Here is a 284458-nt window from a genome sequence, read left to right on the forward strand (position 1 = left end):
CGTCATTCTTGCCTGGCTCACGCACCTTTTTGTTTGATCTCCCGCGGGCTCATCAAAGTTCAGATGGGCATCTCAACGACGTGCACCGGGTGAATTCAATAATTGTTTATTGGTATTTACTAAATCCTCATGAGTCAACCCATGCGCGCGCAAACCTTGATTGTCTTGACGTTGGGGGACAAAAACGCGAAAGCGCACGCGTCTTGCCAAATAGTTAAACAGCGCTAATAGATATAGTAATGATGAGGGGGAACTATGTGATTCGGTTTTGTAACCTCGCTCTAAATGTTGAGGGATGTTGGGAGGAATGACGTGTAACACTTACCCGCTTTGTGTTGTGGTAAACTTCTCTCGAAGAGAAGTATTATATACTTCCCCTATAAACTTCTCACTGATATTATTAAGCGTGTACGGAATAAGCGTATAGAAGAAAATTCTAGCAGAACCACGAGCAGACTACACTCCACGGACGGTTTATCAGTCCATCTTCTCCTGTTTAGTCCGTGTATTAAGCCTTTGACCTCTCGAATCTATGACGTTTCCGGCCCTACGTCACTTTGTGACAAGCTCTCAATGGCAACTTTATGAACTTAGGTAAACACCAAAGCAAACTTTGTTTAAGCGTAAAGGCCCGTTCAGACGACACTATTTTTCTCGCTACGCTCGCTGTGCTGAGCTCAGATTTTCTGGCTTCACCAGCCTTTAGAAAATTCACTGTTCACACGGACAAAATTTTCTCACTGTTGACATGCTGTTGACCTCGGTGAGGAAATTTTGTCCATGTGAACAGTGAATTTTCTAAAGGCTGGTGAAGCCAGAAAATCTGATGAGCTCAGCACAGCGAGCGTAGCAAGAAAAATAGTGTCGTCTGAACCGGCCTTTACCCTGGAGATCTCTCGGCTCGAGCTAGCTTACGAGTGCAAATAAATTTCGATCAGGCAAACTTATAAATATTAATGCCAGTTTTTATTTTCAAATAGGTGATTAGTCATAGGTGTCATCAAACCTTGAACGAAAATCGGTGGATGTCTCGTGAATTCCGCTCGTGCTAATAAACAACAAAGTGGGCAAGTTTATTTTTTACCGTCTTTAATATTCACGAGAGTGATAACTTATCGAAAGGGTTTAAACTGGTCGATAAGTTATCCCTTGCTTTATAACCAAAGACGGTAAAAAATAAACGTGCCCAGCTTGTTTTTTATTAGCACGAGCGGAATTCACGAGACATACACCGATTTTCGTTCAAGGCTTGATGACACACATAAATAATAGCCTATTCAGCTCTCGCGCTCTCATAGAACACACGAGGTTGACATCAACCCTTTAGACGATAGTTATCACTTGCGATAACTCGCTTAAAAAGTTAGAGAATTGCCCCCAATGTTTGAAAATAACGAGACACATTCTCATATGTCTTTAAGAAAATTTTATTTCACGTTGGTAAAATAAAATAAAACAGTTCAGTAAAGTACAAAAACTTTGAACAAATTTGTTAAAATATAATTTTGTTGAGAAAATGAAGAATACTTGAAATATTAATTTTTTTCTCTAATTGAACTAAATTGAACGCAATATTAAAAAAAACTTATTTTCGCAGGTACTTTACGATATCAGTGGGCAAACCGTAAACAACTGGTGCCGCTCCCACAACGTACCTCATTTTGCAGCTATTTCGACCACTGGTAATAGCTTTTCCCAGCTTAACACTGTAAGGAACTTCATCACTATCACCTTCTTGTTCCACAAGCCATTTATTGAACATTTCCAAAGTGAATTTTTCGATGTCGACATCTGTCACGTTCCATAAATTTCCCATCACCAGAGGACTGAAAAAAAAAAAAAATATATATATCGTTGATTTTTGAACAGCGAACCCCCTATGACGTCATAAAGTTCAACTGTTATTTTCAACTTTAATTTTAGAATTGAAAATGAAGCAGGGTAGCCTTTGCTTCTAAGAATACAGTTTTGATCTAACGATATCTAGCCTCAAAGTAAAGAAAAAAAATTCGGAATTTCCACTGTTTAAACTAGAACGCTTTTTTGCGCCATCTAGCGTTCAGAAGAAGATATACATATTAAGCAGTTGTTTAAATTATTGATTTTGCCATCTAGTGACTTCAAGTTAAAATATTTTTCTTTACTGTAGTATTGTTAAAGGGAATGAGAAGCTTCGTTTGAAAAACCTCTGATGTATATAACAAAAGATAGAATTTCATTCTGTGAAATCAAAAATATCAAGCTTTTAATTCTCCGATTTCTGGTTATTTGGCCGCAATATGCATTTGGAAATGCTTCGTATGAAATGATTTGATAACCACGTTTTATGAAAGGCTTCCCGTAGGCTGACGTCACAGATATATTTTTCACGCGAGATGGTGCCACTCTCTCTGCTATCACACCCAGAGTTTAGAATGGCGAGCAGCTCGAGACGCGTATAGGATTCCCGCACTTTTTCCCCCCTCACGTCATGGTGATATCATGAAACGGGCGAACAAGCTCGACAAAGACAAAATTATTGATATATATCGAAACGGAGTTTTCGTGATTTTTCAATGGAATATTTATTTTTAATTATAGTGATTGGCTTTTTTGGCATCCTCAGGATTGCCAGCTCGAAAAAAGAAACAGCGATCAGCATTCAACACGTAATTCTCGACAACTTTCTTGACAATGCTTTTAAGCAATTGTTTGAAGGACAGGTTTATACAAGAGTTGGATTTAAGTCCATTTCCCGAAAATAGCCTAAATACGTCTTTTAACTACCACTTCCTATTCAATCCGAAATTCCATGTATTTTGAGGTAATGAGGTGGCATTTGTTCATAGACTTACGCTAACACACGTAAACGTAAAATGTTTCACCCTATTTTAACTTACCATCCTCCTAGCAAATACATCAGGGCGATTCCAATGGGTTCAAGGCATCCCAAGTTACTGAGTTTCGCGCTACTGCAGCCCATCAAGACAACCGCTGCTCTACAGTTGTTTTGTTCAATCCGTTCTCGTCCGAGAAACACGCTGCCTGATCCGTGTCCACAGTAACTAATTTCATAGTTAAACAAAAACAATTTTAAGATGTTCGACTAAGTTACCAAAATCAGGTCACTTAATCAAACTATACATTTGAATTAAATAAATTTTGGTCCAAGAATAACCACGTTAAATTATTAGTAAAAAAGAGTTGAAAAGCACAAAATGAAATGGAACATGAAACACGTTAATAGCAGAGTTTCCGAGAAAACGCGAAAAACGTTAATAGCAGAGTTTCCGAGAAAACGCGAAAAACGTTAATAGCAGAGTTTCCGAGAAAACGCGAAAAACGTTAATAGCAGAGTTTCCGAGAAAACGCGAAAAACGTTAATAGCAGAGTTTCCGAGAAAACGCGAAAAACGTTAATAGCAGAGTTTCCGAGAAAACGCGAAAAACGTTAATAGCAGAGTTTCCGAGAAAACGCGAAAAACGTTAATAGCAGAGTTTCCGAGAACTATCAACCCTTTTTAGTGCCAATAGGTGTAAAATCATTCCAAAGAGTAAAATATGCTTATTTAGAGTTATCAATTTTCACGTTTTCAAGCAATAACCTTCTATCTATAACATGATAGGGAACAAACCCTAATTTCCCAATACGAAAATCAATAGGATTTGCATATCATAGGCATTTTAAATAGGTTACATAATCTGAATACACGCTAGTACTATTAATAGTATTAAAAGTCGAGTGTTCTCGACTGAACACTAGTTATACTTACAAATATAAATCGTAATTGGTAGCGGCTGTTATCACTTCTTGCGCTTCAGGAGCCTTACCCGTAATGCTTTCCCACGTGGCCCTACAAATAATGAAATAATGGTAAAATAGTCGTAAAATGTAGCATCAACTAAGTTGATTTTGTACACTTAATTAGGGAAAGGGAAAATATTTCCCAAATGCTATACCGCGAGATTTTCAGATCAACGCGTCAACGTGGGTCAAAAAGTAAATAGGGATCTATTTTGTCTTATCTACATAGTTTTTGACACATTAAAATCATATTTTCGCTAAACATTTTGGTCAGAAAGGGCAAAGCCAGATATAGAATTGTTTCAAACATACGCGGACGGGTACATAAGTTAATTATTTCACTACTAAAGAACATCAATATTACACGATGTTAATAAGGGCGGTAGGGCCAACGTACAGCGAGTTCTATGGACAACTTTGAGTCGAAAATGTTCCATGACATTTTGGCGTCCAGGCCATCGTTGACAAGTCATGATTAGAGTGTTTTAAGGATGACCCCTTCATAAAAGTAGCATCGCCATTCAAGACACTTCGATCATAATTTTAAACAGTGGACTTCAGCGCAAAATGTCATAAAATTTAAAATCGGTATTGTGGAATAAAAGTCAATGAAAAATATCGGATATGATAGCATATTAAATTAATCATAACCGAACAGGTCCAAAAATATAGGATTTTTATAGGGGAACCATTTAAAGAAAATAGTGTTTAAAGTTTCTTACGATTTGACGAAAGGTGTTAGTATAGCTTCGCAATTCGGGAGATTGGTATGGGGATTCACGATGGCGAAACCTTGAGTCGCATCCATCCCTTTCTTTAGCAAGCACAGCGGCTCCAATTCGTACGCTTTCAATTGCGTTTTCAAACATAACAGAGACGGAATTCGAAAAACGGAACTGTTTCGTAAAATCCTCATAGATTCCCAAGGAAAAATGTGCAGGTTCTACGATAAATTAGAAAGAACTTTTGTTTACTCGAAAAAAATAAGTAAGTTATATAAAAACGGTGTAAGTTTCTTTTAAGCAATCTGATATTACACGAACGTAACTCAGTTAACACAAAAATTAAGCGGTATGCAAAGATACTGCTTAGTATCAACCAGCCCAAAATAGCCTTTTCCAATAGAGCTATTTCAGAGGGGGTAATGGCTACGTCACCAATGCTATTTGCCCATAGAGAAAATCTGCACAAAATGGCCGCCCCGGTCCGCCAAAGGCAGGCCCAATTTTCGTAGCAGACGAAATTTTTCCCCCACTGAAATAGCTCTATACATTATTATCATCATAAGCTTACGTTAACTTTTAGTATGCAGGTTGATATTTATATCCCATAGACGGGCAAGGTTTTGAGGTTGAACATTTTTTCCACAATTGTTTAAAATGGCGGGCTCAAGGAATAACGTTGACTTTGGTCATTAAAGCAAATTACTCTTCCAGTGGTGCCCCTAACACGTTGGCCCCTGACCAAATTTTGGTAATATCCCTTACCATTATAAGGCATTTACCAGAACCCACTTCATCACACCTGGCTCATATTTAGCATTGCTCGAAGCATGGTTTGACATACCAAACGAAATCCCTGACATATCCCTAACCATTTAGGAATTTTTTTAAAATCCCTGACCTTTTAGGAATTTTTTAAATCCCTGACCTTTTAGGAATTTTTTAAATCCCTGACCTTTTAGGAATTTTTTAAATCCCTGACCTTTTAGGAATTTTTTAAATCCCTGACCTTTTAGGAATTTTTTAAATCCCTGACCTTTTAGGAATTTTTTAAATCCCTGACCTTTTAGGAATTTTTTAAATCCCTGACCTTTTAGGAATTTTTTAAATCCCTGACCTTTTAGGAATTTTTTAAATCCCTGACCTTTTAGGAATTTTTTAAATCCCTGACCTTTTAGGAATTGTTTTTAAATCCCTGACCTTTTAGGAATTGTTTTTAAATCCCTGACCTTTTAGGAATTGTTTTTAAATCCCTGACCTTTTAGGAATTGTTTTTAAATCCCTGACCTTTTAGGAATTGTTTTTAAATCCCTGACCTTTTAGGAATTGTTTTTAAATCCCTGACCTTTTAGGAATTGTTTTTAAATCCCTGACACATCCCTGATCTTTTAGGAATTTGTTTTTAAATCCCTGACATATCCCTGATCTTTTAGGAATTTTTTTTAAATCCCTGACACATCCCTGATCTTTTAGGAATTTGTTTTTAAATCCCTGACACATCCCTGATCTTTTAGGAATTTGTTTTTAAATCCCTGACACATCCCTGATCTTTTAGGAATTTGTTTTTAAATCCCTGACACATCCCTGATCTTTTAGGAATTTGTTTTTAAATCCCTGACATATCCCTGATCTTTTAGGAATTTGTTTTTAAATCCCTGACATATCCCTGATCTTTTAGGAATTTTTTTTAAATCCCTGACATATCCCTGATCTTTTAGGAATTTTTTTTAAATCCCTGACATATCCCTGATCTTTTAGGAATTTTTTTTAAATCCCTGACACATCCCTGATCTTTTAGGAATTTGTTTTTAAATCCCTGACACATCCCTGATCTTTTAGGAATTTGTTTTTAAATCCCTGACATATCCCTGATCTTTTAGGAATTTTTTTAAATCCCTGACATATCCCTGATCTTTTAGGAATTGTTTTTAAATCCCTGACATATCCCTGATCTTTTAGGAATTGTTTTTAAATCCCTGACATATCCCTGATCTTTTAGGTATTTTTTTTAAATCCCTGACATATCCCTGATCTTTTAGGAATTGTTTTTAAATCCCTGACATATACCTGATCTTTTAGGTATTTTTTTTTAAATCCCTGACATATCCCTGATCTTTTAGGAATTGTTTTTAAATCCCTGACACATCCCTGATCTTTTAGGAATTTTTTTAAATCCCTGACACATCCCTGATCTTTTAGGAATGTTTTTAAATCCCTGATCTTTTAGGAATTTTTTTAAATCCCTGATCTTTTAGGAATTTTTTTAAATCCCTGACATATCCCTGATCTTTTAGGAATTTTTTTTTAAATCCCTGACATATCCCTGATCTTTTAGGAATTTTTTTTTAAATCCCAGACATATCCCTGATCTTTTAGGAATTTTTTTTAAATCCCAGACATATCCCTGATCTTTTAGGAATTGTTTTTAAATCCCTGACATATCCCTGATCTTTTAGGTATTTTTTTTTAAATCCCTGACATATCCCTGATCTTTTAGGAATTGTTTTTAAATCCCTGACACATCCCTGATCTTTTAGGAATTTTTTTTAAATCCCTGACACATCCCTGATCTTTTAGGAATTTGTTTTTAAATCCCTGACACATCCCTGATCTTTTAGGAATTTGTTTTTAAATCCCTGACACATCCCTGATCTTTTAGGAATTTGTTTTTAAATCCCTGACACATCCCTGATCTTTTAGGAATTGTTTTTAAATCCCTGACCTTTTAGGAATTTGTTTTTAAATCCCGGACACATCCCTGATCTTTTAGGAATTTGTTTTTAAATCCCTGACATATCCCTGATCTTTTAGGAATTTTTTTTAAATCCCTGACACATCCCTGATCTTTTAGGAATTTGTTTTTAAATCCCTGACACATCCCTGATCTTTTAGGAATTTGTTTTTAAATCCCTGACACATCCCTGATCTTTTAGGAATTTGTTTTTAAATCCCTGACACATCCCTGATCTTTTAGGAATTTGTTTTTAAATCCCTGACACATCCCTGATCTTTTAGGAATTTGTTTTTAAATCCCTGACATATCCCTGATCTTTTAGGAATTTGTTTTTAAATCCCTGACACATCCCTGATCTTTTAGGAATTTGTTTTTAAATCCCTGACATATCCCTGATCTTTTAGGAATTTTTTTTAAATCCCTGACACATCCCTGATCTTTTAGGAATTTGTTTTTAAATCCCTGACACATCCCTGATCTTTTAGGAATTTGTTTTTAAATCCCTGACATATCCCTGATCTTTTAGGAATTTGTTTTTAAATCCCTGACACATCCCTGATCTTTTAGGAATTTGTTTTTAAATCCCTGACATATCCCTGATCTTTTAGGAATTTGTTTTTAAATCCCTGACATATCCCTGATCTTTTAGGAATTTTTTAAATCCCTGACATATCCCTGATCTTTTAGGAATTTTTTTAAATCCCTGACATATCCCTGATCTTTTAGGAATTTTTTTAAATCCCTGACATATCCCTGATCTTTTAGGAATTGTTTTTAAATCCCTGACATATCCCTGATCTTTTAGGTATTTTTTTTAAATCCCTGACATATCCCTGATCTTTTAGGAATTGTTTTTAAATCCCTGACACATCCCTGATCTTTTAGGAATTTTTTTTAAATCCCTGACACATCCCTGATCTTTTAGGAATTTTTTTTAAATCCCTGACACATCCCTGATCTTTTAGGAATGTTTTTAAATCCCTGACATATCCCTGATCTTTTAGGAATTGTTTTTAAATCCCTGACATATCCCTGATCTTTTAGGAATTTGTTTTTAAATCCCTGACATATCCCTGATCTTTTAGGAATTTGTTTTTAAATCCCTGACATATCCCTGATCTTTTAGGAATTTTTTTAAATCCCAGACATATCCCTGATCTTTTAGGAATTTTTTTTAAATCCCAGACATATCCCTGATCTTTTAGGAATTGTTTTTAAATCCCTGACATATCCCTGATCTTTTAGGAATTTGTTTTTAAATCCCTGACATATCCCTGATCTTTTAGGAATTTGTTTTTAAATCCCTAACACATCCCTGATCTTTTAGGAATTTTTTTAAATCCCAGACATATCCCTGATCTTTTAGGAATTTTTTTTAAATCCCAGACATATCCCTGATCTTTTAGGAATTTTTTTTAAATCCCAGACATATCCCTGACCTTTTAGGAATTTTTTTAAATCCCTGACATATCCCTGATCTTTTAGGAATTGTTTTTAAATCCCTGACATATCCCTGATCTTTTAGGTATTTTTTTTAAATCCCTGACATATCCCTGATCTTTTAGGAATTGTTTTTAAATCCCTGACACATCCCTGATCTTTTAGGAATTTTTTTTAAATCCCTGACACATCCCTGATCTTTTAGGAATGTTTTTAAATCCCTGACATATCCCTGATCTTTTAGGAATTGTTTTTAAATCCCTGACATATCCCTGATCTTTTAGGAATTTGTTTTTAAATCCCTGACATATCCCTGATCTTTTAGGAATTTGTTTTTAAATCCCTGACATATCCCTGATCTTTTAGGAATTTTTTTAAATCCCAGACATATCCCTGATCTTTTAGGAATTTTTTTTAAATCCCAGACATATCCCTGATCTTTTAGGAATTGTTTTTAAATCCCTGACATATCCCTGATCTTTTAGGAATTTGTTTTTAAATCCCTGACATATCCCTGATCTTTTAGGAATTTGTTTTTAAATCCCTAACACATCCCTGATCTTTTAGGAATTTTTTTAAATCCCAGACATATCCCTGATCTTTTAGGAATTTTTTTTAAATCCCAGACATATCCCTGATCTTTTAGGAATTTTTTTTAAATCCCAGACATATCCCTGACCTTTTAGGAATTTTTTTAAATCCCTGACATATCGCTGACCTTTTAGGAATTTTCTTTTAAATCCCTGACTTATCCAGGATTTTCAGGTTCCCTACAAACCCAGCAAGACGATTTTGAGCATCTATGGTCAGTAGCCCTATCTTGGAACACTTTCTCAAACTTTTTGGAAAGTCAGATTTTTCAGTAACAAATAAGTTACTGAAGTGAACAAGCAGACCATTACATTAAGTTTGAACTATTGCCGATCGATTGCACCCATTTTCAGATTGCTAAGACGCGTACTTTTCCTGCAGAATGGGTTTTAAAAAAGATCGATTTCAGCCCTAACTTGGAACAGTTCGTCCTAAATTGGAACGCCCCCGTCCTAATTTGGAACACCCCGTCCTAATTTGGAACACCCTAATTTGAATACGAAAATGTCCGTGTTTTCGCAACTAATAATAAGCAAATATAATTTGTTAGCGATGCTACGACCATCTAGCGACCAACGCTTTCCATTTTATACCTGTACATATATTTTAAAGGGCACTGAGTGTCATCTGCTTAAAGCTTCAAAAATTGGCGCGCTGTCAGTTCATTACGGTTAAACATTGTAAATTAAATGCACTCTAACGGTATTTCGAATGAAATAATTACCAAGTTAGATCAAAGTAACCTACACTGTTATGTTTTTGTGGCGTAATTGTGTCGAATCTACATTTTACATCAAATGAGTCATGATACGGTGTTTGAAACCCAATATCACTAGGCGAAACATGCTAAATCAGCTAAAATTGGCATCACGTTTATGACTAAATCTGGACACTGGGCTGATAATACCCGTATCTTTTCCGCATCTTAATCTACGCTTACGGGACCAAAAGTATTAAACAGGTAATGAATCAACGCATCTTCTAAGGTCTTTTTGTTGTCCTTTAGTGAGTAAAACATTAGTTATGGATGTAAAAAGATAGATTAAATTTTCGTGTTTCGGGGTGTTCCATTTTAGGCAAATGAGGACATATTTTCTATTCGAGTTTTCTCAATAATTTTTGGGCCTAACCTGGCGTTTAAAGTGTTTAATTTGAAGAGAAAGATCCGAAGTTTTCAATGGAATCATTTTCGTAAGCCTATGTTTCTCCCATTGGCCGTGAAAGCTTATTTCCCGAGACCCATGGGAGAACTTTCCCTTCATTTTGGAAAAAATAAATTATGCAAAATATGAGGTTGTCTAATTATGCTTGTATCTTCTCTGGATTTTATGATAGAGTCTCGAGGGCGTGTTTTATGGATAGAGGGATGTTCATTCTTCCAAATGAGCCCTTAAAATATTAATTTGAAGCTCTCAAACTTAAGTTATGACGATTTTAAGAAAAGTGTTCCAAATTAGAGCTGTTCCAAATTAGGGCAGCTGACCCTATATCCAACAGACAGGCCTAATAATAAACCAGTTGGGATGGAATATGTCCCCAAAAACCTTTTAAAATGGCTAAGAGCCCAAAAAGTAACAAAAATGTCCTACCAGGGATAGATTTAATTTTAGAAGTAGGAATGGAGAACAGAGTAATAATGTGGGCGCGCGTGAAAGTCCCGGACCCCCTTCCACGGGACGGAGGGGTATGAAAAAAGAGGCGGGTCATAGTGAAAGTGTTAAAAATGAATTACGTATTTTTCGCCGTCCCCGTCACCAACGTCATCAAAACGTAGTTTAAGTGAGCCAATAAGATAATTTAAACTTTTCGTTGCGTGTTGGAGGGAGAGGTTCTATACTGCTCTATGGGTCGGACTGAAATAAATACTTACCGTTCTCCATTCCTACTTCTAAAATTAAATCTATCCCTGGTCCTACTAAATAGTAAAAAAACGAAGGTCCTATTTACTTTGTCCAGAATGAGGAAAACTGGATGCCTCTTGTGATCAGTCTTGATATTTTTAAGATGCGAGAACAAAGACTCTCTTAATTCAAGGAACGTTTGTGGGCATGTTACGTCAAAGAGTTCAGCCACAGCCTCAAGACACTCTTCTCGACTAATGACAGAACCAGCTGCCATTAGAACCTGCAATACAATTGGTGGAAAAAGATTCGTCTCACCTTGTTAGAGAATTTAATCTCCCCTCTGGGTGTCTATCACCAGAAGGGGATAATAGAAGAAGGATGACACAATGTATCCTCTTAATACTTCAATTATGTAACGTCATTCTTCTCAGACACACCCCTTTTTTTACTTTCCCGCTAATCAAACATCAGACGGGAATCGCACCGTGCTATGGTCAATTCTATAATTGTTTGGTATTTACTAAATCCCCAGCAATAAACCCACAAACCTTGATTGTCTTGACGTGTGACAAAAATCCACAAGTTGCCAAATCAGAGACCTACACGGGTCGAGTTTTTCAGGCCGAGGTCCGAGTGTATAGTTAATTTTCTGGCCCGGCCCGTTACATGCATTAACAGCTAGGGTTCATACAAATTTCCCTGAGCTTTCCAGGTATTTCCCTATATACTTCCCTGAATTTTCCAGGTTTTCCCGTATATAGAGTATCCCATGGAGCAAATTTTAACAAAGGAAGGGGGGGGGGGCAAATAGGACTATAACATACTCAAAGGACATCCCCGTATCTCTAATATAAGCAGAGTTATGAGCCTCCAAAGTATAGTGTAATGTTAATCCTATGGAGGGGATGTTTATGAACATTCTGCTTAATTACTCGGCCCCTGTTTGTCGCAAATTTCCCCGAGGTTTTTGTTAACTATTTATTTCTCTGATTTTTTCAGGTTTTCCCGGTTTGTATGAACCCTGATTAACCAAGAACTACCCGATACATTGCATGAATTGAACAGGCCCGGCCCATAACGCGTAGTGCAGTTATAATTTTCATATTTTTTAACATAACATCAATGAATTGAATTCATATTCGCTTTAGCGTCGTGTATTATCAAATGTGGATGAGAGGGAAAGTATGACAATGGCCATAGAGTCTGTGTTAAAAAACGCGGACATCAAAGTTTCGCCAATAACTATTTAGTTTACTAGTGACTGATGGACTTGCAAACTCGCAACTGAAAGTAGTTCAGACATTTATGCTCCTTGGTTTAACCATAACCCACTCGATCACGCGCATCACGACGCAAGCTGCTCGCGCTATAGCTAAATTACCGAGATTTGTTTTAAACGTATCTAGTTTTAGGGACCGTCCATAAACTACGTCACACTCTTATGGGGGGGGAGGGGGTTTCTAAATTTGTGACGGTCCGTGACAAGGGGGAGGGAGGTGGTTCTTCGATGCGTGACGTCACATTTAGCATTGATTTTGTTACGAAGTCAGTAAGAGGCCGATTGGCTCTCTTATGTTATAGAAGAAGAAAGACAACATTCCATAGTCCACCGTTACAATAATTTACCAAAATTTTTATTCCATCATCGCTTAAACCGTAGAAAATTATGCAATTATCAACTATTTACACTTTTATATAGGCAATTTAAATAGCGCATTTAAAATAAAGAGCGTAAACTCTCTTATGTCTCTGTTTATTCGCCCCTATTACTTGTGAGGATGAATCAAATCCCCTTCTGATCGAAATGGTTTTGATTCTTTGGCAAATTTTCTAAATCTCAAGCTCGATTAGTCTGTTTTCGGTGACAGTGTCGAAACCTAAAAAGTGTACCCCTTTAACTAAGCTTTATGGAACTTTTTTGAAGCTTATAAAAAGCACATCCAGACATTAAAATTCTAAAGGTCAATCAGAGGGAAAAAGCTTAAAACGGAAGAGAACTTGAATTTTCAGCCGAGCAAAATATTTCTGAGGGGGCGGCATATCACTCAAGAAATTAATCAAATTAAATTTGTAAATTAAGACAAATCATAGTGCGGAGGGGGGGGGGTTAAAGAAATGTGACGTGGTTTTTAGGGGAGGGGTCTGAGAAAAGCGTGACGAAGTGTGATCTGGGGGGACGGGGGGGGTCAGAAAATGCTTTTTTTCGCGTGACGTAGTTTATGGACGGTCCCTTATGCGCTCTTCTATTGCTTCGATAACCTTATTTAAATCCATTCTATACCTTCAAATAGCTTTTAAAACATTACCAGCTACTCTGTCCTGACTACAAACACAAATCGAGGAACTTCTAGCATACACAATAGCAGACGACGGTAACCGCGTCACCGCGAATTAACACAAGACCTATTTTAAGGGAGTGAACAGGCCCAGTATAGCTACGCCAATAAAACGGTCAACTACGGCGAAACTCTGATGACTCGGCTTTTGGCCATTTTCATACTTTTCCTCTCATCCACTTCTGCTACTATTCATTTCTTTTGATAATAGTTCGTCACATTTGTTCTTAGATGCTTACACCTTTCATTTGAATTTTGGATTAAATGAGAATCAAGTTCGGCCCGGTCCGAATTTTGAAAAATGAGCCAAAGCCCAGCCCCTTAATTTCCAAAATATGAAAAGCCCGACCCGGCCCGATAAAGTTTCCAAATGTGGAAAGCCCGGCTCTGACGCTAATAGAGTAAAGATGAGGGAACTATTTATCTCGTATGTGATTCGGTTTAGTAACCTTGCTCCAAATGTTGGGAATGATGTTGGGAGGAATGACGTTACACTTACCACGCTTAGTGCAGTAGACTTCTCTCGAAGAGACATATTATATACTTCTGATATCACTTACCTCGAGACTCTCTGGGGACTTGCAAACAATATCTCTGTTTTTGCAATCGCGAAGAAACTTCCTACACGCTTGCTTCCCTTGAAGGGCTTCGGCATCGGAAATGGGTTTTCCAAGTATGAAACACTTGTAGAACCTCAACCAATGAGTCTCCAATTCCCCGCAAAGTCCCTGGAAATTTAATTACATCGAATTAAGCAATTAGATATTAAAAAAAAAGTTAAAAACTATTTCTTGAAATTATAATCAAAGTTGACATTGATTTTTTCCGTCAAAATTCCCTGATTTTTTCCAGGTTTTCGCCTGACCTTTTAAAGCAAAGCGCGAGTCTACTGGGATCCCCTACAAGGCGACCTTCCTCGCGAACTAATCCCGACCATTTCCACACCCGTATTCAAAATCCCAAACATTTCCACCGATTTTCAAGGAATTTCCAGATGCTGTGGAAAAAATACTATTTACTGACCTCTAATTCGGTGTCCAATCTTTTTCTTTCATCCCACCACTTCCTTGGTTCAACCTTTGTAAGTGAATTGTTATTTCTAACAAAGAAGTTCTTGAAATTTTGCCAAAACGAATAACGAAACTGAAACCAACAAATGTTATCAAAGTATACGTTAATAATAATAATTAGTAAAAATTTAAACGAGTAATTCTGAAAGGGAGAATAAGTTCTCTACAGAATTGTTACAGGATAGGCCTATATAGTTTTTCTTTGTTCCTTGCAATTGGCGAGCTAGAGCGGAAACAGCCTTACAACTCCAAAAAAATTTAAAATTCGCAGCACATTGGATTAAGAGTGGACAATGAATTTCAGGGTGACAATATAATTTACTTTTAAGGTTATAAAAGGGAGGGTGAAGTGGAAAATAAAGTGATTATTTATCGATTCTACTTCCAATTATGAGACCAATCTGCGTTAGTGAAACATTCCGGAAATACAGTCTCCGAATGATCTTAAAATTCAAATTAAGATTAGATTTAAGGATAATTTGAAATAAGCCCCTCCGACCAATCACGTAACGCCTTGCTTTTACGTTAACAAAATTCTCGTGGCACGTACCATGTCTCGCGCCACGATGGTCAAAGTTTATCAAATCTCGAGCTAATTTCATTCGACACGGAGCGAGCGTGCCACGAGCATCTTGTTAACAAAAAGGCAGGGAGTTACCCCATTGGTCGAAGGTACTTATTTAAAATTATCCATGAAATCGGAGACTGTATTTCCTGGATATTTCACTATGCAGATTGGTCATATAATTAGTAGAAGAATCGATAAAAATCACTTGATTTTCCACTTCACCCTTCCTTTAACTAGATAACCGCTGGTCAGAATTGTATAAAATTTCAAATACGTGTACTTATAAGATTACAAATAAAAAAATCCAATAATTAGCCTCCTCAATTTAAACCTACTTCAGAAATTCAACATTCCACAAATGGAAATTAAGTGTCATACGTAATGTTATTACGAATATCAGAAGTAAAATAAGGGACTAGAAGTAACGAGCTCAAGCATTGATAGTAGATCCTGGCACTAGTGAACAAATTTGAGCATTTTATGCCACCGCTTCCCACGCGCCAACAACAGAGAGAGAAAAAAATTGGTCGAGTTCCAAAAAAATTGGTCCTATCCCCTACCCCTCAAGCTAAAGCGGCGGAACACGGACGAAGCGGGTGCTTGAATCTAGTTCGGCCGTCTACCGCCGCGAGCGTCTCACGTTTTGGAGAGGGAAATTCAGAAACCGCTACCAGAGGGCCAACCGTTGCTGCCTTGTCAAGAATATTCACTTTCGCCGAGTGAAGAATTTGGTTACCTCGATACTTCTAGTCCCTTATCTTACTTCCGCGAATATTTATAATGCGAGCGGTATTTACCTGTTCATCAGTAACCTCTACGATATTGACAAGTGGCTTCTTATTTTTAGCATAGCGAGTTACGACTAACGGAAGCGTTTCGTTTATCCTGCTGTCGTACATGATTGGATGACAAGTTAGTAAGTTTATCTGTACAACAGTCCAGTCTAGAAACATAATAAAAATTAAGAAGTTTGGTTAAAGGCAAACAGAAATAACAAAATACAGGGTACAGAAATTTTTGCAAAATGAGACAGTTTAATGAGTACCAAAAATGGTCACAGGAGCGAAGTCATGTTACAGGGTTCATACAACTTTTGGAAAACAAATTTCCCTGAATTTTCCAGGTTTTTCCCGTATATGGAGTATCCTATGGAGCCAATGTTAACGAAATTTCCCCTGAGGTTTTTGTCAACTATTTATTTCCCTGAATTTTCCAGGTTTGTATGAACCCTGGAAGTTAAGTGGGTTTTATTTGCGATTTTCAGTCAGCAACGTCATCAAAACGTAGTTTTAGTTAGCCAATGAGATAATTTAAAATTTTCGTTACGTGTCGGAGGGAGGGGCTCTATACTGGGCTGAGTTGGACTGAAGTAAAGACTAACCGTTGTCTATTCCTACTTCTCATAATACATGGATCCCTGGTTCAATTACTTGATAATTACCTGGTGGAATGAAATCAGTCTCTAGTGAACTGGTTTCCTTTTCTTGATATAATTCCATGTACAAAGTTTCTTCTTTGGTGGTTTGACTAAGATTAACCTTGGGCTTATTGTTAAACCTATAGAAAAAAATTATTTCATTTAGTTTCGCTTTCCCTTTAAAGGGAGAGTGAATAAGAAAAGTTGGGAAACCAAAATAAAACCTCTCCTAATCGATTGACTATTAAGAGGTTTTTCTTAAATATAACTGATATTAATTATTTTAATCGTCATTAATTTACCTTAATTCTAGTTTAATTGTTTTAAGAAACTTTATTCCTAAAATAATTTTAAACATAGCTATTGTTGACGTTTAAATTCAAGCGTATGCCTCTTTAAGAATTTTTGGAAATCTAAGTAAGTCCTGACTGACCCAGCCCAAACCGCTTGCCCTAGAAGGCTGAAAATTTGCAGGAACGTTACTCATAAGTAGCAGGCGCGTACTAAGAAAGATTTCCCCCAATCAGCCGCCATCTTAAAAAATGGCGCCCAGAAATGTAAAAAAAATCTTCTCTATGCAACAAAGTCCGCAGCGCTTCAACCGATTTCGCAAATATTTAGTACGCTGGTTTCCTTTAACCTATAGAGGGGCTGAAATGGTCTTTTGGGTTCGATTTGTTGCCATCTTTTTAAATGGCGGCCAAAAACTTAAAAACCCTTCTTTATGGAAGATAATGTCCGCGTGAAAAGTAATAAAAACTGCGTGTCCCTAGGGGCTGACGGGCAACGCCGAGTGCCTTCGCTCTAGCTAGGGTGCTACAAAAATATTAGTCGAATCAGTAAAATCTACCGGCCCATTCTTTATATCATCAAAAACGGATTTATGCACTAAGAACGTGGGATCATAGCTTTAGCCTCTGGTACCATCCTCGCATACTTTATTGGGAAACTTCGTCTGCTTATATTTTGACTCCACCCACAAATTCTGTATATCGCGACTTCTAGAGATCGAAAACGTCATTCTTATCTCTATTTTCGTGGTTAAATATTTCTTTTCGAAATTGCGCCAGTGGTAAAAAAGCAAAATGGACAACAATGCGATATAACTCCCAATTTAGTGGAATTAAATTTTAAAGTTAAGAATATAAATAATTGATGTTTCTTTTTTTAAGTATCTAGTTTTTCTTTCTTTGTATATTTAAGCACGAAAATAGAGATAAAAGTGACATTTTCGATCTCTAGAATTAAGTCGCGATATACAGAATTTGTGGGTGGAGTCAAAATATAAGCTGACGACGTTTCTCAATAATGTATGCGAGGATGGGTAGTGAATTTGCTACCTTCAACGTTCTTCTCACATAAATCCGTTTTTGATATCATTTTGATGGAAGTTCTTATTACACGCGAGCGACGCCGCCCGGCGCCCGGGTAACAGCCAGTAGAGCATATAAATTATAAAAAGGTTTATGAATCCTAATTCCTAACTATATTATTTTTAAAAGAAAACTGTCAAGAGACACTTTTCAAAAGTCGGGGGTACCATAGTGTTTGAACCTTATTATTTTATATATTTTTGTTCTAATAATCTTTCATTATACTAAATGCATTAGAACATTGTTCTCTAGACATTTGATTAATCACATATTAATTAAATACCTTGATATCTGGAGAGTGCTACTCCAAAGTTGATGTAACATAGAGGAGACACTGTTGCTAATTTCATAACCAGCTTGAGAAAATCTTTCACTCTGAAATAAATATGAAACCATAAATTTGCGCATCTTACAAACCTTACAGAAAAGTATGCGCTTTATCGATAAAAAACATTTGTCGTCAATATTAATAGTACCCTAAGTTCATAAGATATGTTCCATAATTTTGTCAATAGTAAGCAGGGTTCATACAACTTTTGGAAAACAAATTTCACTGAGATTTCCAGGTTTCTCCCCACATAATTCCCTGAATTTTCCAGAGTTACGAGCCTCCAAAGTTTAGTGTAACGTTATTCCTATGGAGGGGGTTGCTTGTTTACGTTTTGCTTAATTACTCGGCCCCTGTTTGTCGTAGCCCTAAGTTTTTAGTATGGTTGGGTGGGGGACAAATTGAACTATAACATACTAAAAGGACATCCCCCTATGTCTAGTAGAACCAGAGTTATGAGCCTCCAAAGTATAGTGCAATGTTAATCCTATGGAGGATCTGTTATATTAACATTTTACTCGGCTCCAGTTTGTCGTAGCCCTAAGTTTTTAGTATGGTTGGATGGGGGGCAAATAGGACTGTAACATACTCAAAGGACATCACCGTATCTCTAATATAACCAGAGTTATGCGCCTCCAAAGTATAGTGTAATGTTAATAATATGGAGGGTATGTTCACGAACATTTTGCTTAATTACTCGGCCCCTGTTTGACGCAACCCCAAACCTTTGGTATAGAAGGATGGGGGACAAATTAGACTAAACCATACTCAAAGGGCATCCCCCTATCTCTAGAAGAATCAGAGTTATACGCCTCGAAGGTTGAGTGAACCGCTTTTCCCATGGAGGGAGGTAAGTTTGTTTACGTTTTGCTTAATTACTTGGCCCCTGTTTGTCGTAGCCCAAAGTTTTTAGTATGGTTAGATGGGGGACAAATTGCACTATACCATACTCAAAGGACATCCCCCTATCTCTAGTAGAAACAGAGTTACGAACCTGCAAAGTTTATTTTCAAAAATCATAGTTGGGTTAGCCAAACGAGTGAGAGAGGGTGGGTTAGCTAAAGGAGAGAGCCCTGTTTGTCGTAGCCCTAAGCTTTTAGTATGGTTGGATGGGGGACAAATTGGACTATAACATACTCAAAGGACATCCCCGTATCTCCAATGGTTTCTATACGCTTTTGGTATCTCTAATAGAACCAGAGTTATGAGCCTCCAAAGTATAGTGTAATGTTAATCCTATGGAGGGAATGTTCACGAACATTTTGCTTAATTACTCGGCCCCTGTTTGACGCAAAGTTCCCCTAATTTCCCTTAATTTTACTAAAAATTCGTAATTTCCCCTGAGGTTTTTGTCAACTATTTATTTCCCTGATTTTTCCAGATTTGTATGACCCCTGGTAGGGCTGTCAGAAACCGCCCGCTTTAAACGAAAACCGGTTTTTTTCAACTCCGGAGCACCGGTTTTTTAATTCTTCGGTTTTTAGAATGAAAGCAATCTACCACTATGGAGCAATATCAAAGGATACATAGATGCGTATATTACGCGTTATTACATTAAAGCAACTTTCTATCTCACTTCAAGAAAATTACTCCATCTATGGAGTAATTTTCTTTACAGTCCCTTTAATATAAGAATTCAATAGAGTTATCTCAATTGTGACGTCAGTACCTAGGTAAAACATCACGGGCTTAGCTTTAGCAGTGGGTGGCCATGTTTGGTACCGTTTCGGTTCCATAGGGAGCTAACTGGCTGACGTCACGCAGCCCCTCTCTGGTTGGAATTTTTGCGCGTAGAATACAGTTTCCAACCGTAAGGGGGGATGAAACTCCAGTAAGAGATAGAAGGGTGTGGCATTTCAGGGTCAGAACCATGGATAAAGAATGCGCGTGCGGAAATTTGTTTACACTCTACAGGATAGGCAACTCTCTATCTCGGACGACAGCTTACTCTGTATATACTCAGTTTCAACATCGGTTGTCAGCACGCGCAAAACTAGGTCTCTATGTAACGTAGCTTTGTACGTGCTGTCAAGAAACAAAAAACTTCAGGATCTTCAGGATTTAAAATTTTTTAGCTCGAGTGCACGGACCTCTAGGCCTTAGTTTCAAATATGTGTAGTAGACTGTAGGCATTTTCACACGTATGTGAAACTAAGGCCTAGAGGTCCGTGCACTCTAGCTAAAAAAAACTCGCGGATATTTTAGATCCTGAAGTTTTTCGTCTCTTGTCAGCACGCACAAAGCTACGTTACATAGAGACCTAGCTTTACGCGTGCTGACAACCATTGTTGTTACAGAGTATATGGAGAATAAGTTTTCGCTCGAGATAGGGAGTTGCCGATCCTATAGCGTGAAAACAAATTTCCGTACGCGCATTCTTTATGCATGGTCAGAACTGTTAGCTCACTATGGGCAAATAGCACGGGTGACGTCACACTAGTTCTTGCAAATTTCTCGAGAAAGCCGCTTCCTATCCTAACTACTCCGAAATTTAATAAAAATCTCTGTGGTTTAACATTATGACATGGTATTTATTTATAGAGCTACGCAAGCCCACGTAGATGTAATAATATGTAAGTGTAATGTAATGTTTCTTATTAGATTCAATTAAGTTTAAAGTAAAAAACGCAAAAAAAAAAGAAATAATTAGCAAATTTTATAAAACTTGCAACTTACTTGATAATAAACAAGCGCCAGAAGGAAGTTGATTTGCCCATAGAGAACACAATCGGGATAATGTTGCATAACACTTTGAGCTTTCAAAAGCAACGTCTCCAATATCTTCCCGACTAAATAATTAAAAATTAAAAATAAATATTATTAAAAGAAACAAAATATGTATAATTATTATATACACTACACATAATTCTAAACTTCCAAAGGGAAAGAACCACGTTCCAATTTACACGTTAACTTTAAATCAAAGGCCATGAAAAGAGGGTCTAAAATTTGCTAGCAGTTTGAGATTCTCATTTAATTTTAGCAAAAGCAAGATAAGGGACTAGAAGTATCGAGGTAACCAAATTCTTCACTCGGCGAAAGTGAATATTCTTGATAAGACACCAACGGTTGGCCCTCTGGTAGCGGTTTCTGAATTTCCCCTCCAAAACGCGAGACGCTCGCGGCGCTAGACGGCCGAACTAGATTCAAGCACCCGCTTCGTCCGTGTTCCGCCGCTTTAGGTTGAGGGGTAGGGGATAGGACCAATTTTTTTTCTCAGTCTAGTAGGCGCAGGCAGTGTTGTTCTTGGCAGTACAATTGTACTTTTTTAAAGTCTTCAGTACGAAAAGTACGATCCTATGAAAAACATTAACATGTACAAAAATGGGCCAAGCCTCGCTCGTGCCCTCTCCGCCGTAAAACGTTCTGAGATCCCATGTAGAGCCAAGTCTGCCTTTTGTTCTCATTCAATCGCCAATTGAACAAATATGTTATAAATTAAGTCCTTTTCCTAATTAATAACCAATATTCTTTGACTCTATCATTATTACACATCTTTGTTCGTATCAAAAATATCGTGACTTGCCAATCGCAAGTAAGTAATATTTAAAGGAAGTCGAGGGGATATTCACTAAATCGTTGCCGATTTTAAAATAATCGAAGGGATATTCACTAAATCGTTTATGGTCGTGGGGATACGTACAAGTTTATAAGGCGAGTTATGCATAACCTTATGTACACGTTTATAAGGTAATTACCTGCGCTTGCCAAGTCACGATATTTTTGATACGAACAAAGATGTATAATAATGATAGAGTCAAAGAATATTGGTTATTAATTAGGAAAAGGACTTAATTTATAACATATTTGTTCAATTGGCGATTGAATGAGAACAAAAGGCAGACTTGGCTCTACATGGGATCTCAGAACGTTTTACGGCGGAGAGGGCACGAGCGAGGCTTGGCCCATTTTTGTACATGTTAATGTTTTTCATAGGATCTCACTTCTTTTTGTAGACCCTCTCGTTATACTTCGGTAGTTATATTAAAACAAGACCCTCTCGTGGTACTTCGTTTGCCAATATAATCGCTAACGTTTGTCCATATTTACGATGAATTACCCCTTTCGACCCGCAGAGGATATGCAATAACGATTCTACGCGATATCCTAATATAAGAATGTAGCATTAGTTACGACTCATTTCTTTTAAACTACTACTCCTATTAGCTTTAATATACATTTAACTTTCGGTTAACTTTGGACCATTACGTCCTTTCATCAAGAACACACACTATTTCTGTTGAAAAGACGGCAGCGCCATCTAGTTTTAAAATAAAGAACTAAAGAACAATTTTATAAAAATTTCGGGATGTTTTAATTTTTCTGTGCTTTATAAAATAAATGAAAACTAAATCATGAATTTTAAGTTTCTATCTCCCCTAGAAGTACCTTAGAATTTTGATGATCGGTGAGTGAGTGAGTGAGTGAGTGACAAAATAAGGTAAATTTCACCTGCGATATTTCGAAAAGTATATAGGGTAGGAACTTGAAATTTGGAAACTATAGCTAGGATTGACAGTCCTCGCGGCAAGCAAAATTTCAGACTTTTACCTGTACCCATCACGAAGTTACAGTGGGCTTAAAAGTGCCACGAGTTGCTTCGAGAAAAGGATGTCAGTGCTCGACTTGGCTGGGAGCACTGCCGTGCTCCCAGATTTGATGTTTGAAAGTACGTTTTCAAATTCCATTTTTTAACATTAGCGTCTATGGGACGAAAATTACGCCGCTAGATGGCGCCAAAAGCTTTTCGTTGAGGGGGACGGAAATTTTCCTACCCCCAAGGGGAAAAAGTACGTTTTCAAAAAGCCTCCCATTGTGTTAGTACGTTTTACTATTGAGGAAAAGTACGTTTCCAAAAATCAAAGGAACAACACCGGGCGCAGGGATGGAAGCGGCATGAAGTCCTCAAATTTGTTCACTAGTGCCAGGATCTATTACCAATGCTACTCTAGCTCTTTACTTCTTTCTAGTCCCTTATCTCACTTCGGATTTTAGTTAATTAACAAGTTGAGCAACCAAAATAAACCTCTCCGAGACGAGACGCAATCAAGAGGTTTTTCTTGAATAATTAAGTAAATATAATTACCCAGCGCAGAAGAGCAATTATTTTATCAACAGCGCGGCTCAATGACTTAATTTTTATTATCGACGCTTGGGGCGGCTAGGCCTCGGCATACAATTATCATTTGTATCAATAATGCTGGTCCTATCCTCTAAAGCAAAGCGCGGGTCACATGGTTCCCCCCCTTAAACTTGACTTTCCTAACGAACTCCAGTTTTGGCTTGGCCAAGGCAGGAGGCATTTGTGGGCGGGATTTACAATTTTTTTTTTTTTTTGTTTTAAAAAGCTGGCTAGCTAATTGGGCACGCATAAATCCCGCCCACTAGCCTTCGCCAAGCTAAACCCAGTGTTCAGCAGGAAGGCCACCTAGGGGATCCACTGGACCCGCGCTTAGCTTTCAGATATGCCTGGAAACTGAAACTAGATAGGCATGCAACTCTAACAACCGTAATTACTCCTTTAAAGAGTGCTTATACCTATTAGCCCACAGGGGGTTTTTTTTTTTTTTTTAAATATCGTAGTATTAGAAAACTCACCATTTTCCCAACTATCATTAGGCGCTTGCTCCTTGGTGACGTCATCTTCAAATATCCTGAAAGCCCTAAATTGTTCATCTTTTTGAGCATTTCTGACTGGACGGTTCGCCGCCGCACCTTGACTGGCTTTGGTCGGTGCATCAGATTCACTCTGGCGCTCATCAGATCGAATTATTTCCCGCGTTAATCGCCCAGACCTCATAACTCTAAAACATTAATGACTTACAATTACACACCTCTTAAATTTTTATTTAATTATTTCCACAATTATTTGGAAATTTCACGCATATTACGATTTTTAAGAGAGAAAATTTAGGGACTTTGTAAACGGTTTGTTACTGCAATCTTGCCTTAAAGCAGGAATAGAGAACGGTTAGTCTTTACTTCAGTCCGAGTCAGAGCCCCTCCCTTCAACACGAAACGAAAATTCTAAATTATCTCATTGGCTCACTTAAACTACGTTCTGATGACGTTCCGGACGGGGACGGCAAAAAAATACGTAGCTCTATTTTACCTCTGCCGCTATGACCTGCCTCTTCTTTCATACCCCCCTTCCCGGGCGTCCTGGGGAAGGGGGTCGTGGACTTTCAAGCGCGCGGCCAGTATACCCTGTTTTCTATTCCTGCTTCTAAAATTACATCTATTACCGCTTAAATTAAAGCATTTAAGTCGTAATTCTCGTTTTTTTTTACTAGTAAGCTAGCGTTCGAAACAAGCAAATAGAAATATATGCTTAATCTATATAAATCGAAGCCCTAACCACTTGCCCTAGAAGGCTGAAAATTTGCAGGAACGTTACTCATAAGTAGCAGGCGCGTACTAAGAAAGATTTCCCCCAATCAGCCGCCATCTTAAAAAATGGCGCCCAGAAATGTAAAAAAAATCTTCTCTATGCAACAAAGTCCGCAGCGCTTCAACCGATTTCGCAAATATTTAGTACGCTGGTTTCCTTTAACCTATAGAGGGGCTGAAATGGTCTTTTGGGTTCGATTTGTTGCCATCTTTTTAAATGGCGGCCAAAAACTTAAAAACCCTTCTTTATGGAAGATAATGTCCGCGTGAAAAGTAATAAAAACTGCGTGTCCCTAGGGGCTGACGGGCAACGCCGAGTGCCTTCGCTCTAGCTAGGGTGCTACAAAAATATTAGTCGAATCAGTAAAATCTACCGGCCCATTCTTTGTATCATTTTGATGGTAGTTCTTATTACACGCGAGCGACGCCGCCCGGGTAACAGCTAATCTTACCTAGTACATAAGTTGCTCAAAAGATGAAACCAAACAAAAACTACCAATATTTAAAAAAATTCATATAATTTAGGCTTTTAACCTCGCATTCAAAAGCGTTGATGAGACAATTTAATTAAACCACTAATATACAATTTGTTTTTACCTGTCACTTGATTGAGCTTTGGGTTTGGGTTTGGTTGTCCAGCTTGTTTTAGGAGTTGGCTTTCGAAATTCGAAAGTTTCGTCATCACTCGATGAGAAATCACTATAAACATATGTATATACATGTTTGTTCAAACGAGTTGTCTTACTAGGCTAGTTGACTTGAAGTTACCGTAAAAGCAACAATTAATTTAGAAGCCAGTCATTTTAAATCCCCTGATACTATTTTGAAAAATACATTACCACTTAAAGCAAAGCGCGGGCCACGTGGTTCCCCTACAAGTTGACTTTCCTTACGAACTCCCGTTTTGCCTTGGCAAAGCTAGAGGCATTTGTGGGCGGGATTTATACATGGACGTATAAATCCCGCCCACTAGCCTTTGCCAAGCCAAAGACGGAGTTCAGGAGGAAAGTACCCTTGTAGGGGATCCACTGGAACCGCGCAATGCTTTAAAGCAAGGCGTTGGTCACGTGGTTCCCCTACAAGTTGACTTTCCTTACGAACTCCCGTTTTGGCTTGGCAAAGATAGAGGCATTTGTGGGCGGGATTTATACATGGACGTATAAATCCCGCCCACAAATGCATCCTGTCTTCGTTAAGTCAAAACTGGAGTTCGTAAGGAAAGTAAGCTTGTGGGGGAACCACGTGACCCGCTCTTTGCTTCAAAGGAAATATAATGAAATCGCCAAACAAACATTTCTAATCGATTTAAATTTATGAAACAACAAAGCAAAAGCTAACCTACCCCCCCCCCCCAAAATATTTGCCTAAAAATTTTCGACAAAATATTTACTTGCTTCCAGTTAATAGATCTACCTCAGAAGCCTTAGTGTGACGTCACTCGTGCTATTTTCCCATAGAACCAAAGCGATACCAAACAAGGCCGCCCACTGCCAAAGCTAAACCCGTGACGTTTCACCTGGGCACTGATGTCACAACTGAGATAGCTCTATTTGAGCATGGATTAACTAACGCCAGGGAGGAGAAATGTAGAGGAGTGGCCAAAGGTATTACGGAGAGGTCTCCATTTAGCGGTCTGGAGAGAGAGAGATCTACCCGAGGCCGACTAGTAGCTACTACGCATCAGCGGTGCGCAAGTACGTCATCACTGACGTTAGAGAGAGAAAAAACAAAGCTTCAAATTTCTAAGCCTAACGACTCGCGCCGTCGCGACTCACGCGAGAGTAAATTTTAGCAGCCAACGGTCCGGAGAAAAAAATCGCGCATGCGCCTGAAAAAAAAAAAGCCTCGGTTAGGTCTCAGAGCTCTAACCCGGAATCTGCGAGAATTCTCTCTCTACAACGTGCGTAGACCACTCCTTTACAACATTCCTCCTCCCTGCTACCGCTAGGGATTGTTTGTTCCCCCTAAAAGATAAAGTACGCGTGTTCCAAACGCCCCCTAGCAGCAGCTACTTTCCCTAACAGGAAGTTATAAGAAAATTGGGCAAAATTTAAGAAGAGCCCCTGTTCTTCCAAACTTAACAAATCATATACCAAAAGAAAGCTTACGCCTTCCTCTATTCATTGCACAATGACAGTAATTAACATTAAAAAACTAATTATATATATAAAGCGCTTGGTTCATAAAAGTCTTAATATTTGATTACTTTTCTTATGTTAAAATTATTAATTACTTACCTATAAGCACTCTGTTTATTTAATTCTTAATATTTTTTTTCCCTCAAGTAAAAATCATTAGTTAATTACCTACAAACACTTTGTTCATTTAATTCTTAATATTTGTTTACTATTCTCATGTTTCAAATCTTTAATTAACTATCCATATGCATTTTGTTCATTTAATTCTTAGTATTTGTTTACTATTCTCATGTCAAAATCAAAACCATTCCGTCCGTACCACAAAAGCCTAAAAGGCTTGCTTGTACGATACTAGTCCAAATAAATAAATAAATAAATAAATTTTAAACTAGCAGTGACAAAGGCTTTGCCGGGACTCGCTGTGATGATACACGCACGTCCGTTACAAAAAAAAGAATATAAATATAGCTTCAAACATTCGAAGTTTCAGTGATCAAAGAATCGCATTTTTAAAAATACAAACCGCACCTAACCAAACCAAACCAAACCTAACCTAAAATTTATGATTTAAGGTGATGTTTTACTAATTTTAACAAAATTCATTCCGCGTAAATTATTTTATTTTTACATAATTTACACGTTAGGTTAGGTTTGGTTTGGTTAAGTGCGGTTTGTATTTTTAAAAATGCGATTCTTTGATCACCGGTGAAACTACCGATGTTTGAAGCTATATTTATATTTAGCTTATACAATGCCTACGAGAAAGGCTTTTTTGTAACGAACGCCATGTGCCGCTGCGTGCATCATCATCACAGCGAGTCCCGGCAAAGCCTTTGGCTCCGATATATATATATAATTAGTTTTTTAATGTTAATTATTGTTTGCGCTCATTATAATTGTGTGCAATGAATAGAGGAAGGCGTAAGCTTTCTTTTGGTATATGATTTATTAAGTTTGGAAGAGCAGGGGCTATTCTTAAATTTAGCCGAAAAGTGGTCCAAATGTCACGTGTCCTATGATGTCAAAATTAAAATCCGGCCTAAATTAGAAGCCACCTTCTTTTAAATCCGCAAAACCAATTTATTTTGCCTAGAGATGGCGCTATATCTACATCCGTTTTCAGGGTTCGTACAAAATTTATGGAAATTCCCTGACTTTTCCAGGTTTTCCCTGACTAAATTCCACAAATTTCCCTGACAATTTGCAATAACGTACATGGCGAACATGTATGAAAACCAATCTAAATTCACTAGAGTCATTTTTGCACGATTTATTGTTATAAAAATAAGCCAATTAAATCCTTTAAATTTAACTTAAGTAAAGTAATTATAACTGGAGCGAGCCCGCGAATTTGGGGAGCCCTCTGGTCAAATCTCAGACAACACATTTTCTGGTCACCCTTATACTGTTATCCAGACTTTAAATTTCCCTTCAATATATTTTTCCCTGACATTTCCCTGACCTTTTAGGCCCATTTTCAATTTCCCTGACTTTTCTCTGACCTTTAAAGGCCGGTTCAGACGACACTATTTTTCTCGCTACGCTCGCTGTGCTGAGCTCAGATTTTCTGGCTTCACCAGCCTTTAGAAAATTCACTGTTCACATGGACAAAATTTCCTCACCGAGGTCAACAGCATGTCAACAGTGAGAAAATTTTGTCCGTGTGAACAGTGAATTTTCTAAAGGCTGGTGAAGCCAGAAAATCTGATGAGCTCAGCACAGCGAGCGTAGCGAGAAAAATAGTGTCGTCTGAACCGGCCTTTAGGCCCATTTTCAATTTCCCCGACCTTTTAGACCCATTTTCAATTTCCCCGACCTTTTAGACCCATTTTCAATTTCCCCGACCTTTTAGACCCATTTTCAATTTCCCTGACTTTTCCAGGTCGTGTACGAACCCTGGTTTTGGTCCAATAAATTGGGGGAATGAAGAGGGGAATCAAGGGATAATTCGGAACATGTAGTTGGCGGTATTAATACAAGGGAAACACAGTTAGTGAACAATCCCTAGCGTTGAGGGTGCTGAAAAAGAATCAAGACTTCATTTATACCAATTTTTGCGTATGACTTTGATAGTACTTGATCAATCAGAAGCAATTAAAAAATGGTAGCTTAACCAAATCCATTTCATTAACATCCGTTAATTAATTTAAACCTTACCTTTCGGGAGCTTTATTTTCCTTCTCGTTATCTTGACTAGACGACGACTTCTTTATAGGACTAACCGAACTTGAATCAGAGCTTCGATAATTACTTTTCGTAGCTTTTTTCGCAGCTACGATTTTTGATTTTGATTCAGTTCCTAAATCGCGTGAACTAATACAATCCGATGAAATAACCACAACGTCACTTTGATCATTCTTTTGTTTGAGAACATTTTTGCTCTGACGGCCTTTCATCTTGGGAGCGGGGTTCGGAGCCGAGGCTTCATTTAACAAAGGAGGCTTGGTCACTTTAGAGTGAGTAGATTGAGATTTCTTAGGAGCGTAAACAACATTTTTTTGGGGCATTTTAGTCAGTGTTGGGGATGCTATAACGTTAACATTTTGCAAATCTAACGAAGGAATACACGAGGTCACTTTGAACCAATCGTGAACGCGGATTTTCTTCCAATGGCAGTTATGATGTAACGTTACTAAAGCTTGCCGGTAATACAATTTCGCTCGTATTCGCGGTAACAGTTCCTCGTTGTCTTCAAGTTTACTCATAGTTGATTTCGTAACTTCGTCAGCCGTACCAAATTGCTCCATCGAAGCGTAACACTCGATTAACGTATCCTGAACGTTGAGATCCAACACGACTAAACTCGTAATCGAATTAACTTTCGAGTTAACAATATCATCCGAAACGAATTCAAATCTATTCGCGAGTTTCTCCAGTGTCTCTTTGATAAAGGCGCGATTTTTAATATTTATTTTTTCCAGATGCGTCTTAACAACTTGTAACAAGGACAAAGCTTCGCTGGGTTGATTTTCCATAATGAGGGTTTTAGCGTTAATCGTTAATGCTTCCAAGTAATTGGCTTCCAATTGAAGGTATTTACAGTTGTTACAAAGGCATAGTTGCGGATGGTGAAACGATACGGGTAATTTCATCTTTCTCAACTTCATTTTGTGCCAATCACTTAGAAATATGTCTTCGTCGTATTCTAATAGGTCATCGTCAACGGGTCCGTTGATTTGGCTCAGAGTAAATTTGGAGTCTTGAAAGACCATTTGCGGTCTCATCAAGGCACTGTTAAGAGGTTCTAAGCGATCGCGAGTGAACATGTAGAAAAGTCCTTCAGTTTTAACATCGCAGTCGATTTTTTGATCGCATAAAAGGTCAAGAAAGGCCAGTTGTAATAGCGCCTTCGCTCCCCTTCACAAAATAAAATGTAAGAGATAAATTAAGTCATGTTTTCTTAAATAAAACATTCCAAGTACCGCCGCTACTTCGTGTAATGATATTTACTAACGGTTCGAATTACATTTGAAAATCAAATTTCCCTGATATTTTCAATTTTATTACAGTCGTGGGCGTTAAGTTCGAGAATTTTGTTAGTAAAAAGGCAAGGCGTTACGCGACTTTATCCTTAAAATCTGAACCTAATTCGAATTTTAAAATCATTCAGAAGTGGTATTACCTGAATGTTTCACCATGGATAAAGAATGCGCGTGAGGTTGAAATTTGTTTTCACTCTAGGCAACTCCCTATCTCGGGCGACAGCTTATTCTGTATATACTCTGTTACAACATCGGTTGTCAGCACGCGCAAAGCTAGGACTCTATGTAACCTAGCTTTGAGCGTGCTGACAACCGATGTTGTAACAGAGTATATACAGGTTAGGCTGTCGTTCGAGATAGGGAGTTGCCCATCCTATAGCGTCAAAACAAATTTCCGCACGCGCATCCTGTATCCATGGTTTCACTATGCAGACTGGTCTTATCATAGACATTAGAACAGTATTAAGAACCTAGACAAACTATTGCGACGGGGGTCTCGCGATATTCTGTTAGGAAAATTTCAATCCCACCCCTTCGCGTATGTGATAGGGTTTTTGATACGTGGCGCCCCTATCGGCGAGCGAAGGAGCTATTCAATTTGAACAAAAATAAATATCGTAAAGTTTCATCTTGCAAATGTTTTAATTCTCTGTTAATAAACATCTCTTTATTCTACAAACGCTTTTCCTTCCATTAATTAATACGGAAATTAATAAAAATTCATTAAATATAAAACATCCCCGGCGGGATTCGAACCCGCGTTGTCTCCCTCCCAAGTACTGACCGCGCTCGAAGCTGCTTAACTTCGAGTTTTAACATAGGGTTTGTAATATTTTAGTTTACCTCGCCGCATGTAGATGGCGCTACAAGCAACTCACCCTATCACACACGCGAAGGGGCGCTTCCATTGAACCCGTATCAAACTCAAAGCTGAAAGTTCAACTGTTCCTCTTGTATCTCTATGGGTCTTATAATTTGCAGAAACATAGATAAAAAGTGACTTGATTTTCTACTTTACCCTCCCTTTAATTATAACTCCTTAGTGAAAGCTATTTCTTAAGCAGACGGACGCGTCTTATTTTAAAAGTGGGATATAAACAAAAAATACTTACATCATAATCCTCATACTTATTTTAGCTTGAACGAGAGCTTGGGACAGACACGTTCTCGCTTCTCTGGACACACCCAAATCGACGTAGTTAACACCAGACTCCAACCCCAAAGTAACATACAAGTTATTCATGTATTGTTTGTAACTCAGGTTATCTGGAAATACGCGTTAGAACATTAATACGCGTGTCGCCGCATTCTAAATACATCGTTTACACGCAAGGAGAATTCTTACCATTTGCACAAGAAGACCAGACAACTTGGAACCGCGTAAAATAGCGGACGATTTTACACTCTTAGTCGCTTGGTCTCCTTGTGTTAATGGTACGAATCCTCCATGCCTGTAAACTATGTATAATAAAATAAATGATCTCTTACAACAAAATAATTAGCATTTTATTAGTCTTAAAAACAAGGACTAGTGCGCCATCCGCCATTGGCTTAGTGGCGTCTGCTAAATCGAACCACTTACGTCTACGGGATATGAGGTTCTATTTAGCAGACGCCACTAAGCCAATTTCGGCGCAGTAGTCCACTTTTGCTTGAAAATTTTAAATCAAAATCCATGGTATGAAATGATCTAAAATTTGCAAGTAGTTAATTATGCTTCTGAATTAATTTTAGTTAACTATAAATTAAAAATGGAAAGATGTGTGGCGCCATTACGTTTTTTTTTTTTTTTGGGCGATCTGGCTATTTATTCGTCAACGTCATTTTGAAGTTATCGAGATTTATGTATTGGTCTATTTAGAAATGTAAACATTACACGCTCCATAGTGTAACATTTGAGATGATTTTTGAGAGTATTTTTTAAGGTATAATGTTATGTTCCAAATCAAAACTTTTAAGTGAGATAGAGCCGATAAGCATAAACACTGCCCAATTAATAATACAATATGGTTTTAAGAGTTGCCCATTTCCGCTTTATTAAAAGGAATGAGAAGCTTCGTTTGAAAAAACCTCTGATTTATATAACAAAAGATAGAATTTCATTCTGTCAATTCAAAAATATCAAGCTTTTTATTAATTCTCCGATTTCTGGTTATTTGGCAAATGGCAATATGCATTTGGAAATGCTTCGTATGAAATTATTCGAAATCCGCTTTTTACGAAAGGCTAAAACGTTTCCCCGTAGGCTGACGTCACGGATATATTTTTCACGCGAGATGATGCCACTCTCTCCGCTATCAGACCTAGAGTTTAAGACTGGCGAGAAGCTCGAGACGCCTATATGATTCCCGCGCTTTTTCCCCCCCTCACGTCATAGTGAGGTCATGAAACGGGCGAACAAGCTCGACAAGACTAAATTATTGATAAATCGAAACTGAGTTTTCGTGTTTTTTCAATGGATTTTAAAAATAGAAACTTTGGTTCAAGAAACTTGATATTTTCGCATTCCCTTTAATGGCAAATACCACAATCGGTAAGGTGAAACCATTCTTAAAGGGAAAATGTGATCATTTTTGGCAAGTGTCATAGTTTACGTTATTACGCGAGCTATGGTATAATAGCGGACAAAATAACTTATTGAAAAGAAAAAATACAACTCACAATAGTCATCTACATTCCTCGCGAAGAGATTGGGGTCAGTCTTGATAGTCTTAATCCATTCCGTAGCCTTTAACAAGAGAGCCAATGGTGAAAGGGAGAGGTAAGCTCGATCGCCAACGTGTTTGTCACTGGGAGCTACCGTGGCCAAGGCCGAAGCCTTCTTGTAATTGGACAGCAACAAAAAGGCTTTGCATTTGATAATGATCCAAGTTGCGGTGCTGGCGTCTCTATCCGACAAAACGAATATTTTGGATAAAACGACCTTCAGCACCTTGATGCCCTCTTCCAGCTACATAAAAAAAGACATATTCCCTTAAGATTTATCGAGAATTAAGGGATGACATCATAAGTGTGACTATTTCGTCCAGACGAAATGACAGTAGAGGAGCTACGGAATTAGTAGAGATCAGTACATTTAGTTCTATTTAGTCCGCGTTACTAAGCCTTTGACAGCAGCGCCTCACCAGGCGTCGCTTTACCCTGAATCTATGACGTTTAACCTACGTCACTTCATGACAAGCTCCCTCCAGTTTGTAATTGTAACCAATGACAAACTTATGGAACATACATTATGAACTTACGGGATACATATATTCATTGTTGTTAATTTAGATTTGACGATTTGTTTACCTGCGAATTGGCGTAATGCGCTTCGGCTTTCAAAATCATTAAGAAATATACCACAAATTCGGTATCGTGTATTTCAGAAGCCTTTGCGATGCGAGATTCAACTTCGGGACAAATCGATAAGGCGGCAGACGCCATTCCATTGGCAATCATAATTTCCATGAGTTTCAATACCGCTTCGACCCAGTAAATCTCCCGACCCAAAATATCGCTTAATCGAAGCAAGATACCCAGAGCTTCAACGGCTTCTCTTACCTATTTCGTAATTAAGATAATTAAGTAACGTAAACCATTTTTTAATCGATATAGATTGCTAAAATAACATCGAACTAAAAAATTTGTAAGGAAAAGGGGCATTTCAAAGAAAACGGACAAATGGGCCACTAAGCCACTGCTACACCACATGAGATAGCTATCATTTTTCAAAGAGCTTATTGCTGTATTTGGTTAAAAGTTCCTAAATAAGAGCTGGGCTTAAAGTAAAGCTCGGGTCACGTGGATCCCCTACAAGGTGACTTTCCTTACAGGGTTCATACAACTTTTGGGAAACAAATTTCCCTGAGATTTCCAGCTTTTTCCCCATATACTTCCCTGAGATTTCCAGGTTTTTCCCCATATATGGAGTGTCCTACGGAGCAAATGTTAACGAAGGAGTGGGGGGGGGGGGCAAATAGGACTGTAACATACTCAAAGGACATCCCCGTATCTCTAATAGAACCAGAGTTACGAGCCTCCAAAGTTTAGTGTAATGTTAATCCTATGGAGGGTGGAATGTTCATGAACAGTTTGCTTAATTACTCGGCCCCTGTTTGACACAGCAAATTTCCCTGATTTCCCCGAAATTTACTATAAATTCGAAATTTCCCTAAGGTTTTTGTCAACTATTTCTTTCCCTGATTTTCCCGGTTTGTATGAACCCTGTTTAAGGTTCCCAAATAAAAGCTAGGCTTAAAGTAAAGCTCGGGTCACGTGGATCCCCTACAAGGTGACTTTCCTTACAAACTTCAGTTTTTTTTTCTTGGCGAAAGCAGGAGGCATTTATGGGCGGGATTTATAAGGGCACTTCTAAACCCCACCCACTATCCTTCGCCAAAATAAACCCGGAGTTCAGGAGGAAAATCAACTCCACTGGACTCGCGTGTTGCTTTAACAAGTCAACTTTTTAAACTTGGTTATTCAAAGTTTAAGTAATTTTATCAAAATGGTTGCTAGGACATTTTATTCTCTGATTACAACACAATTAAGGACTTTAATTACCATAGTTGATGCAGCGAAGATATCAGCGGCGGTAAAAGCCATATCCATCAAGACGTTCTGGTGATGGGGATCTAAATCATAATGCCAAGTAACGGTTTCTTCTTGAAAAAGAACGCTTGACAGAATGGAGCAGAATTTAACAAGCGGCTTGAGAGTGTCAATTTCGGTAACTAGATTAAAGTGCTCGTAGGCAGATTCGATATCGCAGCGATCAGGCGGTTCCACGTCACTTTTTGGTTTAGCGTTATTTTTTTCGTGATTTTTCACCTCTTCCTCGTAGATTTCGCTCTTGAGTTTATCAGATCGGAATTTCCATAAACTGTAATAAGCCATCGCTGTTCGAATTCTCATGTCATCGTTTTCAATTTTTTTAAGAAATCCAATTGATTCTTTGCAAATTTCTTCGTAGTCCCTGAAAATAGTTTTTAATTTGTAAAGAAGTACGTCTTTTGATGGATAAGAATAGCCAGATTGAATTTATCGATACAACCCCTCACCATAGTCAAACAGGACGTAGCATACCGCATTACCAGAAGTATATAATACTTCTCTTAGAGACAAGTGTACTGCACATTTGAAGCGAATTTGGGGCTCTGGTCAAATCTCAGACAACACATTTTCTGGTCACCCTTATAGGCCTAACCTTATCCGGACTTAATCTCTCTCCAATATATTTTTCCCTGAACTTTTAGGTCCATTTTCAATTTCCCTGAGTTTTCGAGGTTTTCCAGGATTTCCATGTCATTACTCTATTATGCCTAGCGTTTAACTATTTGGCAAATACGCGCTTGTGGATTTTTGTCCCACGTCAAGACAATCAAGGTTTGTGGTTTGATTGCCAAACAATTAATAGAATTCACCCTAGCATGGTGCGAAGCCCATCTGAAGTTTCATGAGCGGGAAAGCAAAAGTGTGCCTGGGAAGAATGACACTACAAAACTTAAGTATTAAGAGGATGAAGAGTGTCATCCTTCTTCTATTATCCCCTTCTGATCGTACAAAACAGTGGTTATCCAAGCTCATTACAGGGTTTTTCTCAGATTTTCCCTGACCTTTTTCTCAGATTTTCCCTGACCTTTTTCTCAGATTTTCCCTGACCTTTTTCTCAGATTTTCCCTGACCTTTTTCTCAGATTTTCCGAAAGAGTAAATGTTTACGGCACGTTTTAAGTGCTCATAATGAAATAAACTCGATCTACATTAAGTTTTCCAATGTATTTTTCGCACCAAAATGAATAAGAAATATTTCAACTATAAATAACAGTCTAAGAGATTTTTTAAAGGCATTAATTACTTGACATAAAAACAATTCTAGACAGCAGCATTTTTAAGGATTGCTCTAGAGTTCACTCTGTGTTAAGAAAAGAGGATGAGGAGGCGAAACTTTCATGACTCTTTCAATGCAGACTTATCCCCCGAAATTTTATCCACTAAAATCAAATTCCCCGACTTTTCCTTGACCTTTTCGGCCCATCGTAAACTCACCAAGTTTCAGGCTTTCCTTTGGAATTTGAAGAAACGCACAGAAACCATTGGGCCAGAGCTTTTTCTTTACAAGGAGCCTCGAGTAGAGAAATTATTTTAACAGCAGCGTAATTTGAAAAGCATGGGTAAGAATCGCCCCTGAAAAGTAAAATCATTAAAATAAGCATTACTGATGTCTTGATTTAGCCAAGTTTGAACTTGATCAAAAACATCACGCAACTTCCGTCCTGACAGACTGATAATCAATAGGACTTTCTTCTCTCCAGAATTATAGGATTTTATAGGAAAATATGGAACTAAAAATTCTTATATATAATATTATTTTGGCTTAAATTACGTAGAAAAGTATATATATTGATAATAATATCAAATTGGATTTTACTTTGAAAAGAGTAACCTAAATATAATACTGAGCAAGCGAAGAGAGTCCCGCTATTTCGATGTCTAATGAAATAAGAGCTAAATATGATAAATGTTACGCTAAACTATACGAAAACTTTGACTAACTCAAAATTCCACGATTCATTATCGGACCTTTCGCGAAATTATAGGATTTTTTTAGGAATTATGGGAGTGCTGGGCTCCCTGCTCAAATTTACTTAGGAAGCTGAACTTGGTAGTTTTACAGGGACGTAAATGTGCATATGAAGAAATGTTTTGCAATGAGCTGGCATACTGAAAAATCACAGCCAGAAATGTAAACCCTTTCTGGCAGAATAGCATTTCTCTGATACGAGGGAGAATGATAAAAATATTTGCGTGACGTAGCTTAAGAACGGCCCCTTCCTGTTTGTAGGCATTTAAAGCTTGAATTTCCGTTCAACTTACAATTTTGTGGGGTAGAAAAACATCTCGTGATACAAAAGTTGAACCATTGTAGTCTTCGTTGCTTTTAAATCCCGGCACAATTCCAAATGATCTCCAATATTTCTGAAAAGATGTGCTTATAATTCAATAAACTCGACCTACATTACGTTTTCCAATGTATTTGTTGCACCAAGATGAATAAGACAGATTTTAACTATAAATAACAGTCCAAGAGATTTACTTGACATAAAAACAATTCTAGACAGCAGCATTTTTAAGGATTGCTCTAGAGTTCACTCTGCAGTGTTAAGAAGAGAGGATGAGGAGAAACTTTCATTACTCTTTCAATAAGGACTTATCCGGCCCAGACATTTTACCCACTAAAATCAAATTCCCCGACTTCGCTGAAATTTTTAAAATTCCCTGACTTTTCCGACCCATTTTTGAATTCCCTGACTTTTCCAGGTTTTCCCTGACCCGTGGCAACCCTGCTTTTAACCTACTCTATTTCTAAATTCCCTGACATTTTTGGCCTATTTTAAAATTTCCCGAGTTAACTGAACCCAGACCTTAATTGGGTAATCTTATTAAATTCCCTGACTTTTCAGGCCTTTTCTGGACCCACGACAATTGTGGAAAAAAGTGAACTGCAACTAAGAATAAAAGGTAAACATACCTGTAAAGAAGGTGTTCATTTTGAGCGATAACCTTATCCTTAACAATGGACTTTTTGATTCTGAGCCACGCGTCAAACACTTCCTTAGGAAATTGCAAACCAAAAATAAAGGCGCATCTAGCGCAAGCGTCCATCGCGTCGCTGTAACGCTTCTCACTCAAGTAGCACGATTGCAGTAGAAACACTGCTTTAAACTACATAAACGATATACTTTGTCAAAAATTGCATTTCATGGGTGATAAGAAAATTGCATTTCATGGGTGATAAGAAAATTGCATTTCATGGGTGATATAAAAATTATAGGATTTTATGGGTGATATAAAAATTATAGGATTTTATGGGTGATATAAAAATTATAGGATTTTATGGAACATATTAAATGGAGTTATTTGTGTAACCAGGACACCTACATAAATTTAGGATTTTTTTAAAACAATTTTATAGGTCAACGAGTTCAAAAATATAGGATTTTAAAGGAATAAAACAGGGCCGTAAGAATTGCGTAGGATACAGGAATCCTGCAAAAGTGATGAGAGAAAATTGAAACAAACCTTGTCGATTAGCAACGATTTTGCGGAATAAATATCAGCAATTTGATAAATTGCATTGCAGAAAGCTTTGCAATACTCAACGGTATGCGGGTTTCTTCGTTGGTTGTGAAGTTTGCAGATGACATTGTAAAAATATGTTGCTGCAAAAATAAAAAGTGATTTTCACAAGGTTTACCTAGGGCGTAAAGCAACATTTGACAGGGCTAACCATTAGAGATTAATTTCTGGTCATGCTTCACGAGAGCGATAAATCCATAGTTCAGTACTTCCAAAATTTGTTCGAAATCTTTAGATGGTATTTCTAAACATAAATGATCGATAATTAGTTTAACAATAATAAATATTATCAGAAGGGGATAATAGAGGAAGTGTGACACTCTGTATCCTCTTAATATTTTCGTTACGTAACGTCATTCTTCCCAGGCGAGGTAGCCCTATTTGTTTGCTCTCCCGCTCATCAAACTTCAGATGGGCAGCATCGCACCGTACGGCGAGTTCTATAACCGTTTGGCACTAAATCCCCAGCAATCATCCCACAAACTGCATCTTGACGTGGGACAAAAATCCACAAGCGCATGCGTCTTGCCAAATAGTTAAACGCTAATAAATAGGGTAATGGTGAGGGAATTATTAATCGCGTAGGTGATTCGGTTTTGTAACCTTGCTCCAAATGTAAAATGATGTTGGGAAGAATGACGTTACACACTTCTCTCGAAGAAAAGTATTATATACTTCCGATTTTATTTACACCAAATTAAAAGCATAGCAAGGATTTTCAACATACCCTACTTTAATGTAGCCGTAATGTTATTTTAAATATGGAGTTTATTATTTAAGGCCTTCAGCAGCGCCATCTAACAGACGGCAGATTAAGATCATAGACGCATTTTAACGGGGAATTTTTTTAATTTAAGGCCGAACTAGGGATGTAAGATTCATTTTAAATTTTGAATTAACAACAAAACGGTAATTGAACATAGGGTCAGTATGCATAACTTTGGACACTTTTTGCGTAACCTTGAATAACTTCCGTTGCTTATATGTTCGACTCAAAATTAAAAAAACAATGGAGAGAAGCATTCTTAAGACACATTCTCACAAGTTTTCAACTTTTTAAATGGAATACATTTTTCACAAAGTAGAGTTCCCCAAAGGCCGAATTCGTGCTCAACTTTGGACACTTCTATGTAACTTTGGACGCCCCTTCCTAACTTTGGACACCCCTTCCTAACTTTGGACAGCGAAAAAAGCAGGGGCGTCGGAAGCCGGGGGCAGGGTGGGCTCAAGCCCCCTCGATTTTTGAACCTGGGGGGCTGAGCCCCCTCAGAATTTTGTCCAAAAAATAAGTATAAATAATATAAATGTTAATAATACCAGTAAAAATAAATAGATTTTAAAATATTATATTATTCAGCTGTGATTAGGTGATCCCCGTGGCTCAAAAACAAAAAAAGGCATAAGTTTCCACCGCTCTCGACAAGTGCTAGTACCCGAGTGAAAAATATTTTTGTCGCTCAACAAACCCCCTTTTCCTAAATAGGCCCGATACACAATGCGAATAGAGTAGATTTTACTTGCTTTTCTCAAAATCTCACTAGGGGCTATTCACAAATCTTCTATGGCAAAAATCGTCCAATTTTGATACTTCTCTCAATTTAAGCAAAGAGAAACTTTGTAAATAGGGACCGGCTCTGAATTTGGAGAAACTAGTTCCGGTTGTTCACGTGACCGTGTCGTCTACTTAAAAATTACCTTTTGTACGTCAACGGTCAACCCAGAGATCAACCCTTTGCCACCATTAAAAATTAGCAGCCGACATATTTTAACCAATAACATTGTACAAAATGTCAAAGAACAAAATCTGTTCTTGAGTGGTTAACGAAACGAACTGATTTAACAAATATTTCAAGTAATAAAGACAACCAAAGTATTGAATTATTATTATTGGGTGAGAGGGGGGCTCACGTCCTTGCTGAGCGTAATAAGGTTCCTAGCCCTAGACCTGCAGGGGCCATTGACAAACTGTTTCGTCTGTCTCTGGCCCTCACCCTCCATATTATGCCAGAGCTTATTTTGAAAGACAGTCAACCTGTCATGCAGACTCCGTCTAGCGTATGGGGACGACCGGTGCCGGTCCCAAGAACTTGGCCTTCGCCCCCTTTTATCAAACCTATCAGCTTGCTCATTGCCATGATGTCCGCTATGCTTCGGCACCCAATACAACTGGACCATGTTGCGGGACGCCAGTCGCGCAAGCAGATCAAGGCAACTGCGCATCAGTTGAGAAGTTAGCTGACACTGGTTCAGCGCTTTCAAGGCGGCCTGACTGTCAGAGTAAATTCTCACAGTCCCCCCCCCCCCCCTGAAAGAAAGGCTGCATATAGTGCTTGCTCAAAGTGAATTTTCATTTATTCGATATTAACTGCAAATATTTTTACGTTGAAACGGATTATAATTACCGTGCGTAATACTTGACTATGCTTATAAGTTTCTCTTTTTTAAAATGAGTAGTGGGTCAATAAGTGAAACATAAAACCAGTAGAATTTACCCAGCTTACATCAAAACAAAATTCATAATTGCATTTTGTTTGAATGTGTACGTGAATAAGGACATCCCTGATTTCATGTCCACCTTTGTTTGAAACTTTCCCATTATTCAAGGATTTTTCTCAAACACACATAAGGCCAGCTAAAATTCTCAGCCCCCCCCCCCCAGGTTCAAAAACGTTCCGACGCCCCTGGAAAAAAGGGTGACTTGGGGACGCATTAGGCGAATCACAATTTCAAAAGTAAAAATATAGGCTTAGCCTAGGCCGACCTAGACGTATGCCTAAAATATATAAAAAATCAGAAATTTCTTTAAAACAAACTTTATTAAATATGGGGCTACTTATGTAGGTTTTTAGGTATATAGGGCCTAGCCTTTAATTTTGGCGCGCTGTTTGCCGCGTAACAATTTTAACAAACTGAGGACGTGTCCCTTATTGTTTTAAACTCTAAAAAAGGCTAATATCGCGAGTTAATTAGTGTTAACAAACGGAGAAATCGGCCAGCATGAAAGTGTCCAAAGTTAGAAATTTGCCCAGGTGTTTTTAAAGCTGAATATTTCGTCGAATTTCCCGCGTAAGACAGTGTTTAAAATACGAAGCCAAAAAGTTGCTCTTTCGAATGGTTTCTAGTTTGTTCAGGTATGATTTCTCTAATTTTCGTCAAACCTTATTTCCCGGGACCAAAGGGTTGACCCCCATCAAATTTGGCCGTAATTTAAATGGACGAGTTTGGGGAGTGGGCTAATTTGGCTCGTAACGTAGTCGGATGTTATTCTACGACTTTGAAGTATTTTTTTCTAAATTCCTCACATTCTAAGCTTTAAAATAAGCTATTTCATTATCAATTTGACGCATCCACTAATTAAATGTGATTTTTATAATAAAAGTGTCTAAAGTTGCAGCTGTCCAAAGTTAGGCACACTGACCCTATATCAACGCAGTTTTAAACCCAGGCCTAGAAATTGCGCCCTAAACAAACTTTAATCTAAGAGCGTTAAACAGAGATGGACAACTGGAATGATAAGCTAAAACACCCGTTCTTCTAATGGCATCGCCTGTCGTCGCCCCTAGCGGCCGGGAGAGTCCCGAAACCTTTCGACTCGTAGATCATGTTGTTATGGCTATGGTTTGAGTCGTAAAAGTTCCAATTTTGGTCGCAGCGTGGCGCTAGAGAGACGCTGCCCTAAAAGAACCACGAGTCGTATCTCCATTCCAGTCCATCTGAGTTAAATGGTCTTAGCTACCTTTTTTTTTCTGCTGAAATAAGCAAAATTTCTTATGGGACATGTCCAATGACCGCCCGTTTGACTGGAAAATTTATAGGACATTGTCCAATGGAGTGCCCAAAAATTGTGTCACGTCTTCATAGTCAAGCTATGAAAACTTTGTATGGTCAACCGTCCAGTGACCCCCTTAGTTTTTAAAAAATTCATGGGACATTTTAAACTTTATTGGATAGTGTCCTGTGCTTATTTCCGGCCCTGGTCAGGATGGAATTTTTTGCCCCATGGTCTAATTTCAGGCGTTTTTGGCGCCATTAATAAATGACGCAACTCTCGTCTACCTGTCGTACATTCTTTTCAGTCTCATTTAAGTGCAGAGTACATTGAAAATCGCTCACGATAAAATTTCCCCCAAGCTCGTTTGGGGACAACCAATTAAAGGGTGTTGTCAAGAAGTATATTTTGAAGTAGTAGTGTTACTATAATTTTCTGGAGTCGTGACTGGGCAATGTCACGTGACTTTCTGTCGTTTGCTTAAACGTAGTAAGCATGGAACGACCAAATTCACGCATGCCCAGTAAAGCTAAATTTGATATAGACCTCGCACCTACATAGCACCAGGGATTCGTGTAATTTTAGAAGCAGGAATAGATGACAGGGTATATTGGGCGCGGGTCAAAGTTCCTTACCCCCTTCCCCTGGACGAAGAAGGGACGGGGTAAAGAGGAATTACGTATTTTCAACGTCTCCGTCAGCAACGTCATCAAAACGTTGTTTAAGTTAGCCAATAACATAACTTGAAATTTTCGTTACGTGTTGAGGGGAGGGGCTCTATACTGGGCTATAGAGAGCTTTCATTTGGAGGTGGAGCTGAGTCTCGTGACATAATTTACGCTGCCATATTGGTGGGTTTAAAGCAGGAATGAAGCCGAGACCACCCAATTTGGCTACCAAAACAGCGGTAAGACTTGGGAGGGTGTGACGTACTACTATCCCATCTGAAAGCTCTTTATTAGTCGGACTGAAGCAAAGACTAACCATTCTCTATTCCTGCTTCTAAAATCACATGGTACATCCTTTCAAAACAACTCTTAACAGATTCTTATGGATAAATACCAGGATTTTCGAAGGCCGTTGAAAGCAAAACGCAATATTTGCCGAACAACGTTGACATCTCATCACGAAAGTCATTTTTTTTCGGATCTCGCTGCGGCATCAAGTCTAGCGCTAAAAACGCAAACCGCACCATATGATTGAAATTCCTTAGCTTCCCGTTCGCCATCAAATCTTCGGAGTAAAAGACTCCATCGGCAACGCAATGCAGCAATGACCGAATAAGACTGGGGTCTAACTGTAACGTCTCGCCTGATACTTCCCCAAATACTTTGACGTAATACAATTCTTCCAAAAATTCGAATGAAACGTTGCCAATTCGAACGCTGTAACTCGCCAACAAAAGTTCCATTAAAAAGTTCCATATTTCTCGAGTGTTTTTCGAAATACCGCAACTAGAACAATCATTCCTAAACGTCAGATTATCAAAGGTGATCAATTTCTTTAGGTTCGAGTCAAAAACGGTCTTTAGATCAATCAGTCTATCGAAATTTGCGAAAGATTCTATTAAGGCGATTAGCAACCAGGCTAATTTCTCTGTTCGTCCGCATTTGGAGTTGCAGTTACATAAATGAGTTTCTTTCACGGCGTCAATCATTTCTTTAACGAAAGGCGCATTTTGATCGCGTGGAAATGTCTCATTAACTAGTTTTAAAAGTGTCTTGGTTCTGGCAAGAACTAACGGCTCTATTTTATCGCTACACAATAAAGTCATTTTAAACGTCAAACACAAGGCGGTGAAAGTTTTCTTCGGATGAATGTGCTGGTTACATTGAACGGCATTCCATAATGCCACAGAAATACTTTCGACAATTGCGTAAAATTGCGTTTCAACGTCCGTTTTAGGTTTTTCCGCGAATTTCCACCATTTTGAATAGACTATCATTTTGTAGAAATCTTCGGCAATGGTTACGACTTTGATATAGTCCTAAATAAAAGAAATGACAAGGCTTTATTAGAGAGGTGTTGCGCGGTTTAAAGCAAGTAGTCCCCTTGCCCTTGCGAAACCGTATCGTTACCGTTTTAAGTTCTTAAATCATCCGAAAGAGGGCGCCCATTACCTAAGTCCGAAAGCAATTATAGGTATATCGTTTAAGGAACGTTACGTTACGTTAACGATACGGTTTCACAAAGCTTAATGGACTACTTGCTTAAGAGTAATAATAACTTGATTGACATTCATTAATATGCAAACTAAGTAACAGTCCCACTTATCACTAACAGCGTAAGTTTATAAGATGACACTACTTATGCTTCTTAACTCTAGAGAGTTACAGCTCTAGCTAGTTCGAGAAAGACAAGCGGTAATTGACTACACTCTGTGGTTAATTTTGCAGTCCATCTTCTCCTATTTAGTCTCTACTAAGCCTTTGAAAGCGCCTCACTAAACGTCGCTTTACGAGAAGCTATGACGTTTTACCCATGAACGCTGGATCTCTAAAGGGACTGGTAAACGGAATACATTTTTCTCTATAGCACGTTTGCTTTGTAAAAAAAAAATAAATAAAAAAAAACGGGTACGGCCAAGGTCGTTTAAATTTCTTTTCAATAGGTTTATGAAGAACCACAAAAGACCGAATGGCCTTGAGTGTTCCCAAATTCACAACCCCCATCCCTTCCCCCGACGCTATGCTAGAGAGGACTCGGTTTGTACAGTGGAAGGCGGGCGTTTTCCGGTCCCTTTAGAGATCCAGCGTTCATGTTTTACCTCAGTGGTGTACGAGAACTCGTTAAGTTAGAGTATCGAGCCGAGTACTCTATTCCATAACAACATATTATTGAGATACTCGAGAAATATTCGAGTAGTTTTACAGTTCTTGAATACTCGACAAATGCTCGAATCCAATTGGGGGTTATAACTTTAGCAGACGATGAGCTCATGGGCATTTATTTTGAAACGAAGCTGTTTAATGTTTAACCATAGAGACTATAAACCCCAAGGAGTGGCAGGTCCCCCGCTCTACAAGCGCAAATAATGATGTTGCTCCTAAATTGGTACATGAGAGCTTCCGGCCCGTTTAATTTTGCTTAGCCTTGTACCAGGAAAAACCGGAATAAGGGGCAACAAGTTGAGGCATTCCTTCCACTCCTTGGGGTTAGTCTCTATGGTTTAACCATGGATAAAGAATGCGCGTGCGGAAACTATCTCGAACGACAGCCTACTATACCTATTTGAAACCAAGGCCTAGAGGTCCGTGCACTCGAGGTAAAAAAACTCGCGGATATTTTAAATCATGAAGATCCTGAAGTTTTTCGTCTCTTGTCTGCACGCTCAAAGCTAGGTTACATAGAGTCCTAGGTTTGCGCGTGCTGACAACCGATGCTGTAACAGAGTATATACAGAATAAGCTGTCGTTCGAGATAGGGAGTTGCCAATCCTGTCGCGTATTCCTCACGCATTCTTTATCCATGGTTTAACAATCTTTTAACTAGTTAGATATTAGATAATTGTACATCTTCGTTTGTTTTCAAGAATTTTACTAGATTAATACTGGACTAGTAAATATTTGAGACTCGATAATTACTCGAAAGAACCAAAATTTGAACTAAATCTAAATAATTGATTAGTTTTGATACTCGGACTCGGCTCGAAACCGATAAAATGGGACTCGCACACCACTCTTTTACCTACGTCGCTTCATGTCAAGCTCCAGCTTGTGACCAGTGACAAACAAAGATGAAACGTATCTTATGAACTTTCGCTAACAAAGATGATATATTCTATAAACGGTATGAAAACAGTTTCAGAATCAAGACAGCCAATATTATTTTGTAGGTATCGTGGGATTTTGAAATATTAGAGGAGTGAAGTTGACACAAACAGACACTCTAATTCCCTATCGCTACTTAATCACTTGGGCAATGAATGCTTCAAAAGATGGATTAATTAATTCGTAAAAGCTTCTTTTGAGCGCTAGATGGCGCAGAAACGGTCTTTAAAACCGTGTCAAAAATTATTTTTTCACTTTACATTTTGCTAGATCAAAGATAGTATGGATGGTAATAGAAATTACTATAGATTTTGCTATACTAGTTATTAACTAACGCCATCTAGACTCACTTTTGAGAACTGAAGATGGCGGCTAGAACACTAAAAATTCTACCCCAATATTTTTTTTCGTGTACTTCCTTGAGATTTCCCAGTTTTTGTTCTTTATATATTTCCTTGAGATTCCCAGATTCTTCCCATACATGGAGCAATAAAAACTAGAGAAGTTTTTATATGGTTGAAGCAACCCCTTAAAAGCAAACTTACTCAAACTTCACAAAATTCCCTCGAATCGAGTACTCGAACTTAATGAGTACTCGCACACCACTGATGTAATATTTTTATTATTTAATTTCAACATATTTACCACTGAGAGTAGCTTGCTGATGAAAAGAAACAAATATTTCATGGCTTTACGAAAATCAGCGTAACTAATTCCGATTCTTTGAAGGTTTTCGCAAGATAACAAAACGATATCACAGAGAAATAAAAGTTGGTGTTGGCTGTTCAAAAATTTAGTCGCTCTATGGTGACAGGCTTTCAAAATGAGAACGCATAGTTCTTTTTCAATCTTGTTTCGTTGACCCTAAAAATATATAAACACATATTTTAAAACAATTTTTCAATTAAATAATACAATAATGAAGGTCTAAAAAAACCTGGGTTTTGTTATTAAATAAAAAAAACCCAGCCCACCGGTTTTTATTGGGTTTTTAATCTTTAGCAGTTGCATACTGCATGGTAAAAATTGTCATTCAAAAGTAACTGCTTAGTAAAAGTCTTAAAATGTTTCATCAAGAAGTGATATCTAGTTTATTAGGGGGAAGGAATAATCTGCCCAAGTTTTCGCGCGCCATAGTCCCTGCAGTCCCCCTTTCAAAATACAAGGGGGGGGGGTGAAGTGAAAGGAGGCCCCGGGCTATTTCGCAGCCTCTCCTCAGTCGGAAAATATGACTGTAATTTTCGTCACTCGCGTCGTCGCGCTGACGTGAGTTTTCAAGAACCGATGAGATGCTGGTTGTTGTAATTTAGAGGCGGCGGGGATTAAGTCCGGACAGGCTACGTTTGTTTGGACTGGAGATAAAGCTGGAAATGTGGCGAATATATACCTTCTCCCTAATAAACTAGATATCACTTCTTGGTTTCATAAAAGATAATAAATATTATTAAATAATAGTTTTGAAGTACAGATATCTAACAAATATCTTAAACTATCTTTAAAATTGAATTATTCTAGCATTCAAATTCATCAAAATTGAAGATCTTAGCGATCGGTTTTATTAAGAGGGTTTTTTGCCTTTTTTTTTTGGTGGATTTTTATGGTGGGTAAAATCCAATAAAACCTTTGGGTTTTTTTTTTCTTTTTTGCTGGGTCCTTTTTTAATTCGAACCCCGAAATAATATGCAGTATCTCCCAAAAAGGCACGTCGCAATGTTAATATTTTGGATTTAAATAACTTCAATTAGGCCTAAACATTTTACTTCCAGCGGAATTACTCAGAGCATGCCAAGGGCTCCCGATGAAATAGGGAAAAAAAATTGAGGAGCGGTCGTACCAGCATTAATTTCCAAATTTATAACTTCATTTGCATATTCTCTCACTTACCATATTTGGTAATGAGAGGCAAACTATTTTTGATTCTAGTTTCATTTTCTTCAAACAACGCAATCAAAATACAATAAAACAAAATGTATAATTTTCTAAGCTATCCTTAAAAACAGTAACTTTTCAATTTCATTACCTTCCGAAACCATCGTAAAAACTATTTACACAAATTGGCCAAACAATTAGTAACCCATTTTCAAGTTGCTTAATCTCTATTGAGCATGTGCCATAATGAACGCAAAACGACCCCTCAATCATTAAACTACGGAAACTGTAAGGGATCAGAGACAGTTTTGCACCTTTCTTTTAATCTGCATACATACATTTAAAAGACAGACGCTTTGTTTTGGTCACTCAATTTCTGTAATAGCTCGGACAACTCCTTGAGCTTGTATGTAAATAAATAACTTAGTAATAGAGTGCTGTCAGTTGTGACGTCAGATCAAAGGTTAAACGTCACGAGTCTGCCTTTAGCAATGGGCGGCCATGACAGTTACCGTTTTTTCTTTACAGGGAAAACAGCATGGGTGACGTCACACCGGCGCTTCTGACAGCACTCTATAGTAGAATTCAGGGTTGCCACAATTTGAAATAATTTTCTGACTCAAATTCATAGTTGACTTTTAAGGATTTTCACTATTTCCTGAGATTTTCCCTAATTTTTGGCTCATTAACCAAGAGGTTGTCAATGTTCAGATTATTTTGTTAAGAATAATATTTATTATAGACAAGTCAACTCTTCAGGAAATGTCTTAATACATTTTAATACGTCCTAGTCGTGCAATGCCAGCAAAGTGTTAAGGTATATGCAAAGATACGCCAGGCTTTAAGGTTTGGATGCTAGTAGAGTTAATAGAATAAGTCTACGAAAATGGGGCGATATCCTCGTAAGTTCCTATAGTTAATTAATGAAGGCCAACCAAAACGCATGCTTAAATTTTAAAGGTTCATTATTGATAGTTCATTGAAATATCTAAGTGTCCACATGGAGAAATTCTCTATGGTGTCCATTTGTAAATCATGCAATTTCAGCCCCTGATAAATAGACGACTATTTCATTTAAGGATTGGATGTTCCCAAGAACCTGGCATACAGCCTTTAATTAAACTTATTTTACTAAAATTTTCCAACAAAATTGATTGCTAATAGGACCGCGGCAATAACTAACCAGGTAATATAAACTGTGCCATACTTTACTGCCATTTATGATTTGCCATACTAATATGCCAAGGCCTAATATTGTTTTACTACTTACAACTAATGCCGCTTCCACATCTTCAAAGAGGCCTTCTTTGATTAGTTTAGGAATGGTATCCATTATTTACAACGTGGTTCGGGAAGTGCTGCGATTATAGCAACCATCTACATCAAATTCAGCAACTGAAATGGCGTTTTTATTTTTCTTCTAGATCAAGATTCTGGAGGGTTTTTTTTTCAAAAATTTCAAAACTCGATATTGCAGAATGCAGACACCCAGCTGCGCCTGCGTGCGCCTGGCGAGTGCGACAGTCAAGGTTTCAAGGTTTCTTTATTGCCGTATAAGAAAAAAATACACCCTTTAATATCAGGGCGGCTCCCTCAAAAGGGGAGCGCAGCAATCAAAAATAAAAAATAAAATAAAAAAAATTTGTTCTTCCTCGCCTTCTATTTCTCTCTCTCTCTCTCTTTTTAGCCATATCGTAGTATACGATAGGCTCTTAGTTTGACCCGAGTCGTCGTAGTAGTAGTGGCCGGGGTTGTCGCTTCGTTATCGTCAGATTTTAGCTTAAAAGAACTTTATATTACCACAACCATAGCCCACTTGATCACGCACGCTGTCTGCACGCGCTCTAGAAGCCCGTCCAAACGATTTTTTTTACATGTTAACTCGCGTATGCGGCGCCTCACATAGGTTCGGTCTAAAATTCAAACCCGTCTGGTTTTAACATGGGTCTCTATGGGAGGGGACCAGTTTTATCAACGTTTTTGACAATATTAGTGCATCTACTGGTTCAAATCTCTTGAATTTTTAATGAGACGTGTATTGAAAGGTTTGATATTATCCTGTAAAATTTAAAGTCTTCAGCTATAATAGTTTTTTTTATAAAAAATAAAAACCATCACATAGTAGAGAAATTGAAGGGGCAAAATGCTCTACTATGTGATGATTTTTATTTTTATAAAAAAAAACTATTATAGCTGGAGACTTTAAATTTTACAGGATAATATCAAACCTTTCAATACACGTCTCATTAAAAATTCGAGAGATTTGAACCAGTAGATGCACTAATATTGTCAAAAACGTTGAAAAAACTGGTCCCCTCCCATAGACGCCCATGTTAAAACCAGACGGGTTTGAATTTTAGACCGAACCTATGTTATTCTCATTTTTAGGGTCGATTGAGCGGGCTTCTATAGCGCGTGCAACTTGCGTGATCGAGTGGGCTGTGCCACAACCCACCCATAGGGGTTACTGGGCTCGGTTAGAGATTTAATTATAATTAAAATCGTTTCAGGTCAGACCCGGGAATCGAACCCGGGTCGCTGGCGCAATAGGCCAACTGAACCATAGCATAGCCCACTTGATCACGCTGGCTGCACGCGCTATAGAAGCCCGCTCAATCGACCCTAAAAATGAGAATAACATAGGTTCGGTCTAAAATTCAAACCCGTCTGGTTTTAACAGGGCCGTCTATGGGAGGGCACCAGTTTTTTCAACGTTTTTGACAATATTAGTGCATCTACTGGTTCAAATCTCTTGAATTTTTAATGAGACGTGTATTGAAAGGTTTGATATTATCCTGTAAAATTTCAAGTCTTCAGCTATAATAGTTTTTTTTTATAAAAAATAGAAATCATCACATAGTAGAGAATTTTGCCCCTTCAATTTCTCTACTATGTGATGATTTTTATTTTTTATAAAAAAAACTATTATAGCTGAAGGCTTTAAATTTTACAGGATAATATCAAACCTTTCAATACACGTCTCATTAAAAATTCAAGAGATTTGAACCAGTAGATGCACTAATATTGTCAAAAACGTTGAAAAAACTGGTCCCCTCCCATAGAAGCCCATGTTAAAACCAGACGGGTTTGAAAGTTTAGACCGAACCTATGTGACGCGCCGTATTCGCGAGTTAACATGTAAAAAAAATCGTTTGGACGGGCTTCTATAGCGCGTGCAACTTGCGTGATCGAGTGGGCTGTGACCATAGAGACTTGATAGAAACTCCGAGTTTTTTTATTATTTATTCTTATCTCTAAAATGTCGGGGTGATGTGGGGTGGGGTACCTCTTAATCTGTGGGGTCGGAAACTTTTGAATTTTTATCTGTGGGGTCGGATACTTATGAATTTAAATGTTTGGGGTTTTTATATTTATTTCCTTTTATTTATGTGCTAATTAAATAGATAACGATTTTCCCCGTTTCCTACCGCGCTCCTCATGTGTTTCGTTCTCGTTCGGTAGCTATCGCCATCTATGTTATGTTTGACTGGAACGTTTTGGCGGTTAATTCAAATGTGGGTTTAGATAGAGCTAACATAGTGTTAAATGAGCGTTATGCGTTTGATCATTTTAGCAATTCGAGGGGATAATCACTAAAATGCGTAATCACTATAACTAAACTTTCTCTTTCAAAAGTTTCTGGGCATAAGTCCTTGTTAGAAATTTATAAGATGCGATAAGTGTGCATCGGCATAAGTCTATGTTGTAAACTCATCGAGGGGATTATCACTAAAAACTATCTGTTCTTCAATTCGCCGGAATATTAGAATTACAGCATAAGTAAATTTATACGGTTATAATTTAATCACCGTTTAGAGTAGGGAATCGAGGGGCTATTCACTCTGATTTTATGCACGGTAAATCATTTAAGCATTGAAAAAGATAGCGCTATTCACTCATTAGGGTAACGTATAGAGGGGTTATCCACTCATTAGGGTAACGAACGTATAGAGGGATTATCCACTCATTAGGGTAGGGTATAGAGGGGCCATTCACTCGTACGATATGGCTACTATTACGAGCCCTTGGGCCGTCTTGCTATGAATTCTCTTCAGGGCGCTCCATGACGGGTTTTAGCAAAGAGGGTAGAAAGAGGGGGAGTAGAAGGCTTGGCTGGAGTGTTCTCGCTTTGAAAGTTTACCTCTAAGCTTCCGGTGTGCGCGCGCGTCTTTCTCTGTCCTCTTATTGGTTGAAATACGGTGAACCGGATATTAGGAGGAAAATATAACAAATAAATAAAAAAGAAAAGCGAGAAGACCCAAAATGCCTTGCCAAAGCCGCTAGCTTCAACTCCCCCTCTTTCTACCCTCTTTGGTTTTAGCGAGCTGATATTCCATATCTAAAATGAAAGCATTGTTACTTGATTAAGTTACCTTCATTTGCCTCGTTTCAGTCGTGTTAGAATTTTGTAAGGAAATTCAGCGATTTATAATGGTCATTTAGCAGGCATCAAAAATGGTATCAAATTTGAAATCACAGGATAATTAGGGAGGGAGAGGGGTCTTTGGGACCGTCCATAAACTTCGTCACGCAAAAAAATGACATTTTCTGACCCCCCGTCCCCCCTGATCACACTTGGTCACGTTTTCTAAGACCCCTCCCCTGAAAACCACGTCACATTTATTTAACCCCCCCCCAACGGACTATTATTTGTCTTAATTTACCAATTTAATTTAATTTAAAAAGAGATTCTTTCTTCTTTTCCACTTGGAAATTTTTTGCTCGACTTGAAAGTCAAAGTTCATTTCCGTTTTAGCTTTTATCAGAAGGGGATAATAGAAGAAGGATGCCACTCTGTATCATCTTAATACATTAGTTATGTAACGTCATTCTTCCCAGGCCCCTCACCCTTTTAGTTTGCTTTCCCGCTCATCAAACTACAGATGGGCATCGCACCGTGCTAGGGTGAATTCTATAACTGTTTGGTACTAAATCCTCAGCAATCAACTCCCTTACCTAGTCTTGGGGTGAGACAAAAATCCACAAGTGCGTCTGCCGTCTTGCCAAATAGTTTAACGCAAATAGACTAATGATGAGGGGGGAACTATTTATCGCGTATGTGATTCGGTTTTGTAACCTTGCTCCAAATGCTCCGATGTTGGGAAGAATGACGTTACACCGAGGGGCTAGTCACTTGAGTAATCAGGTGTACAAAACCGCCGAAATCGATTACTTGATTTCTAGAATTCTAAGAAAATCATAAGTAATCATAATCAATTTTGTGAGTAATCAGAAATCTCCGATAATCACTGGAAATCACATGGAATATTGAGAGAATCAGAAATAATCACATGATTTCCTAGTAATCTTTTGTAATCATCTCGGTAATCACATATTTCGTCAAATAATCACGCATAATCAATCGAGGAATTCGAAAATCCAAAATAAAAATCGTAATCAGTTGAAATGGAGTAATCAGTGGAATTCAAATAGTAATTACGAGTAATCAGTGGAATTCAAATAGTAATCACGAGTAATCAGTGGAATTCAAATAGTAATCACGAGTAATCAGTGGAATTCAAAAAGTAATCACGAGTAATCAGTGGAATTCAAATAGTAATCACGAGTAATCAGTGGAATTCAAAAAGTAATCACGAGTAATCAGTGGAATTCAAAAAGTAATCACGAGTAATCAGTGGAATTAGTTAGTCGGGGTTATGTTTATGAAGTTATAAAGTTGGATTGTTTTAATGGTCTCTACGTACTCTATGAACTATTTTACCAAAAGCAAATAGAAGCGACGGAAAGTAAAATCCTCTGAGTCAACATCATACTATAGACACTATTCGCAAGGAAGTATTTCGTTAACCTCTCCTGTATCTCACTTAGCTTCCCTTTCAGACCAGGTAAGGTATAACTCTCCAATCTTTCATTCCATAATTTTTGCAGATGTCATTATAAAAATTCGTAACCAATTTAATAATTTCAAAAGTTTAAATATGCATTATGCGTATAAGAAGCGGGTTAAGGTATATCAGAAGGGAACTAGAGTAGGAAACCATACGTCAGTTTTTAAAACATCCGACAAAACTGACATTTCCTCGCCATTTTTCAAAAACCAATGTATATATACATATATATGGGATACCCTTAAAATATTGTGGACGGTTCAACTACAGACGAGGAAGACTATTTTCTTGTCCATGATATTTAACATTACGTGTTGATCCGCCTTAGCTTTAATCGCTTCTCGTGGCTGTTTTGAACAGAGCTATATTACTACGCTTAATTCGCGCGTTTTAAACACTTAAAGGGTTAGAGACTAATGTTTTGAACGAATGTTTCGAAATTTAATTTAATTTCAATTATTGGTTTGAGTCGAGTACAAATTAATTTTGAGTGACCTTGATATACCACAAAAATGCGATCTTACTTCTATTTAGCCGCGTTCATTTGTGACTGTTGGCAGACAAAGAGACGCTAACCCTTTAAAAAAAGGTAAAAATCGGAGGTTTGTATTATAGTTCCGCGACAGGGAAGAAGAAGGTAAAACCCCGGAAGTGACATTAACTAAAACTATTTCAAGGCAACTTCCGATATATAAACGGAAGTATGTACAGTCTACAACGGGAAAAAATCGTAAAAATTTATATTTCCTCCTAAGCGTCGGGATAATCCTTGTTAAAAGGGACTGTACAAAACTATTATGGAAAAGAGTGGACATTTAATACCAAAACGACATGGACATCTTTACGAGATTTAAAACGCGGGATAGCAAAGCGGATATCCTGTATACGCAACCGTATATTGGTGTCTACTATAGGTTTAGACATTACCGAAAATAGGCGTAAAGGTTTCCGTTTGGCGGAATATTCTTAAATCCTTTATGTATGCCAAAACGAAAAAGTTTAAAAAGCGTTTGAGCTAGGAAGTCGTTTATTTCTGATTTCCCTTTCAACGGGGTGGTCGCCCATTTCCGCACAGTTTTATTTTTCACACCTTAAAAACCTATAGCCCGTTTCCGCGCACTTTTTCATAACCCATTTCCGCACAGTTTGCAAAAATAGAAAAATAAATATTTCTAGTTGATTACATTTTAAAAACCTTAAACTTATGTTGCTTGCCCATTGGTCCAAAAAGAGCCAAAATGTGAGGTTTTATGACTGCTTTTTAACGACAGATTTATTTTTAATGCTCCTTTTACTTCTTTTTTAACAAAATCACACTTGGTTTAATGCTTACGTCTATCATTACACTTTTCTATATCGATAGTGATATTGCAACGGTCAAATCACAAGTATAATAGCATGCCCCTATAGTAGCGTAAACTAACCTAACCTAACCGAACCGAGCCCTATCAAACCTAACTGAACTGAACCGAACCAAACCTAACCTAACCTGACCTGACCTAACCCCAACGGAACCAACCCTAACCTAACCTGATCTAACCCCAACGGAACCAAACCTAACCCTAAACTATATCTATAGTGAAATTGAAATGGTCAAATCACAAGTTTAATAGCATGCCCCTATTGTAGTATAGCCAAACCTAACATAACCCTAAACTATATCTGTAGTGAAATTGCAATGGTCAAATCTAAAGTTTAAAAGCATGCCCCTATTGTAGCATAACCAAACCTAACCTAATCAACAAGAAAATAAAAATGTTTTATTTGCAAACGGTGCGGAAATGGGCTATGGTAAAAAATGGTGAACTAAAATTTCAATGTGAAAACAGTGCGGAAATGGGCCATAAAAAGTGTGCGGAATTGGGCTATGATTCTCGAAAAATGTGCGGAAATGGGCATCCTCGTTCAACGGAAGGTGTAGCTAGCGCCCACCTGTACTTGTATGGTCAAACTATATCATCACTGTTTATCATTCTGTCTTTAATACTCTCTGCAGACGTGCAGTTGAAATAGACAATTTTATCGTCTGCTTGATATATCTCCAAGACGTAAAATCCCGTATGTGGACGCAAAAACGTTAGATAGGACCAGGGATAGATTTAAATTTTGAAGTAGGAATGGAGAACAGGGTAATGTGGGCGCTCGTCAAAGTCCCGGACCCCCTTCCCCCCGGGACGGAGGGATATGAAAGAAGAGACGGATCATAGCGACAGAGGTAAAAAGGAATTACGTATTTTTCGCCGTCCCCGTCAGCAACGTCATCAAAACGTTGTTTTAGTGAGCCAATAAGATAATTTAAACTTTTCGTTACGTGTTGGAGGGAGGGGCTCTATACTGGGCTATGAGTCGGACTTCTAAAATTTAATCTATCCCTGATAGGGCATCAACGTTGCCAGTCCACCACCAAATTTGGGATTGTATTGATTGAAGCCGTATCTTAATTTACGTTTTTGTTATCCACATGTAAAAATCAGTTTCCGAAATAGCAACCGCGGTTCATGCAGTATATAGTACCTTTTCAAGCGTTTCGTCTGAAGTGAGACTTAAGGGTTAAGGGTTGATTCTAAACGATGCGATGATGTCTCGATCCGGTTGGTGAGTTTGAGGTGTAATCGTTCCATTGGGGTCTACAGCCAGACATCTCTTAAACTGCTCTTTAGAGACGGATGGTGAGACCAAGCGCTTAAAGGGGGAGTGAAAAAAATACTCCAATTTGTACAAAATATAGTTCAGTAAAGCCCCTTTTGTAGATTGTCCTAGCGCCAGACATTTGTGAAACGCTTACAGTGGTAGAGTATATTTTTAATATTCGCTTGGAATCAAGGTAGGCAGACGCCATCTAGTATTTTTAAAGTATATAGTTTATATATTATTGTCTTCATTCGTTCCAATTGTGAACGGTTGACTATCCCTTTACGTAAGGATTCTGTTCGATAATACGCGTGGATAAAGACATTGACTTTCTGGTTGGGCGGGAACGGGTGGGCGAAGTATCGCTTCGGGAATTCCGAGAGAGAACGCGCCACAGAGAGAGAGAGTGTTTGTTGGGATGAATGGGGCGACGATAGACTAGTCACTAAAAGAGGAAAAGAAAGCGAATCTTACCATCCATGGTTTACTCATAATGGTTAAGCAACGCCCTTATCACGCGTAATATTATTACCAGTCATTTTAGACGAGTACTAGGGAAGTTGGGCAAACGAACTATCATTTACCAGCACCATCCAGGTTTTGCATTATTTGGCCTTATTCTTATTCAGCGACCCTGCATGGCGGAGGGTCTGGAAATTACTCCCATAGAGACTGGGTAACTTACGAAGGTTCGCAGAATTTTCGTCAGATGGCGAGGCGCTCTAGTCACCTCGCCTTGATTCTACGAACCTTCGTAAGTTACCCACCAGACTCTATGGGAGTAATTTACAGACCAGACTTAGAAATAAGGATAATTTTTAAACTATTCCTTGGGACCCGTGACCCCCCTAGTGTCCTAAATAATAAACTGGTCTCCGGAGTGGTCCCAGCCTTTGTTCTCCTATAGATTTGCAATTAATAAACTGGTCCCGAGGACCAGTAACCCCCACTTTTTGAATTAAAAAACTAGTCCAAGCAATTAATAAACTGGTTTTGGACCAGTGGACGTGTGCTATTTCTAAGTCTGTTACAGACCCTTCGCCAGTGGCGCTGAAAAGGAATAAAGCCAATTCCTCCCCAGATCAATGCTTCAATTCATTCAAATGAACAAACCGAATTGCCTAAATATCTTTTCGTCTTTTAACCTCACTTTCTATTATTTCTAGAGAAATCTTCGCGCGAACCATAATTTATGAACCTTGCATTGCTTGCGGAGCAGAGGGGATTCATAACAAATCGACAAAATGGTTGAGAGGAGAAGGGTGAGGGGGGGGGTATAAACGTACACAATATCGTCGGATTTGTTCCCACTTATGATCAATAGTTTTATTGGTTGCCAAAAAAAAAATGAAACTAGGAAAAGGGGTTTATCAATAACAGTCGGAAAATACACCGTAGCGGAAGGCTGGCGTAGTAATATAGTTGTGTAACGATCAAAATACTTTGTACAATTCGGGATGGAGACGATGCAAAAAGAAAAAAACGTGAAAAACATATTTTTAAAATATTATTTTTTATTTTGTTTCCAAAAAAGAAAGATTTTGATTTTTCGGGAGCTTTTAACTTTTAAAGGGAAAATTGTAAAGCTTCGGGCGATTTCATTTTTATTTATTCTCAATTGCAGCTATTACCTAGATTTTAAGAGTATTTACACAACGCAGGGAGGATAGATCTCCCCCGCTCCTGTGTTGTTTGCTTCCCTACTGGAATTCTTATAATGGTCTATTAAATTTCTAAGAACAGTTAACCACAGATGGCGGCACCAGTAAGCCCGTATCGTCTCACAACTGTATTTTTGAAGACCTATCCAAATTAAAATGGGTAGACCAAGAAGCGATATCTAGTTTACTAGGGAGAAGGTATAAGATGCCTAAGTATTGGCGCGCCATAGTCCCAGTCCCCCTTTCAAAATACAAGGGGGGGGGGGACGTAAAAGGAGGCCGGCCTATTTCGCCTCTCCTCAGTCGGAAAATACGTAATTTTAGTCATTCGCGTCGCGCTGACATGAGTTTTCAAGAACCAATGAGATGCGGGTTGAAATTTAGAGGCGGCGGGGATTAACTCCGGACCTAGGTTTGGACTGGAGATAAAGCTATAGAAATGTGGCGAATTTATACCTTCTCCCTAGTAAACTAGATATCGCTTCTTGGGTAGACTATCTAAACTTGAAGCAGCACTCAGGCATTAAAATGCGCTCCTGGTTTGGTAGTCTTTTAAAACCTAATAATATATTTCCCGTGAGGGTTCATGGTTTGCTCGTAAACTGTTAAATTGAATAATAAGCCAGCTCTTTGATAAGTCGTTAACTTAGAGTCTGGCAGCTTTTTTTAATTCTCCATTTATCCTTTCCACTAGTTGGACCAACGTGGGAAAATTTCTAAAACATCCAGCGTTAATTTAACTAATTGAAATGGGCCAAAAAATGAACTGAAAAGGGAGTCATTTTAGGGAGAGTTTGAGCTAGCGTCTAGCCATGCGCAGCCTACTTCAAACTAGCTGAAAAACTTTCTCTTTTGAAATATGGCTTGCGGAATAAGTAATATACCGACCATAAATAAGTAATTTTATAATGAGTAATTTTTCTGTTCAATGACAAAGCTTTATGCAAATTTCTACGTTTAATGTCACAAAATTGTACGTAATTTGGGGTGGTTGAATAGGTGATTTTATATGTTATTTTCCACCAGGGGGCGTGCATAGGCACGGAAAGGATCAAAATATCTTTGCTTTTTCCAATCGACAATACTTTAAGAGGCTGAGAAAGAATATTTACGGACGTTTTAAAAACAAGAAGCGATATCTAGTTAACTCCGGACCAACGTTTGGACTGGAGATAAAGCTAGAAATGTGGCGAATTTATGCCTTCTCCCTAGTAAACTAGATATGGCTTCTTGGTAAAAATGTTTATTTTTGTAGTTAGGTAAAATTCTCGACGCACCACAAACAAAAATAGGTATACTTATCATTGTTCCGTTATTTATAATTCCCGGAAGGCTTTGAAATTTATGTATTGCACGCCGCCTGTAGGCTGTATCAAGGTCCGTTTCCAAGGAACGTCTTTTTAATAATGCGGTATAATAGTTGTATCTAGATGTGCAGCGGACATTTTGGGACCTATACATGTACCTTAATTAGGAAAGTTTGATATTTCTTCCTCCAAGCCAGTACATTCCTTATTTACATAATTTCACCGCTTCTTAAGTGTAAATGGTCCTTAACATTTAGGCTGGTATAGTGGATATTAGAAGAGGGTAGAGTATAGTTTGGTACCGCCTGTTAATTGATTAAAAGTTAACTCCAAAATCGTGCTATTAAAATTAAATACATTCATCTTTTACCGAGCCACGAGTCCATGCAGTATTCGCTTAGACTCATACGAGATGGAACTAGCAAAGCGAAAACTTTTTCCACCCTATAGGATGCCTAACGAAACGGAATTTAAATTATACCTTAAAGTCAAGACCGCGGTTAACAATCAACTATTCCTAATTTAAGCAGTATTACCAAAAGCAAATGGATATATATAGAAAGTGAGCTAGACTTTAGTGTAATCAGAAGTAAGATAAGGGACTAGAAGTATCGAAGTAAGCAAATTCTTCACTTGGCGAAAGTGAATATTCTTGATAACACACCAACGGTTGGCCCTCTGGTAGCGGTTTCTGAATTTTCCATCCAAAACGTGAGACGGTCGCGGCGGTAGACGGCCGAACTAGATTTAAGCACCCGCGTCCATGTTCCGCGGCTTTAGGTTGAGGGGAACGGGGGTAGGAATTATTTTTGGAACTCGACCAATTTTTTTCTCTCTAGTGTAGGCGCGTGGGAAGCGGCATAAAATCTGCTCAAATTTGTTCACTGATGCCAGGATCTGTTACCAATGCTAGAGCTCTTTACTTTTGGTCCCTTATCCTACTTCTGGTGTAATCCCTGCAGTATGCTGTTTGTGACCTACAACCAACCCAGCTCCGAGTCTTGATCTCTTTCCCATTCATTACTCTGGTTCTAAAGGCTAATCACAGAGTGATCACTCTACTTTATTATTACCAGTTATCTGTTTTTAATTTGATCAAAAAGACGAAAATATCTAGCCAATTGATTCGGTTTGTTCACATGAATGAATGGTTATCACTAATCATTGTCAAACTTACGGAACATATCGTTTATTATCACTACAAACAAACCTATATACACACAGGGATAGATTTAATTTTAGAAGTAGGAATGGAGAACGGTTAGCATTTACTTCAGTCCGACTCATAGCCCAGTATAGAGCCCCTCCCTCCAACACGTAAGGAAAAGTTTAAATTATCCTATTGGCTCATTTAAACTACGTTTTGATGACGTTGCTGACGGGGACGGCGAAAAATAGGTAATTCCTTTTTACCTCTGTCGCTCTGACCCGCCTCTTCTTTCATACCCCTCCGTCCCGTGGAAGGGGATCCGGGACCTTGACGCGCACCCACATTACTCTGTTCTCCATTTCTACTTCTAAAATTAAATCTATCCATGTACACACTTACGAATAGATTATTACTTATGTTGGAAGAAAAATTGGGAGTAGAAAAATGATATGGTCGAAATAAAAACGTACAGTGCGTGGTTGGGTAGTTACTTGATCGAAATGGTTTGCAGTCAGCTTAGCCTTCTTTAACATACCATATGGTTTTTACTCATTAATGATTATACCCTTCTGAATGTTAATTCTAATTTTACAGGCCTTACTTTGCTCAGGCGAATTTCAATAGAAAGTTTGGTTTTTCTCTCGTGTTAAACCTAACCTACGCTTTCCAATAACCCTGGAAACCCTTACAAGTATTGAAAATAAAAACATAATCCACACAAAAAGCGTTCGACGAAAAAGAAACTGTTCAATATGAATTTCTTGTCCTAGTCTTCCCCCCTTCCAACTTTCATCCACATTTTCCGCTTGGCTATCAGCAAAGGATGCCACAAACAAGGGACAAAACAGTCCGATATTGTCCAGTGTAATATAACACCATGAATCTTATAAATATTCCCTATCAGAAAACTGTTAGAGCGCTTACATTTCAAAGGTATAATTTATGATAACAGAGGTATACAATATCAGCAAGGAAATTGGAGATTAGCGTTCACTAGTATATCAACGGAACTGTATTTCTAAATTTAAACAGGGATAGATTTAATTTTAGAAGTAAAAATATGGAGAACGGATAGTATTTACTTCAGCCCTACTCATAGCCCAGTATAGAACCCCTCCCTCCAACACGTAACGAAAAGTTTAAATTATCTTATTGGGGCTCACTTAAACTGCGTTTTGACGACGTTGCTGCATGACGGGGACGGCGAAAAATACGTAATTCCTTTCCACCTCTGTCGCTATGACCCGTCTCTTCTTTCATACCCCTCCGTCCCGTGGAAGGGGGTCCGGGACTTTGACGCACGCCCATATTACTCTGTTCTCCATTCCTACTTCTAAAATTAAATCTATCCCTGATTTAAATCAAGGAGCTTGGGGACGTAAAAAGGATCTTTTGTCTTGTATATCAAGGGAACTTTGAAGAATTTATTTAACTAGTTTCAAAAGTAGACGCGTGGGAGGGGCGAAGTATATGAATGTATTCCCCTAAGATCGCAGCATAAATTATGCTAATTTGGTAGCGAAAAAAAAATTCCTTTTTTGTTGGCCATCTTAGATTTAGTGACGTACCCCTCATCTGGCCACAAAATCGTCTTGGGAGTGAAAAAATACAGCGTTTTCAACTTTGGCCCGAAGAGTGGCGACTGTAGCTTTTGCTGCAAAGTAAAGGATCGTGTTCGTATATACCTTTAAGCTGAATTTTCCCTCGGGATATTCAGTTTCACTTTTTCTTCCATATCTGATATCCAATTTCTGGATTCGTTGGACACAAAATGACGTAACAACCGTAAGTGTGAACTTTTCAACACGAGACAAAATGTTCCACAAAGGGTTATTAAAAGACGCAACTTCAACGGGATGGTTCTATGGGCAATCAATTTTGAGTCGAAAATGTAACTTCACAAGGGACACCATTTTAAAGTTATGATTGCTGTGTTTTAGCGATGGCCCCTTAAATTTAACATAAGAAACTGTAAGACAATGCCGAGGGGTCTTCCGTGAAACACTCCAATCATAACTTGTCTAGGGTGTCCCTTATTGCAAAATCGGTCACAGAAGTTACTTTTTTGACACGAAGTTGATTGCTCATAGTTCCCACAAAATACCGCCATTTTGCTACACAACGATTCCGGTTAAATGTATGTATTCCCTGCCATCATACCTGTAATTGTCTTCTAGTATCCAAGATTTTAATGGCCGACCGCGTACGAGCCTTACGAAGCGAAAAAGACCTCATAACGGCGTGATATTACGCCTACGTGTAAACTTGGCGCTAAACAAACAAGTTAACCGCGGTCAGACGATAGAAATATTATACACTTAAATACCAATTGTTAAATGCACTATGGTCGTAACTACGGGTAGGAATAAGTACGTGTAAATTCTACTAGATGAGAAAGTAACACGGGAACTCTCAAGGTGGTATAAGAGAATAAAGGTGTAAACATGGGACGACGGAATGACAGTGATATTTACACGTCTTTAATGGCGATTTTTATGTAAGATTCTCTCAGCTCAAGTCCCGTTTTCAAAGGATATTTTTACGTTAATGAGTATATTGAGGTGGTGGATTTCTCCTAGAGGCGCGTCACCTGGTGGTGTATACAATTGCATCTCTACCTCTTTAAATAACTCTGTATGGTCAAGGAAACAAAACCATAGTAATATTTAAACTTAGATGGCGCTGTAGTCTGTTTAAGGAGAGATGGATGGAGTAGAAACCTCCATACTTATAAAGTTGCTGTCTGTAAACCCACCTACAGGCTACAGGTCCTCCCAGCATGCTCAGCGTTTCGGTAAGGTCGTACGGTACGGAAACGTCGAGGGTGTCCCCTGTGTCTTGAAAAAAGAAGGTAGTTCTCATACAAAAACAATGGCGCTATGCCGCGGCAGCACTTAACAATCGCCTACCGAAGTATAGGGGCGTGCGCGAGGTACACTTTTAGACTTGACGGTAGACTCATAATATTGGGTAATGCAATTTTCTTCGTATGAAGTGCCGATTCCACCGCATGGATCTTTCATGAAAATACCCCTTTAAGTATAAAACAGTGTAAGTGCGCCATTTGGGACGTGGGAATGGGGTGAATTTTGACTGTAACGACGACGTTTAAGGGTAACCTGGGGAATGGATTTTTTATGAACCAAATCTGTCATCATTAAATTTAACACGACTTTTATGTTTTATAAACATTTCCTTTTGCAATTTATGGTAATTGGCATTTTATTAAAATTGAGAAATAATTATCGTGAAGGTGATGTCAGTATTTTTTATCACGAAACTAAGCGTTTCTTAATCAGCCTCTGATTTGCAAAAATGACAAGCGGACCATTTGTAATATCAGGGATAGATTTAATTTTAGAATTAGGAATGAAGAACAGAGTAATCCGGGCGCGGGTCAAAGTCCCGGGCCCCCCCTTCCACGGGACGGAGGGGTATGAAAGAAGAGGCGGGTCATAGCGTCAAAGGTAAAAAGGAATTACGTATTTTTTGCCCTCCCCGTCAGCAACGTCATCAAAGCGTAGTTTAAGTGAGCCAATAAGATAATTTAAACTTCTCGTTACGTACGTGTTGGAGGGAGGGGCTCTATACTGGCCTATGAGTCGGACTGAAGTAAATACTAACCGTTCTCCATTCCTACTTCTAAAATTAAATCTATCCCTGGTAATATGTTTTATTATCCCTTTATCAAATACCCGAGGAAGAACCAGGAAATGCTTTTGATAGGTACCCCACCAAAACCAAGAAGATAAGCAAACAAAGAAGCTTAGCTACTTGTACAAAAGTCCATCTATTTTTGTAGTACTTGTGTTTGGAACTCTCGTAGAGAAAGGTGAACTCTCGTTAAATCAGACAACCTGAAAATTATTTTTCGAGTATGTCCTCAGAGAAAATAGTCCTGGAATGGAAGATCCTAACTTTGCACGAATGTTAGAGAGTTTTCGGGTCTCATTTCTTCATGATTGATTGGTTGTGTTTCAGTATTGTCTCTGTTGCTACGTCCTAATTGGTCTGGAAGCCTCGATGTTTTTAAACAATTATCACTTTAAATATATCTCGCAATTTTTGAAAATTGGGTCGATCGACTCTAGCAGATAATTGTTACTATCTCTGTTGTACGTAAGCCTGGAACTCACTTTCTCCCTCTCTCTCTTTGTAGGTGGGTTTGTATATCACACATTTCACTATTGGAATGTTTATACTACTTTTCTTGTTACCAGTTTTATCATTAATGTGCACCTCCGCTTATATTTGGCAAGTACGCATTTTAAAAGTGATTGAATACGCGGTCTGTTTTCGCGATACTCGAAGCGTGGTAAGGTTTTGACAACTAAACATACGTCCGTAAGTCAATGTCAAATTACAGCGGTATTAAAGGCTAGACGTACTTTTATTATACCTTCTTGACAGCCTCGAGTAACATTGGAAACTATTACAAGAGCGTATAGATTTAGTTTTCGAGAACTCGCGGTGCCTCGAACGTTTTGACGCTTTCAAGTGTTTTTCGTTGGATGTACTCTTGTCAGAGTCTTCTCTAACTTAAGGCCTTGGTACATTGTCTAAGGTAAATAGTAAAAACTCTATAGAAAGTCAGCTTAGATACACTTGACAGGTTAATGAAAGTAAGCCTTTAATTTTAGTGTATTCCCAGTATGACGTTTGCGCTTTGAATGAATTGAGGAGTAATTGTATAGAAATTAAATTTTAATTTGCTTCAAGGATATTATAATAGACTAGCTGTTACCTGCGGCGTCGCTCGCGTGTAATAAGAACTTCCATCAAAATGATGTAAAGAATGGGTATATTTTACTGATGACTAATATTTTTGTAGCACCCTAGGAGCCAAGGCACTCGGCGTTGCCCGTTAGCCCGTCGGGACATTTTTTCGATTACTTTTCACGCGGACATTATTCCATAATGAAGGTTTTTTTAAATTTCTGGCTGCCATTTAAGATGGCAACAAATCGAACCCAAAAGACCATTCAGCCCGTCTATAGGTTAAAGGAAATCAGTCATTTTTGAAATCGGTTGAAACGCGCGGACTGTGTTGCATAGAGAAGATTTTTTACATTTCTGGGCGCCATTTATTAAGATGGCGGCGGATTGGAAAAATCTTTCTTAGTACGCGCCTACTACTTATTAGTAACGTTCGTGCGAATTTTCAGCCTTCTAAGGGGGCAAGCGGTTTGGGCTGGGCGCGTTGATTATCAGTCAGTCTGTCAGGACTTTGATTCATATAGATATAAATTAGATAGCGCAACACCTACCTCGTCTTTAGTTTGAGAAGGCTGTGATTGGGTGTAACTTCTTGAAAAAGGAAACTCGGATGTACGTACCCACCTTGGTTGGAATATTTTCCGTTGGTGGGAGCTTGAGGGCACTTGGGCTTTACCTAAAGTAGTGGGCAAATAAGGTTTTACCGGCAAAATGTTACCTCTTAACAGTTTTCAAACGGAATTTTTTAAAGGTATATTTCGGAAAACATGGGAGTGTTATGATCTAACTATAAATATAAGGAGATTTCTAATACGGAAAAAAAGATGGCGCGTCACGTGATGTTGCTGCGTGACGTCAAATAGACTTGATAAATCCATCCTAAACTTTAAATATTATTAAATCCAAGAAGCCATATTAGAACTACAGACAACATCAACGTTTTCACGATCTCATACGTCATACGTTTTGCACTGCTGGAAAATTAGTTTCAAGCTTACCAATGTGAGATCAGTGAATAAATTAACCAATCTTTTAATCTAACGTTCTCATGTATTTTACCTGGGTTCCTATCCAATTTAGGTAAAATAATTTAATTTAGAGCATTAATTAAATTGCCTTAAAATTATGGAAAACATCAATGCATTTTTTACTTCTCCTGTTAAGAAATCCTCCTAGGTAAACACCTGGAGCTGGTTCTAAAAATGCCCGGATTTTCTTTTAAAGTGAAAAAAAAAACGTGGAACTGGGTGAAGTAGGCCTCAACATTTTTTATATTATTATTGACTCAAGAAATGAATTCGGTATGTACTCAGAAGTTGAACTAATTTCTTCGAAGCTTTCCTCTTTCGCGACCAAACACTTCAAAAATGTTGACGAGAACATTGCAAATTAAAGTATTCCTTCCCTGTAAAGGGATAGTTGTAAATACTTCAGAATGAATAGTCTGTGTTTATTTTCTTTTAGATAAGGTTCAAAAACACATAACAAATATTGATTAATAATTAATGGCTTTCCCCGGTGCGTGGCTCACTTTCTATAAAGTTATTTATTTCTGCCTTGGTTATTTTATCATAAGTTTATAAGAAATGTTCCATAAGTATGACGACAATACCTATACTTCAAAATGCTAGAGACTTACAGCTCAAGCTACTTCGAGAACGACAAGTCGACAAGCTAGAATTGCAGAATACACTCGGTTTTTGCAATACATCATTCTATTTAGTCTGCTTTACTAAGCCTTTGACATCGCCTCACCAGGCGTCGCTTTACGAGAATCTATAACCTTACGTCATTTCATGATAAGCTCCAGTTTGTATATATTGGCTGCGTTCAGTAACACTCATCAGGAAAAACATCGATGTTTGGGAAAATGAAATCAGTGTTCTTTTGACGTCATGATGACGTTGCACTTGTTGAACGGCACAATTTTGTGTAATCGATGCTTTTCTTAATGGCGACGATATTATGATAACGTTACGGCAGAGACTTAAATAATAAATCCGAACTATTTACAAAGATATTGTACTTCAATTTATCAATTAAATCAAAATTCGGTCAGAATCCATTTTTTTACCAAAATAATATATTGCTTTTCAGTATTATTATCCATAAGGATAATATTTGTCAATTCTTCATTATTTTAAATTGGTGGAGATTGGGATGTAGTTCCCCCCATTTTTGGTCGCGGCGCAAAATGACGAAATTTACGTCATGAATCCGATGCTCATCAAAAAAACCTCCTCTCACAGCTGATTTTTCTGATGGGCATCCGATGAGCATCATGACGTCACGCCCAAAGACGCGAAAAACCGTTCATTAAGACATCGATGTCATCTTTTAGTCATCGATGTTATTGATGCCGGTTACTGAACGCAGCCCTCATATTTTTAAAGGCATACCCAGATATGCCTTGCGTTTATCACTTATCTATTGGGCGCTTCGCAACTATGTTTCATAATTTTTCGAAATAGATGAAAAAATATCGTATATTTGCAATACGTAAATATATCCATAAAATTTCTGACAATTTTATTAAACGGTGATTTTCCAATGCAAACAAGTAATGTATATTAAAATTTGATACGTCAATCAAATCTATTTTCATAGTTTTGGGGGCGAAAAACGGAGGATTGCAAGCGATTTAGTAGAAAATATTAAAAAAATTAGTTAAACCAGGGATAGATTTAATTTTAGAAGTATAGGAATGGAAAACGGTTAGTATTTACTCAATCCAACTCATAGCCCAGTATAGAGCCCCCTCCCTCCAACACGTACGTAACGAAAAGTTTGAATTACCTTATTGACTCACTTCAACTACGTTTTGATGACGTTGCTGACGGGGACGGCGAAAAATTCCTTTTTACCTCTGTCGCTATGACCCGCCTCTTCTTTCATACCCTCCTTCCCGGGGAAGGGGGTTCGGGACTTTGACGCGTGCCCAGATTACTCTGTTCTCCATTCCTTCTTCTAAAATTAAATCTATCCCTGGTTAAAAATTCTTTTTAATTTAAAAATCTCATGCTCATTAACAGTAACATAGTGTCATGCGCGTGTTTTGTGAATACAATTCGACATGGAGCGTGCCACGGGAATTTTATCCATGAAATCTCACAAACAAATTTCAATTTTAAAATCATTCTTAGATGTTTCACTATGCAGATTAGTCTTATAATTAGTAGAAGAATCGATAAAAATCACTTTAATTTCCTTTTCACCCTCAATTTAACTTTCGCATCCAGTTTGAACCATTGCCGTCTTTTCGCACTTTATGGACCCATCTGTACTAAGCCTTTGACAGCGCCTCACCAGGCGACGCTATACGAGAATCTATGACGTTCGACCTTCGTCACTACATGGCGAGTCTGGGAAATAAGGATATTTTTTAAACTAGTCCTTGGGACCAGTGACCCCCTAGTGTCCGAAATAATAAAGTGGTCTCCGGACTGGTCCCAGTCTTTGTTCTCCTATAGATTTGCAATTAATAAACTGGTCCCGAGGACCAGTAACCCCCACTTCTTGAATTAAAAAACTAGTCCAAGCAATTAATAAACTGCTGGTGTTTTGGACCAGAGGAAGTGCGCACTGCTATTTCCCAGTCTGCAGTACATGGCAAGCTCTCGGTAACCAGTGACATATCAAAGCTCAGTTTTAATGTTTGTTAAACCACAGCCCACTCGATCACGCAAGTTGCACGCGCTATAGAAGCCCCTTCAAACAGCCAAAAGTCAAGAATATGACCGATTAGTACTCCTTGGTAAACGAGTCTAAGAATTAGCATTATGTCTATGGGAAAAATGCCGTTTTTTGAAGTAAAATGGGTGTAATTTCGCTTTTTGTGGATCAAATGTCGTGAAAATTTAAGAAAAGGTGCGTAGTAACGTTTTCTAAAGTCCTACAAATTTTCAAGTTTCAAGAGTGAATAGTTTTTCAGTAAAAAAATAAACACTAGGCCCAACCGATAACGTTCGTCAAAGCAGTCTAAGAATTAGCATTATGTCTATGAGAAAAATGCCGTTTTTTGGGGTAAAATGGGCGTAATTTCGCTTTTTGTGGGTCAAATGTCGTAAAATTTTAATGAGAGGTGCGTAGTAACGTTTTCTAAAGCCTACAAATTTTGAAGTTTCAAGCGTGAATAGTTTTTGAGTAAAAAATTAAAGACTAGGTCCAACCAATCCAGCTGATAACGTCAGAAGGGAATTCCCTTCTGATAACGTTCTTCATCAAAATACTGTATTTAATATCTTATATTTGATTTATTATTACAATTAACTAGTCGTTAAAACTAATTGGCAAATATGTGAAACCAAGTACTACAAGTATTGGGGGAAAACTTATTTATTTGAAACATTTGCCCAGCGCGTTTTAAAATGGCTAGAAGTCATCCAGAGTTGAAAAAACCACAAACTGAAAGTTTGATAATTTTTAGAAAAATAACTATTAGTCCTAAGCCTTTCAAAATATTATCTAAATTTTTAGTGTACTTTAATTTACAAATAGTAAAAAAATCAGGAAGCTAGAGCTTACATTTTTCACTTTCCTATAAAAGTTTGTTCATCAACTGGACAATTCCCACTAACATTTCAGTGCTTTTTGTCTCAAAAATCGAGACTCTTTCATGTTTTTACCAGCTTTTCCACTACACCCTCTCGATTCTCGAAAATACATGGGTTTTGAATTCTTTGAACGGGCTTCTATAGCGCGTGCAACTTGCGTGATCGAGTGGGCTGTGGTTAAACGCACTCCTTGCGTGGGGCGTCGAGCGATTGTTTCATGCCTCTTAGATCGTCCGTTGTCCAAGGCGTTCGTTTACTAGATGAATTTTCCACGAAATAATGATGAGAGGCAATTGCGGCTAGCTGACTATATGTACGTAACATTATAAATAACGTCATAAATATAAGTATACATATAACTTTACCCAAGTTGTAAACAAAGTTTAAGAAATATGAATCCTCGCAATTTTTCCTTTGTCTCTGAAGGGATGTTCACACTAACCCTGTGGCTTATTAACATGTGGTCACTTTACAATGCAAAGCGGGGTGATGGATAGCCCATCTGCTACAGTTGACCGACAGCGTCCTATACACGACATACATATGAGGATTATGTTACCCATAAATACAATTCTTATTGGGGCTGTGGTAGCATGCATGAACTCTTGATGGACTCGATATCAGCAAACAGGCAAACAAGGGGAAAGATTGTAACCGAGGGTCTTTATTAAAGCCTATATACCTACCGTTAGTCAAGACGCCTTTACAATACCTCCATCGCTTACTAAAGCAAATTGAAATAGCATAAAGTGAGCCCGCAAACCTAAAACCTTGTTTCATTTACCAGCACCAGGTGTCGCACTATACGAAGTCTAATCTATTATCTCCTTGAAGCAAATTAAAATATACTCATTCCGTTCCCAGGTTAATGCTTCAATTCATTCAAATGAACAAACCGAATTGGCTAAATATTGACAACGTCTTTAGAGTTATATTAAAACAAGATAACTGGTAATATTAAAGTAGAGTGATCACTAATTGGTTTCAAGCCAAAGAAGCCAGTAGTAAATGGGAAAGATATCAAGACTAATTGTTGCGCGTTGAACGAACGCCGAAACTTTTGGTTGAAAATGAACCTTTACGTAATTATCATGGCGTAACGGTGTATGAGGTGTTCTGGTTTGTGTCAGGAAAGGTTGAGTTGCCCTTTGCTTATTCAAGCGCGAATCCACAGTGCTCCGAGAGAGGGGGCGGGGCCCAGATTGTAAGGGCGCCAATGAGCAGATAAGTTCGCTGACACACACGGCCGGGGCACGGCGTGTACTTGGAAGAGAATCTAGCTAATTCAATTTGGAGCCGCTACATTATCCCAAACATGCAATTAGTACTTGTATGCCAAAGCAAAAACATAGTATCAAAAATCCCTTGTAGAAAATTTCGGCTAAAAATTATACTTGGCCAAGGTTCCTTAAAGTACTGGTTGAATGGCTAAGCCCCAAATTGAGTATGTAATAACCCGGAAATTTGGCCAATAGTAGAAATATTACTTAAATTCAATAACTGTTAAAGTCTAGCCAGTTCGTAGAAAAAGCCCTTTACAAAATATAGATCAAAAGAAAACTGGTTGTACAGTTCACATACGCCGAATCTATATAGTCTTTGAGCGACTTGGAACGACCCAAATGCATAGCTGAACGTTGTCGAAACAGTGGACATGTATATATCGAATGCCATATTTTTATGCAAGGTGTTCCAAAAAGAATTAGAAGGATCGAAGTACCGTGGACAAGGATATAAACCGTTTACAAGATATGATTAGTGTGTTTTAGGGAATGGTAAAGGACGCCCCCTCTGTCTTAAAAATAGAAGCCATAGCTTTCAAACAAGTACAATGGCACTACGTGGCAGCACTTACCAATCGCCTACCGAAGGGTAGGGGCGTGCGCAAGCTACACTGGGAGAGTTTCGGTGCCGCGGGTCACCCACTTCATCTTACCTCATTTCTCCCTGCTTCAAATATACTTTGTTTTGGGATCAATTCCAAGCCGCTGAAACACTACCTATACAGATCTCACCCTAAAAATTTTGGGGAAGCGTCTTGTTAAATCTCCAGTGGCAATTTTTACAACGTTTTTTCCTTCTCCTTCTCGCACATTTTTTTTAAAGGCGATAGCGTAAGATGCGTTTTATCCATACTAAACCGAAACCAGCTCCCCAGTCAAGCCCCTAAAGGCCAAGGCACGAAAAGTGGAAAAAACAAAAAAAAAGTCCATTTGGCAAATCGACAATATCAAGCCCTTACCAAGTACCAAGAGCCCTTAATTCGCAATAGACAAAAATCCCCTCTCTCGAAACGAATAAGCCTCAACAGACACCTCCCTTACATTTTTAGTAGAATAAGAAGTTAATAATATTTTACTCGGAGAGAAGTGTGTTCAGTTACGAGCATTGATGCTTACTGAAGGACGGATGGCAGAGGTAGAAAGTTGAGAAATACTTGTTAATTCGCCTTCTAGCGGCAGATAGTGGGGGAGCATATGGGGGAATCAACTTTCTAAAGAGGGAAGCATCTTACGACTTATTTTGTCTAGATGGCGCTAACTTTTTCCGGGATTTGACTCAGTATTTTTCATAACACTCTACATTTTGGTGCTGAAAAGGGGGAAGGGAAGCTTAAAATTGGTTGTTTAATGGCTTAGTATGGGGTCTATGGGCCGCCATCTGTCCTTCAGTATTGCTTTGTCCTTGCTTACAATGTGCATGGTTGCCCTAGTCGTCTATATAGATAATTCCATTCCGGGTCCCTTTGCTTAATTAGTTTTAATGTATGTTTTATTTAGATACGTAAAAATGGTCCATGTAGGAATCGATTGGTAACTTCAGTAATTCTTTGATTTGAGAGTTAGGTGTGTTGACCACCTTAATTTCTTCTGACGGGACATTGATGGGCATGTGGATGGACAACAAATAATCGAGGGGAGGAGTTGACTGACCCTCTAAGCTTAACAAAGACTAGTTTACTAGTTTTAGCTCCGCCCTTATGAACGAGTTCTGATTGGCTAATGCCTTTGGCAATGTAAAATATTGTGTGTAGAAGACCAGTCAGAATGTTAACTTTGCCATAGGAGCCGAGATTTTCTTTAAGATAATGGTTATCAGATTCCGGCAGTTCAATGAAAAAAATTGGGGACGATTTTATCCCGATATTTTGAAGCCTTCCAAGAAGCTCAGGGTTTATCCTGACTCTACGTGTTAGTGTTAAAAACCTAAAAGTGTTGCAGTTAGGCTTAGCAATGACTTTTGGCGCGCTTTCGATGATGTACCGTAGATGTAAGAGACCAAGAAATGAAGATGAAGAGTTCTTCATTTCGTATGAGGAACACGATTTTTTGGAGGCTCTTTACTATGTGGTGAGCGTTATTTTTTTTTTGTAGCTTTTTGGTTATAGTATTTGCGCGTCTTAGAAAATTCCTATTGAAAACTGGGGTATCTAAGGTAGTTTCATGGCGTCCAAGCTTCTAAAAGAGTATATAACTTTCTTTTAGTATGTTGGCATAACTTGGTGGTAAAATGTGAAGGAGTCAAAATAGTACGAGAAATGTTATTCGACATTCAATTTTAGCTCTAGAGGCGCGGAGAGGGGGTCTGGGCGTAAAAATGGATACAAATGTCATTTTATGGTACATCAAGGTCATTTGAAAGAAGCTAATTATTTTCAAAGTACTTTGTTGTAAGTTATGCGCGAAAGGGAAGTAAATGAATGTGTTCCCCCTAAGCTCACTGGATAATTTATGCTAATTTCGTCGTCGCAAAATAAATTATTCTTTGCTTATCGTCTTTTAAGTAGATCCTTTTTAAAACGGGGGGGAGAAAGTATCGTCTGCTATAAATTGGGTTAAGACGGAACATTGATTGGACGGTATGTTTGGACGCAAAGACGTTAGACAGGGCTTCAAAGTAACCAGTCCACCACCAAATTTTGGTCCGTATGTATTGTTTTAAGGCATATCTTAAATTACTTCTCTGTTGTCGACATACCCATAAAGTTTTCCATCTTAAGAAAACAATGTGCTGAAACACCAGAGACTATTCCACTATTTTATTTTGTTATCTCCGTTCTTTATTCGTCAAAGATATTAAGCCATCTTTTGGGGTTGCGGCGTTAGAAACTGTTATTTTTGTTGGTATTACACGTGTTTCCAAGGCTTAAGGCCGGGCTTACATTGACAAGTTTAACTTTTGTATAAGCCCCTTACTCTTTCTATAGCATTCTTAAGAAATGTTCTCACTTTTTCAGCCGCTTTACGAGAGTCTCGCGTCGAATACAAATTCAAAATGGCAGCGTGCTTGGCAAACCAACAGTGCGAGAGCCCGACTCAACCACCCTAAAAATGCAATGTTATTAAACGGATGATTAACATCGCGGAAAATGGTCCATATACAACAGTGGGACGGTTACTGGTCCATTTCCCCTGGGGGTGGGGGAGAGATAGTGGCATATCGATATCAAATGAATGCCTAAACAAAGGCAAATAGAAATAATAATTTAGAAAGTTAGCTATATAGGTACACTGGGGAGGTTAATGAAATTCTTTAATTTTAGTGTATTCCCCAGAATGGTGTTTGTTACCTACACCCAACTCTTCTACCAAGTCTTGATCTCTTTCCCTTTCACTACTAGCGTCTTTGACTGAGAAAAATTAGTGATCAATCTACTTTAATATTACCATAAGTTCATAAGATATGTTCCTTAAGTTTGTCACGGGTTACTGAGAGCTTGTCACGCATGAAGTGGCGTAGGTCATAGATTCAGGGAATTATTAAGATTCATTTCAGAGTCAGAACCCTAAAGTTTCTAAGCCTAATTAACTTAACCTTGTCTTTTATTTGACAGATTTTTGTGGCCTCATCCTGCACAGTCGCCTTTGCCATTAATTTATCAATCTATTGGATTATTGGCAATACTTCCGCCGTTACGTATCCTTTATTTAGTATTCGTAACCCTAAATAGCTGAGAAACTAAGCCTTTGTTAACTTAAAAAGGAAAGTGTGCCCTAAGCCTTTGTTAACTTTAAAAGGAAAGTGTGCCCTAAACCTCTGTTAACTAAAAAACGACCTTTGACCTAAACCCAACCAATTTCCAAAGCCTTAGTTTCCTGTAAGCCTTTGTTTAAAAAACTGAGCTAAGCCTCGGCCCGAGCATCTTTGACCTTAACGGGCGGGGGCGGTAATTTAGGCATAACGTGGTGGGGCAATTAAAATTCTGCCTGACTCTCCTGGGAGGATATCTCTTATTCGAGGAATCCATTCATTGGCTGCAATTTCTGGGAATAATCACGACTTTCTCGGGCGTTCTACTCTACAGCCACGCCAGGGTACAGCAACTGAATTGAACTTTTATTTGAACTGAACTAAACTATAATATGATATGATATGATATGATATACATCAACGGACGTATTTTAGCTTCGAGAGAACGAAAAAATGAAGCCGCCAATATCTATATTGGTAAATAAATCTTGACAAAACTAGTCCTGGACAAGAGAAGTGGTACCACCTTAATGGAACTGCAGGGGCTTCTAAGGACCAAAATATCCCGCGGAATCCTGTCAAATTATTACGCGTACCCATGTATTATTATTATCATTATTAATTATAAATAAATAATTAATTAATTATTAAAGAAAAGCGTGCTTACGTCCTTGGTGGGCTCTTCATCACTTTCTTCAGATTTATCTTCTGCCAAAATTTAAAATATATATATGATACAGGATTAAAGGTAGACTAGGGAAAAGGGACGGGACTTAAGAATGGCTCGACCCCACTTACCCTCAAAATGGCGGAAAACGGGACGCAAATTGGAGCTCCGCCGCCGAGAAGTTGTCCGCCATTTTGAGGGAAAGGGGGGGGCATTGTTTACCTCGGGGAACCAAGGTATAGTTCAATATATAAGTTGAGCCACAGGGATCGGAAGAAGCATATCGGTTCCTCGCTTGAATCAAGCAGGTTTTCTTGGCGGGTGGTTCGCCACCTCCAGGGGGGCTTCTCCTCTTGCCACTTGTTGTTATCCCTCTTTTGGCTTTTCCTCCTCCTCGAGGAGCGTTCAGATCTTTGGGGGGACACAAACGAATCCTGGGTCCTCGAAATCCCAGCGCCCTTTGAGTAACAGGAGGGGCCGGCCAGACGCCCTTCATTTGAGTCGCCGCCGAATTCTCAATGCATTGGCGTTTCTCGTCAAAGGTCATCTTACGCAGAATGTCGCGGATCGCCTTGTTGTTATCTTCCGAGTTACGGTGGAAGGTTCCAAGTTCCGTTTGCAAGGTTTCCAAGTTTCCAGTCACGTCCCTTTAAATACATGCATTCGATTATAATGTCTCCTTCCATCTTGGGTCATGGGTCAAGATCTTACTCGTTCAAAGTGACGATATCGGAGCTCATTTGAGGTGAATCATTTTCGATTGGTTTCAACAACTCCGGTTTAAAGAAGGATTTGAAAAATTGGAACATTTTCCCTACGAACTCGAACATTCCGCGCTCAAAGACTTCGGCGGAATTTCGAGCGGAATTGTTGCTTTCCAGAATCATTTTTAAAACGCTGACGATTTCGCCGTTTCTTTCCCGCACCTCTTCCGTCAAATTTTCGAGTTTACAAGCGACTTCTTCCAGTTTGGATTCTCTTTAAGACGCCAACCAACAAAATAATTAAGAAACCCGTGTGGGCCTAGCTCTAGCTTTAGTATAAGCCCGGAATAATACCTTTCGGGGCGCAAATATTCGCGCAAAGCCTTAACGCGGTCGTAATCCGCGTTGTTATTAAATCCAACGTTAGAGTTTACGGCTGTGCTATGAGAAGGTCCATTGCTGGTTACCATCAACGCGTTTCGCGGACGCGTGTCGTAGTTATTATTACCGCAAAAAGTGTTTTTAATTCGTCCAAAGATTGACGAAGCGCTCTGTCAAATTAAACAGTAGCTTATTTAATCCCCGCCTGTCCCTGTCCAGTATAATGGTCAACGTACCTTGGTAGACTCTGATGAATTCTTCGACGCTTTCGTCTTATCCACGTTTTTTATCTCTGGTTGTTGGCGAAAAACGGAGCCACATTGGGGGAACAAACCAATTGATTGTTGATGACGAGGAGCCGGTACGACAAAGCCATCTTGATCACGTGGCAATTGAGAATTATAAGAGTTATAGCGTGGCGATAGCATATCCTGAGAGTTTTCAGTTTGAGACTGAGTGCTTTCGGTAGATTGCTGAGAAAAATCCCCTAAAAGTTCCTGAGAATCCGGTTGAATTGACCAGCGCCTCTTCTTGTTGTTACTAAAACGACATATTAGACCCTAGTGTTAAGCCTAATGTTGGTTCAAATTCGCTAAGCCTTGGGCCTGCCCTTTATAATACACCACTATCCTTATTTATATAAAAAATAAACAATATATACCTTGGATTCGAAACATCCCTTTTAGGGATTTTTCTTTGATACATCTTTGAAACTCGAACTAGAATTAATTCCAATTACGTTTAATTAAAATTGGCCCAAGAAAACACTAACGACGTCCTAAAACGCAGAAATCGTGACTCCGGGCTTTTTCAAAGATGAAGTCACCTGACCCGAGTCTCCCAACCAATCAAGACGGCTGTTTCTACAACCGACTTGCGCTCCTGCGCACGCACATATAGTTTACGCAACTTCCTTTCGTCTGTCGCCGTGTGAGTTTAGGGTTACCAATTTACGATTCCACCAAAATTTAATGAAAAACTGCTTTTTTTAATCGTAATTAAGTTGAAGAACATAATTGAGGTGTTAAAGTTACCGTATTTTACCAAGTGTTATAATTTTATTCAGTATCAAATTATAAATTACGATTAAAACTTGGGGGGAAAAAGGTATTTTTACCAAGGCTTAAGATGGCGGCCGACTTTGGAAAGCTATTTAAATCGTAAGCTTATTAAATTTAAAATTTAAATGATTAATACTAATTAAAATTACCTTAAATGCAGATACGATATCCGTAATTACCGCGGATGGAAGAAATATTGTGGGGCAAAATTGAAGAATAGCACCTGCTCTTCCAAACTTAATAAATCATAGGCAAAATTGTTAACGCGGATTTATAACATCAAAAAAGCCTGCGGTGATAGCAAGTCCAAGCCGTCTTTCTTATCGGATAAAAGTTTGGAATCGGCCATAAAGCACGTCATCAGGAGGTTTCCTAATGTCGATTCTAGAGGAACGAGCGTAAGTTTTTCCGTTTTTCCGTACCCCCATTGCGTCTACTCGTGTATTTGTCCGTATTAAAGTTACCCCTGCCCGATTTTCGACTTACAGAGTCAGCTTAGCGCTGTTTATAGTATTCGGCAGGATATTATGAAGTCTCTTTCTCTCTATTATTACACGTTCGTTGATCTGTTAGATTTTAAGGATCACGTTTGTGAACTTTTAACGACTATGGATGCTTGTCAAGTGCAGTTAGATATAGTGAGGAGACAAATATTTTTAATTAACCGAGTTGTAAGGGAAGGGTTAACGAAGGGGTTATTCTTTGAATTTAGTCTGAAAGGCTACCTGGACCTGACTGTCACCTACGTTTCATTGATGATACTTTTATCTCAAGTAGAAGATAGAAAAGCCGTTTTAGGCCTCTTTAACACTGCCCACGAAATGACGCACGGTCAAAGGTTAGTCCCCGACTTTATTTTAAAAACTAAATTCAGGGTTGCCACGCGTCAGGGAAAACCTGGGAAAGTCAGGGAATTTGAAAAAAAGATTAGGGAAAGTCAGGGAATTTAAAATAAAGGTTAGGGAAAGTCAGGGAATTTTAAAGAAAGGTTAGGGAAAGTCAGGGAATTTTAAAGAAAGGTTAGGGAAAGTCAGGGAATTTTAAAGAAAGGTTAGGGAAAGTCAGGGAATTTAAAAATGGGCCGGAAAAGTCAGGGAGTTTGATTTTAGTGGGTAAAATTTGTGGGGATAAGTCTTTATTGAAAGAGTAATGAAAGTTTCTCTTCCTCATCCTCTCTTCTTAACACAGGGTGAGGGCCAAACTTTATGGTTTAGCTCGCACATTCAAAATACACAGTTTTTTTCAATAAATATCGTTTATTCAAGGTTAATTATAGGTTAATTAATTACATTTAAGTCGCGGAAATTAATTAAAATATATATTTTCCAAGTTTTTCTATATTTTACCCTTCATATTATTGGTTAGCTCGGGTTGGGTTATGTGAGGTCGGGTTGGGTCGGGTCGGGTTAGGTGAGGTCGGGTTGGGTTATGTTCAGTTAAGGAAGAAGGAACTGGTCGGGTGGTTTTTATGGTCATGAAAATATCGATTAAAATAGGTTCTGCGACTTAAATGTAATTAATTATCATATAATTAACCACCAAGATATGATATTTATTGGAAAAACTGTATTTTGAATGTGCTATGATCTAACTGGCTGTTATCGGTTATTTATAGTTAAAATGTTTCTTAATCATTTTGGTGCAACAAATACATTGGATATAAACTTAATGTAGATCGAGTTTATTGAATTATAAGCACCACTTAAAACGTGCTGTAAACATTTAAATTTTCGGCCTAAAAAGGTCAGGGAAAATCTGAGGAGAAAAGGTCAGGGAAAACTTGGGAAAGTCAGGGAATTTGGTTCTGAAAATTCCGTGGCAACCCTGTTGTATTTAATGTGTCTAATTTGCGATTATTGTCGCCGCAGCGATAGTAGCTTTCCCCGCCTTGGTCAGCTAATAGTAGACTACGACCCTCCGATGAAAAAGTTATCGGAAGAATTCATCCCTCACGCCAAGTTATTATTCCAAGCCATCATGTCTCTGCAACAAGTTTTCCCGCGTAGAAACGTCACGGCTGATGATTGGGGGAAAGGGCAAATGTTAAGTTTAGTCGCCAATCCGGCTCAAATGCTCAATCCCGCTCAGACTGACACTTTAATGAAAAAAAGAGTTAAACACAACATTTGAGAGCCCAAGACTTATTGAAATGTTTTAGATATCTTGCGAGTATTTGTCATTGGAGGCCATGGAAAGGTGGATCATATGTAAGTTACAGGGAGCCCAGCAGTCCTATAATTCCAATAATATCCTATATTTTTGAACCAGTCCTATATTATCCTATAATTTCACCTAAAGGTCCTATAATATCCTATATTTTTGCCTTGGTAGTCAAAGTTTTCAAATAGTTCCTCTGAATTTTCCAAGTAAAATCCAATTCTACAAGAGATACGGGGATGTCCTTTGAGTATGTTATAGTCCAATTTGCTCCCCATCTAACCATACTAAGAACTTTGAGCTACGACAAACAGGGGACGAGATATTAAGCAAAATGTTCGTCCCATCCACAGGATTTGATGTTGATTCACCAATCTTTATCGACTCCCCAAGCGGCCGATCTCTTTTCCAAGGCGTTAAGCGGAGGATGGGTGGTCACTCTGTTTCGAGACGAAGTCATTTTAATACATTCCCATATCCAACAATTCTTCGAAGGAATTAAAGGGTTAGTTTTAAAATATTATTTTTAATTGAAATAAAACTTGAAAGAAAAATTTCATCCGCTTCTTTTAGTTACAACAAAAAGTCTGCCGAAATCAAAGAATCCTACAATTACGTTTTACAAACTGCGTAAGACGCCTTAAAATAGTTTTTATTTTAATTTAGATTATTTTTAAGAGTCGTTAAAATTAATTAATTTCTTTCTTTCTTTATTTCCTTCTTTATTTCCTTCCTTCTTTCTTTCTTTATTTCCTTCTTTATTTCCTTCCTTCTTTCTTTCCTTCTTTCTTTCTTTCTCTCTTTCTTTCTTTCCTTCTCTCCTTCTTTCTCTCCATCCTTCTTTATTTCTTTCTCTCTTTCTTTCTTCCCTTCTCTCCTTCCTTTCCTTCCTTCTTTCTTTCTTTTTTTATGGTTGTTAGGACACTGGTCCATCGAGAGAGGCGAAAATTCCTCAGGACTGCCTTGAAAGAATTGGGCTTTGGGCTTAATCTTGACTGATCAACCGGGACTTTTGGGGCCCAAAGCTTTGTTGGTTTTCATGGGACTCGCTCTAGCCAGAGACGAGATCCATTGGCTACTGAGACATTCGGAAAATTTGCCGCCCCGCCAAGCCAAAGGACGCAGTCAGGTCGAAGATTTAGTCGATCGGCAGCTGCCCGAGCTTCTGTTCCACATTGAAGAACTCAGAGGTACAAAATATCTCGAAATCATTCAATACCCCTTCGTAAACCAGACCTTGTTCAGGGTTCAAACAAACCTCAGGGAATAAATTCAGGGAAATAAATAGTTGACAAAAACCTCAGGGAAAATTCAGGGAAATATCCGCGTCAAACAGGGGCCGAGTAATTAAGCAAAATGTTCGTAAACAAACAACCCCGTCCATAGGAATAGCGTCACACCCAACTTTGCAAGCTCGTAACTCTGTGTCTATTAGAGTTACGGGGATCTCCTTTGGATATGTTATAGTCCAATTTATCCCCCATCCAACCATACTAAAAACTTTGGGCTACGACAAACAGGGGCCGAGTAATTAAGCAAAACGTAAAGAAACAAACTCCTCCATAGGAAATGCTTTAGACTATACTTTGCAGGCTCGTAACTCTGTTTCTACTAGAGATGGGGGGATGTCCTTTGAGTATGTTATAGTCCAATTTATCCCCCATCCAACCATACTAAAAACTTTGGGCTACGACAAACAGGGGCCGAGTAATTAAGCAGAACGTAAAGAAACAAACCCCTCCATAGGAAATGCATTAGACCCAACTTTGGAGGCTCGTAACTCTGGTTCTAGTAGTGATACGGGGATGTCCTTTGAGTATGTTATAGCGCAATGGCTGTACTCTTCTGAAACCACTTTTTTCCGATTCCTCGCATTAAAATTAATCAGAAGCCGAAACAATCAATTTTATAAACTCCAAAACCGAAGGTTGGCAGACGCATGATTAATCTAATGAAGAGAGACTCTGTTGAAGTCCGAGATGGAACTCGATTTTTCGCAATTTCAATTTTCTGTTGTTTTTAATTTTCCCATCGAAATTATCTTAATTAATTAAAATAAATACACTTAATCCGAATGATTAAAACCTCCTGATTCCGATGGTGCCAATCGCGGTTCTCTACGACTAACCGTTAATTAACTACGCAATTAAACGTGTCGAAACGCAGCCCGTGTTTTTAGTTTTCCTTCTTTCCAACGTCTTTTTGCCTTTCTTATTTAAAATTAATTTAAGTTTAATTAACCGATTCTGACGTAGAAAGTTCTAAGGAATCGAATTAAAGTTGTCCCAATATCGCCCGACTAACGGTTCATTAGTTATTCCGCTAATTAAGACCCATAGAGATAGGAACATATATACCTCTAGAGTCACAACGTATATCCCGAGACAGGCCGCACTTTTTAAAACCATGTAAACTTTATCATTCGACACCAGCGCCACTATCGGCGATATTCTTAACTAAAATATTATTCGAGCTACAAATAGATGGCGTTGCTAAAAAAGGTTTTCGCGCTAAAAATGACTTTTTGGCGGGAAAATTGAACTTTTCGCGGTAAATCTGTAACTTTTTCAAACTTTTTTCAGTTGACGGACCTTATATTATTTTATTTGTTCTTAACTATCTAAATAAATGTTTCCAAAGTATATTTAAGTGTTTTATTTTATTTCTGTTCAAAATTTAACAAAATGGGTAGAAAATGCGCTGTTTCCTCTTGTAAAAATACTGGAAGAAACAAAAAGGTTTAATGCCATAGGTGAAAACCCAATAAATTAAACGTTGACATTATTAATTTATTAAACTAAGTTGTTATCACAATAAGCCATAGGAAAAACGGACTGGGTTCCAACTGCAAATGACGCGATTTGCGGAGATAATTTTGAGGCAAATGCCTTTCGGGAAAATGCTTCCATTATTAAAGTACTGACAACTTGGACTAATAATAGAAACTTAGCTTTACTTAGTCCAGGCTGACAAGAACTGAGATTCCTTCTTTATTTTTACCGGAATCAAATGAGGATCTCCTAAATTCTAATTTACTGTTTTGCAAAATAACTTTTGGTGCTTATTTAACTTGTTAATACAATTTACAGAAAACATACGCTAGAACAATCCCAAATGAAACCTTTCCCCAAACCACTCACGCGTCGGTAAATGAAACGGTTGAAAATAGGCCTACCTTATTGCCAACTATTCAAGCGGCGGTCAATATCACACTCCAAACTAGCCTATACCTTTGGCAAGTTACATTGAGGTCAATGAACCCGCGGAGCATAATCTAGACGAAAATGCAATAGAGGATATCGCGCATTAACTGTAGAAGTTGGAACATTTTCCCAACGCACAGAAATGTATGACATCCCAATGGACATTGAAGAACACGATAGCCCTCTGTTTGTTGTATGTACAGAGCTACAGGCTATATCATTGTAATTTTAGGGGCTTTGTCAAACATTAACGTATTTCCACAGACAATATCCATCTAAGGATATTGTCAAAATCATTGATCTTACTGAAAAATGCCTTAGAAGTCTTAAATCTTGAAAAATGTCGTGGTTGCATTAAAAACATTCCACTCAAAATAGAAACTCTTGTTGACGATGCTTAATTCATGAAAACATATTTCCCACTCTAACGGAGCACATGTATGACCAAGAGTTCGGATGGAACCACGATTTAAATCACATTGTTAAAAAGGCAATAAACATCTACACAGATATCAGGCTGAGGAAAATAGCAAAGAATATGAACGAGAAAATGAAAAGAGAATATTAGAAAACGACTGACCAAACTGATTTTATTCCAAGGACAATAGTAGTCTATTTATAATTTGAATTTATTTATTAGTTGATACGTACATTTTACATTCAGCATTCATGATTCGTTCATTCACTCCAAAAAAATAATGTTTGTTTAATTAACTTGTCAAATCATCATCAATTTGTTTAATTAATTCATTATCACTTCCCTCGAATTTGCTAGAATACAATACACGCATAGACACAGTAGCAGACTACGCCGTTGAAAATATATCAAAATAGTTCTTCCGTTTTGGCACAGATGGCGCTGGGTGTATTTGATAAAGTATACTGTTTTTAACGTTGTATATTCACTAATGATAAGGTTAAAGTCTATGGGGACGCTTCCATGTTGTGACTCTAGAGGTATATATGTTCCTATCTCTATGTTAAGACCATGTCCGTTCCAAACTGTGGAGACTCCCTGTACATTCTTGGTGACGATCATTAATTAGAGTTAAAACCTTAAATATCTTCATTTTTAAAGGAATATTTTTATTGGATATTGTCACGTGACCCGTTAAGGGTGTCATATTGAAAAATCAGATTTATATCTTTAGGAAGGAGGTTTAAAACTGATTATTAATGTTCCTGATTTAAATTCCACTGATTTCGATGAAACTGATTTGGATTATATACTAATTTCGACTGATTTATCCATTTACAATCTCCCCGTGTTTTTGCCGCCATTTTGGAAAATGGCGATAATTTAATTTGCGAGATAGGGCTCAAACTACGAACGCGATCTCTACGGGTTTCTCGCGTTGGATTCCCCATCATTTCTCTTCGTCATTTTGTAGATAATTTTATCTACAAAATGACGAAGAGAAATTTTCAAAATTCTTTATAGAATTTGCGTAATTTCACTTTTAAGGTTACAAGTTCGAAGGTCGACAGTCCAAAACCTGTCAGTTCTACGAACTCAAAACCAACTTTTTCGGATTTTTCGGCCTCTGTTTAGTTTATACAATTTAATTTAAGCGAAAAATTAAATTTAATTATGGTTGAAAATGCAAAATAAAAATTGAATATAAAAATGACAGAAATCTCAAATTCAAAAAACCCGGCCAGCCAGCTTCAGCCTGTCTTGTTTACAGGGATGCCATATTGGGCTTGAAAGCCGCCAATTGGGCTTCTTCTAAAAAATATTGGCTGGAAATAAACGGGTTGGCTGTTGGCTGGAAATTGGGCTTGTCGGCGTTTTTCTTTGGCTTTCTGTACTTAAAATACCGCCAATAGGCGAAGATCATTAGAATGCCCAAAAAACTGACAAATGGTACTGTCAAACCATTTGTGTAGCTTATAATTCGTCAATTTATGGTTAAATAAAGTGGTTTCATTTTGTTTTGGGTTTTAAAAAAGGTGTCAGTATGTAATATGGATTGAAATTTCTAAAAGAAAAACCAATTCCAAATTTTCACGATAAATTTTTGTCTTGTTTTTGGGCTGGATTGTTTAGATCTTAGTCAGTTTTTGGGCTTCTTTTCGAAACACCGATTGGCGGTTTTTTGGTTTGGGCTTGTTCCCAATTTGATTTTGGCGGCTTGAAGGTTTTCAATCTGGCATCCCCGCTTGTTTAGAAGCCTGGGATGAGTTCCGCCCGTTTGCTCCTGAATTAAGTTCGACATCAATTAATTTTTCCGATAAAATACGCGACAATAGTATATAATTTCGTCATAAATAGTTTTATTATTTCTTTAAAATCAAGTAATTATCATTTTTGTACTTTGTACTTGAATTTAAAACCGAGTTTTAGGCCAGTAATAATCCTACAGTAACAGTTTTGAGTTTTGACAGTTAGGCCTTGGCTACAAATTACCGGGTGTATTTTTGAAATTTAAATAAATACGAGTTATTCTTGTATTAAATTTAATTTGGGTTTAAATAAGGCGGGTCTTCGTAGATTTATTTCGATGTGGAAATCCACCGCTGGTCATACAACCGCCGCCGCGCCAGTCGCCAATATTGCGGGTGACGATGACTGGGAAACGGACCCTGATTTTGTGAATGACGTGACGGAGGAAGAACAACGTTGGGGTTCGAAAACGGTGGAAGGATCGGGCAGAACGGGTGGAGCCATCGATATATCGGAGTTGAGAGCTCAAGTCACTCGAGACGATGCCAAAATTAAGAAGGAAATTGGACCCAAGTCTTCCTTCGGATACGGAGGGCAGTTTGGGGTCGAGAAGGACAAACAGGATAAAGCCGCCGTTGGTTGGGATTATAGAGAGAAGACTGAGAAACACGCCTCGCAGAAAGGTAAGACAATCTTCATTTTAATCCAGGCAAGATTAAATTCAACTCTCTAGAGCCTTTTCTTGGCCCTTTGCACATTCAAAATACAGTAATGGCAGCCCTCTGCCTTCGACTGTATTAATCTCTATGGGGAAATAACATGGGGTGCCATTAGTCTATATATATATCATCATTTATTCAAGGTTAATTATAGCATAATTAACTAGATTTAAGCTGCGGAAATTAATTAAAACACATGTTTTTCATGTTTTTCTATATTTTACCCTTCATATTATTGGTTAAGGTAGGTTGGGTCATGTTAAGTTAGGTTAGGTTATATTTTTAGATATTTTGTGGTATTTGGTGGCAAGGAAGAAGGAACTGGTCGGGTATAATTTTATGGTCATGAAAATATTGAATAAATAGTTTCTGCCGCGACTTAAATGTAATTAATTATCATATAATTAACCTTCAAGAAATGATCAGGGTTCATACAAACCTGGAAAACCGGGAAAAATCAGGGAAATAAATAGTTGACAAAAACCTCAGGGAAAATTCAGGGATATTACGAATTTCTAGTAAAATTCCGGGAAATCAGGGACATTTGCTTCAAACAGATGCCAAGTAATTAAGCAAAAGGTAGACAAACAACCCCCTCCATAGGATTAACATTGCAGTCCCGCGCCGTCGTCGTGAGCGGACGTGTTTCTGTGAGCTCTCGTTAGGAACGCTAACCCTTGGTCTTAACCCTAAAGTAAACGCGGTCCAGGCTTTGGATCTTAGCTTTATCTTAAGTTTTATTCATTTATTTTATCTTAATTTTGACTAGTTATTATTTAACTTTAAATAATTAATTTTAACTATGCCTAAACATTGTTGTGCGGATTGCAAATTTAACGGAGGAAATCAGAGACACGGGGCTATGATACATTGCGGTATGTGTAATGTATGGTTTCATTTGACTTGTTTGAACATTAAAGACGAGGTAGCTGGAGCATTTTGGATGTGTGCGGGGTGTGTGTCAACCCTAGTTAAGCTAAAACAATTTGCTGATGAGTTTTCTCAAGCCAAAGCATCTATTGATGAAAATCTAGACATTTACGCGGAACAAATATCAACTTTGTCTTCAAAACTTGAAATACAGCAAACAAGTATCGACGACCTTAAAGAACATAAAGATGAATTCGATACTGAATCAATTAGTAACCAACTTAACATACTGGACGAAGAATTCAAAACTTTTCGTGAATCTACCAAAACACAAATGCAAACATTGGAAACTACGTTGCGTGGGGAGGCAAATAAGGAGATCCACCTGACGGGAGCTTGTCCACTTGTTCGCAATGACAATATATCAGTAAGACCAAACATTAGCAACACTTTTCAGACTCAGACTTTTCCAAAAAAACTATATACTGATTTATTCATAAATCAAAGACCCAACACCAACAAGGATGTTGGTGTGGCACAATCTAGTCAGCCACAAATCCATAAAGGTTTCTTAAAACGAAAAGTACCCACACGGCCTGTAGGTAGAATGCCTGAAAGCAAAACTGAAAATTCACGTTTTAAAGGGGTATTGTCTCAAAATGATTACTTCGTCGGTAACTGTTCTCGATCAGCAACCGTTGAGACAATGAGAACCTTTATCACTAAAAGAAACATTAACGTTATAAACATAAAACTCTCTAGAAAATCTGAAGACCCTACATCAAAATATAACTGTTTTATATTTCAATCATCGTCAGGATGCAACGATATTCTAAAACCAGAATTATGGCCGTCTGGTATTTCCTGTCATAAACTATCTACCGTTCCTAACAACACAAGAGTATGGGGAATAAATGAAGACTCTGATGGAATCAGTCTATCAAATTCACCAACATCGAAGTACGTGTTATCAAACTGCCCAGCAAATTCATCCGCAGAAGAGGTAAAATTACATCTTCAAGATCTTGATGTCACAGATGTTACAGTATCAGAATTGGCTACTGTATCACAATGGAAGAGGTCATACTTAATAGAAGGCGGGCAAAAGTACGATACTATTATTTTAAATTTGGAAAATTGGCCAAATCCATTCAGAATTCATCAGTATCGAGAAACCAATAAGTTCAACGATGACCCAGTTATGGTCTGACTTGAGAACTTGTCTTCAAACGCCTCGGTTAAAAACAATGACATTACATCCAACAGTGAAACTAAATCAACTCGTGGTGGCTTGAAAATCGCTCATATTAATATCAGGAGTGTAGTACCTCATATTGAGGATATTATTTTCTTGCTAACTACCCATGACATTGATATTCTTTCTATAAGTGAAACTTGGCTTAAAACAGATATTCCAGACAGTCTAATTAAGATCGACGGATATGACGTAATCAGACTAGATAGGAGAAATAAGCGTGGCGGAGGTGTCTGTCTCTATCATAGGGATCATCTCAACCTTTCCATTGTCGACAATATTACGCAACATACAGACAAAGATTTAGAACTATTATGGTGTTTGTTAAAAGAAACAAACACTAAACCTCTTTTAATTGGAACATGTTACTGCCCCCCTTGTTTTAACTATGAAGAAACATTTGAAGAGCTAGATGCCCAACTCTTGCAGTTTCATAATATCTATCAGGATATCGAAATAATGATTTTGGGTGATTTTAACTGTAATTTCCTCCATAAACCAGTACTACCAAGAGTACGAGCGCTGAAGAAAACTCTCCTTAACTTTAAACAATTAATTGAAAGTCCCACACGTACAACCTTAACAACGCAATCGTTACTTGATCTAATTTTTACAACCCGTCCAGATAGAATCCTATACCAAGAAGTTATACAAACCGGTGCATCTGATCATGACCTAATTATTCTGAGAGAGCGGTAGCTCTCTTAGATAAGACTTCATACTGCTTTTAATGTATAAGGAGGGTTTTTTGTTTGGATGTATTTTTTTTTTGTATTGTATTAATTCATTCGAAAAAATTCCACAGAACTACAATCCGGACCCTCAATATGTGGTTAAAATTTCAAAGAGATCCATTAATTAGTTTATTTTATAAAAAATAAAGTTGCTAAGGGTGGTTTTCATTTCCATAAAATTAATCACACCTTTTGATGCAAAACAGAAATTTTTCCCATAGAAATAACATGGGAAATTTTTCGAAAAAAACAAATCGGTTATTCGTGATTTAGGAAAACTATACGTTGGTTAGTTTTGGGAACGGTCTTAAATTAAACTTTAAACTATAATCTAGGATCATTTTTCTTGTTATTAAGAAAAATTAATTTTAAGTATGTTTAACTTAAATTTTAAAAACTACCCCAATCTGCGATATTTTAGCATTTATCCACTGTTTTTTTAGGAAATATCAGCGAGACCAATGTTGGCCTTTTTAAACGTATAGTTGCCTCATAATAATCCGATTGTTCCTTCTTAATGCCTTTTGGTTGGAATGGCCTATCGATAGTGAGATAAGACGGCTTTAATATTGCTGCAGTGACGTTGACGCGGCCGCTACAGCGACGCCATCAAAACACACGGGTCTAAATTGTCGCGGATATAGTCAAATTCAAACTAGCTTAATAAACATTTTAACTTTTCCCTGCTAATTATTCTGGATTATCAATAAGAGATAATTAAACTAGACTCCCAATTAAAGATAAATAAACTAGATTACGAATTTAAGTAATTAAAGTAGTTTACCAATTAAACGTTCTTAAAATAAATTATCAATTAGAGGTAATTAAACTAGATAACGAATTAAGGGTTACTAATTAAATAACCAATTAAGGGTAATTAATCTAGATTACCAATTAAGGGTAATTAATCTAGATTACCAATTAAGGGTAATTAATCTAGATTACCAATTAAGGGTAATTAATCTAGATTATCAATTAAGGGTAATTAATCTAGATTATCAATTAAGGGTAATTAATATTATCAATTAAGGGTAATTAATCTTGATTATCAATTAAGGGTAATTAATTTAGATTACCAATTAAGGGTAATTAATATTATCAATTAAGGGTAATTAGTTTAGATTACCAATTAAGGGTAATTAATATTATCAATTAAGGGTAATTAATCTAGATTATCAATTAAGGGTAATTAATTTAGATTACCAATTAAGGGTAATTAATCTAGATTATCAATTAAGGGTAATTAATCTAGATTATCAATTAAGGGTAATTAATCTAGATTACCAATTAAGGGGTAATTAATCTAGATTACCAATTAAGGGTAATTAATCTAGATTACCAATTAAGGGTTACCGACGACTGGTAAATAAGCTAGATTACCGACGACCGGTAATTAAGCTAGATTACCGACGACCGGTAATTAAGCTAGATTACCGACGACCGGTAATTAAGCTAGATTACCGACGACCGGTAATTAAGCTAGATTACCGACGACCGGTGATTAAGCTAGATTACCGACGACCGGTAATTAAGCTAGATTACCGACGACCGGTGATTAAGCTAGATTACCGACGACCGGTAATTAAGCTAGATTACCGACGACCGGTAATTAAGCTAGATTACCGACGACCGGTAATTAAGCTAGATTACCGACGACCGGTGATTAAGCTAGATTACCGACGACCGGTAATTAAGCTAGATTACCGACGACCGGTAATTAAGCTAGATTACCGACGACCGGTAATTAAGCTAGATTACCGACGACCGGTAATTAAGCTAGATTACAGACGACCGGTAATTAAGCTAGATTACCGACGACCGGTTATTAAGCTAGATTACCGACGACCGGTAATTAAGCTAGATTACCGACGACCGGTAATTAAGCTAGATTACCGACGACCGGTAATTAAGCTAGATTACCGACGACCGGTAATTAAGCTAGATTACCGACGACCGGTAATTAAGCTAGATTACCGACGACCGGTAATTAAGCTAGATTACCGACGACCGGTAATTAAGCTAGATTACCGACGACCGGTGATTAAGCTAGATTACCGACGACCGGTGATTAAGCTAGATTACCGACGACCGGTGATTAAGCTAGATTACCGACGACCGGTGATTAAGCTAGATTACCGACGACCGGTGATTAAGCTAGATTACCGACGACCGGTGATTAAGCTAGATTACCGACGACCGGTGATTAAGCTAGATTACCGACGACCGGTGATTAAGCTAGATTACCGACGACCGGTGATTAAGCTAGATTACCGACGACCGGTGATTAAGCTAGATTACCGACGACCGGTGATTAAGCTAGATTACCGACGACCGGTGATTAAGCTAGATTACCGACGACCGGTGATTAAGCTAGATTACCGACGACCGGTGATTAAGCTAGATTACCGACGACCGGTGATTAAGCTAGATTACCGACGACCGGTGATTAAGCTAGATTACCGACGACCGGTGATTAAGCTAGATTACCGACGACCGGTGATTAAGCTAGATTACCGACGACCGGTGATTAAGCTAGATTACCGACGACCGGTGATTAAGCTAGATTACCGACGACCGGTGATTAAGCTAGATTACCGACGACCGGTGATTAAGCTAGATTACCGACGACCGGTGATTAAGCTAGATTACCGACGACCGGTGATTAAGCTAGATTACCGACGACCGGTGATTAAGCTAGATTACCGACGACCGGTGATTAAGCTAGATTACCGACGACCGGTGATTAAGCTAGATTACCGACGACCGGTGATTAAGCTAGATTACCGACGACCGGTGATTAAGCTAGATTACCGACGACCGGTGATGAAGCTAGATTACCGACGACCGGTGATTAAGCTAGATTACCGACGACCGGTGATTAAGCTAGATTACCGACGACCGGTGATTAAGCTAGATTACCGACGACCGGTGATTAAGCTAGATTACCGACGACCGGTGATTAAGCTAGATTACCGACGACCGGTGATTAAGCTAGATTACCGACGACCGGTGATTAAGCTAGATTACCGACGACCGGTGATTAAGCTAGATTACCGACGACCGGTGATTAAGCTAGATTACCGACGACCGGTGATTAAGCTAGATTACCGACGACCGGTGATTAAGCTAGATTACCGACGACCGGTGATTAAGCTAGATTACCGACGACCGGTGATTTAGTCGCATTACCGACGACCGGTAATTTAGTCGCATTACCGACGACCGGTAATTTAGTCTTATTACCGACGACCGGTAATTTAGTCGCATTACCGACGACCGGTGATTTAGTCGCATTACCGACGACTGGTAATTTAGTCGCATTACCGACGACTGGTAATTTAGTCGCATTACCGACGACTGGTAATTAAGCTAGATTACCGATGAACGCGCAACGCCCTAAGACTTTTTCTCCCATATTTTCTAAACAATTTTAATTAATATGAAGACTGAAGTGACAGATATTAATAAAAACTGTCATTGTAGACAAAGACTGGAAAGTGTAAAAGATAAGGTTTGAAAATGAACTGCCTGAAGTAACAGATATTAAAATTTTCAATTTTGAAGACATCATTATAAAACATCAATTATTTTAAAAAATTCTTATCTTACTTTTTTTCACCAAAATTTCATTTTCGCAAAATATTTTTCAGCAATATTTACCCAACTATTTTGTCCTCAATAGTAGTTGTCACCTAGAAGGGTTTAAGGGATACTATCTTGGTACTGGTTTTACTTTCAACTAACATTTGATTCTAGGAGATTCAAATACTTCGATATCTGAAAAGATTTCTCTTGAAGAGTTTAAATTTTTATATTTTAAAATTGAAAATATTGCGTAGCGGAAAATAATATAGGCCTTTTCTTTGTGATTTAGTTATTAGTGTCGAAAAGATCTGTAGATTGATCGTGATCTTTGAGAGCAACACAGCACGTTAATATTTAATACTTTGAAAGCTTTACAATTTAAAAATACGTTTTGTAAAGTTTCAATACGGTTTATATTTATAAGCTCTCAACGATTTTCTCTCGTTATAGGGTCGAATTTTCTACCTAATTTTAAATTTTTGATAAAAAATAAAAAGTAAAGCCGTAGTATTTTCAAAATAACGCGCATGTTCCTTTTTTAAATACTTTCCCGAAGTAATTTTGGTGAAAAAAAGTAAGATAAGAATTTTTTAAAATAATTGATGTTTTATAATGATGTCTTCAAAAGTGAAAATTTTAATATCTGTTACTTCAGGCAGTTCATTTTCAAACCTTATCTTTTACACTTTCTGGTCTTTGTCTACAATGACAGTTTTTATTAATGTGTATAAGGAAGAAAAAAGCTCCGCGTAAAGAAAAAGAGATTAGTTTTATACGGGACTACAGAAACTTTGATAGTGAAGAGTTTGTAAAGGACTTAATCAGTAACCTCGATCACTTAGGATTAGAAAACATAGATGATGGTGTCTCTTCTTTACAAAATACTATAAAAAGCACACTTGACAAGTATGCCCCACTACTATCAAAACGCAAATTTATAAATAGCCCACCTTGGCTTTCCAATGAGATAAAACATGTTATGCACCTTAGGGATATGGCCAAAAAGAAATCTTTTAAACAACCATTATTTATTGATAAATATAAAAAATTACGTAATTTGACGAGTAACTTGGTTCAAAAAAGTAAAAAAGATTATTTTCATAATAAATTAAAGGGTGGGGCTAACTTATGGAAATTGGTAAAGCCCTTCATGAAAGCCAAATCTAAATCTATTGTCATGATACGCAATAATGGAATTGAATATACAACCCAATTTGAGATAGCAAATAACCTAAACAGGCATTTCACGAAAAATCCATGTATAATTAATCCACAGTTAATAATCGAATTGAATGATGTATGTAATTTAAAATTAGTAGAAGTATCAGAAAGCATGATTTTTACTTATTTAAAGAATTTAAAGTCTTCGAAAGCAACAGGGTCAGACGGATTGTCGAGTGACCTGATAAGGGGTCTAGCTATAGTAATTACGCCATTCTTAACTAAGCTAATTAATTTATCCATAAACAGTCACACCTTTCCAAATCAATGGAAAGATGCCAAAGTAGTCCCTTTATATAAAAAAGGTGACCCAACGGAACCTAATAACTATAGGGGCGTTTCAGTTCTGCCAATTCTTTCAAAGATCCTTGAAAAGATCGTATACGACCAATTGCTGGCACATGTTATCGATAATAATTTATTATATGAAATGCAGGCTGGCTTCGTACCAGGTCACTCGACGACCACGTGTGTCATGAACCTTTTTGAGACCATAATACAAAGTATAGAAAAAGAGTGGTATGTTGGAATTGTCTTTGTTGACTTGTCTAAGGCCTTTGATTGCGTAAATCATGAAATATTGCTTAATGAACTTAGATCATGCGGGGCAGATACAGGCACCCTTAAATGGTTCACGTCTTATCTTAGTCAAAGAACACAATCCGTAATAATTGGTAATGCAAAATCTCAATCAATGACTGTATCTACAGGTGTTCCTCAAGGTAGTATCTTGGGGCCACTATTATTTAACATATATACGAGACATAATCACAAATGCTTAAAATTTTCAAAGTCTTTTGAATACGCGGATGACGATGCCCTTCTCTCTGTATCAGATGACGCTTCTAAATTGATCACTGAATTAGAATCGGACGTAATAACTCTAAAGAAAATGTTAGAATCACGAGGCCTTATTTTTAATGAATCTAAAACTGTTTTTATGATTATTGAACCTAAAAAATTAAGAGGTACAACGCAAGACATAATCAAACTTGGGTCCCTAGATATATCACGGGTAAAATCATATAAATATATCGGAACCATCATAGATGAAAAGTTAGATTTTATTGATCACATTGAATATGTACTAAATAAGGTAAATAAGAGACTCTGGCTCGTCCATCCACTTTATAAATGTTTGAACATTCAAAGTAAAATTACGCTACATAAATCTATGATCCAACCCATCTTTAATTACGGTAATTTATTTTACAATATTGGCCCCAAAAAATACTTACATAGACTTCAAATTATACATAATAAATGTGCCAAATTAATATTACTCCGAAATAAGAGATCATCTGCCACAGAGGCTCTTAAAAACCTAAATTGGATGACCCTAGCTCAAGAATATGAATACCAGCTATTAGTACTAATGTATAAAATCTATAATAATCAAATGCCAAAGTATATCCTTGATATGTTTCATTTAGTCGATCATAACTATAATACCCGCATAAATCTTAAAACCTTTGTTCTGCCATCAAAATTAACGACAACCAACTTGAAAAGTCTAAAAAACAGGGGAATCCAATCTTGGAATAACTTACCATGTGATATAAAAAATATAGCTAACATTAATGAGTTTAAGAGAGAAGTAAAACAGCATATTTTTAATGTTTAACAATTAATTTAACTAATGGACTCCTTTGTAAACCAGTTTCGACTGAACAGGAATATCCAATAAAGCTTTTATTATTATTATTATTATTATATTTGGAGGCTCGTAACTCTGTTTCTAGTAGAGATACGGGGATGTCCTTTGAGCAAGTTATAGTGCAATTTGTCCCCCATCTAACCATACTAAAAACTTTGGGCTACGACAAACAGGGGCCAAGTAATTAAGTAAAACGTAACAAACAACGCCCCTCCATAGGAATAGCATTAGACTAAACTTTGGAGGCACGTAACTCTCGAAAATTCAGGGAAGTATGTGGGGGAAAAACCTGGAAATCTCAGGGAAATTTGTTTTCCAAAAGTTGTATGAACCCTGATGATATTTATTAGAGAAACTGTATTTGAATGTGCGCGAGCTAAAGCTTTAAGTTTTTCCCTGGAGCCTTTTCTTTTTGGGGTTGACCCGGTTTTGCCCTTGACCCTGTGACTATTGGCACACGCGGTGTGTGGGAATAGCCAATCAACTATTCGCACACAGTCACTCGTACCCCTTGGACAAGATAGATAGGTGACACATTTTGCATGTCAATAGTGATAGGCCTGTCAAGGTTAATTGGATGAGGGACGAAAATAAGCGAGCAATTTTCAATCTCGGCCTTAGTGACCCCTGACATCCGAAATAATTAAACGGAATTGTAGAAGCCGTCAACTTTTATCCAAGTGGAAAAATTTAATGTCCAAGGGGTACAAATGCGCGTGTTTGGCAATAGTCCCCTCGCGCTTGTATTTTGCGTGTGCCAATAGTATAGCGGCACTGTTAACATTGACACGCACCCACTCCCCCTTACGCATTTTGCGTGAATGTGGCAATAACACGGTGACTGTTGCCACACACGCGCAAATTGCGTAAGGGGCAGTGAGTGTGGGGCAATAGCGCGGTGACTATTGACGCACTGTCTGGCAAGAGTCACCGCGATATTGCCCCACACTGTCTGGCAAGAGTCACCGCGATATTGCCAAATTTACCACACTCATTCCCCCTTTACGCATTTTGCGTGTTTTTGGCAATAGTCACCGCGTTATTGACACACACGCGCATAATGCGTATGGGGGAGTGAGTGTGGGGCAATAGCGCGGTGACTATTGCCACACACACGTCACATTGCGTAGCCATAGTCCTTTGGCGGCCCAGACATTACGCGTGCGCGTGCTGCAACTCGCTTCCTGACCCGTTTTTATATCGTTTCTCTCGTCGTGTTTTTTTGTTTTGACCTTTGACCTCCGGTGTAGATTACGCTTCCGGTTTTGGCGGTAAATACGGGGTTGAAAAAGATAAACAAGATAAAGCGGCGCACGGATGGGATTATAAAGAGACCGTAGAGAAGCACGCTTCCCAAAAAGGTCAATACTAATACTTTAAAAGGGGATTTGGTTTTTTGGTTGAGGGGGGGGGGCGGGGCCTTGGTTTCATTTTGTTTTGACCTTTGACCTCCGGTGTAGATTACGCTTCCGGTTTTGGGGGTAAATACGGGGTGGAAAAGGACAAACAGGACAAAGCGGCCGTGGGATGGGACCACAAGGAGAAAATAGATAAACATCAATCGCAAACCGATTACGCTAAAGGGTTCGGGGGCAAATACGGACTCGAAAAAGATAAGCAGGACAAAGCCGCCCTGGGATGGGACCACAAGGAGAAAATCGAGAAACACCAATCCCAAACTGGTAAGCTAAGGGGGCGGAGCGCGACGCCCGCCGCGTCTCCTTAACATTTAATCTCCAATCAAATGTCCCTGAGAAGCCCTATTCATTATTACCGTTACTGTCGCCGTTTAAGACTATTCTAAAGGTTTCGGAGGGAAGTACGGCGTCGAAAGCGACCGCAAAGACGCCACCGCTCACGGTTGGGAAGAAAGAACGGAAGCCCAAATGCACCCGTCTCAAAGAGACATGAAAAAGGGCTTCGGAGGCAAATTTGGAGTCGAAACGGATCGGAGAGATTCCTCCGCTCACGGTTGGGAAGAAGAAGAAACGCCGCCTGCGCCGGAGAGAGAACGTCCCAAAGCCAAAACAGCCGCCACCACCGGGACAGCCAGCACTTTAAGGGCCAAGTTTGAGAACATGAACAAAGTCGAGAATGACGAGGTACGCCCCCCACCCCCACCCCCCATACACCCAATCAACACCTATCATTTTTAAAAAGTCTTTTTCTGGAAAAATTACAAATAAATGACAGCAGGTTAATTACAGGGGTCATACAAACTGGGAAACCGGGAAAAATCAGGGTTATAAATAGTTGACAAAAACCTCAGGGAAAATTCAAGGAAATTTCCAATTTTTAGGCTAAAATTCAGGGAAGTTTGCGACAAACAGGGGCCGAGTACTTAAGCAAAATGTTCGTAAACATAAACCACCTCCATAGGATTTGCGTCACACCCAACTTTGGAGGCTCGTAACTCTGGTTATATTAGAGATATGGGGATGTCCTTTGAGTATGTTATAGTCCAATTTGCCCCCTTTCCAACGATACTTAAAACTTAAAGCTAGGACAAACAGGGGCCGAGATATTAAGCAAAACGTAAAGAAACCCCCCTCCATAGGATTAACATTACACCATACTTTGGAGGCCTATAACTCAGGTTCTACCAGAGATACGGGGATGTGCTTTGAGTATGTTATAGTCCAATTTGTCCCCCATCCAACCATACTAAAAACTTAGGGCTACGACAAAGAGGGGCCGATATATTAAGGAAAATGTTAGTCTCCTCCATAGGATTTGCGTCACACCCAACTTTAGAGTCTCGTAACTCTGGTTCTACTAGACATAGGGGGATGTCCTTTGAGCATGTTATAGTCCAATTTGTCCCCCATCCAACCATACTAAGAACTTAGGGCTACGACAAACAGGGGCCGAGTAATTATAATTACCAACAAATAATGGCGGGTTAATTACCAATAAATGACGACCGGGGGTTAATTAAAATTGGGTGTTGGTGTCTGTAGATGGTGAAAAGGGCTGAAGGTGAGAGAGGGAGGCGATTGGCCAGAGAAGAGAAGGAGAAGGAAGAAGCCAAGAAAGCCGAGGAAGAACGCCAACGCAAATTGCGAGAACAACAAGAACAAGAACGAGAGTGTGTCCCCGCCCCCGAGCGGGAGGGGGGCGAAGAAGAGGGGTCAATCGCCATCCCCCCTCCCGAGAAATTCGCGGGGGCCGTCAGAGTCATTAGTCCAATTGCGACGCCTTCACCCGAGTCACCCCCCAAAGTGGGCGGAAACGCCCCCGACCTCCTGGTGCCTCATCAATTCCCCGAAACCACCACCACAACAGCAACAGCAAGGAGCTTACCAGAAATAGTCACCAATCAAAAGCAAAGCCAGGAACCAAGTAAGCCTTGGCGAATGTGGTGGGGGGGGGGATTCAAAATGGTGACTTTTTGATATTATTTATTAGAGGTTGAGGTTGAGCAAGAATCAGTAGTCAAAGCCCAAAGAAGCCAATCAGCAGATGTCCCTCTGAACGGAAGTTCCAAACTTCAAGCCATTGCTCTTTACGATTACCAAGCTGCTGATTATGACGAGATATCATTTGACCCTGATGACCTCATAGTCAACATTGAAATGGTGAGTGTCCTCTCCCACTTACGGGGGTCCCGCCCCCTTACAGCCCTGCCTCCTATTTGCCCCCCTGCAGCTCCGCCTCCTTTTTCCCGCCCCACCTCCGCCTCCTTTTTCCCGCCCCACCTCCGCCTCCTTTTTCCCGCCCCACCTCCGCCTCCTTTTTCCCGCCCCACCTCCTATTCCTCCCTGCAGCCCCGCCTCCTTTTTGACCCCTCCCCCTGCAGCCTCGCCTCCTTTTGGCCCCGCCCCTTCCCTCCCCCTGCAGCCCCGCCTTATTTTTAGCCCCCCCCCCCCCACCAATTAATTTAATACCAATTAATCTAATTATTAATTAGATTGATGAAGGATGGTGGAGAGGAGAGGATAAATTGGGTAACATTGGCCTTTTCCCCGCTAATTACGTTCAATTAATTGAACAGTAATTAATTAAAGTACACCTCATTCCAATGGCGTTAACCAATTAAAATTAAAACCAATCGGGATTAAATTTCCTTTAGCTTAATTACTTACTTATTAATCATCCTATAAAAAATTATATATTAACTAATTATAAAAAATTAATTTTTTTAATTAATATTTAAATGAGTAGAGAGCTTCCACTTAATAATAATAATTCTCAATTAATTTTATTCTAAATTAAATTTAATTATCATTGATAGTTTTCAATAATTTAATTAATTAACGGTTGATTAAAAATTATAACGCGGTAATTAATTAAATTTTTTAATTACCAGTTTATTACAAATTATAACTCGGTAATTAATTTAATTACTGTAATTAAAGATGATGATTCTGGTTTTTGTACAGTTTGGAGAAATTTGTATTAAATTTGTACAAAAAAAAATGAAAAATGAAGCAAAATTTAATTAATCACAATTAAAAAGGCAAATTTTAATTTTTTAGTTTAAATGATAATTTTATTTTTCAAATGACTTAAATTAAATCAGGAATACTAACTATAATTAGTTTAATTACTAAATATAAATGACAGAGTGAATAATAATTATAATATTAATTTCTATTTTTTTTTTTTTTTTTTTTTTGGAGGAGAAGAAAAACACTAGGTTGTATTTAATTAATTAATTAATTTAATTAAGATTAATTAAATTAATTAATTAATTTAATTAATTAATTTAATTAAGATTAATTAAATTAATTAATTAATTAATAAGTAAGAGATGGATTTTTAAAACTAGTTTTTTTGGGATAGGCGGGTCTTCCGTGAATGTCCAGCATAACTGGACCAGTGTAATAACGCCACAAAATACTTGACCCGCGTTTCAAGTGACCCTAAAATTAATTTAAAATTAATTTAAAATTAATTAATTATTTTTTATTAATTGGTGGGGTTAATTAATTTGAATTAAATTTAATTACAATTTGACTAAGATGACTCCAACAATCAGTCCAACCAATGTAAATTGGCATATTAGGTGGCATTCCAGCCGCCAAACTTCAATTAATTAATTAATTAATTAAAAATTAACAAATTAATGATTGAATTTAATTTAATTGATTTTTGTTAATTACCCGCAATTATTAGTAGCCATGACGTTGCATACAACTGTGAAGGGGTAAGTCAGAGCACTGGCCACATACTGGAAATATAATTAATACCCTTAATTAACATTAAATTTAATTAACTTTAATTAAATTAAATTATAAAACGTATTTAATTTAGTAATTCTATCAAAAAAATAAATAAATAAATTCCAAAATAATTAAAACTAATTAATTAATTAATTGAAAAATAAGACAATTAACTGCGATAATCTAACAAAGTTAATTAATAGCGATTTAAATATTTTAATCACCATTAATGAAGTTCCGATATAACTCCTCAAAACTTTCTCTTCGACAATATAAGTGTTGATGACGAATGTTGCCACTTGAGCAAACCAGAGAGTCAAAACTTCACCAACCATACGTGGAATTAATCCCCTTTAATTAATAAGGAAGAAAAAAATTAATCTCCTTTAATTAATTTTAATTTAATTAATAAGGAAAAAAAAATTAATATCCTTTAATTAATTTTAATTTAATTAATAAGGAAAAAAATTAATCCCCATTAATTAATGTTAATTAATTTAATTAAAAAGGGAAAAAATAATCCCCATTAATTAATTTAATTAAGAAGGAAAAAATAATTAATCCCCTTTAATTAATTTAATTAATAAGGAAAAAAAATAATCCCCATTAATTAATTTTAATTAATTTAATTAATTAATAAGGAAAAAATAATCCCCATTAATTAATTTTAATTAATTTAATTAATTAATAAGGAAAAAAAATAATCCCCATTAATTAATTTTAATTAATTAATAAGGAAAAAAAATAATCCCCATTAATTAATTTTAATTAATTTTAATTAAATTAATTAATAAGGAAAAAAAATAATCCCCATTAATTAATTTTAATTAATTTAATTAATTAATAAGGAAAAAAAATAATCCCCATTAATTAATTTTAATTAAATTAATTAATAAGGAAAAAAAATAATCCCCATTAATTAATTTTAATTAATTTAATTAATTAATAAGGAAAAAAAATAATCCCCATTAATTAATTTTAATTAATTAATAAGGAAAAAAAATAATCCCCATTAATTAATTTTAATTAATTTTAATTAAATTAATTAATAAGGAAAAAAAATAATCCCCATTAATTAATTTTAATTAATTTAATTAATTAATAAGGAAAAAAAATAATCCCCATTAATTAATTTTAATTAAATTAATTAATAAGGAAAAAAAATAATCCCCATTAATTAATTTTAATTAATTTAATTAATTAATAAGGAAAAAAAATAATCCCCATTAATTAATTTTAATTAATTTAATTAAGGAAAAAAAATAATCCCCATTAATTAATTTTAATTAATTTAATTAATAAGGAAAAAAAATAATCCCCATTAATTAATTTTAATTAATTTAATTAATAAGGAAAAAAAATAATCCCCATTAATTAATTTTAATTAATTTAATTAATAAGGAAAAAAAATAATCCCCATTAATTAATTTTAATTAATTTAATTAAGAAGGAAAAAAAATAATCCCCATTAATTAATTTTAATTAATTTAATTAAGAAGGAAAAAAAATAATCCCCATTAATTAATTTTAATTAATTTAATTAATAAGGAAAAAAAATAATCCCCATTAATTAATTTTAATTAATTTAATTAATAAGGAAAAAAAATAATCCTCATTAATTAATTTTAATTAATTTAATTAATAAGGAAAAAATTTAATCCCCTTTAATTAATTTTAATTTAATTAATAAGGAAAAAAATTAATCCCCTTTAATTAATAAGGAAAAAAAACCATCAGCCTAAGAGTATTGATAGCATTTAGAAGGGGGGGAGGAGGAAGCCGCGCCTCCTGGGTCCCCCTGTAAATGGCATCAATACTCCTAGTGTAAGCAGCTTACACAAAATATCCGCGAATTCCCTCTTCTTTGAAGACGTGATAAACGGAAGGAAATAATCCCTGGTAGTTTTCCTCTCGACCCACAAACTGGGCCATTGTTCGAATTGTGATTACTGCCATTAACATTGAAATTAATTAATCCCGATTCAATTAATTAATTAGAGGGGGGGGGGTTATGGGTGGTACCGTGGAAAGGATGGCTAGCCAAGACGGCAGCGCATCTGGATAATGTGTCCTTGAGGGTGCGTTTCAGGAAGCGTAAAACCCTTTCCTCTTCCGTTAATTCCTGTTCCTCTTCTTCTTGCTCGATGTCCTTCTTGTCTTTCTTATTGTCGTCTAATTGCGGCAGTTGTTCCATGACGGTGGAATACACGTAACCAGTTACTAAATTGGTGCATATTTTTGGACCCAAACCGCGATAAAGACCAAAGAAACCATCGACGGCTTTTATGTGTTTCACTGCGCGAGTAATTAGCCCCGTTTTAATTAGATTTATACCGTTAATTAATAATTATTAAATTAAAATGAACTGACTGTATTGCCATGCCCCCGGTAACGCTAGAGCTGGTCTTCCAAAAAGCGTCGTTGTTGGTCTAGGTGGCAATGGTTCGTGACCGATCTGGAGTTTTAAATCGTTTTCGGGTTATTTTAAAAGTATTTAACATTAATTAATTGCTTAAATTATTAATCGTGTTAAATGTGACGTTTCGTTTCGTTTCGTTTCGCCTTTCGGAGGTGTCAGGCGGTTAAGCCTAACGCGTCGGGGAGTGACGGGTCTGATCAAAGCGAGCCGAGGCTTAGCGCTTTATTTCGATTATAAAGCGTATTATTTACCTGTATAAGAACTTTAACGTATTCGAATGGATGGGAAATTGCCGCGACGGCGAATCGACTTCCAATTTCCAACCAGGGAATCCTAGATTGCAATTCTTGACTTTGAAATGCCGAATTTGCATTCGCGTCATTGCCGTTCGCCGCCATTTTAACTTTTCTTTTTTCACGATGAAGATTTCCCCGAAACTCGTGACCGTGATTCGATGTCCTAATCATTCACGTGATACGTTTTAAGCCAATAAGAAATACAGCCACCATGGAGCAATATTTGAGGTAAGGTTGTTTTAAAACTCCCGTAATATTACTCCGTACTACTGTCGTCTGCTAGAGCGTCTGATTAAGATTTGGGATAGGCGGTGTTTAGACCTTTTTAGACACGTGTTTTTTACGAGTTTACGATAAAACGGGCGTTTTTTAAGCAAATTCGCTTTGTCATTTAAGTTAGACGTATTTAGAGGTTAGGTTAGGCACTTTTAAGGCCGAAAAAAATGGCAAAATCATCGGTAAGAAATAGTTTAAAGCAAAAACGGCTTCTTTGAGTAATGAAATGATAATTATTTTGTAACGATAAGTCGTCGTGGTGCGAGTGTGAGTGTGAGCCGGTAGATAACAAACGGGGCGCGTCATTTAATTGGCAAGGTCATTCTTATCTATCGAAAGAAAAAGCAGGGCTTGCTTCTTATCGAGTAATATTACGTGTTCAATCGAATCTATTTGGTTCCTGGACAAACAAACCCCAAAAGTGAGATAGAGGGGTACTTCTCTTGTCAGCAAAGACGCCATGAACACAACTTTAGACGCGAATAAGATTCAGACGTTGAAAACTATTTTTACCAACATGGAATATTCAAAATCATTTGATAGTGACGCCATTTTGAAGGTAAGACACTCATTTTATTTGGCTTATTAAGCTTGCTACATGAGTCGTGACGCGATTTTAACCTTTATGAAGTTGTTAGTCATGGAAATTTCACAAATTTTTTATTTTTGATTGTTATTATATTACTTATAATCGCGTCTCACTTATTGTTATTACGTTACTTATAATTAAGCAAAATGTAAGTTAACTCTCCCTCCGTAAGATTAACATGGGGGGGGGGGCGTTTAATTAGCGTCAACTTTGGTTGTATTAGAGATGGGTGGGGGGATGTCCTTTGAGTATGTTATAGCCCAATTTGTCCCCAATCCAACCATACTAAAGACTTGGGGTTAAGACAAACAGGGGCCGAGATATTAAGCAAAATGTTCGTCAACGTATGGTATCTTCTCACTTATTGTTATTATGTTACTTATGATTTTAGCACTGAACTTTGTAGGCTCATAACTCTCGTTCTATCAGAGATACGGGGATCTCCTTTGGATATGTTATAGTACTCTTTGCTCCCCATACAAGGATACTTTAAACTTGAGGCTACCTCAATATCGTCGTCAACTTATTTTTTGTCTCACTTATTGTTAGGAGGTTACTTTTGATTTTTGAAAATAAACTTTGCAGGCTCGTAACTCTTTTTCTAGTAGAGATACGCGGATGTCCTTAGGATATGTTATAGCCCAATTTGTCCCCCATCCTACTATACCAAAGGTTTGGGGTTGCGTCATATAGGGGCCGAGTACTTAAGCAAAACGTAAAGAAACAAACCCCTCCATAGGAAATGCATTAAACTAAATTTTGGAGGCTCGGAACTCTGGTTCTAGTAGTGATACGGGGATGTCCTTTGAGTATGTTATAGATCAATTTGCCCCACATCTAACCATACTATAAACTTAGGGCTACGACAAACAGGGGCCGAGTAATTAAGCAAAACGTAAAGAAACAACCCCCCCCCCCCCCATAGGAATAACGTTACACTAAACTTTGGAGGCTCGTAACTCTGTAAAATTCAGGGAAGTATGTGGGGGAAAACCTGGAAATCTCAGGGAAATTTGTTTTCCAAAAGTTGTATGAACCCTGTCCGTGTCTCTTGCCCTACTGCACCGCCGCAGAATGTTAACATTCACTGTATGGTGAAAAACCTGTAAATCTCGGGGATATCGGTTTTCCAGAACTTGTACAAACCTTGTTCGTGAAATTTTATATTTTCGAATTAATTAGTGATTAAAATTTCGTAAAATATTATATTTTTGAAATGAGTTATGGAAACCCGTAGAATTTTTCTATTTAGTATTTAAATCGCGTAATTTCGTGAATTGTTTTGCATTTTTAAATTAGCATTCGAGTCATTTAAATTTCATGGAATGGTAAGAAACAATTGTGGAATGTTTGAGTCACGGATATTTCATGGAATTGTATTGAAAGAGTCGAATCATTTCTTATTTATAGCTTAGAGTTTCCTCGGCGCGAATTAATTTTAAACTAAATTGTTAGGAATGGATAAAACGCCAGGGTAATGATTTGCGCGGTGCAACGTTTAATTATTCGCCCGGAGACGATGAACTCGTAGATTTTTGCAACCCGATGACGGGAGAGTCACTGGCCAAAGTGTGTATTTACAAAGGAGGCCACGAACAATTCCATAACACGATGTTTGCGAGTTTAAACAAGGTGGAACAGGACGGCTTGACCTCTTACGAGAGGTCCAAAGTCATGTACTCCGTGGCGAGAAACGTCCAAAAAAACGCCCGTTTGTTGGCGCTGTCCGAAAGCGTCTCGAGTGGACGTCACGTGGCGACCACCACCAATTCGGACGTGCCCAATTTGATCCGTTGTTTGTATCATTGCGCCAGTTTAAGTGGTCAAACTGGAGGGGTGTCCGAGAGTGGGGTCAAAGTGGTGGTGGCCACCGATAACCCCTCCCCGATATTTTCTCGATGCTGGAGTATTTTCCCTTTATTGGCCAAAGGGGTTAAACTAATATTTTACGTCACTGTCGAAACCTTCTTGCCTTTGCTCGTTTTTGCCGATATTTGCAAACAATCGGGGTACATTAAATACATGAAATATTCTCCATTGAATTAGTTTAATTAATTGGGTTTTAATCGTTTTTATTTTAGACTTTCATTTAAAGTAGTTATTACGTCTAAAACGTCCCTAGTTCGAGTTCTTAGTGAAATTGAGGCGCCAATTGACGTTATTTGTCAAACGGATGACGTCAGAATCCAGGAGATTCGCGAGAATTCAAAATTAAAGATTAAAAATTTGCGTATTTATTGTAATAAACGTTCAACGGCCATCGTCACTGATACCGCTGATATCTTGTCAGCCGTTCAAGGATGCTTAATGCAATCTTTACACGGAATTGTAAGATAAATGATTGTTGTTAATGTTTGAAGATTAATTAATTTGAATGACAGGGATCTCGTCAGGGTTGCCGTATTTTTGTTCAGGAATCAATATTTTCTAAATTTGAGAAAGAAATTGTGGCAAAATTCCAATCTTTGCACGTTGGATTATGGAATGATAAGAATGCCGACTTCAGTTGTTGCATGACTAATTCTCATCATGTCGACACGCTTCTAAATATTATTCGACAAACTGAAGAGGAAGGCGCCACGGTCGGTACACACCAACATTTTGCCCTTTTTTGCGCATCCAAACTAAATTATTCATTGTATTTTTGCTTATTTTTGCAAAATTATAATTTTATTTATTTTTGGCTTATTTTTGCAAAATTATAATTTTATTTATTTTTTGCTTATTTTTACAAAATTATAATTTTATTTATTTTTGCTTATTTTTACAAAATTATAATTTTATTTATTTTCTGCTTATTTTTACAAAATTATAATTTTATTTATTTTTGCTTATTTTTACAAAATTATAATTTTATTTATTTTCTGCTTATTTTTACAAAATTATAATTTTATTTATTTTCTGCTTATTTTTACAAAACTATAATTTTATTTATTTTCTGCTTATTTTTACAAAATTATTTATTTTATTTATTTTCTGCTTATTTTTACAAAATTATAATTTTATTTATTTTTGCTTATTTTTACAAAATTATAATTTTATTTATTTTTGCTTATTTTTACAAAATTATAATTTTATTTATTTTCTGCTTATTTTTACAAAATTATAATTTTATTTATTTTTGCTTATTTTTACAAAATTATAATTTTATTTATTTTCTGCTTATTTTTACAAAATTATAATTTTATTTATTTTCTGCTTATTTTTACAAAATTATAATTTTATTTATTTTCTGCTTATTTTTACAAAATTATAATTTTATTTATTTTCTGCTTATTTTTACAAAATTATAATTTTACTTATTTTTTGCTTATTTTAACAAAATTGTAGTTTTATTTATTTTTGCTTATTTTTGCAAAATTGTAGTTTTATTTATTTTTGCTTATTTTTGCAAAATTATAATTTTATTTATTTTTGCTTATTTTTGCTTATTTTTAAAAATTTATAATTTTATTTATTTTTACAATTTTTATTTTATTTATTTATATAATCATAAGTTTATAATGCCTCTAAGTAGAGATATGGCAATAGTGTTTGTCTGGCTCCCTTTAATGAAACCCTATACTCTGACCGTATCATTTATCACCTCAACTTCAATACAAAATTGTACCGCCTACAGTGCCTAGCGTTTCTTTCATCCCTTTTAGAATGCTTCTGGACTGAAACCGCCCCCTCTATCTCACGAGAGAGAGGGAGAGGGAATTTGGGGTTGCTTAAGTAAAATTCGTCCCCCCCCCCCCCAATGCGTGCCTATACGAAACGTAACAATCTCCTTTATTCCATTGGATGATTTAGTAATCGTCTCGACCGCTTGGTGGCTGCACCGCGACAGAAATTTCAAAATTTTCTCTCTTCGGATCTTAGCGCTATAGAGTGCTGTCAGTTGTGACGTCAGATCCAAGGTTAAGCGTCACGAGTCTGCCTTTAGCAATGGGCGGCCATGACAGTTACCGTTTTTCCTTTATGGGACAACAGCATGGGTGACGTCACACCGGCGCTTCTGACAGCACTCTATACGAGTTCTGACGTCACAGTAGCCTGCGGAAGATGCCCAGTTGTAACCCGTATTTGTGTACTTAGAGGCATGATAAACTTATGATAGAATTTATAGTTTTTAAACCCAAAATGATGTAATTGTCTTAATCTTTTTATTTATTCTTTAATTGCGTTTTATTAAATGATTAGACCATTAAAATAATTATAATAATTATAATTAAACCTATTATTTTGAACAAATAGTTCTTATTATTTTGCAGGTTGTCAGGTTGGAGAAAACCTCTCCAGTTTATTTAGTTTCTGGCGTCCAGCCCGCTTCCAATATAGTTCAAAAACAAGTAGCCTTAATTATAATTAATTTAAATTTAATTATTCTTAATCCCAATGACGATCATCGTTATTATTTGCGTATTAGACGAGGGGCGTGGTCATTTTATTGATTCCGTTTCGTTCCATCAAAGAAGCGATCGCCTTGACCAATAGCAGCCCCGGAACTGAGGTGGCCAGCGTTTGGAGCGAACGCTTAACAGTTGCCGGTGAAATTGCCAAAGCAATTGCCGCTAAAACCGTTTGGATTAACACTCAAAATCATTACGATCGTCTTAACGACGAAACCTTGGTGGTAAGTGCGATTATTTCCTTGTGTCTTGACCATATTGTTTCGATATTTAGTCGCGTCCCCGTTCCCGCGAAATTAATACAATTAACGTCATTAATTTCGATTAATTTATAATAAATCTAAATTAACGTCATTAATTTCGATTAATTTATAATAAATCTAAATTAACGTCATTAATTTCGATTAATTTATAATAAATCTAAATTAACCTCATTAATTTCCGATTAAATTATAATAAGTCTAAATTAACGTCATTAATTTCCGATTAATTTATAATAAATCTAAATTAACGTCATTAATTTCGATTAATTTATAATAAATCTAAATTAACGTCATTAATTTCGACTAATTTATAATAAATCTAAATTAACCTCACTAATTTCGATTAATTTATAATAAATCTAAATTAACCTCATTAATTTCGATTAATTTATAATAAATCTAAATTAACGTCATTAATTTCCGATTAAATTATAATAAATCTAAATTAACGTCATTAATTTCCGATTAATTTATAATAAATCTAAATTAACGTCATTAATTTCGATTAATTTATAATGAATCTAAATTAACGTCATTAATTTTGATTAATTTAAAATAAATCAATCATTAGTTTACGACGAAATTGAACCCAATTTTATCAAAAATCAAAGAAGTTGAAATAAAACGGTTTGGAACTTCATTAACTTCCGAGTAAGCCGCCTTATTAATTATTAATTAATTTCGATTATAATTAATTTTCATCTTAATCGTAATTAAATTTAACCTTAGAATCGACGAAACGTATAAGTTATATTACGGAGGGGCTCAAAAAAGGCCCCTTAGTTCAACTTCGTATCCCGTTTATGACCCCAAAGGTCAATTGATTAATTTGGCCCCGAATGGAGGCAAAAAAGATGCCAGAAACGCCGTTGAAGCCGCGCTAGCCGCTTCCCCGGGGTACGAGCCCCCTCCCAAACCCCCACGTTAATAATATTAATTTTAATTGCAATTAACTCGAATTAAATTAAAATTAGTTGGAAGAAAAAGTCTGGTCACGAAAAAGCGCAAATAATTTATTTTGTTGCGGAAAATTTGCAAAAGAGGCGCGACGAATTTTCAAATTTGATTTCAAAAATGACCAATGAATCGAAAGCGAGCGCTGACCAAGAGCTTGGAGATTGTTTAAGCGATCTTTTTAAAATTGCCGCCGCTTTCTGCAATAAATCGAACGGAACTTTAATGGTAATCGCCATAATTAATTAATATTTTTTAATTGCAATTTTAATTGCCGTTTTTAATTAATTAATTAATATTTTTGTAATTGCAATTTTAATTGCCGTTTTTAATTAATTAATTTTTTTAATTGCAATTTTAATTGCCGTTTTTAATTAATTAATTAATATTTTTGTAATTGCAATTTTAATTGCCGTTTTTAATTAATTAATTAATATTTTTGTAATTGCAATTTTAATTGCCGTTTTTAATTAATTAATATTTTTAATTGCAATTTTAATTGTCGTTTTTAATTAATTAATATTTTTAATTGCAATTTTAATTGCCGTTTTTAATTAATTAATATTTGTAATTGCAATTTTAATTGCCGTTTTTAATTAATTAATTAATATTTTTGTAATTGCAATTTTAATTGCCGTTTTTAATTAATTAATATTTTTGTAATTGCAATTTTAATTGCCGTTTTTAATTAATTAATATTTTTAATTGCAATTTTAATTGCCGTTTTTAATTAATTAATTAATATTTTTGTAATTGCAATTTTAATTGCCGTTTTTAATTAATTAATTTTTTTAATTGCAATTTTAATTGCCGTTTTTAATTAATTAATATTTGTAATTGCAATTTTAATTGCCGTTTTTAATTAATTAATTAATATTTTTGTAATTGCAATTTTAATTGCCGTTTTTAATTAATTAATATTTTTGTAATTGCAATTTTAATTGCCGTTTTTAATTAATTAATATTTTTAATTGCAATTTTAATTGCCGTTTTTAATTAATTAATTAATATTTTTAATTGCAATTTTAATTGCCGTTTTTAATTAATTAATTAGTATTTTTGTAATTGCAATTTTAATTGCCGTTTTTAATTAATTAATTTTTTTAATTGCAATTTTAATTGCCGTTTTTAATTAATTAATATTTGTAATTGCAATTTTAATTGCCGTTTTTAATTAATTAATTAATATTTTTGTAATTGCAATTTTAATTGCCGTTTTTAATTAATTAATATTTTTGTAATTGCAATTTTAATTGCCGTTTTTAATTAATTAATATTTTTAATTGCAATTTTAATTGCCGTTTTTAATTAATTAATTAATATTTTTGTAATTGCAATTTTAATTGCCGTTTTTAATTAATTAATTTTTTTAATTGCAATTTTAATTGCCGTTTTTAATTAATTAATATTTGTAATTGCAATTTTAATTGCCGTTTTTAATTAATTAATTAATATTTTTGTAATTGCAATTTTAATTGCCGTTTTTAATTAATTAATATTTTTGTAATTGCAATTTTAATTGCCGTTTTTAATTAATTAATATTTTTAATTGCAATTTTAATTGCCGTTTTTAATTAATTAATTAATATTTTTGTAATTGCAATTTTAATTGCCGTTTTTAATTAATTAATTTTTTTAATTGCAATTTTAATTGCCGTTTTTAATTAATTAATTTTTTTAATTGCAATTTTAATTGCCGTTTTTAATTAATTAATTAATTAATATTTTTGTAATTGCAATTTTAATTGCCGTTTTTAATTAATTAATATTTTTAATTGCAATTTTAATTGCCGTTTTTAATTAATTAATATTTTTAATTGCAATTTTAATTGCCGTTTTTAATTAATTAATATTTTTAATTGCAATTTTAATTGCCGTTTTTAATTAATTATTTTTTTCAATTGCAATTATAATTGCGGTTTTTAATTAATTAATATTTTTAATTGCAATTTTAATTGCCGTTTTTAATTAATTAATATTTTTAATTGCCGTTTTTAATTAATTATTTTTTTCAATTGCAATTATAATTGCGGTTTTTAATTAATTAATATTTTTAATTGCAATTTTAATTGCCGTTTTTAATTAATTATTTTTTTCAATTGCAATTATAATTGCGGTTTTAATTAATTAAGGATTCGCCCGTGTCTGGTTTCTGTATGTCTGTACGGGAAGCATTAGGGGTTGTTGCAATTGCCACGCAATCCGATAAAGGCGTCCTCCGGTCTTTTTTAACGCCGGCAATTGCGGCTATCGCTTGTGGCAATACGGTTGTGGCCGTCCCCTCCACTAAATACCCTCTTGCCGCGCTGACCTTTTGTCAGGTTTGATGACCATTAACGCCCTTAATTAATTAATTCAATTAATTAATTTAATCCGGTTAATCTCGCAGATTCTAGAGACTTCGGATATGCCGGGGGGCGTCGTAAACGTCATTAGCGGTGGCAATTGCCGCGAAATTTGCCAGTCTCTTTACCAACATCGCGACGTTGCCGCTTTTTGGAGCGATTTTGAAATTAATGGGCGTGACGTTGATGGCGATCAATTAACTTGGTTAATTAACCCGGAAGGGGAATTAATCGATTACCAACGTAACGCCACTTACCAGAAATTAATTTGGATGCCGACCGGAGATTCTTTCGGCAATTAATCGCAATTGCGTCCCCCCAATATTCACTTATACATTTAAATATAATTTTTGTATTAATCTTAATAAATAAATAAATAAATAAATAAAAACTAATTTGTTTAATTATGTCTTAATTAAATTCGAGTTGATGACTCGCATCTTGCATACTTAATTCTAGCTGCAACTGTGGCAACGTTGCCGCACGCTTTTGCCAAAAAACGGTAAGCTTCAAAAATTGAATGGTTTTTCTCACGCTTTCTTTTTTAAATTCTAAAAATAGAACTTTCAAAATAAAACTAATATTAACATTGCGATTAAATACTGTAATCTTATTAAGTATAGTTTTAAGAGTTCCGAGGGGTTGGATATTTGCTGAAGGATCTTAGCGCGTCATCAAAATGAATATATCGCTACTGATAATGTCTCTCTTGTCACTTGAAACTTTAAACGCATGATGAAAAGAGTCACTTGATTTTCATTTTAAACTCTAAATCGTTCCCAACGTTTAATTATTAATTATATTTGATTGTCCATTTCTTCGGACGCGACACGAGTGTTGTTAAGTGATAAGCCGCCGCTCTAGTTCACGATCACTTTTCTCGTAGCCCCAAGTGTTCCAATTACAATTTGACTTATCTGAAGTGATTTTACTCCTTTTTTTATAAGGAAAAGTAGTCATTTTTAGATTTAGGACCAAACTGGTCACACGCGTCCAAAAATTGTCGCTGCTGGTTTCGTTTTATTTTTCCCTTCAAATAAAGGTTATGTTATAAAGAAATTGCGAAATAAATTTATTGAACAAGCATGATATTACCACGAAGTGCCGTGTCCACCGCGACCAATTTAGTTTTGTTTAGTTTGTGGTATATGCAAGTTAAACAAAGCACGTACGATGTGGCCTTCACCACCAAAACTCATCTTCCCAGCTACGATTACGTTATTAGTGAGTACCACCACCCAAAAGTGTCCTCTATCCTTTTCCAAGGCTTATCAAAGGGTTTTAATTGTTTGGTCAGTTGGCGGTGGTAGCGGGGGTTCTCCTTTGGCCTATCGATTGTCCGAAGACCCGAGCGTCAGTGTTCTGGTCTTAGAAGCCGGTGGTCAACCCGTCACCATGTCCCGTTTTCCCGTTATGGCCTTTTATCTTCAACACAGTATGAACTCATGGAATTTCACCACAGTTAGGCAAAAGAAGGCTTGTCTCGGACTTCGTAAAGCCGTGAGTAATTGCTAGAACAACCCTGGTCCTGTTCAAGTAGCCTTATTGTTTTGGGGGGGGGGGTTAGGAAAATCTCTGGCCTCGTGGTTACGGTCTGGGAGGTAGCTCCACCATCAACTTTAACTTGTACGTCCGCGGTAACCCCGTTGATTACGACGGGTGGGAACGGGAAGGGATCAAAGGTTGGTCCTGGAGAGACGTTCTGCCCTATTTTAAGAAACTCGAGGACCAAACGGACCCGGCTTACTTGCGAGAAGGCCTTCACTCCACCGGTGGTCCGGTGACCGTCGAATCCCCCAAGTACAGTTCCCCGATTACTAGCAAACTCTTGGAAGCCTCTCGTCTCTTCGGCTACGACACTATTCTGGTGAATGGTAAAAGACACGTTGGATTCATGATCCCTCAAGGTACCACGAGGAACGGTGAGCGATGCAGCACCGCCTTGGCTTATTTGCAACCGGCCAGTTTCAGACCCAACGTTCATATCATGACCGACGCTTTCGTCACCAAGGTACCGCCCAATCATCTCAAGTAGTTAAAATTAACTAACTAATTACGTTTATAGATTATTTTCGACGAATCGAAACGCGCGCGTCAAGTTCAGTTTGACTTGAACGGTGTCCGCCATTACGTCAAGGCTAGACGCGAAGTGATTCTTTCAGCCGGTCCCATCAACTCCCCCAAAATCCTGATGTTATCGGGAGTGGGTCCGGCCGATGAACTGAGGTCCCACGGCATCCCTGTGGTGCGTGACCTTCCCGGGGTGGGCCAGAACTTAGTGGAGCACATTTACCCGGCTGGGCTACACTTTGAAGTGAACAAAGACGCGGGTTTGACGTATCCCGTGGTGGGCGACCGGAGGGAGGAGTATTTGAGGCGAGGGACGGGTCCCTTCTTGGCCCTGGGTGGGGTGGAGGCCATGGGCTTCATCAGGACATCGTATGCCCGCAATGACAGCTCCGATTTACCCGATGTCCAGTTTCATTTCGTCACAACTTCGCCCAGTAGCGACATCGTCTCTTTTAGGAATATGAATTTTAACGATAAGGTAAGTGACCCGGCCCTTTCAATTGGAAACCTGGTCATCTTTAATTACTATATTTTAGGTAATTAGCAAATTTTACGGTCCTTACTTGGGCAAAGACTCCGTTTCGCTTTACCCCGTTCTTCTGAGAGCCAAGAGTCGCGGGTCAATCCGCTTGACCTCGAGTGACCCTTACGAAGCGGCCATCATCGACCCTCGATACTTGGACCATCCCGACGACAAAGGGGTCTTGGCCGAAGGTGAGAATCAAGTTTTTTCGCTTTCAAGTCGACCTTTAACCCGAGGGTCCCTTTAGCTCTGTATTTGGGCATGAAGATAGGACAGTCCGCCCCAATGAGGGCCATGGGCAGTACAATTTACAAGGCGGTTGTCCCGGGATGCGAATCTCACGCCATGTTCAGTTTGGCTTATTGGGGATGCGTGGCCGAAACCTTGACCATGAACATCTACCATCCAATTGGAACGTGTAAGATGGGTCATAGGTCAGATCCAATGGCCGTCGTTGATAACCGTCTAAGGTTAGTACTACTTGTCGCTTTACGTTATTTAAGCCTTTGCTTTTCGCTCAAATTCGCTCGGCAATTGCGCTTTTTTCACGTCCTAATTTGCCTAGGCGGTGTAGATTCGGCAATTAAGCAATTCCTATTGGTCGCTAAGGTTTCCACCCGTCCTCGGATTATTGTCGCGGCAATTGCGCTTTTTGACGTCCTAATTGCCAAGGCCTACTTGGTTTTATCAGTCTGGACAGTATAGATTCGGCAATTAAGCAATTTATATTGGTGGCTAAGGTTTCCACCTGTCCTCCGATGATTGTCGCAATTATTACCAGGGAATTGCGCTTTTTCCAATAATTGCCTCCATAATTTTATGATGGCGGTGTATATTCGGCAATTAAGCAATTCCTATTGGCAGCTAAGGTTGTCGCAGTTATTGCGCTTTTTCCTATAATTACCTCCATAATGGCGGTGTATTCGGCAATTGCGTAATTGCTCTCACTTGCTGTTTAAGTTCGCAATAATTGCTGGGGAATTGCATCCATTTATTTTGGGGCACATCGTTGAAATCTGTTGTGTCTCTTGGTGGTTTCGTCTTGTCGATTTTCGTAATTACCATTTGAGGTGACTAATTAGTGGGGTTAATTAGGCTAATTGGGGTGCGTGGTCTTCGAGTGGTGGATTCATCGGTTATTCCCAAACCGGTTTCCGGCAACACGAACGCCCCCACCATCATGATTGGCGAAAAAGCCGCCGATATAATCAAGAGCGATTATCAAAGAAGTCGATTTAGGCCAAATTAGATTAATATTCACGGATGAACTGTTTCGATTCCTCCGGAAAAAGAAGGAAGGGGGGCGGGGCCAGATTTTAATATATTCCTTCATTACCAAATATAGAAAACGATATTATTAATATATTTTCACAAATGTATTCCATTTCATAATATAATTTTTCATAATGTAAAATATTAAAGTTTTCACCAAGAAATATATACATTTTTTCCTCCAATTGTTATTTTAAGCCTACGTCGTATTTTCACGGAATTCCACGAGTTTCATCAGAAGGGAATAAGAGAGAAGGGACACACTTTATATCTCCATTATGCTTTACACTCGTAACAACAGTCTTACTAACCTCAAATCAACTACCGTTCACTGATTGGCTATCTAACTTCTGTCTTAGCTGTGACGTCACATAAGAGGGTGACGTCTCGGTTGACGAATAAAAAGTAGTTTTGTTTACAACTTTACATTGAAGGAGATAAAAATGGCCGAATTTCATGTTGATAAACGAAATCAAGCTGTGCAATTAATTTAGATACACGGGAATTGAGAACATACCAAAATCAGATAATTTGAAGGTATTAAATAGATGAAAACTAATTATTCTGAATTAATATTAAAAAATAAAAAATTAGTTTCAATAAAATACATACTTGAGGTTATAATTACACAAGAACGAAACATCGACAGCCCTAAGCCTTTGGAGAATGAAAATCTAGCAGACAAATAGGCCGCCTGATACCGCGGATAACTTAAAGAACTATTTTTGCAGTAAATTGGTTAAAAGCTGTGTACTTGCGGTAAGTTTTCGCGGTTTTCTTGAGGTTGGTCGGACTCTCGTTAACAAAGCAGGCTCTAATGTCTCCCTTCTCTCTTATTCCCTTCTGGTTTCATTCATTTTTTCCATTTATTTCCATTGTTATTTAAGCCTATTTCGTATTTTCACGGAATTCCACGAGTTTCATTTCATTGGAATTTATTCCAATTATTATTTTAAGCCTATTTCGTATTTTCACGGAATTCCACGAGTTTCATTGATTTTTCCCATTTATTTCCATTGTTATTTTAAGCCTACGTCGTATTTTCACGGAATTCCAGGAGTTTCATTGATTTTTCCCATTTATTTCTATTATTATTTAAGCCTACGTCGTATTTTCACGGAATTCCAGGAGTTTCATTTCAATTTATTCCAATTATTATTTTAAGCCTATTTTTACCAATTTTCAAATATGATTCCTCGAGTTTCGTTGCAATTCTATTGGATCGTTGCGGAGTTATCATTCCATACAGTAATTGCTCCGAGCATAGCTCCGAGATGATTAAAATAAACCATCCTGAGAATGCGCTACTTTTTTCGCCACGATGGATTTTCATTGTAATGTTCCTCCGCCCAGATTTGGCGGCAAATTGTATCGGCTCTATACACTTCTTTCGTTAAAATTTACTTTTGGCACTAGTTTACTTTTAAAGTGACTATGAAACGTTTCTCCAGCAAGACATCTCGATGTCGTACATTATTATATCCTTTCGTTAGGCTTAACGCTTTAAAGGGAGTATAAATCAGGCGACTCCAGTTACGTTAACAAAAAATTAAGGGCATTTTTTGATACATTTTACTTTCCCTTTAAGTGGCGCGTGAATGAATTCAATCTCACGAGCCCTCGAGAAAAACTAAAGGGGTTTAACACTCTCCGCCCAAATTCTTGGACAGTTACGTTAACAAAGAATTAAGCCATCTCCTGAAGCATTTATTGATACACTTCACTTTCCCTTTAAGTGGCGCGTGAAAGAATTCAATCTCACGAGCTCTCGAGATAAACTAAAGGGGTTTAACACTCTCCTCCTAAATTCTCGGATTGTGTCAAGTGCCCTTGAACGAAAGTATTCCAGATTTTTCCTTTTTAAAAATTAATAAATCAAATATTAACTTTTCTTTCAAACTAATCACTTATATTATATTTTAAAAAGGGGTTGGATACTTGTTAAATGATAAAATTTCTTAGCGGTACTTCTAAATGAGTTAACTAGGCATACCATGAGCAAAATATACGCCTTCATTTTTATATTTATTTTTATTATATTTAATTATATTATTTTGCTGTGGCCATTTTAATTTCTACCGCGTGTACGATGAGTTAAGAGTCGAAAAATGGGTGATAAATTGTCCGACCCCTTTATTAATCATCCAGAGAGTCTATTAATTTTTCAATTAGTATCAAATAAATCTTATAATAATTCTTAAGTAAATAGATCAATTAAATACATTTTGAAAATAAATCTTAATTTGATCGGAAGCGTTTCTGCGATGTTTCTCACGCCCACCATATCCATATCTGTATTAGCCAAGTACTTTGGTTCGTACCATGATTCGGGCCAAGTAGATAAGAAGCAGATTTCCTTTTAGCTCTTCGGCAACGCGTTCAGTTTTCTGACGTTCCTTGGCACTGAAGCTAGTCGGACGCCTTTTCAATAATAGTTTAAGAATGGCTCTACAACAACTCGTTGTTGGTGGCCTGGCCTTGATTCTATGGTACATGCACGTTAAAAACCATAGAGTCGATGTGGTTCGCGAAACCAAGTCCCATAGGGATAGCTACGATTATATTATAGTTGGCAGTGGTAGCGGCGGCTCACCATTGGCTAGTCGATTATCCGAAGACCCTGACGTCAGCGTTCTAGTCCTGGAAGCCGGTGGTCAACCGGTGGAATTGAGCGCGGTCCCCCTGACCTCCTTTCTCCTGCAAAGAGGTCCCTTGGATTGGAATTTCACGACTGTTCCTCAAAAACGAGCTTGTTTAGGATTGAAAGACCGGGTAAGTCTGGTCACCTTTTAAAAATTGAACTATACTAAGACCAAACGGCCGTGGTCATTGTTTTAAAGGTCAATTTTTGGCCTCGCGGTTTCGCCCTTGGTGGTAGCACTAGCATCAACTTTAACCTCTTTGTCCGAGCTAATCCCGTCGACTACGATGACTGGGAAGAGTCGGGGGCCGAAGGTTGGTCCTGGAAAGACGTTCTCCCATATTTCCTCAAACTCGAGGACCAAACGGACCCCGCCCATTTGCGAGAAGGTCTTCACTCCACCGGTGGTCCGGTCACCATCGAAACGGTCAAATACGTCACTCCAATCGCCAGGGCTTTCATGGAAGCCGGTCGTTACATCGGCTACGATCACATCCTGTTGAATGGACGCAGACACGTGGGGTTCGCCTTGCCCCAAGGGACCACCAGGAACCACGAAAGATGCAGCGTGGCTACGGCCTATTTGGGACCCGCCAGTTTCAGACCCAACCTCGACGTTATGACCGGTGCTTACGTCACCAAGGTAACTTTACGCCTTCATTTTATTATGACCTATTGAATTACGTTCCGGGGTCAATTGGGGTCACGATTCTTACAGGTTCATTTCGACCAATCAAAACGCGCGCGTTCGGTGGAATTCTACGTCAACGGGGCGCGTCACGTTGTTAGTAGTAACCGCGAAATCATTTTGTCGGCCGGTCCCATCAACTCCCCCAAAATCCTGATGCATTCCGGCGTGGGTCCCGCTGACCATTTGAGGTCCCACGGAATCCCGGTGGTGCGTGACCTTCCCGGAGTGGGTCAGAACTTAATGGAACATCCATTCAGCATCGGACTCTCTTTCAAAACGAAGAAGGGCAACGCCTTGAACTACTTCCACGGCGTCTACGGTAGGGAAGAGTACTTGGAGTCCAGATCGGGTCCTTTTACCATTCTGGGCGGCGTCGAGGCCATGGGTTTCATCAGGACATCGTACGCCCGTAATGACAGTCTCGACACGTCCGATGTCCAGTTTCATTTCGTGCCCACTTCCCCCAGCACCGACGTTGTCTCCTTTAGACAGATGAACATTAATGAGAAAGTAACTCAGTTTATCCGACTTCCAGGATTGACCAGTTAATCTTAATTAATTCTGAATTAATTACGATTAATTTGTCAGGTAATTGCGAAGTATTACTCGCCGTACATGACGAAGGAGACGTTTTCAATTTACCCCGTTCTGTTAAACCCCAAAAGTCGCGGATCGGTAACATTGGCCTCGAATGACCCCTTCGAAGCCCCATTGATTGACCCCAACTTTTTAGATCACCCCGACGATAGAGGGGCCTTGGCCGAAGGTATTATTACTATTGGCCCCTCCCCTTTCTAAAGTTTAAATCCGTGTGGTGGTGGTGTGTTCTTTTCAGCCATGATGCTCGGCTACAAGATGGGTCTAACTAAACCCATGTTGAAGATCGGAGTTGAAATATTCGAGAAAAAGTTGCCGAATTGCGAGAAATACATCAAGGCCTCTTTGCCTTATTGGGGATGCGTCGTCGACCAATTGACCATGGGTGTCTATCATCCCGCTGGAACTTGCAAAATGGGTCGGAGGTCAAATCCAACCGCCGTAGTTGATAACCGTTTGAGGTAAGTGCCTCCATCCAATGACGTGTACCACCGAGTTAGCGAATGTTTGTTTGCATTGCGAGTAATTGCGTTAGAATTGATTGGGCTTATTGGCAACTTGGTTTTATAAGAGTTTGGTGCCCTTGACCCTTGCCCTCTGACCTTGGTTTTATAAGGTCCTGGTGTAAGAGTTTGGTGCCCTTGACCCTTGCCCTCTGACCTTGGTTTTATAAGGTCCTGGTGTAAGAGTTTGGTGCCCTTGACCCTTGCCCTCTGACCTTGGTTTTATAAGGTCCTGGTGTAAGAGTTTGGTGCCCTTGACCCTTGCCCTCTGACCTTGGTTTTATAAGGTCCTGGTGTAAGAGTTTGGTGCCCTTGACCCTTGCCCTCTGACCTTGGTTTTATAAGGTCCTGGTGTAAGAGTTTGGTGCCCTTGACCCTTGCCCTCTGACCTTGGTTTTATAAGGTCCTGGTGTAAGAGTTTGGTGCCCTTGACCCTTGCCCTCTGACCTTGGTTTTATAAGGTCCTGGTGTAAGAGTTTGGTGCCCTTGACCCTTGCCCTCTGACCTTGGTTTTATAAGGTCCTGGTGTAAGAGTTTGGTGCCCTTGACCCTTGCCCTCTGACCTTGGTTTTATAAGGTCCTGGTGTAAGAGTTTGGTGCCCTTGACCCTTGCCCTCTGACCTTGGTTTTATAAGGTCCTGGTGTAAGAGTTTGGTGCCCTTGACCCTTGCCCTCTGACCTTGGTTTTATAAGGTCCTGGTGTAAGAGTTTGGTGCCCTTGACCCTTGCCCTCTGACCTTGGTTTTATAAGGTCCTGGTGTAAGAGTTTGGTGCCCTTGACCCTTGCCCTCTGACCTTGGTTTTATAAGGTCCTGGTGTAAGAGTTTGGTGCCCTTGACCCTTGCCCTCTGACCTTGGTTTTATAAGGTCCTGGTGTTAAGAGTTTGGTGCCCTTGACCCTTGCCCTCTGACCTTGGTCTCGGGGATAAAAGGCCAAGGCAGAGAGGGCACTGGTGTACTTTGCAATTTTGGCAATTGTCCGTGGTCTTATCCTCGTCGTTTAGTCGCGGTTATTGCTTTTGAATTGCGCTTTTACGCGTAATTGCGCATCGTTGCCTCTGGTTAACGCTGGATAATTAATTAATTAGCTCGAGGTGACTAATTAGTGGGTTAATTAGGGTTATTGGGGTGCGTGGCCTCCGAGTGGTGGACTCTTCGATCTATCCCAAACCCATAGCCGGCAACACGAATGTGCCCACCATCATGATTGGCGAAAAAGCCGCCGATTTAATTAAGAACGATTATTATTACGAAAGAAGTCGTCGTTCTTACTACAAATAGAAATAAGTCCAATATTCATTATGTTTTTATTCTCCATTCATAGATTAATATATAAATATAAATATAGATTTCATTTTATTGTTTCAACATTTTTCAAATACAATTAGGCCTAGTATTATTTACAAAGATGTACTTGAGAAAATAAAGTTTAAGCTCCTTGTATTTTCTCCTTGTCTTTGCTGTTTTTCGCCCTAATCAAATTACTTTCTTACAATCGGTTGTTTTGCTACATTGCACTGAACGCGCGCACTAGAAATATTTAAATATTTTAATTATCTACACTTTATTATGGGGTTGAGGAACGCCCTTATTTTTCGGTGCGTTCCAATGAGTTAACCAAACTTATAATCGGTTGTTTCGCTACTCTGCACTGAACGCGCGCGAAAAAAATATTTAAAAATGCCAATTATCTACGCGTAATTAATGGGTTGAAGGACGCCCTTATTTTTCGGTGCATTCCAATTAATTAACCAGACTTATATTCGGTTGTTTCGCTACTCTGCACTGAACGCGAGCGAAAAAAATTATAATTAAATTAAAAAATATGGAAATTAAGTCGATTAAGAGGTTTAAGAAGGTGCGCTTTAGGCACGAGTCTCTCACTTTGCTTGAAGACTCTCAGCGAACCAATCAGAGTAAACGTCTGTACAAAACCTCTTCATTCGTAATTAAGTTCTCATCGTTGATTGACAAAACCCGAGTTAGAACAATAATTATGGCTCGAACCAAGGCCCAAGTAGTCGGTACTTCATCGGCGAGACGAACCACTGAGAGCAAAATCCCCAGAAAAGGCGCCACCCAAGAGTCCAAAGTACCCAAGATGTCCTCAACCTCAACTGGCTCCAGCATGTCCGCTACCAAACGACTCCCAGTGGGTTCGATGGTCAAGAGAGCGACACCGTCTTGGCAAAAAGGAATTGAAACGTTTCTTCGCAAGGGATTGTACGATCGAAATGGAGATGAAACTTCGACATCCATCGTTGAACTTGACGACAGTTTTGAACATCAGCAACTGGACAAAGAAAACTCTACTCCAAATGAATCTTAATTACATTACAACTAGGCCTTTTACGATTTTATTTTCAAATTAATGTGTTCTGGGTAATTTACAACCGATATTTTGTTTAATAAAGATATTTTACATTGAACCTTTAATTGTTCTAATTGAATCGGCAATTTATATGTTAAAATAGGTGAGATGGAAGGTAGGCCTTGGTCTCCCAACGAACATCACGCTATCTTCATTTTTCAGCAATTCCCACATGGGTAAAAGAAAACCAAACTTTCCCGCCGCAAATAGTTTTTTTATAGTTTCATTTCATCAACAGGTGGTTTACGCCTATTTCGAACTGAAGTGAACTGAACGTGAAGTTGCAACTTTACGTTCGGGGGGCAAGAACTTAGAAGCCGGCGAGGGAAGGTGGCTGGCTCCAACACCGCTCGTTCGTTTAATGACAGTCGCGACTAAAATTATCTTAATTAAGTTTTAATTAACGCGTTAAGTGACGGGAAATATCAACTTCGGGTCGTATTTATGTCGAGGAAACCGAATATCAACTCGAAAACATCGCGGATATCAAAGGTAATTGACAATTTTCATGTTTTTTGACCATTGAATTGAATGCATGGACGGGCCTTGGTCTAAAAAACTAGCGGGAATTTTCAATGGATTGGTTAGGAATGGGGAATTTTTTTATTAATTAATTAATATCGGAAGCTCATTAATTTACGCCATTAATAAGTTTTCTTGTTAGTAAGAGAACGCGTTGAAAAACAGGCCTAATTTATGCGACATGTTAAATCAATTGTTTAAACAAATTAATGTAGAAAATGTTATAAATCAATTTGCATGGGTTAATATGGATTTTGGCTAGAATTAAATGGCTAAAATTGATATCTTGGTCATTGTTAATGTTAAGATGGGCGACGTGAGGATTTTCAGGGAGGGGTCAATAGGTCACGTTACTATAGGTTAATCACGGGCTTATATTCTCACCCCCCCCCCCCTAAATTTCCCCCTATTGTAAGTAGAAGTACAGTGAATAGAAATAGGCTGTCTTAAGAAATGACGTCACGCTCCGGGCCATCATTCATCACGTGACCCCGGGGTCTCCCGGAAATGCCCTTTACCCATTGTGTGACACCGAGAAATGAAATCACGTTCCACTCGTATCGTAAATTTCTTTCTTCGGAATGACAATGTCTCTTGACCCTAAATTAATACTTAAGATATTAGGGTTCCCCCAGTATCTACAGTACTGTCAACTGACACTGTACGCGGGAGGGGGGAGGGCCTTTGTCCTGTTTTAAAACAGGCTTGACTTATTTCTTTTAAGGATTTAAATTGCGGAAAAAAAACTGCAATGAATTTGTTTCTTTTCATGAGATTTTGTTTAGAATTTTTTAACGCAATAATTTTTGTCAAAATTATTATTTTTTTCCTTACTCGACCCCAATTTTTTAGGACATTTATAGATGACCCTTTTAGGTCTATTTTTGACCCGCAAAAATTAACCTATATTAAATTGGGAGGTTTCTTTTAAAAATCCCTAGAAAAAAATTAAAGCTCGCAAATAATTATTTTTATTATTATTTTATTATTAATTAATTTTCAATGTGAAAGACAATTTATTTTAAACATCAATTATTTTTTAGGAGCACACATCCTTTGTAATATAGATTAGGTATAATGAGCAATTAGGGTTTTTAATTAATACTAATATTAATTTACATTAGTTAATTAAATTTATGTTACGATTTCTTTTTTGTAAAATTCCTCCTGCTGATTTTAATTACGCGAATGGCCACGTGACTGTTTTATTTTGACGTGATCTGTTAGGACTGTTTTTAATTTTCGGATCAAAATTAAGAGTAGATGTGTAGTAGATTGTCCCGTACTAAGCTCTTCTTAAAATAGTTTCTGTTGTCCAAAGATGGCTTCAATATATCAGCGCATTAATTCGGATACCGTAATCTTACCACCACGCTATTTCTTCCATAGCCTTCGAAATTGCCAGCTATTCTGGTGGTGGCTTTAAGCTCCGTTCCCTCTAACTATAGAATCATAAGTTTATTACTGATATGTTCGCTCCATAAGTATGACACTACCCCTATACAAGTTCATAATGCTACTGAGAGACTTACAAGTACTCGAGATAACTAGTTCGAGAAGGAGAACGAGGGGGAGCGAGTCAATTGAAGTCCTAAGTACACTCGGTGGTGGTAAATTAATTTTGCAGCTAGGATCTATTCCATCTAGGCACTCCTATTTAGTCTGCATTACTAAGCCCCCTTTGACAGCAGCGCCCCACTCACTCACCAGGCCCCTCCCTGGCCCCTTCACCTCCTCCAATCTATGACCTACCTCACTCACTCACTCTCTTCAAAATTACAAGCTCTCATCAGTAATCAGTGACAAACTTATGGAAGGAACATATCACTTATAAACTTATGATTAAACTAATAAAAATGCACAAATTTAATTCCGAAAACTATACTCTTAACATTTTGTGAGCCGATACTATTCCTTTAAAATGCAGTTTGTATTGAAAGTAGACCTTTAAAATGTATCAAACGCGTTGCCTGTCTCTGCCACTTTTCTCTTTGTTTATGTCTATAACGTAGTGCGAACTTAGCTAGCTCTCCCCATGAGAATGACGGTCAAGAGTTAATCTCTCCGGGGATTCTTGGCTTCCGTCAGGGTAATCTGACCTTCCGATCCCCCAAGGCTTAATGGCGATGGGCACCCAGAGTTATTTTCTCACCACCGCGACTGCCTTTAGTGACTCTAGATGGCGCTATTATATTTCAATCTTCTATGACGTCAGTCGTTAGCAGAGCGCGCCACGTTGCACCGCTTTGTTTCGGGGCATCCCCGTTTGGAATATAAACTGAAAGTGAAGAACTGGCGCCATTTCTTAATGTCGACGACGTGGTCACGTGATTGGAAATGGCGTTGGCGCCGGGTGGGTTGGGCTTAGGGGGTTGGCGCCAAAATGATTTGTAGGCGGAGCGCGCGCTTCGCTTGTATTTGGTCTCGCGCGTTTCCCCTCCCGCCCCCTTTTTAAAGTCTCCTCGGTCTTCCAGGGCCACGTGACCGTTGACGTGTTGTTGACTGTGGCCGCAACTGGAGCGCGCCTGGTAGCGACTCGAGTAGTAGATTTGACCCGGGTGGGGACGTTTTTGCAAACAGCAGCAACACAGGGTGTCCCCGAAGGCCCGACGGTATTTACGCGATATGACGTTGTATAAGATGGGGTTCGTCGTGCAGTTGACGTAGTAGAAGCAACCTTGAAATAACAATTAAGATTATTAATATTAAGATTATTATTAATGCTTAAACAAAGCGCGTGATTACTTTGGGGGAACCTTTTCCCGAGTTGTTAGGCCTATTCGAATCCCCACTTAAGTTAGTAAATCCCCTTCCCAAAAATAATCTTCCCGGGCTTACACGGAAATGCCTTTAAAGTTAAGTACGTCTTTCCTCTAATCCTCTCTCTATATATTAGGATGAGACGCGAAACCATTATTATTATTACGGACTTCTTTCTTAGCTCAATGACGTATCTTAACCTCGTTTGACCTTGAAAATAAATATTCGCGGTATTTTTATCGTATCTTAAATTAAGCGGGAAAAAATTTATACTCCACGTGATAAAAATGTCTCGCGCGCTACCCTTTCAATTTGGTTGGGGGTTGCTATGGAAACGGCGCCATGGAAAATGAACGGTTGCTATGGAAACCACGCGCGTGCATTTTTATCGCGCGAGAATAATGAATAAAGATAGTCTGAGGAGAAAATAGGCGGGAAATGGAAGCACGCGCTTCTTCTGATAATGAAAAAATTCTATAGCTTACCGGCGACGTAATATAATTTCTCGTTGACGTCACGGAGTCCAGGCGTCCATCCTTCGGCGTCCACGTAGACGAATAGCAGTCTTTGGGCGTGAAACGGCGCCCAGCAGATAAAGAAAATAACCACTACCGACACTAAAAAGATAATGATAAAAAGAAGGGACGGGAAGGTCAAGGGTCAGGCGATATGTTATAAAGTTAATAACTCTTTAAGTCCGGGCCCGTTCTCGAGATAGTTGGTAGCCGTAATAGTTGTCGCGAAGATGTCCACTACGACGCTCGTAAAAAGGACTGGGGATTCAATTAAGCATTAAGATCCCCAGGAATGGAGGGAACTTCGTCCACGGTTTTATTTTGTGTTGTCAAAGATAATTGCCTCTTAACGTTACCACGGTAACAAGGAGGTCTAGGAGGAAATACTTTACGTACAAGTACCTAATTATAGTGGATATAACCTAGCCAACCCCCCCCCCCGTTATCGGCTACTCGAGTTAGTTTTGAAGAACTAAGTTCTACGCGCTATTGGGGTTTAATTTTTTAAAAATGAAATAATATTTCAACGTAAACTGACGTACCCAAAAGTTTAAGAACTTTTCGGGATGAACTCTGTCGGCCGGCTTGACCTCCGTGATTCTCGGAAATGTGTCTAGTGACCTTTGACCTTCTGAGTTTGAGTCCGATCTTGACGTAAAGGACGACTATGAAAGACATGGGTACCACGAAAAATACGCAAGACGAGAAGAGTAGGAGGGGCATGTTGCGGTGGTTGTTTTCGACGGCCATGGCGCAAAAGGCCGATTCCTCGATAATCTTTCCGCTGTTGGCCGGGTAGTCGACGTAATTGACCGTGGTCAGCACGGCGAAGGGAATGGCCGAAATGCAGGCCACCGTCCAGAGAACCGTGATGATCTTGACCACTCGGGATAAGTTTGACATTTTCTGTTTGAAGAGCGGGTGGCAGATGGCCAAGTAGCGCTCCACCGTGAAGGCCACGATGGTCAAGACGGACGCGTTACTGGTCATTTCGGACACCAGGGCCCGCAGCGAGCACGTCGTTGAACCCAAGATGTAAGGGTATTGACGCCAATACACCCATAAATCGTTAGGGAGACCTGAAATAATACGAACCACAATTATCAGATTTTTAAATTAACATTTGTTGCTTGGCAATAATTAACGCGGAGTTGCTAAGCGTCAGCTAGGAAAATATCACGGGGAATTTCATTAAGCAACAACCCCCTCCATAGGAATAGCATTAGACCTAACTTTGGAGACTCGTAACTCTGGTTCTAGTAGAGATACGGGGATGTCCTTTGAGTATGTTATAGCCCAATTTGTCCCCCATCTGACCATACTAAAAACGTAGGGCTACGACAAACAGGGGCCAAGTAATTAAGCAAAACGTAAACGAACAACCCCTCCATAGGAATAGCATTAGACCCAACTTTGGAGGCTCGTAGCTCTGGTTCTAGTAGAGATAAGGGGATGTCCTCTGAGTATGTAATAGTCCAATTTGTCCCCCATCCAACCACACTAAAAACGTAGGGCTACGACAAACAGGGGCCGAGTAATTAAGCAAAATGTTCGTCAACGAATGTTATCGTCTTACTTATTGTTATTATGTTACTTATGATTTTTACACTGAACTTTGTAGGCTCATAACTCTTGTTCTATTGGAGCTACGGGGATCTCCTTTTAGTATGTTATAGCCAACCCTTCCATCTTTCTTCAGGAAGCCAGTTGACCCTGGTAACAATTCCGCCCCTTGAGCGCCACTTTCTCGGCTACCAGCGCCACCATTAGAGCCACCACGTCTCGTCCTTCAAGGTATAACCCGCAACCCTCACTGCTCTAGAAAGCTGCGTCTAAATAAGTCCTTGTTAATTCAATGGAGCGAATGTTTGTGAACATTTTGCTTAATTCCTCGGCCCCTGATTGGTGGAACCTTAAGTTTTAAGTATCCTTGGAAAGGGGACAATTTGGACTATAACATACTCAAAGGACATCCCCGTATCTCTAGTACAATCAGAGTTAATGGGTGTTTTGTAAAATAAGTCCGTGTTAATTCAATGGAGCGAATGTTAGTGAACATTTTGCTTAATTCCTCGGCCCCTCATTGGTGTAATTATTAAAAATAGTTTAATTTAATTTGTACTCCAATTAATTGCCTTTTTTTTCCTTTTATTTTTCAAGAAATTTGACCTAATAACGAAGTATTGCTTTTCCAAGTAACAAGTTCTAGGGCCTGGAGAGTAAGTTTTAATTTCAAACGTAATTTAAAGTTATTAAGATATGTTTTTAATTTGTTTTTGTCTTTTTAAAGAATGCTCGAGAGTCCAATGGAACCTTTTTACGAAAATGCGACAGTTTGGCAAGTATTTTTAATTTATTTACATTATTTTAAAATTATCGGGCCAAGGCTTAATGATTTAGACCAAAAACGCAACTTTTATTACCAGTTTTGAAACATAGATGGCGCCACGTTTTAGACAAAGGCGCCTTTTAACCCTGAAAACGCAACTTTTATTACCAGTTTTGAAAAATAGATGGCGCTAGTTTATGCACTGGGTTAGAATTTTCCAAGGAGTAATAATATTTATCGGGGTTTGGAGTTACAATAGAGTGTTCTTTGAAAGGGCAATATAATGCAATTAGGTATCTTTTTGATATTGCTCCATGCTAAGTTTTACGCTAGCTAAAGGCAAGGTCTGTATACCGCTTCGCATTATTAGGTCGGAGCATCCTTCAGGGGTGGTAAGCGGGAGATTCTCCTTTTTGTAGTAGGGGGGCTCTAGTAATTTTTTCCCTTACTATGACGTCATACGTGGGCTAGAAACAAGTATCTGCGGTGGCTGCGTCCAGAGAGAAAACTCTCTCTACTTTGAAAATTGTATACCCCCTTTCTTCTTCACCCCTACCTAACTTTCACGGTTTAGGGTGAGGTCGATTATCCGTTATAAATTCAAATCTTAGGCGGTAACGGCGCGTTGCGCTTCGCCTTTAGTGGCTTTCAGACTAATTCTTTTTGAAAGGTAAATATTATTTACGCCATGAACTTTTAATTTAATGTAAGGTTTTACAAATCTACGAACTATTATAAGAATGAATTATTGCCATCACCTTTCAAAGCTGACGATGATAAAATGAAAATGAAAAAAGTTACTACTTGAAATAAAATTTGATACAAAATACTTGGTCTTTTCATTTTAAATGTGGGTACATTATAATTATCCTAAATAACGGTGAACATTATTAAGTATAGCAATTTTGAATGCAAAAAGACCTTCGTGTTTACACGTATATAAAGGCCTTTAACGTCGTTCTCCTTTTTCCGGACATACAAACTTTATATCTCATATAAGACAGCTCGCGTATTCTTTGGCGCCCACGTATGACGTCAATGAAAAGAGCTAGACGAGAGAGGTAGCTAGAACGGTAAACCGTAAAATCCCAACACCGAATACGCCCGCCTTGAGCTAAAGGGCCGCTCTCTATTCTCTAAAGTTAGTAAGCCTTTGTTTTGCGCGGTTAATTATAATTTTAATCGAGTTTTAATTAAATTTAACGTAATTTTATCGATTAGTGTAAAATTTGTGGATTCCGCGTATGAAGATGGGTTCATTTAAAAGACTTCCAGGCGCAAAGTAATTAAGGCCTTGGCATTTTATTTTTAACCATAACGTGGCAATAATTAAACCGGATTTAGCTCCCAATCAAGTTAAGTGTAGTTATCTATTTAACTATCCCGATGAAATTAAACCTAAATAGGACGAATTGCATGGTGGGTCGTGCCACGTGACGTTTACCTTGGGGGGCGGGGGGGAGAAAAGGTTAGAGTAAATGAAACTTCGCCCTGACAGACGGACAGATAAGGTCAATATAACTCATTGGGATTCCAATAGGGCCGTCCGAATATAGCCATCCATAAATACAAATTAAGAACACTGGATAGTGGGCCTAGCATTGGCGGTGGCTAATTAGTTCTGTTTTGATGTTTGTCCGTCTAACCCCAAGGTCAACGGACCGCCTCGATACCTTTATTTATGATACCATTAGAAACGGAAGTAAACAACTGTTGATTGGTTAAGATTAAGTTGTTATACGCTGATATCAAAGTAGCCGAGTTGTTTTTATAATTTATAAGTTAATTTAGAGGGGGGGGGGTAAAAGAAGCTTAGATTTGCATATTTATTTTCTTTTATGGAATAATTTTCTTTGAAAGGGTCTTAAGAAATGCTAGAGTGATTTTCTAGTCCAAAAATAAAAAAATAAATAATGAAATGCGCCGCGTAGGAAGTAGTTGTCGGGTCAAAAGGCTTTACCCCGATTTAGCGGGGACTGGACAGTAGAGGGGGACAGGGGTTATCTATTGTCGACGGTCATTACAGGGTTGCCATCCCATCTTTTTCAAACCTCGGGGGAAAAAGTTAAAGCGTCCCCCACCCCCGGTCACTTCCGAAGGCGCCGTGCCAGAGAATCAAAGAGATAGTTAAGATCTAAGACTGTCCATCGTCTCTTTCTCCTCCACTTCCCCCCCCCCCCGTACTAAATGTTTCCGCTTCCGGTGACAGAGAACCACCACCGGAAGTAGTTCCCCCTTTAGTCTCTCGCGCCGAGATTATAAACGATACTTTATCATCAAAAACAAAGAAAACAAAGCGGGGCTTGAAAATTGCCAAAAATAAATCAAAATAGATGCTTGCACGAGATCTTCTTCGCGCCTTTTTTTGCTTGGCGCGTGAAATCGCGGCTCGTGCCTCGATTTGTTGAATGACGTCACACCTGAGCGCGCGTGAAATCGCGGCTCGTGCCTCGATTTAATTTGGCGCCTTTTTCGAAGCGCGCGCGACTTAAAGAATCACATGCATGCAGCGCGAGGAATTTGGCGCTCTTTTTTTTTCCTATTATAAGCACGTGTTCCGTTTATAGGTTATTTGTTATACTTGCTCTTGACGTCATGACGAGATAGAGAAATGACGGGGCCCGTAACCCCTAAGCTTTTTTGTTCTCACTGCTTATTGGATGAAAGAAGTCCATGATTTTTTTAGGCCCGGCTATGGCTAGCGAGCGAGCGATATCTTAGGAACAATTTACCGGGGAAACAATTTTCCCTAACTACCGATAAAAACATGGCTTGTTCTCTGGATATGGACAGAAACACATAATCGGAAGTGCGTTAGTATCTCTTCCAAATGATAGTGCATGGGGGGGGGGCTTTCCTTTTGCTATAGGCTATATATATAAAGTTGAAAGCATTTATTTCCTATTTTTTGTTATAAGAAAGTGGCAAAGTTTGTAGGAAACTTTAACGGGGGTTTTCGCCCCCCCCCTCCAATCCCCAAAATTCGGACACGCTATTATTAACTTGTTAAGGAAGAGAAGAAAGCTGTCCCTCGATTGCCTTCCTTATTCTGTAACTTGAAGAAACGTTCTTAAAGAATGGTCTCCGTTGCCATGGAAACCATCAGCCTTTTTAGGGGGGGAGGGGGGACCAGCCCCGCTGATTCGCGAGATGTATAGCTTTCATAGGCCGAAGGAGGGAAATTTAGTGCCTAATAAATAGCCACCCTTGTTCTTTGTCCAGTTTTTACGCGGTCGAAAATGTTGTAGGAGATTTTGCTCCCCCCCCCCAAGATGGCCGCCGATTTCGAGTTATGATTGGATTGTTTTATCAATGAGCACTTAATTAAATTAGAAATTATTGTCCTTAAAATATTCAATGATTAACGCTCAAAAGAGGTTCCTATATTAATATGTAACATCGATACAATTTTATCAATTTATTTTCACTTGAATGATTCGGGCTAAAATAACTTTCAGGGGTTTTCATGCCTATGTTAACTGTACGGCCCCTGTAGAAGTGTTTCAACCAACATTACACTCGTGTTCGGGGGACAAAGCTACGTCATGGGGGTCAAGGGAATTTAATGATAATGCTAGGTTATCTCGTTTTGGTTAACAGGGAGCCCAGCGCTCCTATAAAATCCTATATTTTTGAACCTGTCCTATGCCTATATTATCACCTATAATTTCACGGAAGGTCCTAGGCCTATAATATCCTGTATTTTTGTCATAAAATTGCATTTTAATATTTCGTTTCTCAACGTCAAATTTAGAAGAAGAAACGCGGCTTTAAAATGACAATTTTAACGCGTCGAGCTAAATTGTAATTTTGTAAGTTACGACGTTTTTGAATTGAGCCTTTGCGTTTATTAAAAAGCCCGCGAAAATAGGCTCCACTCCATCGGGAGTTACGTCGCTTTCGCTCTAAGAGCGCGATTTCAAATAAACCGTTAGAAACGCAACTTTCTCTGTTTCTTCCTTCCCCCCCCCTTCTTCCCGAAACTTCGAGAGTCCGGGACCCCCTCCCTCCCTCCCTCTCGCCCCGGCACAGTGCAGGCTTTCCTTTGTTAGTTCTTTGATTGACGACAGATAATCGCTTATTCTTAATTGTTTTAAGTCGGATTTAAATAATGAAAATTAGGCCAAAATGGATTAAATTTGTGATCAAAAGTGTGCCAAGATCGAGGAACTAAGGATTCTAATCATTTTGAAGTTCAAATCATCCTGTAAGTTTGTCTTTTTGTCAAGTATTAATTTTTTCAAATGCCGCGGTTAGGGTTAAGTGAAGGTGAAGGTTAGGCTTAGCTCGAGGTGCAGGGATGCCGGTGGGGACGGGAGTACGGGGGATCCGAGATAATCGCCGCTGAAGATGTTGTCTTCGCTCTGGCTGAATAATTAGGCCTCGTCCCGTAGCCGTAGGTGCCGTGAATGGGTGGTACGTGGGGGGATGGGGGGTCCCGATCAAATTCAAAATGGCCGTCCGTTATTTTAAGGTTTTTTTTTTCCAATTTTAATTGAAGAAATGTTTTTTTTTTAAATCTCATTTTTTTAAAAGCCAATTATTTTAAATAGACTATTTTTTAATCGAAATATAATTGAATTAACCTGTATTTTTCCACATAGTTTAAGCCAAAATATAATTATATATAAGCGAGTTTAGTCCTATATTTTCCTATAAATACGCGTAATTTTCCTACAAGTAATTTAAAATTTAGTGTGGGCTCCCTGAGTTAAGAATATTGAAGCGTACAAAATAATATTATTGGGAAATGTTTGTGTTCATCTACATTTGGGGAATGCAATTTTGTATAAAAGGAATGACTGCATGGGGGTTATACTATATGGTCATTTACCCCTTGACCCCCCTTCTTAGGGGGGGGGGGGGTGTCTTTGCTGGCCGATTGTATGGTCCGCGTTACTTCCGCTCCCTATAACAAATAGGATTTTGGTTTTTGCCCCAACCAACCAAGAATGTTTTTATTTATTTTTTTTTGTATGGGGGATCTGTTTTATTTATTTTTTCTCTGTTCCCTGGGTTTTTTTTTCTTTTTCAATTGCTTTATAGACGAGAGATAGCGAACCTCTACTTCTCTTCTCCTTTCTTTGGTTGAGGTTTTAGTGTGTGGTCTGGATTGAATTGAATCCGACCGGGAATGCATACTTTTACTTGGAATGATCGCGTTCAAACATTTTCACTCGATGTAAATAAATGTTATGGGACGGGGGGGGGGATTTTGGAAGTTATTGTTTTGATATTTAGAGATTATTCTCGATGAAATGTCCCTTTTCTAGTCCTATTTTTAAATTTCCTCTATCTATTATGGGAGCAAAGTTAAGGGCGTATTAACGGGGACCCAAAATCGGTAAATCTTTCACATTTTTGCGTGGGCGTTTCTTCCCCCCCCCCCACCCACAACTTTCATATTTTGTCCACGAAAATTCATGAGACGTTGTTCTATAAATTCTCCGCTTTCTAAATGTATTTTCAAATTTGCACTCCATCTTGTATGGAACTAAAGTGTAGGGTCGCTAGGCCTAATCTTGACCACGCAACTCTTATAAAAAGAATTGATAGCCACCGCAGCCGGAGGGGGGGGGATGTGTATAGGGGGCGCTGGCATGTCAGACAAGAAGTCTGAGGCGCGGATAGGAAAGGAATCTTAAAGTGGTACTAAAATGGTATACCGGAAAAATAATGGTTCATTTATTTATAAAAGAATTGTATATGCCTAATAATTTCTACAAATTAAAGTAATTAATTCAGAAACATTTTCCGCTGCTGCAGTAGGAGTATTTTAGTATCACTTTAATTCTTTGTTTATTTCGGTTGCTAGCTAAATCGATACAATTGTTTTTTGCTCTTTTTCATCCTGTATCTACACTGCTTTTATATTGCATTCTCTGGAATGTACGTAACGTAGTTAAGCTTTCTTTACCTGCAATTAATTTCTTGTCCTTTTAATAACTGTAGGAATCCCCCAGTTGTTATAAAACATTCGCTGATCAGATTGCTTGCTTTTTTCCCTTTTTAACGGGAATCGGCATCCTTTATTATTCCCCCACAGATCCTAACGCGTTAAAAGGCGCCGATCTGCCATTAGTCCCTATCATTAGGTCATTTTTTTTATTTCACGCGCCAAATATTTTTTTCCGCACGCGCTTTCCCCGGGATGGGGGGGAGGGGGGTATCATTTTATTTCTCGTTTCATTTGGCGCCAAATCGAGCGCGCGCGCGCGTGATTCTTATTTCCCTCGTGATCTAAGAAGTATTTGCACGAGCAAATTTGGCGCCAAATCGAGCGCGCGTGATTCTTATTTCCCTCGTGCACTCCGTATTTCCACGAGGAAATTTGGCGGGAAATTTTCCCATTCAAAATGAAATCGTTTAAATGAAATAGGTGGGGTTTAAATTTTGATGACGTCATTTAGAAAATGAATCGTGGGAGTATATGATCCAAAATATAATGGAACGGGAAACATATAGGCTAGATTAAGGAAGTACTAAGTAATTTGCATGCATTTTAAATAAAAAGAGATGGCTGGCAGGATACGTAAATATAAACATCAAAAATAAATAAAAATAGGTTGGGTCCTTTAGAAATCAGGAAGCGGTTTAGTCTTTGACTCCTTCCCCCCTCCCCTCCCCCACCCCCGTGCCATATTTTCGCTCTAGTAACGGAAAAGGATAACGCGCTTTAACTTTGCAATGAAGGGAAAGATATGGCGGAGGGATTGATAATGTTCAAGTTATATTAAGGAGAAAATAGTCCCTCGCAACTTAATCCGGGAATTCCTTGGAAAAGTTGTTGGGCTACTTAGCTTCTTTCTAAGAAATCCGAGTCAAGCCCTTCGGCCAAAAGGGGTCGGACACTCCTCCCCACTAAATCGATGCTCTTTTTTTAAACTTTAAAAACTATGGTTCGCTTAAGAGTTAAATAAGTTTTTAAAAATCAATAAAGCTGGAAAATATGGGGTGTAGGTGAAAAATGAGTGTTTGACCTCTCGGGTTCGGTTTATACGGTCAAAGTACGGACGGACGGGGTCGAGTCGAGCCCCATCCGTCAATGTCAAATCTCTTAAACGACTTGGAAAAAGGAACAAACTACTTCCACAATGAAAAGCTCCCGACACAAGTTTCCACGACATCGTATTCTTTAAGAGGGGGGGGGGAACTGCCTTTTTATTTCCGCGTTTCCGATAATATTTTTACCTCTCCGAGTGACGTATGTCACGGAGAGGTTCTAATTTCGACGTGTCTGTCTGTCTGTCTGTCCGTCTGTCCGTTGTTATACCCACGTGACCGCGTTCGCAGTTTGCAAATCGGAGCAAACGTGTATTCAATTTCCAGACCGCATTTACAGTCCCGGAAATTGTATTCCACTTACAGGCTATTACTCCATTGCCTGTCTAACAACTCTGTTCATTTGTCCACCCCTCATGGACACCAGTCTGAACTTACTAGCTTCTAAACACCACCATCTTCTAGTATTTCACCCATTCCACATGGACACCAGTTTCTACTTACTGGCTACTAAACACCACCACCTTCTCGTCTTTGTCCATTCCACATGGACACCAGTCTGTACACCTGGCTTCTAACAGCACCATCTTCTGGTCTTTGTTTTTTGTCCATCCCACATGGACACCAGTCTGTACACCTGGCTTCTAACACCACCATCATCCTTAAGGTTAAGACATACGCGGCGATCGGCTAGGGTTACGAGAAACGTCTAGCCTTCCAATGGAGGGGTCTTCCTCCAAGGTTCACGCAATTGCGATGTTCTTATCTACAGCTGCGATTCGAATCCTTTATATACTACCTATTTGGGTAAGGCGAAACAACAGTCATATCCTTCAATTCAAACGTCAATATTAGTCAAGTCTCTCAAGGTTGTTTAATTATTCTTTTTTAAAACGATGTAACGCTCAATAAGGCGAACAACTAACGAAGAAAATATTAAATATTAATTTTAATATTTAAGATAATCTCTTTTCTCAATTCAAAATTAATACGGAAAGAGTTAAAAAGCAGTCTATGTTTTTGTCTGTGTGTGTCCGTCCATTGTTACACTAGTGCGCCGAGTTAGCAGTTCGCTTTGTTTTGATGTGTTAAGAAATCCTACAGAACCTTAATATTCACTTTTTCCATAATATAAAGTGAATATGTGGAAATCTTTTTCGTAATTACGATGCATTTAGTACTTTTGTAGCTTTAAAGCTCTGTTTCATTTTGATATTACAACGATGTTTTTTAATATTATTATTTGAAATTTCTGTTTATATATTACTTAAGCTATACTACATCTGTATATAGAATAATCCTTGGTTTAGCTATTTCACGAAGAAATCTAAGGCCTGGATTCTGTCGGGTAAATCAAGTTTGATCCGCAATAGGCTTAGTGAACCAAAGAGTAAATAATTGAGACCTGAGGTGGAGTAAACTTTGGGTTTTGATTATCGTGTCTGTGGTGAAGGGACATTAACGGTTCAGAGTGAGCCGAAAGTTAAATTCACGTTTAAATAATCATATTTAGATATTATAATAGAAGAAAAGATGATGGTGGCAATTAGATTAGTAGGGCTAAGCTACAGAGTTTTTATTCTCTTTATGGTGCGCATTGACTATCAGTGCGTCTAGCTACAATTTATCTTTGGTATTATTTAACGTTAACATTCATGTTGGCAAACTAAGAATATTGTTGAGGTGAGACGAGACGATAGTGTTTACACTGCTAACCAGTTGTGAATGTAGCTATCAGAATATAGGGTAAACAGCTGAAGCGTAGACTTCATTTCCTGTTCTTTTTGCCATTAACTGATTTCCATATGTCCAAGATTTATCCTTATTGGAAGTAAAATGTCGTCTGCTTTACTGTATATTCGCTATGCTTGGAATACTGCTTCAATATTTCGTAAATTTTTACTTCAAAAAAGAGAAATAATTCCATATTAGAAAAATAACTTTGTAGTAGTAGACCTCTTGACTCGGAGAGGTAATATTTTGGTTTTCCCAACTTGTTAGGAACTGTATTACACTGACACAAAATGATGATGGTACTTAGAAAGCCCTCCCTCCGGGGGATGGGGGGGAAGGCGAAGAATGAAACTCCCGGATAATAATAATAATGAAGTAAATGCCCCACCCCTCTGTCATTCGCACGAGACAGTCGAAAAGTTATTAATTATTTATTAAAGCACGTGCAGTTCATTTTGAAAAAGAAAAATAATTCAAATCGCACGTGGAGTTCATTTTGAAAAAAATATTCAAGTCGCACGTGAAGTTCATTTTGGAAAAAAATTCAATTCACGCGCAAAGATAATTCAAACTTTGAAATAAATAAATAGAACTACCTAGGCCTAGGGATAAACTCACGTGACTTAAAAATAAAAGTGCACGTGCGCTAATGGAAATTATTTTCACGCGCGTGTCAAATTAAAGAAATAAAAAATATTGAACTTTGCATGCAAAAATTGGCATTCTAATAATAGATATCTCGGAATGCTTGGGAAAGGCGGGTTTCCGGAAAAAAACAAATAATAATAATAAAAAAATAACAATTATTGGGGGCCGTGTGTCGAGGAAGTTTCTTTCGGTTGGTAACGAGCTCTCGTTAGCGTAATTAGTCCAGCGGCATTAATTACCTTTTCTTACGGGGGTCGCCTTCCTTCCCTTCCCTCCCTCACTAGGTCCAAATAAGTAATTACCAAAAACAAAAAGTCGATAACCCGAAAGAACCTTTGGTAAAAAGGAATTCCTCGGTCGAAATTAATGTTTTTCATTCGAGTTAGATTAGTAAAAATAAATAAATAAATAAATAAATAAATAGCGCCTCCTGGAATTTTGGTATGCCTAAATTTTTGCCCAATTTTTAAAAAATACTTAAACATTTCGCGGTACCTTTTCCTTTATTCGTATTTCAAGTGATATTTGCTTGGAAATGAACTCGATAACCCAAATTTTTGATGATAATTTGACAGGCAACTTGGGTGGGGAAGTGTCCCCTATAAGAATTAGGTTATAGTCTAAAAATAAAGAATGAAAAGAAAAGGAATAAAGTGTAAGGCACGCCGCAAAAATGGCCCGGCCACTCGCCTGGCGATATGTACGCGCGTAACTTTATCATTTTTGTTGGATACACCTTTGGAAACGGTTAGAAATAATGACATTTGGGAGATGCCCAAGCACGCCCCGCTCTTCTTCTTTAGGGAGCCCGGGCATGCCCAAATTCCCCAACCGCAGGCCGCGGCCCCCTTTCAAACGCGCCCTCATTGCATTCAAGAATATTGAATGAACTTCCTGAACAGAAAGTTATAACCAAAATGAAAATTCGGCAATAGACCATTCCAATGCTTACTCTGTTAACGGAGAAAGAGAGGCTTTCTTAAGGCCTATTCAGACGATACAACTCGAGTTGACTCATTTAGAAGAGTTAAGCGGCCTTTTCAGACGGTACAATTTTTTGAGTCCTTTAGATGAGTCAACTTCAGTTTGAATAAACTAGTTTAATCTTGTGAACTGGAGTTGGACAAGTGGAACCACCAAATTGAAACTTTATCAGTGACCAATTTTTGCTGACTCAACTTTTTGACCCATCTAGTTGAGTCAAAAGTTATATCGTATGAAAAAGCCTTTACTTGATGCGAGTAAACTAGTTGGGACACGTGTCAACAGAAGTTGGTTGAACAAGTTGAATCGCAAAATTATAAATTGATCACTAACCAATTTTAAGCTGTGACTCAACTTTTTGTCGCATTTAGTTGGATGATCATTCAATATTATTAGTTGCGTAGTTTCAATTCATGATTGGGGGGTTATTTTTTGCATAAAACGGTGGTGAACTGCGAAGATATTTTGATTGAGTAGTGAGGGGTGGGGGCGAAGTGGGACTCTGTTCCAATAGAGGTTTGGCCCTCGAGGCTCAAAGCTCGCGATATTTTCCTGATAAATGGATTTTCCCTCCGTGGTCCCCCCCCCCAGTCCGTCCTTTTTAACAAAAGAAGATCCAACCGCCAGAGAGTAGAAGTCAACCGAGGCCACGGATACTCCCTAGCTTTCTCTAGGAGAAATTTCTATTCTACGCGTGTCCGACCCCTCGGAATAAGCGTTGCCAGGGGTGACGAGCGCGAGCTACAATTTGGGGTGTACTTGGTGCACGCGCTATTAAAATTGGCGCGAAAAGTGATTGACCCTTTTGCCGTTTACAAATATTGACCTCAAGTCAAATAGTTGGCCTTAATTTAGGCCAAAGACCGCTTTACTTCTTAACTGATTTAACATTACGTAATATTTGTAGACCCGAATTTCCCTCGTAACTGCGTCTGGTCTTGATATTATTAAAAATATTTTGCAAGAAGAATTAACTTATTATCAACTTTGGGAAACTTTGAATAAGATTACGTTATTTACCCTTTCTTTCCCCCAAATCCCCTGGAGTGTCAAATCATTTTCTAAGAAAACAATGGGTATTTTCTAAGAAGGAGGAATTTTTGGCGGGAAAGGCCCTCGTTGTTTGTTGCGTCTTATAGGAAGCTAGGACCCTCTGTTCTTTTTTTTGGGGGGGGGGGGGGCGAGCTAGAAGTATCCACCACTTCCGGATAGGGTATAGTAGCCTGAGTTTTAGTTAATCCCGAAAAATCCCCGGAGCTTCAGCCATCAAAATGGGATTACACTCAGTGACCCGAATCTCTTTTTGCCTTAACTCGGATCCCCACGCTTTTGGTGGTGCGTTGGTGCATTGGTGCAGGGTGCGTGGATACACCAGATCGCCTCTCAACTGACGTCCATCCCTTAAGGGGGAGGACCACTGACCTAAACTTCGAATCTTTTTCAAACGATGGCGCTCAGATCTGCGGGGAATAACACAATTCTATCCCCCGTGTAGTAGGTATTATAGTGGCTATTTAGAAGTTTTCCTTCTATAAACCATCCCTGTACCGGAATTCAGTTAACTATTTATTATTATTTAACGCTATACTATAGCCGATAGAAATAACTGTCATGAAGGCTTTATAATGTATTGAACATTAGGTGAGACGAACCTGATCTCGCATCTTGAAAATGGGGAGTTTTTTTTTTTTTTTTCAAGCGCGGTTAAGATTACCAGTGAAAGGGAAAGGGCGTTACTGATCAGGGATAGATAGCGACCTGAACCCGAGGGGATGTTCACCTCGACATTTTTCATTAAGGGGGAAGACCACTGAAGAAAACCCAAAATAGTTCGAGTCCAGTGTTCAAAATAATAGCCCCATATGGATAAAATTTTACTCACATATAGTTTAAACCCTCTCCTAGCGATTAAAATAGTTTTCATTATTTTTAACTCAATATTTAAGTCAGAATATTATTTCCCGCAGGTGAAGTTTTGGCTCTTACAATTCAATACCCAATTTTTTGCGCAATATGTCATTCGAAAGACAATTTTGAGCTGCAAGTTTCAATTAAATCCGTCCACCTGACCTACGAACACCTGGGAATGTTACGGGAATTTTATCTTTGGATAGCACAATTTCTTTCATTGACCACCATTACGCGAGTGGTTTGCCCCTCGCGTGACACCGTTACCCCTTTTTTCAATAGAAAGTTTTTTTTCTTGAAACTACAATACCTATAAAACTAGAGCTGTACTTCTTTTCCCTATTGAAATACATTTAGTATAATTTTGAAGGCACTGAAGTATTCATCTGAAACATGGTGACATTTAAGAGGGTCTGGACTAGGCCTAATGCCTTCGAAAGATGGGATAATTTGAGTGTCAGATAAGGTGTGAGTCTTACTCCTAAAATGTACACGTAGTTTACGGTTAGTGAACCTTTGCATCATTTTAATACAGTAATGGCGATGCTGCGTATGCAAACGTCATACTCTTCTCTCTTAGCTCAGTGTCATCCCCTACTGGGCGCGTACAGTATCCCCTCTAACAAGAGCGAGCCCAGATGGAGGGATACACAGTCTACTCCCCTCTCTACCGACACTAGTAGTCAATTTTGTTACAACGAGATTAGTTTTTAATTAATTTAGCAAAACTTTTCCTAAGACTTTATATCGCTAACCAACTTCGAAATCAAAATGTGGCAACAGAGTTAAGTCTTCCTTAATCACCCCTAAGAAAAAAATAAAGTTATTAGAAAAAAAAGACCACCAAGTAAAGTTCTTAGTCGCAAAAAGCGCCATCGACATTATAGGAAGAAATATTGCGGCAACACCAAGTATCAGACAACGACCACATCTCTTTTCGACGCCAGACCGTTTGTGAGCCAAACAAAATGTAGAGAGGAAGGCTAGCAATTCAGTTTCACTCGTACTAACTCGGCTAATTTCAGAGGGCCTGACAACACTGCACTGCAGTTAAAGCTAAGAGAGGGGGAGGAAATATCTCTAGCCCTTTTAGTGGAAGCTATCTATATTTAGAATAATAAAATAACATGAAAATTACTTTAAATTAATCTAAATCGATTAGACTTTAATTATTAAAAATCATTTAATAAAGTTAATTTTATTTGAACACCCGGGAAAGGGTCGGTGAGACCTAATTTCAAGAAGGATAAACTAGAATTTTGTTGGTGATAAGCGGGAATAGTCCCGAAATCCACGAGCAGCAAAATTCTTTGACGAAGCGAATGAAGCCTTTCTAAATCGCATTCATAGTCTCCCGTATATACCCCTCCCCTCGGTAGTTCTGTACAACAAAAGAACTTCAAAATCTCGCTGCGGGGGCCAGCCGACCAGTTTTACCTTTGCCCTTCGTTCCGCCAGTCTTTATACCAGCATAGAAGGAAAAATTCTACATAGTATGAGAAGTTCAGAGTTTAGCCTAAACCCAGATAGGGTGCCCTCTAGGAATTAAGTGTTGAAGCTGTCTAAATTTGAAGTTTTTCTGGTGCAGCTCTTTTATTAGTGGACGGATTTAATTGAAAATTATTTTAATCGATACAACTCAAAATTGTCTTTCGAATGACATATTGGACAAAACATTAGGTATTGAATTGTAAGAGTTGGACTCGAATAACTACATCCAAAACTTCACCGGCGGGAAAAAATATTCTGACTTAAATATTGAGTTAAAAATAATGAAAAATATTTTAATCGTTAGGAGAAGGTTTGAACTATTAGTCAGTAAAATTTTATCCGTATTGGGCCATTATTTTGGGGACTGGACTCGAACTAAAACGGGCTATTTTGATTAGGCTTCAGTTGTCTTCCCCCTTAAGAGCTTAAACGTCTTTTCATTTCAATCTCTCGCATCGAAAGAAGTTGACATCGGTAAATAAATAGATTCCCCGCTAAGACAAATACATTTTTATAAATACCCCTAAATGTCATTTTTCAAATTTTTGAAAAAATTAATTTGAGCCACGTGCACCAATTTTTCACGTGAAAATAAAGAAATTCACGTGACGCCGCGTGATTAATTTTTAAAAGAGAACAAAAATTCACGCGCAGAAAACTGAAAGAAAGGAAAAACACGTGAAATTTAATTTAGATTTGAAAACTAAATAAAATGAAGCTCGCGCAATTTCAAAAATCGATAAATAAATTCCGCTAAACTCTCTCTTTATTCTTTAGGATTTAAAAATTTTGTATCTCAAAGAAAAATGTCTGGAAATAGACGAATTCGGAAACCCCATACTCAGAAAACAACTTTCAGGGGCGCTAGCCATATCGGGGGCCAAATATTTGTAATAACACATCACGGTAGATGGCGCTTAAAGACTTGCTCTTGATATTAATTATTTTCTTAAAATTTTTCGTGTTATTTTGCGTTTATATATATAGAAGTAAATTTGTACCTAAGGTCCAAACTTATTTATGCCAAAATTGATATAATTACTATAAGTGCAATTAGTTATTAGTTCTCGTTTTAAAGTGTAGGGGGACAACGGTTTAAAAAAGCGCACTCTCATGCTGATTGGCTAGAATTACGCACCACGTCATTAGCATCGTCTGCTCACGGATCCGTCTAGCCAATCAGCACGAGAGTGCGCTTTTTTAAACAGTTCGCCCCCTACACTTTAAAACGAGAAATAATAACTAATTGCACTTGTAATAATTATATCAATTTTGACATAAATAAGTTTGGATCTTAGGTACAAATTTATTTGTATATATACAAACGCAAAATAACACGAAAAATTTTTAAGAAAATAATTAATATCAAGAGCAAGTCTTTAAGCGCCATCTACCGTGATGTGTTATTACAAATATTTGGCCCCCGATATGGCTAGCGCCCCTGAAAGTTGTTTTCTGAGTATGGGGTTTCCGAATTCGTCTATAGTTTCGCGAGCTAGGAGAAGGGGGGGGGAGGAAATAACAATGCGTTTGAGATTGGGGACAGGGGGTAAGGGGGAGTTTCGGCGGAAGTTATCTTTCTCCTGGCGGCCATAAACGAAAGTATTTTTGGGACTTATTTTTCCGGGATTTGGGAAGTTAAAGGCAAGAGAGTGTCAGGTTTGAAAAATTGCCTCAAATCATTCCGATTTCTCTCTCTCTTTCTGCCCCGGGGGGGGAGAGAATGTTGAGTGGGGCTCTCCCTCCCCCCTCCGAGTTTTTTAGAAGGATATATTTTAAAGAAATCGACTTAAGCGTGATAGAATTTCACCGCAAAATTTTATCCTTCTTTATAAGGAGAGAGAATATATTTTTTTGTCACATTTTTGGGCTGGAGAGATATTTTTCGACATCTAAAACTTATACAGGATTTATTAGCTTCTATTTTATTTTCGTCACTCGAGTCGAAACTTCTTGAAATTCCATGGAAAACTTATTTCATTCCCATTTTTTATTTTGTTTGGAAACCTATTTTTAATTTTTAAAAAGACCCCGACGAAATAAGTGTATCTGATTTGAAAAAGTGCACTTTTAAGACGCCTTGTTATTTGATGGAACTAAAAGAACCCGTTTATTTTTATTTAATTACTCGAAAACTCGGTTAATATAAGTTAATATATAAAACTGTTAAAAGTCTCTCTCGATATCGGATATCACCGGGCCATTTTTAAAATTCATCCATTTTCCCTTAAACTGGAAGATATCTTCGGTAATATGTCAAAAGTTTCAGCTCCAACCATATTCCTTTCGACTCTTAAGAATTTCTTTTTCTCGATTTTTATTTTATGGACATTTTTACTTAAGAACGACGGGAACATTTTTTTTATTTTATTAACCCTTTTTTATTTTATAATATTATTAATAGTTAGCGCGTGCGCGACACGAGTTCAATGAACTCTCGCGCCAAAAAAAAATACCGCCTCAAATCTCGTGCCACAAAAAAATTCGCGCCCAAAAAATGGGAGTATTCTTAAATATGCGCGTGCATAATATATAAGATCACGCGCCGACAAATATTTTTATTATAATAAATCACGCGCGTCTTCTTTTTAAAATGAAGTCACGCGCGAATTACGTCACAATCTGGGGAGGGGGGAAGGGGCAAGGAGATTATGAATCGGATTCCCAACTTCGAAAGGAAAAGGCGTAATTATTTTGATCTTGAACGCGATACAGTGGGCTCTTTTTTGAAGCCATAAGTCTTACAATATTGGAGTAACTTCTATAAATAAATGACGTGCCGTCTATATATATGTTTTTGGGCCAAGTTCTTTTATCGATAACTCCTAATAGAAGGGAATGGAACATTGATATCGGGTTTAGATAAAGAGGAACCAATATCTCCAAATAGCAAAAATAATAAGCAATCATATTGGTTGGGCCAAGAAGATCTCTTATATTTCCCGCCATTTTGTTAAAGGACCACCCCTTATTCGATAGTAATTGGGCAATGCGGCATTTTTAGAAAGGAAAAAAGAAAGTTTCTATTAAAAATATATATCGTTCTTTAATCTATCGCCTTGGTAATTTAGTTTTCCCGTCATTTAGTTACGTCATAATGACGTCGGAGGTTGTTTTTCTCGCTGTCGGTGTGGCCGCGACAACGCCCCTTGTATAATGAACTCGCTAACACTAGCTCGGACAATGTATCAGATTCTTTCTCGGAATCAAAGTATGAAAAGGGAAAGCTAAATTATTTATAGACTTATTTGTAAGCCTCCTTGAATTATGCTTGACCCAGATATTTCTGTTTCTGCCTGCGGTCACTTTCTTAGTGTCCGAGTGATTTAGATGGACCACCCCTATAGGATATGATATGGAGAAATACATTCTAAAGGCTTATTAAAAATAACCCCCTTAATTTTTATATATTTATTTATTTATTTATTTATTTATTTATTTAATTATTTATTTATTTATTTATCTAATTATTTAATTAATTATTTATTTATTAATAATAAATGTTCATTTCAAATTTCCGTTATATTTTTACATAGCCCCTGGTAGGTATCTTTCCCCTTAAACACTACTAGTGTATTGCGTGGTAAACATTTCTACAGGGGCCTATTGAAATAACATGGGCTGCAAAACCCCTGAAAGTTGGCTTTCCCTAAACATTATTTTTGAAAAAAATAATTATTTTTTTATTAAAATCGTAGGTGATACTTGGCAAAACCAATTTAAATCCTTTAATATTGATTTTGGGCGATATTTATTTGCATTCTATTTTTGGGAACGGAAACCCGGGATCTCTTTAAACAAATATAAACTTGAAACTTTCCTTGACGTTCAAATAAACTATCCGGGTATTGACAGCTCCTGGATTTTAACCCCATATGGGCAGGGTTCGTACACGACCTGGAAAACCTGGAAAACCTGGAAAAGTCAGGGAAATTGAAAATGGGCCTAAAAGGTCAGGGAAAGTCAGGGAAATTGAAAATGTGCCTAAAAAGTCAGGGAAATGTTAGGGAAAAATATATTGGTGGGAAATTGATAGTCTGGATAACAGTATAAGGGTGACCAAAAAAGTGTTGTCTGAGACTTGAGCAGAACCCCAAATTCGCGGAGCTCGCTTCGCTCGCTCCGGTTATTTATGATTTACTTATGGTTAAATTTAAACGAATTAATTGGCTTATTTTTATAACAATGACAACTCGTGCAAAAATGATTCGAGTGAATTTTGATTGGTTTTCATATATTTACGCCTTGTAAGTTATTGCATATGGTCAGGGAAATTTGTGGAATTTAGTCAGGGAAAACCTGGAAAAGTCAGGGAATTTCATTCCAAAAATTTTGTACGAACCCTGATGGGGGATTGGGAAAATGTCGTAAACTGCCACTACCCGGGAGCGGATCAACTCTAGAATGTAAATAATGAACCTCACCTTTTTATAATGTGAATTTTTTTTTTCTTTGCCCCAATCTAAATAAATATATATTAACTTATCAACCCCCTTCCCCTCTCACGGTTGCCATAGTTACATTACAACACTGTAATCGGTGACAAAATAATTTTAATTTCAAACGTGAATTCACGCGCAACGATTGTCTATAGAAGAAGCTCCCCATTCTCTATGTAACTTATTATCTATACTTGTGAAATTAATTTTAATTAAGTAACTTACCGAGTAGTAGGGTTAGGACATCCGAAACGGCCAAACTGAAGAGATAGTAATTGGTGGCTGTTTGCAAATGCGGACTTCTGACGATGACCAGACAAGTACTGATGTTTCCGACGGTCCCGGTGACGAATATAACGGCGTAGACAATTGTTATGGGTATCAGGGCTCCCAGGGCCAATCGTTGGGGTCCCAAATGCATGGTCAAATAGGCCCTTAAATCAGTTTCGTTGAAGAAAGTCGAGGTCGAACCGCCTTCCGCGTAAAGGTCACTAGAGTTCATTATCGGGGTCGAACCGCCAAAGATCAGTGACCCCAACAGGTTTTGGGCACCTTTAATCTTTAACGATGAAGTTTCGTTCATACTTAAAGTGGGAGTTTGGGAGTTGGGGGTTAAAGGTTAACGGAGGGGGGGTCAGATATAGACAGTCTATAAAATTCCAAAGATTTCTTATCCTTTAGGTCTAGTTAAACGGGATTAAGTTGACGGTGGATTAGTTATTATAACCATGGTTACGCCAAGTTGTTAGGTGAACGATGTTGTTACGAAATTGTTGTTAGCTCATCGTGACGTCACTCTGAAAATAATAATAAATAATAATAAACGAAGAAATATAGCTAAATTAATAATTCAAAGCGAATTAAATATTCTCGCGAAAGTTTAAATCAATTCGTGGCACGCGTCACAATCACTCGCCAGTTGTTTATTAGGGTATAAATAATTAGTTCGAAATCATAAACGAAAGTGATTAAAAATTCGCAGCCGGTATTTTTAATGAAAGTCCTTGTTTAATGAGGATCAATCTAATGAGTATGTCTTAATCCTCAAAGTTCAATGATCTCCCCCCTTGACCCCCCGGGGGACGGACCCCTTCGCATTCGATTAAACCACGCGGCCCCAGGATTAATTGCGCGAGCTATAGGCCTATCATTCCCCTAAAAGGTCACGTGCCATGCACTGAACTCAGCTTTGTTTCCCGCCAAAATAATAATTAAACTTAGCACGCGCTTTTAATAAATTGCACGTGCGATTTTTAAAATGAAACGCGAGGGGTCGGACAATAGTCTGAATATTATATGATCAATTTGTAAGTTGGTTTCCATGGTTTCCTTAACAGATTTCCGAGTGACTTGTAATTGGGATATGTCATTTAGCGCTCGCGCGTGGGCGTGGGAGGACCGTGGAATCTTTTCCCCCCTCTCTCTCTCTCTCTCTCTCTCTCTCTCTCTCTCTCTCTCTCTCTCTCTCTCTCTCCCTCTCTTAATGGGCAAATCTAGTCGAGCTGCCTCTATTAAAATTTGCTTGTAACTTGTTACTAAAATGATTCAACTCCCGCTTGTTCCCCTCTTCTGTTCCCTCCCCCTCGGTAAGCGACACACGTACCTACGCCTAGCTCGAATTAATTTTTACTTTTAAAGGTCAAAGTTAAATAAAATTAAGTAGATTTAAGACGCGAGATTTTAATTTAACTTCAAAGCTAGTCTGGCGTGCTCTGAGAAATTTGATAAAACTAGTGACGTGTCGCTCCGCCAATTGATTAAATTAATGATGAAAGAAGTCGCCGACAATTTACGTAGTCTTGCAAGGTCAAGTTTATTTGTCGGATTAATGGCAGTTCCTCAACCTTGGCTCGCCTAAAACTCTATGGGGAAATAACATCCAATGCCATTACGGCTTCTTGATTTATTTGAGACTTAACGAATGGAGCTTTGATGGGAATACAATGCTTTTTCCCCAGAACTTATTTCATTTCCTTGTCGGTCAATGTTAAATTATTTGGGCTCACGAATAACCCTTTGAATCTTAGCGAGAGCCAACTGGACGCAACTTAACTCTTATAAGGAAAACATAATAAAACACGCTTTATAGATAGCCCTTTAAATCATGTTTTTATACAAAATACTATTTTTTTACGTAGTACAGTATATTTTTTTATCCATCTTTAAGGGCTTAGCTTGTTAAGAAATGTTTTCTGAAGTTTATTAATCAAAAATGTCTTGATTAGAATCAAGACCTAAAAAGTATCGATAAGACTGAGGTTATCACTTGTCTGAATGATCAGATATTAATTTTTCTTTTTAATTGAAACTTAAATGCATGCTTAAGAAAAAACAACGTTCCATTACCGTTTTCCGTTGAAATAAATTATTTTACTGGTAATCAATTTCAAAAATTTACTTATCTCGGCTTTTCGACCACAATTCCATTCCCCGAAAACATTTTATCATTACATTAATTACTTTTGGGAGAGTACGTGTATGGTTTTGCGTTTTAAAAGGCTCCTAAAGACGTTACATCCCCATTTGTGACCGGCACGCTTCGCAGTGGAACATTTTAATTATTCTAAAACCAATGGCGCCAAATTCAATAGGGACAGTAAGATTTTTACTCGCGGTTTTGCAAAATGATGTAATATCAAGTGTACTTTAGTCAACCGTCGTATTGTTCTTTCTCATAGTTCAGGGCATGATCAGTGTTACTGCCCAATTTCTCTCTCTAGTTTCTAACAATGGTTAGAGACTATTTGATATGGCACGGCACAACATTATATACATTTGAAAATTCTAAGTAGCACAAAAGGAAAAAGAATCCATTTTTTTTATATTTTGGTTTGAAATAAATAAATTCATGATAGTAGTTATAACGAACAGAAAGTCAAGGGAATGGCACCGGTAATGAGCAGCAGAAAGAGAGGAAAGTTTGCTTCAAGTTAGCAGAAGGACATAGTAGTGAAAATAGTAATCTAGAATTTTGTTCATTCAAACCTTATTATATCATGAAAAATTCAAGTGAGCAGGCGACACTATCTAGAAAGATTGATTTTGGCAGATAACAGCGAAAAAATTATGTTCTACACACACTGGGACAATGGGAGAGTTTCAGGGCCGCAGGTCGCACATGATGAAATTTCAACTCCAGATTACATCATTTCTCTCTGGTCGTACTAGTAGCAGGTTAAGCTATAGTTTTCTCAGGTCCAGTTAGTCTCGAAAGGGTTATATAGTGCTTGCAACTTTTAAAAGGTTGTTATCATGGCTAAACAGACCGCTATTACAGTTTTTTCTTCTTTTATAGGCTATTTTGACACGTTATCTCCGAAAAGTAATAAATGTAATGATAAAATGTTTTCGGGGAATGGAATTGTGGTCGAAAAGCCGAGATAAGTAAATTTTTGAAATTGATTACCAGTAAAATAATTTATTTCAACGGAAAACGGTAATGGAACGTTGTTTTTTCTTAAGCATGCATTTAAGTTTCAATTAAAAAGAAAAATTAATATCTGATCATTCAGACAAGTGATAACCTCAGTCTTATCGATACTTTTTAGGTCTTGATTCTAATCAAGACATTTTTGATTAATATCTGTTCCTTCAGTCTTCATTTTAATTAAGAATGTTAAGAAACTGTTTTACATTTTCAAAATCTGCACTAAGCAGAAACATATATAAAGGGGACCATAACTTTAGCTCAATCAGACATTTATTTATAATGATACTTCAAAAATAAAACGTAAATCATTAAAAGTGTGTATTCTTATTGGAATTAGAATAATAAATTTTTTACAATCATTTATTGAAACGCGAGGCGCCCCCCTAAAAATTCCACCTACAAGAACCTACAAGCACCCGGGCAAAGCATCTACCCAATAGTACCTACAAGCACCCACAAGTACCCACAAGTACCTACAAGCACCCACAAGTACCCACAAGTACCCACAAGCACCCACTAGTACCCACAAGCACCTACTAGTACCCACAAGCACCTACTAGTACCCACAAGTACCTACAAGCACCCACAAGTACCTACAAGTACCCATAAGCACCTACAAGTACCCATAAGCACCTACAAGTACCCATAAGCACCTACAAGTACCCATAAGCACCTACAAGTACCCATAAGCACCTACAAGTACCCATAAGCACCTACAAGTACCCATAAGCACCTACAAGTACCCATAAGCACCTACAAGTACCCATAAGCACCTACAAGTACCCATAAGCACCTACAAGTACCCATAAGCACCTACAAGTACCCATAAGCACCTACAAGTACCCATAAGCACCTACAAGTACCCATAAGCACCTACAAGTACCCATAAGCACCTACAAGTACCCATAAGCACCTACAAGTACCCATAAGCACCCACAAGTACCTACATGCACCCACAAGTACCCACAAGTACCTACAAGCACCCACAAGTACCTACAAGCACCCACAAGGTAATCAAGTTTAAGTAGCTTTAACCTAAACAGAGAAAAGATAAAATGTCCATTAAGCTAGCTATTTGTTCCAAGAATTTGACTATAACCGCGGTAAAACGACCAAACTCGCTTCATACACTACATTACTCATGCTAAAATGTCGCAGGTTCCATAGTTTCAGGGTAAACCACGTAAGTCGGAGCATGTAATTAAAACTATGAAAAACAGTACTTAAACTTAAATTTTCTTGATGAAAAAAAATAGGCGCCAACTTTGGATATGGGGCTTTCATTTAAGACCGTTTTCAAATCTATCTGACGTATGGTTATTTTTGTAAGGGTATGGACAAAATTTGTAACTTTGGAAAATTTCCCATGTTATTTCTATGGGAAATTTCCAGTTTTTCGTCAAAATCTGTGATTAATTTTATGGAAATGAAAACCACCCTTAGCAACTTTATTTTTTATAAAATAAACTAATTAATGGATCTCTTTGAAATTTTAACCACATATTAAGGGTCCGAATTGTAGTTCAGTGGATTTTTTTCGAACCAATTAGTACAATACAAAAAAAACTACATCTAAACAAAAAACCCTCCTTATACATTAAGAGCAGTATGAAGTCTTATCTAAGAGAGCTACCGCTCTCATAGAATTGTCTAAGAGAGCTACCGCTCTCATAGAATTGTCTAAGAGAGCTACCGCTCTCATAGAATAACGCTCGTAAAAAATGCGTTGCCAGGCGTCCTTGAATTTTGTTGATGGGCAAAATAGAAGAAGAGGACAAGCTTACGTAAAATTCAAAATATTTTCATCGTGTTAGATCGCTTCGGATTTCCGAACAACATTTTTTATCGTAGAAAAATCTCAATCTCCGGAAATAATAAGGCGGGAAACTGCGCGTGAATATTTGGCTCGACCTTGAAATAAATTTGGCGCCGAAAGTTAATACTTTCCTCGTGATCTCTGTGATCATTCCCGCGCGCGCGCACGTTCTATTATATAATAAAATAATTTAAAAATGTATATTTCACGTGCGCACGTTCTATATAATAAAATAATTTAAAAATGTATATTTCACGTGCGCACGTTCTATATAATAAAATAATTTAAAAATATATGTCTCACGCGCAACTAAAATTACTTTCACGTGAAAATAAAACTTTTTAAGCAGGAAAATCTTGACAAACGGTGGTAAATAGGGGCTTTTAACATTTTAGGAAGAGTAAATTATGGCGACGTGTTATTAAAACCTTCTCGTCTCTACGCTCGGTTAACGCGTAAGAGAGGTGGGAATTTGGGTTAATTAAACGTCCATTAAGTAAGGCCCCGACACGAACCTGTCCCTAATTGGCTGCTTACCTGAACTGATGAACCAAATCCCAGTTTATATCCAACCAACCCAAAGTAAAACCAGAAGTGGTATGATACTAGAAGTATTGAGCTAACCAAATTCTTCACTCGGCATTAGTGAAAAGACTTGATAAAACACAAACGGTTGGCCCTCTAGTGGCGGTTTCAGAATTTTTCCCTCCAAAACGTGAGACGCTCGCGGTGGTAGACGGCCGAACTAGATTCAAGGAGCCGGGTCCGTGTTCTGCGGCTTTAGGTTGAGGGGAAGGGGGTAGGAAATGTTTTTGGAACTCGACCAATTTTTCTCTCTCTAGTGTAGGCGCGATGGAAGCGGCGACTAAAATCCTCAAATTTGTTCACTAGTGCCAGGATCTATTACCAATGCTAGAGCCCTTCACTTCTAGTCTCATACCACTTCTGGTAAAACTAGATTAAACCAAACCAAACTGGACACGAGCTTGTCAAAAAAAAAACCTCTTCAATTAATTTAATATAAAGTTTGGGATCGGACGACAAGATTGTAGGCTTACCACCAATAATATACATTTTTGCAACCTTGGAATGGAACAAACTGGCGCCTTGGTACCAATTGAAACTCGATACGTTTTAAGACTGTTTACCGGAGTGTAACCTAGTTTTCTGCCCCAAACTAACTGCGAGTGAAAGAATTTCTGCTATAAGCTAGCTTTTAGAGAATCTAAAACCCGACGTCTCAAATTCCAAGAGCCCCAACGTACCTGTAGATAGATGGGTGACACTTATAGGCTGTAAAGTGTATCGTAGTCTAGGAGAAAATGTAATGGACTGCCATTACACCGAGGCTGTTAAAAATAAGTAGCGAAATAGGGAAAGAGGTACTTTTATTTCCAAATGGAATTTCGTCTCCCCTATATACACCTTGATGGAGTTTTGGTTTTTATCCCCGGAATTCCCCGCCCCCGCCCCGCCTTGACCAATAGGAAGGTCTAGTTTCGAGTTGTTTTCCGTTTTATTTTGGGTAGGAAATTGGTTCTGGGAGGGACTTTGATAGGTAGCTGTCTTTCTCAAACTGTTTTATCCCCAAAAGTATTACTCTGAAGGCCTATTCAGACGATACAACTTTTGACTCTCAACTTACTAGATCCGGGTCAAAGAGTTGAGTTAGTGCAGAAATTGGACACTGTTGATCATGCGGTTTAATTTTGTGGTGATTCAACTGGTTAAACCAACTTCTGTTGACACGTGTCCCAAATAACTAAGTTTACTCAACTCAAGTTACAAGTTGACTCATCTAAATGGCGTCAACTCGAGTTGTGTCGTCTGAATAGGCCTTAAGAGCAATGTATATTTCATTTGGGAGCTGACGAATATCGCGAGAATGCTTATAAAGTATTTATCGGTGTGACTGCAGCGTGATTCAGATCAAAAATTTCAATTTTCCATCATTTGCGAATCCAAATTCGATCAAATCAGATATTTCAATAAGTTTCGAGTTATTACTAATCCGTCCTGACTGTAAGAAGGTATACTAAGAATGCTAAGAATAATGTACGGTTTCATATTTATTTGTCCAGTTTGTTATTGTTGTTCTTTATAAAATGTAAACAAACAATTTGTTAGTTTTGGCTAGCTCGGGGTGGATTTTAATTTTAATTCTGAGTTTTGATTGAAACACTACTTTCTTTTCTATCGGATTAAACACGGCGGGGTATTCATCCGCGAATATATTTTTCCCTCCGTAGCGGTTTCTCGAGCTCATTTGAATATAAAACTAAGAATAAAAATAGGACTTGTATACCCGGTTTCAATCTTAAAATTCTAATTCGAATAGGGGCCGTTTTCCATTGGAATTTTATTCCCTTTTAAGATTGCGATTTAAATTTACATTTTTTGGACAAACGCCAAGTTGTTGTTTAAACTTTTAAGACGTTTTAACTTCTGAACTCGGACAATTTGTTATCTCTTAATTTTTAACTTTTAAAAAGGCACTTTTAAGTACACACGAGAGATTTCTTAATTACGTCCTAGGCCTATAAGAAATTTATAATTATATTTTGTATCGCGATTAAATTAAATGCATTTTAGTTAATTGGACTGGTTAATTATTCCTGGAGATGTGAAATTACCGTAATTTTTAAAAAATGGTAATTTACCGGGTAAATTACCGATTAAAATTTTGAAATTTCAAAAATTGCCGTAATTTATGGTACTTTATGTTTTAACTGGCTTATTGCCGCGGTAATTTTGTAATTTAACGGTAAATTACCGTTGTAAAATTACGGAAAGATAGAAATCAGTAATTTACGCGGTAATTGGTAAATTACCGGTAATTTACGAACGGTAAAATACCGACTCACATCTCTAATTATTCCGTCTAATATTTGAACTAGTTCATTTTAATTTGATTAGTAAATATCTTCACGTTTTTGACAGATATTAAAATTAAAATTAACATTCTATTAAGGGTTCGCGTATCGGCACCCCTTGTTATTTTCGGTTCGAATATAAAACGCTCAAAGGCGGTCAAGTGTCATTACTCCGCCGTCCGTGATTGTAAGACAGGAACTTAATTTAACTTTTTGACGCAAATTCCTTGTGCGAAATCCATGCGGTTTTTTTTATTTTATTATTAAAATTCCTGTAATGATTTTTAGGGCAGTTTTTTTTCTTTGGGTTTTTCGAAAGGGGTTCTTTTTATTTTAATTAAAATGTCAAATTTATTCGGGTATAAGATATCCCCATTTTCTTTTCGAATCAAAGTTTCTTTTTCCTAAATTAAAACTGACACATGATTTTCTTTTTTTCTTGGATAATTTTAGATTATAGAAACCATGTCTTATTGATCTTATAGTCTATTGGCTTAGAGTTACGACATTGCTAAGGTTCTTATTGGCTATGGTTAAGGTACCCTAATTTTTTCAATCATTTATTTTTGGGGCGTAGATTAAGTACACCTTTAACTGTCAATACCAATTTTAAATTTTCCAATTAAGGAGCCTGATTTTAATGACAAGCATTTTTTAATTGAATGAAAATTGATCGAGTCTTAATTAGTTTTTAAAAAAAAAAAGATTTTTAATTAACTATCAGCGTTAAGAGATCTTAAGAAAAAAATGGTACTAATCGTTTGCTATAATTAAAATTATATAGTACATTCTAAACTCTTAATTAAATATAATATAAAACAATTAAACTCAAATTATAATAGTTTTACCTGACATAGTTTTGAATCCCTAATTTTTGCGTCCCGTCCCGAAACGAGTTGTTAATTTTTCGGTCGCGTTTTTAGTTGTGGGGGGGCAGCGGGAAACTTTTGGAGGGACCCGCGACGAAGCTTGACTATCCGGTAAAAAGCCCAAACAGAAAGTTATTCTCCGAAGTTGGGCTTCGTCGCTTCTCTCCACCCTGGGTATCATCCCATTGGTCAAATTACGGCCCCCCGTTGTCATGGCAACCTTATTCCACCGACGTTAGCTCGTGCCGAAAAGCGCGCGCCCTTCCCCTCGAGCGCTTTTTTTCCCGCCAAAAGTTTCTCTCTTCTTCTTTTTCTTAATTCCGCGCGCGTGTTTTTTTTCTCGTGGCGCGAGACCCGGTCGGTTGAGTTTATTTATCACTTAGCCAAGATAGGGTCCCTCCGATTGAAGTTAGCGTTAAAAGAGAGCCACCTTGGTTAAGTTACTCGGAATTAGCGCGGTTTTGATAAGCGAAGAGTTGACTTAATTCCATTCCGCGTGTTTTTACTCTATTGGAGCGCGAGGGGAGATCTGTTTTTTTTTGTATTTCTTATATTCCGTAATTGCCAAAGCTGGGCCCGATCGCCATACCTGGTTGGAATAAAGGACCCAACTTTGGGGGGGGGGGGGGTTATTAATCAATTTAAAAATTTCCAATAATGTTTCTAATTTGTCGCGCGTGTTTCTTATAGGTTTTTAATTTCCCGCCAAATCAATCTTTTTTTGCTGGAACTAATCCGCCCCCCCCTATACAATTCCAAGAAATGCGTGGCTTTAAAATAACACCGTCTAATTATATTTAAATCCAACTGAATAATAACAACTTATAATAATGTCCTGAATAATATAAATTTCTAATGAAGTTAATTAATTAAATATCTTAAAATTTAATTATTTTAAATAACAAGCGGGTTTAAATTTTGAATGGAAACGAGGGGGCGCTTTATTGGGGCCCAAATTAAGGGCATCGGGTTCCGAAAACACTCGAGGGCCTTATATTACGAGAGGTGAACGTGAAATAGTTTTAAAACTAACAAAATGAAAGCCTTAATTAAGGCCTTAACCGCTTGAAACTTTACGGAGCGCGTTGTGTTATTAAAGACAGTTTCTAAGGTAAATTTCGGGCCGTTAAGAACCAGCAGGTGACACTTAACGTTATTTTTGTATCCTTGGACGTATTTTCAAAGAGAATCGATGCCTTTAGCCGTCCGCTAATCATTTATTTTTAATAATTATATTTTAATAATTATTATTATTTTTAATTGAAACGTCAAAAGGCGGAGTAATGAAGGATGGCCGAGTTTGAGTGTGTGGCGCTCTATGCTTAGATAACACGGGCTGCCATTACTCGGAAAGGAAAGCGTAGCTTATCTGTTTACCTGAGCGAGAAAATTCCAACCTTAATTCGACAAAATATGAAGTGACCTAAACACCAAAGACATTTTAGGGTCACCCAATATTCAAACAAATAGAACTAACGCGTGTAAAGCCCTAAACCCTGGATAATTGGTTTTATTTAATTCTTAATAAGTTCCATAGGTCAAATGACGTCACGCGTGGGTTTAAAGGGTACTTCATTAACGCCCCTTAATTGGTTAATTTGCCACCAATCTTGTAAATTGTTTACCCTAAAAATATTTGCGTAATCGCTTCTTATTAAAAATGAGAATGCTGATACGTGGGAGACCGTTGCCATGGAAACGGGAAAACTCTTTAAGATGACTTTCTTCAGGGGTGGCCCTGTTCTCATTAGAGATATTTAGCCACTTTAATTAAGTTGATAGTGCGAACGTAGACAAGCTCATTTCGCTAAATTAGCCTCCTGAGACAATAAGATTGTTAACACAAAGTTAAGAATGAAATTGCCTAATATATATTTCTCTTTCTCTCTCATTTTCTCTCTCTCTCACTCTTACTCTCTCTCACTCTCTTTCTCTCTCTCCTATCTCTTTCTCTCTCTTACTCTCTCTTTCTCTCTCTCACTCACTCTCTCTCTCCTATCTCTCTCAGAAAGTCATAGAAACACATAGAAACACATAGAAAGACAGAAACATAGAAACTCATAGAAACACAGAAACTCATAGAAAGACATAGGAACACATAGAAACTCATAGAAAGACATAGAAACACATAGAAACACAGAAACTCATAGAAACTCATAGAAACTCATAGAAACTCATAGAAACTCATAGAAACACAGAAAGACATAGAAACACATAGAAACTCATAGAAAGACATAGAAACACAAAGAAACCCATAGAAACACAAAGAAACTCATAGAAACACAAAGAAACTCATAGAAAGTCATAGAAAGACAGAAACTCATAGAAAGACATAGAAAGACATAGAAAGACATAGAAACACATAGAAACTCATAGAAACACATAGAAACTCATAGAAACTCATAGAAACACAAAGAAACTCATAGAAACTCATAGAAACACAGAAACTCATAGAAAGACAGAAAGACATAGAAAGACATAGAAACACATAGAAACTCATAGAAACACATAGAAACTCATAGAAACTCATAGAAACACAAAGAAACTCATAGAAACTCATAGAAACACAGAAACTCATAGAAAGACAGAAAGACATAGAAAGTCATAGAAACACAGAAACACATAGAAACACAGAAAGACAGAAACACATAGAAACTCATAGAAAGACAAAGAAACTCAGAAACTCTTAGAAACACATAGAAAGACATAGAAAGACATAGAAACTCATAGAAAGACATTGAAACACAAAGAAACTCATAGAAACTCATAGAAAGTCATAGAAAGACAAAGAAACTCATAGAAAGACATAGAAAGACATAGAAACACACAGAAACACAGAAACACAGAAAGACATAGAAACACATAGAAAGACATAGAAAGACATAGAAACACATAGAAACACAGAAACACATAGAAACACAGAAACACATAGAAAGACATAGAAACACATAGAAACACAGAAACACATAGAAACACAGAAACACATAGAAACACAAACACATAGAAACTCATAGAAACTCATAGAAAGACAGAAAGACATAGAAAGTCATAGAAACTCATAGAAAGTCATAGAAACACATAGAAAGACAGAAACACATAGAAACACATAGAAAGACATAGAAACACAGAAACTCATAGAAACTCATAGAAACACAGAAAGACATAGAAACACATAGAAACTCATAGAAAGACATAGAAACACATAGAAAGACATAGAAACACATAGAAAGACATAGAAACACATAGAAAGACATAGAAACACATAGAAAGACATAGAAACACACAGAAACTACAGAAAGACGGAAACACATAGAAAGACATAGAAACACAGAAACACATAGAAACTCAAACTCATAGAAACACATAGAAACTCAAACTCATAGAAACACATAGAAACTCATAGAAACTCATAGAAACACAAAGAAACTCATAGAAACTCATAGAAACACAGAAACTCATAGAAAGACAGAAAGACATAGAAAGTCATAGAAACACAGAAACACATAGAAACACAGAAAGACAGAAACACATAGAAACTCATAGAAAGACAAAGAAACTCAGAAACTCTTAGAAACACATAGAAAGACATAGAAAGACATAGAAACTCATAGAAAGACATTGAAACACAAAGAAACTCATAGAAACTCATAGAAAGTCATAGAAAGACAAAGAAACTCATAGAAAGACATAGAAAGACATAGAAACACACAGAAACACAGAAACACAGAAAGACATAGAAACACATAGAAAGACATAGAAAGACATAGAAACACATAGAAACACAGAAACACATAGAAACACAGAAACACATAGAAAAACACAGAAACACATAGAAAGACATAGAAACACATAGAAACACAGAAACACATAGAAACACAAACACATAGAAACTCATAGAAACTCATAGAAAGACAGAAAGACATAGAAAGTCATAGAAACTCATAGAAAGTCATAGAAACACATAGAAAGACAGAAACACATAGAAACACATAGAAAGACATAGAAACACAGAAACTCATAGAAACTCATAGAAACACAGAAAGACATAGAAACACATAGAAACTCATAGAAAGACATAGAAACACATAGAAAGACATAGAAACACATAGAAAGACATAGAAACACATAGAAAGACATAGAAACACATAGAAAGACATAGAAACACACAGAAACTACAGAAAGACGGAAACACATAGAAAGACATAGAAACACAGAAACACATAGAAACTCAAACTCATAGAAACACATAGAAACTCAAACTCATAGAAACACATAGAAACTCAAACTCATAGAAACACATATAAACACAGAAACACATAGAAACTCATAGAAAGACAGAAACACATAGAAACACAGAAACTCATAGAAAGACTTAGAAACACGTAGAAACACATAGAAACTCATAGAAAGACACAAACACATAGAAAGACATAGAAACACAAAGAAAGACATAGAAACACAAAGAAAGACATAGAAACACAAAGAAAGACATAGAAACACAAAGAAACACATAGAAACACAGAAAGACATAGAAAGACTTAGAAACACATAGAAACACACAGAAACACATAGAAACACATAGAAAGACAGAAACTCATAGAAACACATAGAAACACATAGAAACACATAGAAACACATAGAAACTCATAGAAACTCATAGAAAGACAGAAACACATAGAAACACATAGAAAGACATAGAAACTCATAGAAACACAGAATTACATAGAAACACATAGAAAGACAGAAACACATAGAAACACATAGAAAGACATAGAAACTCATAGAAACTCATAGAAACACAGAATTACATAGAAACACATAGAAACACATAGAAAGACAGAAAGTCATAGAAACTCATAGAAAGTCATAGAAACTCATAGAAAGTCATAGAAACTCATAGAAAGTCATAGAAACTCATAGAAAGTCATAGAAACACATAGAAAGTCATAGAAACACATAGAAAGTCATAGAAACACATAGAAAGTCATAGAAACACATAGAAAGACAGAAACACAGAAACTCATAGAAACACATAGAAACACATAGAAACTCATAGAAACACATAGAAACTCATAGAAAGACATGGAAACTCATAGAAACTCATAGAAACTCATAGAAAGACATAGAAACACAAAGAAACTAATAGAAAGACATAGAAAGACAGAAACACAGAAACACAGAAACTACAGAAAGACGGAAACACAGAAACACATAGAAACACATAGAAAGACATAGAAACACATAGAAACACATAGAAAGACATAGAAACACAGAAAGACATAGAAACACAGAAAGACATAGAAACACAGAAAGACATAGAAACACAGAAAGACATAGAAACACATAGAAAGACATAGAAACACATAGAAACTCAAACTCATAGAAACACATATAAACACATAGAAACACATAGAAACACATTGAAACTCATAGACACTCATAGAAACACAGAAACACTTAGAAACACAGAAACTCATAGAAACTCATAGAAAAACATAGAAACTCACTCTCTCTTTCTCTCTCTCACTCTCTCGCTCTCTCTCTCTCACTCTCTCGCTCTCTCTCTCACTCTCTCTTTCTCTCTCTCACTCTCTCACTCTCTCTCTCACTCTCTCTCCTATCTCTTTCTCTCTCTCACTCTCTTTCTCTCTCTCCTATCTCTCTCTTTCTCTCTCCCCTATCTCTCTCCTTCTTTCTCTCTTTCTCTCTCTTTCCCTCTCTCTCTCTCCTATCTCTCTCTCACAGTCACCAAGACAATCTACCAATCTCTGGTTCACCATAATATTGACCCCCCTACACCGTTTGCCGCACTTCCTTTGGTACCACGCTTACCTCGTTTTAACATCTTTGGTGTATGGCAACCGTCACGCCGTTCGAAGTTTACGACTCGAATGGAGAACTCCCTTCAATGGCGCCTAATGCATGGTAGTCTACCTTGCCCTTCGCGTATGCACCATGTCCATACTGATTATGCCACGCCCTCATGCCCGTTCTGTCCATGTGTTGGGTCATTAGATCACATGTATCTCACTTGCCCGCTCTATGAGACGGTCTCCTCTCGCGTTCTTTTGTGGGTTCACGAGGTCCGACATCACGCTCATGATGATGCTGATGTCTGGTTCCTTCCCTTAGGCAAGAATCACGATTTTTGCAACCTTGCCTTTATTTTACTAAAACGCGTTTTTTACGAGTTTTATAGCGTCATCCCGAACAACACCCTGAACCCCGTGGATTTTAATAATATAGTTGAACGCCTTGTTTCCAGGCATCGTCGCCTCACCATTGCTAGAGTTTCTGCTCTACGCTCTGGGGGTGACGATCCTGAATTTCTAAAAATTCATGGGATCTCACGTGGATTTTTCGATTTGCCAGTACCCTTCCCCCCTAGCAACTTTTTTACCCCTTTTCTTTTGTTCATTTTTTAAAACAACAGCCAACCCCTTAGTTTTAATTTCTTAATTTAAATTGGTTTTTTTGATTTGTAATTTTGTAATATTTTAGTCACACATTGTAATTATCATCATCATATTGTCATACTGACACATTAAATGATCTCCTTTTAAAAACAAAAAAACTTTCTCTCTCTCTCTCTCTCTCTCTCTCTCTCTCTCTCTCTCTCTCTTTCGGGGGGATGGGGGGGGGGAACCGCTTAAACTGGATTTTAAAATTTTTCCTCAAGGATTTATGGATTTTCAATAAAGACGTCTGCTCGAATAGCAACATTTGGCTCCAAACCAAAATGCCCCAAAACTTCTTTAATGTAATTTTAATAAGACCGCCCTTTTTTATCCCCTTGTATTCTTTACACTAAATAGCCTATTTTGAACTGAAGTCGAGCGAGTTTTGTTTTGAAGAAAATCCCATGAATATTGAATTTTTTTCTTAACAAATAAAAGAAATTGTGAAAGTTTCATAAAGACCGCTGCTCTACTTACTACATTTAAAAGTGTACCTATAGCCGAAATTTTTTCTATTTTCCATAATTGTTCGTGATTTCGTCAAATTTCGGCATTTATTTTTTCATTTCGGGAGTTCTTATTTGATTTCACCAAACATTTCTTTGATTTCGGGATTTCGCCAAAAACGTTTCTTCGTTGATTTCGTGATTTTGTGTGAAAGATTTTGCGAGAAGCGTACGGGATTTTGTGTAAATGTTGCACCCCTTGTATTTGTGTCTCATAAATAATACAGTTCCGTTTAAAGTTAATTATTTTAACCGTGTGTTCTTAAATGTTTATACGTATAAAAAATATAGCGACCAATGGAGATCCTGACAATGACGTAAAGATCCTAAAACCCAAAACATTGTCCCGCAAAGGTTTCTCCTATTGATTCTGACCAATATGAATGTAAATAAACAACAAGAAAATCAACGAGTCCCAAGAAGGCTTTAGCTTTACTCGTCTTGATTCTAGCCTGCAAATTAAACATGAATAAACTGGTACCATGGACGAACCAATACTGATGGACGGATGGCAGAGGGAGAAAGTTGAAAAATACTTGTTAATTCGCCTTCTAGCGGCAGATAGTAGCAAACCGGATAATGGGGGCATAAGGGGGAATCAACGTTCTAAAGAGGGAAGCAGATAACGTCTCACTTTGTCTAGATGGCGCTAGCTCTTTCCAGCCAGTTTTTTTGGGGCTGAAAAGGGGGAAGTAAGCTTAATGTTGGTTGTTTAGTCGCTTAGTATGGGGCTCTATGGGCTCCCATCGGTCCTTCAGTATTGCTTAGTCCATGCTGGTACCGAGGACCAGTAACCCCCAGCGCCAACAATATGAAACTGGTTTTTGGGACCAGTAACCCCCAGCGCCAACAATATGGAACTGGTTTTTGGGACCAGTAACCCCCAGCGCCAACAATATGAAACTGGTTTTTGGGACCAGTAACCCCCAGCGCCAAAAATATGGAACTGGTTTTTGGGACCAGTAACCCCCAGCGTCAACAATATGGAACTGGTTTTTGGGACCAGTAACCCCCAGCGTCAACAATATGAAACTGGTTTTTGGGACCAGTAACCCCCAGCGCCAACAATATGGAACTGGTTTTTGGGACCAGTAACCCCCAGCGTCAACAATATGGAACTGGTTTTTGGGACCAGTAACCCCCAGCGTCAACAATATGAAACTGGTTTTTAGGACCAGTAACCCCCAGCGTCAACAATATGGAACTGGTTTTTGGGACCAGTAACCCCCAGCGTCAACAATATGGAACTGGTTTTTGGGACCAGTAACCCCCAGCGTCAAAAATATGAAACTGGTTTTTGGGACCAGTAACCCCCAGCGCCAACAATATGGAACTGGTTTTTGGGACCAGTAACCCCCAGCGTCAACAATATGGAACTGGTTTTTGGGACCAGTAACCCCCAGCGTCAACAATATGAAACTGGTTTTTAGGACCAGTAACCCCCAGCGTCAACAATATGGAACTGGTTTTTGGGACCAGTAACCCCCAGCGTCAACAATATGAAACTGGTTTTTAGGACCAGTAACCCCCAGCGTCAACAATATGAAACTGGTTTTTGGGACCAGTAACCCCCAGCGTCAACAATATGGAACGGCACAGTGCCGTTTTAGGAACGGGGGATTACGTGGTGCATTTTGTTGTCTGACTCGACTCAAAGTCTCCCCTCTTATACATTCTCCTTGGTGCAACATTTCGTTGGTTGTAACTCAAATTGCAATAAAGGTTGAAGAATGTTGGGTCAGCAATATTGGACGTTACAATAAAACAATGATACTTAGAGGGAAAAGGGGATGAAATAGTTTAACATTGACAACTGTAGCTTTTGTTTGGACCACGGATAGATTTAATTTTAGAAGTAGGAATAGAGAACGGTTAGTATTTACTTCAGTCCGACTCATAGACCACCCAGTATAGAGCCCCTCCCTCCAATACGTAACGAAAAGTTTAAATTATCTTATTGGGGCTCACTTAAACTACGTTTTGATGACGTTGCTGACGGGGACGGCGAAAAATACGTCATTCCTTTTTACCTCTGTCGCTATGACCCGCCGCCTCTTCTTTTATATCCCCCCGTCCCGTCACGTGGAAGGGGGTCCGGGACTTTGACGCGAGCCCAGATTACTCTGTTCTCCATTCCTACTTCTAAAATTAAATCTATCCCTGTTGGGACTTAAACCTAGCAACTTAATGATCTGAAAATTCATGGCAACCTTCTAGAATACTTACTAAATCGTTTCTCGGTACTTATTGTACTAATTTCGACTTCAACCCGCTCTTTTTTCCAAATAATTAAAATATAGGTTACTATAGTACAACCCGTTGGCAATTCAAAAAGCTTTCGTACAATTCCAATCTTTCCTACCGTCCGAGAAATCTCTATGCACCGAAGACCATTCTTGAAGAAGAACTTGATCTCCGGGAGCTATTTGAGCGTTGACGAGTACTTGGACACGCAGTACCGTTTGCTAAGGGAGGATTTCGTTCGACCCCTGAGGGAAGGTATCGCCTCGTACTTGGAGCACTTTAGAATCGGATCCAATGGCCGGGTGCAAGATATCAAGGTCTACCATAACGTCACCATCAAGAACGCCTTGGTTTCCAATGAGGGCGTCTTGTACCAAGTCCATTTTGATTTTGCCTCCAATCCAAATCTCAGGAATATCAGATGGGAAGCTACCAAGAGACTCATCTACGGAAATTTGGTAAGTTCTACATTTCTTTTCAAGTACTTTAAGTTTTATATTGGGGTTTAAAGAAATTTGGTGGTAAGTGGTTTATTTCTTGATCTTTTTGCATGTCGTAAGGAATTAGATTTGGAGAATTGACAGTATGTCTTGCTATTTTGCTTAATTACTCGGCCCCTGTTTGTCGTAATCCCACGTCTTTAGTACGGTTGGATGGGGGGAAAATAGGGCTATAACATACTTAAAGGGCATCCCCGTATCTCTAGTAGAACCAGAGTTATGAGCCTCCAAAATTAGCAGCACCGGTATTCCTATGGAGGGTATGTTTTTGAACATTTTGCTCAATTACTCGGCCCCTGTTTGTCGTAGTCCCAAGTCTTTAGTATGGTTGGATGGGGAACAAATTGGACTATAACATACTCAAAGGACATCTCACTATCTCTAGTAGAACCAGAGTTATGAGCCTCCAAAGTTGGGTCTAATGCTATTCCTATGGAGGGTATGTTTTTGAACATTTTGCTTAATTACTCGGCCCCCGTTTGTCGTGGCCCTAAGTCTTTAGTATGGTTGGATGGGGGACAAATTGGACTATAACATTCTCAAAGGACATCCCCCTATCTCTAGTAGAACCAGAGTTATGAGCCTCCAAATTTGGGTGTAACGCTATTCCTATGGAAGGGGGTGTGTTTTTGAACATTTTGCTTAATTACTCGACCTCTGTTTGTCGTAGCCCTAAGTCTTTAGTATGGTTGGATGGGGGTCAAATAGGACTATAACATACTCAAAGGGCATCCCCGTATCTATAATAGAACCAGAGTTATGAGCTTCCAAAATTGGGTCTAATCTAATGCTATTACTATGGAGGGGTATGTTTATGAACGTTTTGCTTAATTACTCGGCACCTGTTTGCAGTACTGGTTCTTTAAAAAAAGAAAATTAATATTTTAGTGTCTTATATACCCTAATTCCTATAATTCTGGAAAACCGTCCTATAAAATCCTTTTCATGAAAAAATACCTATAATTCCTAGGCCAATAAACATTTTCGAAATTCAGCTGTCTTAGAGTTACGAGCCTCCAAATAAGGATGGGGCTTGAAAAATTAGCGGCGCTGTCTTTTACTATTTATTTTAATTACTCGTTCATTAATTACTGTAACCCCAAGTATGAGGCATCGGTGCAAAGGGAAGAAGTGGAACTGTATCTTTACAAACCCCAATGTCGTACTCGTTATTAGATTCCTAAGTAGTTCAACCAATGATTTCTTGTTCCCAAATAGGTTTGCCTTAGCTTCGACAGCTTTCAAACGCTGTACTTCGGGACAGTAGGCAGTCGGGACCCTTTGAGCATGAGAAACGGCATTGTCCAAGTGAAATTTGAGAACTGCAATGACATCCTGCGAATGAAATACAGAAATTTCACCATGGTCGAAACGGACGCCTATTTCGAAGCCTTCAGATACGTTTTAACAGCCTTGCAGAACATCGATGAATCGACTTTCCCTTTGAAGGAACATATTGTCCACGTGCAGAAGGAAGTGTCCCATCCCCAGTACATCAATCAGGACACGGTGTACTGCTTCAAGTACCTGACCAAAGAGCACAAGGAGAGTTTGAAGTGTGACGTCGAAAGTAGGGACCCAGTACCGTCTGACACCATATCCTGCGTTTGTAAGGACACTGTTGGCGAATTACCCGTTAAATTGTTGAAAGGTAAGTTGTTTTTGGTTGCTTTTTGGGTCCCCATTTTTAAAATATGGTGATGGACATGTTGCACCCCGAACCATCCCAGTTAGGGTTAGATATCCTGGATAAGTCAGTGATTTGGTCCTTTGGAAAATGGGGGGAAAGTCAGGGATTTCAAGTTTGGCCCTAAAACGTCGGGATAGGTCAGGGATTTGGTTTGGTATATGAAATTATTATTGCTTGGAGCAATGCTAAATATGGGCCTGCAGGTGTCATCATGAAGTGGGCTCTGGTAAACACGTACTTAAAATGGTCCCAGGGATATTGGCAAAATTTGGTCAGGGATAAGCTGGATAAGTCAGGGATTTTCAACACTAAAATTTCGCCCGGAGCCTGTCAGTTAACTTGGGTCCGCTAAAGCAGGGTTCGTACGGATCCTGGAAAATCTGGATAAGTCAGGGATATGGGAAATAGGAGAATAAGTCAGGGATTCGAAAGTTTTTCCTAAAAAGTCAGGGATTTCGTTTGGTATATCAAACCATGCTTCGACCAATGATAAATATGAGCCAGGTGTGAAAAGTGGGCTCTGGTAAATACCTTAAAATGGTCAGGGATATTTCGAAAATTTGGTCAGGGATAACCTGGATAAAGTCAGGGATTTTGAAAGTAAAAATTTCGTACGAACCCTGTTAAGGGGGTTTTGCCGGTCCCCCAGTGTTGCCAGGTCGTTGTTGCGGTTCTGAGTAAGGCTATCAGTTCAGTACTTGACCAACTGGACTCGCAGAGGGCCTGACAACACTGTACTGAAGCCGATAGAGGGGGAGGGATTTTCTGTAGCCCTTTTAGTGAAGATTGAGTTAGGCAAACCCGTTCACGAATCGCGGTCATAATTTTCATCCAGATGAGACATGGCCCTCAGCCGAAACCCTAAACCTGGATGAATCTCAAAAAGAGGCTTTGAAAATGGCCCTGACCAAGAAAGTCGCCATAATTCAGGGTCCACCCGGGACGGGCAAGACATTCGTCGGCTTGAAGATCATGGAAGCCCTTTTGCATAATCAGAACCATTGGAAAGGTCCTCAACCGGAAGAGGCTCCGTCGCCCATCGTGGTCGTTTGTTACACGAATCACGCGTTGGATCAGTTCCTGGAAGGTGTCTTGGAGTTGACCGATAAGATCGTCAGGGTCGGAGGACGAAGTACTAGCAAGAAATTGCAACCCTATTGCATGGCGCAGCTCAAAAGGAATCGCAATCGGAACCATCGCGGACAATACATGGCCGGACATTTTCAGAAAATGAAAAAGGACCTCGAGGATACCTTAAGAGAAATTAATGAGAAAGACAGACAGTTGAAAAATTCCGGTAAGTTTCTTTCACTTGTTCTTTAAGGATAGGCCTTTTTTCCCGCGGTTTTGTAGAGCCAAGTTAGGGCTCGGACTCGGAGTTGTAATAATTAATAAGTCGGGACTCTGGGTTTGTTTTAATTAACAAATGAGTCGGGACTCGTCTTGAACTAGCTCTCAGTCTCTAGCATTACGAAGTATAGGTAGTGTCAGGGATAGATTTAATTTAAGAAGTAGGTATGGAGAACGGTTAGTATTTCAGGGTTCGTACGGAACCTGGAAAACCTGGATAGGTCAGGGATACGGAAAATAGGGGTTATAAGTCAGGGATTTAAAAAAAATTCATAAAAAGTCAGGGATATGTCAGGGATTTCGTTTGGTATATCAAACCATGCTTCGAGCAATGCTTAATATGAGCCAGGTGTGATGAAGCGGGCTCTGGTAAACACCTTAAAATGATCAGGGATATTGCTAAAATTTGGTCAGCGATTTTCATTGTAAAAATTTCGTACGAACCCTGGATTTACTTCAGTCCGACTCATAGCCCGCCCAGTATAGAGCCCCTCCAACCAACACGTACCGAAAAGTTTTAAATTATCTTATTGGCTCACTTAAACTACGTTTTGATGACGTTGCTGACGGGGACGGCGAAAAATACCAGTAATTCCTTTTTACCTCTGTCGCTATGACCCTCCCGCCTCCTCTTTCATACCCCCTCCGTCCCGTGGAAGGGGGTCCGGGACTTTGACGCACGCCCAGATTACTCTGGTCTCCATTCCTACTTCTAAAATTAAACCTATCCCTGGTAGTGTCATACTTATGGAACATATCTTATAAACTTATGCAACGTCAGCCATTTCAGTATTTTTTTTCTTTTTTCAAACCATTTAGGCAACATTATCCTATCAGAAGAAACTCTGAAACCCGTCATTGACCCTGATCAATACGCAAGCTTGACCCAAGACCCACCGGCCTATTTGAACTTGTCCAACGTTTCGCGTATGCTCCCTTATTGGCTGGGAATTCAATTGCCCCCTCACGTCTTGAACTGTCATATCGAAGATGACGAAAAAACGTGGATCGTCGAAAACGAAGTCACCCCCAAAAAGAAGTCGCCCTCCAAAGTCTTCAATCCGCGCAATATTGAACCCAAAACTTACGAAGTTAAAGAGTACACCAATGTCTTTTGCGCCAATCAAAGGGACAGGTTGGATCGTGAAAAGAAACGCGGGAACCAAGGTAAGATACCATACCATTTATTTTTAGCTACTTTAAACCTAGATTATGGAAGCGTTGTTGGTTTGTTAGCTAGTTAGTTAGTTCGTGTGTGTGTCTGTTTGTTTGTGGTGATAGTGTACGCGAAAATAAAATACGTTTGTTTCGGAAGCAGTTTTTTGTTTAATTAGAGAGTGTTAATGTTCTATACAGCTTAGGGTACATGTCAAATATGGGGATATAACAATAATCAATTTGAGTTAAATTTTTAAGTAATTTAAATTAAGTTAAATATTGAGATGGCTGGTGACGTGGTAACATTTTAAATTGTTTAAGAACTGGTCCGCTACCTAGCTTCGCGTTTAGCAAAGGCACTCGGCGTTGCCCATCAGCCCATCGGGACATTTTTATTAGATATCGGGCGGCCGTTTTTAAACATGGCGGCATATCGAAGCCCATAAGCCATAAAGCCCCGTCTGTAGGATATATGGAACCAATGTACTAAATATTAAAGAAATCTGTTGAAATGCACGGACGTATTCCATAAAGAAAGTTTTTTTACATTTATGGACGCCATTTAATTCAAGATGGCGGCGGGATTTTGAAAATTCTTTCTTACTGTCTGCCTAGTACTTAATAGTAAAGTCCCTGCAGAATTTCAGTCTTCTTTGTAAAGCGGTTTGACGTGGGCGTTGATAATCAGTCAGTTAGGACTTATTACTCCAGCACACGTAGCTATTAACATTACGTCAATGCAATTTATCTTGGTTTAACAAATCCCATAAATAATATGAACGCAGATAACCAAGTAGCGGATCCTTCCGAGGCGCAAGTACCTAAACGCGACGCGTCCGCGACCGAGCACTTTGACACCAAGGAAGTCGATCGTATCATAGCTCAGCGACAAGACACTCCCGATGAAGGCGAGGTTAGCGTCATTTGTTTGGACGAACAAGAGGAAGCCGACGAGTTCTTTCAAAGACTGGGCTGCCATGACGCGGATTTTAAGACTGTCGGCGGCAAGGAACTGAAGCGGGAACGGAAGTTGATTGCCACCAACTTGAAAGAGTGCAGGATTCTGACGGATCAAGAGATGGAGGAACTGAAAAAGAAGAGTGTCTGGAATTTGAGGAATGAGGACAAGTGGAGGTTGTACAAGACGTGGCATTTCTTGTATAATAAACACGTCAGACAGGAACTTGAAGAATTACGGTAAGCAAAGATTTTTCACTTTGTCTTCTAGTCAGTTTGAGTCCGATTGATGTGGTATCAGATACCTAGTATAGTTTAGATGGAGGACAGTTGTAGGTAACTTATTTTTAACGGGGTTTATTTAGAATGTAGTAGGACAGTTGTAGGTAACTTATTTTGAACGGGGTTTATTTAGAATGTAGTAGGACAGTTGTAGGTAACTTATTTTGAACGGGGTTTATTTAGAATGTAGTAGGACAGTTGTAGGTAACTTATTTTGAACGGGGTTTATTTAGAATGCAGAACAGTTGTTGGTAACTTATCCTGAACGTGGTTTATATGATGTACAGTTTTAGGTAACTTATCTTGAACGGGGTTTATATGAAGGACAGTTGTCGGTAACTTATCCTGAACTGGGTTTATATGAAGGACAGTTGTCGGTAACTTATCCTGAACAGGGTTTATATGAAGGACAGTTGGTGTTAACTTATCCTGAACGGGGTTTATATGAAGGACAGTTTTAGGTAACTTGTCCTGAACGGGGTTTATATGAAGGACAGTTGTTGGTAACTTATCCTGAACGGGGTTTATATGAAGGGCAGTTGTTGTTAACTTATCCTGAACGTTATTTATATGAAGGACAGTTGTTGGTAAGGGTTTAAGTGGAGTACAATTGTAGGTAACTTACCCTGAACGGGGTTTATCTGTGAAAGATTTAGATGGAGGACAATTGTAGGTAACTTACCCTGAACGGGGTTTATCTGTGAAAGATTTAGATGGAGGACAATTGTAGGTAACTTACCCTGAACGGGGTTTATCTGTGAAAGATTTAGATGGAGGACAATTGTAGGTAACTTACCCTGAACGGGGTTTATCTGTGAAAGATTTAGATGGAGGACAATTGTAGGTAACTTACCCTGAACGGGGTTTATCTGTGAAAGATTTAGATGGAGGACAATTGTAGGTAACTTACCCTGAACGGGGTTTATCTGTGAAAGATTTAGATGGAGGACAATTGTAGGTAACTTACCCTGAACGGGGTTTATCTGTGAAAGATTTAGATGGAGGACAATTGTAGGTAACTTACCCTGAACGGGGTTTATCTGTGAAAGATTTAGATGGAGGACAATTGTAGGTAACTTACCCTGAACGGGGTTTATCTGTGAAAGATTTAGATGGAGGACAATTGCAGGTAACTTACGCTGAACGGAGTTTGACTTAGAAGGGTTTAGATGGAGGGCAATTAGGGGTAACTTACCCTGAACGGGTTTGAAGCTAAACACCTTAGTGACACGTTTAGATGAAGGGCATTTTCAGCAAACATATACCGGCCCTGAAATGGTTATTCCGATGTTAGTTAAGCTAAGTTAGAGACTTTGAAACTGTGGAACGTATGAGGTGGTTACGTTAGAGCTATAACATTCCAGGAAAGAATACGAGCGAAAACTAAAGGCCTTTAACGAAATCCGTACCGAAGAGGAACTGGTCATCGCTAGAAACGCCCTCGTAATTGGACTAACCACGTCAGGCGCCGCTAAATACCGGCACTTTGTCCAGAACCTACGATCCAAGATACTCATAGTTGAAGAAGCGGCCGAAGTCCTTGAGGCGCAAGTGGTCACCTCCCTGAGCAAGTACACCGAACACCTGATCTTAATCGGCGACCACCAACAACTGAGGCCCAATCCGGTTGTCTTCGAATTGGCCATGCATTACCATTTGGACGTGTCTCTTTTCGAACGCCTAATTAAGAATGATCTGCCCTACGTCACCTTGGGGATACAGCATCGTATGAGGCCTTGCATTTCAAAGTTACTGGTGCCTACCATCTACAACGAGCTTCAAGATCACGAGATCGTCATGAAGTACGAAGACGTTAAGGGTGAGTGGAAGAGTTTAAGATTATTTGGAATGTTGTGGTTGTGGAGGCGTGGACAGGGTTGCCGCGGGTCAGGGAAAGGTGTGTGCATGTACAATGTTGTTATGTGGGGAGGGGGCCTCTATTAAGCTTATTTTCCTCCATTAAATGGAGCTCTACTGCGCACGCGTGAACTATTGAATTTCGTGCCGTTATCAGTCAGGGTTCGTAAGTCAGGGATTTAAAGTTTTGTCCTTAAACGTCAGGGATTTCGCGCAATGCTAAATATGGGCCCAGGTGTCATCAGGGTTCATACAAACATGGAAAACCTGGATAAATCAGGGAAATAAATAGTTGACAAAAACCTCAGGGAAATTTCGATTTTTTAGTAAAATTCAGGGAAATCGGGGAAATTTGCATCAAACACGGGCAGAGTAATTAAGCAAAATGTTCATAAACATGCCCTCCATTGGATTAACATTACACTATACTTTGGAGGCTCATAACTCTGGTTCTACTAGAGATACGGGGATGTCCTTTGAGTATGTTATACAGGGTTCATACGAACATAGAAAACAGGGAAAACCTGGAAATATCAGGGAAATTGGTGTAGAGGAAAAAAATCAGGGAAATATCAGGGAAAATGAAAATTTCTTCGAAAAAACAGGGAAAATTAATTTTTATTCCAAAAAATCAGGGAAATTAATAAGTGAAACAAATACACTTCAGTGGGACCCATGATCTAATTTGGTGCACGAAAAAAATCGATGTTAGTTGTCTCTGTGGAGAGAAATATATTTCTTCTCTATATGGAATTCTGTATTTTGGTTCTGTATATTATAACCTAACAAAGAATGGTAAACATGGTTGTAGGTGTAGTCTGGTTACCCTATTTGAAATTATAACACTCCTCCAATGTAAAAAATGCACCTGGAAATTTATAAGAAGTACTCTGGAAAACCTGGAAATATCAGGGAAATTGGCTTTGGAAATTTCGTATGAACCCTGGTTATAGTCCTATTTGCCCTCCTAGTTAAAATTTGCTCCATAGGATACTCCATATACGGAAAAAACCTGGAAATCTCAGGGAAATTGGTTTTCCAAAAGTTGTATGAACCCTGGTTATCATGAAGTGGGCTCTGGTAAACACGTACTTAAAATTGTCCCAGGGATATTGGTAAAATTTGGTCAGGGATAAGCTTGAAAAGTCGGGGAGGGATTTTCAATAGAAATAGTTCGTCCGAACCCTGGAATAGCGTCAAATAAAAATTGGGCCCACCATCTCCATATAGGTTTTAAAAAGAACATGTTCTTCTTGAACCACGAATCGCACGAAGTCCGTCCCGAGCACGACAGTACCAGTCGCGTAAACATGCACGAAGCCGAATTTATAGTCGCCCTTTGTCACTACGTACTTAAGCAAGGTTACAAGCAATCTCAAGTTACCATCCTAACGACTTATCAAGGACAATTGTCCACCATTCGCCGTCTAATGCCCAAACACTGGGAAAATGTCCAAGCCACCGTTGTCGATAATTACCAAGGCGAGGAAAACGATATCATATTGATGTCTTTCGTTCGGAGCAACGAAACTGGGGTTATTGGTTTCCTTAAAACGGCGAATAGGGTCTGCGTTGCCCTTTCTAGAGCCAAAAAGGGACTTTATTGCATCGGCAATTTTAATTTGCTCGCCAGGCATAGTGAATTGCGGGAAAAAATCACGACGCATTTGCGGGAAACTGAGGTAAATTATCTTTCAGTAAATTATACCAGAAGTATATATTTTACTTCTCTTCGAGAGAAGTGTACCACTACAAAGCGGGAGGGGTAATTGTAACATGATTCTTCCCAACATCAAAATTAACATTTGTAGTGTATAAGGTTACTAAAGTCCGTACGCGATAAATAGTTCCCCCTCATCATTATACTCTATTAGCGCATGCGCTTGTGCATGGATATTTGTCCCACGTCAAGACAATCAAGGTTTGTGGGCTGATTGCTGTCTGAGGATTTAGTAAATGCCAAACAGTTGTAGAATTGACCCCCTAGCACGGTGCGATAGTTACCCATCTGAATTGAGTTTGATGAGCGGGAGAGCAAACCAAAATGGTGCCATGAGCCCGGGAAGAATCATGTTACATAACTAAAGTATTAAGAGGATACAGAGTGTCATCCTTCTTCTATTATCCCCTTCTGATTATACTTAATAACACCAATTTGCAGTCAATCGGAACCAATCTGGAACTAGTTTGTCAATTGCACAATCGCGTAACTTTAGTTTCCAAAGCGGATCACTTTAAAAACGTACCAGACGGGGGTTGCCTCGAAAAATGCAATGTTATCCTTAATTGCGGCCATAAATGCAATCGCAATTGCCATCCCGTCGATCAGGAGCATTTGGAAATCGAATGCCCCAAACCTTGCGAAAAATTGCTGAATTGCAAGCATAAATGCGTTAAACTTTGCTACCAAGAATGCGGCGATTGCAAAGTACTCGTACCCAAAATGATGGACAATTGCGGCCACAAAATTATGGTTCCTTGTTGCGAAAAGGATACGGATGACCTATCTTGCGATATGCCCTGTTTGATGCATAAGAGTTGCGGACATCCTTGCAGCGGCAAATGCGGACAACCTTGCAAGCAATGTAGCGTTCAAGTTAAAGTTATGTTGGCATCGTGTGGTCACGAGGTCTTGACCACTTGCCATCAAAAGGATTTGGAAGTATGCCAAGAAAGATGCCGAAAAGTTTTGCCTTGCGGACATAGATGCCTTTACAGTTGCGGAGAAATTTGCGGACCTTGCAGAATTAAAGGTAGGTCAAATGGGTTGCCACGGGGTCAGGCAGGGTTCGTACGGAACCTGGATGGTCAGGGATTTGGAAAAAGTCGTAGAACTGATCTCTAATTACGCCTCAATTAACTCTCTTTAAAGTTAAAACAGTTGGCGTTTGCTTTCACGCTGTCGAAATCCAATGCAAGGACAAAACTAATCGAGAAGAATTGCGTAAAGTTTGCCAAGAAAAATGCAATTTGCTATTGCCTTGCAATCACCTCTGCAAGAATCGTTGCGGCCAACCTTGTTCCACCTTTTGCGACGAAGACGTCGTGGTGACTCCGGCTTGCGGACATCCTTTCAAAACCCAATGCAACTTGGTCGCCACTATCGACATTCCGGCTCTGATGGAAAGCTGCGAGGGACGATGCCTAAGTACTTTGGAATGCGGACATATTTGCGGTGGAACTTGTAGCCAATGCTTCAGAGGAAGGTTACACGTCCCTTGCAGAAGTAAATGCGAGAGGTTCCTGGTTTGTGGACACGTCTGCCAGGATATATGCTCTGCTAGTTGTCCTCCATGTAGACAGGTCAGTTTTGTTTGCCTTCTTGCTTGTTTGTTTGTTTGTTTGTTGGTTTAATGGTTCTTCATATTTCACACTCATTTTCATATTAACATTAACATCTTCTTGAAGTACCCTTTAAGATTAACATTAACGTCTTCTTAAAGTACCCTTTAAGATTAACATTAACATCTTCTTGAAGTACCCTTTAAGATTAACATTAACGTCTTCTTAATGTACCCTTTAAGATTAACATTAACATCTTCTTGAAGTACCCTTTAAGATTAACATTAACGTCTTCTTAAAGTACCCTTTAAGATTAACATTAACATCTTCTTGAAGTACCCTTTAAGATTAACATTAACGTCTTAAACGATTACCCCTTTAAGATTAACATTAACGTCTTAAACGATTACCCTTTAATGTTAACATTAACGTCTTAAACGATTACCCTTTAATGTTAACATTAACGTCTTTAATGATTACCCTTTAAGATTAACATTAACATCTTAAACGATTACCCTTTAAGAATAACATTAACGTCTGAAAGTACCCTTTAAGATTAACATTAACGTCTTAAAGTACCAAGGGCGTGCCAACCACGGGGGCAGCGGGGGCAAAGGCCCCCGCTCTAATTTTCCAGCGGGGGCAACGCCCCCGCTCTGGTGACCGAGTTTAAATAGTAAAAAAATTTCATTGAAGGTGAAATTTTCATTACCCATTGTACAATTGTTGTGAGAGGAAGTCAGTTTTTGGAAGTGATTAAGAAAATACAGGTCTTAATCATTAACATGTTCGTAATATTTATAAATAAATTATTTGAAGTTCTTCAATTTTTACTCCGCGTAGTTATGTAATAACCAATGGAGTCCCCGTTATTTAGTGTGATGCATGCGAATAGACAGTGCACGTAGTTCCATAAATATTGCAATCGTAAAGGGGATTGGTAAAAGTGACAGTTTTGATAGTTCAAAAATCGTCGCTCGAGGACGGTTTTGAAGTTCAGTATAAAGCTCAGGTTGTAAAAAGAATTGTGAAACTTATCTTAAGAGATTGTAAAAATGTAGAATCATTTTTAAACTAGTCCTGGAAATGAAGAATTTAGCATTGCTTGATAGTCTCGAGAATATATCGTTCTAGACTTCCACCAGTTTTTGTTTACACATACTGTATAGACATAATAGCTATAGCAACCACGGTTTTCTATGCAGTAAAGTGTTGCAATTCTTTCGTATATAAACGTGGCTAATCATAGAGCTTATTAACTGCCAGCTTCAAGAGAGAAAGAGTTTATAGCTGATAGCGCTTCAAATTATTGTAGCTATCATATTTGGAAAGAATAGCTAAGCTGAAGACATATTTTCTTTGCATTTTTTACCTCTCCGTGTGACGTAGTCCAGGAGAGGTTCTGTAACGGCTGTGTCTGTGTGTCTGTCTGTCTGTCCGTTGTTACACCCACGTGACCGCGTTCGCAGTTTGCGTATCGGAGCAAACGTGTTCGCCATTTTCGAACTGCTTTCACAGTCACGGAAATGGCTCCTCTACTTGAGTTCTCACACCACCATCTTCTGGTCTTTGTCCATCCCACACGGACACCAGTCAGTTCTTACTGGCTTCTAATCAACACCATCTTCTGTTCTTTGTCAATCCCACATTGGCACCAGTTTGCACTTACACTGGCTTCTAACACCACCATCCACTGGTCTTCCGTCTATTCCACATAGACACCAATCTGTATCATTGGCTTCTACTCCATTATCATCGTTTGGTTTTAGGATATACGCGGCGATCAACTAGGGTTACGAGAAACATCTAGCCTCCCTAAGGTGGGATCGCCACCAAAGGTTTTCGCAATTGCGCTTTTTCCTTACTATTATAATGGAAACGAATCGTATATATACCCCAAATTTGAAAAAAGCGGGCAAGAGGGGTACCCTTCACTTTAAACGTCAATATTAGCAAAGTTTGAGAAGATAATAGGTATAACTTTATTTTAAACGATTTAACTATTATTAATGTTAATTATTGAAGATTAAAATAATTAAAAATAATTATATTTATTTAAATATTAAAGATAAACCTCTCGTGCAAAGAGAGAGATTATCATTGCCTCCTATATCTACCAAGGCCCGTGCATGCGATATATTTCCTTCATTGCCTCCTATATCTATCAAGGCCCGTGCATGCGATATATTTCCTTCATTGCCTCCTATATCTATCAAGGCCCGTGCATTGTGATATATTTCATTCATTGCCTCCTATATCTATCAAGGCCCGTGCATTGTGATATATTTCATTCATTGCCTCCTATATCTATCAAGGCCCATGCATTGTGGTATATTTCATTCATTGCCTCCTATATCTATCAAGGCCCGTGCATTGCGATATATTTTTCAAAACAACAACAAAAATGGGAAACCCCAACTCAGAAACATAATAACGTTTTCATTGGATACTTAAGTTTATATAATCTTCTTGACACGGAGAGGTAATATTTTGGTTTTCCCAACTTGTACTATTTTCTACGATGTACGAAAAGAGATTAAAAATGTGTGCTCAAATAGAATCTTAGCCACTATATCCCACGAGTATTGAATTGGTCAGGCATTAATTCTCACGTTCGTGCGGACCTCTTTATAACTTTATAGTGCATGCGAGATACTGTATAGCCTTAGATCATTGATGAGCGCTGAACAACATTTAAGTACTGCAAAATAATTTTTGCTCTTATATGAATTTGGAAAGAGGTTAAGGTGGCTCAAAGTTGTTTACACAAGCGCAAAATTTTTTACACAACTTTCCCTACCAGTGTGGGATTTTGCCCCCGCTCCCGTAAAAAGGTTGGCACGCCCCTGTAAAGTACCCTTTAATATTAACATTAACGTCTTAAAGTACCCTTTAAGGTTAACATTAACGTCTTAAAGTACCCTTTAAGGTTAACATTAACGTCTTAAAGTACCCTTTAAGATTAACATTAACGTCTTAAAGTACCCTTTAAGATTAACATTAACATCTTCTTGAAGTACCCTTTAAGGTTAACATTAACGTCTTAAAGTACCCTTTAATATTAACATTAACATCTTCTTAAAGTACCCTTTAAGATTAACATTAACAACTTCTTAAGTTAATAAACTCAGCCCCTATAAGTCTACAATCTCCCTAACTTAAAACCATTTCCCCCAATGATAGATTTGCCAAAATCGTTGCGCCCATACTTATTGCCAACAAATGTGCGGGTACCCATACATTCCTTGCCAAGAAAGTTGCGAAAGTCGTTGCATTCACGGGGCGTGCCCAAATACGTGCGATTCATTATGCGACCGTCCCCCTTGCAGCCGCGATTGCGATAAAATATTGCCGTGCGGTCATAATTGCTTGGGAATTTGCGGCGAATTATGCCCCTTTTTATGCCGAATTTGCCACAAAAATTACGTCTCCGAATTCGGCGACAATTTGAAATTCTTGCAATTGGAAGATTGCGGGCACATTTTCGAAACGAACGAAATTGCCACTTACCTGCAGTGTCAAATGACCTCGGCTATTTACGTCTTTCGTTGCCCTTGTTGCTACACCCCCATTCGACGAAGCAATTACTTCCGCCATTTTATTAAAATGGCCAATTTGGGAATCGAAAAATTTAATCTGAAATATTTTTCGATTTACGAACACACCGCCGAACCGCAAACTAATTTGAGAATTAAATTGGATGAATTGGTAACTCGAAAGCCGATTAGCAAATGGAGTTACGTCATCGTGACGTCCATGTTGAGATTCTTGGAACCGGGTTACCTGATTAGCCACGCCATTTTGTACACCTTTATAAATAACGTGGAGATTCTTCAAGCTTTGTTGAAAATTGAAAATGATCTGCGATTGCTCGATCCCAATTCTCAAACCGATCCCGGATTTGGGAAAATCCGGATCGAAGTCAGGAAGTATTTCGACACTTTTGTCGGTATCGTGGCTTCGCGCATGACCAATACGGCTTTCAGCGGAAGTTTGCAAATTAGCAATGATCTCTTATAGGAGAATAGTCGGTTGAGGTGCGCCATGCGATTCCTTAAGACTTACGCTAACATCTACGCCCAGCAAAGTGACGAGTTTAAGAAATGCTACCAAGATATGTTTAGCGTTCTGTTGTTTCAAGAGCATGATGAAATGACCTGTAACGATATTTTGGCCGGATAGGGAAAACCTGGAAAAGTCGGGGAATTTAAACAAGGGCTTGTCAAGGGTTAGGGAAAACCTGGAAAAGTCGGGGAATTTAAACAAGGGCTTGTCAAGGGTTAGGGAAAACCTGGAAAAGTCGGGGAATTTAAACTAGGGTTGCTAAGTGTCAAGGAAAATGTGGGAAAAGTCTGGGAATTTAAACTAGGGTTGCTAAGTGTCAAGGGAAATGTGGAAAAGTCGGGGAATTTAAACTAGGGTTGTTATGGAAAACCTGGAAAAGTCGGGCAATTTAAGCTAGGGTTGCTAAGGGTCAAGGAAAATGTGGGGAAAGTCGGGCAATTTAAGCTAGGGTTGCTAAGGGTCAAGGGAAATGTGGGGAAAGTCGGGAAATTTAAACTAGGGTTGCTAAGGGTCAAGGAAAATGTGGGGAAAGTCGGGAAATTTAAACTAGTGTTGCTAAGGGTCAAGGTAAACCTGGAAAAGTCGGGAATTTAAGCTAGGGTTGCTAAGGGTCAAGGGAAATGTGGTAAAAGTCGGGGAATTTAAGCTAGGGTTGCTACTTAAGGGTCAAAGGAAAACTTGTTAAAGTGGGGTCATTTAATCTAGGGTTGCTAAAGGTCAAGGGAAAACCTGGAAAAGTTAAGGGACATTAAGCTAAGGTTGTCAAGGGAAAACCTGGAAAAGTTAAGGGACATTAAGCTAAGGTTGTCAAGGGAAACCTGGAAAAGTTAAGGGACATTAAGCTAAGGTTGTCAAGGGAAACCTGGAAAAGTCGGGCAATTTAAGATAGGGTTGCTAAGGGTTAGGGAAAAACCTGGAGAAGTCAGGGAATTTAAGATAGGGTTGTCAAAGGTTAGGGAAAACCTGTAACAGTCATTAGGGAATTTAATCCAAGGTTACCTAGGGTCAGGGAATTTAAATTATATGGGGTTACCAGGGATATGGTTTTAAGGTATTTTCTATCTCAGGTTTCGAGCCAGTGATGGAGATGGAATCTGAAATGATCCAGCTGGTTGAACCAATGGCGTACGCCGCTGGGAAATGGTACACGTGTCCTAATGGTCATGTCAATTGCATTCCAAGTGGATTATTGGAGCAAGGTATTTGCCCCAATTGCGTCGAATGCAATCTTCCAATTACTTAAGAAGAGTTCAAATAAACATTTGTTCATCAATTCAATATATTCATGTTGAACATGGAAGCCCAACGCTGTGATAAGTTAACTCAGCCATGTTGTTTTTTTTTCTTTTTCATGTTCAATTTTAGGATATAAACTCGTTCAAAAACATTTTCTTTTCATAATGTCTTTTTCCCATGTGTTTTTTCGTTTTAATGCAAGTGTTTATGTTTAACACTTTATCTTGTTTTTTCTTTTTTAATTACGAATAAAGAGTTAAACACTTAATAAAATTGACTTTTATTAAAATTGACTTTTATTTATTTATGACTGAATTTTACACTAAAATAAAAAACATTTAATTCTACAGGGCCGGTAGGCCCTTGTAGATATGACTTGATACTCCTTTGTAACGTTAAAGCAAAATTCACATGCTTTTACCAATTTTCCTATGGAGATTAACATGGGGTTTTTCGTGATATTTAGCCACCTCTAACTGAAAAACTAGAGCGAAGTTACTTTTCGGAATACTTTTAATTTAACAATTAAGTATTCAGGGTGTGCCTTTTGCAAGTGTCATCAAAAACAATTAAGTCTAAGTATGTTAATTTTAGTTAATTCTGAAAGTACGTCAAAAAATTACTTTTGGGTCAGAAGTCAGCCTAACCTTATAGCGCGCTTAAACCTATTTCTTCATTTCGTTCTCGTTGACAACTAAAAGGGCCTAGTTTTGTGCGTGCTAACAAGTTACTTAATCGAGATAAACCTTTGAACTAAACTTAATCGAGATAAACCTTTGAACTAAACTTAATCTAGATAAACCTTTGAACTAAACTTAATCGAGATAAACCTTTGAACTAAACTTAATCGAGATAAACCTTTGAACTAAACTTAATCGAGATAAACCTTTGAACTAAACTTAATCGAGATAAACCTTTGAACTAAACTTAATCGAGATAAGCCTTTAAACTAAACTTAATCGAGATAAGCCTTTAAAATAAACTTAATCGAGATAAGCCTTTAAACCAAACTTAATCGAGATAAGCCTTTAAAATAAACTCAATCGAGATAATCCTTCAAACTAAACTTAATCGAGATAAGCCTTTAAACTAAACTTAATCGAGATAAGCCTTTAAACTAAACTTAATCGAGATAAGCCTTTAAACTAAACTTAATCGAGATAAGCCTTTAAACTAAACTTAATCGAGATAATCCTTTAAAGTAAACTTAATCGAGATAAGCCTTTAAAGTAAACTTAATCGAGATAAGCCTTTAAACTAAACTTAATCGAGATAAGCCTTTAAACTAAACTTAATCGAGATAAGCCTTTAAACTAAACTTAATCGAGATAAGCCTTTAAACTATACTTAATCGAGATAAGCCTTTAAACTATACTTAATCGAGATAAGCCTTTAAACTAAACTTAATCGAGATAAGCCTTTAAACTATACTTAATCGAGATAAGCCTTTAAACTAAACTTAATCGAGATAAGCCTTTAAAATAAACTTAATCGAGATAAGCCTTTAAAATAAACTTAATCGAGATAAGCCTTTAAACTAAACTTAATCGAGATAAGCCTTTAAACTAAACTTAATCGCGATAAGCTTTTAAACTAAACTTAGTCGAGATAAGCCTTTAAACTAAACTTTATCGAGATAAGCCTTTAAACAAAACTTAATCGAGATAAGCCTTTAAACTAAACTTAATCGAGATAAGCCTTTAAACTAAACTTAATCGAGATAAGCCTTTAAACTAAACTTTATCGAGATAAGCCTTTAAACTAAACTTAATCGAGATAAGCCTTTAAAATAAACTTAATCGAGATAAGCCTTTAAACTAAACTTAATCGCGATAAGCTTTTAAACTAAACTTAATCGAGATAAGCCTTTAAACTAAACTTTATCGAGATAAGCCTTTAAACAAAACTTAATCGAGATAAGCCTTTAAACTAAACTTAATCGAGATAAGCCTTTAAACTAAACTTAATCGAGATAAGCCCCTCTATAGCTTACCCTGAGTGAATAGCCCTCTATACCTTACCCTAATGAGTGAATAGCCCCTCTATAGCTTATCCTAATGAGTGAATAGCCCCTCTATAGCTTGCCCTAATAAGTGAATAGCCCCTCTATACCTTACCCTAATGAGTGAATAGCCCCTCTATACCTTACCCTAATGAGTGAATAGCCCCTCTATACCTTACCCTAATTAGTGAATAGCCCCTCTATACCTTACCCTAATGAGTGAATAGCCCCTCTATACCTTACCCTAATGAGTGAATATCCCCTCTATACCTTACCCTAATTAGTGAATATCCCCTCTATAGCTTACCCTAATGAGTGAGTATCCCCTCTATAGCTTGCCCTAATGAGTGAATAGCCCCTCTATAGCTTGCCCTAATGAGTGAATAGCCCCTCTATACCTTACCCTAATGAGTGAATAGCCCCTCTATACCTTACCCTAATGAGAGAATAGCCCCTCTATACATTACCCTAATGAGTGAATAGCCCCTCTATACCTTACCCTAATGAGAGAATAGCCCCTCTATACATTACCCTAATGAGTGAATAGCCCCTCTATACCTTACCCTAATGAGTGAATAGCCCCTCTATAGCTTATCCTAATGAGTGAATAGCCCCTCTATACCTTACCCTAATTAGTGAATATCCCCTCTATAGCTTACCCTAATGAGTGAATAGCCCCTCTTTACCTTACCCTAATGAGTGAATATCCCCTCTTTACCTTACCCTAATGAGTGAATATCCCCTCTATACCTTACCCTAATGAGTGAATATCCCCTCTATACCTTACCCTAATGAGTGAATAGCCCCTCTTTACCTTACCCTAATGAGTGAATATCCCCTCTATACCTTACCCTAATTAGTGAATATCCCCTCTATAGCTTACCCTAATGAGTGAGTATCCCCTCTATACCTTACCCTAATGAGTGAGTATCCCCTCTATAGCTTGCCCTAATGAGTGAATAGCCCCTCTATACCTTACCCTAATGAGTGAATATCCCCTCTATACCTTACCCTAATTAGTGAATATCCCCTCTATAGCTTGCCCTAATGAGTGAATAGCCCCTCTATAGCTTGCCCTAATGAGTGAATAGCCCCTCTATAGCTTGCCCTAATGAGTAAATAGCCCCTCCATACCTTGCCCTAATGAGTGAATAGCCCCTCTATAGCTTGCCCTAATGAGTGAATAGCCCCTCTATAGCTTACCCTAATGAGTGAATAGACCCTCTATACCTTACCCTAATGAGTGAATAGCCCCTCTATACCTTACCCTAATGAGTGAATAGCCCCTCTATACCTTACCCTAATGAGTGAATAGCCCCTCTATACCTTACCCTAATTAGTGAGTATCCCCTCTATAGCTTGCCCTAATGAGTGAATAGACCCTCTATACCTTACCCTAATTAGTGAGTATCCCCTCTATACCTTACCCTAATTAGTGAATATCCCCTCTATAGCTTACCCTAATGAGTGAGTATCCCCTCTATACCTTACCCTAATGAGTGAGTATCCCCTCTATAGCTTGCCCTAATGAGTGAATAGCCCCTCTATACCTTACCCTAATGAGTGAATAGCCCCTCTATACCTTACCCTAATGAGTGAATAGCCCCTCTATACCTTACCCTAATGAGTGAATAGCCCCTCTATACCTTACCCTAATTAGTGAGTATCCCCTCTATAGCTTGCCCTAATGAGTGAATAGACCCTCTATACCTTACCCTAATTAGTGAGTATCCCCTCTATACCTTACCCTAATTAGTGAATATCCCCTCTATAGCTTACCCTAATGAGTGAGTATCCCCTCTATACCTTACCCTAATGAGTGAGTATCCCCTCTATAGCTTGCCCTAATGAGTGAATAGCCCCTCTATACCTTACCCTAATGAGTGAATAGCCCCTCTATACCTTACCCTAATGAGTGAATAGCCCCTCTATACCTTACCCTAATGAGTGAATAGCCCCTCTATACCTTACCCTAATTAGTGAGTATCCCCTCTATAGCTTGCCCTAATGAGTGAATAGACCCTCTATACCTTACCCTAATTAGTGAGTATCCCCTCTATACCTTACCCTAATTAGTGAATATCCCCTCTATAGCTTACCCTAATGAGTGAGTATCCCCTCTATACCTTACCCTAATGAGTGAGTATCCCCTCTATAGCTTGCCCTAATGAGTGAATAGCCCCTCTATACCTTACCCTAATGAGTGAATAGCCCCTCTATACCTTACCCTAATGAGTGAATAGCCCCTCTATACCTTACCCTAATGAGTGAATAGCCCCTCTATACCTTACCCTAATGAGTGAATAGCCCCTCTATACCTTACCCTAATGAGTGAATAGCCCCTCTATACCTTACCCTAATTAGTGAGTATCCCCTCTATAGCTTGCCCTAATGAGTGAATAGACCCTCTATACCTTACCCTAATTAGTGAGTATCCCCTCTATACCTTACCCTAATTAGTGAATATCCCCTCTATAGCTTACCCTAATGAGTGAGTATCCCCTCTATACCTTACCCTAATGAGTGAGTATCCCCTCTATAGCTTGCCCTAATGAGTGAGTATCCCCTCTATACCTTACCCTAATGAGTGAATAGCCCCTCTATACCTTACCCTAATGAGTGAATAGCCCCTCTATACCTTACCCTAATGAGTGAATAGCCCCTCTATACCTTACCCTAATTAGTGAGTATCCCCTCTATAGCTTGCCCTAATGAGTGAATAGACCCTCTATACCTTACCCTAATTAGTGAGTATCCCCTCTATACCTTACCCTAATTAGTGAATATCCCCTCTATAGCTTACCCTAATGAGTGAGTATCCCCTCTATACCTTACCCTAATGAGTGAGTATCCCCTCTATAGCTTGCCCTAATGAGTGAATAGCCCCTCTATACCTTACCCTAATGAGTGAATAGCCCCTCTATACCTTACCCTAATGAGTGAATAGCCCCTCTATACCTTACCCTAATGAGTGAATAGCCCCTCTATAGCTTGCCCTAATGAGTGAATAGCCCCTCTATACCTTACCCTAATCCTGTGTCCGCCGGAGGTGACTAACCCCAACTCCACCTTCCGTCACCTCCCAAGTAAACCTCATTTCCTTCCCTGCTTATCCACATACGACCTAGCGGCCCCCGTCTGTGCTGGGCCGCGTAGGGTCTCCCGCTCCATTCTTCCTGGTGCTCAAGGCCTAACGGCTAAGCACTAGTGCTCGTGGGTGGGAAAAAAAAAAAAAAAAAAAAAAAAAAAAAAAATGAGGAGTAAATAAGAGTTTCAAATTAATTTCGCGCTTTAATAATTGACTAGAATACTACTATGAATATGGAGAGTGATTTGCAAATTATCTCAACCCAATAAAAATAAGTCAGACAAAAAATAAGTTGACGACGAAATTGAGGTAGCCTCAAGTTTAAAGTATCCTTGTATGGGGAGCAAAGAGTACTATAAAATATTAATAAAAACTGTCATTGTAGACAAAGACTGGAAAGTGTAAAAGATAAGGTTTGAAAATGAACTGCCTGAAGTAACAGATATTAAAATTTTCACTTTTGAAGACATCATTATAAAACATCAATTATTTTAAAAAATTCTTATCTTACTTTTTTTCACCAAAATTACTTCGGGAAAGTATTTAAAAAAGGAACATGCGCGTTATTTTGAAAATACTACGGCTTTACTTTTTATTTTTTATCAAAAATTTAAAATTAGGTAGAAAATTCGACCCTATAACGAGAGAAAATCGTTGAGAGCTTATAAATATAAACCGTATTGAAACTTTACAAAACGTATTTTTAAATTGTAAAGCTTTCAAAGTATTAAATATTAACGTGCTGTGTTGCTCTCAAAGATGACGATCAATCTACAGATCTTTTCGACACTAATAACTAAATCACAAAGAAAAGGCCTATATTATTTTCCGCTACGCAATATTTTCAATTTTAAAATATAAAAATTTAAACTCTTCAAGAGAAATCTTTTCAGATATCGAAGTATTTGAATCTCCTAGAATCAAATGTTAGTTGAAAGTAAAACCAGTACCAAGATAGTATCCCTTAAACCCTTCTAGGTGACAACTACTATTGAGGACAAAATAGTTGGGTAAATATTGCTGAAAAATATTTTGCGAAAATGAAATTTTGGTGAAAAAAAGTAAGATAAGAATTTTTTAAAATAATTGATGTTTTATAATGATGTCTTCAAAATTGAAAATTTTAATATCTGTTACTTCAGGCAGTTCATTTTCAAACCTTATCTTTTACACTTTCCAGTCTTTGTCTACAATGACAGTTTTTATTAATATCTGTCACTTCAGTCTTCATATTAATTAAAATTGTTTAGAAAATATGGGAGAAAAAGTCTTAGGGCGTTGCGCGTTCATCGGTAATCTAGCTTAATTACCAGTCGTCGGTAATGCGACTAAATTACCAGTCGTCGGTAATGCGACTAAATCACCGGTCGTCGGTAATGCGACTAAATTACCGGTCGTCGGTAATAAGACTAAATTACCGGTCGTCGGTAATGCGACTAAATTACCGGTCGTCGGTAATGCGACTAAATCACCGGTCGTCGGTAATCTAGCTTAATCACCGGTCGTCGGTAATCTAGCTTAATCACCGGTCGTCGGTAATCTAGCTTAATCACCGGTCGTCGGTAATCTAGCTTAATCACCGGTCGTCGGTAATCTAGCTTAATCACCGGTCGTCGGTAATCTAGCTTAATCACCGGTCGTCGGTAATCTAGCTTAATCACCGGTCGTCGGTAATCTAGCTTAATCACCGGTCGTCGGTAATCTAGCTTAATCACCGGTCGTCGGTAATCTAGCTTAATCACCGGTCGTCGGTAATCTAGCTTCATCACCGGTCGTCGGTAATCTAGCTTAATCACCGGTCGTCGGTAATCTAGCTTAATCACCGGTCGTCGGTAATCTAGCTTAATCACCGGTCGTCGGTAATCTAGCTTAATCACCGGTCGTCGGTAATCTAGCTTAATCACCGGTCGTCGGTAATCTAGCTTAATCACCGGTCGTCGGTAATCTAGCTTAATTACCGTTCGTCGGTAATCTAGCTTAATTACCGGTCGTCGGTAATCTAGCTTAATCACCGGTCGTCGGTAATCTAGCTTAATCACCGGTCGTCGGTAATCTATCTTAATCACCGGTCGTCGGTAATCTAGCTTAATCACCGGTCGTCGGTAATCTAGCTTAATCACCGGTCGTCGGTAATCTAGCTTAATCACCGGTCGTCGGTAATCTAGCTTAATTACCGGTCGTCGGTAATCTAGCTTAATTACCGGTCGTCGGTAATCTAGCTTAATTACCGGTCGTCGGTAATCTATCTTAATCACCGGTCGTCGGTAATCTAGCTTCATCACCGGTCGTCGGTAATCTAGCTTAATCACCGGTCGTCGGTAATCTAGCTTAATCACCGGTCGTCGGTAATCTAGCTTAATCACCGGTCGTCGGTAATCTAGCTTAATTACCGGTCGTCGGTAATCTAGCTTAATTACCGGTCGTCGGTAATCTAGCTTAATTACCGGTCGTCGGTAATCTAGCTTAATTACCGGTCGTCGGTAATCTAGCTTAATTACCGGTCGTCGGTAATCTAGCTTAATCACCGGTCGTCGGTAATCTAGCTTAATTACCGGTTTTCGGTAATCTAGCTTAATTACCGGTCGTCGGTAATCTAGCTTAATTACCGGTCGTCGGTAATCTAGCTTAATTACCGGTCGTCGGTAATCTAGCTTAATTACCGGTCGTCGGTAATCTAGCTTAATTACCGGTCGTCGGTAATCTAGCTTAATTACCGGTCGTCGGTAATCGGTAATCTAGCTTAATTACCGGTCGTCGGTAATCTAGCTTAATTACCGGTCGTCGGTAATCTAGCTTAATTACCGGTCGTCGGTAATCTAGCTTAATTACCGGTCGTCGGTAATCTAGCTTAATTACCGGTCGTCGGTTATCTAGCTTAATTACCGGTCGTCGGTAATCTAGCTTAATTACCGGTCGTCGGTAATCTAGCTTATTTACCAGTCGTCGGTAACCCTTAATTGGTAATCTAGATTAATTACCCTTAATTGGTAATCTAGATTAATTACCCCTTAATTGGTAATCTAGATTAATTACCCTTAATTGATAATCTAGATTAATTACCCTTAATTGATAATCTAGATTAATTACCCTTAATTGATAATCTAGATTAATTACCCTTAATTGGTAATCTAAATTAATTACCCTTAATTGATAATCTAGATTAATTACCCTTAATTGATAATATTAATTACCCTTAATTGATAATATTAATTACCCTTAATTGGTAATCTAAACTAATTACCCTTAATTGATAATATTAATTACCCTTAATTGGTAATCTAAATTAATTACCCTTAATTGATAATCAAGATTAATTACCCTTAATTGATAATATTAATTACCCTTAATTGATAATCTAGATTAATTACCCTTAATTGATAATCTAGATTAATTACCCTTAATTGGTAATCTAGATTAATTACCCTTAATTGGTAATCTAGATTAATTACCCTTAATTGGTAATCTAGATTAATTACCCTTAATTGGTTATTTAATTAGTAACCCTTAATTCGTTATCTAGTTTAATTACCTCTAATTGATAATTTATTTTAAGAACGTTTAATTGGTAAACTACTTTAATTACTTAAATTCGTAATCTAGTTTATTTATCTTTAATTGGGAGTCTAGTTTAATTATCTCTTATTGATAATCCAGAATAATTAGCAGGGAAAAGTTAAAATGTTTATTAAGCTAGTTTGAATTTGACTATATCCGCGACAATTTAGACCCGTGTGTTTTGATGGCGTCGCTGTAGCGGCCGCGTCAACGTCACTGCAGCAATATTAAAGCCGTCTTATCTCACTATCGATAGGCCATTCCAACCAAAAGGCATTAAGAAGGAACAATCGGATTATTATGAGGCAACTATACGTTTAAAAAGGCCAACATTGGTCTCGCTGATATTTCCTAAAAAAACAGTGGATAAATGCTAAAATATCGCAGATTGGGGTAGTTTTTAAAATTTAAGTTAAACATACTTAAAATTAATTTTTCTTAATAACAAGAAAAATGATCCTAGATTATAGTTTAAAGTTTAATTTAAGACCGTTCCCAAAACTAACCAACGTATAGTTTTCCTAAATCACGAATAACCGATTTGTTTTTTTCGAAAAATTTCCCATGTTATTTCTATGGGAAAAATTTCTGTTTTGCATCAAAAGGTGTGATTAATTTTATGGAAATGAAAACCACCCTTAGCAACTTTATTTTTTATAAAATAAACTAATTAATGGATCTCTTTGAAATTTTAACCACATATTGAGGGTCCGGATTGTAGTTCTGTGGAATTTTTTCGAATGAATTAATACAATACAAAAAAAAATACATCCAAACAAAAAACCCTCCTTATACATTAAAAGCAGTATGAAGTCTTATCTAAGAGAGCTACCGCTCTCTCAGAATACAAAGGAGATCCCCGTATCTCTAATAGAACGAGAGTTATGAGCCTACAAAGTTCAGTACTAAAATCATAAGTAACATAGCAAATATAAGTGAGACGATACGGTAGGATTGCACTTTACGTGACCCACCCAACTAACAATGGTTTCTAGTTAATTAGACTGTGGGGAGTCCGAAAAAAATAGTTAAAAAATTATTTGGCCGCCGCAAGTTAGTTAAAAAAATTTTTGAAAATTTCAAAATCCACTCACTTACCCTCATTGAAGCCGCTATCCGCTTAACGCATTCTGCACTCAATCTTGCAAAATAAGCCGGGGGGGACTGTGAAAAATTGACGTACTCGCGCCGGAAACATTTACGTACTCGCGCCGGAGATATAGCTATGGAATTTTTTAAGCTTACTGAAACTGTTCATTTCTGATAAAAGGACGGAAATATAATGCGAGAAAAACTGCTATGTTTTGGGAAAATCGTTGAATTTTTGGGGAATTCGATAAATGATAACGGTAAATTTTGGTAAATGCCGTCAAATTATTCTTGAATTTGATAAATCTGAAGGACAATATTTTGGAAAAGGTGTCAAATTATTCGGGAATTTGATAAATGTGAAGGACGATATCATGGAAAAAAGTGTCAAATTAATCTGAATTTGATAAATCTGGAGGACGTTATTTTGGAAAAGGTGTCAAATTATTTGGGTGTTTGATAAATGTGAAGGATGATATTTTGGAAAAGGTGTCAAATTATTTGGGAATTTGATAAATGTGAATGACGATATTTTGGAAAAGGTGTCAAATTATTTGGGAATTTGATAAATGTGAATGACGATATTTTGGAAAAGGTGTCAAATTATTTGGGAATTTGATAAATGTGAATGACGATATTTTGGAAAAGGTGTCAAATTATTTGGGAATTTGATAAATGTGAATGACGATATTTTGGAAAAGGTGTCAAATTATTTGGGAATTTGATAAATGTAAGGGACGATATTTTGGAAAATGTGCCAAATTATTCGGGAATTTGATAAATGTGAAGGACGATACTTTGGAAAAGGCATCAAATTATTCCCGAATTTGGTAAATGTAAAGGACGATATTTTGGAAAAGGTGTTTACATTTATCAAATTGCCGAAAAATAGGCACTCTTTCCAAAATATAGTTGCAATGACTTCCAAAATATTGCTGAAATAACTAGACGCCTTTTCCAAAATATAGAAATAAATTGACGCCTTTTCCAAAATATTGAAATAAATTGACGCCTTTTCCAAAATATTGAAATAAATTGACGCCTTTTCCAAAATATAGTTGAAATAAATTGACGCCTTTTCCAAAATATTGAAATAAATTGACGCCTTTTTCAAAATATAGTTGAAATAAATTGACGCCTTTTCCAAAATATAGTTGAAATAAATTGACGCCTTTTCCAAAATATAGTTGAAATAAATTGACGCCTTTTCCAAAATATAGTTGAAATAAATTGACGCCTTTTCCAAAATATTGAAATAAATTGACGCCTTTTTCAAAATATAGTTGAAATAAATTGACGCCTTTTCCAAAATATAGTTGAAATAAATTGACGCCTTTTCCAAAATATTGAAATAAATTGACGCCTTTTTCAAAATATAGTTGAAATAAATTGACGCCTTTTCCAAAATATAGTTGAAATAAATTGACGCCTTTTCCAAAATATAGTTGAAATAAATTGACGCCTTTTCCAAAATATAGTTGAAATAAATTGGCGCCTTTTCCGAAATATAGTTGAAATAAATTGACGCCTTTTCCGAAATATAGTTGAAATAAATTGACGCCTTTTCCAAAATATAGTTGAAATAAATTGGCGCCTTTTCCGAAATATAGTTGAAATAAATTGACGCCTTTTCCGAAATATAGTTGAAATAAATTGACGCCTTTTCCGAAATATAGTTGAAATAAATTGACGCCTTTTCCGAAATATAGTTGAAATAAATTGACCAAAATATAGTTGAAATAAATTGACCAAAATATAGTTGAAATAAATTGACCAAAATATAGTTGAAATAAATTGACCAAAATATAGTTGAAATAAATTGACCAAAATATAGTTGAAATAAATTGACCAAAATATAGTTGAAATAAATTGACCAAAATATAGTTGAAATAAATTGACCAAAATATAGTTGAAATAAATTGACCAAAATATAGTTGAAATAAATTGACCAAAATATAGTTGAAATAAATTGACCAAAATATAGTTGAAATAAATTGACCAAAATATAGTTGAAATAAATTGACCAAAATATAGTTGAAATAAATTGACCAAAATATAGTTGAAATAAATTGACCAAAATATAGTTGAAATAAATTGACCAAAATATAGTTGAAATAAATTGACCAAAATATAGTTGAAATAAATTGACCAAAATATAGTTGAAATAAATTGACCAAAATATAGTTGAAATAAATTGACCAAAATATAGTTGAAATAAATTGACCAAAATATAGTTGAAATAAATTGACCAAAATATAGTTGAAATAAATTGACCAAAATATAGTTGAAATAAATTGACGCCTTTTCCAAAATATAGTTGAAATAAATTGACGCCTTTTCCAAAATATAGTTGAAATAAATTGACGCCTTTTCCAAAATATAGTTGAAATAAATTGACGCCTTTTCCAAAATATAGTTGAAATAAATTGACGCCTTTTCCAAAATATAGTTGAAATAAATTGACGCCTTTTCCAAAATATAGTTGAAATAAATTGACGCCTTTTCCAAAATATAGTTGAAATAAATTGACGCCTTTTCCAAAATATAGTTGAAATAAATTGACGCCTTTTCCAAAATATAGTTGAAATAAATTGACGCCTTTTCCAAAATATAGTTGAAATAAATTGACGCCTTTTCCAAATATAGTTGAAATAAATTGACGCCTTTTCCAAAATATAGTTGAAATAAATTGACGTCTTTTCCAAAATATAGTTGAAATAAATTGACGCCTTTTCCAAAATATAGTTGAAATAAATTGACGCCTTTTCCAAAATATAGTTGAAATAAATTGACGCCTTTTCCAAAATAAAGTTGAAATAAATTGACGCCTCATTTATATTGATGTTGACATTTGCTAACTGCCCAATAATTTGCCGCCTTTTCCGAAATATTGTTGAAATAAATTGACGCCTTTTCCAAAATATTGATGTTGACATTTGGTTCTTTCTCAATAATTTGTCGCCTTTCCCAAAATATAGTTGCAAAAAAACTAGACTCCTTTTCTGAAATATTGACGTTGACATTTGCTAATTTCCCTATATTTTGACACCTTTTCTCTACGCCTTTTATTTAAATTTTTTTTTACAAAAAATCATATTTACCAAGGATTTGACACATTTTCCCAAAAATAATGTTGAGTGAATTAAAAAAAATCCCGAATAATTTGACGGTTTTTTTTCAAAATTTACCGTTATCAATTATTGAATTCCCAAAAAATTCAACGATTTTCCCAAAACATTTCAGTTTTTCTCGCATTTATATTTCCCTCCTTTTATCAGAAATAAATGTTATTTCCCTCCTTTTATCAGAAATAAATGTTTCCGTAAGCTTAAAAAAATCCATAGCTATAAAACTCCGGCGCGAGTCCGGCAACTTTTCACAGCCCTCCTCGGCTTATTTTGCAAGATTGAGTGCAGAATGCGTTAAGCGGATAGCGGCTTCAATGGCGGTAAGTGCATGGATTTTAAAATTTTCAAAAATTTTTTTGACCAACTTGCGGCGGCCAAATAATTTTTTAACTATTTTTTTCGGACTCCTCATGGTCCAATTAACTAGAAACCATTGTTAGTTGGGTGGGTCACGTAAAGTGCAATCCTACCGACGATACCATACGTTGACGAACATTTTGCTTAATATCTCGGCCCCTGTTTGTCGTAGCCCTATGTTCTTAGTATGGTTGGATGGGGGACAAATTGGGCTATAACATACTCAAAGGACATCCCCGTATCTCTAGTAGAAACAGAGTTACGAGCCTGCAAAGTAACCTAACTTAATCAAACCCAACCTAACTTAACCTAATCTATAATATTAAGGGTAATATATAGACATAAAACATGGAAAATGTATATTTTAATTAATTTCCGCGACTTAAATGTAACTAATTATGCTATAATTAACCTGGAATAAATTAAATTTATTGAAAAAACTGTGTATTTTGAATGTGCTAAGGGCTAAAGTACAGTTTGGGAACACAGAAATGTTTTGAATAGTCTTAAATATTAAATTATGCATATATTACCTGTTATAAAAATGTTCCAAACATACTCTACTGACGTAACCTTTAACCATCCCCCCAAATTCCAATCTTTTCTATGAAGAGTTGAAGACACTCACTAAGCCTTGGCCCTTTCTAAACTGTCATTGCTTAAGCCTTGGTTCTTTTACATAAACATTGCTTTTTCAATTACCTTTGGTCTATAGAACTGAAAAAAACACGAACGTTTCTTTCACGTAATCATGGTTTGAACACTTCTTAACCATTTATAATTGCAATTAACGAAAGAACTTGGTTAAATTAAACTAAATACAAACGCAAACACGAAAGGTCACAGTCACACAGGAGCTAAGCAGGGATGCCAGATTGAAAACCTTCAACCCGCCAAAATCAAATTGGAAACAAGCCCAAAAAACCGCCAATCGGTGTTTCGAAAAGAAGCCCATAACTGCCTAAGATCTAAACTATCCAGCCCAAAAACAAGCCAAAACTTTATCGTGAAAATTTGAAATTATTTTTTTTTAGAAATTTTTATGCAAATTCTATACTGACACCATTTTTAAAACGCAAAACAAAATGAAATCATTTTATTTAATAAGCCCAATTTCCAGCCAACAGCCAACCCTTTTATTTCAAGCCAATATTTTTGAGAAGAAGCCCAATTGGCGGCTTTCCAGCCCAATATGGCAACCCTGGAGCTAAGCACAGGCTGCCAGACTCAGCTCAGCTGATGCCGGCCGCAGGTAGGACCGGAAATAAGCACAGAGCATTAAGCATTGTATAATAATATTTTAATGCTTTTAAGAACTAAAGGGGGGTCACTGGACATTTTTACCAATAAATATTGCGTATTTTTGATTGATTACGACGTCACGACGACAGTAACGACACAAAGATGGCCTTTCCGGGGATGCAGTTTCCCATTCTCGCTCAAACTGTCTACATTCTTGCTACTCCGTAAATACTTGTGACTGGCTAGGCGGGCTTTTTGAATTTCAGATCTCTGTCAAGTTTCTTTCACGTAATCATGGTTTGAACACGTCTTATTTGCTAGGGTGTAGGCTTAGTAGGTTAGTTTTTATAGTTATGGGTATTTAAAAATATTGGAGTCTTAAATTAAGAACAACAAGTCTTTATTGAGTATTGCTTTACAGCGAGTTGAAATTCGGCAGTCATCCGCTTACTCGTGGCTGGTTGCGGGTGAATGTTTTTGTCGAGCTCCGCAGCTTCGGCCCCGCTGGGATTGCAAAGCCCTCTGGCGCCATAATGACAGCGGGTTCCCCTTCTTTACTTTCCCCCGCGCCAGGACACTTTCCCCCGTACACCCTGAACTCAGCAGTGGCGCCGCTAAGGAAAATTTCGAGGCCCCTTATAAAATTTCAAGAGAAAAATTTAGTCCCACAGCGTAGCGTCAGAGAGAATTTAGAAGGGGAGTGGAAGGCCCCCGCCCTTTGACTCTATTAAACGTGATGACGCCCAAACAAGATGTCGCGTTGAGCTTTTTGGGGTAGGCGAGTTTCCGGTCACGTGTTCTAAAATCTATCTACCGGAAATCGACCTGCCTAGATAACGTTTAGCAGACGACGTTGCGCTAAATTCCAAACCACCCCTTCCACTCCCCTTCTAAATTCTCTCTGGTAGCGTCGATAATATTAAATTTACAACTATCATAATGTATTAAAGTTCAGTATAGAGTAATGTCAGTTCTACTATGCAAACGTCATACCATAGAGCAGCGTCGGTAGAGGGGGGGGGAGTAGACTGTATATCCCTCCCTCTAGGCGCGCTTTTGTAAGAGGGGATACTGTACGCGCCTGGTAGGGGGGATGACACTTAGCTAAGAGATAGAAGGGTATGACGTTTGCATACAGTAGAACTGACATTATTCTATCTCTTAGTGTCATCCCCCTACCAGGCGCGTACAGTATCCCCTCTTACAAAAGCGCGCCTAGAGGGAGGGATACACAGTCTACTCCCCCCCCCCCTCTACCGACGCTGCTCTATTATCAGACAATAGACAATTAATAAATATTATTATATCAGGGATAGATTTAATTTTAGAAGTAGGAATGGAGAACAGATCGGTAATCTGGGCGCGCGTCAATGTCCCGGACCCCCCCCCCTTACACCCGGGACGGAGGGGAATGAAAGAGGCGGTGGGTCAAGGAATAACGGATTTTTCGCTAAAAGGGTCATCGTACTCGTGAAGCTTTGTCTAACGTTAATTGCCTTGTAGGTCAAAATAAATAGGTAGGTATAAATGGTATTTTAGTGTTATGGTTACCTCATTTCGGGGCCCATCTGAAATTTACGGGTAGGCTGGAGCCTCCCCAGCCTACCCCCTGGCGGCGCCACTGGCCAACTCAGGTACGGCGTTCGTTGTTTTGGCGGTTGCTTTGCATAAATCCGACTTGCACGACCAATAAGCAATTGCAGGTCCCACCTTTTTCGTCACGTGGAATATATGGTTGAGGATCATCAACCACATGACGGGTTTTAGCGAGCTGATATTCCATATCTAAAATGAAAGCCTTGTAACAATGAATGCCTCGTTTCAGTGGTGTTAGAATTTTGGAAGGGAATTCAGAGCATTAAAGGGTCTCTAAAGTAGTCGGCGGACCGTTGGAATTTTTTTTGAAAACGTCGTTATTGACGTCACAATCCAGGGGGGGGGGGGTGAGCAAAACGAAAGTCTTTCCTCCTAGCAAACGCAGCAGGGGTCTCGGACTCTCGTGGGTCAGAACTGGGGAAACGCCGAAGCAGGGCGGCACTCAACCAATCACAAGAGAGGGGAGGATGGGTCGGGTGAGTTTTTTTTTAAATAAAAATTCAACGGTCCGCCGACCTCTTTACAGTCCCTTTAAATAGAGATCTTTCATTTGGGTGAACTGAATACTACGTCAAACCTTTACCTCAATTCTGGCAGCCATATTGGTGGTTTTCAGCTTTCTTCTCGCATTCAACGCACCAATATGGTCGTCTAAATTATCTCACAAATCATAGCTCCACCCCACTGATAGCTCTCTATAGAGTAATGTCAGCGCTACGTATTGCAACGTCACTCCATAGCGTAATCTCGGTAGAGAGGGGAAAAACCAGTTTATCCCTCCCTTTAGGCGCGCTTTTGTAAGAGGGAATACTGAGCGCGCTTGTTAGGGGGGATGACACGTAGATTGGAGATAGAAGGGAGTGACGTTGCTGTACGTAGCGCCGATACTACTCTCCATGCTCCGTGTCATCCCCCCTAACAAGCGCGCTCAGTATAGAGTAATTTCTTTCCCATATACGGCAACGTCATAACCCTCTATCTCTTACCTTAGTGATATCCCCCCTCCCCTTCCCTTCCGGGGGCAAATAGTATTCTCTAGTACAAAGTTGCCCCTAACGTAGGGGATACACAGTTCACTCCCCCTCTCAGCCGAAATTACTCTATTCCCTCTTACAAAAGCGCGCCTAAAGGGAGGGATAAACTGGTTTTTCCCCTCTCAACCGAGATTACTCTATTAGCATATTAAATTAAAAACTCTTTTATAAAGGGAAAGGTCGTTACACCCAAATTTAACAAAGTACCGAGACACGCTTGGTAAAGCGCTTATCAACTTACTCGTGGCTGATTGCGGGTGAATGTTTCCGTCCACCTCTGGCGCAGCTTCGGTGGCGGAGGTGGACGGAGGTGGGGTTGCGATGCTCTCTGGCGCCATATTGGGAGCTGGTTCCCCGCAAAGAATTATACCTTCTTTAATTTCGACTGCGCGCTCGTTGTTTCGGCGGTTGCTTTGCATCCTTCCGCCTCGCACGTCCAATAAGCAATTGGTCCCACTTTAAATCTAGCCCCTCAAAGGTAAACTCGTATCGTCTTTTTAAAGCGACTAAAATTAATATTTAAAAAAACTAAAAAATAAGAAATTAAAGACAATTATTTTTTAGCTCTTTTTCGACTAGTTCATTTTTTAAACATAGTTAGGCCAAGAAGTTATATCTAGTATCTCAGAGAGAAGGTATAAATTCGCCAGATTTCCACCTTTATCTCCAGTCCAAACGTAGCCTGTCCGGAGTTAATCCCCGTCTCTAAATTACAACCAGCATCTCATTGGTTCTTGAAAACTCACGTCAGCGCGACGACGCGAGTGACGAAAATTACGTATTTTCCGACTGAGGAGAGGCTGCGAAATAGCCCGGCGCCTCCTTTTACGCCCCCCCCCTTGTATTTTGAAAGGGGGACTGGGACTATGGCGCCCTGCGAATACAAAGGCATCTTATACCTTCTCTCTGAGATACTGATATAACTTCTTGGTTAGACAGAAACTTATTTTTTATGAATTCTCTTCAGGGCGCTCCGTGACGGGTTTTAGCAAAGAGGGTAGAAAGAGGGGGAGTAGAAGGCTTGGCTGGAGTGTTCTCGCTTTGAAAGTTTACCTCTAAGCTTCCGGTGTGCGCGCGCATCTTTCTCTGCCCTCTTATTGATTGAAACAGAGAGAATTTAGAAGGGGAGTGGAAGGGGTGGTTTGGAATGTAGCGCAACGTCGTCTGCTAAACGTTATCTAGGCAGGTCGATTTCCGGTAGATAGATTTTAGAACACGTGACCGGAAACTCGCCTACCCCAAAAAGCTCAACGCGACATCTTGTTTGGGCGTCATCACGTTTAATAGAGTCAAAGGGGGGCCTTCCACTCCCCTTCTAAATTCTCTCTGGTTGAAATACGGTGAACCGGATATTAGGAGGAAAATATAACAAATAAATAAAAAAGAAAAGCGAGAAGAGCCAAAATGCCTTGCCAAAGCCGCTAGCTTCAACTCCCCCTCTTTCTACCCGAAAGTAATAACCGAAAAGTAAACTTAAATTGATTAGTACAACACTAGAAACTTGCCGGGAGTGTGGCGCACTCCTGTAAGCCAAGCTACTGGGCGGCATGGTTTGAGGGAATAAGACACATGTCGGCGATCCTACCCTATAGGTGCCGACTGCCCCGTGTCCGCCGGAGTTGGCTTGACCCCCACACCCCCTCCGTCAACTCCCAAGTAAACCTCAATTCCTGGGATTGCAAAGCCCTCTGGCGCCATAATGGTAGCTGGTTCCCCGCGAAGAATTACACCTTCTTTACTTTCGACTGCGCCAAGACGCTTTTCGTACACCCTGAACTCGGGTACGTTGTTCGTGGCTTTGGCGGTTGCTTCGCATCCTTGCGACTTGCACGTGGCTTTGGCGGTTGCTTTGCATAAATCCGACTTGCAATTGCAGGTCCCACTTTTTTCTTGACGTTGAATATGTGGTTGAGGATCATCAACCACATGACGAGTTTTGGCGAGCTGATATTCCATATCTAAAATGAAAGCCTTGTAACAAGGATTAAGTTACCTTCATTTGCCTCGGGTCAGTGGGTCAGTCGTGTTAGAATTTTGTAAGGAAATTCAGCGATTTATAATGGTCATTTAGCAGCCATCAAAAATGGTATCAAATTTGAAATCACAGGATAATTATTAGGGAGGGAGAGGGGTCTTTGGGACCGTCCATAAACTACGTCACGCAAAAAAAATGGCATTTTCTGACCCCCCCGTCCCCCCTGATCACGCTTGGTCACGTTTTCTAAGACCCCTCCCCTGAAAACCACGTCACATTTATTTAACCCCCCCCCCTGAAAACCACATCACATTTATTTAACCCCCCCCCCCCGCCCAACGGACTATTATTTGTCTTAATTTACCAATTTAATTTAATTTAAAAAGAGATTCTTTCTTCTTTTCCACTTGGAAATTCTTTGCTCGACTCTAAAGTCAAAGTTCATTTCCGTTTTTAGCTTTTATCAGAAGTATATAATACTTCTCTTCGAGAGAAGTGTACCACAAAGCGGGGTATGTGTAACGTCATTCTTCCCAACATCGGAACATTTAGAGCAAGGTTACTAAACCGAATCACATACGCGATAAATAGTTCCCTCATCATTTCTCTATTAGCGCTTAAATATTTGGCAAAACGCGTTTGCGGATTTTTGTCCTTCGTCAAGACAAGGTTTGTGGGTTGATTGCTGGGTATTTAACGTCAAAAAATTATAGAATTCATCTTACGGTGCGATGCCCATTTGTAGTTTGATGAGCGGGAAAGCAAACTTAAAGGGTGAGGGGCCTGGGAAGAATGACGTTACATAACTGAAGTATTAAGAGGATACAGAGTGTCATCCTTCTTCTATTATCCCCTTCTGCTTTTATGAATATCGTTTGCCACTGATTGAGCTTTAGAACTATGTGCTTTTTTATAACCATCCAAAATATTTCCAAAAAGCTTAGTTAAAGGGAGGGTGAAGAAGAAAATCAAGTCATTTTTTATCGATTCTTCTACTAATTATAAGAGCAGTCTGCAATGGTCAAACATTCAGGAAATACCAGCTCCGAATGATTTTAAAATTCAAATTAGGTTCAGGTTTTAAGGATAATTTGAAACAAGGACTTCCGACCAATCGCGCAACGCCCTGCCTTTTTGTTAACAAAATTCTCGTGGCACGCTCCATGTCTCGCGCCACGATTGTCACGTCGCGCGCCTAATTTCATTAAATCTCGTGATAAATTTCAATCGACACGGAGCATGCGTGCCACGAGAATTTTGTTAACAAGAAGGCAGGGCGTTACGCGATTGGTCGGCAGTCTTTGTTTAAAATTATCCTTAAAACCTGAACCTTATTTGAATTTTAAAATCATCCGGAGCTGGTATCTCCTGGATGTTTCACTAGGCAGGCTGGTCTTATAATTAGTAGAAGAATCGTTAAAAAATGATCACTTGATTTTCTACTTCACCCTCCCTTTAAAGGGGCAAACTTTATAGTTTGCGACATTGTCACTTGAAAACCTAGGCTAATCGAGCTTGGGATTCAGATTTTAAAAATGCGCCAAAGAAACGAAAGCATTTAAATCGGATGGAGGATCCGATTCTTCCTCGCTAATGCTAGTGGCATAAGGAGATCATCTCTCTAAGGGCCCAAGATTCTATGTTACGGTTGAGATGTATGTATGTCCGATTTGGTCAGCTATCCGTCTCATCTCAAGTGGTATAATAATTGTATAGCCTAAACAGAGGCCGAGCGCATTCGCTGCAGAGTAACCCGGCATTGAACATTTTTCCCTCCTTCAAAGATTTCTCACGACAGCTCTTCGTGATTTTTACTAAGCGCGAATTTACCTCTTGTGTCTGAGAGAGCTGGGGGGTTCTGGAAATTCTCCTACTTATTTTTCCCCTTAGTCCTTCCTCTCTCGCCTACCCGTGTGTTTTAGTTTGATTCCCAACCGCTTGGGAGCGTTATCTCAAAGCTCGCGTCTAGACCACGACCGCCTTAGGATATCGGTCGTGGCTGATTTTGAAAATTATTTTTCTCTCCCGCGAATTTCACGAAAAATTCGGAAGGAGCCCCTATACAAAATCTACGTCACATCTAGCAGAACTAGATGTTTTTGCTAAGAGATGCGCTTGGGCCCTTAGAGAGATGATCTCCTTATGCTAGTGGCGAATATACAGTGACATTAGAGAGTTTAAGCTGACACTACATTTATTTATTTGAATGTGTTGTTCACAAAGTCAACAGTGTGACGTATGTGTGAACATCGTAAATCGAATACATAGGCATGTTACGGAAAGACACTATGGGAGCGCAATAATATGAAAACAATAATGTAATATTAAAATAATAATAATAATAATAATAATAATTATAACAATAATAATAGTAATTATACAATTAAATAATAATACTGATAACAAATAAAACAATGTCAGAAAATTTAGAATTCGCTGCACAATGTAAGTTTTATCAGAAGTATATAATACTTCTCTTCGAGAGAGAAGTGTACCGTGCACAAAGCGGGGTAAGTGTAACGTCATTCTACCCCCAACATCCCTCAACATTTAGAGCAAGGTTACAAAACCGAATCACATACGCGATAAATAGTTCCCCCCTCATCATTAGTCTATTTGCGTTAAACTATTTGGCAAGACGGCAGACCCATGCGCTTGTGGATTTTTGTCTCACCCCAAGACTAGGTTAGGGAGTTGATTGCTGAGGATTTAGTACCAAACAACGATAGAATTCACCTTACGGTGCGATGCCCATCTGTAGTTTGATGAGCGGGAAAACAAACTAAAAGGGTGAGGGGTCTGGGAAGAATGACGTTACGTAACTAATGTATTAAGATGATACAGAGTGGCATCCTTCTTCTATTATCCCCTTCTGGTTTTATATAATCATTAGAGAGAGCTCACAAGTTAGCACGAAAAATGTCTAATAATTTACGACGAAAATGGGATTTATTCGTAAGGGCGGGCGGGGGTGTTTAAAGGGACTGTAAAGAAGGGATCGGCGGGTGGTTAAAAATTATTTGAAATACGTCAGAGACACGTGACTTAGGAAAGGCAGGCGTGCTTCAAAGAAGCTTAGCTCGTTTTATTTCGAAAATTGACACTTGAGAGAATTGGCGCTGGAATCTCGCAAAAAACAAGGACTAGGCGTTAACTAGTCCCACCACTCCATGTGGATTCTTTGTATCTTGTCACGTGTTGCCCGTGACGTATTTCAAAAAGTTTTTACCCACCCGCCGATGCCTACTTTACAGTCCCTTTAAGAAAGGATCAAGTAAGGAGGTCTCCGTAAAGATCGAAATGCAAGTTTTTCAAATATCAAAACAAAATACATTATTATTTAGTTACCATTTTTGATACCATTTTTGATGGCTGCTAAATGACCATTATAAATCGCTGAATTTCCTTACAAAATTCTAACACGACTGACCCACTGACCCGAGGCAAATGAAGGTAACTTAATCCTTGTTACAAGGCTTTCATTTTAGATATGGAATATCAGCTCGCCAAAACTCGTCATGTGGTTGATGATCCTCAACCACATATTCAACGTCAAGAAAAAAGTGGGACCTGCAATTGCAAGTCGGATTTATGCAAAGCAACCGCCAAAGCCACGTGCAAGTCGCAAGGATGCGAAGCAACCGCCAAAGCCACGAACAACGTACCCGAGTTCAGGGTGTACGAAAAGCGTCTTGGCGCAGTCGAAAGTAAAGAAGGTGTAATTCTTCGCGGGGAACCAGCTACCATTATGGCGCCAGAGGGCTTTGCAATCCCAGGAATTGAGGTTTACTTGGGAGTTGACGGAGGGGGTGTGGGGGTCAAGCCAACTCCGGCGGACACGGGGCAGTCGGCACCTATAGGGTAGGATCGCCGACATGTGTCTTATTCCCTCAAACCATGCCGCCCAGTAGCTTGGCTTACAGGAGTGCGCCACACTCCCGGCAAGTTTCTAGTGTTGTACTAATCAATTTAAGTTTACTTTTCGGTTATTTTTTTTTACTTAAGCGACAGCGCAAGAGGTGGCACTAAAAACGTATCTCCAGTAGAAGCAGAGTTACGAGCCTGCAAAGTAAAGTCTAACTCATTTCCTATGGAGGGGTTTGTTTCTTTACGTTTTGCTGAAGTACTCGGCCCCTGTTTGTCGTAGCCCAAAGTTTTTAGTACGGTTAGATGGGGGAAAAATTTGACTATAACATATCCTAAGGACATCCCCGTATCTCTAGTAGAAACAGAGTTACGAGCCTGCAAAGTTTATATTCAAAAATCAAAAGTAACCTTCTCAGAATAAGTAAGACAATAAATAAGTTGACGATGATATTGAGGTAGCCTCAAGTTTAAAGTATCCTTGTATGGGGAGCAAAGAGTACTATAACATATCCAAAGGAGATCCCCGTATCTCTAGTAGAACGAGAGTTATGAGCCTCCAAAGTTCAGTGTTAAAATCATAAGTACTACCATGAAGTAGCAGCACTTATTTTAAAATCAATTCTCATAAGTACTATAATAACAATAAGTGAGACGATACCATACGTTGACGAACATTTTGCTTAATATCTCGGCCCCTGTTTGTCGTAGCCCTATGTTCTTAGTATGGTTGGATGGGGGACAAATTGGACTATAACATACTCAAAGGACATCCCCCTTTGTCTAGTAGAACCTGAGTTAAGAGCCTCTAAAGTTGGGTGTGACGCTATTTTTATGGCATGTTTTTGAATATTTCGCTTAATTTCTCGGCCCCTATATGACGCAACCCCAAACCTTTGGTATAGTAGGATGGGGGACAAATTGGACTATAACATACTCAAAGGACATCCCCGTATCTCCAGTAGAAACAGAGTTACGAGCCTGCAAAGTATAGTCTAATGCATTTCCTATGGAGGAGTTTGTTTCTTTACGGTTTGCTTAAGTACCTGGCCCCTGTTTGTCGTAGCCCAAAGTTTTTAGTATGGTTAGATGGGGGGCAAATTGGGCTATAACATACTCAAAGGACATCCCCGTATCTCTAGTAGAAACAGAGTTACGAGGCTGCAAAGTTGGGTCTAAAATGCAATTCCTATGGAGGGGTTGTTTGTTTACGTTTTGCTTAATTACTCGGCCCCTGTTTGTCGCAGCCCAAAGTCTTTAGTATAGTTAGATGGGGGACAAATTGGGCTATAACATACTCAAAGGACATCCCCGTATCTCCAGTAGAAACAGAGTTACGAGCCTGCAAAGTATAGTCTAAAGCATTTCCTATGGAGGAGTTTGTTTCTTTACGTTTTGCTTAATTACTTGGCCCCTGTTTGTCGTAGCCCAAAGTTTTTAGTATGGTTAGATGGGGGGCAAATTGGGCTATAACATACTCAAAGGACATCCCCGTATCTCTAGTAGAAACAGAGTTACGAGGCTGCAAAGTTGGGTCTAAAATGCAATTCCTATGGAGGGGTTGTTTGTTTACGTTTTGCTTAATTACTCGGCCCCTGTTTGTCGCAGCCCAAAGTCTTTAGTATAGTTAGATGGGGGACAAATTGGGCTATAACATACTCAAAGGACATCCCCGTATCTCCAGTAGAAACAGAGTTACGAGCCTGCAAAGTATAGTCTAAGGCATTTCCTATAGAGGGGTTTGTTTGTTCACGTTTTGCTTAATTACTTGGCCCTGTATTTTCGATCAAATATAAGACAATAACTGTAGTGTAGTGGTTATCACTTCCGCCTCACTCCCGGAAGGCCACAGGTTCGAGACCGCGAAGTTTTTTTTTATCCTGGAATAAATAAACTGGTTCATGACCACTGACCAGGCCGCGTCGTCTGCTAAATTGAAGATGTGGATAATTACAATATATTACCTAATGTCTGGACTCTGGAAACCCTTGAATTTTCTTAGTGGTCCTGTGGACCACTGACCCCCCTCCGATTTAATTTTTAAACTGGTCCAGGCAATTTTTAAACTGGTCATTTGCCCTGTGCCACCGCCTTATTTCCCAGGCTGGTTTGTTGTGTCCCCGTCAATTTCAAAACCTTTCGAGAAGCGGGGTTACTTGGGCGTGATTTTGAAAACCGATTTCATTGTGTAAATAATGGATTAGTGGTTCGCTATTAAAATAATTACTAGGCCTAATTAATTAATTATTTTCCGCTAAATAGTGAAATTCAAGTTAGACTCGTTGGTAATCGAAGATGACGAATCTACACTGATTGTATGGGTGCAGGTTTATCAAAAGCAAATAGAGTTAAACATGCCATAGAAATAGCGTCACACCCAACTTTAGAGCCTCGTAACTCTGGTTCTACTAGAGATACGGGGATGTCCTTTGAGTATGTTATAGTCCAATTTGTCCCCAATCCAACCACACTAAAAACGTAGGGCTACGACAAACAGGGGCCGAGTACTTAAGCAAAACGTAAAGAAACAAACCCCTCCATTGGAAATGCTTTAGACTATACTTTGCAGGCTCGTAACTCTGTGTCTACTAGAGATACGGGGATGTCCTTTGAGTATGTTATAGTCCAATTTGTTTCCCATCCTATTATACCAAAGGTTTGGGGTTGCGTCAAACAGGGGCCGAGAAATGAAGCGAAATATTCAAAAACATGCCATAGAAATAGCGTCACACCCAACTTTAGAGGCTCGTAACTTTGGTTCTACTAGACATAGGGGGGATGTCCTTTGAGTATGTTATAGTCCAATTTGTCCCCCATCCAACCATACTAAGAACATAGGGCTACGACAAACAGGGGCCGAGATATTAAGCTTAAGGTGCATTTTCATGCTCGCTAGTAGCGGGCAAATCCGGCGTAAGCTTTCAAATTTCGCGGGCATTTTTGAAAGCTAGATTATTTGGATTTCCGCTTCCGCTATACGCGTTTTTTATTTTCATGCTTGCTCATTTGTTACCAGATGGCGCCATGTCTGTGCGGGAGGCCAAAAACTATATTTTAGAATCGCTCTGAATGGCTGAAATAAGTCACGTGGTGTTGAGCTTTAGCGGATTTGAAAAGCTAAAGCGGGAAATATCTGTTTCGATTTGATCGGCGCGGAGGGAGAAAATCCGCTTAAGCTTTAAACTTTCAGCGGAATATTTCTGCTTTCGCGAGCATGAAAACGACTCAAGCGTGTAGCGACAGCGGATTTTTAGTGTGTTTTGCCCGCTACTAGCGAGCATGAAAATGCACCTTTAGGCGACAGGAGGTCCTTCTTAGAAACTTATACAGGAAATTATTAACCTATGATAAAGTGGGAGTATAAGTTGGCGTGTTGAGGAAACTAAAAAGATAAGGTATAAATTCAAGCCTTGGTTTCCTCTGAAAGATAAGTAAGAAAAAAGAGGGGCGTACTATTTTATCTTGTATTCTTGGGCCTCCACCTTTTTCCTTTTCCTTAGAACTGATTAAAAACAGACTTCCTGAAAACCAGTAATGTAAATTATACTTTATGGAATTCGTGGGTTTTCTTTGCCTTATATATTTGGCTCGTGTTTGTGTCTTTAGTTTAGATTTAAAGTTTGCAAGCATCAAACATGTCGTGCGTCGATGACTATGGTCAGTTAATTTTCCCTGATTGGGCTAAAACTTCTTTTCTGGTAAGTAACTATTAATTAAAAAGTTTTAATTTATTTGATTACTTAAATTACTAAGAGTGAATTAAGAGCGAAAATATTTGCCTTGCCTGACATATTTTGTTTTATTTTATTATTTTTTTGTGAAAATTCACTTAGTTTAAAATTAAGTCCCGTGACAATATTATTATTATTATTATTAAATAGGATTGTTTTCCCCATTAATGATTTTATTTATTTTATTAATTAACTTATTTATTTTATTTTTTTTATTTATTTATTTATTTATTTTATTTATTAACTTATTTATTTACTTATTTATTTACTTTAGACTCCGGACTCTGGGCACGGACACATCGTTTGGACAAGATTCTTGGTGGCCAGGTATGGTAATCAACAGGCCGGACACTGGTCACCTAGAATCAAACACGAACGATGCGTGGATCTTACCGGTTTCGTTTTCTTTGGGCTGGACATTGGACAGCCTGAAGCGGAACCTAACCGTGTGTGGATCCACCGGTTTGGCGATAACACCGTCAGTCCGGTAAAATTATATCATCTTTGAATTATTTTTCACTGAAATACGCATGCGCCACTTCTATCTCTTTCTCTGTTAATTAAATGCACTCCTTCATTTAAATATAACTTTAGTTAGCTGCGTTCCTGGCCGCCGCCATTTTTAAACGGCTGCCTACGATTCAATCTTTAAGACTAAGACACGCACGCGCAATACGAACTTGGATTATTTCATTTCCGCTTCGTGGTAGCTCTAGAATCCGCCAGGGGGCGATGAAATTTCCTTACCTTCATTAGGGGCATTTGCTTATGACCTAAATTGTCTTTGTCTCAAAACTTATGGGGACCCTACATAATAGACTTATGATGGTACTACGTTTAGTACGAAATCTTCTAGTTTTGTACCTATCCCAATTCATCTTAGAACTTTGTTAAATATCTCATTACGCGAAAGTTTCGTTGGCGCAGGGCAGCTAGGGATTCCGTGGACTACTTTTGATAAGAATAGGGGCGTCATTAGTTTGTCCATTTCTAATTTCAAGTCCATTTAGGCCTGAAACGGCTTTGTGTATAATGGCTAAGGCTAATTACGTGGCACTTGGCCAAGTACATACTAATTAGTACATGATTCGGTATCGGTTGCCACAGATCAGGGAATTTATAAATAGGCCAAGTAGATCAGGGAATTTGATCAATGTCAACGGATATTTTATTTTATCGGGGAAAATTTCTCGAGTTTATGAAAATTGCAACATCGGTTAATGTTCCAGCGTTGCCAGTAGCGTCGCTAGGGTTTGAAATTTGGGGGGTGGGGCTAAATCTGGGCAAACTATTTTAAAGTTATTATAAGAATTTAATATAAACAAGATGGCCCAAGGGCTGGGACTTAATAGTAGCCACATCGTTATCTATTTAATTAGCGCATAAATAAAAAGAAAAAATTCAAAGACCCTAAACAATAAATCAGAAGTGTCCGACCCCACAGTGGTAGCGTGTCTTACTGCCGCGCCAGCCAGCCGGGTTCAATTCCCGGGTGCGGTGTGAAAAGTTTTTTTTAATTAAAATAGAATCTCTAACTGAGCTCAGCTACCACTATTGGTTCCATTTACGCTAAAATCTGACGATAACGAAAGCGAAAACCCCGGCCAGTAATACTGCGGCTCAGGTCAAACTAAGAGCCTATCGTATACTACGATGTGGCTAAAAATTGCATAATGGGTTCATTGGAAAATGTGTAGACCTTTAAAACTCTCCGTAAATTTGTGTCAACGTGAAATTATTCGTATTTTAAAGATATACAACCTTTTATGTATAAAGACTACGGAACCGATTATGTAGGTTTATTTTTAGTTGTGGTTAGCTTTTAGAACACACTACTGGGACTCCCTTCGAAAGAACATGAAACATTTTACTTGTCTCCATCTGATGTTTTTTTCTTCAAAATTTTACTGTTTGATGTTTAAAAATTTTTATATATTGCTACAGAATTTTACGTTGCTAACAGCAATTTTTTGGTAGGGTTTACGGATTATTTTTTGGGGAAGGGGGGGGGCTAAATGTTCACGGAATTTCGCTATTCATCATCAAATGATTGCCTGCAAGTCTGCAACTCCATTATAATCGTTAGGGGTAAGATTACGGGAACTGTCTAACCTCCACATGGAGGAACTTACAACAAATGTCATAAAAATTTTGAACCTCTTATTTTAGTAATTAAATCAGTCCTACATTCTTAAACATAAGTTAGATCTGGCAATAAGTTAAAACGATTGAACAAAAATTATTTTGAGAAGGTGATGTTTATGGTTTATATTTTTTGTAGGGAAATTGAAGAAGAAACGTAAAAAGGGCTTCAAATGTGAACAATGTGACTATTCTTGCAAGGATAAGTACATTTTCATCAAACATAAACGCATTCATGGCGGTGAAAAACTGTTAAAGTGTGATCAGTGTGACCGTGGATTCGCGCAGAAGTGTAATTGGATCGCGCATCAACGTATTCACAGTGGTGAAAAACCCTTCGCATGTGATCAGTGTGACTTTTCAAGCACGCAGAAGGGTAATTTGATCGCGCATCAACGCATTCACAGAGGTGAAAAACCCTTCGTATGTGATCAGTGTGACTATGCAAGCACGCACAAGAGTAGTTTAGTCGCCCATCATCGCATTCACAGAGGTGAAAAACCCTTCAAGTGTGATCAGTGTGACTTTGCAAGCACGCGGAAGTGTAGTTTGATCGTTCATCAACGTATTCATGGCGGTGAAAAACTGTTCAAGTGTGATCAGTGTGTTTTTTCAAGCACGCAGAAGGGTAATTTGATCGCGCATCAACGCATTCACAGAGGTGAAAAACCCTTCGTATGTGATCAGTGTGACTATGCAAGCACGCAGAAGAGTAGTTTAGTCGCACATCAACGCATTCACAGAGGTGAAAAACCCTTCGTATGTGATCAGTGTGACTTTGCAAGCACGCGGAAGAGTAATTTAGTCGCGCATCAACTTATTCACAGTGGTGAAAAACGCTTCAAATGTAATTAGTGTCCGAGTTTATCGCCATAAATATAGCAACATTCTATACTAAATATCCAATACTCGTTGTTGTTGAAAGGTTTTCTTTTTCTCAATCGAATTTCAGCTAAGCCTAACAATCATTTTAATACGTTTACTAAATATGGCCAAGGCTTAAGGTATTGGGTGGTATTATTTTTTTTTTTTTATTAGAGAGATATGAGCCAGGTGGGAAAGATTCCGCGGGCGCTCGTCTTAGTTTACAGAAAATAACCCTTAATTTTTTTTTTTTTTTTTTTTTTTTTGGCGGTGTTCGTTGTCTGACGGTTTAAGTTCCAAAGCAATCCCGCAAGAGTTGCCTCTTGGGGGAGGGTATTTTCTGGAGGACGTCCTGGCATTGAAGGGTCGTCTTGAGTACACGGTTGATAAGCAAGGTGAATAAGGAGATCAGTTCCTCAAAGGCGGGCGGGGAAGGTTTGGCCAGAACCAAGGCGGTTTCGTATAAGAGGCTGAGAAGGTCGTCGGGTGATTGTAGAGGCGGCTGGGGTCCGGCGGAGGCCCACGGCGCGTGCGGAGTGGCGGGTCGATTTTGCAGAGCGGCGATGCCTGACGGGAGAGGGGGGAAGTTGGTGAGTGTCGGTTGCGGGGCGGGTGGCGGCTGTGATTTTCGGTGGGTTTGGACAGCGTCATAACGGGAGAGATTGTGTCGGTCTTGGAGACGGAGGATTTGGATTTCGGTCTGGCGGTGAGGGCACTTGGCGGCTGTAGCAATGTGGTCAAGGGCGCCGCAGTTAGCGCATTGCGATGGGCCCTGACAATCCTTAGCGTCCGCGTGGCTGGTACCACACGTGACACAGCGGAACGGGTTTTTGCAGTACTTTAGGGGATGTCCAAACCGGCGGCAGTTTTTACATTGGAGCGGTTGGCGTTCATACGGTGAGACTTTATAGTTGCGGTAGAACATTCGTATTTCGGGAGGAACTGGTGCGGGTCCAAAGTTGATCAAGAAGGTGGTGGAGTTGGCCCCTAAGCGGGACACTTGAGTGCAGGGAATGTCGTGTCGTTTTAAGGCATCGCAAATAAGGGCTTGGTCGAGTTTATTCGGGACCCGATATATAACTCCCTTATTACCAGGTTCTTGGTGTTGTCCAGGGGAGGAAATCGAAAAGCCTATACCTGCGACATGATCCCAACTGAGGAGGGCATCATGTTGTGTTTTCGAAACGGGCACCCCTTTCAAGACCCGGAGGTCCTTCACTTCGCCGATGGTTTGGTCGAATCTTTGACATAAGGTAATAAAGTCGGCATCATGGAAGGTACGTACTTGTCGGCCTTGGGCATCCAAGGGAATTGGCCCTTCGCGGGTAACGGCGGGTTGGAAGATCAGAGGTCTGACCTGAGCGGTGGGGATCGAAGTTTCCAAGACGTCGATGCCGTGTCCACGTTCCGTGTCCGAGGGAGAATCATCGTCTGTTGTGGGAGAGGCCGAGGCTTCGTGTTTTTTCTTCCGCTTGCGGGGCATAAGGGGGAAAGGGAGGAGAGGAGAAAGAAAGAACTAGAGGGGTGTGGCAGTCTACACCGATTAAGCGGAGCGCTAGAGGAGCGACCGTACGTCTCGCTGTCAAAAACCGAGTGTCCGGGTGGTATTATATTATGTTACGTTGTAAATACTGAAAGAAAATTAATTCACAAAGGCCTTATTGGTTTTTGTTAAGCCTAATTCACTGATGTGGGTGTGAATATAAAATTACTAGTTAAAGTGTTAGTGACATAATTTTCGTCACCCACAAACTTAAAATGCTAAAAAAATCCTTGAAAAATCTAGTTTATTATGATATGTTTACTTTTGTATTTGGTTTCGTAGAAATTTGTAAAATTGCAATCAAAGTTTAGTGTTTGGAAAAGGCCTAGTTAAAATTTTGTTTCGCTTAATGACGTAGTAAGGAGAAACTTTCACTCTAGATGTCGCTCACGTGACGCCTTTAAGTGTCTCAGCGCCGCGTTAAGCCTATTTTATTCAGATTCGCGCGGCATTAGTAGACTCGTGAGTCTCGGGCGCGCGCGCTTGGCTTTTCCGCGAGATGCCGTGAGTGACGTTGCAAAGAGAAAACCCGCCAAAAATCTTCTCCGCAAATTTGCTTTTGCCCCCCAAATTTCAAGTTTTCAAAGTGTTTTTTCTGTGTTTTCCTTCATATTTAAATATTAATCAAGCATATTTTTGGAATCAGAAGAGTTTAAACTCTCAAAAAAGTAAGGTTTTCTTTAGATTTGAGATAATTTTTAAATCACGTCGCTATTCCTTTAACTTAAATATAAGTCTTTTTCTATAAAACTACTGTTATGGTAGTTTTCCTACTGAGGGCACTTGTAGGCACTTTCTGTAATTCTGTAAAAAAGTGGCGGCCGTTTGTTTGCCTTTGGGGCAACCGAACGGGTCAAATTCGAGGCAATGGTATAGGGCGGCGTGCGAACCAGATTGCCCGACTTGAAAATCCCCGAAGCGACTATTACAATTTTAATGAACTCAAAGCGAGACAAGTTAAGAAAAAAATAAAATAGAGTAATTTCGGTTGAGAGGGGGAGTGAACTGTGTATCCCCTACGTTAGAGGCAACTTTGTACTAGAGAATACTATTTGCCCCCCGGAAGGGAAGGGGAGGGGGGGATATCACTAAGGTAAGAGATAGAGGGTTATGACGTTCCCGTATATGGGAAAGAAATTACTATATACAAAGAAATAAAAGCGAACCTTTTATGGTTTATTGGAGTAAAATAGGTGTTGCTCAAAACATTCTTCAGGACACGTTCATATTGAAGACCGTTATTTGTTTCCAAAACTTTAAAAATTATTGATCTATCCCTTTAAGAACCTTGAACTATATAATGACCTAATAGCCAGGCAAAACTGAAGAATAGTACTAACTTATCTAATCAGCGTTAAAGTGTTACAACCATTAGCACTACTCTAAACCATTGAAATCTCTTTGGATGTCATGGGTAAACACTAAACAGGCAATTATGGCAATATTAATGAATTTATTCATACCCGAGTTAGCATTTTTAGCGTTAGTTTCCTTGGTTTTTTTCGTATTTGAACCTGTGTTGCGATTTAGTATTGATCCTTCATCTTTGGACGGAGTTAACACGCTTCTTGAAGATGCACGAGGACTTGAGTTAGAACTAGACGATTGTTTCGGTGATTTTTGAAAGTAAGAAAATAGTGTTTTTCCTTTCTTCGTTGCCGACATAATTAATGACAATCAAACTCTACCGTTTAAATAGTTATAATATATATATTATAGAATCAGAGACTGGTAGAACCATAGACATTAGAATACTATAGTAGTGTGGGTAGAACTTCCCACACGCGCGGTGGTACCGTCCGTAGTAATTTGCGCTGGTATACTTCTGTCATAAAATGTAGCAGACGACTGAGATACAGCCCACTCGATCACGTTATGTAATTTGTTGTTATTTCCGTAATAATAAAACTAATATTAAAACTAAAAATAATTAAAACTCGCATTACTAATGAATATCAAGCACAAAATTAGCAAGTGTAATTATCAAAATATAATCCGAGTGGAACTTCCACAAACGAGGTGTTCCAGTAATTATCCATTCTCGAAGCTTGAATCCTTTTTAGTAAAAAAAGAACACGTCAAAACACACGTTTCATTAATATTTCAGGCAATTTGGATGAATAGGACAAGGGATCTGGCCAAAAAGCTACCTCCTCCCATAGCCTAGAACTTCCTGTTAATTTTGGGTTCCTTTGAATTTTCATTAAAAGTCGCTCTTATACATGTAAATGGAATACTTTGAACGGGCTTCTATAGCGCGAGCAGCTTGCGTCGTGTTGCGCGTGATCGAGTGGGCTATAACACGTAAAATTGCTGTCACTCAGCATAAAAAAGGAGTCTATGTTTGAAAATCATTCAATCCCTGGCATCTCTTCGAACGACTGTTTATACAGGGTGTTTCTGAAAAGTCCATCACAAATTAAGGGGCGTGTTTATGGGACCAAACTGAGCGGAAAGTACCAAAGAACATGGGGTGTACAACATTTTGTTACGGAGATATGGCCTTCCAAACATTCGCCCCTAAAACAAGGAAATATCCAAAAATGAGGAGTAACACTTAAGACCGACTAACCAGCTTGTTTAAAATTACTAGACAATTTCAATAGCCTTTAATCGAACAATTGATTTCTACCTTTACTAATCAGAAGCGTATAAATGAGTAGAAGTATGCCTACGGTGGTAATGTAAAATTAATCCCAAGTGACATGATGTTTCAAGATCTTCCCAGCACCAAGTAAAATGGTTCTGATTGAAGGGACTTTTATTAGCACAGCGTAAACAACGTTATTTTCAGGAATTAGTCCAAATGTCCACGGGCGGCATTACAAAAACGAGGCAGTCTTTCGAATGATACTTGGACATGTTGGAAGATCCCTGGCTTGTTCCTGTTATCTCAAACCGTAAAAAGCTACGCAAATCTTCATCATCACGGACAACACTCTTGTACGTTAGGTATGACCTTGAGAAAACCTAAAAGGACATCTCGAATGTATTTGAAAAACCCATCTCCAATTAAGGGGCGTGTTGTTTGTTTCCAACAGAGTAAACTCGCCCAGAGAACAATTACAATGCAGAGCCACGTTTCGGCGTTAATGGCCCACAAAGGTGGTCCCAAACAAAAGAACAAACTTTAATTTGTTTCGTTCAGTAAGTGTTTCATGTGTCATAGATAAAACGCCATGATTAATGCACAAAGAAAATGTTATTGACAAGTTTTCGGACCGCGATGCTGAAATGTGGTGGTGCACCATCGTGCATGAACCACATTCTGTTTATTAAACCTAAGGGTACGTCTTCGAGTAGTTCTGGTAAATCGTCCCGTAAGAACTACAAGTAAGCCACACCGTTTAACCTGGGCTCTAGGAAATATGGCCCAATTAAATTGTCACCCACAATACTACACCACACGTTTAAGCTGAATTGTACTTTGTGAATTCTAACACAAGTTGCGTGTGGTTTTTTCTTAATCAGCAAACCAATTGGCGGCTGCTTGTTTTTGGATCGTCCTCGAAAATAGTGAGAACTTCGCCTATTCTTAAAAAACAGAGCACTAAAACAGAGCACTATGTTTTTTAAGAAAGGAATAAAAGAGGTTTCACGTACATGTGTTTGTTTTATTAAACTCATAATTCAACGAAGTCTGTTACAATGCCTTTCTTCACAAATGCCGAATATGCGGATATGCACCTAATGTATGGACTAGCCGAGGGGAATGCCGCTGCAGCTGTACGCTTGTATCAGGAAAGATTTCCGCAGAGGCGACTACCAAATCGACTGACGTTCGAGGCTGTGGACAGACGTTTGAGGCAAGATGGACGAATCCAACCGGCTGGACCTCAACCTAGAGCGAGAGCCATCCCAGAGGCCGTAGAAGACGAAGTTCTCACCATTTTCGAGGACGAGCCTGAATCAAGTACCCGCCAAGTTGGTCGCCGATTAGGCGTAAACCACACGCTCGTGTGGAAAATCCTCAGAAGCCACCGGTTTCATCCTTTCCATGTTCAAAAAGTTCAAGGTTTGAATCCAGCGGACTACCCACGACGCACGGCGTTTTGTCAGTGGTTTCTGGCTAAAGTAAACGATATCGATTTCCCACGGGATTTGTTGGTTACTGACGAAGCTAACTTTTCACGGGATGGTATTATTAACTTACATAATAAACATCAATGGTCCCAGCTAAACCCCCACGCAACTTGCGTTAGAAGTCACCAAGTACAATTCAGTTTAAACGTGTGGTGTGGTATTGTGGGTGACAATTTAATTGGGCCATATTTCCTAGAGCCCAGGTTAAACGGTGTGGCTTACTTGCAGTTCATACGGGACGATTTACCAGAACTACTCGAAGACGTACCCTTAGGTTTGGTAAACAGAATGTGGTTCATGCACGATGGTGCACCACCACATTTCAGCATCGCGGTCCGAAATTATCTTAACGCGACCTTCCCTTTGCGGTGGTTAGGTCGAGGTGGACCTGTGGAGTGGCCTGCTCGATCACCCGATCTGAACCCTTGTGATTTCTTTCTTTGGGGCCACCTGAAAGACTTAGTTTATCAGACTGAAGTGCCCGATGTTGAAGAGCTACGTCGACGAATAATTCACGGCTGTCAAACAATTCGCGAAACTCCAGGCATTTTTCAACGTGTAAGGGAATCATTTGTAAGACGTGCTAATGTGTGCCTTAACGCGGGTGGTGAACACTTTGAACAATTTTTGTAACTAGTTGCAATTAAATGTTAAAACTTGTCAATAAATTCATTTTCTTCGTGCATTAATCATGGCGTTTTATCTATGACACATGAAACACTTACTGAACGAAACAAATTAAAGTTTGTTCTTTTGTTTGGGACCACCTTTGTGGGCCATTAACGCCGAAACGTGGCTCTGCATTGTAATTGTTCTCTGGGCGAGTTTACTCTGTTGGAAACAAACAACACGCCCCTTAATTGGAGATGGGTTTTTCAAATACATTCGAGATGTCCTTTTAGGTTTTCTCAAGGTCATACCTAACGTACAAGAGTGTTGTCCGTGATGATGAAGATTTGCGTAGCTTTTTACGGTTTGAGATAACAGGAACAAGCCAGGGATCTTCCAACATGTCCAAGTATCATTCGAAAGACTGCCTCGTTTTTGTAATGCCGCCCGTGGACATTTGGACTAATTCCTGAAAATAACGTTGTTTACGCTGTGCTAATAAAAGTCCCTTCAATCAGAACCATTTTACTTGGTGCTGGGAAGATCTTGAAACATCATGTCACTTGGGATTAATTTTACATTACCACCGTAGGCATACTTCTACTCATTTATACGCTTCTGATTAGTAAAGGTAGAAATCAATTGTTCGATTAAAGGCTATTGAAATTGTCTAGTAATTTTAAACAAGCTGGTTAGTCGGTCTTAAGTGTTACTCCTCATTTTTGGATATTTCCTTGTTTTAGGGGCGAATGTTTGGAAGGCCATATCTCCGTAACAAAATGTTGTACACCCCATGTTCTTTGGTACTTTCCGCTCAGTTTGGTCCCATAAACACGCCCCTTAATTTGTGATGGACTTTTCAGAAACACCCTGTATAAGCAAAAAGAATCTACATATAGAACTATTTTACCATTAGTTAAGAAAACGTCTTCAACTTCAGAAAAATCAGATATAATTGAAAAGGAAAAGCAGGGTCAAGAAGAATGTCCCCCAGAATATTCTATTCTTAAGAAAAGCGTTGAAGAAGCGAAGACAGCAAACGTTTCTGAAATAAAACGTGATCCTGTCGATTTTGAGGAGCCTGTGGTTGGTTTGGATTATCATCCAGTTGTTATCACCACTTCAGACAACTGTATAAATGAATCTTCAAATAAAACTATTTTACCATTAGTTAATTCTTTCGATGCAACGTCTTCTACTTCAGAAATGTCAGATATAAATAGAATGAAAAATTTGGATCAGAAACTCAGAAGAGTTGAAAATGAACACACTCTTAAGGAAAAACTTGAAAAAGAAAGAACACAGTTGGCTGTTTTTAATTTAGAAATTCCAATACCTAGCACTTTCTCAAACAGCTCTACGTATAACGAAGAATTATCTTCAGAAAGATCTGTTTCGCCATTAGTTGATTTTCACGATTCAAGTACCTCTTATTCTTCAGAACAATCAAAAGAATCAGAAATAATGCAGTTGTCTGTATTTGATTTGGAAATTCCAATCCCTACCACTTCTTTGAATAGCTATGCGTATAACGAAGAATTATCTGATGAAAGAACTAATTTATCGTCAAATAATTTTCGCGATCCAACCTCTTTTACTTCAGAACCAGCAAAAGTCTCCGAAATGAAACAGTTGCCTGTATTTGAGTTTAAAAATCAAATCCCTAGCACTTCTTCGAACAAACAGAACAACCGTACATATAATAAAGAATTAACTACCGCAGAAAGAATGGGAAACATAAGGCAAGACCCAGAATATACGAAATGGGAAAATGAACATTGCGAAGTCTTAAATGCTCTTAAGAACAAATTTTTTAACGAAAACCAATCGAAAGTTTCAACCTCGTCTACTTTAGAACAAGCGCAAGAGTCCGAAATATCTCAGTTTGCTGTATTTGATTTGGAAATTCCAATCCCTAGCACTTCTTCGAACAGCTATGTGCATAACGAAGAATTATCTATTGAAAGAACTAGTTTATCATCGGATAATTTTCACGATCAAACCTCTTGTACTTCGGAACAAACGAGAGTCTCAGAGTTGTTTGTATTGGATTTTAATAATAAAATCCCTAGCACTTCTTTAAACAACTGTACATATAATAAAGAATTAAGTATTGAAAGAACTATTTTGCCTTCTGTTAATTCACACGGTTCATCCAAGGAAAGAATGAGAAGGCTAAGGCAAGACCCAGAATATAGGAAAGCTGAAAATGAACGTAGGCGACGACAACGCTTTCTTCGTAAGAAATTAATTGAAAAAGAAGAGCAAGCGAAAGCTTCTTCAAAGATATTACCAGTGTCTCTATTTGATTCGGAGATGCCAATCCCTACAATCAAAGAATTATCTACTGGAATAACTATTTTGCCATTAGATTCTGATCGGGCACCAAATTTTATCTTCCCTAAAAGTAATTTAGGGTTGGTACCGGTAATTGGGAACGATTCTAATTGGGAACACTTTTTCTTTAAAATTTTGTAACAAATTTTTGGATGGCTCAAATTCCTTTTAAAAGGGCTCAATTTGTAGATTGAATATCGAGGATTACGATAAAAATGGTCCGAATATTGTAGGAATACGTGGATGAAAGATACGGACCAATATACGCACCAACTCGGACTCATCAACTTAAGTTGATGCCAATTTTAGGTGTTTCTTGATACAATACCGTCGGGGAATAAGCTTTAGCGAGAGTTACAATAATCCCACGATAACAAACCTTTAACCATTAGATAGATCACGTTTTTAGCTATAAAATTGATATTAAAATCTCTCGTTTCGATTCGGAATTCGATTCAAAAATAGAGTTGGAAAAAACCAAGTAAAAATTGCAAATGGGAACACGACGTTTCGAGGATAATTAGAATCATTTTTAAGCTATTTTACTAAAAGATTAAACGTAAAAGTGGTGTAAACAAGCTACTTTCGGATAATATTAACTTTAAAATACATCATTGACCCAAAAAATACTCAAATTTCGCGCCTTTAGCAAAGTTTTCAATTTAGCCGTAAGAGGGCCATAGCTACCACTACGTATTGGGCGGGAAAACGGCAAACCGAGTCAGCTGTTATGCTAGAGGCGAATAAAATGTGACTTCTCAACAAATTAGTGAGCATTTTGACTCAGGTATTGTTTTTAACTATATTATCCTATTATCACTTATCAAATCTGCGTAAACTTTAATCCAGGTGCATGAATTTAGGCCCTACGTATTGGTAGCTTTTTTCCTAGGGCCTTTTTTATTCCTCCCATTTGATTAACATTGGTGTTCCCATTTGGGTCCCGCGTTCACTATTTAGAGCAGGGATATTTGATATATCGACACTCTATAGGGATCGACCTCTCTTGACAAAAGGTGGGGTAAAAAAGCGAGCCGTCTCAAAAATCGGACGCCTGGTGTCAGGGAGCAGCGTAACTATATTCATGACGTCAAGTCACGAGAAATTCAAAGGTGGGAAGAAAATGATTTACTGATTGGTTGAAATAAAAATGGGCGCAAATTACGAAAGATTGACCGCGAAATTTCAACGAGTTATCTCAAAATTGCTTTTTCCATACCTTTTCACTCTTTTAAACTGAAAACTATGCCTGGAACTTTTTGTACCGTTCCTAACTGTGGAGCAAAGTAAAATATCCAAGATTATCCCTTTTTAAGTTTCCTAAACAGAAAATTCAACACTAAAAAGAAAACATTCACCTATTTATACTAAGTTTAATATCAATTAACTACTACTCACTGAAATAACTTGAAATTTCATACAAATAAATAAGCTTCTCGTTGTTTTCGTTCATGTTTTAATTACGAACATAGCTCTCTTCATCGTTTTTTTTAATTTTTTTATAGGCCTCGCAGATGGGCAGTACTACTAGCAGACGAATCATCACATAGTTACGATGCTCCCGCAATCCAGATGGCGCTGTCGTCGGCCTCAAAAACTTGCCCCTTTTTTTAACATTACGGGTATAGGAAGAGGCCGATCCCTATAGAGTGTCGATATATCAAACATCCCTGTTTAGAGTCAGGGTGTTCCCATTTACCAGCGATTGTTCACATTTGGGGTCCTCTAAGGGGTTTAGGAAATAGGATATTGTGCAAAATTTAAAAGAGTTAAAGAGCTGAAATCATAGCGAATTGTGTCTAAAGAATCAAATTTCATGTCCTGAAAGTTTCAGGTGTCTAACGTTAGCGCCACGAAAGTTATTCAAAGATTTGTAAAAAGTGTTCCCAATTACCAGTACCAACCCTAGGCCTAGTTTCGAAGAATTCAAAATTGAAAAAGATTAGTGTCGCTACTCAGACACATCCCGGCGACTTAAAAAAATTTCCATGTCCAATAATAATTGGAAAAAGTACCCAAACGGAATTAGACACAAAAGACGCTAATACGCAGACAATGGTGATTATATGGAATGACTGTATTGCGAATAAACTTTGACATCCATCACGATCAAAGTGTATATGAGTGGTGCACTGGTGCTATTTTGAGACACTTTGGCAATCGGTGAAACTTTGGAAAACGCCATAGCTCTTTTGCCATCTCCCCAGCGTTTTTGACACAAAAAGGGCATTTCCACTAGGATTAGATGGCTTGCTGCTTCAAACAAGATTTTTAACCATGAATAGAATATTTTGTTAATTTGAGTCAAATTTAGATATTCGGTAATCGAGTTGATATTTATAAAGCCCTTTTTGCCCATGTCTATTTTAAACTTTAATCACAGATTTTGCTTACCACTTCACAAGCATAATAAACACTAAAGAAGGACGGAAATCTATCTGTCATCGGTAATGGTGACCAGTATAGCAATTTGCCCAATTAATCGGTTTGAACTTCGTTTGCACATTTCTATTCGTTAATTTGAAATGTTGCGAGAAATTTGAATGGAATATAAGTAGATATCTCTTTCAGAAGATAATTTTTGATGTTGATATTAAAGATTCATTGAGTTAAAAAAACTGGTATTGGTATTTCAAGTAAGCTTTGATATCAACATCGTTTAATTTACGATGTGGGCTTATGATGGTAGTCTGTTTATAAGATTAAATCGTTACTTTAAGTGTCACTACACAGTATCTACCTCCAAAATCGAGGGTTAGTAACTTTGTAAGCATCTCCTAGTCACAGGATATCCGAGGGTCAATTTCTTATATCATTGACATGCGATAATCCAAGATCTGACTTTTGGCAAGGCCTGGCGCCGTCAAATTCCTTTTAAAGCATAGATCATTATCACCGCCTTAAAAAAAAGTGGCAAGTTTAGGAATAGATTGTGGGACAATAAAAAGGTGGAAAATTAAGAAATTAGGCTTATATTAAAGCTTTTATATTATATTTAAAATCCATCCATCAGAAAATCCTCAAAAAATATGAAAATGACAACGAAAAAGGACCCACTCTCAAATTTTTTCCCCCTAAGAAAATGGCGGCCGCCACAAACTGGGTAATATTGTCACGGCGGCAATATTAAAGCAGTCTTATCTCACTACCGATTAGGGATGCAACGATTCGTAATTTTTCGGAATCGGCCGATTCGATGCATCGGTCTCTAAAAAATCGGCTTCGGCCGATTAATCGGCCGAAGCCTCAAGGTTATACGTTTTAGGTATTAGTATAGGAGTGCTACTTGTCAAAAATGTCTAAGGACAATAATCTATCTGGTTTGGTTTCCGAGATACTAGTTCATTTAGTTCAACACACATTTTGTCCATTCTTTCTGCTACAACTTGTTTTTGATAAGTTCTTTCTTTGCATTCCGGATAGGAAAAAATAATTTTAAGCGTGAGATTTAAGTTTCATTTCCTAAAAAACCCCTTTCCTTTCTCATCCTTTAAAAACAAGAAGTAGCATTCAAGACTTCAAGTATTATTACTTTAAGTAAACAAGGGACTGCAGGAATACACGTTAGAGACAATGACACCAAACACATTAGAGGGATAGCTGACAATAATAAAATCCAGACTGTGATAGAGCGACATTGTTTGTGGAACGGGTGGGAACAAAGAGAAATATACCAAGAGGAGCAAAAAGTCTAGCCTTCCACAGGGCTTTTGAAAAGCCCGGCCACGGTTTTGGAGTAACTAGATCCGGTTTTTGTTTAGTGGCTAAGCCGCGACGCCTTTTATTGGTTAAATTATGTCGGCTGCTTATTTTTGGTGGTGGCAAAGGGTTGATCTCTGGTTTGACCCTTGACGTACAAAAGGTAATTTTTAAGTAGACGACACGGTCGCGTGAACAACCGGAACTTGTTTCTCAAAATCAGTCCCGGTCCCTATTTACAAAGTTACCACTCCTCTTGGTATATTCTCTTTGGTGGGAAGTAGCAGTGCGCACAAATCGAAAGGAGAGTCAAAGATAGAAGGGGAAGGCAAACCATAACGGCCGGCCACCATGGCTCTCCCGCGCACCTACCTCGGCGCACAGCCGAGGAGTAAGACGTCACGTGATCCGTTGACAAGGAAATTCAAAAAAGGGTAAACCCGAAAATACGGTTAGAGGCTCACACTAGACTAGAGAGATCAGCATTCAGCGTTGTTACCGTAGCTTTGTAATAACGTAAACAAACTTCTCTGATTTTTTTCTCTCGGCATGTGCGCCACGCTCTTAGAGAGCGACTGGTACTGGTAACATTTTTGAAAGGGGGGGCTGACGGAGAATTTGGTTAAATTACGTTATTTGTTAATTGGCAAATTTTTTAGTTCCTTTATACTAAGATTAGATCTAACCAAAAAGAGTCGGCCGAAAAAAATCGGCCGATTACCTTAGAAAAATCGGCCGATTCGATTATTCGGCCAAGTGGCCGATTCTGGCCGAAGCCGATTCTTGGCCGATGCATCGTTGCATCCCTACTACCGATAGGCCATTTCAACCAAAAGGCATTAAGAAAAAACAATCGGATTAATATGACGCAACTAAACGCAAAAAAAGGCCAATTTTGGTCGCGCTGATATTTTCTAGTAAATCAGTCTATCCATGCTTAAATAACGCAGATTGGGGTAATTTTGAAAATTTAAAATTAAACATACTTAAACTTAAAATTAATCAATGAAAGCTGGAAAGCACAAATACTAAATATGAGGCTTTCGTTTAAAACCGTTTTCAAATCAAACAAACGTATAGTTATATCACGACGGCTACAACAAGATGGTTATCTGTAAAATATTTTCCCATGTTATTTCTATGGGAAAATTTCGAGGTTTTCGTCAAAATCTATGATTATTTTTATGGAAATGAAAACCACCCTTAGCAACTTTATTTTTTATAAGAAAAACTAATGGATGGATCTTTTTGAAATTTTAACCACATATTTAGGGCCCGAATTGTAGTTCTGTGGAATTTTTTCAAAGCAGTTAATACGATACAAAAAAAGTTATAAGCAATCAAAAAACCATCCTTATACATTAAAGTCGGTATGAAGTCTTATCTAAGAGAGCTATCGCTCTCCTAGAATTATAAAGGAGCCAAAAAAAATATATATATATATAAATACATGTATCGCCTATAGAGTGCTGTCAGAAGCGCCGGTGTGACGTCACCCATGCTGTTTTCCCATAAAGAAAAAAGGGTAACTGTCATGGCCGCCCATTGCTAAAGGCAGACTCGTGACGTTTTTTTTTTTTTTGTTCCAGGTTTATTTATTTATTTAAGGGCTAGGGCTTAGTAGCCTTACAGCTCCAAAACACGCTTAAAAAGATAATTGATAATAGGACTTCTTTTTTTTTTTTTAAATTTCATATTTACAAAATATCACAAGGATTGACAAGATTTATCACTGGTTTGCTTATAATAGGAATTTCTAACACTGAAATTTTAAGAATAATTTTACAAGTTTAAATGAATACGTAGTTTTCTCTTAAAAATATTAATAGAACGAACAGACACTAGGATCAGAACCTTGGATCTGACGTCACAACTGACAGCACTCTATAAATCCAACTTTTCTGTACTGCCAAGCCCAAGCGTGCCTTAGCGCTGAACTTTCCCGCCAAAATCTCCTCCCCCCCCTTATATGTCAAAGTCTTTCCCGGCGATTTTGAAAAACCAAGGCTTAGGTAGACGATTACCCAAAATCTTAATAAAAAAATTACTAACCATCGGATTATCCTGACAATTGTTGTTTTTTGATAATCTTGATTGTAGTTTTCTTTTCGCGAGCAAAAATCCACAGGTTAAGCATTTTTTTTTTTTTTAATTTTCATAAATTTTTTTAACAACTGTCAGAACGCGTCTCCCGAGAAAAAAATCCCAACTGAAGGGGAATAATCCCAGTGATTTGATTGGTTGGCCGCCAAATTAATAAAAAATTATTTTTCTGATTTTTAAAATTCTATAATTTTTTGGCATAATTTTAATAGTTTTTCTCTTTTTATAACACAAAAGTAAATAGTACTTCAAAAAAATCTCTAATTTAGGGTCTAATTATAATTTTTTTTTGAAAAGTTGCAACTTTCTCTAAGCCTTGCCCCCTCCCCCCCCCCGCCCAATCTACCGAAACTTAATGGAATTTATTAAAAATCATAAAAATAAATACACGCAAGCTAGTGGTGGAGAATTAATGTACAAAATTTATTAAGCATATTCTAAGAATCAATCACTTTTACAAGAAACAGAAACAGTGGTTGGAGCGAGTAATTCACTAATTAATCTTCCGTTAACAGCAAGTGTAACAGGAGACGAGAGACGAATATTAGTAAATTCCAGCTTCTAAAATGGGAAAATTATGAATTTAACACTTAATACACATAATAAAATACCTAATAAAGACCCTAGATTATGCAATTCACCTTATCATCACACGAAACTGACACATTTTGTACAAATGGGTCAGGAATTGCTACAGAATCTGCAATAACAACCCCTTTCCCATCAGCTTGGTTATATACAGATACTGACACGCAAGTTTCCTCCTCGTCAATCATGCAAAAGGTACTGCAAAAGAATAAGCGAAAAAAATAAGATTGGTTGAAAACATTTTATTGCATTTTTTTGCGAAACATCCATAAAATTCAAAGGTTATCGCAACAATAAATAGAAAAGTAACAAAGACTAACAATGGAACTGGGTTTGGTATGTGACAGACAACTTTCCCAAGGATTATCACACCAGGGTTGCCACCTTCTTTAAGCTGAGATATGTTTTTCTTTTCTCTCACTTTGACATCAGTGTTAGCAGCGGTACTAGAGCTAGATTTAGTTCCATATGGTCCAATATGATGGGGCTTGATGCTTTTAATCATACTACGAAGCTGTCTGGCTTTCAGACAACCTTTCTGCTTTGTCATGGTACTAATTTGTTCCAAGTAACGCAGTAGTTCTTTCGATTTATCATCTGGTTCTGACCAAAGTGGGTCATAAGCCGTAGCTCTTTTATAAGCATCTAATGCCTCTTGATATGATCCTTCGTATCTTAATGCCTTTTAAATGATAAAATATAACAACTTTCATTGGAAAAAAACATTAAAATTAAATTTTACTCGAGATAAAGGCATTTTTACTTACGGTAGCTTGATTTAAATGTAAATCAGGATGAGTTCTGGCTATTTTATCTTCTAACTAATAGTAAAATTAGAAATAGACAAGTAAAAATAATTAAAATGTGGTGTTTATTTCATATTATGAACGGTTAACTTAATTATAGTATAGGCTTGCATGCTTTGTTTTAATATTTTGGAATTTTGATTAGCTAAAAAAAATAAATTGAGATTGGCATTCCTGATGCAGTACCATGAAAGTCCATCACTCATGTCCAGTTGCAAAGCTTCTTTTGCAATTTCTAAACTTTGGTGAATATTTTTTAATTTCTCTTCAGGTGTCTTTCCGAGTTGCCTCAGAATCATTGATAAAGATTGGAGGGAAACTTTGTTTCTTTCCTAAAATTTTAAAGTTGAATAAATTATGTTTGCAATAAAAAATCAAAGAAAAACAAATTCAAGGTTGCCATGGAATTTTCAGAACCAAATTCCCTGACTTTTCCAGGTTTTCCCTGACCTATTTAGGCCAAAAGTGTAAATGTTTATAGCAGTTTTAAGTGCTTATAATTAAATAAACTCTCTACATTAAGTTTTCCAATGTATTTATTTGTTGCACCCATAGATATGTTAGTTTTACTATATCTATGGTTGCACCAAAATGAATAAGAAACATTTTAATTATAAATAACAGTCTAAGAGATGTTTTTAAAGGCATTTACTTTATAAAAACAATTCTAGACAGCATTTTTAAGGATTACTCCAGAGTTTTCTGTGTTAAGAGAGGGTACAGAGAAACTTATTACTCTTTCAATAAAGACTTATCCCCAGAAATTTTACCCACCAAAATCAAATTCCCTGACTTTGCTGAATTTTTAAAATTCCCTGATCTTTTGGGCCCATTTTTAAATTCCCTGACTTTTCCAGGTTTTCCCTGACCCGTGGCAACCATGAAATTGGTTTTTTCCTTAGACTAAGAATGATCAAAACTTTTGTTTCTTTCTTAAAATTTTTAATGTTAGAAAAAATATGTTTGTAATAATAAATCTTTCTTAGACTAAGATTAATTAATTATATTATTGGGTGAAGCATCGAATTATTTAAATTGTAAGGATTTACTTGTTTCAATGCTCCCTCAAAGCAGTTTTTAGCAGTTAATAACTCTCCCTTTTTCCAATAACACATGCCAAGTTCATTCCAAGCTTGCCATGATTTAGGATTGCGTTTGACAGCCTTAGAAAGGCAATCTTCAGCGCGTTGATCATGATCGGGTAGAATGTTTATGGCACGTCCTTTTTGTAGAAGAAACAGGGTCTCTTCATTCTTTGCATCAGCCGGAATGGATTTCAAACTCAATGTTTCTAATTGTTCTAACACATCCTTTAACTTTGTTTCAACGTCTTTAGCTTTGTCAAGGGTATGGGATTCAAAATAATGGTCTCTAAAGTTGTACAATTCATCTACTAGTTCCTACATAATTAATTTCAAAGTTGTAAACCCATATTTGGGCACTTTTTCAAAAACACATGCCACACCTTGGTATTAAGCCTTGGTTCTTACCTTTGATTCTGTCATTTCTGCTCACTTTTCTATGCAAACGTATTAGTTATTAAGTTCGACCGAACTACAGAGTTTATATGAATATAAATTTGTCATAAGATCTTTTTAGTTAACTCAATTAATTACTTTAAATTATACTTTTAACATTTTGACAAGCCCAAACAATGTAAATGACAGATATGAAAAAGCAGACGAAAGTTACAATTTGATAGCGCCACCTAGGGGCCACCAGTCCACCACCCACACAGACTTAGAAATAAGGATAATTTTTAAACTAGTCCTTGGGACCAGTGACCCCCCTAGTGTCCTAAATAATAAACTGGTCTCCGGAGTGGTCCCAGCCTTTGTTCTCCTATAGATATGCAATTAATAAACTGGTCCCCACTTTTTGAATTAAAAAACTAGTCCAAGCAATTAATAAACTGGTTTTGGACCAGTGGACGTGTGCTATTTCTAAGTCTGCCCACAAATGAGATATATACAGGGCAGTGTGGGAAATAAGGATTTTTTAAAAACTGGGCCTGTGGCCAGTAGAGCCTAGGGGTACGTTCAGTAACGAAAATCTCAAGGAAATCGCTGTTTTCTTGATGTGTGGTTGATGGGCTCGAGACGTCACAGTGACGTAAAAGGCTGTTGAACGGAAAAGTGACATTTTGAAGTTAGCGCTGTTTTAGAAATAGGAGTTGGGGAAACGTCTTGCTGGCCCTCAAAACGTTACGAAGCACAAATGGCTCCTTTTAATTATAAACGAGCTCGCAAATAATGAAATTGTTTAAGAAAATTATGCCTATTTGAATGGTAGAAGTAGTTTTGTAAAGAAAACTAAATTACTAATACAATTACTGTAGGAATAACGTTGTTGGAATTTAATTTTTAAATCCCGCGCCAACTTTTCGTCTGCCAAGTGTTCAACAGTCAAGCGCTACGTCACGCCATCAAAAAAACCATATCGATTAGATGGTTTTATTGATGGGCAAGCGCTGAGCATCATGACGTCAAAACCGGAAACGCAAAAAAGCGTACAGTAGGAAAAATCACACATCGCTTAGTAAGCGCTGCCATCAAAGAGGGTTACTGAACGTACCCTAGGTATTTTAATTAAAAAACTGGCCACGGTGCCACCTACCACTTTTAGCCTAAAAAATCAGGCTTTCGTAATTTAGGGCCAAATTATCTATTCTGGACAATATTTGCTAGGGCGTAGGCTTAGTAGGTTAGTTTTTATAGTTATGGGTATTTAAAAATATTGGAGTCTTAAATTAAGAACTATAAGTCTTTATTGAGTAATGCTAAATTTAAAAAATTCGGCCCGTAGGGAGGGAGTTGACACTCCATTGCTATCTTCCCATAGACTCTAATACAATCAAAGGCAGCAGGCTGCCTTTCCCTAGAGACCAGACCCAAACAAGACTCTAAGTCACGTGACTTGACGAGGAGGATTGATACAATTTACACCAGGAGTCAAGGCTAGTTGGTGCTTCACTTTGTACGCCAAGTAGCCTGGCCTCCTGGTATAAATGGTATCCATCCTCCTAATCAGAAAACTATGCAGTTGAACACTGAATTACAATCATTATCCTACTTAAATTTCAAAATTGGTGTGAATAAACCTAAGTAGCAAAGGCTTAAAGGTTTTAAGAAATTGCAGCGTGATCGAGTGGGCTGTGCGTTAATGAAATGGTCGGTTTTCATTCGCTCTTGTGAGATGACGTAGAAAATGACGTCGAGGGCAACATTTTCTCTATAAGCTCCTCCTCTTTTATAAAATCATCTTGAGTGCTGTCAGAAGCGCCGGTGTGACGTCACCCATGCTGTTTTCCCATAAAGAAAAAACGGTAACTGTCATGGCCGCCCATTGCTAAAGGCAGACTCGTGACGTTTAACCTTGGATCTGACGTCACAACTGACAGCACTCTATTGGGCGCTTTTCTGGAAAAACAAAATTTTTGTTTGGGCGGTAATTTGGGCTGATTTCCGCTTGGGTTGGGCGAGATCTACAAAACTGATCTGGCAACTCTGAATGCTATTAGCAGCAAAGATAATATAGGGGAGGAGTGGAAAATGGGGCAAAACTTGTCTCGCTTTTCCTACCGCGCATCTTCAATGCGCAGTACCGAGGCATTTCCGTTTGAGGCATTAAATGGTATCGTAGGTGGCGCGACTGAGCCGGAAACTCCCTCGTACCGCTAGTATAATTTAGGCGAGACATAACTATTTACGCTTGTGGAGCGGGGGAGGTTCCACTCCTCCCCTATACTCTCTTTGTTAGCAGCATTTCCCCAGTAGGCCTAGGAGTAGCAGACGGGTGTAACGTGTTCAAATTTATGACCTACTTTCACTTCGTTTTATCATTGGTCCAAACATATCACGTGATTATTGGACCGTGGTTTCTTTTATGAAGCTAGTAGCTAGTAAGAGTAGTTGGTCTTTCGGGTTTCGAGGTATCAACTTAGTATCAACGTTTTCAGTGGTAGTCCGGGCTCGTGTCTAGTCTAGTCAGCACCTTTTTTCTGTGACCGCCTGTTTTTGAAAATCTAATTATACCGGACTTTTAATTTTAATTATATTTTGTGAAGTATGCTTTTATATTAGTGTAATTGAATAAATTTAGTTTAAAAATTTAGTTTATTTGTTTAAGAAATGGCTCAAAATATCGGCGTAATTTTAACAAAGAAGAAAACCCAGGATTCCGAGGTATGATTACTAAGCCTTGGGTAGACCCTCATGCTTTCATTGATCAGTTGTTATGTTGTTATTGTATATAATTTAGATCGATGAAATTAACTGTGGTAATAAAGAAAATAATCAGGTTACAGTCGCGAAGGCAAAGACAGGTTTAAGTACAAACTTAGAAGCATTACGGCACCATCAAAAAGCCAAACTAGATGAGGTTAGTATAGGATTATGTGAAGTATTATTAGGATGTGGGCTTACTTTATAGTTTGCAGATTCAGAGGCAGCAGGAGAAGATATTGGCTTTAACATCTAATAGAACCATAGCTGAGCAACGTGGCAAACACGCTGAGCAAGTACTTAGGCAGAAGCAACATACTGAAGCGTTTGATTCCCAAAAATTATTGAATGCAAGAATGGCTGCTTTAAAAGTTGAACGAGAGAGAGCAGGTTTTATAGCTTCATTACCACCATTTTCTAAAGAATCTGCCCCACTTCCGTTAGATAGTAAGATCAAATGCATTTTGGGTAATATCTGAGAAGGAAATTAATTGTTTCTTTACGTAGAATTTCAACCATCTTTGAAACCTGAAAAGAGGCGGTATTTTGAAAGTATTAGGGAACCAATATCTCAACAATCAGATGCCAGAGTCGAAGCTTTAAAAGCCCAGAGTTTAGAAACAATATCCAAAGAAACCAGGAGGAAAAGGGTTGAAGCAATTGATGATAAAAATTGGGAAAGGTTCAATCAAGCTCTTGAAAAGGAACAGATTCTAAATGTTAGGGATATAATTAGTTTAATTGTTAATTTTGGTTAATCTAATGAGTTAATCCTAATTTAGTGTCAAAATGAAGTTGTTGAAGATTTAGATAATGCTTGTAGAGCTGATAGACAAAAACAACAACAAAAACTAATTCAAGAATCATTGCCCCCCCAAGTTAAAAAAAATCAGAAAACATTAGAAATAAATAATTTAGAAGATAAGAATAGTGAGGAGTCTTCTGAAAAAGCTGTTAAAGAACTAGGGGTTAATTGTAAGCCCAATTAAAATTATTAATTTCTAAAACATGAAATTTAACATTCTAAATTTTAAATCATAGTAGGCCTTGGCATTAGTGACGCTGACAGTTTTGTAACCCGAAGAAAACAAAAGAAGGGAAGGTTTAATGAAACTACTCTGGACTTTCAAAACTTTGAAAGATATGGAAATGACTGGATGGGAGCACCGCATCACAGTGATGCTGACAGTTTTGTCACCCTAAGAAAACAAAAGAAGGGAAGGTTTAATGAAACTACTCTGGACTTTCAAAACTTTGAAAGATATGGAAATGACTGGATGGGAGCACCGCATCACAGTGATGCTGACAGTTTTGTCACCCTAAGAAAACCAAAGAAGGGAAGGTTTAATGAAACTACTCTGGACTTTCAAAACTTTGAAAGATATGGAAATGACTGGATGGGAGCACCGCATCACAGTGGTCATTTTCATAGTGGGCTTTATCTAAATGATGATACAACTATTCAAAATGGAATGAACGTCACCTTACAACCTGCCATACCTCCTCCAGATCAGCATCAGCAGGATGAAACTCTTAAGATCACTCCAACAAGAATAGATTGTGTGTTAAATGATTATTTCCCGCGTTATAACTAATTAAATTTATAATTATTATTAATTTAGGTAATACTAAACATACAGCGACAATAGGAACTCAATCGCCTGAAAAGCTTATGCCAGAATCGTCTTTAAGCTCTTCCTCAAGCTCATTTGCGTCTCTACCACATGAATTTAACACTACCAATAATCCCTTAACTCATTCAATGTTGCAAAAATACGAACGGCATTTAATTCTTCAAGGCAAGACAAAGAGATCCTTTCCATCCCCAAAATATGCTCCAAATAGAAAAAATAATCCTCAAAGCTCATCACCCTCTACAAATCCAGAATCAATTTCATCTTCTACTACTATTGGTTCTTCAAATATCTCTCAATCAACGTCTAATCCCCCGGAAATAATAATGTCTCCCGGAACTTCAACAAAGGCCTTAGTTACTCCAAATGTTCAAATATCTCCTACAACAGTTGGTACTTCGAGTATTGCTTCTTCAACACCAAAAACTACTGTTGAAACCCAAGAAAAAACGAATGAAACTAAGGCAAAAACGCGACAAAATAAGGAGGAACAAATTTCAAGCGCAACTACATCTACAACTTCATCTTCTTCTACAATTGGGTCGAGCGTATTATCCACTCAAATCAAGAAAGTTTTGGAAAAATATATCGGGGATGATCCAAGAACGACTTTTAAATTTGAACCTAAACGACCTGAAAGGTTCTTCAAAGAAATTAAAGTTTCTGACCCTAAAACTTACTTGGAGGAATTTAGAGGAAGGAAGATGAAGAAAGCAGTTCATCATAGAATTTTCCCTGAAATGAAAGATGAAGAGAAACAGCTTGAAACCAATAAGGAAGTGACTGATGACAAAGTTGATGGAGAATTAACAATTCAAACTAAGAAGCAAAATTATTATTCGGAAGAACCAACCAATGAAAATGTCAGTACTGAATCTAGTCAATCAAGCAAAAGTTCAAGTTCAATTAAGAGGTTGTTGTAATTATAATTGTTTTTTCTTTTCTTTTAGTTTCAACTAATGCTAATTAGTTTTAATTTTTTTTTGGCAGTTTTACTGATTCCAAAACGAAAACCCTCCCTCAATCTTTAACCTCTGATTTCAAAATTCCAACTTATATTCAACATAAGTTTTTGACTGGAAAGTTAAAAAGTGGCGAATTTGATGTACCAATTGAAACCATAGATGATTTAAGGGAAATTTTGGCCATATTGCCATCTGGACATAATTTAGAGGATTGCATAAGGTAAAATTAAAACTTAACGCTTAACTTATAAAAGCATTAATTAATTAATTTTAAAAAATCTATTGTAGGGTAAAACCACCTGTTAGTTATCCACATTGGGTTGATGAGGAAAATGAACCGCACGAACTTAGTACCATCCCTGAAGTGGACACGCCTCAAACTTCAATTAACTGTTCAAGGGAGCTGATATTTCCAAAAAAGGGTTATGAAAATCCGTCACGTTCAGCAGCCTCAGGACCCTTTTTGATTGCATCCAAATCAGGTGGATTCTTCAAACATCTTTCTTTAGAAGATTCCAAATCAGCAGGAAGGTAAATATTAATTTTCCTTGGGGGTTTTTTTTTAATTAACTTTCAATTAATAATTTAATTTTCATAGATCTACACCTGAACCATTAATTTCAAACGCAAATTCTACTAAATCAACATGTACCGCGTCAAATGAAGTTCAAACAAGATGGGGAGATTTATTGAAACAAAATTATAAGCCCAAGTCAGGCATGGCTTCAAATACCGCGTCTAGATTATCAAATATCAGTCCTAAGTTTGTATTAATTTATAATTAATATGGATTAATTTAACTCTGTTAAATTTAATTTTTCTTTTAGTTTGGATGAATTTGATTTACAAAGAGCTAAATGTCAGTCAACTCCTGTTAAAGAACAAGATGTTGCAAGGAACAGTTGGGTAAGTTGGGTTTTTTTTTTTGTTTCAGCAACTTAACAATGAAATTAGTAAATTACTGTTGCATTTCCAATTAGGATGAAGATTTAATGGCGGTTAATTTAACCCTAATTGGTCCCGAAATCACAGTTTCAAGTCTCAATCAGACTGCCATGTCTGAATCTCTGTCTTTTCTTAAAGAAACGCCATGATTTTAATTTATTATCTTTTATTAATTCATTCATTTGTTAGTTTAGTTTTTTAATTGTCTAGTTTTTGTACAAAATTCATTCATTTGTTAGTTAAGTTTTTTTAATTGTCTGTAGTTTTTGTACAAAATTTAGTAATTTTCTTTAAATAATTCTACATGATGTCTTTACAATAAATTCAATTGTCCAAAGTAAAATATTGATTTTTATTAAGAGATGATGGACCTAAATAGTGTTCCTGGCTATTTAAGTCCAAAACTTGGGCTTAAATAGAAACTGCCTTTTATTCTAGAGGGCCGGTAGGCCCTTCTAGATAAGATCCCAAACCCTCCCGTAATGTTAAATGAAAATTCACAGATTTTCGCCGATTTTCCCATAGGAATAACATGGGGTTTTTGGTGCTCCTGCACATCGAATCATTTAAAAACTAAAGCGAAGTTACGTTTCGGATTACTTTCAAATTAACAAGTAACTATTCAAGGTGTGCCTTTTTCAAGTTTCATCAAAACTAATTAATCTAAGTATGTTAATTTAATTAAAAATGTAAGTACCTCAAAAGACTATTTTACAGCAGACGACGCTAATTGTTCATTACTCTACAGTAGACGACGCTAATTTGCCATTTCACCGCCTTGAAACTGTAACTAGATATTTTTCAATAAATATTACACTATATTTATTAAAAATTTCTGTGGCGGGTCTTATTTTCGTTTAATTATGTGTCTCGGTTGAAATTCTATACTTAAGATACCTTTTTAATTTATATTTTAGATGTTAGTTTCAACCAAGGCTTAAGTTGCCTTACTTAGGTCATGGATTTATAATAGAAGCTTACGCTTCATGGATATTTCACTGTAGCCTTCAGTAAGGCATTTTGATTTTAAACACATTTATGCCATAAAAACTCGCGCGGGTGGGGACTGGGGGGGGGGCTGATGAAACTTTTCTCTTTCGCGCGTCTTTCTAAAAATAATTTCGCGCGCGCTATTAAAAATTAGAACTCGATCACGTGAAAAACTTCAACCCCCCTCTGAATTTGCCTCAAATTCTACGTGCCAGGCTGGTACTATTTCAGACGAGGAATAAATGTTGTGCGCGTTTTAAGGTGAGTGAAATATCAAGGAAGCGTAAGCTTCTATTATAAATCCATGCTTTGGCAGACTATTGAGTGAGTCTATGCAATGGGTGATTGTAAAACCTTGAAGGATAGATGGATCAGTGTTGGAAATAAGGATTTTTTAAAAACTGGACCTGTGGCCTAGGTATTTTAATTAAAATAACTGGCGACGGTGCCACTCACTGTAAACGTACAAGGGCAGTGAACGCAATGTCATGGATAATTGCAATCGTAAAGTGGACTGTAAAAGATACGGCTTTGATAGTTTAAAAATCGTGGCAGGAGGTTGGTTTTGAAGTTGACTATAAAGCTCGGGTTCTAAAACGAATATTTACCATAGCATATTTACCATAGCATATTTACCATAGCATATTTACCATAGCATATACCATAGCATATACCATAGAGTAGTATCGATTCCCACTGCTGAAACGTCATCTATGATATTTTTGGGAAAGATTCAGTTCAGTTCAGTTTCCAACTATAACGAAACCTAGTATTTTGAATGATTTCAAGGAGGAAGTAGTAAGCCGCCATACACCATTTGCGCTAAAAATCGGGGAGGAAAGGGGGGGAAATATGCGCATGCGCCAAACCGTGTTTGTATCATTCTCCGTTTTCGGCGCGCATTTTTGCTAGTATTTTCTATGGAGAGCTAGGATGCGTTTAAGTACTTCATTTTAAACTTAGTTAAAATGGTTTGCTGTAGTTTTGTTGGTTGTAGGAGCAAATTCGGTACCCGAAATATTAAATTCCATCGCATCCCTATAAAGAGAACTCGTCTTTGGGCAAGAATAATTAATCGAAAAGATTGGAAACCGTTGCCAAGTTCGCGGGTGTGTAGTCGTCATTTTGTGTCTGGTTATCCAGGCTGGGAGCCAAGTGATCCGGATTGGATTCCATCACTCAATATACCTTCAAATAGGATAATATCTAATGCAAAACTTAATGAAGCTAAGCGTAGGGCGATCCGGTGTCTGGAAAGAAGTAAAAAAAGGGTAAGTTTCGAAAATTTCGTTAAAATGTTTAATCACCTAAGCCTTGGTCATGTTCAGAAATAATATAAGGGGTTTCATTTTTCTAGGAAGAAAACTATAACTGTTTTAGAGAGAAACTAGTACATCAACAGAATCTGAACCTCTCCCTGCAGTTTCACGATTATTGTAGCAAAGATATAAGCTTGGAAGAAACAATCCATGTAACTGATAACTCAATAGAATTTGTGAGACAGGACACGATAGAAGATATGGATTCTGGCATGAACATACAGGATGAAATAGTGTCGCCATTCTCCGTCACAAGTCTCGAAGAAACATTGGAGATCTCTAGTACAGCAACTTTACAGATGGACATTCACGATACAGAGGACATTCAAACAGATTCAGCTTCGGTGTCGCATCAACAAAGAGTTTATTATTCTAGAGGATCTCAGACCGATTACATTGATCTTGAAATTGAAAACAGAACTCTACGGGAAGAAAATAAGGAACTAATGCGGAAATTACAGAAGAAGGCTTGGGGAGTTGATAAAATTAGAGACAATGACGAAATGACGAAATTTTACACTGGGTTACCAAGTTTCAACATTTTCATGTGGCTTTTTACGTAAGTTGTTAAAATTAAGACGTTGAAAAGAGCTTATAAATCAATTTCCTTATTTTTCAAAGGTTTCTAAAGCCAAAAGCTGAAAGAATGACGTATTGGGGTGCGAAGGAAAAAACCAAAACTTCTAGTAAGAGGACTCGTAAACTTGCCCTGCAGGATGAGTTTCTCGCAGTTATGATGAGACTTAAAGTCGGACTATTTCACCAAGACATTGCTGATCGGTTTGAAATCTCCAGCACAACGTATTCTCGAATATTTTGTACATGGATAAAGCTAATGAAGTTGGAACTAAAAGAACTATTTCCCTTCCCTACAAGAGCTTTGGTCGACAAATATATGCCGCAATGTTTTTTAAAATATCCACAAACCCGAATTATAATAGATTGCACAGAAATATTCATAGAACGCCCAAAATCATTAGAAACTCAAAACATGACCTTCTCTAATTATAAAAGTCACAATACATTTAAATTTTTAGTTGGTATAACCCCTGGCGGTGTGGTATCATTCGTATCTGATGGTTGGGGTGGCCGAGTATCGGATAAAGTAATAACGAGAGATTCTGGTCTCATATTATTGTTGGATGAAGGTGATAATGTTATGGCAGACAAAGGATTTTTAATTGAAGATTTGCTTAAAGAAAAGAAATGTGGTTTAAATTTGCCACCATTCCTTAAAGATCGGCCACAATTTACAGAAAAAGAAATTATCGAAACCAGGAGAATAGCTGAACTCAGAATCCATGTAGAAAGGGCTATAGCTAGAACTAAAAAATTTCATATTTTTGATGGTAATATGCCAATTACTTTAGCTAAATTAAGCAGTGATATATTTGCTGTATGTTGTTATTTGACAAACATTTATGAACCTTTAGTTTAATTTTTTTTTAAATGACTTTTATTTCAGGAACTTTCATTTTAGTAATTTTTAGGACCTTGAGTTACATGTTTACAACCTATCAATCTAATTCATTTATCAGAAAAGGTGTTATGTATTTTGTAAAAAACCGTAATATTTTTGGTAAAAGCTCATTCTCCCAAAACGGTTGGTCAAATAAAATTCTTTCTTTGAAAATACCATCCTCTGATGACTCGTTATAAACAACAAAATCAGCCCATTTTAATTTCTTCACTGCCATTTCACCTTGGACCTGCGCGTAATAAGGAGATTTTCTACTTAATGTAATTTTTCCATTTTTCTTTTGAAGGCAGAATGAGGGAAAGGAATCCACTATACTAGAAATTTTCATTTTTGTTATATCTGTTCCCTTTATAGAGCAGGGACATTTTATCTCCAATATTCCCTTTGTATCTTCAGTTGCGTCTGTGATTATGCCATCACCACTTGCCCCAATGAATGCGTATTCTGACATGAGTGACAAACCACTCTTTTCCACAGTAACGTTGAATTTTTTTTCATAAGCTTCTCTCGCGATGGGTTCCAATTTTTGCCCGCGTACCATTGCAGGAGGTAATCTGGCATAACTAAATGAAAATAAAAACTAATTATTTTCATTTCCAGCTATTATTGTGAAATATTTACCTATCTAGTTTTGAAGGATTTAAAATTGTATCTACAAGAGAAGAGGGAAACGTTTTTTCTCGGCAACTCAATATTCGTCCAAATAGAGAACTGGTTATTCTTCCTCGTCTTAGTTCTTTCCAAAGATTGCTCGTTGATTGTTCTTTAGTTTTATTTTCAATGAACTCGACTATTTCTTGAGTAACCACTTGATGGCTAACAAAATCATTACGCAAATCTTCTTCCATATCACGGTATATCATAGCTTAAATAAAAGATGATTCATTTTGATTTGAGAACTTAAGTTTCAACGGTTCAATATTATCTTACCTGGCGTATAAATTAACTGTTGTAGATCGTGATGGATTTCTAATTCTTCGTCTAGTTGAACTGTAGTTTCTAATTCTAAGTTCATGTTTGAAGGAGTTTCTTCTATGGAGCTTTCTAAATCCCAAAAGTGCAATGCTCCTGTTTTCGGATGAATTTTCGAAAGGTCTAAAATAGCTTGTTTTAAACGCTCTGGATCACTAACTCTATCCTCTGGGTGCCTTGGGTCAAACTTAGAATAAATGATAGTATCTGTTTGTTGCTTTTTTTCCACATATAATCGGGGCCTGTTGAAACTTATTTCTGTTAATGGTTTGCAGACCATTTTCCTAGTTTTCGGAGCATTCCAAGCACAAGGTCGTGAAGTGCATGACACCTTAAATTCGTCGCCTTTCAACTTCGTATAATTTTCCACATATAAGAGCAAGGCTCCAACATGACTGCATGCCCCAGATTTTCTATAAAGGTTAATATTGTTATTAAGGTAAGAGGGTTAAGTACTTTTTAGTCAATTAACGTACCCGATTGTGCATTCACAAGCTCCTCCACAAATATTTCGATCCAAGCTGTCTAGTACCACAACAACTCGGTAGCTCTCGGCCTTCATAGATGGATAACATCTGGACTTTATATATAAGAATTGGCTATAAACCTTTTACAATAAAAAAGAAAGATATTAATAGCATGAATTAAATTACTGGGCCACACAATAAATTAATAAACTCACAAGACTAGTTTCTAGCCCTCCAACAATATCTTGGGCTTCAAGATGCGCGACTGCTTTCTCAAAACCTTTGAAATGCTTATTTGAGGTATTGTCTATCACAGACTTTCTTTGAATGAGATAATCGTAAACTTCTACGCTTGTAATCATTGGAATTGTAGATGGAGTAGGATCCTTATTCCAATTTGATATAGAGTCAGGTTGCGGAGCGTCTTGACCACAAATTTCTAGTCATTAAAAATAATAACATAATCAGAAACTATAAAACATGCCCATTTTTCAAAACTAGAACATTTAACAAACCTTGAAAATATGAATGCACCCCTGTGCCTAAGCAGAGTTCTGGTTTCTTCTTTTTTTCTGGCTTTGATATGGGTGTCGAAGCTTTTCTTTTACATAAGCATTCTGCATCATTGCACTTGGAACATAATTCTTGAAAATAATTGAAAGTACTATCCATTTTTTGCAAAATTGCTCCATCACTATCTGTATCTGGAACTTGTACTGGAAGTTCTAAACTATATGACCGAGGCTTATCTACAACACCGTGTGCCAGAGGCTGAGCTCTGAGAGCGTTTTCACCATTTTCGCTTATTTTTTTCTTTAATTCGTTGATGTATTCCGCCTTTTTCCATTTGCTTTTGAATTTTATTCCCAAATTCGTGCATAAAACTCTTAACTTCTTTATGTTTAACTTCACCAAATCCTTTTCAACATCCATGACTTTTTAACGCAAACGTGGTTTAACGCTATGGCACATGGAGCAAGAAAGGGAGCGCATGATACAAATACACGACTGCGCATGCGCCAAAAATAAACGCAAGAGGAGTATTGTAATCGCAAATTATGGCTAGAAAGCATAAGAAGTGTTGTGTGAAAGATTGTACCGGTGAAAAACGTGACAAGAATTTGCCTGAGGTTCGCGAAATTAGGTTTTTTTGCATTCCCGGAATAATACGAAACCAGGGAATCAAAACAGAAGAGCTATCTGCCCGTAGACGTAAGCTGTGGATACAAAACCTAAGGCTTAGCGAAAGTGATGCATTGGCCAAGTTAAGTGTCTGTTCAAAGCATTTTTACTCAGGTGAGTGGTTCAACTACCTGTTAATTAATATTTCGTTCGTCTAGAAGAGCCCCTTTGCGTACCAAATAAGGTGCAGTAAATAATTAAAATATATTTCTTAGGCGAACCAGCCAAACTATACGACCGAACGAATCCTGATTGGTTACCATGTTTCGATGACACTAAAAACAAAAACCCATCCAAAGCAGAGCGTTACAAAAGGAGAATTAGACGAGCAAGGTTTCAATACTCCAGTATAGCTTTAAATGATAATTTTAAATCAAACAATCTCCCAGCGGCAACATCAACACCAGCTCGGAAGAAATTACGCTGCGATAGCTTTGAGCATAACATATCGACTATTGCCAAAATCAATGATGATAATAACCTATTTTCAAGTACATTTGGGGCCAGTTTTTCACTTGATGAACATAGAAATGATATTTCTATGATTGAAACTGGTATGTCATACTTTAATAAGCAAACTACTACCGAGATGTTCTAATTATTTTGTGGACCAACAGAATCCAGTGGGGTAGATGTTTTGAGCCAATCTGATTCCAGTGTAACTGACGTTTGGCGGAAAATGCAATCCAACAGAAGAGACTTTGGAGTCCAAACGGAATTCAACGGAAGAGACTTTGGAGTCCAAACGGAATTCAACGGAATTGACTTTGGTGGACAAACGGAATCCAACGGAATCGACTTTGGTGGTCAAACGGAGCCAAATGGAATAGACTTTAGTGGTCAAACTGAAACTAAATTAACAGATTCTTGCATGCAAACTACACCACACGTTGCTGAATCATATACGCAAACTATTTTAAGAGTTTGCCCTAAATTTGAAGCAGAATCCTTAGAAATTAAGTTGAAGGAATGTTGGGAAATGATCAATGCTTTAACTTCCCAATTGAAAGAGGTTAATGAAACTGTGACGCGTTGTGATGAAGAAATAGCCAAGTTAACATCTGATGTAACCAAGAGAGATGTGGAGATAGAAAAGTTAAGATTCAATCCCTCTTACTTTAATGATTCTAAGGATAAAGTTTTATTTTACACAGGCGTAGAATGCTTCGAATATCTCACAGATATTTTAGAGGAAATTGAACCTTATATGTTTAGAAATTCTAAGTTAAGTTCATTCCAACAGTTGATTTTAACATTAATGAAACTTAGACTAGCTTCAACTAACAAAGAACTAGCTTATAAATTTTGGATATCTGAAACCGCAGTAGGGCGAATTTTTCACAATTGCCTAAATGCTCTACATAATCGCCTATATAAATTCGTTAGATGGCCGGAAAGAGACGAATTACAGGCAACAATGCCCATGTGCTTCCGTGAAAAATTCGGCAAAAAATGCGCTGTAATCATTGATTGTTTTGAAGTATTTACTGATAAACCATCTAGTGTTAAATGTCGTGCCGAAACCTGGTCCAGTTATAAACACCAGAATACTATTAAGTTCTTAATTGGAATAACTCCACAAGGGTCTATCAGTTTCATTTCTAAAGGGTGGGGTGGTCGTGTCAGCGACAAATATTTAACTGAGCATTCAGGTTTATTAGAAAAACTAGTGCCAGGCGACTTGATTCTTGCTGATCGAGGATTTGACATAGACGACTATGTTGGCTTTTATTGTGCTAGTATCAAGTACCCAACCTTTGTAAATGGAAAGAAACAGTTAGATCCTTGTGATATAGAAGCTACTCGTAAATTAGCTAACGTAAGAATTCATGTTGAGAGAGTAATAGGGCTACTTCGTCAAAAATACAAAATACTACATTCTAAACTGCCGGTTGAATTTCTAAAGCGAGCCCCTGGTGAATCTGTAGCCACGATAGATAAAATAGCAGTAGTTTGTTGTGCACTAACTAATTTGGCACCGTCAGTTGTTTCTATTGAATAACGGTCGGACCATTTCGAACTGTTATATTTTGTGCAGTCAGCATAAATGAAGCGTTTCTCTCTCGCTACTACTTTTCAGTCGCGAGAAAGGATTCATTTACGTTGACTGTACGTAGTGGTTGCGAAATAATCAACAAAAGTTTAAAAGTTAACGAATTTTAAATTTAATTTCAGTAAAAGGTTAATACTGTAATGCTTACGCGATTACTTGTGTTTTAAAGGAACAAATGTTTACATTCTTTCTATCACAACTATCAAGTTAATGAAATTTTTATCACAAATTGAAATCTGAGATCAATTCTTATTCGCATATTTACAGTTATTAGGAACAAAGTTTTACATTTTTTATTGCCTCTTTTTTGTTACTCTTTTTTTCAGCTCTTTGGAAATCAGTAGGGAAGCAGTAGGGAATCAATAGGGAATCAGTAGGAAACCAGAAGGGAAGCAGTAGGGAATCAAGAGCGAAAAACCAGTAGGAAATCTGTAGGAAATCAGTAAGAAATCCTTTTTAATTGAGGTTATTTAGCTTTAACTCAAAATCATTAACTTTCACTACCTCTAACTGATTAAATCTATTAAACCATTTACAATTATAAAAAAACGTCTTGGTTTGGACTAAGGCCGAAAAAACAAACGATATGTGAGGTTTATCAATTGACTGAAGTTCAGATATTGAAATTTTTTTCTAGTTATTTCTATCCACTCAATCCTTAATCAATATTTAATTCAATCAACTGATTTTACTGTTAATCGATCTAGTACCTCTAAATTAATTGAAAAAATTACATATCTACGCTTTTTCAAGAACAATTACATTTTCCGAAAACATTTTATCATGGAATTAATTATTTTGAAGGGATTTCATGTCGATGATAACTAACTTGTAAGCACCTTGACCAACATTGTTTTAATTGTTGCTGGCTTGACAAATTTTCAAGTTTGCACCAAAAGAAGTTTAAATCTGTTTTAAGTTGTTGATAAGACTGTCGTTTACAGTGAATGTCGTCCACTTAAGACAAAGCAACAAAGTTTATCCTGCGTGGTTAAGGGTAAAGATCACATAAACAGAAATACTTCTCAGAACCAATGACTTGTTGTATTCATTTCCCGCGGAGATAATATGGTTAAACACATCATTCATTACTAGTTATGCCAAAAAGGTCACATTTAACTCCGACACCCCCTCCCTTCCTCTATTTTCCCAATATATTGCATTTTATAATCACCAGTGGTTCCAGTGTATGGGTCATCTGAGCCGTCGCAACACACTCGGCCAATATTACCATATAGATCGAAACCTTTTCACATTAGTAAACGGTACATGACACTCCGGACTTTACCGCCAACCTTGTTAACCTAACACTATAAAACATTCGTGTACATGAATGGTTATGGTTATGGCTTGACACTCGCTAGCGCCCGAACGACCGATCACTCAGTGTAATTGGTGTACATTTGTAAGTGAGTAGACCATTTTGAAAATTACATACAGAGAAACTAAAACACAGGTGTGATCCCGCCATTGGGGTGTTCTCTCTTTCATTTTCTCGCTCGTTTAGAAGCACCGCTATAGGCAGTGCTAGTTGACTAGCCTCCTGCCCGTAGTGAACTTTGGCATCGTCTGGCGATGACCCTTGGTGCGAGGGAGAATACACCCCAATGGTGGCCTCGCCCCTGTGTTTTCCGAAATGATCTTTACGCTTGCTAAAATGATTACGCGTAATACGTAACCGCTGTAAAGTAGGGGGTGACGTTTCAAATGAAGACTGAGTTATGACCAAGAAATTCCAGTGCAACTTTACCTTCATAGAGGCGACAATAGAAATGTAGCATTGCGATATACGAAATTAAATGTATATATTTGCGCAACACCCTGGTTTGGCACCTATGAAATATTTACATTTTCCATTCGAGTTATGCCAAAGTTCGCTTGCTCTTTTTAGACATCCAGTAGAACATTTCAAATATTCAATACTGATCCCTCAACACGTACTTCCTTCAAAATAATTAATTCCATTATAAAATGTTTTCGGAAAATGTAATTGTTCTTGAAAAAGCGTAGATATGTAATTTTTTCAATTAATTTAGAGGGACTAGATCGATTAAGAGTAAAATCAGTAGTTGATTGAATTAAATATTGATTAAGGATTGAGTGGATAAAAAGAACTAGAAAAAAATTTCAATATCTGAAACTTCAGTCAATTGATAAACCTCAAACATATCGTTTGTTTTTTCGGCCTTGGTCCAAACCAAGACGGTTTTTTATAATTTATTTTTAAGGTCCAGTAAGTGTAAATAAACGTTAATTAATGTTTTCATATCTTTGTCTATTTTAAAACCCAAATAATTGCCGATTTAAGTCGATTTATAACAATTTTAGAAAATTAATATCTGGCCCTTCAGGTGCTTTAACTCAACACTGGTATAAATGCAGTTTTTAGGTTGTGAAAGGCAAAATAGTTTGTTTTTCATCAAAATGCTAGGTCGGCAGTGGCGCCATTGCAATTCACTTAAAAGCCGATTATTACTTATTTCGCGTAAAACTAATTAAATATTGTTAATTATCGTTATGTATTAATACTAGGTATTTAACCCGTATTTAATTATTCGCTAACTCTTAAGTAAGTCGATATTACGCTGAAAACAAGTTAGCATTATTTTTAAAATGGCCCCGGGTCTTCTTAGCAGTTCTCACAGACATATGACCTTGGCAATGAAAGCAGTCTCGCCCCGCCCTGCGCGTGCGCCGTTCCACGGGCACCAACGGCCGTATTCTGCAGAAAAGTTAAGCTCCTCCTTCTGCCCTTGGCTCGCTGGTTGGACAATCAACCATTGCCCTTGGCCTTTTAATTGGCTACGTCTACCGATGACGTTCCATGCCTTGGCTCAGTGATTGGAGGTTCAACTGGCAAAAATAAGCCTTTGAATTCAGTTCAGTTTGAGTTTCAAGTTGAACCAAATTTCGGTGTAAGGTCAGTGTACAGTGTAAATTTGTCGCCAAAGGTCAGTGCTGCAACCTTTCACCCGAAACGTTTAAGCTATTAACGCCACCTATCATTTGAACTGAATAGTAATTTCGTGCCGTCTGCTCTTTTTTAATTTTAAATGACGTCAACGTATTTGAGACAGCCGCTTGTTAAGGTAACATCGTTAAATGTTGAGTAAGTTATATATTTTCACGTAAATAATGTGCTTGACATATTTACATATGAAAAATTAAAAACCAATTGTAATTGCTGAATTAAGTATTAAACGTCAAATCTTTCCCTGTTTCCATGTTGTTACTTTGATAACATCGAACCACAACTACCTAAGCCTAATGAAGGCATAAGGTGAAGGGCACACAGATTTTTGTGTCAGTAGTTATATTGGTAATGGTGAAACAGTAATTTTTTCATTCCTGTGTAATTTATCTTCAAATTTTGAAGTTGTAATTACATTTATATGTTCTAACATTGGTAAGATTTATTTGTAGTTATTGTATTGAATTATACATAGTAATGAAACATGTTTAAAAAACTGAAAAAGGCGCCACATTCCCTCTATGAGTTGAAGGTTGTACCCTTGTTGGTCATCAGTGACACGCCCAAGAGAGGACAAAGATGTGATAACATATCACAAAGCAGGTAAATGATGTCCAGCGCCAAGAGAGAACCCTTTCCCGAGGTGAGAATGAAAGGCATTCCTCAACAATATTCCACTTGTTATAGAAGAACGTGAAGCTCTGCGTATTGCAAATTTGGTACGTTCTCGTAATGTATTAACCATGTTATTAACATTATTTTTTGTTGCAAGTGGGTGCAAGCTTCTTGAATAGCCTTCCTCCAGTTTTTGCTGAAGATTCCTCAAAGAGCCTTCAGCTTTCCATGAACATGGTGCTCATCCACTTGCCACTGAAGAACACAGAAATGGTCATAAGAATGGTTTCTATTCAATGTAGGGTATAATAGTCCACCTTCTGAAAATTTCATTTGGACATTTTTTTGAGATAGAGGGTTGCTGCAAAGTCAGTTAACCATTAAGAGTTACTGCGGTGTCCTTTTAATTTTATTCTTCACTTCAACATTTCATTGTTATTTTTTCCATCATTCCTTGCTATTGTTTCAGCATGCATGGCCTTCCTTTATTGTTTCATTTATAAATGGGCTAAACGTTTTTAAAGCTTAGTCACTGCCTAGTAAGAAAAGCAAAGAAACGCTCATAGCTTCTGCTAATGCATGTTTGGATGGCCTTCTCATGTTTCCGTCTGTTTGGCAAATAATGACTGAAAATGAAAGGTCTAGGAATGAATACGAAAAGCTAAGGTTTGAAAATTAAAGGTTTAGACTGGAAACCGAGAGTATTCAAGCCAACATCATGACCGAAGTGAAAAATTGCAACCTGAAAATAATGACTAGTTTTGATTTTTGAAGACATGCTCAAGCGAAGCATGTTCTACTTTACTGTAGATAATTTTCTAAATGCCATGATAGGTTGTTTGAATAACGTCTCCCTGTATTTCGATTATTTTCAATGCTCAATTTGGCATGCACTTTCTTCATGACGGCATGAACTCTCTCTGATTATTGTATTCTCCTTTGTGATTTTATAGTACTCATTGTTGATATTCTATTAATTAATTTTCACCAAAGTTTCTTTAATATCCAATTTGACACGTACTTTTTCTCATTCTCTCATTATAAATAGTTATTTTTCGCGTTTAATCCATTTAATTTATTTGCCTGTATTTAATGATTTATTTCTCGCATACGTGTTAGTTTACTGTTAACTTATATTGTAATTTAGTAGACGCTTCATTTAATAAGCCAATTAAATTTATTGCATGGGTTATATGCATGCATTGAGTAATTTATTAGATAGGCATAGACTTCATAACATTTTTTAAATTATTTGGATTTTTGTTATCATTGACTGTTTATGTTATTAAAAGGGTTTGTGAGCCTGTGTGGATAGTGCTTGTCATCCTCATAGAGCTAAGTGGAGCCGGGGAGGGGTTTAAAAAAGAAGACAAAGTCTGTTACCGCCTTTAATGCTTTAAAACCGTTAATGGCATGTTTTCAATCTGTTCACATTAGAATTATGTTGATGATGTCTAGCCTTTACTCAAGATGACATTATTTATAACCAGCATGCCAGCACCCAATCAGTCCCGATACGCTCTCAAACCCAAAAATTTGGCAATTTATTTTCCACGTGTATTAAACTTTACATATTTCTGACTGTCAAGAGTTCATTGCTCTTTTCTGTTGCATGATTGCAATTTACATCCTCCGAAGTCTTCATGACCACATACCTATTTTAAATATAACTATTCTATTGTCAGAGCCAATAGTGGCTTAGACTGATGAAGACCCTCGGGTCGAAAGCTTTCCGCTTGTTATATTTATTAGAAAAATTTTACTTCTAATAAAGTATTAAATCATTACCATGAGTTTTTCTTCGCAAAATTAGTCTTTCTCTATTCTATTGTCATTCATTAGACCTATTTCAGATTTACCATATTCATATTAAGAGCAACAAAGGGGTGATTATACCAATTGCTGCATACTGAAATGCTTACTTTTCAAGTAACTGTTCATTGGGAAGGTGTAAATATGGTTACTGGTTATGTTTTATAAGTTATGTCGACTTGCAGTTGTAAAGCGCTAAGCGGATGATCCGCGACTTCCAGTGTTAGTTGTCAAATGGCTTGACACTCAGTGTCTGGATAAGCTTGTTCGTCAGCAGTTGGAAGATATACCTCGTCTGAGAGAGGAAAGGATAAATATTGATTAAAGGGTATGGGTGTATCTCGCTCATCAACACACCATTCCATGAGAATATGATAAGTGCGAAATTGTTAGTGCCACAAGAGCATGAACGAATCATAGAGTTGCTCTTGCCAAGTGCTCAAATAAGGCTTTAACCATTCACTTACCACGGGCGAACAGCCCTCTCACTTTTTTTACTGCAGTGACTTCTTTCCTGCGATCGACAGTTGCCACACAATCTGAACAATAAATAAATCATAATAGAAATAAATTAAATGGTGTGTTTTTATTTAAATCGGATTTTTAAGGGGGAAAATTAAAGAGTTTAGTTGAATACTTCATAAATTAATTAATCCTTCATAAATTACACTCACCACTTTACTCGACACGTTGATCAACGTCGGGAGGTTGATCAAAAGTGTTGAAATGTCGTCTGCTGTAAGTGCGTTCAGCACATAGCGTTACCGAAGCAACCATTAAAACCGGTGTTTAACCGGTAACTCATTTGTCGGTTTATGAAACAACATTTTGAATTTGGTGTATAAATTTGATAGTTTACATCTGAGTCTGCGCGGAATTTGCACCAATCACTGAGCCAAGGCATGGAACGTCATCGGTAGACGTAGCCAATTAAAAGGCCAAGGGCAATGGTTGATTGTCCAACCAGCGAGCCAAGGGCAGAAGGAGGAGCTTAACTTTTCTGCAGAATACGGCCGCAGAGGTAGTACTCTCGGTTTAAGTTTTAGTTTCGGTTTTCTCGGTTGTCGATTTGTAGCGCTGTGTGAAAATGCGGTGGTGAATACAATCATATCCAAAGCCAACCGTCGCAAAGGCGGCGTTCAAATAACATTCTATTTTACGTTGAAATGCATTGTTCTTAAAAAAACACCGGAAATTGACCAATGCTTAGCGAAAACGAAACAACGAATATTTGTAAGTTTTTGTTCTTTTTTTTATTTAAATATTTTACGGGTTATTTGCATTTAATTTAAATACTTCAGATTGGGTTTAAAATTAACGATAAACATGTTAGTGTCTTCATTCTTTAATGAAATTTTAAGGTTAGGTAAGGTATTGTTGTTAATTTGATCATGTAGCCTAGTTGTAATTTAGGTGGGCGTTGAAATTTTATCATCAGGTAGTGTCAGTGTACATATCTACGCGTGTATTGTAGTAGAATTAAAGTCATGGGGTGTCATTACCTTCTTTGAATTTATAACGACTCAGCCTGTACACTTTGGGTACAAAGTACAGTGTATTATTTATATTTATGGAATGAGTTTTAGAATTAACCAGACATTAGTTAATTATGGTAATTAATTAAGATTAACTGCCCATTAATTAATAACTCAAGGCTCAAATTTTAAAAAGTAATTAAACTTTCAATTAATTTGATTATAGGCCGTTTCCTACTACTTGTAATATCTAAAAATATCTTTTAAACAAATTTAATCAAACGTTGTTATCTGCGAAGTGTATTGTGAAGTGTTTAAATATTTGATTGGATAAAAATAATCTACACCGATAAGCAAATATTGAACTCTAAACTAAGCAGACGCTGTAGCGGAATTATAAGCCCGCTCAAAAAGGGGCGGGGCATAGTGGCGACATGGAGGTATAAACACGGGAGACCCTAATGCTGCCTAAGCAGTCTTTAAGTGATTTATTCTATTAATTCTTCTTCTAATTATAAGACCAGTCTGCATAATGAAAAATTGTAAAGAAATACAGTCTCCGAATGATTTTTAAATTCAAATTAGGTTCAGATTTCATGGTTAATTTGAAATAAGCCCCTCCGACCAATCGCGTAACGCCCTGCCTTTAAGGATAATAGCAGACAAACTTTTCCCGTCTTTTATTGCTCCATAGTACCCAACTGAAGGGCTAACACAAAAACGGCGTGTGCTTAGTTTTATTTATACGCTAATCGAAATTTGATGGCGGTTTTGAATTGCGTATTACAAATATACCGCCCGTTTACTGTTTTATCGATTGACAATGAAATGGAAAATTTCACACGCCGTATTCGGGGATTATTTGCCGAATACCAAATAATAATTATTATAATAAAATGGCCCTGGGTCGGTTATCAAAATGCATGCCCAGAATAGAGATAAAATAGGCGATAAAACTTTTATCACTGATTGATTTTAAATTCTTATCTCTAGTATTTTATTTGCAATAAATTCTAAACTAAAAAAAAAAAATAAGATACACTAATTTTTATTACATTTTACATAAGTAAAATCATAAATTCATAAGATATGTTCCATAAGTTTGTCACTGGTTACAAACTGGAGCTTGTCATGAAGTCTTGCGCGCGTCAAAGTCCACGGGAAGGGGGGGGGGTATGAAAGAAGAGGCGGGAGGGTCATAGCGATAGAGGTAAAATGGTATTACGTACTTTTCGCCGTCCCCGTCAGCAACGTCATCAAAACGTAGATAATTTAAATTTTTCGTTACGCGTTGAAGGGAGGGACTCTATACTGGGTGTCTATGAGTCGGACTGAAGTAAATACTAACTGTTCTCCATTCCTACTTCTAAAATTAAATCTATCACTGCCCAAAGTGAGTGTCCCCTCGAAAATGAACTGCTCTTTACAGAGCCTCACTACCGTACCGTCAAAGTTTTTGTTATTTTATTTTGTTGTTGAAATTTGTTGATGTAAAATTATTTCGTAATGATTACTCACCTAGGTATTTAAACATTCTTTGTTGGCAAAATTTCAAATATTATTCGTTTGGAACGAGTCAACTTAAGTACATGTAGACCTAGAATTTGCGCGTCATATCGGGGTTTTTCTCTCTCTAATGTGAAAACTGTTGTCTGGGAATTTCATATTGGTTTGGGTAACTTGAACTTCCTTCTATTGTAGCAGGAGCATTGTAGTACTAGCGTGAACCAAGAAGTGATATCTAGTTTATTAGGGAGAAGGTATAAATTCGCGTCTGCACATTTCTAGCTCTTTATCTCCAGTCCAAACATTACGTTGCCTGTCCGGAGTTAATACCCGCCCCACCTCTAAATTACAACCAGCATCTCATTGGTTCTTGAAACTCACGTCAGGGCGACGCGAATGACTATAGAATTCCGTATTTTCCGACTGAGGAGAGGCGAAATAGCCCGGGACCTCCTTTTACGTCGTCCCCCCCTTTGTATTATCGAAGGGGGACTGCAGGACTATGGCGCGCGAATATTTATTTATTTATTGAAGTATACATATTCGCTAAGCCTTTTTATGCCTAGGCTTCTGTGCAAATAGAAAAAAAGTTATGAATGAAAACATGTATTTAAATAGCAAAAAAAGGGGGGGGGGGAGTGGGAGAACAAAATTTTAAGAAGTTAAACTATAAAGAACAGAAAGTTTTTGACGAAACGTATGACGATTTTGAATGTGAACTAAATTAGATGGTAGATTATTCCAGTCATGTATGGCAGTGAAGGCGAAATGATTGAGGCGAAAATTTGATTTAACGAGAGGCTTGACTAATTTGAGAGCGTGACCACGGGTGATGGTGGTGGATTTGGTGAAAAATTCACCAGTCTCCAAATCGAGGCGGCCGTGGAAAAAGTCGTGTAAAAGGCACAGGTTGTTCACGCGATGTCTCAAAGAAACTGATTGAATCCGCAATGCAGCTAGGCGATCGGGCGCGGGAAGTCTTGATAGGCGTTGCGGAAGCTTAGAAAAAGCATTTTGAGCCTTTTGCAGGATCTTGGCATCACCTAACAGAGATGGTGTCCAAATCGGCGATGCATAGTCGAGTATCGGAAGAACCAGAGAGTTATATAACCCACGAATAAGTTTCTCCGACCGATGGTGTATATTTCGTCGAACCAATCCAGTGGTGGATTTGAGACGCTTACAGACTTTGTTGGATTGGCTGGAAAATTTCAACTTGGTGTCCACAAGAACCCCTAGATCCTCTTCCGTCGGGAGCGAACGAATTGGGGTACCATTTATGAGGTATACGTTGTTCGGGTTATGACGACCAAGATGAAGAACCGCACACTTATTGGCATTGAAGCGCATATCGTGATCAAGTGCCCAATTCGCAACAGCGTCCAAATCATCTTGTAGGAGGCGACAGTCAGCCATATTGCGAATGCGAAAGGATAATTTAGTGTCGTCCGCGAATAAAAGGACAAGAGCATGTCGCACGACAGACGGAAGCGAGTTGATGTAGATGTTGAATAATAGGGGCCCAAGAATGGAACCTTGGGGTACCCCACGCTTCACAGCACCCAAAGAAGACATTTCGCCGTGGAGAACCACTCGCTGGGTACGACCGCATAGGTACGACCTCAACCATTCCAAAGCGTCTCCAGTGACGCCCGCTAATTCCAGTGTATGCAGCAAACCAGTATGAGAGACAGTGTCGAAAGCCTTTGAAAAGTCCAAATATATTACGTCAACACCTGAACCATCGTCTAGCCATTTCGTCCACGTAGTTGTGGCAACGAGCAAATTGGTAATGCAAGACTTCCGAGGAAGGAACCCATGTTGAGCCGGGCTAAAGAAGTGGATGGTTTCCAAATGAGCACGCAACTGAACGTGAACAAGCCGTTCGGCAATTTTAGGAATGTGATTCAACACACTTATAGGTCTGTAGTTTGAGGGATCCGTACGCGACCCATTCTTATGTAAAGGCGTGATGTTGGCCTCTTTCCACTGGTCCGGGAGAGTGCAAGTAGAGAAGGAATAAGTCAATAGCTGATGAACTGGTGCCAGTAACTCAAGTGCAAGACGTCGTAGCAAAAGAGGGTGAATACCGTCTGAACCAGGAGACTTATTCGTAGGTAATTGATGGAGTTCGACGAAAATAGCTTCAGGTAGACAATCAAAATGGGCAAGAGTACGGGTAGGTACAGTAGAGGGAAGCATAGTGCGGTCGACAAACGAGGGACAAGAAAGGTGACCAGAATCCGAAACCACCGATACGAAGAACTCATTTAAAGCATCAGCCGCATCCCGAATAGATGTGGTTTGAGAGCCATCTGATCGAGTTATCTGTGTAATTTTGTGACGGCATTTTCTAAAACGATTTATGTAATTGTAGAAACTTTTCGGATTTTCCTTTAAACGGGTGGCCAATATGTTTTCTTGCTTCCGTCGGAGTTTGCGAAGATGATTAGTGTTGGAGTTTCGAAATGTCTTATATAAATCGTACTGGGCATTCACAACGCGCTCACTGGCATGCTAACGCTTTAGTTTAGAAAGTTTCTTCCAAGCTGCTTGCTTAAGTTGACGGGAACGAATTGTACGAGCAGCTGGTAAGGGCTTTGGCAATTCCCTGCGAAATGGGATAAAAGCATTTATCCCAGCCTGCAATACCGAATGGAAAGCAGTCCACAAGGCATTGATATTGTCAGCGGAAAAGACGTTGCCCCAGTCAAAGTTCAAAAGGTAGCCGGAGAAGGAATCATAATCTCCCTGGTAGAAGTTGCGTGTAGGGCGAAAAGTATCGGACTTGGCACTAAGGCTGGTTTCAAAAAGCACAACGCAATGATCACTAGTACCCACAGGAGCATGTATCGTCGGGTTGAAGGATAGAATGGGATCCGAGCAGAAGATAAGGTCTAGGACAGAGTCATTCATAGACGCTCCGCCCAAACGCGTGGCATCCAATACGATTTGGGTCAAACTGTTGTCGATAATGCACTCTAAAAATGACTTGGCATGCTGGGAGGCCCCCGGGTAGGGAATAACCGATGTCCAGTCCAGTCCAGGGTAATTGAAATCCCCAAGAAGAAGAAGCATATGATGGTTAACGTCACAAAAGTCTGTGAGGGCCTTGATGTAGTTGGTAGTGAAGACATGATTGTTGTACATCGGATTCGGTGAGCGATAGACAACAGAAACAACCAATGTAGTTGACTCCAGTACAAGTAAAACGGCCAATGAGTCAACACCCGCATAATCACCAGCCTGAGGGAGAATAGGATCCAATTCCCGAGACTTAAAAGAGTCCAATAGGTATAGGGCAACACCACCACCTCTTGAAACACCGCAGCGGTCCGCACGGTAAAGCGTAAATGAGGGGATGTTGAATTCACTATTTAAATGCTCGGATGTCCACCAAGTTTCAGTTAATGCGACAATAACGGCGTTATGACGAGAAATTAGAGTCACAAGTTCAGTAAATTTATAGTTATTGGCGATACTGCGTGCGTTTGTTAACAACCCCGAGAAGGAAGACCGAGTATCATCACTTGATAGGCGCTGGAGCGGAAGCGACGATAGCGGTGAGTAATGCGAAAGAGAAGGTACTTGATTATGTCGTGTAAATTGTGGCGAGGAAGAACTGTAAGTCGACACGCATCGTAAGAATAAATCAGGTGAGGGTACGAAAGGTGTAGCGAGATAGTTTAGGTGAGACCCTTTCGAATTAGTAGCAAACGGAATTAGTTTTTTGGCGCAGACGCAAACGGTGGTAAACTTCCCAACGGCACAGCAGTTAGCGGTGTAGCACGTGACAACATAGACGTAGTGGTAACAGTAGCAGCAGTGGTCGAAGTTAATGTAGCACGGGGCGAATGAACGATGGATCCCTGATGTATTACAAGAGTGGTTTCGCCCCCTGCACGGCGACGTTTAAGCTCCTGGCGCAGTTCAAAAAATCTTCGTTGTTCTTGAGGCGGTCTATCCAGCGAATAAGAATAATTGAAACCGTAATGACGATCCTTGCGTAAGGCATGTAGGCGCGAGAAAAAGTATCGACGGTCATGAACTGTCAGAAAACGAAAAGCCAATGGACGCGGCCTTTGAGAATCCTTTGAAAAACGCCCCAAACGAGAAAAGTGAACCTGTTTGATGTCCGAGACGGTGTAACCGCAGTCACGTAGAAGGGTCCTGCAGAAGTTCTCGTCATCATCAAGTGAATCAGTATCAGCTACGCCATAGATCAAAATGTTACGCTTCCGCCGCTCAACATCAAAACGATCAGTGGTATGGGACCCATTAACGACGGATCTCCCATCAGCTCGAGGAAGTAGATTCTCAGCGCAAGGTGACGGAGTCGAACGAAGAGAAGCCTTGAAATTGGCCGACAATTCTTGTAGACCGTGCGAGTTTGATTCACTTTTAGCACCCACCGAGTGTATCTCATTTCTCAGGGACTTCATTTCACTGTGAAACTCATTCAGGTCAGATACAGCAGATGAGTTGTTACAGGACTGACTATGTAGATGCAACGAACGAGAAGTATTCTCGCAAAGGACTCGGACAGAGTTAATGTCACCTTGCAGAGTAGTCAAAGAGGTGGTAATCGAACTTGAGTGTTTGTAAAACTCCTCAGAAAGGTTGGACAGGACCTCAGGCAGCTTCGCTATTTCGGGAGGCAAAGAACCTCCGGATGAAAGTCCGGCACTTGAAGTTTGAAGCGTTGCGAGAGATTCTTCGATGCGTCGTATGGCAGATACATTGTCATTCACAATTGTACGCAGGTCTGGAACCAGGAGAACACAACTTGGGCAAAGAAACGGTAAATGCTTTGCCTGGGTGGCATCCAGACTGCAATGGTCCTTGCAAAGGCTGTCAGGCAAATGAACGCATCCGGAATGGCAAAGAGAACGACACAAACCACAAGTAAACGCAGTTTGTCCATCGGCAACACTTAACGAACACATCGAGCACACATGATGGTCCCTTGTGGTAGTACATGACTTGGTAGTGACGGACGACAACGCCCTGCGAACCGAACGACCCCGAGTCATAATGGTAACATCAAGGTCAGAATCCGCAAAAGTGGAGACAACCGAAGTGGAAAGAGAGCGTCTTCGAGGCATATTAATGGGTGCAAGGTTGTAAAATTGAAAGAAAACACTAAGCCTTGGCCCGAGAAGAAACGAGTTTGAAAGTTGAATTTAAACTTTTTAAAAAACGGCACGAGCAAAAAAACATGCGACCGCGCGCCGCGTGAGTTTTCTGGCGGTAATTTAGGGAGAGCCGCACTTGGGCATCTTATTCCTTCTCCCTAATAAACTAGATATCGCTTCTTGCATGAACTATTGTTCACGACGCTAGACATTTTTAAACCCACGACATTGTTTTTGACTCTTCTTAATATAAAATTGAAATGAAAGTGGAAATCAAAATTTGTTACGGAAAAAAATTACTTTGAACCTTCAGTGAAAACCAGTTTAAAATGTAAAATGTCAATTTAATATTTTGAAATTAATAAAATAATTAAATGTGTGGCAACGCTGGTAACATATCACGCTCCTATTCAATGGATCTACCGCAAATTCATTTGCAGCAATTACTCTACCGTTAAAATGAACCGGCGACCTTTTCGTGGACGCCGTAACCAAAACAATGACGCGGACCAAAGAGATCTCTTCGAAATTGCTCGGGAACAATTTAACGCGAATGGTCCTCAAGGGAACAGAGGACCGCGTGGTGGACATAACGAAGGTCGTGGACGTCGAGGAAACCGTCAAGAAAACGGAGGTCCTCGTGGCCCTCAAAACCAAGAGCGTAGAGGACATGGTGGAAATGCTCCCGGAGGTAACAGACGCGACCAAGACGACCATGATGGCTTCGGAGGCGCCCAACCTCGTGGCCCTCAAAACCAAAACCGTAGAAGACGTGGTGGAAATGGTCCCGGAGATAACAGACGCAACCAGGGAGGTGATGGTAGAGGCGCTGGTGAACACCCTGTGATTGGTGTGGTAAACCATGACGAAAGACCACCTAGGAATGGTAATGATGGTCGTGAAGAGAATGCCATTGGTGGATTACAACGTCAAGCTAAACAATTATACCCAATGGGATTCCGAAAACTTGAAGAATTGGAGACCAAGTCACCGGCGGAAGTCGTCTTCACCGTCAATTCGAATCGTAGCGGGTAAGTCACTCCTGACATGTCTTAAAGTGGAACCTATGGTATCTTAATGTTATAATGGGTTACAATGACGCGATTTGTTGCAAAATTGCTTCAATTTCAATATGAAATATGTATGGTGTTCCAAAAATTGTGGTGGGCCATAGTAGAGTAGGATGGTTCTATGGGAAATCATCAATTTTGAGTCGAAAATGTTCTATACTTCTAAGACCACCGATTTTGCCCCCACAAGGGATGCACCCCCTAAGTACAAGTTACGATTAGAGCAGTGCTTTATGGATGATCTCCTTAAATTTAAGGATGAAACTGAACACACAATGCTAATTAAATTAAAACACTCCGATGATCATGTGTCATCATAGAACATGTTGACTCAAAATTTATTTCCTATAGAACCACCTCACTGCGTTACTTTTTTTGGGACACCGTGTATAAAAAAATATTGATTAAGTGTTACGTTCAAAATTAAGGTTCAAAGAACTATTGAATGAAAATTTCCTCACTAACGATAAGATTGGTAAATGTCTTCAAGTCATATCCTTGGGTTGCCAATGCGAGCATAAGGAAAATCGTTCCCAATTCCTTATAAATCTATTGAAGGAGAATGAGAAATTCCTTACAAGTCACCTCATAAAGTACTTGCTCGAAACCCAGAACAGTCCCCCAAACGCCTATCGTCTCGTATCAATGGGTCATCTCTTGGACTTGATTGAAACATTACAAAAGTTCCATCCTCAAGAATCACTTATGACCACGCAAATACTATTGCCCTTAGCCGGGGACACCATTAAACGTTTGACCAACGTCCTAGGGGAACAAAGGCGCTATTTAGAACGTTTGGAGACCTTGGACGCGGTCAAGAACAGCTTGGTTGATAATTTTAGCGTTGTACACGCCACCAAGAAACTGCCCGAAGATAAAGTACCCAATTACTTTAGGGATATCCCAATTTTCCCTGATAAACACGACTTAATTACCAATGCCAGACCGTTCCTGAGGGCGAATATAGTTGAAGGACGCTACAAGAATGTAGAACATTATTTGGATGTCCAGTTTAGGTTGCTTAGGGAGGATTTCATCAGGCCCTTGAGAGAAGGTCAGTTGGTGTCTTGTAAATGCTATAAGATCGACAGGGTTGCCATTGGTCAGGGAGAAAATGGATGGGTTGGAAAATATCCCTCTTAACCTTAACAACTAGCTTTTGTTTGACCTAAAAAGGTCAGGGAAGATCAAATCATACTTGTTTGTGTTTGATATGTTTGGTACATGATCAAAAAGGTTGCAATGGGCTTATAGGGGTAAAGAACGCGACCTAATTCAGGTAAGTCACCCAAGATTTTTGCATAAGCCTATTTGAACTATCACGGACACCTCGAACTCGAGGCTGTACACCCGTAGCCCAGTTGAGATAGGGCCAAGGATTTAGTACGGTTGGATAGCCTACAATTAGAGCTATCATACACTCAAGGGATTTCCCTGGAAATTTAGTTACGAAGTGCCACGAGCCTTGTGGAGATTGCGTGGTTAGGGTTATGAAAACTGTTCCCAAATGTGGCCATGAAGTATTCCTGCCATGCCACGTTGACGAAAAGTCACATAAATGTACACTGCCTTGTCCCAAGTTGCTAACATGCGGTCATAAATGCCCCAGACCATGCGGGGAACGTTGTGGCGATTGCAGGAAACTCGTCACCGTTACTGGACCATGCGGACACGATATCCGAATACAGTGCCTTTTTTCCAAGGATAACGCTGAACTCATCGACGCTTGCAATGGTAATTGTCCCAAGGTTTTGAGTTGCGGCCATAAATGCGATAAAAAATGCGGTAAGCCTTGCCAAACTAATTGCGTCGTCAAAGTGAATGTGCAATTGGATTGCGGGCACCAAAGAGAATGTACCAAGAGGAGCAGAAAGTTTAGCCTTTCACAAGGCTTTTGAAAAGCCCAGCCACGATTTTGTAGTAACTAGATCCGGTTTTTGGTTTTTGGCGTAGCAGCGTTGCCTTTTATTGGTTAAGTTATTTCGACAGCTTATTTTTGGTGGTGGCAAAGGGTTGATCTCTGGGTTGACCGTTGACGTACAAAAGGTGATTTTTAAGCAGACGGCAGGGTCACGAGAACAACCGGAACTAGTTTCTCCAAATTCAGAGTCGGTCCCTATCTCGAAAGTTTCTGCTCCTCTTGGTATATTCTCTTTGCGGGCACGTAGTCAAATCCAGTTGCTATAAATCCAAGGATCGCGTCAATTTACAAGAAAATTGCGCCGCAAAATGTAACGCGAAGTTGAATTGCGAACACACTTGTTCCGGCAGTTGCGGAGAGTGTTTTCAAGGGAGACTTCACGCTCCTTGCAATATGCCTTGCAAGAAGATTCTGGTTTGCGGCCACGCTTGTCGGGCGCCTTGTTCCAATAGTTGCCCACCGTGCGGGTACCGTTGCGACAATAGGTGTCCTCATAGTCTATGTCAACAGACGTGCGGTTATCCTTGTCCGCCTTGTTTGGAAAAGTGTAAATGGAGCTGTAAACACGAAAAATGTCTTGCCAAATGCGGCGAGATTTGCAACAGACCCCCGTGCAAGTTTACGTGCACAGGAAACTAAAATGCGGACATATTTGCGTTGGAATGTGCGGAGAGCCGTGTCCGAAGCTTTGCCGAACGTGCAATAAGGAAGAGTTGGAAACGATATTCTTTGAGGAGGAGGACCATCCAAAGGCCAGGTAAGTGTCTCTCTACAATTATGTCCACCGACATTAGAAGCACTTAGGACTTAATGGTTTAACGCCACCTACATACAACGCGTTGTACTTTGTGGGACCTTTGATAATATCAAGGGAAATTATGGAACACAGATCTAAGAGCTGTGAATTCTCGCGTTACAGATTTATTGAATTGGAAGACTGCGAACACGTCATCGAAATCTATGGTTTAACCAAATGGATTCAAGCCCAGAACGAAAAGACTAGCGAAGTCAAAATGCTCTCGTGTCCCAAATGTAAAACACCAATCAGACGCAACCTAAGGTTCGGGAACGAGGTTAAGTCGGCCCTAGCTCGAATAGAAACCGTTAAGCGAAAAGCCTTTGGGGAATTAGAGAAGAATAAACGCGATCAGTCCATTCTGGAAGCGGATGTCAGCCATTTTGATCACGATTTGAAGACGAGAAGCAAGAACCGAGTGGTCTTCACCACGTACCTGAATCCGCAGAGTGTCAAGTACAAGGAGTACCTGAAATACTTGATGGCCATCTTTGCGGTAAACACCTTCGATCAGGATAGTTTGATCAGATTTCGAAATTACTTGAGTATCTTGAAAGAGGTGGAGAACGTTGAGAACAGCTTGGATGATAGTGTCCTCAAGGCGTTAAACTCGGACCTGAAGTCTTTGTATCAAAAGGCCTTGGAATTTACCTCGTACACGATTGAAAGAATGACGCAAAAGTAAGTGCCTATCAAATTATGTCAGGGAAAGGGCCAGGGAAGATAATGGAGGGTTACCGGGTTGTCCGTTGGGATTTTGAAAACGAGCGTCAGGGAATTTTAGAATTGTCATACACGTCAGGGAATTTCATATTGGTTGGGTAATTTTCGTGGAAGTTTACGCTGCACAGTGCCGGATTAGTATCCTCTAAGCGCGTGCCTAGAGTCCCCAGTGCTCAGAGGGCCCCCGATGATCAGCCTTAAGCTCTCAGCTGTCATATCACAGTGGGCCCATGAATGTCTCGTGCATAGGGGGCCCCCGATGATCAGCCTTAAGCTCTCAGCTGTCATATCACAGTGGGCCCATGAATGTCTCGTGCATCGGGGGCCCCCGATGATCAGCCTTAAGCTCTCAGCTGTCATATCACAGTGGGCCCATGAATGTCTCGTGCATAGGGGGCCCCCGATGATCAGCCTTAAGCTCTCAGCTGTCATATCACATTGGCCCATGAACGTCCAGTGCATAGAGGCCCCCGGGGGTGTTGATCCGAGTCCGACACTGTTCAGGCATGGTGTTTCATTTTTGACCAAAGTATAGTGGGTTCCATGGGCGATTTTGAGTGGAAAATGTTGTTTGAAATATTGCCACAAGGGACACCCTAAACTCGGTATGATTTGGAGTGTTTTAGCGATGAGTTAGCTCAAAATTCCATAAATGGAACTATCCCAATGCACTTCTGTTCTACCAACCTTTTTTGGAGTTAGTGCATAAGTTGATAAGATATGTTCATTCCATAAGTTTGTAAATTCTGGTTACAAACTGGAGCTTGTCATGAAGTGAGTGTGGTAGGTCATAGATTCGAGGTAAAGCGCTGTTGTCAAAGGCTTAGTATAGACTAAATAGGACCTAGATGGAAGCCCTGCAAAATTAACCACCGACTCCACCGAGTGTAGGACTTCAATTCTCACTCGTCGTTCTCGAACTAACTCAAGCTGTAAGTCTCTCAGTAGCGTTATGCTTATGGAAGGAACATGTCTTATGTTAGTGGTACTAGTTATTTTTGAACCCACAACATTCTGACATTTATGCAATTAAAAGTGTTGATGGAAAATGACCTTAGACACTCCTTGAAAGTTAAAAATATCGTTTAAATCTGTACCCAGAATGCGAAGGTCAGGTCGCCAAACGAACCAGCTAATCCAGGACTTGTCAAACGAAACGCGTCGTTTGCAATCCTTACACAATTTCTTCAAAGATTTTGGCAAAATTCGTGTAAACGGTTCATTGAGAGCCAAAGAATTCTTCGACGTCATCCTGGAGAAGTTACTGGTTAATAAGGCCATGACGGAAGCTGACTTCAAGGAACTAAACATTATGAAACAAAAACTGGTTGTCCTCAGCGAAGGAGCCGTAATTGGGGTTAGCCAGGAAGAAAAGTTACAAATACTTAAAGCCATGGGTCTCTCTCAGGGACATTGGTACACTTGTCCCAATGGACACGTTTATTGTATTACCGAGTGTGGAGGGGCCATGGTTCAAGGTCGTTGCAACGAATGCGGTGCCACAATTGGTGGTGGGTCACATAGACTCAGGGAAGATAATAGAGTCGCTAGGGCCATGGATGGAGCCAGACATTCGGCTTGGTCCGCGCAAGCTGATATGGCCAATTACCGATTAGAAGATGAGGCTGATTTTGACTAAGTACTTTATTTTTACTAACATAATTCCATTTTTATTATTATACTTGTCTTCAGTGACATATTAATCTTTTCACTTATCTCTAATTTTTCTTCAATTTTATTAAATCAACGACTTTGATTTTTGTAGTTTCTTTGTTTTGAGTAAGGCCAAGGCTTAGGGTTTTTTTTGTGATGAAATTTTATATTATAATCTTATCGAAAAGGGTTCCCCCATGTTCTAGCGTTAAATAGTTGCTTAGAAAGTGTTAATTAATTTTAAATGCTTCCTAAATTAGTAATTCACAACCAAAGAAGTTTTTTAAAATTAAAAAAATTGCCAAAGAAAGTTTTCACTGATTAAAAATAACACTAAAAAAGAAAGTGTTCATTCAAAATGGTTCCTCAATTTTAATAAATGCCAAAAAAATGTTAAATTAGTTGAGAAATTTGTTGTACTATTAACGTAGAATAAAGATATTTTCAAAAATTTCTAGGTAAAATTTGACAAGGCCTAAAATTCCTAAATCTACACGTGTTTACGAAGTATTTAAATTTTCCCGCCATTAAGACGAAAGGTGAAGCTGATTGGTGTACAGGTTTGAAGTATTTCCGGTTTGTGGATTTTCAACTTTATATTATGAAATATTAATTTTATTTTAGCATAATAGCTTTATTAATATTTGGAAAAATAAATTTTAAAAACCCAAGGCTATCAAAAGTATAAAAAGGTATTCATGAGAGCCATGGCAACAGACGAATTTATTAATATTTTTACTTATTAGCAGTCCTGTAGTCGTGATTTTCGTATTAGTGATATACCTCTATACGAATACGTCGTGATGCAGTAGGCCCTGACCATCTGTACCTTTACTTAGCCTAACCCTAAAAACCGCCGTGACTAACGTCAAAATTCCCGTAACGGATGTGTCCTAAATAATAAATTCGATTTTTAAAAACTTACCTACAATTCATATTCATTAACCCACTCAGGTTTGTCTTTAATTATTTGTAGGTACATAAAAAGAAAATAAATATAAAAACCCCAAACATACAAATTCATAAGTATCCGACCCCACAGATAAAAATTCAAAAGTTTCCGACCCCACAGATTAAGAGGTACCCCACCATCAACCCGACATTTTAGAGATAAGAATAAATAATAAAAAACTCGAGGTTTCTATCAACTCTCTATGGTTCAGTTGGTAGATTGTCTGCCTATTGCACCAGCGACCCGGGTTCGATTCCCGGGTCTGACCTGAAAAAATTTTAATTATAATTAAATCTCTAACCGAGCCCAGTAACCCCTATGGGTGGGTTGTGGTAATATAACGAAGCGACAACCCCGGCCACTACTACTACGGACGGCTCGGGTCAATGGCTAAGCAAAACGTAAACAATCAAACCCCTCCATAGGAATTGCATTAGACCCAACTTTGCAGGCTCATCCAATCAATTATTTCAAACTGGACCTCTGATTCCTGTTTTTCTACCCGCGGATAACCCGACAACCTGTTTCGGCTTGACACGGGTAATGGGGGGAGTATTTTTTGCTACCCGAGTAGTTTCAAATTGTTGGAAAAGTCATTGTCGGGTATCGGGTACCCGCACACCCCTACGAATAATTCGATCGAATATCGAAACGAATAACCGTCTCGGTATTCGTTTGAACCCATTTTTACTATTCGAACGAATATCGAATACCGACTTTACTATTCGATAAATATTCGACAACCAATTTCGCAAAGGGCCAAGGCCTAACTCCACTATTTTAAGTATGAAGATGTGTACAAAATGTGAAATATTAACGCCTAAAAATATTCTTTCACTAAAAGCATAGTCATTTTCATTTCCGAATAAATATTTTGTAAAAAATTCTTACTAAAAGCTCCTTTAGTACTTTGCCAATAGCAGGCCTTGATATTCGACAAGTATTCGCGAATAGTAGGCTTAATATTCGCGAATAGTAGGCCTAATATTCGACGAGTATTCGATAAGACTATATTTTCGTTAAGCCTAACTATTCGATATTCGATTAAAAAATCATTATTCGTCTCGATATTCGATAAGAAAATTTTTGGGTATTCGATATTCGTCTCGATAGTAAAAAAGTGGTATTCTCCTATGCTTAATTCCAGGCCAAGCATCCACTTGCTTACATATTGTTTGAAGAGGAAAGAGCAACAAGAAAAAAAGCAGCGAAAAAACGCGATTCGCCTCCTCCAACACCTCATTTTCAAGCTCACAGTAGAAAACAAGAAAATCCTACTGGATATTGTTATACAGTGTCGGAAAGTCGCGGGAGCGAGAGTGAAGAACTAATCAGCAGCTCGGACGAATCGGAACCAAGGCCCACGGACGATGTCAGTGTCAAATTAGATGTAGGCTTAGATAATGAGGAAAATGATAATGCTGATGAGGACAATCGCGAAAATGATCTGGAATCGGACCACGAACAGATGGAGGACGGGGTTCAAATTAGGCCATTAGTGATAAGTGAACAAAACCCTAATGAACCAGTTCCCCAAACATCCCAGTATGACCCTAACGCGATTCGAAATTTTTCGGGCCGAAATAGCCTGACACTATTTTGGCCTGTTTTTCAGGCGTAAATAGCTGGCCCGATGAGGCGCTGCTATTTAGGCCCGAAAAACAGGCCAAAATAGTGCCCAATCGCGAGCCAGCTATTTTGGCCTGTTTTTCGGGCTTCTGACTTTTCAGGCGAAATTAGCGTCATCTTATTCCTAAGCTATTTTGGCCTGTTTTTCAGGCGTCGGAATTTTCGGGCTGGAATAGCATTGTTCGCGCGGCCCGCACTATTTTGGCCTGTTTTTCGGGCTTAAGAAATTCAAGGCCAAATTAGGCACCCTATACTTGTAGACTATTTTCGCCTGTTTTTCGGGCCTTGATTTTCTATAGGCTAATATAGTCATGGCCGCGCGGGATGGACTATTTTAGCCTGTTTTCTTATCTTAGGACCAATGCTTTAGATTTTATTAAAAATTGGAAAAATGGCGACGTTTTCAATCAGGTGACTTCCGCCTTCCAATGTACTATGGGTTTAAGAAAATACCCGCCAAATCGAGTGCATATTCATTGGGAATTTTGCAGTGTCAACGAAATTGCACAGAATTTCAAGGAAAACGTAGGTTAGCAATTTTAACTTGCCCTAATCCTCCTTAGTAGACCATTTGTCTAAGGTTTTATGAGCTTAAAAAATAGTCGCTTAATTTTGAACTACTGAACACCTTCCCCTTTTCGCCCTTGGAACGTACATTTCCTCTGGAATTAAAAAAGACGACCCAGGGGCAAGGTCTGTATATGCGCAAAAAATTGCACTATTAGGTTGGCTCGTACAGACCCAAAAAATCTCGGTTTTTCGGAGCTAGGCGCGAGAGGTAGAAATATCTCAAAACATACGAAACAAGGCGACGCGTACCGCTTGAGGATTGAGAGGGCGAAGTGTCACGTGTGATGAAAGTGGGGAGAGAGAAATCTTTCGCTAAACGGTTAACGGTTCCTGGCCGATACTGGGCGCGAAACGGCAAATATCCTCCGCGAGATCTAGAGTCCGAGGCTCCGACAACATACTTCGGGAGTCGGGCGAGTGAGTCACGGGCTCACGGCCCTGGTCGGTAAAAGTTGTTCCGGGTAAATATACACGAGAATCTCAAGATAAATTAAATAGTTATTTAAGACTACCATTAATATTATTTTTGGCTTTGAAGCTAACGGCCAGTGATTTTGTTTTGACTATAATTTGTCAGGTATTAAAATATCCGGTAAGCCTCGGTTTCGGCTTGGGCACCGGTCGATTCAGCTTGTCATGTTTCACGAGATAGAATAATTATAATATTAATAATAATCAATTATAATTATTATAATCAATAGTTTGCACTAATTAATATACTAGAATAGTTATTGTTATTTTGTACCATGTGCAGGCACCTGAAATAAAACTTTATTCCAACTTCCAAAGTAATTAAACAGTCTGTGAAATAAATGGATTTTATGAAATTTACTGTGCCTATATTTATATTTATTTTTACTCTTATAAACACCGATCAACTAAAATTCATAATTAAAAAATACTCGCACAAAAATTATTTGTACAACATTTGCACTATAACGCTGTTTCTGAAAAGACTGGATGGCTGACAGACATACGTAAGATATTTTATAAGCCCCTCCGTGCTAGCTTTGTAAACCAACGCGCTGGTTGTCTGGAAAATCGAAAACTCGACGCGCGAAAAGCGCGTATGGGCCCCCCTTGACCCAGGGGCTCAGTTCGAAATAGTAGCCTGATTGTACCGTACTTAACAGGCGTACAGAAAAGTTGAGTGAATGGCCCCTCTATGCGCTACCCTAATGATTGAATAGCCCCTCTTTACCTTACCCTAATGAGTGAATAGCCCCTCTATAGCTTACCCTGAGTGAATAGCCCCTCTATACCTTACCCTAATGAGTGAATAGCCCCTCTATAGCTTGCCCTAATGAGTGAATAGCCCCTCTATACCTTACCCTAATGAGTGAATAGCCCCTCTATACCTTACCCTAATGAGTGAATAGCCCCTCTATAGCTTGCCCTAATGAGTGAATATCCCCTCTATAGCTTACCCTAATGAGTGAATAGCCCCTCTATACCTTACCCTAATGAGTGAATAGCCCCTCTATAGCTTGCCCTAATGAGTGAATAGCCCCTCTATACCTTACCCTAATGAGTGAATAGCCCCTCTATACCTTACCCTAATGAGTGAATAGCCCCTCTATAGCTTACCCTAATGAGTGAGTATCCCCTCTATAGCTTGCCCTAATGAGTGAATAGCCCCTCTATACCTTACCCTAATGAGTGAGTATCCCCTCTATAGCTTGCCCTAATGAGTGAATAGCCCCTCTATACCTTACCCTAATGAGTGAATAGCCCCTCTATACCTTACCCTAATGAGTGTATAGCCCCTCTATACCTTACCCTAATGAGTGAATAGCCCCTCTATACCTTACCCTAATGAGTGAATAGCCCCTCTATACCTTACCCTAATTAGTGAATATCCCCTCTATAGCTTACCCTAATGAGTGAGTATCCCCTCTATAGCTTGCCCTAATGAGTGAATAGCCCCTCTATAGCTTATCCTAATGAGTGAATAGCCCCTCTATACCTTACCCTAATGAGTGAATAGCCCCTCTATACCTTACCCTAATGAGTGAATAGCCCCTCTATAGCTTGCCCTAATGAGTGAATATCCCCTCTATAGCTTACCCTAATGAGTGAATAGCCCCTCTATACCTTACCCTAATGAGTGAATAGCCCCTCTATACCTTACCCTAATGAGTGTATAGCCCCTCTATACCTTACCCTAATGAGTGAATAGCCCCTCTATACCTTACCCTAATGAGTGAATAGCCCCTCTATACCTTACCCTAATTAGTGAATATCCCCTCTATAGCTTACCCTAATGAGTGAGTATCCCCTCTATACCTTACCCTAATGAGTGAATAGCCCCTCTATAGCTTATCCTAATGAGTGAATAGCCCCTCTATACCTTACCCTAATGAGTGAATAGCCCCTCTATACCTTACCCTAATGAGTGAATAGCCCCTCTATAGCTTGCCCTAATGAGTGAATATCCCCTCTATAGCTTACCCTAATGAGTGAATAGCCCCTCTATACCTTACCCTAATGAGTGAATAGCCCCTCTATAGCTTGCCCTAATGAGTGAATAGCCCCTCTATACCTTACCCTAATGAGTGAATAGCCCCTCTATACCTTACCCTAATGAGTGAATAGCCCCTCTATAGCTTACCCTAATGAGTGAGTATCCCCTCTATAGCTTGCCCTAATGAGTGAATAGCCCCTCTATACCTTACCCTAATGAGTGAATAGCCCCTCTATAGCTTGCCCTAATGAGTGAATAGCCCCTCTATACCTTACCCTAATGAGTGAATAGCCCCTCTATACCTTACCCTAATGAGTGTATAGCCCCTCTATACCTTACCCTAATGAGTGAATAGCCCCTCTATACCTTACCCTAATGAGTGAATAGCCCCTCTATACCTTACCCTAATTAGTGAATATCCCCTCTATAGCTTACCCTAATGAGTGAGTATCCCCTCTATAGCTTGCCCTAATGAGTGAATAGCCCCTCTATAGCTTGCCCTAATGAGTGAATAGCCCCTCTATACCTTACCCTAATGAGTGAATAGCCCCTCTATAGCTTGCCCTAATGAGTGAATAGCCCCTCTATACCTTACCCTAATGAGTGAATAGCCCCTCTATACCTTACCCTAATGAGTGAATAGCCCCTCTATACCTTACCCTAATGAGTGAATAGCCCCTCTATAGCTTGCCCTAATGAGTGAATAGCCCCTCTATACCTTACCCTAATGAGTGAATAGCCCCTCTATACCTTACCCTAATGAGTGAATAGCCCCTCTATAGCTTGCCCTAATGAGTGAATAGCCCCTCTATACCTTACCCTAATGAGTGAATAGCCCCTCTATAGCTTGCCCTAATGAGTGAATAGCCCCTCTATACCTTACCCTAATGAGTGAATAGCCCCTCTATACCTTACCCTAATGAGTGTATAGCCCCTCTATACCTTACCCTAATTAGTGAATATCCCCTCTATAGCTTACCCTAATGAGTGAGTATCCCCTCTATAGCTTGCCCTAATGAGTGAATAGCCCCTCTATAGCTTATCCTAATGAGTGAATAGCCCCTCTATACCTTACCCTAATGAGTGAATAGCCCCTCTATACCTTACCCTAATGAGTGAATAGCCCCTCTATACCTTACCCTAATTAGTGAGTATCCCCTCTATAGCTTACCCTAATGAGTGAATAGCCCCTCTATACCTTACCCTAATGAGTGAATAGCCCCTCTATACCTTACCCTAATGAGTGTATAGCCCCTCTATACCTTACCCTAATGAGTGAATAGCCCCTCTATACCTTACCCTAATGAGTGAATAGCCCCTCTATACCTTACCCTAATTAGTGAATATCCCCTCTATAGCTTACCCTAATGAGTGAGTATCCCCTCTATAGCTTGCCCTAATGAGTGAATAGCCCCTCTATAGCTTGCCCTAATGAGTGAATAGCCCCTCTATACCTTACCCTAATGAGTGAATAGCCCCTCTATAGCTTGCCCTAATGAGTGAATAGCCCCTCTATACCTTACCCTAATGAGTGAATAGCCCCTCTATACCTTACCATAATGAGTGAATAGCCCTCTATACCTTACCCTAATGAGTGAATAGCCCCTCTATAGCTTATCCTAATGAGTGAATAGCCCCTCTATACCTTACCCTAATGAGTGAATAGCCACTCTATACCTTACCCTAATGAGTGAATAGCCCCTCTATAGCTTGCCCTAATGAGTGAATAGCCCCTCTATACCTTACCCTAATTAGTGAATATCCCCTCTATAGCTTACCCTAATGAGTGAGTATCCCCTCTATAGCTTGCCCTAATGAGTGAATAGCCCCTCTATAGCTTGCCCTAATGAGTGAATAGCCCCTCTATACCTTACCCTAATGAGTGAATAGCCCCTCTATAGCTTGCCCTAATGAGTGAATAGCCCCTCTATACCTTACCCTAATTAGTGAGTATCCCCTCTATACCTTACCCTAATTAGTGAATATCCCCTCTATAGCTTACCCTAATGAGTGAGTATCCCCTCTATACCTTACCCTAATGAGTGAGTATCCCCTCTATAGCTTGCCCTAATGAGTGAATAGCCCCTCTATACCTTACCCTAATGAGTGAATAGCCCCTCTTTACCTTACCCTAATGAGTGAATAGCCCCTCTATACCTTACCCTAATGAGTGAATAGCCCCTCTATACCTTACCCTAATGAGTGAATAGCCCCTCTTTACCTTACCCTAATGAGTGAATAGCCCCTCTATAGCTTACCCTGAGTGAATAGCCCTCTATACCTTACCCTAATGAGTGAATATCCCCTCTATACCTTACCCTAATTAGTGAATATCCCCTCTATAGCTTACCCTAATGAGTGAGTATCCCCTCTATAGCTTGACCTAATTAGTGAATAGCCCCTCTATACCTTACCCTAATGAGTGAATATCCCCTCTATAGCTTGCCCTAATGAGTGAATAGCCCCTCTATAGCTTACCCTAATGAGTGAGTATCCCCTCTATATCTTGCCCTAATGAGTGAATAGCCCCTATATAGCTTGCCCTAATGAGTGAATAGCCCCTCTATACCTTACCCTAATTAGTGAATATCCCCTCTATACCTTACCCTAATGAGTGAATAGCCCCTCTTTACCTTACCCTAATGAGTGAATAGCCCCTCTATACCTTACCCTAATGAGTGAATAGCCCCTCTATACCTTACCCTAATGAGTGAATAGCCCCTCTTTACCTTACCCTAATGAGTGAATAGCCCCTCTATAGCTTACCCTGAGTGAATAGCCCTCTATACCTTACCCTAATGAGTGAATATCCCCTCTATACCTTACCCTAATTAGTGAATATCCCCTCTATAGCTTACCCTAATGAGTGAGTATCCCCTCTATAGCTTGACCTAATTAGTGAATAGCCCCTCTATACCTTACCCTAATGAGTGAATATCCCCTCTATAGCTTGCCCTAATGAGTGAATAGCCCCTCTATAGCTTACCCTAATGAGTGAGTATCCCCTCTATATCTTGCCCTAATGAGTGAATAGCCCCTATATAGCTTGCCCTAATGAGTGAATAGCCCCTCTATACCTTACCCTAATTAGTGAATATCCCCTCTATACCTTACCCTAATGAGTGAATAGCCCCTCTATAGCTTACCCTAATGAGTGAATAGCCCCTCTATACCTTACCCTAATGAGTGAATAGCCCCTCTATAGCTTACCCTAATTAGTGAATAGCCCCTCTGTACCTTACCCCAATGAGTGAATAGCGCTATCTGTTACAATGCTTAAATAATTTACCGTACATAAAATCAGAGTGAATAGCCCCTCGATGCCCTACTCTGAACAGTGATAAAATTATTACCCGTATAAATTTATTTATGCTATAATTGCAATATTCCGGGGAATAGAAGAACAGAGAGTAGTGCTGTGCGAGTACTCGATAAGACTCGAGTACTCGATCGAGTATCGAGCCGAGTACTCGGCTCGATACTCTATAAGAGATTTTCTGAGACTCGAAAATGTTTCGAGTATCAAACCAAGGCTCGATAAATACTCGAACCTGCTTTTGGAAAGCCTTCAACTCTGATAATAGGATGTAGTAGCTATAAAAATCTACAACAAAGTCACGCTTATTGGTTAACAGACGCACATTAGTGCTCATTGGGTAGTTTAGATCATAATTCCAGTGCAATGTAGTAGGGTAGTAGCTCCTAGCTGGTAAAAATAGTGGAAGTAAAAGTAATGAAATACAGTTAAAGTCGCGTTTACTATTATTATTTTATTAATTAATTTATTTAATTATTTATTTTAAGTTTAGGTTAGTAATTTTCTATTGGAACTTTGCGCGAAGTATAACAATGGCTACAAGTGACTTCGGTCACTCGGTGAGGAATGACACTCCGAAGAAGATATTAATGAGGAATTAAGTTAGTTAAATTTAAAGCGAAGAAGACTAATACCGTCTGGGAATTGATGGAAGTAGTTGTCGATGGTCAAAATTACACCAAATGTCTATTATGAGAGCAATAAATTAACAGAAAGCGTGAAAATACTAGAAAATCAATTCCCAATTACTCGATAAATACTCGAAACAAATTTTCCAACTACTCGATACTCGATTCGAGTACTCGAGACTCGGCTCGATACTCGATAAGGGAAAATTTCAATACTCGAGACTCGACTCGAAACCAAAAATTCAAGGCTCGCACAGCCCTAACAGAGAGTTTGAGTGATTATCCTCTCGACTTTCCCCACAAACTCTAGGTTTAGCAGGGCAAAAAAAAAGGAATTTGTGGGCCGGATTTTTAAGTGCACTTATAAATCCCGCCCACTAGCCTTCGCCAAGCAAAAACTGGGGTTCAGAAAAAATTTTAGATTTATGATTATCCCTTATTATCCTTTATTGAATCAGAAAAATAAAAAGAACCAATTCCCTAAATAGAAACATTATGATAGCACTATTTGATTTTGACGGGGCATCAACATAGAGAGGAAGCTTAACGGTTTCCACTGCTTTAAAACAACTGCTCAACTGTAGGTTTGTTAGCTAGTTTAAAATATATACGGCCACATAACAAATTATTGCAAGGCCTATTGCACGAGTCGCTTAAAATAAAATGATAAACGTAAGGAAACATTTTTTTACTCAAAGAAAAATAAAAAAAAAAAAATATTTATTTGTAGAGCGTTAAAACCACCGGTTTTCACGCTTAATTTCAAAAAATATTCAAACTAATGTTTGCGTTGAAAATTTCCGTGATTAAGGTAATTCAATTGTGTCTGGAGCACATCGGAATTCGCATAACCATTCGTATCCTTTTTTTGGATGCTTTTTCGAGTCATTGACACAGGTTTGATGGAACCATTCTGAACACCTGTCACATTGTATCATCTTGCTGCCATCGTATTCTTTTCTGCAGATACAATAAACTAGGTTGCGTGTACTTTCATAGTACACCTTTAAAGTTCCAGGATTCTTTTCTTTGATTGGAAATGAGGATAAATGATTCTTTTCAAGACAATCATGGAGATGCTTCCTCATGGTGTTTTTGCTCGTGTTGTATATGATACATCCAGGCTCAGCGTGTAAGCAAGCATTTACAGCATTGGCCACAGCATGAGCACCGCACTCCACTTCTTCTTGATCGGTAACTTTTATGAATTTGAGATGCAATTTCTCGACATTAGTATTTTTAAATTGAGCGCTTAACAGTGATACCAATTGTGGCAATCTGGAACATCGTTGTTCTAGCGATAAGTATTTAAGGGAATCGTAAATGGAGATGTTGGCATCTTCTTCATTGTAAAACCCAGCGCAACAAATCAAATGCTTCTCGATATTATAAATCTGGACGAAATAGCCTTCGTTGGGCACTGTGTTCTGGATGAACGGAATTCGATGTTTTCCATAGTCAATATTTGTTCTGAATAAGGAATTTAATCCAGCAGTGACGTTTTTAAATTGGGTTTTTAAGATCAGCTGAGCAGCGTCCATCACCTCACAATGCATGTATGTTCTTGATAATATTCCCATTTTGTGTTCTTTGGTTAAGGTCATGGGTTTACTCAGCCAAACATCCATTTCTTGTACGTCTTGGGGAGTATCCGGATAGTCTTCATTTTGAATTTTTACAGGCGTTAGTGAATGCCTGTTATTTTTCGCCCTTTTAGGACTGTTTTCAACGTTTCCTTGAACTTTCCTTCTAAGACGGTTTCTCTTAAGACCAATAACGGTTTGAAATATGCCTTTCGGCCTTCCCACAACACTTAATTTCAGTGGCTCTTTTACTTCTGGTAAAGTCAAACATCCTTTCAAATCTGCTTTGCTTTCAACATTATGCTTTCCATCATTAATAAAACCCCTTAAACCCTTGAGCTGATACTCTTCTTCGTCAGTTTCCTCAATCACCGAATTTTCTACGTCACCACTATCGTTGTCTTCATTTGCATGACGTACGTCACTTTCCATGGCATCATCCTTTTCTTCATTTGCCACACTACTGTCACTTTCCTCGTCACCACGTTCCTTTCCTTTATTTTCCTGATACTTGTCGTCTTCCTCGTCATCATCGTGTCCTTCATTTGAAGGATTTTCGCCACTATCGATGCTCGAGAAGCTTTCCTCATCATTATCGTTTCCTTCATCATCATTTTCGTCACTTTCATCTGATTTACGAGACTCATCCTCGCTTTGCTCCTCTAACCGATTTTTTCTTTTCAACCCTCTTTCCATTTTCTTACGTTCGCTATCTTCGAGATCAGGATCGTACTCTTCATTTCCAATCATCAGTTTAACTTCTTTTCTTTCGGCCCAGGAACTAGCAATTTTATTAATAATTTTGATTCTTCTTTTGAATGTTTCTTGGCCACAAGACGACAAAACATTTCCAAGAGTTTCGAGAATAGGCATAGCTTCTCTATACTTTTCTTGAGAAGTCTTGCACTTCTGGGGTTTTGCTGGATGCCGAGTTTGAAATAGCACTCTTTTATTGTGAACGCTTTTTGAATTCAACCCTTCCACCCAGAATGATTTTGAGAGCCTTTTGGACAAAATTTCGTCGGTGAAAAGTGTCTTTTCCAAGTGCTTTCGAGCAATAAAAATGTGACTGCATGGAATTTCTTTTGTAACAAAAGTAGAACAGGAACATTTAATGTCACTTGCGATTACTTCCGGATGGTTGTCTATTTTTATGATGAAGGAATCGCAATTGTCGACTGGTGTACAGCTAATTTTGCAAGTCAAAGATTTTAGAAGGTTTTGGACAATTGTTCCCGCAAACGCCGGAACCACTTTGTCGTGAATGTTTTGGGCTATATCTCGTACTTCTTCATTTTCGAAAGTGTGTCGAGAAAATGTGTTTTTAGTTTTTGCTTCAAATTTTTCGTGGTCGTTAAGTGTCTCGACGTAGGAGCAAAAAATCTTCAAATCGTTGTATAAATCGTCTAGCGCAGCGTTTCTTTTGCAAATTCCTTTGATTTTCTGATTATAAGACTCCAATCTGTTGTTCGTGGCTTCTCCTAAGTTAAAATGTTGTCTACGGTAGGCTTGAACCCACATTTCCTTAATTGAAACCCAATTTTCCTGCATGTACTTTTGGAATTCGGGATAGTTAGCTAGTTCCTCGTCAGCTAACATAGCCTCGACATTGTCTCGGAACGTATTTTCCCTATAAGAATACGCTATTTTTTGGGCATGAGTTCTTGCCGCTAAACTTGCAGCTGTCGTCATTCTTAGGGATGATATTTTTGCTTTTATCGCCTTGAGCACGTGGAATAAACAAATTTCGATATCAGCATGAGAGAAAAGTTCTCTTAGCACGGAAATTTCTCCTAGATCTTTATCCACCATAATTGATCTCGTATTCTTCCAATTTTCGTTGTGAGCCTGGAAAGCCTCGAAAAGCTTTTGAACGTAGTCTTTCTTGCCATTTTTAGCCAGGCATAATCCTACAATTTCACTTTGAAGGTTTCCGTCTACAACCATGATGATATACAGTGGCATGCCGCAGCGATTTAAACAAAATGTGGCGTCGCACAGTAAGTGCTCGGGGTATTTGTTGAACACTTCTCTCATGCGCCCTGTTTGCCAAAACACGAATTCCAAAAATTTGCTCGAGGATTCGATAGATACTGAGACTACCTATTAAACGTAAAGTAATTTAATGGGGGAACATTGATTACACCCTATAGCGACCAGAATAAATGTGCTATTGAAAGCTACGAGAAAACTGTTTAAGCCTTTCCGGAGTTTTAAGAAATTAGTCTCGCTAATATTGTGAAAAACTTGGGCCTCGTGACTATTTTGGTCTCTGGAAAATTTGGTCTACTGAGAATATATAATCCATAAATATAATGTAAAACGTAACACAAACTCGGACAGACTATCGTAGTTGTGTGTCATTGGCTTTCAGTTACAATCCATACTTTATTAACAAGCTGGCCATTATATAAATACTAGAAAAACGTTTTTATATCAATATTACGAAAAGCAATATCCAATTCTATCATTATTCGCGATAAACCACGAAGGTATTCAATTGCATTGATCTGTTTTTGTAGTCCTCGAAACCGTTTAAAAAGTATGGTTCATTGCAAAAACCATAAGTTTATAAGATATGTTCCATAAGTATGACACTTCCTATACTTCGTAATGCTAGAGACTTACTGAGAGCTAGTTCGAGAACGCCGCGAAAATTTACTACACTTGGTTTTGCAGCCCATCTAGCTCCTATTTATTCGCTACTAAGCCTTTGACAGCGCCTCACCAGGCGTCGCATCACGAGTATCTATGACGTTTCATCCACGTCACTTTATGACAAGCTCTCAGTAACCAGTGACAAACTTATGGAACATATCTTATGAACTTATGAAAAACCTAGTAACCCCGAGAACGTTAGCCATCCGAAAGGTATGAAGAGAGTCAAGACAAAAGTGATCCCAGACGAAAATTCCATATTGCGAAGGGCTCCAATAAAATATAATTTTTAGACCGATCGGCCCTGATATAAAAGTATTCTTAGACCGATCGGCCCGGATATAAAAGTATTCTTAGACCAGTCTGCCCAACACAATAATACGGAGACCATATGATCCAAGACCCAATAATCACGAAACCAAAATCTTCCGAAACCTTATAATAAGTTCTCCAGAACACCAAAAACTGGAAGATAAACAAAGGGTTTCTAAAGAACCTAACCTAACTGATATGTCCGAGGCTCGATTGGTCAAGAGAAAAATGCATGAGGGCCAAGTCAGAAAGACCTTGGAGGAAGGCCTTCAGTTTTACTACGTCGCGAATTAATGTGAAACCGCTCCCCAAAACCTTAAAAACTATCTCGTGCAAAATAAGAATTAAATTTCACCATATCTGGGTCATCCTTCTGATCTTTTTGCAATTGTAGAAGCAATTTTTGCGCCGAGTCCCGTTTCCCACTTTCTTTATCTTTGAGCGATTGCTTCAACTTGAAATTTTGGAGGGACTTGGGTTTCTCGTATCTACCTGTGTCTTTTCGAATTTCTTCAAGAACGAGCTTATTATCTCCTCTAACTCTTATAAAATCAGTTACTTTTGCACTTTGCTCGACACTTCCTTGACGCAACGCGCGATTGGCCGGGTACTTTTCATAAAGTTCTGGTCCAATGTCATGGTTGTGTACCAAATCCAGAGAACTGATGTATAAAGCTTGAACTTTGCTGCTGGCTGAATACGTAACATGGGCAGGACAAGAGTTTGTGAACGTAGACGATTTTCTATGTCCCTTGCCTTTTGACTCGTACTTTCCATAATGGACACAAACCATTTGGACTTTAGCATATTTCAGTTTCTCGTCCAAAGGAGTATGTACTCCTTTGGCAGCCCTTTTACAGGCGGTCTTGTTATGACTCTCAACTGTTGTGGCATGTTGATATTTACTCAAAATGGGAGAAAAGTTCTTGTTACAATATTCGAAATGATTTTTTTCGCATGATTCCCAGTCCAAGAATTGTTGCTTTAGTTTAAGTTCCATAATTTGAACAATAAACCTTCACATCCGTCTATAACATAAGAGCTCAAACGTCTTTTTAAAGTATCTTTATGTTTAAAAGTGTCTTATTCTTATACTTTGATTTGTATAGATTTAAATCTATCGAAAAGGCTTTGCATCCATATGGAGAGATTTTAACCTGCCATTTTAGTATGTCAAAATATTGGCTTAGGCATAGGCTCCCTTTCTTAACACAGTACCAGCAGAGACAAAAATTTTCGTTTAGTGAATAAATAGCCTGGTCCCTGGTTGGGTAACACCCCTGTCAATTGCCCCCTCGCTCTTAATAAACGTTTTACGATGATTTTTAGTGTTTTGACGAGGGTCAAATCTCTTTATTTTCTTGTACAAACTTATATATTTTTCATATAGCTCACTTTATCCTCCTCAAGCATATAGTTTAAAGGGCAGATATAATACATGTATGCATTTATATTCATCCACCCCAAATATAGCACTATAGCTCGAAAACTCCCGGACCCTGAACTTCGCTATTAAAATAGTTTTGTTTCCCACGGGGTCGACGGTCTTTTAGGGTAATAAAATCCTTAACTCTACCAAAATTTTGGTCCCTCACTCTTTCAATAGAACCAGAACGCCATTTAATTTTTTTATGTAAATTCCAAATTGTTTTATTTTCTAAAACTAACTGTTCGTTTGTTATAGTATTACGTTTGATAGTTACTCATTAGTGCACGGAGAATTTATTTAAGTTAGTACTTCAAACCTTTACTGGAGTTTTATACAAGCAGCGTTATTTCTTTTAATACAGTAATCCACATAACAAATTCAAATTGAGACTAAATTCTGCCAGAGTTATGTGGGACCTCAATTTTAAATTCAACCTAGGAATCAATATTTAAAGTAGCACTTGTGCCAATTAACTATTAGATTAAAAGGCTGAAGAAGGAAGTGTACATTATACAATTAAGATATTTTAAAAACGGACCTAACTATTTTCGGTATGAAATTTTTATGGTATGCTAGTTAAAATATTTTTGTAGATGTGTACCGTCAGAAGAAAATAGGGGAAGTGGGTAGCTTGGGCAACTTCGCGAGGCGTCCCGTTTACGGATTTTTCGCGCCATTTCCCTCCCCGTGGGGGTGAAGAGAGATAGGATTTTTACGCGCATTAACACACGAGTGACGTGATTCTGTGGACAGTACGGTCCTACGCCTTCCAACTGACTAGAGGCGTCTGCTAGAGGCAGTGAGGCACTCAGGCAGAATGGCAGAGGCTGGAATCGAGTGGTAAGTACTAAATTCATAACTTATTTTAAAATATGTCTTTATTTTTAAAAACAATGGTATTTCTAAGTTCCAGGGATAAAATTAACTTGTCCGAAGTTTTAAACTGTGATAGGGAAGAGTTCAAAGTAATAAAGTTGTATCCAAGTTGTTGTAGTTTGATTTTTAACATTGGGATTGGTTTGGGTAGATCTTACTTTTCCTTTCAACACAGCCTGAGTTTTCTTATCGGTAGTTTCCTTGTACGTTAAATCACACTGCGTACTCTTAACGACATTCATTTTATTAAATAACCGAATTTTCGTCCTTAATTAAACCAATATCCGCATTAACCCGTTGCCTGACGTAACCCTAACTCAAACTGAAGCACAGCAGAAATATAAGCAGACTACACAAGTTAGTTCCACAGTTCGCTACATGGTGGCGTTCGCAATGAAATCTGGTACTATTTTATGCTTCGCGCCGATTGGCCAGATTCAAATTTTAAGGGTGGTAGGGGAATCGACCATTGTAAGTGAGAATCACTGGACGACTTGTATGGCTCAAGGCTACGGCTACCCACTTCCCCTATTTTCTTCTGGTACCGTATATATCCAAGGTTGTGATTCGCGCCGTAAATTGATAGAATCAGACGTTCCTCCCAAGCGGGAGAAGTTGCTGATCAAGTATGGGTAAAGCGGAATCAGAAACTGCTACATAAATGCGCGAACGACTAAATTTTTTAGAGCGCTCAGAGCAGGCCCGTAATGTATGATGTATGAATAGACCAATACGAATATTACCTACAGAGAAACAAACTTCCAGGGAAACGCCTACATACTGGATTACTGGATAATTTCCCTGTCGCCACAAGACAACACTAGAGGCAGCCCAAGCTCACTGCATCTGAGAGGTTAGCCAACTCGGTCATGCCTCTAGCGGTGTCTCCTGACATGATTGAAATTATCCACTATAGAGGCGTGCCCCTGGAAGTTTGTTTCTTTGCATGTAACATTCGAAATGGTCTATTGACGCATGTTTTTTAATTCTGGAGGAAAGGTACGTTCCAAGGGCGAAAGTGTTCCAAGATGCGATTAAGTGTGTATCGGCATAAGTCTATGTTGTAAGCTCATCGAGGGGATCTGTTCTTCTATTCCCCGGAATATTGAAATTATAGCATAAATAAATTTATACGGGTAATAATTTTATCACTGTCAGAGTAGGGCATCGAGGGGCTATTCACTCTGATTTTACATTTAAGCATTGTAACAGATATCGCTATTCAGTCATTGGGGTAAGGTACAGAGGGGCTATTCACTAATTAGGGTAAGCTATAGAAAGGGCTATTCACTCATTAGGGTAAGGTATAGAGGGGCTATTCACTCATTAGGGTAAGGTATAGAGGGGCTATTCACTCATTAGGGTAAGGTATAGAGGGGCTATTCACTCATTAGGGTAAGGTATAGAGGGGCTATTCACTCATTAGGGTAAGGTATTGAGGGGCTATTCACTCATTAGGGTAAGGTATAGAGGGGCTATTCACTCATTAGGGTAAGGTATTGAGGGGCTATTCACTCATTAGGGTAAGGTATAGACTGGCTATTCACTCATTAGGGTAAGGTATAGAGGGGCTATTCACTCATTAGGGCAAGCTATAGAGGGGCTATTCACTCATTAGGGCAAGCTATAGAGGGGCTATTCACTCATTAGGGTAAGGTATAGAGGGGCTATTCACTCATTAGGGTAAGGTATAGAGGGGCTATTCACTCATTAGGGTAAGGTATTGAGGGGCTATTCACTCATTAGGGTAAGGTATAGAGGGGCTATTCACTCATTAGGGTAAGGTATTGAGGGGCTATTCACTCATTAGGGCAAGCTATAGAGGGGCTATTCACTCATTAGGGTAAGGTATAGAGGGGCTATTCACTCATTAGGGTAAGGTATTGAGGGGCTATTCACTCATTAGGGTAAGGTATAGAGGGGCTATTCACTCATTAGGGTAAGGTATAGAGGGGCTATTCACTCATTAGGGCAAGCTATAGAGGGGCTATTCACTCATTAGGGCAAGCTATAGAGGGGCTATTCACTCATTAGGGTAAGGTATAGAGGGGCTATTCACTCATTAGGGTAAGGTATAGAGGGGCTATTCACTCATTAGGGTAAGGTATTGAGGGGCTATTCACTCATTAGGGTAAGGTATAGAGGGGCTATTCACTCATTAGGGTAAGGTATTGAGGGGCTATTCACTCATTAGGGTAAGGTATAGAGGGGCTATTCACTCATTAGGGTAAGGTATAGAGGGGCTATTCACTCATTAGGGTAAGGTATAGAGGGGCTATTCACTCATTAGGGTAAGGTATTGAGGGGCTATTCACTCATTAGGGTAAGGTATAGAGGGGCTATTCACTCATTAGGGTAAGGTATTGAGGGGCTATTCACTCATTAGGGTAAGGTATAGACTGGCTATTCACTCATTAGGGTAAGGTATAGAGGGGCTATTCACTCATTAGGGCAAGCTATAGAGGGGCTATTCACTCATTAGGGCAAGCTATAGAGGGGCTATTCACTCATTAGGGTAAGGTATAGAGGGGCTATTCACTCATTAGGGTAAGGTATAGAGGGGCTATTCACTCATTAGGGTAAGGTATTGAGGGGCTATTCACTCATTAGGGTAAGGTATAGAGGGGCTATTCACTCATTAGGGTAAGGTATTGAGGGGCTATTCACTCATTAGGGCAAGCTATAGAGGGGCTATTCACTCATTAGGGTAAGGTATAGAGGGGCTATTCACTCATTAGGGTAAGGTATTGAGGGGCTATTCACTCATTAGGGTAAGGTATAGAGGGGCTATTCACTCATTAGGGTAAGGTATAGAGGGGCTATTCACTCATTAGGGCAAGCTATAGAGGGGCTATTCACTCATTAGGGCAAGCTATAGAGGGGCTATTCACTCATTAGGGTAAGGTATAGAGGGGCTATTCACTCATTAGGGTAAGGTATAGAGGGGCTATTCACTCATTAGGGTAAGGTATTGAGGGGCTATTCACTCATTAGGGTAAGGTATAGAGGGGCTATTCACTCATTAGGGTAAGGTATTGAGGGGCTATTCACTCATTAGGGTAAGGTATAGAGGGGCTATTCACTCATTAGGGTAAGGTATAGAGGGGCTATTCACTCATTAGGGCAAGCTATAGAGGGGCTATTCACTCATTAGGGCAAGCTATAGAGGGGCTATTCACTCATTAGGGTAAGGTATAGAGGGGCTATTCACTCATTAGGGTAAGGTATAGAGGGGCTATTCACTCATTAGGGTAAGGTATTGAGGGGCTATTCACTCATTAGGGTAAGGTATAGAGGGGCTATTCACTCATTAGGGTAAGGTATTGAGGGGCTATTCACTCATTAGGGCAAGCTATAGAGGGGCTATTCACTCATTAGGGTAAGGTATAGAGGGGCTATTCACTCATTAGGGTAAGGTATTGAGGGGCTATTCACTCATTAGGGTAAGGTATAGAGGGGCTATTCACTCATTAGGGTAAGGTATAGAGGGGCTATTCACTCATTAGGGCAAGCTATAGAGGGGCTATTCACTCATTAGGGCAAGCTATAGAGGGGCTATTCACTCATTAGGGTAAGGTATAGAGGGGCTATTCACTCATTAGGGTAAGGTATAGAGGGGCTATTCACTCATTAGGGTAAGGTATAGAGGGGCTATTCACTCATTAGGGCAAGCTATAGAGGGGCTATTCACTCATTAGGGCAAGCTATAGAGGGGCTATTCACTCATTAGGGTAAGGTATAGAGGGGCTATTCACTCATTAGGGCAAGCTATAGAGGGGCTATTCACTCATTAGGGTAAGGTATAGAGGGGCTATTCACTCATTAGGGTAAGGTATAGAGGGGCTATTCACTCATTAGGGTAAGGTATAGAGGGGCTATTCACTCATTAGGGCAAGCTATAGAGGGGCTATTCACTCATTAGGGCAAGCTATAGAGGGGCTATTCACTCATTAGGGTAAGGTATAGAGGGGATACTCACTCATTAGGGTAAGCTATAGAGGGGATATTCACTAATTAGGGTAAGGTATAGAGGGGCTATTCACTCATTAGGGCAAGCTATAGAGGGGCTATTCACTCATTAGGGTAAGGTATAGAGGGGCTATTCACTCATTAGGGTAAGGTATAGAGGGGCTATTCACTCATTAGGGTAAGCTATAGAGGGGCTATTCAATCATTAGGATAAGCTATAGAGGGGCTATTCACTCATTAGGGTAAGGTATAGAGGGGCTATTCACTCATTAGGGTAAGGTATAGAGGGGCTATTCACTCATTAGGGTAAGGTATAGAGGGGCTATTCACTCATTAGGGTAAGGTATAGAGGTGCTATTCACTCATTAGGGCAAGCTATAGAGGGGCTATTCACTCATTAGGGTAAGGTATAGAGGGGCTATTCACTCATTAGGGCAAGCTATAGAGGGGCTATTCACTCATTAGGGCAAGCTATAGAGGGGATACTCACTCATTAGGGTAAGCTATAGAGGGGATATTCACTAATTAGGGTAAGGTATAGAGGGGATATTCACTCATTAGGGTAAGGTATAGAGGGGCTATTCACTCATTAGGATAAGCTATAGAGGGGCTATTCACTCATTAGGGCAAGCTATAGAGGGGATACTCACTCATTAGGGTAAGCTATAGAGGGGATATTCACTAATTAGGGTAAGGTATAGAGGGGCTATTCACTCATTAGGGTAAGGTATAGAGGGGCTATTCACTCATTAGGGTAAGGTATAGAGGGGCTATTCACTCATTAGGGTAAGGTATAGAGGGGCTATTCACTCATTAGGGTAAGGTATAGAGGGGCTATTCACTCATTAGGGTAAGGTATTGAGGGGCTATTCACTCATTAGGGTAAGGTATAGAGGGGCTATTCACTCATTAGGGTAAGGTATTGAGGGGCTATTCACTCATTAGGGTAAGGTATAGAGGGGCTATTCACTCATTAGGGTAAGGTATAGAGGGGCTATTCACTCATTAGGGCAAGCTATAGAGGGGCTATTCACTCATTAGGGCAAGCTATAGAGGGGCTATTCACTCATTAGGGTAAGGTATAGAGGGGATACTCACTCATTAGGGTAAGCTATAGAGGGGATATTCACTAATTAGGGTAAGGTATAGAGGGGCTATTCACTCATTAGGGCAAGCTATAGAGGGGCTATTCACTCATTAGGGTAAGGTATAGAGGGGCTATTCACTCATTAGGGTAAGGTATAGAGGGGCTATTCACTCATTAGGGTAAGCTATAGAGGGGCTATTCACTCATTAGGATAAGCTATAGAGGGGCTATTCACTCATTAGGGTAAGGTATAGAGGGGCTATTCACTCATTAGGGTAAGGTATAGAGGGGCTATTCACTCATTAGGGTAAGGTATAGAGGGGCTATTCACTCATTAGGGTAAGGTATAGAGGTGCTATTCACTCATTAGGGCAAGCTATAGAGGGGCTATTCACTCATTAGGGT

The 284458-nt window shown here is 38.4% G+C and overlaps 21 protein-coding genes, 6 long non-coding RNA genes and 1 pseudogene across 46 annotated transcripts; 17 read left to right on the plus strand and 11 right to left on the minus strand.

Moving 5' to 3' along the window:
• Positions 1-1403: 1403 nt before the first annotated feature.
• LOC149597321 (uncharacterized) lies at positions 1404-49513 on the minus strand. Its single transcript, XM_089861047.1, has 26 exons — positions 49015-49513; positions 46521-46739; positions 43168-44092; positions 38488-38580; positions 38280-38419; positions 37729-37922; positions 37074-37175; positions 36246-36383; positions 34762-35173; positions 33508-33759; positions 32878-33166; positions 31329-31482; positions 28892-30091; positions 25194-25295; positions 23805-24010; positions 20883-20995; positions 18162-18253; positions 16530-16645; positions 15886-16031; positions 14474-14593; positions 14011-14178; positions 11218-11394; positions 4506-4726; positions 3752-3832; positions 2880-3044; positions 1404-1826 (listed from the first exon to the last, which is right to left on the minus strand). Exons 1-26 carry the CDS (start codon positions 49075-49077, stop codon positions 1586-1588), a joined length of 6129 nt encoding a protein of 2042 aa, XP_089717173.1. The 5' UTR covers positions 49078-49513; the 3' UTR covers positions 1404-1585.
• LOC149597322 (uncharacterized) lies at positions 9789-10557 on the plus strand. The gene is made up of 2 exons (XR_016379228.1): positions 9789-10231; positions 10347-10557. It is a non-coding gene; the product is annotated as an uncharacterized LOC149597322 (long non-coding RNA).
• Positions 49514-68710: 19197 nt separating the features above from the next.
• On the minus strand, positions 68711-70315 carry LOC149597323 (uncharacterized). Its single transcript, XR_016379263.1, has 3 exons — positions 70298-70315; positions 69977-70137; positions 68711-69918 (listed from the first exon to the last, which is right to left on the minus strand). It is a non-coding gene; the product is annotated as an uncharacterized LOC149597323 (long non-coding RNA).
• Positions 70129-75239, plus strand: LOC149597324 (solute carrier family 35 member E3-like). The gene is made up of 4 exons (XM_089861048.1): positions 70129-72961; positions 74446-74528; positions 74788-74926; positions 75018-75239. Exons 1-4 carry the CDS (start codon positions 72845-72847, stop codon positions 75072-75074), a joined length of 396 nt encoding a protein of 131 aa, XP_089717174.1. The 5' UTR covers positions 70129-72844; the 3' UTR covers positions 75075-75239.
• LOC149597325 (uncharacterized) lies at positions 75131-77622 on the minus strand. The gene is made up of 8 exons (XM_089861010.1): positions 77545-77622; positions 76996-77053; positions 76571-76874; positions 76308-76504; positions 75961-76227; positions 75472-75896; positions 75250-75290; positions 75131-75157 (listed from the first exon to the last, which is right to left on the minus strand). Exons 2-8 carry the CDS (start codon positions 77037-77039, stop codon positions 75131-75133), a joined length of 1305 nt encoding a protein of 434 aa, XP_089717136.1. The 5' UTR covers positions 77040-77053; positions 77545-77622.
• Positions 77463-82196, plus strand: LOC149597326 (membrane-associated protein Hem-like; annotated as a pseudogene). Its single transcript, XR_016379237.1, has 10 exons — positions 77463-77494; positions 77556-77566; positions 77684-77793; positions 77884-78023; positions 78108-78233; positions 79264-79507; positions 79554-79603; positions 79905-80057; positions 80126-80182; positions 80473-82196. The product of XR_016379237.1 is annotated as a membrane-associated protein Hem-like (transcript).
• On the minus strand, positions 82197-83740 carry LOC149597327 (uncharacterized). Its single transcript, XR_016379264.1, has 2 exons — positions 82728-83740; positions 82197-82273 (listed from the first exon to the last, which is right to left on the minus strand). It is a non-coding gene; the product is annotated as an uncharacterized LOC149597327 (long non-coding RNA).
• A 1169-nt stretch (positions 83741-84909) lies between these two features.
• On the plus strand, positions 84910-98994 carry LOC149597328 (uncharacterized). 2 transcript variants are annotated; one of them, XM_089860992.1, is made up of 8 exons: positions 84910-85053; positions 85236-85605; positions 96214-96324; positions 96424-96645; positions 96758-97065; positions 97924-98305; positions 98372-98541; positions 98874-98994. In XM_089860992.1, exons 2-8 carry the CDS (start codon positions 85260-85262, stop codon positions 98958-98960), a joined length of 1626 nt encoding a protein of 541 aa, XP_089717118.1. In that variant the 5' UTR covers positions 84910-85053; positions 85236-85259; the 3' UTR covers positions 98961-98994. The 2 variants fall into 2 exon arrangements, with proteins under 2 accessions (XP_089717118.1, XP_089717119.1); XM_089860993.1 differs by having other exon boundaries at positions 85250-85605.
• LOC149597329 (uncharacterized) lies at positions 85899-89337 on the plus strand. Its single transcript, XM_089860998.1, has 2 exons — positions 85899-86938; positions 87330-89337. The coding sequence occupies exons 1-2, from the start codon at positions 86444-86446 to the stop codon at positions 87345-87347; spliced, it is 513 nt and encodes a 170-aa protein (XP_089717124.1). The 5' UTR covers positions 85899-86443; the 3' UTR covers positions 87348-89337.
• A 411-nt stretch (positions 98995-99405) lies between the features above and the next one.
• On the minus strand, positions 99406-102981 carry LOC149597330 (mitochondrial carrier homolog 2-like). 2 transcript variants are annotated; one of them, XM_089860997.1, is made up of 9 exons: positions 102799-102981; positions 102499-102583; positions 102151-102423; positions 101966-102077; positions 100353-100479; positions 100069-100136; positions 99916-99991; positions 99695-99828; positions 99406-99641 (listed from the first exon to the last, which is right to left on the minus strand). In XM_089860997.1, the coding sequence occupies exons 1-8, from the start codon at positions 102943-102945 to the stop codon at positions 99703-99705; spliced, it is 1014 nt and encodes a 337-aa protein (XP_089717123.1). In that variant the 5' UTR covers positions 102946-102981; the 3' UTR covers positions 99406-99641; positions 99695-99702. The 2 variants fall into 2 exon arrangements, with proteins under 2 accessions (XP_089717123.1, XP_089717122.1); XM_089860996.1 differs by having other exon boundaries at positions 99406-99620; positions 99693-99828.
• A 170-nt stretch (positions 102982-103151) lies between these two features.
• On the plus strand, positions 103152-112053 carry LOC149597331 (aldehyde dehydrogenase family 16 member A1-like). Of its 2 annotated transcripts, none has more exons than XM_089860991.1 (11): positions 103152-103678; positions 105164-105717; positions 105790-106036; positions 106102-106290; positions 107965-108042; positions 108120-108326; positions 108937-109016; positions 109095-109262; positions 109340-109547; positions 111452-111640; positions 111709-112053. In XM_089860991.1, exons 1-11 carry the CDS (start codon positions 103580-103582, stop codon positions 111964-111966), a joined length of 2277 nt encoding a protein of 758 aa, XP_089717117.1. In that variant the 5' UTR covers positions 103152-103579; the 3' UTR covers positions 111967-112053. The 2 variants fall into 2 exon arrangements, with proteins under 2 accessions (XP_089717117.1, XP_089717116.1); XM_089860990.1 differs by having other exon boundaries at positions 103155-103678; positions 106090-106290.
• Positions 112054-112331: 278 nt separating this feature from the next.
• On the plus strand, positions 112332-115710 carry LOC149597332 (glucose dehydrogenase [FAD, quinone]-like). The gene is made up of 7 exons (XM_089861000.1): positions 112332-112888; positions 112962-113164; positions 113232-113675; positions 113730-114212; positions 114271-114448; positions 114505-114727; positions 115353-115710. Exons 1-7 carry the CDS (start codon positions 112750-112752, stop codon positions 115504-115506), a joined length of 1824 nt encoding a protein of 607 aa, XP_089717126.1. The 5' UTR covers positions 112332-112749; the 3' UTR covers positions 115507-115710.
• Positions 115711-117854: 2144 nt separating this feature from the next.
• On the plus strand, positions 117855-121342 carry LOC149597333 (uncharacterized). The gene is made up of 6 exons (XM_089861002.1): positions 117855-118301; positions 118370-118813; positions 118889-119371; positions 119450-119627; positions 119697-119919; positions 121080-121342. Exons 1-6 carry the CDS (start codon positions 117972-117974, stop codon positions 121240-121242), a joined length of 1821 nt encoding a protein of 606 aa, XP_089717128.1. The 5' UTR covers positions 117855-117971; the 3' UTR covers positions 121243-121342.
• Positions 121343-126286: 4944 nt separating this feature from the next.
• On the minus strand, positions 126287-147197 carry LOC149597334 (neuropeptides capa receptor-like). The gene is made up of 3 exons (XM_089861011.1): positions 146890-147197; positions 126672-127208; positions 126287-126387 (listed from the first exon to the last, which is right to left on the minus strand). Exons 1-3 carry the CDS (start codon positions 147164-147166, stop codon positions 126287-126289), a joined length of 915 nt encoding a protein of 304 aa, XP_089717137.1. The 5' UTR covers positions 147167-147197.
• LOC149597335 (NFX1-type zinc finger-containing protein 1-like) lies at positions 132505-181510 on the plus strand. Of its 4 annotated transcripts, XM_089861060.1 has the most exons (11): positions 132505-132665; positions 164917-165318; positions 166579-167011; positions 167886-168347; positions 169220-169567; positions 170344-170755; positions 172162-172616; positions 173885-174336; positions 174816-175407; positions 175527-175957; positions 179120-180092. In XM_089861060.1, the coding sequence occupies exons 2-11, from the start codon at positions 164995-164997 to the stop codon at positions 179954-179956; spliced, it is 4746 nt and encodes a 1581-aa protein (XP_089717186.1). In that variant the 5' UTR covers positions 132505-132665; positions 164917-164994; the 3' UTR covers positions 179957-180092. The 4 variants fall into 4 exon arrangements, with proteins under 4 accessions (XP_089717186.1, XP_089717185.1, XP_089717187.1 ...); XM_089861059.1 differs by lacking the exon at positions 132505-132665 and having other exon boundaries at positions 163269-165318; XM_089861061.1 differs by lacking the exon at positions 132505-132665 and having other exon boundaries at positions 163270-165318; positions 179957-181510.
• A 14571-nt stretch (positions 181511-196081) lies between these two features.
• LOC149597336 (uncharacterized) lies at positions 196082-200128 on the minus strand. The gene is made up of 3 exons (XM_089861063.1): positions 198570-200128; positions 197250-197483; positions 196082-196333 (listed from the first exon to the last, which is right to left on the minus strand). The coding sequence occupies exons 1-2, from the start codon at positions 198745-198747 to the stop codon at positions 197329-197331; spliced, it is 333 nt and encodes a 110-aa protein (XP_089717189.1). The 5' UTR covers positions 198748-200128; the 3' UTR covers positions 196082-196333; positions 197250-197328.
• A 7188-nt stretch (positions 200129-207316) lies between these two features.
• LOC149597337 (uncharacterized) lies at positions 207317-209339 on the plus strand. Its single transcript, XR_016379231.1, has 2 exons — positions 207317-207865; positions 208173-209339. It is a non-coding gene; the product is annotated as an uncharacterized LOC149597337 (long non-coding RNA).
• A 1730-nt stretch (positions 209340-211069) lies between these two features.
• LOC149597338 (uncharacterized) lies at positions 211070-214047 on the minus strand. The gene is made up of 2 exons (XM_089860995.1): positions 213911-214047; positions 211070-212535 (listed from the first exon to the last, which is right to left on the minus strand). The coding sequence occupies exon 2, from the start codon at positions 212385-212387 to the stop codon at positions 211194-211196; it is 1194 nt and encodes a 397-aa protein (XP_089717121.1). The 5' UTR covers positions 212388-212535; positions 213911-214047; the 3' UTR covers positions 211070-211193.
• Positions 214048-217821: 3774 nt separating this feature from the next.
• Positions 217822-221684, plus strand: LOC149597339 (uncharacterized). The gene is made up of 2 exons (XM_089860994.1): positions 217822-220588; positions 220982-221684. The coding sequence occupies exon 1, from the start codon at positions 218346-218348 to the stop codon at positions 219615-219617; it is 1272 nt and encodes a 423-aa protein (XP_089717120.1). The 5' UTR covers positions 217822-218345; the 3' UTR covers positions 219618-220588; positions 220982-221684.
• A 3991-nt stretch (positions 221685-225675) lies between these two features.
• Positions 225676-228609, minus strand: LOC149597340 (tetratricopeptide repeat protein 5-like). 5 transcript variants are annotated; one of them, XM_089861073.1, is made up of 5 exons: positions 226859-226999; positions 226634-226687; positions 226187-226548; positions 225920-226064; positions 225676-225839 (listed from the first exon to the last, which is right to left on the minus strand). In XM_089861073.1, the coding sequence occupies exons 1-5, from the start codon at positions 226859-226861 to the stop codon at positions 225723-225725; spliced, it is 681 nt and encodes a 226-aa protein (XP_089717199.1). In that variant the 5' UTR covers positions 226862-226999; the 3' UTR covers positions 225676-225722. The 5 variants fall into 5 exon arrangements, 4 of the variants coding, with proteins under 4 accessions (XP_089717199.1, XP_089717201.1, XP_089717202.1 ...); XR_016379269.1 differs by lacking the exons at positions 225676-225839; positions 225920-226064 and adding exons at positions 227722-228072; positions 228163-228598 and having other exon boundaries at positions 226464-226548; positions 226859-227004; XM_089861075.1 differs by lacking the exon at positions 226634-226687 and having other exon boundaries at positions 226859-226978.
• A 1680-nt stretch (positions 228610-230289) lies between these two features.
• On the plus strand, positions 230290-234782 carry LOC149597341 (uncharacterized). Of its 4 annotated transcripts, XM_089861071.1 has the most exons (13): positions 230291-230856; positions 230933-231052; positions 231111-231342; positions 231403-231614; positions 231678-231870; positions 231937-232455; positions 232518-232694; positions 232782-233442; positions 233520-233714; positions 233783-234025; positions 234093-234257; positions 234322-234400; positions 234475-234782. In XM_089861071.1, the coding sequence occupies exons 1-13, from the start codon at positions 230803-230805 to the stop codon at positions 234586-234588; spliced, it is 2964 nt and encodes a 987-aa protein (XP_089717197.1). In that variant the 5' UTR covers positions 230291-230802; the 3' UTR covers positions 234589-234782. The 4 variants fall into 4 exon arrangements, with proteins under 4 accessions (XP_089717196.1, XP_089717197.1, XP_089717195.1 ...); XM_089861070.1 differs by having other exon boundaries at positions 230290-230856; positions 231940-232455; positions 232518-233442; XM_089861069.1 differs by having other exon boundaries at positions 232518-233442.
• A 1468-nt stretch (positions 234783-236250) lies between these two features.
• On the plus strand, positions 236251-238386 carry LOC149597342 (uncharacterized). Its single transcript, XM_089861057.1, has 3 exons — positions 236251-236700; positions 236787-237307; positions 237370-238386. Exons 1-3 carry the CDS (start codon positions 236398-236400, stop codon positions 238184-238186), a joined length of 1641 nt encoding a protein of 546 aa, XP_089717183.1. The 5' UTR covers positions 236251-236397; the 3' UTR covers positions 238187-238386.
• LOC149597343 (uncharacterized) lies at positions 238177-240600 on the minus strand. 2 transcript variants are annotated; one of them, XM_089861054.1, is made up of 7 exons: positions 240183-240600; positions 239883-240106; positions 239677-239807; positions 239159-239613; positions 238850-239093; positions 238544-238791; positions 238318-238457 (listed from the first exon to the last, which is right to left on the minus strand). In XM_089861054.1, exons 1-7 carry the CDS (start codon positions 240598-240600, stop codon positions 238447-238449), a joined length of 1731 nt encoding a protein of 576 aa, XP_089717180.1. In that variant the 3' UTR covers positions 238318-238446. The 2 variants fall into 2 exon arrangements, with proteins under 2 accessions (XP_089717179.1, XP_089717180.1); XM_089861053.1 differs by having other exon boundaries at positions 238177-238791.
• A 112-nt stretch (positions 240601-240712) lies between these two features.
• On the plus strand, positions 240713-243137 carry LOC149597344 (uncharacterized). 2 transcript variants are annotated; one of them, XM_089861056.1, is made up of 4 exons: positions 240824-240963; positions 241065-241182; positions 241257-241403; positions 241467-243137. In XM_089861056.1, exons 2-4 carry the CDS (start codon positions 241119-241121, stop codon positions 242849-242851), a joined length of 1596 nt encoding a protein of 531 aa, XP_089717182.1. In that variant the 5' UTR covers positions 240824-240963; positions 241065-241118; the 3' UTR covers positions 242852-243137. The 2 variants fall into 2 exon arrangements, with proteins under 2 accessions (XP_089717181.1, XP_089717182.1); XM_089861055.1 differs by having other exon boundaries at positions 240713-240963; positions 241065-241403.
• A 3152-nt stretch (positions 243138-246289) lies between these two features.
• LOC149597345 (uncharacterized) lies at positions 246290-249240 on the minus strand. 4 transcript variants are annotated; one of them, XR_016379255.1, is made up of 5 exons: positions 248975-249239; positions 248658-248839; positions 248411-248595; positions 246806-248332; positions 246290-246743 (listed from the first exon to the last, which is right to left on the minus strand). It is a non-coding gene; the product is annotated as an uncharacterized LOC149597345 (long non-coding RNA). The 4 variants fall into 4 exon arrangements; XR_016379253.1 differs by having other exon boundaries at positions 246806-248595; positions 248975-249240; XR_016379256.1 differs by having other exon boundaries at positions 246806-248595; positions 248790-248839.
• An 82-nt stretch (positions 249241-249322) lies between these two features.
• LOC149597346 (NFX1-type zinc finger-containing protein 1-like) lies at positions 249323-258629 on the plus strand. Its single transcript, XM_089861040.1, has 3 exons — positions 249323-249533; positions 256857-257447; positions 257915-258629. Exons 2-3 carry the CDS (start codon positions 256876-256878, stop codon positions 258627-258629), a joined length of 1287 nt encoding a protein of 428 aa, XP_089717166.1. The 5' UTR covers positions 249323-249533; positions 256857-256875.
• A 1029-nt stretch (positions 258630-259658) lies between these two features.
• Positions 259659-263032, plus strand: LOC149597347 (NFX1-type zinc finger-containing protein 1-like). Its single transcript, XM_089861041.1, has 3 exons — positions 259659-260164; positions 260327-260884; positions 262028-263032. Exons 1-3 carry the CDS (start codon positions 259980-259982, stop codon positions 262563-262565), a joined length of 1281 nt encoding a protein of 426 aa, XP_089717167.1. The 5' UTR covers positions 259659-259979; the 3' UTR covers positions 262566-263032.
• A 15246-nt stretch (positions 263033-278278) lies between these two features.
• LOC149597348 (uncharacterized) lies at positions 278279-279582 on the plus strand. The gene is made up of 2 exons (XR_016379235.1): positions 278279-278961; positions 279029-279582. It is a non-coding gene; the product is annotated as an uncharacterized LOC149597348 (long non-coding RNA).
• Positions 279583-284458: the final 4876 nt, after the last annotated feature.

Source organism: Phalangium opilio, unplaced genomic scaffold (genome assembly GCF_054372755.1).
Source record: "Phalangium opilio isolate 3A_F unplaced genomic scaffold, DU_Popi_V2 ptg000362l_1, whole genome shotgun sequence".
Lineage (NCBI taxonomy): Eukaryota > Metazoa > Arthropoda > Arachnida > Opiliones > Phalangiidae > Phalangium > Phalangium opilio.

Bases quoted from the DNA above. Each gene is read 5' to 3' on its own strand.
- LOC149597321 (XM_089861047.1), bottom strand. From the start codon at position 49,077: ATGGATACCATTCCTAAACTAATCAAAGAAGGCCTCTTTGAAGATGTG. The intron at 30,092-31,328 runs GTAAGTATTTTT...TATTTTGTGAAG, and splicing joins ATAAGTATGAGGATTATGAT to GGGAGCGAAGGCGCTATTAC. The intron at 25,296-28,891 runs GTAAGGTTTAAA...ATATGTTTATAG, and splicing joins GAAAATAAAGCTCCCGAAAG to TGATTTCTCATCGAGTGATG.
- LOC149597324 (XM_089861048.1), top strand. From the start codon at position 72,845: ATGACTTTTGGCGCGCTTTCGATGATGTACCGTAGATGTAAGAGACCA. The intron at 72,962-74,445 runs GTGAGCGTTATT...TTTATTTGACAG, and splicing joins TGGAGGCTCTTTACTATGTG to ATTTTTGTGGCCTCATCCTG. The intron at 74,927-75,017 runs GTACAGCAACTG...GACGTATTTTAG, and splicing joins TACTCTACAGCCACGCCAGG to CTTCGAGAGAACGAAAAAAT.
- LOC149597325 (XM_089861010.1), bottom strand. From the start codon at position 77,039: ATGTATCAAAGAAAAATCCCTAAAAGGGATGTTTCGAATCCAAG. The intron at 76,875-76,995 runs GTATATATTGTT...ATGTCGTTTTAG, and splicing joins AGGGATGTTTCGAATCCAAG to TAACAACAAGAAGAGGCGCT. The intron at 75,291-75,471 runs GTAAACAATGCC...AAATTTTGGCAG, and splicing joins CTATACCTTGGTTCCCCGAG to AAGATAAATCTGAAGAAAGT.
- LOC149597328 (XM_089860992.1), top strand. From the start codon at position 85,260: ATGTGGAAATCCACCGCTGGTCATACAACCGCCGCCGCGCCAGTCGCC. The intron at 97,066-97,923 runs GTACGCCCCCCA...TGGTGTCTGTAG, and splicing joins ACAAAGTCGAGAATGACGAG to ATGGTGAAAAGGGCTGAAGG. The intron at 98,306-98,371 runs GTAAGCCTTGGC...ATTATTTATTAG, and splicing joins AAAGCAAAGCCAGGAACCAA to AGGTTGAGGTTGAGCAAGAA.
- LOC149597329 (XM_089860998.1), top strand. From the start codon at position 86,444: ATGCCTAAACATTGTTGTGCGGATTGCAAATTTAACGGAGGAAATCAG.
- LOC149597330 (XM_089860997.1), bottom strand. From the start codon at position 102,945: ATGGCGGCGAACGGCAATGACGCGAATGCAAATTCGGCATTTCAAAGT. The intron at 102,584-102,798 runs GTAAATAATACG...TTAAAACTCCAG, and splicing joins ACGTTAAAGTTCTTATACAG to ATCGGTCACGAACCATTGCC. The intron at 100,480-101,965 runs GTAAGCTGCTTA...TATTAATTAAAG, and splicing joins GGAATTCGCGGATATTTTGT to GGGATTAATTCCACGTATGG.
- LOC149597331 (XM_089860990.1), top strand. From the start codon at position 103,580: ATGAACACAACTTTAGACGCGAATAAGATTCAGACGTTGAAAACTATT. The intron at 105,718-105,789 runs GTACATTAAATA...TTTTTATTTTAG, and splicing joins GATATTTGCAAACAATCGGG to ACTTTCATTTAAAGTAGTTA. The intron at 106,291-107,964 runs GTCGGTACACAC...ATTATTTTGCAG, and splicing joins CTGAAGAGGAAGGCGCCACG to GTTGTCAGGTTGGAGAAAAC.
- LOC149597332 (XM_089861000.1), top strand. From the start codon at position 112,750: ATGATATTACCACGAAGTGCCGTGTCCACCGCGACCAATTTAGTTTTG. The intron at 114,213-114,270 runs GTAAGTGACCCG...ACTATATTTTAG, and splicing joins ATATGAATTTTAACGATAAG to GTAATTAGCAAATTTTACGG. The intron at 114,449-114,504 runs GTGAGAATCAAG...GGGTCCCTTTAG, and splicing joins CAAAGGGGTCTTGGCCGAAG to CTCTGTATTTGGGCATGAAG.
- LOC149597333 (XM_089861002.1), top strand. From the start codon at position 117,972: ATGGCTCTACAACAACTCGTTGTTGGTGGCCTGGCCTTGATTCTATGG. The intron at 118,814-118,888 runs GTAACTTTACGC...CGATTCTTACAG, and splicing joins CCGGTGCTTACGTCACCAAG to GTTCATTTCGACCAATCAAA. The intron at 119,372-119,449 runs GTAACTCAGTTT...TTAATTTGTCAG, and splicing joins AGATGAACATTAATGAGAAA to GTAATTGCGAAGTATTACTC.
- LOC149597334 (XM_089861011.1), bottom strand. From the start codon at position 147,166: ATGAACTCTAGTGACCTTTACGCGGAAGGCGGTTCGACCTCGACTTTC. The intron at 127,209-146,889 runs GTAAGTTACTTA...GTATTATTTCAG, and splicing joins TGTCCTAACCCTACTACTCG to GTCTCCCTAACGATTTATGG. The intron at 126,388-126,671 runs GTACGTCAGTTT...TTGAATCCCCAG, and splicing joins AAAAGTTCTTAAACTTTTGG to TCCTTTTTACGAGCGTCGTA.
- LOC149597335 (XM_089861060.1), top strand. From the start codon at position 164,995: ATGCACCGAAGACCATTCTTGAAGAAGAACTTGATCTCCGGGAGCTAT. The intron at 168,348-169,219 runs GTAAGTTTCTTT...CAAACCATTTAG, and splicing joins CAGACAGTTGAAAAATTCCG to GCAACATTATCCTATCAGAA. The intron at 169,568-170,343 runs GTAAGATACCAT...ATATGAACGCAG, and splicing joins AAAGAAACGCGGGAACCAAG to ATAACCAAGTAGCGGATCCT.
- LOC149597336 (XM_089861063.1), bottom strand. From the start codon at position 198,747: ATGCAAAGCAACCGCCGAAACAACGAGCGCGCAGTCGAAATTAAAGAA. The intron at 197,484-198,569 runs GTAAGTTGATAA...CTTTCATTTTAG, and splicing joins TCACCCGCAATCAGCCACGA to ATATGGAATATCAGCTCGCT.
- LOC149597338 (XM_089860995.1), bottom strand. From the start codon at position 212,387: ATGCCCCGCAAGCGGAAGAAAAAACACGAAGCCTCGGCCTCTCCCACA.
- LOC149597339 (XM_089860994.1), top strand. From the start codon at position 218,346: ATGTCAGATATAAATAGAATGAAAAATTTGGATCAGAAACTCAGAAGA.
- LOC149597340 (XM_089861073.1), bottom strand. The intron at 226,549-226,633 runs GTAAGTAAAAAT...ATCATTTAAAAG, and splicing joins TACATTTAAATCAAGCTACC to GCATTAAGATACGAAGGATC. The intron at 226,065-226,186 runs GTTAGTCTTTGT...ATTCTTTTGCAG, and splicing joins ATACCAAACCCAGTTCCATT to TACCTTTTGCATGATTGACG.
- LOC149597341 (XM_089861069.1), top strand. From the start codon at position 230,803: ATGGCTCAAAATATCGGCGTAATTTTAACAAAGAAGAAAACCCAGGAT. The intron at 232,456-232,517 runs GTGTGTTAAATG...TTATTAATTTAG, and splicing joins CACTCCAACAAGAATAGATT to GTAATACTAAACATACAGCG. The intron at 234,258-234,321 runs GTTTGTATTAAT...TTTTTCTTTTAG, and splicing joins TTATCAAATATCAGTCCTAA to TTTGGATGAATTTGATTTAC.
- LOC149597342 (XM_089861057.1), top strand. From the start codon at position 236,398: ATGGTTTGCTGTAGTTTTGTTGGTTGTAGGAGCAAATTCGGTACCCGA. The intron at 236,701-236,786 runs GTAAGTTTCGAA...TCATTTTTCTAG, and splicing joins TGGAAAGAAGTAAAAAAAGG to GAAGAAAACTATAACTGTTT. The intron at 237,308-237,369 runs GTAAGTTGTTAA...TATTTTTCAAAG, and splicing joins ATTTTCATGTGGCTTTTTAC to GTTTCTAAAGCCAAAAGCTG.
- LOC149597343 (XM_089861053.1), bottom strand. From the start codon at position 240,600: ATGGATGTTGAAAAGGATTTGGTGAAGTTAAACATAAAGAAGTTAAGA. The intron at 239,614-239,676 runs GTACGTTAATTG...TAACCTTTATAG, and splicing joins GCTTGTGAATGCACAATCGG to AAAATCTGGGGCATGCAGTC. The intron at 238,792-238,849 runs GTAAATATTTCA...ATTTTCATTTAG, and splicing joins AATCCTTCAAAACTAGATAG to TTATGCCAGATTACCTCCTG.
- LOC149597344 (XM_089861055.1), top strand. From the start codon at position 240,726: ATGGCTAGAAAGCATAAGAAGTGTTGTGTGAAAGATTGTACCGGTGAA. The intron at 240,964-241,064 runs GTGAGTGGTTCA...TATATTTCTTAG, and splicing joins TTCAAAGCATTTTTACTCAG to GCGAACCAGCCAAACTATAC. The intron at 241,404-241,466 runs GTATGTCATACT...GTGGACCAACAG, and splicing joins TATTTCTATGATTGAAACTG to AATCCAGTGGGGTAGATGTT.
- LOC149597346 (XM_089861040.1), top strand. From the start codon at position 256,876: ATGAACCGGCGACCTTTTCGTGGACGCCGTAACCAAAACAATGACGCG. The intron at 257,448-257,914 runs GTAAGTCACTCC...TTCAAAATTAAG, and splicing joins GTCAATTCGAATCGTAGCGG to GTTCAAAGAACTATTGAATG.
- LOC149597347 (XM_089861041.1), top strand. From the start codon at position 259,980: ATGTCTTGCCAAATGCGGCGAGATTTGCAACAGACCCCCGTGCAAGTT. The intron at 260,165-260,326 runs GTAAGTGTCTCT...CTCGCGTTACAG, and splicing joins GAGGACCATCCAAAGGCCAG to ATTTATTGAATTGGAAGACT. The intron at 260,885-262,027 runs GTAAGTGCCTAT...ATCTGTACCCAG, and splicing joins ATTGAAAGAATGACGCAAAA to AATGCGAAGGTCAGGTCGCC.